Source organism: Malania oleifera, chromosome 9, assembly GCF_029873635.1.
Source record: "Malania oleifera isolate guangnan ecotype guangnan chromosome 9, ASM2987363v1, whole genome shotgun sequence".
Lineage (NCBI taxonomy): Eukaryota > Viridiplantae > Streptophyta > Magnoliopsida > Santalales > Ximeniaceae > Malania > Malania oleifera.
The window spans coordinates 51,256,129-51,544,486 of record NC_080425.1 but is presented as its reverse complement, the minus strand read 5'-3'; the positions used below and the strand labels follow the sequence as shown (position 1 = coordinate 51,544,486).

The following is a 288,358-nucleotide window of genomic DNA, read 5'->3' as shown; positions in this document are numbered from 1 at the left end:
TTGGTTTCTTGTTTTAAATTTATTTTTCCTTCTAAAGATTTTTGCTAGCTTTTTAGATATAAAGGCTACTTCATCTTCATCCATCTCTTCTTCATTACTAGAGTTCTCTTTTCAGGCATTGAAGTCTATTTTTTGTTGGGATTTGATTTTACCATTCCTTTCATTCATTGCCATTTTGTATGTGAGGAGAGAACCTATTAGCTCATCTAAGGAAGTGGTTTTCAGATTTCTTCCTTCCGCTATGACAATGGCTTTTGGTTCCAATTTAGGTGTCAGCCCTTTAAGAATTTTCCTTACCATCTCATAAGTAGTGTAGGTTTTTCCTAAGGTATTTAGGGAATTTGTTATGTGAATGAACCTAGTGAACATATTAGTTATGGATTCATCCAGGTTCATTCTGAAAGCTTCATATTCACTAATAAGCATATCAATCCTATTATCCCTAACATCTATAGTGCCTTCGTAAGTGACTTCTAGCTTGTCCCATATTTCCTTAACTGATTTGCAAGCCATTACTCCATTAAATTCATTGGCATTTAAAGCACAATATAAGGTATTTATGGCACTATAATTTACTTGCAGCATCTTATAGTTTATATCGGTCATATCCTTTTTTCTCTTTAGGAACTTGTTTTCCATCTACTATCTTCGTGGGGATTAGGTCACCATCCATAACAACCTCCCAAGCTTTCCAATTCATAGTTTGGAGATATATTTGCATTCTCTTTTTCCAAAAGGTATAGTTTTGTCCACAAAAGATTGGTGACCTAGTTCAATATTGTCCCTCTCCAAAGGGAGCTACGCCTAAGTTAGCCATTAAGAACTTTTTATAACTACAATTAAGATTTGCTATAACCCCACACTGATACCAATTGAAAAGTAAGGTGTAGTCCCAAGAGGGGGGGGGGGTGGATTGGATTTTAAAACTTTCTTTTAATTCTTATGACGACTTCTTCTTGATTAATCAATTTTAGAATTCTTTGTTTAATTTACCAATCACACAAGAACTTAGTTCCTTTATTTAATCCACAACCATACAACTATTCAATCTTTTAAGTAATCAATCAACCACAATTTTAAAGCAAACTACCAAGCGATTTTCCAAGTACAAGTTAACTTTAGCACTATTTAGATTTGCAAGATTCAACACTCTTTGGAATATAAACACAATCCACTCAATATCAAACTTTAAACCATTCAATCACAATATAGCTTTTGTTGTCAGCCCTGGGTATATCAATTTGAATCAAGCCCTATATATATGAAATTTGTCTCTCAATTTGATATTTAATACAACATCCAATCACTCTTTCCAAATACTTAGACCTTAAATAAACTTTAAGTTAAAGAGTCTTGGGGTGTTGAATTAATCAACGTACTACTATACAACTTCCGCAAAAGATTGATCAACTAACTTACTCCCTTTCGGTTTCCACAATCCCAAAGGCAAATTAAGCTTTAATTTTATTTAATATATAATTCATGTAGTGTATATAATTCAAATATTTACAACATCCACACAATTGTATATGTCATGAAAATAAAGAGAGTAAGGGAAAGAGAGAGTGAGATAAGATTTTTACGAGGTTCGACTTATACCCAGCCTACATTCTCACTTTTTCCAAACCACCCAAGGATTCATTAAACATGTTCCTTTAATGCTAAGAACAATACCTTTACACACTCCTTCAATAGGCTAGAGTCTGCCTCTCCAAACGATGACCCCTCGTTCGGTCACTCCTTAATTAGGCTAGAGCAGCCCGCCCGCCTCTCTAAGCAATATCCCCTTGCTTAGCCAATGATCCAAACAATCCTTGGAATCATCGATCTATAAGATACAAATCAAATAAATGTGTACAAAGAATTTGTTCCTAAAAAAGCTGATTAGTACAACAATTCAAAACTATATACTTCAAAGTAAATAACAATATGGAATTTAACTTGAAGCTAGATGAAGTATATCACCGATTAATTCTTTCAATGATTGAAAGATTTAGAATTTGTAGACAATTCCAATGGAAGAAGATCAGCAAAAACTTAGTTGAATTCGTGCACAATATGTGAGCTTGAGAGCCTTCGAATGATAAGAACAATTGAGTGAGTATTGAGTGCTGAATTTGATTCTTGGTTCTTAGTTTTTTAATTCAATGATCTTTTAGGCTTATTTATAGATGTAGACAAATATTTAACTTGTTCCCCAAGTGACTTGGAGTATTCCCTAAGTTTTCACAAAGTTTGAGCCCCAAGCAACCTCATTTAAAAAATTTGACCATTATGAAAATTTCAAAACAGCCGCGTGACAGTTGACTGTCCATTTTTGGCAGTTGGCTGTCTAGTTAAATTAAAGGGATAGCAAGGTGGCAGTCACCTATCTGAACATGGACAGGCATCTCAAAATGCACAAATAGTCGTCTATCAAGTACTTGATAGTTGTCTGTCAAGCCGTCAACTTCAAGCACCCTTCAATCATTTGATCATAACTTTTTATGTGTAAATCCAAATTTTACGAGCTTGGTGTCAAAAGAAATATAAGAGAAAATTCTAAAACTTTCATGTTGAACACATTTTTATGGAGAAAAATGTACATCAATGCGGATGTAGAAAAATTGACAGTAATTGAGATATCCTCTTTTTGGTGTTTTTCATTCCAAAAATGATTCTAACCTTTTTGAAACAATTTTTTACCTTATAAGAATATTTTCCATGTTAAAAGGTATCTAGGTCCAATAAATTAACCTAAGAGCTTCATGCATCCATATTGAAATTCTTTCAAGTACTTACATGAAATTTCCTAGACTCTTTCGAATTTTCAATTCTTGAATTTCTTGAGGCTTTTATGCTTGTTTCATCTTTCTTTGAGCTTATGCTTGTTTCATCTTTCTTTGAGCTTTCATCAAGTTCTCTTTAATCCTCATGCTCTCATGATCTTCAAGCTTTATCTTTAAATCCATTTTTGAATCCATGCTTTAAGCTTCATATTGATTATCCTTCTTTGAAATATAAGCTTTGATGAATTCTTTAACCTCGCATTCATCATTGAGTCCTAAAAATACATCACTTAAACAAAGCATGTTAAGTTCTACTTGTTTGTTAGCATCAAAATAGGATATTAAGTCTTGTAAGGCCAACAATGACATACTGGTGTATTCAAAGAACCCATAGGAACACGAGGAACATCCGAGGATAGTACTTCAGGTACTAAAGGAAAGAAAACTATATGCGAAATTCAAAAAGTGCAAGTTCTGGCTAGAGCAGGTTACCTTTCTTGGACACGTGATATCCACGGGTGGTATTTTAGTAGACCCAAGCAAGATTGAGGTGGTAGTAGATTATGTACAACTGAAGAATGTGCAAGAAATTAGAAGTTTCTTGGGATTGGTTGGGTACTACCGTAGGTTTGGTTTTTACAGATTGTTGGGTCTGTTGACTAGATTGACCAGGAAATGGGTGAAATTTGAGTGGTCTGATGAATGTGAGCAAAGCTTCTAAGAGTTGAAACAGCGGCTTATCACTGCACCGGTGTTGACGATTCCTTTAGGTGAAGAGGGTTTCGTGATTTACAGTGATGCATCGCATAAAATGCTCGTCTATGTTCTGATGCAGCAAGGGAGAGTTATAGCATATGCCTCATAACAGTTGAAAGAATATGAGAAAAATTACCCTACCCATGATCTAGAGTTAGCAACGGTGGTGTACGTGCTGAAGATCTGGAGACATTATCTTTATGGGGGAAGGTGTGAAATTTTCACTAATTATAAGAGTCTAAAATAATTTTTCACACATAAAAAATTGAATATGAGGTAGAGGAGGTGGTTAGAGCTGATAAAGGATTACGACTGCGCCATCACTTACCACGCGGGAAAGGCTAATGTGGTGGCTGATGCCTTGAGCTGGAAATCAATGGGTGCATCAGTATTTGTAGTGGAGATCCAGCATCCGGTTCAAATGGATCTGGAGAGACTAGGGATAGAACTTGTAGAGGGTGATCATCAAACATTTATTGCCAATCTTGTGTTGCAACTGACTTTATAGGAAAGAATTAAAACAACATAAAGGAGTGATGCAGAGCTGGTAGAACTTAAAGAGAAAGTACAGGATGGTTTGGAGGAGGATTTCAGTATCTTGGATGATAGGGCCTTGAGGTTCCATACCAGGTTATGTGTACCTGCCGATCCTGGGATTAAGAAAGTGATTCTGGAAGAAGCGCACTGATCCTTGTATATAGTACATCCTGATAGCATGAAAATGTACAGGGATCTTCGGGAATCTTTTTGGTGGAGCGAAATGAAAAGAGAGATTACTAAGTTTGTAGCACAGTGTTTGACATACCGTCAAATGAAAGCTGAGCATCAGAGACCGGCGGGGTCATTGCAGCCACTATACATTCTTGAGTGGAAGTGGGAGCATATAACGATGGATTTTGTCACTGGGTTACCGTTGGCACTACATGGACATGATGCCATTTGGGTAGTTGTAGATTAACTTAAAAATACTGCCCATTTTCTACCTATTAGAGGTAACTACTCCTTAAATAGATTGGTAGAGTTGTATGTACAGGAGATTGTTAGAATGCATGTTGTGCCGGTGTCCATAGTTTTAGACCGAGACCCACAATTCACATCCTATTTTTGGAGGAGTTTGCAAGAAGCTATAGGCTCTTAGTTGTCTTTTAGCATAGTATTTCATCCTTAGATAGACGGACAGATGAAGAGCATGATATAGATATTAGGGGATATGCTATGTGCATATGTGCTGGACTTTGGAGGCAATTGGTTATGGTTTATACCACTAGTCAAGTTTGCATAAAATAACAGCTATCAAACCAGCATAGGGATGGCACCATTTGAGGCCTTGTATGGTAGGAGATGTCGATTCCCATTGTACTAACATAAGATTAAGGAGAGATAGATATTGGGGTTAGAGTAGATATAGCAAACTCAGGATAAAGTCAGACTCATTAGAGACAGGATCAGAACAACATAGAGTTGGCAGAAGAGTTATGTAGATACTCGCAGATGAGAGTTAGAGTTTGAAATAGGTAATCATGTGTTTTTTAGGGTGGCACCATTAAAAGGAGTTATGAGGTTTAGGAGGAAGGATAAGTTGAGCCCTAGGTATATTGGACCATTCGATATTTTGAAAGATTTGGTCCAGTTGCCTACAAGTTAGCTTTACCACCAATTTTGTCTAGAATTCACAATGTATATCACGTTTCTATATTGAAGAAATACGTCTCAGATCCCTCCTATGTGATCAGATATAAGGCACTGGAGCTCAGTAATGCTTTGTCTTATGAGGAAATGCCAGTGCAAATTTTGGATCGGAAAGAACAAGAACTGTGTACGAAAAGCATACCACTGGTAAAAGTTCTCTGGCACAACCATGCAGTAGAGGAAGCTTCTTGGGAATTAGAAAAGCAGATGTGCCAGAAATACCTGCACCTGTTTAGTGGGAACCAGGGTAAAAGGTATATAATTTGATTTGTATAAGTATAGGTTAGGTAGTGCTTGGATTTGAAGAGTTTTGGGGAGAATTTTCTTTCAATGATTGTAATCTCCTAGAACCCCTTTTGCAACCACGATATTCCTCTACCATAAGCGAGGGTAATAAATAAAATGGTGGTGTTGTTCTTTAAGAATGGAAATGTGATAAATGGAAAATTTTGAGGATGAGATTTTATAAGGATGGGAGAATGTAGAGACCCGGGAAAATAAAATAATAAAAGAAATTGAGAAAAGAAGGTTTTTGACTGAAAGGGGAGATAATTGGTGACAGTTTTCTCTGCAAAGATAAATATAACAAAGTCCCGTAAGCCATTTCATTTTAACAAATAAATCTCCTTCTAAACCCTATGAAAGCCCTTCCATTCTTCCTTCGATTTTGGTTCCGTTAAAGCCTGGATTCATGATCAGGAACCACCACGAGGTTCCTGGGAAGATTCTCTCCTCCAATGTAGGCGGAGTAGATTTTCAAGTTGGGGTTTTGTGGTACCATCCTAAAACCAGGGTAAGTGCTGTATTTTAGAGTTTTTAAGTTAATTTGGAGTATACGAAACCTAAGAAGTGTTATATGGAAATTATTCTGGGAGTTGAGTTGAATAATTTGGGGTAAATGTGAATTTTAGGTTTTTGTGCTATGAGCGTCGAAGGGCGTAAAAATTAGGTGTTTTAGCGAAATCTTAGTAAGTCAGGTAAAGGGAATAAATTATTACAGTCGATTTGAGAAATAATGATTGAGTTATTATGTGAAAATGGTATTATGATATTTTACCTAAAATTTTATATGTTATAAATATCAGATGAAATTTGTGTGGCATATGATTTTTACTAAGATATGTTTAAAACTGGGTTAAATGATTTACCCTGAGAATTATGAGATTATGAAATGCGTATTGAAATACGGGGTTGAAATGTGGAAAATGATGAAAGTAATTTGTATTGAAAATATATCTTCTGAGAAATGATGAAATGTGAAATATGGAAATGTGTTTTTGAGAAATATTGAATAATGCGAAATGAGATATGTATATGGTAATATGAGATGAAATAAGTTGTGAATACTGAATTGTGAAAACTGAGTTGAGAATACTAATTATGTGAATATTGCAATGTTAATACTTGCAATACATATATTGAAATGTGAAAAATAGAAATGAAAGTATTGCAACGTAAATACTGCAATATGAATGTGATATAGGTATATTGGAAATATGAAAATTGCATTGTTAATACTGCAATTGAGAATTGTTGAAATGTGGAAATGAAACCCTGATGGATGGATATGGAAACACTAATGATAGGTAGTGATATTGAGCACAGTATCATTGCTAGTGGTGTTAGTGCAACCACACGGACTCATGGAGTGTGTGGCGTGACATTCGATTGAGCTGTTTAATAGAGTTATTATGCCCCATGAGTCCCAATCAGGGCTATAGGCTGGCCAGTCAAAGTACAGATACGGGATATATGATATGATATTTTGATATAATTAGGTCGGACAACCGCGGTTAGATCCAGCCTTCGGGCCGCACAACCCTGACCATGGGGGGAAGCATGACGTGGAATATGGAGTGAGACCTTAACCATGGGGTGAAGCATGGTGTAAAGAATATCCTCAGGGTAGCCATGAGTTACAGACACGGGTATATTGGTTACCATTGACACTCATGAGCTAGATGAAAATGGAAATGAAATGAAAATGGAAATAAGGAAGAAAATAAGAAATGAAATAGCGTGAGTTAATAATACAAATAATTAAAGTGAAGTAAAACATTCTGCCTGGGGACTTACTGAGTAAGGTGAGTGCCTTGATAAGTATCAGTTATTTCCGAACCCAAGTTATTTGGGTAAGAATACAAACGATATCAGGGCAGAGGGAAGTTGCTTGTATTAGCGGGTAAGCTGCCCTATTCTCAAGAACTTCGCTATTAAACATGGGTTGTGAGTGAACGGATTTGGGAATGAATTAAAAGCTCATGAAAGCTTGTGTTGTATATCTATATGATTGTAAATGTTGAAATGGTATATTTTCTCGGAAGATACTGTCACTGATATATTTATATGTTATGATATAATGAAACTCATACTGGCACACATTGTTGATAATATATTTCGTCTTACTAAGATGTGTCTCACCCAATCATTTAAATATTTCAGGAAACCTAGATAGACATAGTGATAGAGCTCCAAGATAGAGGGGAGTCGATACCCTGAGTAGACAGGGTGAGTGTTTTGAGCTAGGGAGGTTTGATTCCCCTAGAGTTATTGTGTTAGACTTGTATTTATGGACGGTTGATACTCTGGTATGTGTATTCGCCATGGTATGTATATTTATATATGATAACTTCCACTACTAGGTTGTGTATATGAGAATGAATGTGTACCCGGTACCCACTTCGGGTTAGGTTATGTTTATGTGGTATCAGATGAGTTGACATGGCCGATATGTGATTTATATGTATTTTTTTGTTAATTAAAAAATGGTATGAAAAATCGGGGCGTTACAATGTTACATTAAGAATTGGTATAGACTTCCAGGGATTGGTGGATTATTTGATTAATTTGTAAAATACCAAAAGTTTGAAGATTGATTTGCAATTAAATTATCACTAATTAAGATTTGGGAATTACACATCCCAAAGATAGAATTGAGTACACAGTAAGATCGCTATAAGTTCTGGTGTTACCAATTGGGATTTCCAATGGATTTTGCATTTTCATAGATATAATGAATCAAGTTATTCAACCGTACTTGGATCAATTCATTATAATTTTATGGGGTGCTCAAAGACTCAAAAAGAGCATGAACAACATTTGTGATTAATTTTACAAACATTATGAGAGCATCAGTTATATGCTAAATAGGAAATGTGGGTTCTAGACAATTAATACAAAATTTTTTGGTCATGTCATAATAAAATGATAATTATCTATTGATTCTTCTAAAGTTATGTTAGTGTTAGATCTTTGGAAGACTGGAAATGAAAATTGAAATTGTTGAATGTTGGTGCTGAAGTAAGGTGTAGTAAGAGACGATGTATAATCCATCGATTTATATTAGTTACGAGTTGTAATAGAGTTGTTTAAAAGATTAACTCAAAATTTGTTAGGTTAATGATGGATTTTACTTGGGGTGATATTTAACAAATTTCGAGGACGAAATTTTTATAAGGAATGGAGAATGTAACGATCCAAAAAATAATATGCTTGGAAATGTAATAATAATAATAATAATAATAATAATAATAATAATAATAATAATAATAATAATAATAATTAATAATCATTATTATTAATTGAATAATATAATATAATATATATATATATATATATATATATATATATATATATACTTGAATCCTTTAGGAAGGAAATTTTACTTCTTGAAACAGAGAGCTCACGCCCCTACCCCTGTGCCAACTCTCACTCTCTCTTCCCGGTCCCTCCTTCTCTCTCTCCTTGATTTCCTCAAGCCAACAAGTACCGATCAAAAAATAGAAAATATCACTGGGTTCCATTCTCCGCCATCGACATTTTAACTGGAGTGGATTTTTCATAAGAGTGACGTAGGCACCACTCCTAGGATAAGGTAACCTCTCTCTCTCTTTCCTCAATTTCTCCTAAAATCTTTAGCCAAATCGATGATTGGACACTACCATAGGGTCCTAGCTCCGATCCTCATCATTTTAACCAGATTAGATTTTTAATTTGGGTTTCCTAGGCACCACTCTAAGGCTAGGTTATGATAATGGAATTATATCTGTTATTTATTTTTAAAGTTAAGTTAGTATTGGGAGTTTGTGTGCCTAAGAAATGTTAAAATAACTGTAATTCTTGGATGTAGTTCATTGAATTGAGGAAATGTGAATTTCAGGGTTTTGAACTTTGAATGCCATGGGGCGTGGATCTAGGGTTGTTAGCAGGCCTCTCAGTAAGTCAGGTAAGGGGAATAAGTTATAACAGTTATTTTGAGAACTAATGGTTAAATTAATACATGAAAATTAGAATATGATATTTTTCCTGAAATCATTATGATACGAATATCAAATAAAATTGTGTGGCATATGATTTATACTGAATTGTGATGTTTTGGGATTTGAAATATGGGAAATGATGAAAAGTGGTAAATAAAATTGTTTTATTGAGAATGATGAATTATGTTATACCAACATGTATTTTACTGGGAAGTGATAGAATATGAAATATGAATATAGAAATGTTTTCTATGATAAATGATGAAATATGAAATGATGATATGTTTTATTGAGAAATGTTGAAATATGTGAAATGGAATATATACTGAAATGTGAATACTGCAATGTGAATATTGCAATGTGAATATTGACATGTGAACACTTAAATGTGAATATTGCAACATGAATACTACAATGTGAATAATGGAATGTGAATACTGAATTGTGAAAATGGGAACCTTGATGGACTGGAGTATTTCTAAAAGTACGGTACCGTTGCTAGTGGCATGATAAGTGCAACCACACGGTCTCGTGGAGAGTGGCATGACAGTTGATTGAGCCAGTGAGAAAGGTAGTTTTGCCCCCTAGGTACGGACCAGGGATAGGTAGGTCAATCGTACTACAGAAGAAATGATGGATTTCTTATTTTGATCTAACTGGGTAGGCCAACCGCAATTTAGATCCAGCCTTTGGGCCACGTAACCCTAACTATGGGGGGAAGCATGGCGTGGTGAATATCCTTAGGGCAGCCATGAGTTACAGACATCACATGGATGTGTTATAGTGGACACTCATAAGCTAGATTGTGAAATGAAAATGAGAAGTGAAATAGTGTGAGTTTAATTACATAAATAACTAGGGTGAAGTAAAACTCTCCGCTTGAAGGCTTACTGAGTAAGGTGAGTACCCTAATAAGTATCAGTTGTAGCCTCACCTGAACTATTCGGGTAAGGTTACAAACGATATCAGAGCAGAGGGGAGTTACATGTATGGGCGTGTAATCTCCCATATCCTTAGGAACTTTTGCTGATAAATATAGGTTGCATGTGCATGAATTTTAGAAATGGAATAAAGTTTATAAAAGATTGTGTTTTATATCTATATGCTTATGAATACGAATTTGTATATTTTCTCAAATGATATTATCACTGAAATGAGTATATTATGATATAACAAAACTCATACTACGCACACTGTAAATAATTTATTCCGTCTTACTGAGATGTGTTTCACCCAAATATCTAATATTTTAGGAAACCGTGACAGACCATGTGATAGAGCTCTGTGATAGAGGGGAGCTGGTACCCTAATAGACAGGGAAAGTGTTTTTTTTTAGGGATATATGATTCCTAGTGTATATTGTGTATGCTTGTATAGATTCCTAGTGTTTTTTTTTTTTTTTTTTAGGATGTGTATGCTTGTATAGAACTCTAGGTATCTGTATTCTCGATGGTTTGTAAATATTGACTTCCGCTGTTAGAAATGTGTGTATATGGTGAACTGATTTCCATGTACCCCACTTTAGGTCGGGTTATGTTTAAATGGTATCAGAGTTTTTGAAGTCACCGATGTTTGATTAATATTTATTATTTATTGAAGACGAAAAAAAATGGCATGAAAATCGGGGCGTCACAGACTAAGTCTTTACTTGCAGGTTCCCAAGTTCTGACTGAGGAAGAATTGCTACAAAGATTGAACAAGTCCTCGACCAGATGACTCTCCAGGGAGACCAAGTCAAGATACTAAGCCAGAACTAAGATCATAATTACCAAAAACCTCGATAAAGTGTTTGACTAGAGAGACCATGAAAGGCAACTATGTCGAGTACCTGAGATTCCCTGAAGTTCGAGATCCTGCAAGCCTTGACCATCAACTCGACTATCAAGACCCTATGATGCGACTGAGTCGACAATGCTGAAGATTCAAATCCCTGCTTTCCCAAGAGAATCGACTAAGGCGCACACAAGGGAAGCATGGGAGCGACTTGGTCGAGAGCGATGATCTTCTGCGCGAGATTTTCTACAAACTTTCCTAAACTGAAAATCAAACCACGTAAACCCTAGAGCCTATAAATAATCACTTCGAAAATGAGCTTTAGGTTCCTCTTTGGCCTCTTTTCGGTTAGTGACAGACTTAAGATGTCATTGAGAGCCATTGTAGATTAGTTAGAGTAGATTTCAATTCCTATTTCGATGTGTGTACAAAGTGTCCAATGGCCTGCGACAACCGGTGACATTTGTGTAATCTCCATATATATTATACAATCACTCTCTTGTACCTTCTGGCATTAGTGACAGACATTCTGACTACTAAAGGGATGGTCTTTTACATGCTTTATCTTTACCGCTTTCATTTAAATGCTTTCCTTTACTACTTGGTTGTGATGAATGTCTGGTTGATAGGATAAGCACTTCTACAACTTCAGTCAGGTACACGTATTAGGCTACAGTGTCCCACAGAGGTTCTCATGATCGTTGTGATAGAGTATACTCCGGTTCCCGACCGTGCTCCAGACGGTTGGTGCACCTTTGCTACTCTATGCCATCTAACGGCTCCTTAGATTGTTTAACTAGGTTCTGGTTAGTTAAATACGATAAACTCACTGAACATAGATTACGCAAAAAACATCCCAAGTGTCATTCATGATTAAGCATAGCTTTGTGGAAGTAGAGTTAAGTTAGATTTACATGCTTTCATTTATATGTTTTCCATTAGTTGATAGAAAATACCCTAAAAATAATCATTTTTTACTTTTCTTTTACACAATGCTACAATAGATTAATTTGGAAGTAGTTTGATTACTGTGCTTTAAGTCCCTCAAGATTGACACCCGACTTCCCCACTTTCTACTAAACTTGGGATTAAGTTAGGTTTTATAAATATTATTTTTGGTAGTTAATAACCCAAGCCTTGGCGAGCCTATCACTATTACCAATCGAGAATCCTAGATATGAATAGGAAATTTGAAAATATATTATAAACTCGAACTTCAATTAATTCAATTGATCAAATATCAGAATTTGATTTTTAGCAATGTTCAATGATATTTTTAGAGTATAAATTCAGTAGTGCAATTTAAATAACCTTAGCACTTATGCTTCAAATTAATAGTTAATTACAAACCTTTATCTCGGAAATTTCAACCGAGAATTTAGAGATAAATGCTTGTCTGAATTTTTAATCCAATCAATACAAACTTACTGCCAATATGATGATCTTGATTCAATCACAATTCCAAATATTCAGCAAGTTCCCAATTATTCAGTAAGTTTCCAAAATTTAACAAATTTCCAATATTCAGTAAATTCTTAATGAATATAAAACATACACACATTTTCCTTTCCACTTCATTACCAGGTGAAGTACCCCTCTCTCCATTCAAGGTGGAGACACATCTCTAACGAGAACAATACTCTCACTTGGCAACGATTCAAAGCCCTGAACCATCAATAACAAAACAAACAAAATAAGATTGTTTGTGCAATAGAGATACTCCTCAAAAAAGCATATTTGTACGTTAGAATCCCAATATACTTCAATAAAATCAATAAAAAGATGAAACTTGAGATTATATCACCAGTAATCTAATTATAGAGTGTGGATTTCAAAAGAACAAATCATATTTTTGTGTGGTTTCAGCAAGAACAACATAGCAGCCCTTTCAAAAAAAATTTCAGTAGTATAACTCCAATTTTGAATTCTATGTGTGCCATGAGTTAACCTAATTTGCGAGAATAATACCTTTACATAGGGTAGAAAGATTTTAGATCGTTTCCCCCAAGTTTTCTTTAAGTTTGAAAACCAAATCATCCAAATTTAGAAACCAATTTCGTGTTGTTAACAGTTTAAAAGACAGACATCAATCAACTGGGCTAAAGGGTCAGTCGCCTGAGGTCTTTAAAAAAGAGCATATTCAAAAAGTCATTATAGGCTAGTTGACTAGTCACGATGGTTCAGTCACCTAATCCTGTTCTGCTTGTTCATTAACAAAGTCAGTAGCATATCAGTAATATAATGCTATATCATCAATCGCCTGATCACTCGTCGTAAGATCCACCATCCTTTAGACACCTTCGGGTGTTCTGTAGTTCACCACTCTCAAGGCGAACGAAGCTGAGAGCTTCAATTAAAAATGAGTTTCTATATCTGAGGTTTAGGTTTTTGTTTTGAAGAGAAGAATTACAGATATCCGAAGTTCAGGATTTTTCAAAAGGATTAAAGAGAGGGGAGAGAGAATTTTTTTTCCAGGAAGGAGAAAAAGAAAGGAAGGCTTCGGGACACGGAAATTTGCATCAGGGGTTCAGATCATTCAAAGAGTTGAACGAGAGAGAAGAGGAGTTTGCAGATCTAGGATAGGGTTTGAGATCACTCAAGAGCTTGAGAAGAGAGAGCTTTTGTGACAAAGAGGAGAGCCTGAGAGAGAAAGGAGAGAGAGCTTCTGTGAGAGAAAAAAAAGCTTGATAAAAAGAGAAGAAGATATGAAACCCTGTGGTTTCAGATCGCTCGAGGAAGAATTCAAAGAGAGAGGAGAGAGCTTCTAGAGGATAGAGAGAGAGAGAGAGAAAGAGAGAGATGAAGAGGAAAATGGGAGAAAATGGAAATTTTAACATTTTATATGCCTTGATCAAAACCCCCCGATGCGCGACATGTGGCGTCTCAACCTTCGCATATTTAAAGCACTATGCGGTTTTTTTCTAGCTGTCTGATCTGGGCTTTTACACAATGGATAGGGTCATGTCAGATCCACAATTCGGGTCATTTTAGACCGTCCCAACTGATAGCCAACACGTGGCTAGATGACATCACGTGGACATCACTTGCTGCAGGCTTTATTGAAGATATATTATATATATATTTACCAACAAAGTGTCCTCACGTGGAGACGACATGTGGCCTAGATCAGTTGACCCGATCTGGTTCTCTATGAACCGGACTAAACCGGCCCTTTATTTTCTTATTTATTTTCCTATTATTATTTTTAGAATGTAGGAATAATAAGGAAAAACCACAAAAAATTTGAGAAAATTTTTGAAAAATATTCTTGAGGTTAAAAAATTATTTTTGCACATTTTTTCATTCAGAAAAATATAAAATGGTTCCCAAAATCTCCCATAAAAATTTGGAAAATATTATTTAATATCTAGAAAAATTCTATAAATTTTTTAAATGAATCTGGGAGTTATTTTCATAAGATATTTTCTCAATTTTCAATCCCAATGACTTCAAAAGGGGAAGCGAGCTTTCGAAGCCTTTCAGTACCTTAGGTATGAGAGAATATTTATATTAAATATGTTATGTGAATATTTGTGTGGTCTATTTGTTTGCATTTTGTAATTTTTCAAAGGGAGTAAAATCAAAGGCTATTAAATTTAATTTGGGTACCGTTCGTAGAACAGGTGTGTAAGGAGTGCTAGTACCTTCCCCTCACATAACCAAACTCCCGATCCTAATCATGGTAACGCAAACTGATTCTACTCTAATTGGATGATTATCATGTATTCGAACCACACTCCAAAAGGTTAGTAGCGACTCCAACCCTTCATTTTCCGAAAATCAAATCAATTGTTGACTCTATGAGTATGATCCCGTTTTGATTATGACAAAACCAATGTTTCTTACCTGTGCACTGAGTCTCTTGAACATGTTCATCCTATGCATGCACTATTTGTAGGAACTCAAGCAAGTCATACAGACTATAAAGATCAAGCTTCATTTCTGGCGTCCGAAGAATCGAAAGAATGAAGATCTATTTTCTATTGTATTTGCATTCATTTTTAATTGGTTTGTAATATAATATGGTCTGTAATAATGCATTTGCATGTATGATAGGGTTTAATGCTTAACATGACTGTAGATTGACCATAGGGACCGAATGACCTTAGGACACCCTTCAGTCGATTGATGCCAGGTTTTTTGGACTAACTCAAAACACCTTAGAAAGACCTAAGGTCCTTGTACATACACATTATCAGGGGAAACAATTAAATTGAAATAGGACATAAAAGACCAAATATTGTGAGGTTTTGGGCGACCGAACCCCCGGTGTTCAAAACACCTTGGGCGACCGAACACTTAACTAGTCAGAAGGTTGACCAGGTTTCGGGTGACCGAACCAATTTGACCGTAGCATCCTCAAGTGAATGAAATGCTATTCTTACTTTTCCCACCAACTCGGCAGCCCGAAATTCACGTTCAAATTTACCTCGAGCTACCAAATACATGAGTTTGGCAGACCGAACTCAGGACCGGGCACCCGAACCGTGGTCTTTTGAAATCGCCTTTAATTCAACAAATCGAGCCCATATTCGGGCAACTGAACTTCAAAAAGAATTTTTCCTATTGTGTCTGTTTGGGCTACTGAACCTCAGCTCAAGCGCCTGAAACTCTTAGGTTGACCCAATTTTTAACCGAGGTAAGTCGGGTTAAATGGGGTTAATTTTCTTAAACACTTTTAAATTTTTTTTAATATTCCCCATTGTGTCCCAATGGTTACTTTTTAAGTCCCACCTATATATAGCACTTCATTTGGCTTAATTAGTAACAAGATTAGCAAAAGTGATTAAGATTTTTTCTCTCAAATTTTTCATACTCTTTTGCTATATTATTTTCATTCCAAGCTCATATTTTGAAATCTCTCATTCATACTTTCTTATAAACTTCTTTTTGAAAGTGATAGTAAGTGTTAGTTGTTCCCATATCTTGCAAATCAATTGCAAGATTGAAGGGAAGTGCTTGTGGTTAGTGCACACACTCTTACATATCATTTCCTTGGCAAATACTCTCACATAAGCATACGATTTTGAAAATCCATTTTGAGAGTTCTTGCTTATTTGATCTTTCCATAGTATTTTATTTCATAAATATTTAATTGGGAAGATCTTGATTTTTGCTCGCTAGTCTTGACACTCATATTGCAAGACTTGAAAGCTTGCATATAATCTTTGATATTGTTTTTGCAAGTTTCAATCCAAAATATCTATTGTGCTTTACATTTAGAATATCCTTGAGATATTTGATTTGGATTGTGTTAAACTTCCTTTGATTATTTGTGTGTTAAATATCTTATCTTGAATTAAAGGTTGAACTCTCACATATATATACACTCACACATCTTAGAGAGTTTACATATTGGATCTCACCTGAGCATTAAATCTACATCATCTGTGAGTGCATATTTATCTGGACTGTGTTTTAGTACATATATGCTTGTGTAGAAGCGCTACTGTACGCAAAATTTCATATTCATTGATTGTATTCCAGGCATGACTCGAGGGGCGGTAATCTAGCCCAGAAGGATTGTTTGTAAAGGTTGAGGTCAGCCCTGTGTTAATTGACCTGGTTGTATTTAGGTTCCACTCCACCTGTTAAGTGAGCCCATAGTGTAATCCTTGTATTGGTGAGCCAAGGCGAGGACGTAGGCAGGATTGGCCAAACCCTGATATCATATTCGGTGTCACTTTTACATTTTCTGTATTATATTCTGCTTTATGCTTGATTTAATTTCTCTGTTGAATATACTATATATCTTATTGACACTACATTGTATCTGGGTGAGAAATACTGAATTTGTGGTGCATGTACTGAAAATTGTTTAATATATTGTATCTACAATTTCATATATACTTAGACTGCTCCTAAGTTACATTATACTATTGCTAGATTAAATTAACCTAGGAGGAAATTTTTAAATCTCCAATTCACCCCCCTCTTGGGATTGCACCAAAGCTAACATCAATCATTTTTATTTTGCCCACCCCAGGGCACCCTCACTCCCAGGACGTCGCGATAGGAGTCGTTCAAATTTTTCATGGAGGAATGATCATCTTGGTTAATTCTCTTCGCATTTTCAGCAACCTCCCCAATCCTATGCATCACCTTCTTAGCCGACATATCATCGGGCTGCCCTCAGCATCAGTATCAGTCACATTAGATTTCTCATATATATTCTTTAGCAGCACTCGCTCCACTGAAGAAGTCTCTTGATGATAGCATGACACAGATGGCTAATAAACTTCAACAATTTATGCAGAGTCAGGTGAAAACCAAGATGTAGTCCCAAGAGGGGGGTGAATTGGGTCATTTAAAATTTTCTTTTAATTCTTTTTAAGATTCTTAACCTTTTTTATAATCTTTCAATCAAAGCTTGGTTCTTTATCAATCCACAACCACACAACACAAGTAAACAATCAATCAACCAACCAAACTTTAAATCATTCAACCACAATATAATCAAGAAAACTTTTATAGCAATTCTTAGTTTTTGTTGACAACCCTATGTAAATGAATTTTATTCAAGCCCTGTAAACTAACATACTCCATTTCAGTTTTTGCAAGCTCAAAAACAAATTAAATTTTAGCTTTATTTAAAATCTAGACCACATTTGTTTTTATGATTGAGAAATATAAATCATTCAAACAGTTTATATGTATGCTAAAAATAATGAGAGTAAAGGGAAAGAGAGTGACACCAGAATTTTTACGTGGTTTGGCTTATCCCCAGCCTATGTCCTCGCCTTTAGCAAACTACCAAAGGATTCTACTAAATTAGTTCCTTTCCAGGTGGAACAAAACATTTACACACTGCTTCACTAGGCTAGAGCCCGCCTCTCCAAGTGATACCCCACACTCGGTCACTCTTTCAATAGATTAGAGCTACACCTTTCTAAGCAATACCCCACGCTTAGCCAATGATCCAACAACCTGGAATCGTCAAAAAAGAAGAAGAAACAAGAGAAAAGATCTGCATACAAAAACACTCCCTTAAAGAACAGATTAATACAAGTTCAGCTTTATATACTTTAATGTAAAAATATCAATTGAAATAGAATTGAAGCTCAAGTATAGAATTCACCAATATCCTTCCTAGATGAGGATTAGCAGTAGGAATTCGGAGGAAGGAGGATTAGCACTTTATAATATCTCAGTAAAAAAGTTTTGCAATGAGTGAGCAAGAGAGAGCTTTGTAAGAATAAGAGTGTTTTCTGCTTATCAATCAGATTTTTCAATTCTCAGTGTGTTTTGATTTGCAAAACCATGTATTTATAGCCTTTCAAAAGTATTTTCGTGTTGCCCAAGATTACTTGGAGTATCTTCCAAGTTTATAGAAAGTTTGGTAGCCAAGAAATATAAATTTCAAATTCAAATCTTTTAAAAAATAAGACCGTTAACAACGTTCAAACGTCTGAACTTTCAGGTTCAATTGTTTGAGGTGGTTCTGCCTCTTTAGAAAACTTTTAGAAAAATCTTCAGAAGACTGAATTTAATCTTTAGTCTTATACATAAATTCTTCAGACATCTAAAGTTATACTTCTGTCATCTAAAGTGGTTGTGTCTGTTGTTCAATCCTCTGACGTTCTGCTGTGAATAGTGTTCAGTTTGCTGACAACTTCGACCCCACTTCAGTATTTTGGTCATAACTTTTTGTATAAAACTCGAAATTAGGTGTTCTTTGTTTAAAATGAAATGTAAGAGAAAATCCTACAACTTTCATGTTGAATTATTTTTAAAATAATGTGTGTTTGATAGATAAAAATGCACCTCAATAAGGATGTATAAAAAATGACAGCATTTGGAAATACCTCTTTTTGGTGCTTTTCATTCCAAAAATAATTTTTAACCTTTTTCAAATATCTTTTCACCTTATAAAAATAATTTTGAATTATTTTAATAGGTATCTAGGTCCAAGAAATTAACCTAAGAGTTTCAAAATATTTCAAACGATATTTAAATATTAAGGTACTTACATAAAGACTTCTAAGACATTGACATTCCAAGCACTCAAGTCTTCATGCTTGCTTTGGCTCTTTCTTTGTCTTCAAGCTTTAATATACTTTAAGCTTTCTCTTTAAGTTTCATTTGATCCTTGTGAGCACTTTGACCTTGCTTTCTCATATGTGAGTCCTAAAATAACATTACTCACACAAATATGTTACGTTCCACTTGTTTGTTAGCATCAATACAGGATTTTAAGTCTTGTAAGACCAACAATCTCCCCCTTTTTGAAGATGACAAATAAGGAGCAAAAATTCGAGTGAGCCTTAAAACAACTCTCCCTTTCAATAAGCATCATTTTAACAATATTCACACGATCAATATTAATTTCAAAAACTCTTTTAAAATTATGCTTATCACTTCATTTTACAATCATGCTCATCACTTCATTCAAGTTCATGTTTATCAATCAATATCAAATACTTCTCCCCCTTTTGATATATATTATGTTCATGCTCAATTTTTGCAATACTATGCTCAATTTTTACCCAAAACTTCTCTCCCTTTTGACATCAATCAAAAAGAGTAAGATATCAATAAAACATTAAATACTAAGGCTATGAGCAACCATAAAAAGTATAGAACTTTAAAATTCATCATGCATATGAATTCATGATACCAATTGTTTATTCCATGACACCAATTAATCTTTTGAAATGTGATACCAATTAATAATTAAAAAAATCATAGTATAGGCAATAAGTCATAATACTCCCCCTAAATTTAATACATTCAGATTTGATACCAATTAATCTTTTAAGTTTATTATCCATGCTTCAAATATTGATTCATATCCTGTATGTTCTCATGGATACTATTATCAAATACCAATATCATGTTAATCATCGTTAATGTCATATAATGCTTATGTATATAATTATGCTTGCCAATTGAGCTTTTTAATTGTTGATGCCAATGTACAATATTCATGGATACCAAAATTTGTTTATAGATACCAAAGCTAATATTACATCATGCATAGCTCATTGTTTCTAAGAATACTAATATTATATCTTTCATAACTCATGGATACCAATATGAAAAGCAGCACAAAACAAATAAATTTATCCACTTGATTCATCATTAGCATACATGGTTTAACTTCATATCAAAATTCATGCTTATGCTCTCATGCTCAAAATTCATACTTCTTATGATTTAGCTTCAAAATCATGCTCAAATTTACAATATAGTGAACCATACATTATCAATATGAGTCAAGTCATGATTATACACATGTAGTATATAGCAAATTAGCACAACATGTATTTCATTTTCATTTGCTTTGTAATATTGCTCAAGTTGTCTTCAAGTATCTCTCATTCTTAAATGTTTCTTATTTTGTTCAAAAAATTTTTCCTTAATCAAAATATTCATGTAATAAGCTTTGATTTTTGCTTTCTTTTGATTCCTTATGAATTTCAAAACCTTTTTTTTTTAATTTAAACTTGTATGATTCATCCTATGATTTTGGCCAACAATGTTATTTATTTGTTTCATACAAGACTTTTTATCTAGGTACCCATATCTTTTTGGGCCCAGTAGGTTTCATAAGTGATGTTTCTTTTATTCTCCATACTTGTTTAATTCTTACATCCTTTCTCTTTAATGGACATTCAAACTTTATATGATACTTTTTCTTGCATAGGTAGTATATGGTGTTAGTGTAGGTATTAGAAGATGTGCTAGCATAATCTTTGATTGCTTTTGAAAAATAACCTATGTAAAGATTTTTTTTTTATATTTTCAACCCCATTAAATCCAATGTTTTCTTTGTTTGAGGACATCCTTTGTGAGCCTATCATTTTGTCAAAGTTTTCCTTTCCTTTTGTGAAGTTGTAAATGATCTTTTCTTTATCTTCAATTTGATTTTTGAGATCATTTATCTCAATATCTTTCTTGTCATCAACCTTCTCTTGTGATTTCTTTAATTCTTGAGATACTTTTCTGATTTTATCCTCTAATCCAAAAATATATATATGTATTTCTTATATTCCATAGAGGATAGGGATAGAAGATCTTCTATCATCTTTTCATTTTTGCTTTCTAGTTTCTTGATTTTTAAATCTTTTTCATTTTCAGCAAGACTTTTAGATTCTAACTCCTTTGTCATAGATTCATTCTTACTTTCTATTTTCTTGATTCATGAATCCTTTTCTCTTTTCAGCAATTTTAAGGGATTCTAACTCTCTCATTATACCTTCATTTTTATTTTTCAATGAAGTACATCTCTTAGTCACATTAATTAACATCTTATGCACCTTGAATAAGTCATTTTGAAGTTCTTCATAAGATGACATGCTCTCATCACCTGATTCATTAGATGAATCACTATCATATTCATTATCCAATGAGGAACATTGTTCTTTATCATCATCCCATGCCATGAAGCAAGTATAAACAACCTCTTGGTCACTTGATTCACATTCCGAACTACTTGTACTCATGTTGTCCCAAGTTGTGGCTTTCATGGCCTTTTTGTTTTTCTTCTTAGGATCTTTCTTATGTAATGGACATTCCGATTTTATATGTCCAACTTTGTTGCAATTATGAGTTTTATTTCTTAATTTATTTTTGCTAATTTCTTCTTCTTCTTCATCAGATTCAGATTTGGATTTTCTTTTGAATTTATTTTTCCTTTTTAGTATTCTTGCTAGTTTTTTGGATATGTAGGCTAATTCATCTTCATCCATCTCTTCTTCACTACTAGAGTTTGAAGCTTTGAAGGCTATAGATTCATAGGCTTTAGTTTTTCCACTTCTTTCATTCATTGCCATTTCATAAGGAGAGAACCTATAAGTTCATCTAGGGAAGTGTTTTTAAGGTTTCTTCCTTCAGTTATTAAAGTGGCTTTTAGTTCCCATATGGGTGGCATCCCTCAAAGAATTTTTCTTATCATCTCATAGGTAAAATACGTTTTCCCTAGTGCATTGAGGGAGTTTATAATATGGGTGAACCTAGTATACATGTTTGTAATGGTTTCATCCGAGTTCATCCTAAAGGCTTCATATTCACTTGTAAGCATATCAATTCAATTGTCCCTTACATCAATAGTGCCTTCGTAGGTTTCCTCTAATTTGTTCTATATTTCCTTGGTTGATTTGCGAGCCATTACTCTATTAAATTCATTCATATCAAGGGCACAATACAATGCATTCATAGCACTAGTGTAGTGACCTGAGAAACAAATGTTCAACGACGAACTTCCTTCGTGACCTCGTCGACGAGGTGACGTGGCTCGTCGACGAAGGCCAGTGTATAAATAACCCTAAACGCGATTTTTTAGCTGATTTTTCACACAGAAACCCTTCTCTCTCTATCTCTCTCTCTCTCTCTCTCTCTCTCTCTCTCTCCTATTTGGTTTCCACCCCTTATCTCTAAGTTTCTGGGCCAAATTCTCACTGGTTCGACGATCTGAGGCCACCATGACACTCTTGGAAAAGTTCTCTTCAAATCTGCTGGAGTGGATCATTGGTGGGGCTAGCTTGAATTCCATCCCAGATTCGAGGTAAGACTTTCTATTTAGTATTTAACTTTCCTGCAGTTGTAGAAAATGTACTAGTCGAAGAAATACTGAATTTTTGTTTTGGGAGACGTTGATTTCAGGGTATTGAACGGGGAACCCTGCAGGTGTAGGACTGATATATATTTTAGGGGCTCTTCAGGAATCAGGTAAGGGGATAAACTAAACTAGTTGTTTTCATGAAAATGTATATATAATTTTACAGCATCTAATTTCAGAAATATATATATATTAGCATTATGTTTGGGAATTACTACTGTAAATTAGTATATGTTTTAAATATGTGCAATACCCATCTTTGTGTGGCATGAGTAGGAATTATTATGATTTACTGATTTCTAGGAAAATGATAAATGATACAAAGTTTATTTCAAAATGTCGGTGTACAGACCGAGAGTTTTTATATGATATACCGGTGTACGGGCTGAGACTTTTTATTATGATATACCAGCGTACGGGCCGAGAGTTTTGATATGATATACCGGTGAACGGGCCGAGGGTTGTGTGATATGCCGATGTACAGGCTGATCTTTAAATATGATATAACGGTGTATGAGCCAAGAATTTTATTTGATGTATATAATACGGGGTACAAAATGTGAATGGTAAAATATGAAATGCCTCCGTACAGGCCGATGATTTTCACGGTATATATGCAAAATGATATAATGATATTAATTTGGGCAATTATTATGAAATAGCCATGTATCACTGTTTGAATATATGTTATATTTTATCAGAATGTGGTTGGCTTGGTTTAGGTTTACACGTGCATGGTACCGTAGCTATGTGATCATAATTATTATGATATTGTGTTGTCGCTATCATACGGGGTAGCGTGAGGATGGATAGTCGATGTGGTTTATTGAAGTGTTGGAGCCCCTGGTGTACAGACTAGGTCTAGCAGACCCATCATACTTACAGACTGTACTTTTGACTTGGTAGTGGTCTGCCAGCCATTATCGGGTCCCACCTTCAGGCCACACAACCCAGTCATATGGGGGCAAGACATGACACCAGCCGGCTAACCTTCTAGGATTGTTTTTGTATTATTATTATATGAGATGAATGATGATTATGGAAATCCAGTATGTTCTATCATGATATGATTATATATGCTTTTCCTAGATATGATACAGACAATTTTACTAAATATGTTTATGTATGGCTATGTATAACACGAAAAACTCATATTTCCACACACTGGTATTAGTTTATTACCCCTTACTGAGAGCTGTCTCACCCTAAATTATATGAACATTTTAGGAGCCCCAGATAGGAGAGCGGATAAAGTTCAGCAGACGTAGTTACAGCTGATCTACCCTTTCTGAAGGGTAAGTATTTTGATAAGGTCAGATGGATCTTGTGGGAGGTGACTCTAGGACTTATTTGGGTTGTATATATTCTACAGTGGATGTAGTAACTCTGGTGTTGTATTGGATGGTAATATGAGACGTATATAATTTTATGTTTCCTGCTGCTTAGGCTTCCGTGTTGTATTTTTTATGTATCCTTGGAACCCACAAGTTCAAGTTAATTATGATCTACTAGGTTTATTATTTTGGTTTTCATCATCATGAAAAAAAAATATGGTAAAAGAAGCAGGTCATTACAGTTTGGTATCAGAGCCTAGGTTGCTTGGTTCTGTATACTTTAGAGTGTAGCGAAAACGATACCAGAGTATAGGAAAATGATTTAAGATTTTGTTCTACAGTCTAGAGGCAGGACTTTCGTGGTGGTCTCTGTGTTTTTCCTGGGGTGACAATTTCAGGAAAACCATAGTAAACTATTGTCGAGTTATGTTCCTAGAATGTAGGACTGGATTTAGGAATAAGATGGGGTTGTCAAGATTGGGGAACTATGCTAGGTGAGTGAATTATGAGAATAGGGTCTTTAAATCACATTTATTATTTTTCAGGATGGACCCTAGAGGAGGTAGTGCCCATGCGAGTGGTAGTGATGAAGCAGGGCCCTCGAGCGCAGGCGGGACTGATTCAGATGTAGTACTACGCAGCGTGGCTCAGCAAGTTATGGCTGAGATCGCTAGGAGCTCTGAAGAATAGGGAGGTCCATCTGCAGGCCATGGGTGTACCATAGATAAGTTTACGAAGATGAATCCTCTAGCATTTTCAGGGGGAGTAGATCCTGCAGGTGTTGAGAATTGGATGCAAGAGATTGAGAAAGTCTTGGTGGTGCTATAGTGTATAGAGAAACAGCGGGTCCTCTTCGCCACTTATAAACTGACAGAAGAGGCTGAGAGGTGGTGGACTATTGTGAGACTTTTGAAGCAACAGAGGGTAACACCGATAGCTACGATGTGGGACCGATTTAAAGAGTTATTATTTGATAGGTATTTCCTAACCATTATCAGGGAAGCTAAAGTGGAAGAGTTCTTGAGTCTGAATCAAGGACAGTTTTTGGTTCAGCAGTATGCAGCACGGTTTATAGAGCTCTCTCGTTTCACTTCGTATATTGTTCCTGATGAGATAAAGAAGGCAAGACAGTTTTAAAGAGGATTGAGGAAAGGCATTTACAAACAGGTGGTGGTGCTAAAGATACAAGACTTTGCGGAGTTAGTCGACAGAGCAGCCTTGGCAGAGGTTGGTGAGCGTATGGATGCAGAGGAACAGGGATAGAAGAAAAGATCTGCATCTTTAGGCTATTAGCAGGGTCCTAGGCAGGGTCAGTGGAGGAGAGGAAACTATGGTAGAGGACAGAGGCAAGACATTGGAGGTCATAAGGTGTAGGTGGTACAGAATCCTTCTGTCTGTTAGACTTGTGAGAGGAGACACTGGGGAGGGTATCGAGTAGGGAGAGTTGTCTACTGTCACTATGGTAGACAAGGACATCTGGTGCGAGATTGCCCAACACCTCCAAATGTTGCTCCTGCTCCTAGACCATACCGGGGAGGCTATCAGGTGCCACGTGAAGGCCAGTAGAGGAATATGGCTCCAGCCAGAGTTTTTGCTTTGACGCCGGGTGATGCTGAGAGAGCCGACGATGTGGTGACAGGTATGGTTAGCATGTTTTCCTTTAAAGTTATTGTATTATTTGATTTAGGAGCCACACACTCGTTTGTGTCTTTGGAGTGCACTAGACTATGTGGGGCAGAAACACAATTGTTGGACGTTGAATTGTTGGTATCTATATTGACGGGGTCAGTAGTGAGATGTAGTAGGGTGTTCTGGGGTTGTTCAGTTGATATTCAGGGGAAAATTTTGTCTGCCGATCTGATAGTGCTAGATATGCATGGGTTTGATGTAATATTCGGTATAGACTGGTTGGCAGCCAATTTCGCTAGTATAGATTGCCATTCACAAGAAGTGATATTCAGACCTCTAGGAATAGTAGAATTCAGGTTTGTAGGGTCGCGAGTGCAATTCCTATTTCAGTTAGTTTCAACTATTCAAGCGAGGAAACTACTATTAAGTGGTTGTCAGGGATTCGTGGCTTTTGTGAAGGAAATGTCAGGAAATGAATTGAAACTCACTAGTACGCCAATAGTAAAGGAGTTTACAGATGTTTTTCTAGATGAGTTACCAAGCTTGCCACATGATCGTGAGGTATATTTTCCTATTGATCTGCTTCCAGATACAGCGGCGATTTCTAAAGTATCTTACCGAATAGCGCCAGCAGAGTTGGCAGAATTAAAGAGTCAGTTGCAAGATTTTCTTGATAAGGGTTTTATATAGCCCAGTGTATCTCCATGGGGAGCTCCAGTTTTTTTTGTAAAAAAGAAAGACGGGTCTATGAGGATGTGCATAGATTATAGAGAAATCAATAAAGCGACCATTAAGAATAAGTATCCTCCACCCTATATAGATGATTTGTTTGATCAGCCCCAGGGTACACGGGTGTATTCTAAGATTGACCTCGGATCAGGCTACCATCAGGTGAAAGTGAAAGCAGAAGACATCTCGAAGACAGCCTTCAGGACCAAATATGAGCATTATGAATTCCTTTTTATGCCGCTTGGTCTGACGAATGCTTTTGCGGTATTTATGGATTTGATGAATAGAGTTTTTCACCAATATTTGGACCAGTTTGTTGTTGTTTTTATTGATGATGTATTGGTCTATTCGAGGAGTATGAGATGCATTTGAGGTAGGTTCTACAGACACTTAAGGAAAAGAAGTTGTACGCTAAGTTCAGTAAATGTGAATTCTGGTTTGAGAAGGTTATGTTTTTAGGGCATGTCATTTTAGGATATGGTATTTTTTTGGATCCTAGTAAAATTGAGGTGCTAGTGAGTTGGGCTAGACCAAGGAATGTCTAAGAGATTAGGGGTTTCTTGGGGTTAGCTGGGTATTACCGTCATTTCGTTGAGAGATTCTCAGCATTATGAGGGCCTTTGACATGACTGACTAGGAAGAATGTCAAGTTTGAATGGGATAAAAAATGTGAGCAGAGTTTTTAGGAGTTGAAGCAGATGCTCGTTACGGCGCCAATGCTAATCATCCTGTTAGGGGGTGAGGATTATGTTATTTACAGTGATGTGTCCTTGAAGGGACTTTGTTGTGTATTGATGCAGCATGGCAAGGTGGCAGCGTATGCTTCCAGGAAGTGGAAAGAATATGAAGAGAACTACCCTACCAATGATCTTGAATTGGCTGCAGTATTACATGCATTGAAAATTTGGAGGCATTACCTGTACAGTGAGCGATGTGAAATTTTCTTCGACCACAAGAGTTTAAAGTACTTTTTCACTCAAAAAGAGTTAAATATGAGGTAGAGAAGGTGGTTCGAGCTTATTAAAAATTTTGACTACACTATCAATTACCAACCAGGAAAGGCGAACGTGGTAGCTGATGCTTTGAGCAGGAAATCTGTGGGACCAGCGTTGGCAGCTATGGATATCTAGTATCCGATCATAATGGATCTAGAGAGACTCGACATAGAATTGGTTGAGAATGGTCCTCAAGTATGTATTGCTAGTCTGGTGGTGCAGCCTACTCTGCAAGAAATGATTAAAGCTGCTTAGAAATATGATCCAGAATTAGCAGAGGTATTGGTCATAGTGCAAAATGGTCAGGGGGAGGAGTTATGTAATGCAGATGACGAAGCATTGCGATTCCATTCCAGATTATGTGTTCTTGCTGATGCTGACATCAGGAAGACCATCATAGAGGAGGCTCACTGATCTTTGTACACAGTTCATCCCAACAATATGAAGATGTATAGAGATTTGCAAGAGTCGTATTGGTGGAGTGGTATAAAAAAAGAAATTGCTGAGTATGTATGCCAGTGTTTGACATGTTAGCAAATAAAAGCTGAGCACCAGAGGCCAGCCGGTCAGTTGCAACCGCTATTTATCCCAGAGTGGAAGTGGGATCATATATTTATTCATTTTATTTTAGGGCTATCATCGGCATTGTATGGCCAAAACTCAATTTGGGTGATTGTGGATCGTTTGACCAAGACTGCTCATTTCCTTCCCATCAAGATCAACAACTCAATGGACAAAGTGGAAGAGATATATATTCAAGAGAGAGTCCGTTCTCATGGTGTGCTAGTGTCTATAGTGTCAGACAGAGACCCATGTTTCACGTCACAATTTTGGAGGAGCTTGCTGGAGGCTCTAAGGTCTTAGTTATCTTTTAGCACGGTGTTCCATCCTCAGTCAGATGGGCAGACTAAGAGGATGATTCAGATATTAGAAGATATGCTTCGAGTGTACGTGCTAGATTTTGGGGGTAGTTGGACTCAGTTTATGTCGCTGGTGGAATTTGCGTACAACAAATAGTTATCAGACCAGCATTGACATGACACCGTTTGAAGCACTGTATGGTAGGAGATGTCATTCTCCTTTATTTTGGGATGAGATGGGTGAGCGGCAAGTTATGGGGCAAGAGCTGGTACAACAAGCATGTGATAAGGTTCGACTCATCAAAGATAGAATCGATGTAGCTCAAAGCCAACAGAAGAGTTATGCCGATAACCACCGTTGGAAGTTGGAATTTGATATTGGTGATCATATATTTTGACGATAGCTCCGTTGAAAGAGGTTATGAGATTCGAGAGGAAAGGTAAACTTAGCCCTAGGTTTATTGGCCCATTTAAGATCCTAGAGAAAGTGGGGTTGGTTGCCTACAGGTTAGCTTTTCCACCTGTGTTGTCCAGGATCCACGACGTATTCCACGTTTCCATGTTAAGAAAATACATCTTAGACCCTTCTCACATGATCAGTTATGGTGAATTAGAGCTCAGTGATTCATTAGTTTATGAGGAGGTGCTAGTACAAATTTTGGATAGGAAGGAACAAGAATTATGTAATAAGAAGAATCCTTTGGTGAAAGTCTTGTGAAGAAATCATGCAATAGAAGAAGCTTCTTGGGAACTTGAGCAACAGATAAGGCAGAGATATCCACAATTATTTAGGGAAATGTAATAGTAGGTAATGTTTCTTTTGCAGGTACATGTAGTGGTTTAGTTAATAAGTAGTTTTAGTTTTGGGAGAATTTTATTTAATATATGTAATCTCCTAGGACTTGGAATGTAACCACAATATTCTTTCGTCATAAGTGAGGGTGAGTAATAAAATAAGTATACCATTTTGTCTTTAAGGGATGATGAATCATATGAATAAAAAATTTCGAGGACAAAATTTTATAAGAAGGGGAGAATGTAGTGACCTGAGGAAATTATGGTGTTTTAATAATGAAAGAAGGGGGAAAAGGAAATTGTATTCAAAATACTTAAACAGGGCCTCGTCGACGAAAACATAGAGTTCGTCGATGAGTGCACGTGAAGGGCTTGTCGAAGGGGATGTGTCTCATCGACGAGAAGATACTGAAAGCCTATTTGCCCATCTCTAAATTTCATCAATGAGAAATGTTGACCATATAGGTCACACCCAGTTTTGATAATGACAAATACTCTTGGTATTTGATGACTTTCGATTTTGTGTGCAGGTATATAATTAGAAGATCATATTGATGGCACATAACAACTTGAAGAAATTGAAGACCCAGAATATTTATTAATTGTTGTAATGTTATTGGGTCTGTAATAGTAATTAGGATATGGTCTGTAATAATCTCTGCATGTCATGCATGTAGGTTTCTGTAAGCTTGGAAATGTCATAGATTGACCATAGAGAACGAATGACCTTAGGGCACTTGAAAAGACTCTAGGTTCTTACACATTGTGCACAAAGTCCCCATAATCACTTACATTATCAAGGGAAAGAATTTAATTAAAAATTGGACTTAATAGGAAAATATGTGAGAGGTCGAGCGACCGAACCCCTAGAGTTCAAAACTTCTTAGGCGCCCGAACTGTTGGAGAGTCAGCAGGTTGACCAGGTTTCGGGTGACCAAAGCTATAATGAACATATCGCCTTTGGGCAACTGAATCCACATCAGAGAGCTTTTTCACCAACCCAGGCACCCGAACCTTCGCATTCAAAAAGGCCTTGGGCGACCAAACTTGCTGGTTCGGTTAACCGAACTTAGCTTCGGGCACCCGAACCACGGACAAAAAGTTTCTGTCTTCGGTTCAACCACCCGAACCTTTAAAAATTGATTTTCTAACTGAGTCTATTCGAGCACCCAAACCTCAGATCGGGCAGTCGAATCTCACAGGTTAAATTATTTTTACCAAAGATAAATTTTAATTAAACAAGGTTAATTTTTACTAAACTTCTTTAACAAATTTGAGAATACCCTATGTGTCCCCCAGCGATCATAATTTACCCATTCTCTATATATAGGGGTTCATTTGCAAAAATTAGTGGTGATTAGCAAATAGGATTAACCAAAGACTCTCTCAAATTTCCTAACCCTATTTTTTCATTCCAACCCCATAACACTCAAACACCTTCATTCCCTTGAGAAATCTTACTTTGTGAGTGTTTATTTATTGCTTAGTATTGCTCATACTCCCATTGCTTTGCTTGGTTGATTGATATTGATTTTGGGGAGTTAAGCAAGGTTTTTCCACAGATTTCATTTAATAAATCTTGTGTTGGGAAAAACCTAGTAGCTTAAGGATCTTTGCATTGTCATTGCAAAGATTCCTATAGCTTGATTTTGTTGTGCAAAATATTTTTAACAAGCTATATTATTCTTTCAAGCAACTCTTGAGCATATTACATTGAAGAAAATATTTTGAGTTGTTTTGAATATTTGCAGCATCTTTGAAACCATGGTTTATTATTGAGATTTGATATTTACTGTTTCAAAGAAATAGCTTGATTAGAACACTCTTGAACATATTAGCAATCATATCTTATTGAGTGTAACTTGCACAAAAATACACATCACCGAGCTTACATTTACCTACATTGTTGATGTGTATGTGATTGATTAAATTTACTACACGTATTTGGGTACATATCTGCTTTACATGAAAGCACAATCACTGTGCCAACTTGATTGAGAAAAATACTGTTGTATTTCCAGGCATGGGCCTGAAGAGGGAGACTACCCCTATGGAATAGTCTCGAATTGGCTTAGACCCGATTAGGAAAGCTAGGTGTGTCATCCTGTTAAGGCGTGTAGGTTGAGGTCAACCCCGCTAATTGACCTGGTTAAGATTGAGGTCAGCCCCATTAATTGACCTGGTTAAGGTTGAGGTCAGCCTTGTGCTAATTGACCTGGTTGTAATCGGTGCCGCTCCACCCGTTAAATGAGCCATTAGTGGATTCCTCAGGCTTACAAGCTAGAGGCGGGGATGTAGGCACAGTTAGCCGAACCCCGATAACATATCGTGTGTCTATTTATATTTACGTACTTTATATTTACCGCACGTGTATGTTATAATGTGAATGATGCGTATGATTTAATTTTCATATTATATTTATCTGCGCATTTGGAAATTGCATAGATAGACCTTGGGTTGTGTGTATACTGCTGTTGTTTAGGGTAAACCTAGGAAAAAGTTTAAATTTCCAATTCATCCCCCCCCCTTCTTGGGAATACACTAAAGCTAACAAGAAACAAACGTTCGTCGACGAACTTCCTTTGTGACCTTGTTGACGAGGTGACATGACTCATCGACGAAGGCCAATGTATAAATAGCCCTAAACGCAATTTTTCAGCTGATTTTTTGCGCAAAAACCCTTCTCTCTCTCTCTTTCTCTCTCTCTCTCTCTCTCTCTCTCTCTCTCTCTCTCTCTCTCATCTTTGGTTTCCACCCCTTCTCTCTAAGTTTCTAGGTCGACTTCTCATCGGTTCGACGATTTGAGAACACCACAACACTCCTGGAAGAGTTCTCTTCAAATCTGCTGGAGTGGATTGTTGGTGGGGCTAGCTTGAATTCCATCCCAGATTCGAGGTAAGACTTTCTATTCAGTATTTAACTTTCCTGTAGTTGTAGAAAATGTAATAGTCGAAGAAATACTGAATTTTTGTTCTGAGAGATGTGGATTTCAGGGTGTTGAACGGGGAACCCTATGAGTGCAGAACTAATATATATTTTAGAGGCTCTTTAGGAATCAGGTAAGGGGATAAACGAAGCTAGTTGTTTTCATGAAAATGTATGTATAATTATTATGATTTACTAATTTTTGGGAAAATGATAAATGATACAAAGTTTATTTTGAAATGCCGGTGTATGGGCCAAGAGTTTTGATATGATATACCGGCGTACAGGCCAAAATTTTTTATATGATATACCAGCGTATGGGCCAAGAGTTTTTATTATGATATATTGGCGTACAGGTTGAGAGTTTTGATATGATATACCGACATACAGGCTGAGGGTTATGTGATATGTCAATGTACGGACCGAGCTTTAAATATGATATGATGTTATATAGGGTGAGAATTTTATCTGATGTATATAATACGACGTACAGGCCGTGAATGGTAAAATATGAAATGCCATCGTATGGGCCAATGATTTTCACGGTATATATGCAAAATGATATAATGATATTAATTTGGGCAATTATTATGAAATAGTCATGTATCACTGTTTGAATATATGTTATATGTTATCAAAACCAGGTTGGCTTGATTTAGGTTTACACGTGCACGGTACCGTAGCTATGTGATCATAATTATTATGACAATGTGTTATCGCTGTCGTATGGGGCAACGTGAGGATGGATAGTCGATGTGGTTTATTGAAGTGTTGGAGCCCTTGGTGTGCAGACTAGGTCTAGTAGACCCATCATACTTACAGACTGTACTTTTGACTTGGCAGTGGTCGGCCAGCCATTGTCGAGTCTCGCCTTCAGGCCACAAAACCCAGTCATGTAGGGGCAAGACATGACACCAACCAGCTAACCTTCTAGGGTTGTTTTTGTGTTATTATTATATGAGATGAATGATGATTATGGAAATCCAGTATGTTCTATCATGATATGATTATATATGCTTTTCCCATATATGATATAAACAGTTTTACTAAATATGTTTATGTATGGCTATGTATAACATGGAAAACTCATGTTGCCACACACTGGTATTAGTTTATTATCCCTTACTAAGAGGTGTCTCACCCTAAATTATATGAACATTCCAAGAGCCCCAGATAGGAGAGCAGATAAAGCTCCGCAGAGGTAGTTACAGCTGATCTACACTTTCCGAAGGGTAAGTATTTTGATTGGGTCAGATGGATCTTATGGGAGGTGACCCTAGGACTTATTTGGGTTGTATATATTCTACAGTCGGTGTAGTAACTCTGGTGTTGTATTGGATGGTAATACGATACGTATATGATTTTATCTTTCCTGCTGCTTAGGCTTCCGTGTTGTATTTCTTATGTATCCCTTGAACTCATGGGTTCAGGTTAATTATGATCTGCTAGGTTTATTATTTCGGTTTTCATCATCATGGCAAAAAAATTATAGTAAAAGAAGCAAGCCGTTACTGTAGTGACCCGAATAATTATAATATTTCAATGATAATAGAGAGGGAGGAAATAGAAATAGGAAAGGAAAAGAAAGAGGCAGCAGGCCTCGTCAACGAGGGTACATTTCGTCGACAAGAAAATACCGAGAGAGGTTTTGGGAGATTCTGAATTTCATCGATGAGGAGAGATTTCATCGACAAATTGCCTATCAATTTGGTCAACGAGATGACACGGCTTGTCGATGAAGGCCAGTGTATAAATAGTGTTAAACACGATTTTTCAGCTTAATTTGGCTGCAGAAACACACTCTCTCTCACTTCCTTCGGTTTCCCTCACTTATCTCTAAGATCTTAGACTAATTTTCTGCCGGTTCGATGATCTGAAACCACCATGATGCTTATTGGAAAGTTCTCTGCAAGTTTGCAAGAGCGGATCATTGGTAGGGGTAGTTCGAAATCCATCCCAAATTCAGGGTAAGGTTTTCTACTAAGTATTTGACTTCTTGATAGTTGTAGAAAGCGTAGTACGCATAGAAATACTAAAGTTTAGTTCTGGAAAATTTCGTTTTTAGGGTGTTGAACCGGGAAACCTGTGAGTGTGGGACTGCTTATTTTAGGGGCTTATCAGGAATCAGGTAAGGGGATAAACTAAATTAGTTATTTATGAAAATGTATGTATGTTATTACAGCGTCTGATTTCAGGAAAATAAATATATTTATATATGTTTTACATTTGTGAAATATTGCTAAAAATGATGGTATGTTAAATATACGAAAAACTTATTTCGTGTGGCATGAGTAGAAATTATAATGAAATACTGTTTTCTGGGAATATGATAAAGATATGATTTTTATAATGTGAAAAACCGGCGTGCGGGCCGAGATTTTTATATGATTTGCCGGCGTATGGTCCGAGTTATGGATATGTTTGCCGACGTACGGGCCGAGCTATGGATATGCTTGCCGGTGTACGGACCGAACTATGGATATGTTTGTCGGCATACGGGCCAAGCTATGGATATGTCTGCTGGTGTACGAGCTGAGCTATGGATCTGATTTGCCGGCATATAGGCCGAGCTATGGTAAAATGTGAAATACCGATATAGGGGCCGATGATTTTCATGATATACGTATATATGCAAAATGATATGATGATATTGATCTCGTAATTAATGGTATGAAATATCCATGTATCACAGTTTCATTATATATTATATGTTATCAGAACCTGGTTGGCTTAGTCTAGGCTACCACTTGCACAGTACCGATGTTATGTGTTCATGATTCATTATGATATTTGTGTTAATGCCGCTGTACGATGTGGTGTGTGATTGGATGGTCAATGTGGTTTTAAGAGTTGTGAGCGCCCCTGGTGTACGGACCAGGTCTGGAAAACCCATCGGACTTACAGACTGTACTTTTGGCTTGCCAATGGTCGGCCAACCATTGTCAAGTCCCGTCTACGGGCCACACAACCCAGTCATGTGGGGCTAATACATGACAATGGCCAGCTAACCTACCAAGATTATTTTTGTATTATTACTATATGAGATGAGTTATGCTATGAGAATACAGTATGTTTTGTCATGTTGTGATTATACATGTTTTTCCCAATAATATATATATATATATATATATATAGTTTTACTAGTTATGTTCATGATTATATATATATATATATATATATATATATATATATCACAGAAATGCTTATGTTGCCACACACTAACGTTAGTTTATTTTCCTTACTGAGAGTTGTCTCACCCCGAAATTTCATGAACTTTTCAGGAGCCCCTGATAAGAGAGCGAATAAAGCTCCGCTGAGGTAGATACGACTGACTTGCCCTTTTCTGAAGGGTATGTATTCTGTGATAGGGTCAGATGATTTTTGTGGAAATGACCCTAGGTCTCCTTTTGGGTTGTAAATATAATAACAATGGATGTAGTAACTCTGGTATTGAGATGGATAGTTTCGTGTTTATGATATCGTGATTTTATGTTTCCTGCTGCGTAGACTTCCGCTTTGTATTTCTATTATATTTTTGGTACCCACGAGTTCAGGTGGATTAGGTTTTTATTATATTATGAAAAAAAAATTTATGGAAATTAAGCAGGTCGTTATAGTTACAACTAGAGTTTATTTGTAACATTTTATGATCTCTTTCAGTCATGTCCTTCTTTTCCTTTAGGATTTTTTTTCCATCTACTAACTTGGTAGGATGATCACCATCCGTGATAACCTCCCAAGCTTTCCAATCCATGGTTTGAAGGTAAATTATCATGCGCTGTTTCCAAAAAGGATAGTTCAAACCACAAAAGATGGGTGGCCGGGTTGAGGATTGACCCTCTCCGAAGGGAGCTACTCGTATGTGTGCCATATATTTTTTTATATAACTACTTGTTAGAATTTGTTATAACCTGACTCTGATACCAATTGAAAACCAAGATGTAGTCCCAAGAGGGGCTGAATTGGGTTCTTTAAAATTTTCTTTTCATTCTTTTTAAGATTCTTAACCCTTTTTATAATTCTTTCAATCAAAGCTTGGTTCTTTATCAATCCACAACCACACAACACAAGTAAACAATTAATCAACCAACCAAACTTTAAATCATTTAACCACAATCCAATCAAGAAAACTTTTACAGAAATTCTCAGCTTTTGTTGACAGCCCTGTGTAAATGAATTTGATTCAAGCCCTATAGTTAATATAATTTGATCTTTCTTTATAATAATCAATATAACATCCACACTTTTCCCAAAATTCAGATTTCAAATAAACCTTCTGTTAATAGGTTTTGGGTGTTAATCAACCAACGTATTCCTTTACGGTTTTCGCAATCAGTATTGATCAACCAACGTACTCCCTTTCGGTTTCCGCAAACCCAAAAACAAATTAAACTTCAGCTTTATTTAAAATCTAAACCACGTTTGTTTTTATGATTAAGAATTATAAATCATTTGCACAGTTTATATCTATGCTAAAAATAATGAAAGTAAAGGGAAAGAGAGTGACATGGGATTTTTACGAGGTTCAGCTTATCCCCAGCCTATGTCCTCACCTTTGGCAAACCCCCAAAGGATTCTACTAAATCAGTTCCTTTCTAGGTGGAATAAAACCTTTACACACTGCTTCAGTAGGCTAGAGCCCGCCTCTCCAAGTGATACCCCACACTCGGTCACTCTTTCAATAGGTTAGAGCTACACCTCTCTAAGCGATACCCCATGCTTAGCCAACGAACCAACAACCTAGAACCGTGGAAAAACAAAAAGAAACAAGAGAAAATATCTGCGTACAAAAACACTCTCTTAAAGAGCATACTAGTACAAGTTCAGCTCTATATACTTCAATGTAAAAATATCAATATGAAATAGAATTAAAGCTCAAGTATAGAATTCACCAATATCCTTCTTAGATGAAGATTAGCAGTAGGAATTCAGAGGAGGAAGGATCAGCACTTCAGAATATCTCAGAAAAAAAGTTTTGCAATGAGTGAGCAAGAGAGAGGTTTGTAAGAATAAGAGTGCTTTCAACTTATCAATCAGATTTTTCAATTCTTGGTGTGTTTTGATTTGCAAAACCATGTATTTATAGCCATTCAAAAGTATTTTCATGTTGCCCAAGATTCCTTGGAGTATCTTCGAAGTTTATAGAAAGTTTGGTGGCCAGGAAATATAAATTTCAAATTCAAATCTTTTAAAAAATACGATCATTAACAGTGTTCAGACGTCTGAACTTTCGAGTTCAGTTGTCTCAGGTGGTTTTGCCTCTTTAGAAAACTATCAGCAAAATCTTCAAAAGTTTGAACTTAATCTTTAGTCTTCTAAAGAAATTCTTCAGACGTCTAAAGTTACATTTCAGTCATCTTAAGTAGTTCTGTCTACTGTTCAGTCCTCTAAATTTCTGCCGTGAACAGTGTTTAGTTTGTTGACAGCTTCGACCCTACTTCAGTATTTTGGTCATAACTTTTTGTATACAACTCCAAATTAGGTGTTCTTGGTGTTAAACGAAAGGTAAGAGAAAATCCTACAACTTTTATTTGAATTATTTTTAAAATAAGGAGTTTTTCATAGATAAAAATACACCTCAATGCGGATGTAGAAAAAATGACAGCATTTGGAAAAACCTCTTTTTGGTGCTTTTCATTCCAAAATTAATTTTTAACCTTTTTGAAATATCTTTTCACCTTATAAAAATATTTTTCAAGTATTTTAAAAGGTATCTAGGTCCAAAAAATTAACCTAAGAGCTTCAAAATATTTCAAACGATATTTAAACATTAAAATACTTACATAAAGACTTCTAAGACATTGACATTCCAAACACTCAAGTCTTCGTGCTTGCTTTGGCTCTTTCTTTGTCTTCAAGCTTTACTATACTTTAATCTTTCTCTTTAAGCTTCATTTGACCTTTGTGAGCACTTTGACCTTGCTTTCTCATATGTGAGCCCTAAAATAACATTACTCACACAAATATGTTAAGTTTCACTTGTTTGTTAGCATCAAAACAGGATTTTAAGTCTTGTAAGGCCAACATCAGGCCATAACCAATACACAAACTTCTCAAGCCATCAACGAGATTAGGACTAATTTGACTAGGCTAAACACAATATTGAGTGCATTAGAGAAAGATGAATCCCAATCTCAAGCCCCACTAAATACTCAAGTGCAAGTTGCAATCATGGAACTGTCTTCCTCTACTAGAGTAAATGTCAAGGATTGTGATGTAATAACAAATCTCCACAGTGGTAAGGTGACTGGTATACCAGATAAGGAGGTTGATTAGAATGGCAAGAGTTCAAATTTCAAGGAAGCAGGTAAAAATTTTAATGTTGATGCCTTTAAAGAACCAAAGGTAACTGTTCTAACACCTTTTCCTTAAAAGATTGGTTCTTAAAGAAGTAAATTTCCTGGAAAACATACTTGATAAAGATCATTTCTAGACAAATTGAACATGCTTTGTCTGACACTTTGGATAGCATTAATTTATTTGAAACTAATTTCTGTGCAGGTAACAAAGTGGATTCAATGTGGCGACTCGGATTTGGGGACCCACCAGTTCAATTTATAACCTTGCACCCACCAGATGAAATTCCTCCCAAGCCTTCTCCAGACATACTTTGATGTTTTTCTTTCCTTTATTTTCATTTTGTTTTATTTAGTTTCATTTTTAGTTTATTAGCAGGTACATTTTCCTTTAGTTTTAGTTTTTTTTTTTCTCTTCCCTTACTTCTCTACCCAGGTACTCTTCTACTTCCCTCTTTATCATTCTTTTTCTTTTCTTTTCAATCATTGAGGACAATGCTATATTTTAGTTAGGGGGAAAGAATATGTATATGCAATTGTGTGCTACTATGTGATTTTAATGTGATGTGCGCATGTGCTAAACAGTTGGTCCACCTTTGGGAAAGTGCTTGTATTAAGCTCAAAGCATGCTAAATTCCTTATTTGTGAATGTTACATTCTAATTTTTTTTTTTTTAAGGACATGGAATATGTATGATGTAGTGCAAATTAGTGTTTAAATCAAAAGGAAAATTTATTCATCCCACTTAATTTCAACCAAGTGAAGGATGTTGAAAGTTTTGCTAAATATACACAACACAGGTTAGAATACTTAGAAAGATTACCTTAGATCATTATTGGTTGATGTAAACTTCAGTGTTTGGGACTCTAATGAACCATATCCTAATGGCTTAGATAAAAGAGAAAAAAGAAAAAGTATGAAGAAAATGAAATAAGAAACAAGTCAAGGATCAATTGCAAAAATAAAAATAAAAATAAATGAAGAAAAGAAAGAAACAAAAAGAGGAAAAAAATTGTGTATTGGAAAGGGCTACCTATTACAGAGGTCCTAACAAAAATAAGAAAGTAGGTGTCTTCTAAAGTGTAGTAGTGTGAAAGCCACCATTGTACATTCATGTACTGGAAATGGCTACCTATTACGGGGGTCATGCTAAATAAGAAATTAGGTACCTTTTAAAGTGTAATGGTGTGAAAGTCGCCACTACAATGGTTTTGAATTAGAGTAATATCGTGCGGTTGTCTCAGATTTATTGTTGTAAATGAAACTTTTAATGTCTATTGGCAGTCAATCTTGGAATTCTAGACTTATTTCCATTCACGCGAGCTTTGTTACACTCCATTACCTTGGTAGATTTACTAAATGGTGTATAAATCTCTTAGTTGATACTTAACTTGAATTAATTTGTTTCCTATGTTCCTAAACTCATTAAGCATATTTCATGGCATGTGATTTTCAAAAGTATTGGAATTATGATTGCTACTCCCTTAATATGAATGCATTCATGTTATTTGTTAAAAACTAGCAAAACATTAGTTGGGGGGTGTGATTACACGTCAAAGTTGCATAATTAGGTGCTTAAAATCATGAATTAAAGATTGCAGTTTCACTTAAATGTCTAATTATGTCCAATATTTCAATATTGAGCTCAATTTATAATATTTGAATTTTTTATCTTATACTTGCCTTAAATTTATGAGTTTTTGTATTTGATTATTATAGGGTATTTTGGGAATTAAAGAAGTGAAGTGGGTAATGCAAAATGATGTGAATGGAGGCGTTAAGTGCAAAACAGAGCTAATTGGGCAATTATGGATAGTTTCAATATCGCTTCGTAATATAGGCATAACTCCCTCATACAAGCTTCGATTAAGATGATTCAATATGTTATGGAATGCTAAGAAAAAAGCTCTACAACTTTCATGTTTTGAGTTTTGAGAGATACTAGCTGCGTCAAAGTCAAAATCGAGCTTGAAGTCACTGCACCTGCTACACAAACCGTGCACCACAAAATAAAGAAAGGAGGTCTGGAAAGAAAAGTGTACATAAGGCCCATGCAAAATGCATGGGCCATGCAATGTAAATGTGTTGGGCCGTACAGATTAATAAAGGAGCTTTAGGGAATTATTAGGCTTTTAGTGGGAAGTGAAATGAAGATAGGCCGTGTGAAATTAAATTAGGGCTTAAGCTGCTTATGCAATTGGATTTCACGTGAAGACCCAATTGTTTGCATGGGCCATGCAAACAAATTGAAAGGGCAATTAGAAAAAGAAGTAGTGGGCAATGAGCTTTTAAAGAGCAAAGGGCAGCGATGAAAATTAAAAGAGAGGTTGCTATCCACAACATTACAAAAAAAAAAAAAAAGAATAGGGTTTTAAACAAAAAGGAGGTTTTGTGTGTTCTTTTAAGGGAGGAGCCGCACAAGAGAAAAGGGGCAGTAGCTAGGAACCTCACGATTCGGCCATCTCCTCTCTTTCTCACTCTCTCTCTCTCTCTTACTCTTCCTCTCTCTCTCTCTCTCTCTCTCTCCTCTCTCTTTTGCTATTTAGTTCTTTACTTTAATGTTATTTTAATACTTTGTTTGAGTTTAATTTTTTAGCCACTGTTGAAGTTTAGTTATTTTTGTTGAAGCTATTGTTGGGATTTATTTTTATTCAAGTTATTATTGTGTTGAGTTAGTTTATTATTTTCAAGCCATTGTTGAAATTTAGTTATTTTTGTTGAAGCTATTGTAAGGATTTATTTTTATCCAAATTATTATTGTGTTGAGTTTGTTTATTATTGAAGGATTTTCATTAGATTAATAAAGCCATCATTTTGATTCACTATTTGAATATTTTCAAGCTTTGGTTATTTTGTTCGTTTTCACCATAGTTTATTTGATCATTTGAATGAGTTAGTGAATGGATTATATTGGGTTGGCATAGTTGTTTGGTCTGTTTAACCATAGTATTTATTTTACTTTTTATCCATGTTATGTTCTTAGTTTAGGTTTCACTTTGTTTTAGTTTCATCACAAACTCTCAAAAACCCCAAAAAAATTGAATCTAAACTATGTTCAGTAAATGTTTTTTCTTATTTTATCCATTTTGTTTTAACACGAGTTTGAAATTAATCTACGTTTCTTGAGGAGACAATCTGGCATTTTGGGCTAATTATTATGCGATAGAACTCCTATACTTTGGATAGCCTTTGCGTTGCTCATTTTAGAGTGAGCCAAAAATCTTTTAGTATCCTTCTGAGCTTTAATCAATGCTTCAATAAACTTCATGTTCCTCATGACTTGAAGCTTTATATCCATCATGGTTCATAGCTTTAAGTGTAAACTTCATTCAAGCTCTTCAAGCATACTCATTTGATTTCATAAAAACATTTAAGCCCTGAAACTTAACTTAAACAAGCATGTTAAGTAACCTTGATTTGTCATCATCAAAATGAGATTAAACCTTATTAGGCCAACAAAAAGGTTCAAAGGGACTTCTTCTGGAAAGGTAATTTAGAAAGCTTCAAATACCCCCTAGGAGCTGAAAGGCTTTATGTCCTCCTATTTCAAAAGGTGGCCTTAGTGTCGACAACATAAGCAAAATGAATATAGCCCTACTTAGGAAATGGTTGTGGAGATTATGGAGTGCTTTGATTTGTTTGAAATATGGCTGTGACAAAAATTAATGGCAGCAGCATGCAAGTAATCTCAATCAAGGATGGGGAGTATGGAAAGGCATCCTTAAGGCCAACAAAAATTTTTAGGATTGTGCAGCAATCCAAATTAGGAATAGGGAAAAAACTATGTCTTGGCATGACAACTTGGTAGAAAAGGCACCGCTGAAAGCCTTATTCACATCTGATGAGTCCCTAAAATGCACTATTTTAGGCTCCCATTTACCTTTGTTTTGTTTTCACTTACCTTGTGATTACCCTTTGTTATCATAGTTTAGAGTTATGCAAGGTTTGTTCATATTTCAAGAAAAACAAGTTAAAACCGAGTAATTAAGCAATACGAAGAGCCAAGGGAGTATTTGGGAAGCATAAAGCTCAAAGCATATGCTCAGTTCAGATCCTAGAGCGTCAACTCATCAAAGGAAAGAAGACCCTGTTTGACCATGTGGGCGATAAGCTAACACAGGGGCAACCAAGTCACAAGCTGTAGACTCCAAGGTTCAAGATTGAAAGTGAATGCTACAAGGTTCGACCAAGTGTTCGACTAAGTGATCCCAAGGATCGACTAAGTCAAGATACAAATGTTGACTGAACCAAAAATATTGAGAGTCTCGACCAGGGAGACCATGAAGGGCGACCAAGTCGAGATCTTGAACTTTCCTGAAGACCAAGATCTTGCAAGTCTCGACCTGCAAGACTCAAGAGTGTGACTAGGTCAAAAAAAAAAACTAAATTTAAATTCTTGATTTCCCGTGAGCCTCAACTAGGGCGCAACCAGGGGAGAACAGGGGTGCAACCTGGTCAACAGATGCTAACTACTTCGCGAGATTTTTGCTGAAATTTCCTATTTTAAATTTCAAACCTTCTAAACCCAATTGGGTATAAATAATAGCTTCTTCTATGTTCTTAGGGTTCCTCTTTGGCCTTTCCTAAGTTAGTGATAGGTCTAGGAAGCCATTAAAATCCACTTAGATTAGGATTTACTACTTTTCCTTTTAATTTCTGTACTGGTTTGTGCAAAGAATCTTTGAAGGCCTGCGACAACCTGCGAGTTCCTTATGCTGCCACGTAGATAGATGATCTTTTGATTTTATTCCCAGTCGTTAGTAGTAGATGTTCGAGTTGCAATTGAATGATTTTTACATGCTTTATTTTACTATTTTCCTTTACATGCTTTCTTTACATGATTTCATTTCAATACCATGCAAGTTTACATCTTTGAGTGTGATGATACCCTAGGGTAGAGGATAGCCTAGCTAGGGATTTAGTCGCCTATAAAGATTAGGCTACGGTTCATGTTTGGGGTGATCTCGTGATCGTTGTGATAGAGTATACCCTAGTTCCTGATCGTGCTCTAGACTATTGGTGCACCTTCATTACTCTATGCCATCAAATGGTTCACTTAGCCGTTAGCCTAAGATAGATAGCTAACTTCATATAGCTAGCGCGCACCACAGTCTAGGCATGATTTATACTTTGAGATCTGCTTTCTAGGAGTAGTGTTAGTATAGATTTACTTCTTTTAGTAGTTGTTAGAAAAACCTTTTCAAAATCTCTCTTTTTTCTCTTTTTTCACAAATTGTAGTAAATTAGGCTAGAAGTGGTTAACAACTACACACTAGTCCCTAAGAATCAACACCTGACTTACTCACTATTCTACTGAACTTGGGAGTAGTTAGGTTTATAAATTTTATCTTTAGTAGTTAAGGGCTTAAACCTTGGCGAGCCTACCAACATCATTGTTCAACATTTCACAACAAAGAAAAAAAGGTTGTCAGAATGAACTTTTGATTAGGAGAAATAGTAGTTGGCACTAGAACATCACTTTCAATAGAAACTAAAGAGGAGTTTATTAGAATGACGTCATCAGTTTGTTGGAGGTAGCCTTCAACAAGAAAAATCTTAAAGACATTGAGGGTACCTTTACTTGGGTAGTTTCTAAGGATGGCTTTTCTTAGTTAAGAGTTTCTATACACATTTGACTGTTTGTCCTCAAAAATTGCTCATGAAATCCCTTTGGAAAACACTATGGAACCCCATAAATCTGGTAAAATTCTCCTAATTCTTATGGTTAGCCAATCAGAATAGAATTCTAACTTTAGATAACCTTAAAAAAAAAAAAAAAAGTTTGGATGTTGCCTTCTTTTTGTCCTCTATGCAAGGAAGACTTGGATACAATTCACATCCTTTTGCACGGTAAGTTCAACCAAGCTATTTAGAAATTCTTTCTTCCTTCTATTGAACCTGCTATAGACTATATTGCACAACTTGCAAGGGTTGTTACAAAGTTGGTCCAACTCAACTTTAAAAGGGTACAAGAGGAAGCTAAGATTGGCCATCAACACAACTATTTGCTAGGAGTTATGAAAAGAAAGGAATGCTACAGTTTTTCAGGATAAATCCAGCTCCCACCCCTTGTGTGATGAGAAAAGCCTTAAACAACCTTTTTTTTCTTGGAGTCGTGCATGCTTAAGCTTGGGAACCAAAGAATGCAACTAGTCTATTACCCCTCTATTCTAATCTTATTCTATAAATATATATTTTTTTCCTATTGAGATGCATGACAATGGTAATCAAACTCTCAAACGTCTTGCTTAAGGGTAGTCTGACTTAATAATATGACTATCTTTTAAAAAAAACAAACATGATGGAAAAAACACAACTAACCTCCCTCCTCCCTACCATGTTGCTTCAAACACCCATGGCTGAGAGAAACCTAGCTTCTCCCTTTTCCCATCCACCTTGCTCTAGCCACTACTAGTTTGTAGGTCCTCTATATATATATATCTGTCCTGCTCTCTCTCTCTCTCTCTCTCTCTCTCTCTCTCTCTCTCTCTCTCTCTCTCTCTTCCTAAGCTATTTCTATGCATACGATTTGTGAGTCTATGAAAATGCATGTGAGTGAATGGATAAGGTAGTAATGCATGGAGTGGTTATAGAAATCATATGGTGATGCAATGAACATATGAATGTTTGCATATTATGTAGGGTTAAGTGAATGTGTAGTGGCAGTGTGCACATTGATGATATTTTGAATGCATATGTGCAATTAGTGCATGTGTATGCATGAAAGTGTGTGCATGTGGATGGTGGGAACATACCTATGAATGCATACTTTGGTTATGTGAGCATATAGGCATAAAAAAAATATAAAGTGGTAGTTATATGTGTCACGCCCCGAACCCAGTAATAGGACCTGAGGGTGAATAAGTAACCTAATCTTGTCCCTGTATCATACAAATCACCAATGACACAGTACAATAAATGAGGGTCCATCCCTGTGGGGTTCCCAGGTACCCTATATACATTCACTTATACCACAAAAACACAACAGAAGATAAGTATTTCTATACATGTACAGTACCATACCAGAGTCTATACAAAGGAGTCTAACTCCACAAAATACAACACAAATCTGGGTGGCAGTCCAAACCCCCAAAAGACCACCCAGCATAAGCTTAGGACCTACCCGTGTACTTCCCGCAGTACACCAACACTACGCTCCTACACCAGGTAACTAGCTCCGGTTACTCGAAAGACCTGAAAAATATGTATGTATAGCAGGGGTGAGATACCTCTCAGTAAGGCGGATACAGGTTATATCGGTGTGTGGCATTTGAGTGTTATCGTGACAGAAAATTATACACAGTTAAATGCAATTCCAGTACTTTCACAAAACAGTTTCAAAATAGTGCATACACACACACACACACGATCAAGTAATCTGGTGTCATCATACCATTCAGCCGATAGCCAGCCCGCGTTACCTGGCATCGGCCCGTAGCCTGCCCGCGATACACGGAATCCTTAGCACATGGCGAACCCCAGGCTCCCATGGCATCATATCGATACAAACTGGTGGATCCACACCCTTCGATGATCAGCCGGAAAGGGTCACACCCTCGGATATAGAGTCGGACACTCTTGCCAAACATGACAAGCGATAAACACACGCCCTCGGATATAGAGTCGGACACTCTTCAGTATCTAGAATAACTTGGAACCCAATTCTTGTTGCATTTCATTTTAAAACACAACCATGCATACTCAAATAACCAAACAAACCACACCCTTTTGGTAATCCATAATTTCAAACATAGTTTAATAAAGTCAAGGCACGACCATCCCTAACACAGTACATAACACAATATACCAAAGGTTTTCCAACAAAACCAGGGAGCGCAGCCCAGTATCCCCTTTTTCCAAAAAACTGTTATATGAAACCCACAATTTTACCCATTAGATTTCCCCAAATGAGTAACCAAAACACTCACAGGACCGCAAACCATAGTTCTACTGAGTCTGATTCTGAAAATAACCGACATAAACTGAATCCCTTTACTTTTTCTCAAATGACAAATCCCGAAATCCAAAGCCCCTAAACTGCGAATCAAGTTCCAAAACCTACAACCCATAGTACAAAACTCGCTCACAACTCTGTTACCTACAAGACTGCCAAATCAGAACTAAAAACCGAGCCTTACCTCTATTTTGGGCCAAAACCCGAGAATGCCTGAAACGAAAATCCAATCCATAGAACTTGTAAAGAATAATTCCCTTATCCTAGTGGTAACGTCGGATCTACGATTCCTGCAACATACGACAAAGAAATCTAGAGAGATAGAGAGTGGGTTGAGTTTCTAGAGAGATAGAGAGAGAATTTGAGTTTTCTTAGCTGAGAAGTAATGAAAATATCTATTTATAACTCTTTGACCTGTCTACTCCTTGTCGATGAGACTCTGCACTTCGTCATCGAGAACTACAAAGACTTCGTCGATGAACACTGACTTCATCAACGAAGCTTGCTTAATTACCAATTTACCCCTCTCTTAATTAATTAATTCCTTATATCATGGTTCGGGTTCTTACGATATGTAGGAGTGGGCTTGGGTAGTAATTGTGTATTCATGCATCTGCGTGATTATAGTACAGAAACATAGGTGCATGCATCTACATTGGTAAGTGAAATAGTGTATGTGTGCTTGCAATATTGAATGTATACATGAGCATATATATGTACATAAGTGATGGATTATATAGGAAGGTGGTGATAGTGTGTGAATTGAGTCTTCGTGAGCATATGGACATGTGATTGCTACAAGTTAGATCATACAGCAAAGGTAGATCATATAGTGAAGGAGCATAAACATGTGTAAACGAATATATAGATAGGCAATATATACATAAGTGGGTTTGGGAAGCACTTATATATGCATGTGCACGCATCAAATACAAAATGAGTGTCATATGAGCACAAAAGCATGTATATGCATGAAATAGGATATGTATGTTATGGACTTGTAAAAAATACAATTGCATGCATATATGAAATAATGCACATATATTGCATGATTTTGTAGATGAGTGAACATTCACACATGTAGCTAGGTAGACGTGTGGATGGGCATGCCTATATGAATGTGATAATGCTAGAGCAAATAAGTACGACTTTCTATTTCTTAAGACAAATCAAATAATATAATTACATTTGATTTTTGAAGTCATTTTTTTTGAAAAAAATAAGCAATCACATCTATTCTTAAACCTCCCCATTTCTTTTTATATGATTTGAACTTTGGCCTTACGTATGTAGGATTGTGTAACAATGTGCATGTGTTCATTGGTGTATGGCATGAATGTGTAGGAATAGGTAATGCATGAAGATAAACTGATATGGAAATGCAAATATACACATGAAATAATCAATTAGTATGTATAGCATAGGTGAATGCATGATTTTGTGCACGAGTGATTGTGATAGCATAAAAAATTGTGCACGTGAGCTAATATGTGGAGTGATTGAATAAATATCTATGCTTACAAATGCATGCATGGCTCAAAATTATGCATATATGATTTTGTAGTGTAGGAGTTTCAAATAATATTAGGACGTGAATAAATAGGATAAGTGCATGTGCAAATAGGCAGGCTTGAATAAATATAGGTAAATATATGATAATTCATATTGTGGCATGTGAGGAGTGGGATACATGCTTAAATATGATTTGAAGAAATCATCATGGTTAAAATGCTTGCTTTTAGTGTTAAAAACCTACAAAAAATGTTCCACATGAGTTATTTTTATTGTATGTGCATGCGTGTAAGCCCTTTATGATTGGAAAACAAAAATTGGAGAGGGGGACATATCACCTCTCCTAAATATTTGGGGGTGCCTAGGCACTCTTTTACATAACACATTTTCTTACTTCATTTTATTCCTAATTTTTGTGAAAATATGGTTAAATAATCCAATGACAAAATATGAAGGTGGGGCAATAGCATCCTTTCAAGATTCTAGAGGTGTTAATAGCCTCTATAATGGTAAGACTATTTAATATTAAATGATTAGTAAATTGACTAAACATGAAAGAATCATAAGTCTTGATTGATTAAGTTTGAAAGATAGTAAGAGGCTAAATGTACTCCCAAACCTTATTTTAGTTATGCAAACAAGACTACAGCTTCCTTGACCTAGGTTTATCTTAAAGGCCTTGAAATTTGTAGCAATTAGGTCAACTAATTACAATTAGGAAATAACATGTTAGTGGAAACTCCGTTAAACTTACAAAACCCTATATCTTAATCAAACTCTCTCAATTCACCATCTGAGTCAAGGTAGTTTAGGTTGATCCTAATTTGAGACACGTTAAGAAGTGGTACAAACTATACTTATTAGAAAACTCATATAAATATGTATATTCAATTTGTTGATGTTGATATATGGAAAATAATCATGAAAGGGACTTATATTCTTTGCAAGATTGTTGATGGTAAATCAATTGCTAAATCTTAAAATGAGTGCGGTGATGATGATGATAAGAAAATACAGCCTAATGCAAAGGCAATGAATATGCTTTACTATGCTTTTAAATTCAATGAATTCAAACATGTTTATGGTTATGAATTTGCAAAAGAATTATAGGATAGACTTGTCGTGACGTTCCAAAGGACCACCATATACCAAGGTTAGGGGTGGCAAAATAGGTCATAACCCAACAAGTGACTTGTTGCCCACATGTTTAAGATGAGTATGAGTCTATGAGAGAATGACCCATTTATAAATGGCTCATCCTAGCCCAATTAATAAACACGTTAGTCGAGTTCAAGTTTGGTACCCACTCGCTCACCTTTTTAACTTTTATAAAAGAAAAATATTGAATTTTATATATATATATATATATATAATGATATTTGATACATATATGATGTACTATGAATTTATTAAAAGAATAGAGACAAGCTACAATCATGCAACCACATTTTTTGAAATATACATGAGGAATAAATAAAAAATAAATTGTAGGTGCTATTTTTTAAATTTCAAATCACCTTTTTAAGAAATAATTATAAAAAATAATTTAAATAATGAGTAAGTGTTATTAACTCACATATGTTAAGATATTAATGAGAAAAGAATAAATGAGAGTTATAACTTAAAACTTTAACCCATTTTGGGGAAAATTTAAAGGAAAAATTTATAAAAAAATATTATATTTCTTAACAGATACTTAATAGGTACTCTTTATAACCTATTTATTAATTAGGTGTGAAACTTAAGGTGTAGTCCTAAGAGGGGGGTGAATTGGGTTATTTAAAAATTATTCTTAGAGTCTTTTCACAAGTTCTAGACTTTTTATAATTCTTTAAAGACTTCTTTTGTTCTTACTGATTAGGCAATCCACACACTCTAACTTCCTCTAATCAATTCACATTACAACAAGCACAACTAATTAATTAACTGTTCAAGCAAAACAACCACAACACAAGAAATCAATTCTTAATTTGCAATATTCAGCAACCCTGTATATGAATGTGCAATTCCTGTAGTTGGGTTTTGAATTGAATACTAAAATAACATCCAAACATTTTTTTAAGATTAGAATTTAAATAAACCTTCAGCTAATAGGTTTTGGGTTGTTAACTAATCAACGTACTTCCTTACGGTTTCCGTAAAAGATTGATTAACCAACGTACTCCCTTTCGGTTTCCGCAAGCCCAAGAAAAAATTAGGTTTTGGGTTTACTTAATTTCCAATACACGTTATTTTATGATTGAAAGAACTACAACATCCACGCAGGTTATATCTTTGCTGAAATTTAAAGAGAGTAAGGGAAAGAAAGTGACACCACAGCTTTACAAGATTGATCTCCAACTTACTTCCATAATTAATCGTGAGTGTCTTTTTACTTAGACCTGAATTAAAACCACTCAACAACGCATGTTAAAACATCCTTCATTTTGTTATCATCAAAACAAGATTGAAAAGCCCAATTAGGCCAACAATCTCCCCCTTTTTTATGATGACAAATGAGGAGCAAAAAAAATATGAGTGAGCCTTAAAAAGACTCCTCCTTACAACAAGCATCATTTTACTCTCTACAATATTTGTAGTTTCAAGACCAATTACAATATTATACAATCATGCTCATCATACAATATCATGCTCATTTCATCATTCAAGTTCAATATCATTCAATATCAAATACTTATACCTCTTTCTTTTGATACAATCATGTTCGAATATTTCAATGCTCCATTTTATCATGCTTATTTTTTGCTCAATACTACTCCCCCTTTTGACATCAATCAAAAAGAAAAAAAAAATTAAGTTCTAATGAACAGATGAACACACACTTCTCAATATATAGCAATATAGTATATATATATAGTGTGCTTCAATAGTCATATTTCATATTTGGCATTCTTATTGCATGTGTTGTGACATCTTTAAATTTTCAATCATGCATATGGTGCCCAACATTCATACTTGTGAAAAGAAAAATTCTTCAAAAATCACATTTGTCATGCATAATGCATCATTAAAATACCAAGATCATGACAATGTTACCAATATCGTTACATGCTCATAATTATGTTGTATTGCTCAAAAACCAAGTGGTATATTCATGGATACCAATATGCATCTTTAGTTACTAATGTTGATTTCATATCATGAACTGCTCATAGATGCCAATTTTTCATTTATTCATGTGATCCATCATAAGCATACATGGTCAAGTCATTTCAAAACTCATGTTTCTATAACATATCTAATAACTTTATGCTCAAATTTTCAAAAATATAGTAAGCCATAAATCATTAATATTTTTACATTGTTGTTAAAGATTTCAAGATATACACATGTAGCATATGGCACATAAGTGTGAAGTCTATTATTCAATAAACAAGGGGAAAGAAAGCAATCAAACAAGTGTTGTATCATTCACCATATCAAAGTACATGCCAAAACAAACTTAGAGCGTACGAAGAAACAAACCCTAGGTTAGTTAACTGACTGCAAATTTTTCTTTAAGCTTTGTCCTTTTAGTTAGTTTCTCTACTATGTAGTAGACCAAGCTCTCTTCTAATGGTTATAAATCTATCTTCTAAGAGAGGTTTAGTGAAGATATCAGCCCATTGATCATTTTGTATTAATGAATTCTATAATGATGTCTTCTTTTTGAACATGATCTCTTAGGAAGTGATGTCTTATGTCAATGTTGCAACGACTAGAAAAATAATGGTTTTTAAATAATAAAGACGAAGGGAAATGGAAATAGAAACAGAAGGAGGCAGTAGGCTTCGTCGATGAACACTTCGCATTCGTCGACAACATTGCACTTTGAATATAATAACCCGAAATTCTTACACAGGGCCTTGTCGAGGAACACAGTAATTCATCGACGAGCGCATAAGGGGACCTCGTTGACGAGAAGATACCGAGAAGAGTTTTTGGGAGTCTGAAATTCGTCGACGAGGGAGCAAGTTCGTCAACGAAATTATTAAAGGACTCGTCGACGAATTCGGCTCTATAAATAGTGAAAACCAAGATTTTTCATGCGAAATTTGGGCAGAAACCCCCTCCTCTCTCTCTCTCTCTCTCTCTCTACATCCCTCTCTCCTTCTCTCTTCGATTTCGAGCTCGTTTTACGTCGAATCGACGATCTCAAGCCACCACAACGCTCCTGGAAAAGTTCTCTGCAAATCTGTTGGAGCAAATCGTTGGTGGAGTTGGTTTGGATTTCGTCCCAATCTCAGGGTAAGGCATTTTATTCAGTATTTGTCTTTCCCTCATTAATAAGAAATACAATACATGAAGAAATACTAATGTTTTGTTTTGGGGGATTTGATTTTCAGGGTGTTGAGTGGAGAACTCCACGGGTACAGGGCCAGAATTTAGTAGGGGCTTTTCAGAGTTAAGGTAAGGGAAATATGCTATGCTAGGGTTTTAAGAATGTTAACAGAGATTTTATAGATACATATATACCAATTTATTATGCAGTTTTTACAGAATAAGAGTTTTTAATGTTTGTGTGGCCTGAGTAGACATTTACCTAATGTAGAATTTATACAATGTTTCAGCATATCATGTTATATAGTATATTTATATACAGATATTCACAGATATTTAACATACAGATTTATATAGATTTTATTCAGTTCAGTATATTATAGTATTTACAGAATGCTATGTTTTCCTAAATGCCATAACGCATAGTTTATACAGACAGTTTATAAAGACAAATTATATAGTTATAGCATCAAGATGCTACAGTTACTCAGATATTATAGTATTTACAGTACAAAATTATAGCAATATGGTTAATTATTTACAGTATAGAATTATAGCGTTATGGTTAATTTGGAAACATGATGAGAATAGCAAATATATATATATATATAAATGTATTTATATAGTATCAGATCCCTGTGGAAATATTATAGACAGATATAATTTACAGAGCATGGTACCGTTGTTAATACAGATAGAGTGCAACCATATATTTTAAATAGTGTGTGGATATCATCAACTGTGCTCGAAGAGTATGCAGCGCCCCAGTTCACTAGGTTGAGGGGTCAGTTTGATGCGATAGCAGCCAGTCCCAAGCCTAGGAGTGAATGCAATCTAGTCGGGCTGAGGTTGTGTAGAGTATAGTGACTTATCTGGAGAGCCGACCAAATAAGTCCTGCCTAAGGGTCGCACAACCCTGTCATGAGGGGTCAAATCATGACATATAGAGTCCTAGGGAAAGAACACAATTATGTATATGTATACAGTTTTATAGTTTTTATCGTATGTAGTATGTTATAGCAGTATGAATGATAGAAAGCTCAGATGATACAAATGTTTTAAGCTTTTATACATGTGTTGTTCCAGATCATGCATTTTTAAATACTATTATTATAATTTTATGACTCGGTCGCCACACACTAGTAATAGCATATTTCCACTTACGGAGCGTCGACTCACCCTATTACTTTAACATTTTTCAGGTGAGCCAGCTAGGCGAGTAGATCCGGCTCGCAAATAGAGATCACTTGGTCACCCTAGTTATAATGTAAGTTTTGTGTAGGGTTTTGTATTTTTGGGTAGTTGACACTGGATAGAGAGATGTATTATGTGGCTATGGTTGAAAATACTGAATTCTGGTATTGTATATACATGTATATGTGGTTATGTGATTTATGTTTTCCGCTGCATAAGGGTGCCCATTATATTCAAATATTAAAGTAATTTGTTAAATAAAAAAAATGGAGAAATTTTGAGGATGTTACATTTTGGTATTAGAGCCTAGGTTGCTAGGTTTTGTAGACTTTGGAGTGCAGCGGAAAATAATACTAGAATATAGGAAAATATTTTAGGTTTGTTCTGTGATCTGGATACAGGATTTTGTGATGGTTTCTGTGTTTTTCCTGGGGTGACGACTTCAGGAAAACCATAGTAAACTATCGACGAGTTATGTATTTAGGTTAGGGGATGTGATTTAGGGTTAGGATCAGGAGGGATGGTTAATAGAAAATTTGGAGTTTTAGTTGAATAAATTGGGTCTATAGGGAAATAGAATTCTGAAACGATGTTCTATGTGTTTGCAGGATGAACCCAAGAGGTAGTAGCACTCACGCTAGTGGGAATGATGGTGTCGGGCCTTCTGATGTAGGGGATGCGGATGCAGATGTTGTGCTACGTAGTGTGGCTTAGCAAGTTATGGCTGAGATAGCGCGGAGTTCTAGAGAGCAGGGAGGTCCATCTCTAGTTTAGGGATACACCATAGAGAAATTCATGAAGATGAATCCGCCAGCTTTTCTGGAGCAATTGACCCTGCAGTTGCTGAGAACTGGGTGCAGGAGGTAGAGAAGATCCTAACAATACTTCACTGCACCAATGAGCAGAGAGTTTTGTACACTACGTATAGACTAGCAGGGGAGGCTAAGAGATGGTGGACAGCCACTAGACTATTAGAGGAGCAGAGGACGACTCCAGTGTCAATGACCTAGGCCTGTTTCAGGGATATATTCTTCGATAGATACTATCCTGCTTCTGTCTGAGAGGCCTGAATTCAAGAGTTCCTCAGCCTATCTCAGGGGTTGATGACAGTCAAGCAGTATGTGGTGAGATTTATCGAGCTCTCGCGTTTCTGCCCATATATCATCCCTGATGAAGTAAAGAAGGCTAGAATGTTTGAGTGGAATTTGAGGTGAGATATCTACAGGCAGGTGGCGGTACTAAGGATCCAAGATTTTATAGAATTGGTTGACAGGGCCATTACAGCAGAGGAGAGTCTATCGAAAGAGATTGAGACACAGAGTTAGAAGAAGAGGACTGCACCCCTAAGCTTTCGGGTGAGTCCCAGCCGAGGCCCTTGGAGGGGAGGTAGATCTGGCTGAGGTCAGAGACAGATGGTACAGTAGGGTGGATTTCAGGGTAGTCAGCCTCCCGCCATTTGTACCAAATGTGGACGGAGACACCCAGGTGAATGTTGACTGGGGGAGAATGTTTTCTACCGCTGCAAGAAACTCGGTCATATGGCTTGATCTTGTCAAATGACACCAGGTTATATACCGGCTCCTTGGCCATTTCGGGGAGGATACCAGACGCCACGTGGAGGTCAGCAAAGAAATATCACACCAGCGAGGGTTTATGCGTTGACGCCGAGACAGTTGGAGACGTGGTTACAGGTATCCTTACTGCTTTACCATATAAGATTATTATTTTGTTTGATACAGATGCCACTCATTCATTTATATCAGCAGGGTATGTGAAAATAGCTGAAATAGAGACACAACCATTAGATATAGAACTTTCTGTGGGTATGCCGATGGGGTCTGTGGTAAGATGCAGGAGGATACTTCGGAATTTTCCAGTAAGTATTTAGGAGAGGATATTATCAGCTGATCTAGTGGTTCTAAATATTTAGGGGTTTGATGTAATATTGGGTATGGACTGGCTAGCTACTCATCATGCCAATATAAATTGCCATCAGAAAGAAGTTATTTTTAGACCCCTGGGCGAGCAGGAATACAAATTCGCAGGTTCACATGTACGTGCCTCACCACAGCTAGTGTCGGCTATTCAGATGAGGAGACTGTTACAAGGTGGTTACCAGGGGTATGCCGCATACATAAAAGAATTGCAAAAAGAAGAATTGAGACAAACTGACGTACGAGTAGCGAGGGAATTCCCAGATGTTTTTCCAGAAGAATTACCTGGTTTGCCACCTAATCATGAGATTGAGTTCATTATAGACTTGTTGCCGAGATTTGCACCAGTATTGAAAGCACCATACCGTATGACCCTAGTAATATTAAAATAATTGAAAGAACAGTTACAGGAATTGCTAGATAAAGGTTTCATCAAGCCTAGTGTGTCTCCTTGGGGTGCGCCAATTTTGTTCGTGAAAAAGAAAGATGGAACCATGAGATTATGCATCGATTATAGGGAGATAAACAAACTGACAGTCAATAATAAATATCCTCTCCCTAGGATCGAAGATTTATTTGATCAGCTCCAGGGGACCCAGGTTTACTTTAAAATTGATATGCGGTCAAGCTTCCATCAGGTGAAAGTTAAAGTAGAAGATATTTCGAAGACCGCATTTCATACCAGGTATGGGCATTACGAGTTCTTAGTGATGCCATTTGGGTTTACTAATGCACTAGCAGTATTTATGGATCTAATGAATCGGGTGTTCCATCAGTATTTAAACCAATTTGTGGTTGTGTTCATTGATGATATACTGGTCTACTCGAGGAGTTTTGAGGAGCACGAGCATCATTTGAGGCTAGTGTTGCAGATATTGAGAGAAAGGAAATTATATGCAAAATTTAAGAAGTGTGAATTTTGGTTAAAATAGGTCACTTTTCTCGACCCCATGATCTCTAAGTATATCAGTTGATCCAAGTAAAATAGAGGCAATGGTGAGTTAGGGAAGGCCGGGAAATGTTCAGGAAATCAGGAGTGTTCTGGGATTAACAGGTTATTACCGGTGCTTTGTGGATGGTTTCTCCAGGCTATCAGGTCCATTAACACGACTTACGAGGAAAAATGTAAAGTTTGACTGGATCGAAGACTGTGAGCAGAGTTTTCAAGAGTTAAAGCGGTGGTTAGTTTTAGCTCCAGTACTGGCTATCCCTTCAGGGGAGGATGGGTTCATAATATACAGTGATGCCTTTTTGAAGGGTCTTGGATGTGTGTTAACGCAACACGGCAAGGTTATTGCGTATGCATCTAGATAGCTTAAAGAATATGAGAAAAATTATCTTATCCATGATTTAGAGCTTGCTGCAGTGGTGTATACCCTTAAGATTTGGAAGCATTACCTATATGGTGGAAAGTGTGAGATTTTTACGGATCACAAGAGCCTAAAATATATTTTCACTTAGAAAGAGTTGAATATGAGGCAAAGAAGGTGGCTAGAACTCATTAAAGATTATAACTGCACCATTAGTTATCACTTGGGGAAAGCGAATGTAGTGGCAGATGCTCTGAGCAGGAAATTAGTGGGTCTAGTGTTAGCAGCCATGGAGATTTAGCACTCAATTCTGATGGATTTGGAGAGGCTTAGCACAGAATTGGTAGAGGATAGTCCTCAGGCATTTGTTGTCAGCCTAGTGTTTCAGCCTACGCTATACGAGAGGATTAAAGCAGCTCAGGGTGATGATGTGGAGTTAATAAGGGTGATAGCTAGAGTTCGGGACGGTTAGGGAGAGGAATTTAGCATATCAGATGACGGAGGCCTGCGATTCCGTACTAGGCTATGTGTTCTTGTAGGTACCAAGATCAGGAGGACTATATTGGAGGAGGCTCACAGATCCCTATACACTATACATCCAGGTAGCACTAAAATTTACAGGGATCTGAGAGAGTAATTCTGGTGGAGTGGAATAAAGAGGGAGATAGCCAAGTTTGTTCAATAATGCTTGACGTGCCAGCAGGTCAAAGCTGAGCACCAGAGACAGGCAGGACAGTTGCAACCACTGTTCATTCTAGAATGCAAATAGGACCACATTTCGATGGACTTTGTTACGGGGTTACCACCAGTGCAATAGGGACTGAATGCGATTTGGGTGGTTATTGATCGTCTGACAAAAACCGCTTATTTCATCCCTATTAAAATCGGCTATTCCATGGACAGATTGGCAGAGATATATATTCAGGAGATAGTTCGTGTTCATGGAATACCAGTATCCATAGTCTCAGACCGAGATCCTCGGTTTACTTCATGATTTTGGAAAAGTTTTCAGGAGGCTATGGGTACACAATTAGCATTCAACACTGCTTTTCATCCCCATACGGATTGACAGACTGAGAGGACGATTCAGACATTAGAAGATATGCTTCGTGCTTGCATGCTGGATTTTGGGGGTTCTGGACTCAATTTCTACCATTAGTTGAATTTGCTTATAATAACAACTACCAGGCTAGTATCGGCATGGCTCCATACGAAGCATTGTATGGTAGTAGATGTCGTTCTCCTCTCTTCTTGGATGAGGTAGGTGAAAGGCAAGTTTTGGGTCCAGAGATAGTACAGCAAGCTTGTGACAAGGTCTGACTAATTAAAGAAAGAATCAGTACAACACAGAGTCGGCAGAAAAGCTACGCAGATACTCACCGCCGAGAGTTAGAATTTCACGTGGGAGATCAAGAGAATAGGGTCAGTTGCCTATAGGCTAGCTTTGAGATAATAGAGAGAATAGGGTCAGTTGCCTATAGGCTAGCTTTGTCGCCAGCTTTGTGTTGACCTCATTGGTCACACCCAGTTTTGATTATGACAAATACTCTTGGTATTGATGGTTGTACTGAGAATTGCATGCAGGTTCACCTTGTGTGCACTTTAGGACTCAAAGACATATCATGATGGCGTGAGGTGTTCATGTCGAAGAATGAAGATATATGTTTTATATTTTGTATTCATTTGATTATCTCTTCATTCTGGGATGTAATTTATTATGAACTGTGCACGTGTATGGCTTGTAATAATTTGCATCATGCATGGTAGGTAGGTATGCTCAAAACGACTATAGTTGGACTTTAGGTACCTACACATACCTTGGGAATTTTTCTGTTAGGATAGAAAGTCCTTAGGTTCTAAACAAATGCACAAAAGTCCCCATTATCATCTTCATATCAAGGGAATTACAACTGGCTAAAATTGGACTGAAAATTGAAAAGGTTGAGAGGGTTCGGGCGACCGAACCTATGCCATGTAAAGCGGCTCGGGCGACCTAACAAGTCAACATGTTGACTTAGCTATGGGCGACCGAACCTCTTTTGAACGTATCTTCCTCGGGCACCTAAATGCTCTTTAGAGCACTTTTCAACTACTCGAGCGACCGTCTGTTTACGTTCAAATAGAGGCTCAAGCGACCGAACTGCCTGGTTCGGTTAGCCAAACTCAGCTTCGGGCACCTGAACCTCAGACATTTGGCTACTGACTTTGTTTTAGCCAATCGGTCCTCAACTCGAGCACTCGAACCTCTTAAAATTGAATTTTTGAATGTGTCTGTTCCGGCACCCAAACCTCAGGTCGGGCACCTAAACCTTACAGGTTAAAATAATTTTTACTGATTTTTAAATGGGGTAAACTGGGTTAATTTTCTTAATGATGTTTTAAAAAATTCTAATTATACCTATTATATACCCAACGGTCAAAAAATCCTCGTTGCCTATATATACCAGCTCATTTGTCTTAATTAGCAAGGATTAGCAAACTTGATTAGGGCAAAAATTCTCTCAACTCTTAAAGTCCTAAAACTCCTATATTAGACAAATATTTCTTGCAAACACTCACATACTCCTCATTCTCTTTCTCTAAGCATTGTGAGTATCTCTATAAGGCTATTGTGCTCAAACTTCTCTAGCTAATACTCTCTTGGTATATTGATTGATTGATTGATTTTACTTGAGAGTATAGCTAAAGTTCTTCCACCAATTTCATTTGATAAATCTTGTGTGGAAAAAACTTTGACGGTTTTGGTTCTCGCATTATTGTTGCAAGTTACCTAAACCTAGATTTTGTGTGCAAAAATCATTTTATAAAAAGCTAGTCTTTCAAACAACTCCATTGTGCTTTATACATTGAAATATCCTATTGAGTTTGTTTGATTTATCTTACTTAGCATATTTGAAACCCTGATCTAATTTTGTGATATTCAAATAGTGTGTTTCAAATCTTGCTTAGATATACACTCTAGATCTGTACTAAAAATATATATGTGATTGAGTGTTTAGCACACATTAGAGCACTAAGCATATTTACATATCATTCATGCTTGCATTATTGACTGAGCTATATTGGTGCACACATCTGCTTGTGTTGAAGCACATTTACATGTACAAATAATTTATGCACATTGGTCGTATTCCAGGCACGGGCCTGAAAAGGGAGACTAGCCCTGTGGATAGTCTCGGATTGGCTTAGACTCGGTTATAAAAGTTAGGTGCGTCATCCTGTTAAGGCGTGTTAGTTGAGGTCAACCCCTTGAATTGACCTTGTTGCATAGGTGCCGCTCCATCTGTTTAAGAGAGCATTATAGTGGTAATCCTTGTGCTGGTGTGGCCAAGGTGGGGACGTAGGCATAGTTAGTTGAACCCTGATAACATATCGTGCACATTCTTTACATTTCTGCAATTTACACTTACTACACGTGTATGTATGTTTGATGATTGCATAGACTAACCCTAGGCTAACTTACAATGTTGTTAAAATCAGTAGACCTAGGCAACAAATTTTTAAATACCTAATTAACCCCCCCCCCCTCTTGGGGTTGCACCATAACTATCAATTGGTATCAGAGCCTCGTTACTTAGACTTAGAAGTTATTTAGTAAAAGATCATGATGGCTAGTGTTAGTGCATCCCCTTCCTGTGAGGGAAGATTAGTCACACACCCACCTGTATTTTGTGTATTGATTATGCTATATGGAAATTTAGAATGACTGTGTATTTAAAATGTAGCAACCTACTATTTTACTGGGTATATTATTTTATATATATATATATATATATATATATATATATATATATATATATATACTATGATATTCTATATGCTTTGATACCATATGGGGGGGGTAACCCAATCATCAACCTAAGCAGCAAGAAGCAGAATCAAATAAACATAACCATATATAATTATATACAATACAATACTAGAATGCTATCATATTTTCCAAAATATACACATATCACTATTCCCAAAATATCCCCAACTATGCTGGGATATACAAAAATCATCCACACACATACTCACTATCTGCTAATAGGGCAATACTGGAGCCCCTCTATCTGCAAGCTTGGTCTGCTCGCCTACCTGGATCACCTGATAAATGATTCAACACTGGGATGAGCCAACGCTCACTAAGACGTGACATGCTATTACTAGTGTGTGGCAAATGAGCTATAATATGATGAAAATTCGTTTCTATATAATCATGTATAACTGAATACGTAAGTACAGTACAAGTAATAAAATACACCACCCTTTCCATGTTGCTTAACATAACAGTATTGTAGATTACAATTCAAAATAATTCTAGTGTACATAAGTATGTCCCATGTTTCTGTAAACCTGTATATACGTAATAGTAACTGAAAACTTTCCCTGTGGATAACTGTGTGTCATGATTTAACCCCTCATGACAGGGTTGTGCAGCCCGTAGGCGGGATCTACACTGGCTGGCTGACTAAGGTAAATCACCATACTCCATTGGTCTGATCTGCCCACCTCAACCCATTTCTGATGGGGAGCATGTCCACGTCAAGGGCCTAGGTGATCGACCTACTACCACGTATTATCTAAATAGATGTTTGCACTCATAACATAAATATCTGTAGCAACGGTATCGTGCTCTATAACTGCATAGTCCAACAGGGTCTAATACCATATAATATATCTCTATATACCACTATCTGATTTACCATGATTCTGAAATAACTGGAATAACCATGATACTGTATAAACTATAACTGTAATACATATGTCATGGTACTGAGAACTCTATAATTATAACACTGATAACTGCATAATCATCGTACTGAAATTCGTATAATCATGGTACTGAGATTCGTATAATCATGGTACGAGAATTCGTATAATCATGGTACTAAAATTCATAAAATCATGGTACTGAAATTCGTAAAATCATATCTCCGTACTATACTTATATTCTCAAGCCACAGCATACTATAATACATAATATTCATAATTTAATCAACTATATAATATTTTAAAATTACCTAGCATAGCATATATCCTTTACCTGACTACTGGAAAGCACCTATGGTATATTGGCCTAACACCTGTAGGGCCTCCTACATAACACCCTGAAAACAACGTTAGCCAAAACAAAATATCAGTATTTCTTCGCCTACATCATTTCCTATAATAGTCAGAAGGCCAAAAATGGACTAAAAGGTCTTACACTGAATTTGGGATGAAATCCAACTTCGTTTCACAAACGATTCGCTCGGGCAGACTTGCAGAGAACTTCACCAGGAGCGTCGTGGTGGCTTTGGATAGTCGATCCGGTGACTGGCAGGACCGAAATCGACAAGAGAAGGGAGAGAGTCCCTAGAAGAGAGAGAGGAGAGAGAGAAAAAACTGAAAATGTGATAAAAATATGATTTTTCATAACTTATAGGGCTAGATCCGTCGACGAGACACGTCACCTCGTCGACGAGTCCTTTAGTAAATTCATCGACGAACCTTACCCTTCGTCGACAAAATTCAGAGCAGCCCAAATCCTTTGCTCAATATTTTCTCGTCGACGAAATCTTGCCTTCGTCGACGAGGTCCTGAAGACCTTCGTTAACGAAACCCTATATTCGTCAATGAAGCTTGGCAAATCTTGAAATTATTATCCCTAAAATGCAATGTCGTCGATGAAGCCTACTACCTCCTTCTATTTCTGTTTCCATTCCTCTCCTTCATTATCATTTAAATAGTATTATTCTTCGAGTCACTACATTCTCTCCTCCTTATAAAATTTCGTCCTCGTAATTTACTATCTGTATCTCTATCTATACACTCCATCATCTAGTAAAAGAAAAGGGTTTATTTATTTTATTACCTGCCCTCACTTATGGCAGAGGAAGACCATGGTTACATGGGTAGTTCTAGGAGATTACAACCATAAAATAAAATTTCTCCCAAAACCAAAATACTACCTAACCTACGCTCTACATTACAATTACACTGGACCCAAAACAATAAAATTACCATCTTAGCATATATATTAATATTATAATTCATTAAATAAATAGGGATATTTCCGTCTAATTTCATCTTTAAGCTCCCATGAGGCTTCCTCAATCGCGTGGTTTCTCCATAGAACTTTCACCAGTGGTATCTTCTTGTTACGCAATTCTTGTTCTTTCTTATCTAAGATCTTTGCTGGAGCTTCTCCATATGCTAAAGCCTCACTGACTTCCAGTTCTACATGGCTGATGATATGGGAAGGATCTAGGACATATTTCCTTAGCATAGAAACATGAAATACGTCATGAACTCGAAATAGCGATGGCGGTAAAGCTAGCCGATAGGCCACTGACTCAATCTTCTCAAGTATCTCAAATGGACCAATAAACCTAGGGCTCAACTTACCCTTCTTCCCAAATCTCAAGATCCCCTTCGGTAGAGTTATTCTCAAAAATATATGATCACCCACTTCAAATTCCAGTTCTTGGCGGCGAGTATCCGCGTAACTTTTCTGCCGACTCTGTACTGCACGAATCCTATCTCGAGTAAGTCGGACTTTATCACACGCTTGCTGAATTATCTCTGGACCCAAAACTCGCCTTTCACCTACTTCATCCTATAAAAGAAGAGATCGGCATCTCCTACCATATAATGCCTCATAGGGTGCCATGCCCATGCTAGTCTGATAACTGTTATTATAAGCAAATTCAACTAGCAGCAAAAACTGGATCTAGCTACCTCCAAAGTCTAGCACACAGGCACGAAGCATATCTTATAATACCTGGATTGTTCTCTCAGTCTGACCATCAGTCTGAGGGTGAAAAGCTGTGCTGAATGCTAGCTAAATTCCTAGTGCCTCCTGTAAACTCCTCTAGAACCATGATGTAAAACGTGGATCACAATCCAAGACTATGGATACTGGCACTCCATGAGGTCGAACAATTTCCTATATATATATCTCTGCTAACCGATTCATAGGGTAGCTGACTTTAATGGGCAGAAAGTGCGCTGCCTTCGTCAGTCTATCAACTATCACCCAGATAGCATTCTGACCATGCGATGCCATCGGCAGCCCAGTAACAAAATCCATGGATTTTTGGTCCCACTTCCAATCGAGAATGAAAAGTGGCTGTAACTGACCATCCGGCCTCTGGTGCTCAGCCTTACCCTGCTGGCACGTCAAACACTACTGCACAAACTCTGCTATCTCCCTCTTCATGCCACTCCACTAGAAATAATCTCATAGATCCCTATACACTTTCGTACTGCCAGGATGAATAGTGTATAGAGATTTATGTGCCTCCTTTAGAATCATCCTCCTGATACTGTCATCTGTAGGCACACACAATCTGGTACAAAATCTCAGAGCCCCATCATCAAAAATGCTGAATTCTTCCCCCTGACCATCTTGTACTCTGGTTATTACCTCCACTAATACTGGATCATTTCTCTGAGCAACTTTAATCTTTTCATATAATGTGGGTTGTACAACCATACTGGCAATAAGCGCTTGAGGATCATCCTCCACTAGTTCCACACTGAGTCTTTCTAAGTCCATCTGAATCGAATGCTGAACTACTGCTATTAGTTGTGCTATATCTCCTAATTTATGGATCAGTGCATCAGCTACCACATTTGCTTTACCTGGGTGGTAACTGATGGTACAGTCGTAATCCTTGATAAGTTCCAACCACTTCCTCTGCCGTGTATTCAACTCTTTCTGAGTGAAGAAATACTTTAGACTCTTATGATCAGAGAATATCTCACACCTCTCACCATATAAGTAATGCCTCCATATTTTTAGTGCATGTACAACCGCAGCCAATTCTAGATCGTGAGTAGGATAGTTCTTTTCATATTCTTTCAACTGCTTGGATGCATATGCTATAACCCTACCATGCTGCATCAACACACAACCAAGCCTTTTCAAAGACGCGTCACTGTAAATAACATAACCATCGCCTCCCGATAGAATCGTTAGAATTGGTGCAGTGACGAGCCGCTGCTTTAATTCCTGGAAGCTCTGCTCACATTCTTCATCCTACACAAATTTGGCATTTTTCCTAGTCAACCGAGTGAGAGGACTTGACAAAGCTAAAAATCCCTCAACAAAACAATGATAATAACCTGCCATTCCTAAGAAGCTCCTGACTTCCTACACATTTCTCGACCAAGCCCAATTTACCACCGCGTCAATCTTGCTGAGATCCACTGAAATACCGTCTCCTGAGATCACATGGCCTAAAAATGCCACGCTCTCAAGCCAAAACTCACACTTGCTAAACTTGGCATAAAGCTTCTCCTCCCTAAGTGTCTACAGCACCTGCCTCAAATGCACCTCATGATCCTCAAAAACTCCTCGAGTACACCAAAATATCATCAATGAAAACTACAACAAACTAATCTAGATACTGGTGAAAAACACTATTCATCAAGTCCATGAATACTGTTGGGGCATTCGTCAAACCAAATGGCATAACAAGAAACTTGTAGTGCCCATACCTCGTCCTAAAGGCTGTCTTCGCGACGTCCTCCGCTTTTACTCTCACTTGATGATACCCGGATTGGAGGTTAATCTTAGAATATACCCGTGTACCCTGGAGCTGATCAAACAAATCGTCTATACGGGGTAGAGGATATTTATTCTTAATAGTAACCTCGTTGATTTCTCTGTAATCGATACACATCCTCATGGACCCATCTTTCTTCTTTAAGAACAACACTAGAGCTCCCTATGGAGATACACTAGGTTGTATAAACCCCTTATTCAAAAAATCCAACAACTGCTCCTTCAATTCTCCCAATTCAAATGGAGCCATATGATAAGGAACCTTAGAGATGGGCAATGTCCCTGGAGGTAAATCTATAGGAAAATCTACCTCGCGTACAGGAGGCAACCTTGGTAGCTCCTCTGGAAAAACATTTGGAAATTCTCACACTACTGGGGTGCTATCAATCTTCAATTCATTTTCAAATGCTTCTTTCACAAATGCTATAAACCTCTGACCTCCGTCCAGGATTAATCTGCTCACCTGCATGACGGATACCAATTGCGTTGGAGTACATACCCATGAACCAACGAATCTGAATTCCTGCTTTCCAGGAGGTCTGAAAATTACTTCTTTCTAGAAATAATCAAAACTGGCATGATTGGTAGCCAACCAGTCCATACCCAATATTATATCAAACCCACACATATCAAATACAATCAAATCAGCTGGTAACAACTTCCCCTGAATTTCTATCAGATAGCCTCTAAGTACCCTCTGACATCTGATCGCTGACCCTGTTGGTGTAGCTACTGACAGCGCTATATCTAATGACTGGGTCTCACTCTTAGATAATTTAACATAAGATGCAGAAATGAAAGAATGAGTAACACCCGAGTCAAAAAGAATAATAACTGGATATGATGAAACAGTAAATATACCTGTCACCACATTCGTAGCAGCCTCTTCATCACCCGGCGTCAGAGCGTATAATCGCGCTGGGGCCACATTCCTCTACTGGCCACCACAGGGCGCCTGGTATCCTCCTCGAGCTACCTAATATCCTCCCTTATAGGGCTTGGGAGCTGGAATTTGGTCTGGCTGAATTGGGCATTCGCGTACCATGCGACCTAGTCTACCGTAGCGATAACATACTCCTCTGCCTACCTGGCACCCCCCCCCCAAATGATGTCTCCCGCACGTCTCACACATCGGGTAGCACCCTAGTTCCCTCGAGGTCCTGCCATCTGCCTTTGGTCTCCGCTATCACGATCTCCTCTCCATGGACCCCTACGAGTGCCAGCCTAAAAACCCTGAGGCGCAGGCTTCTTCCTCTGACTCTGAGCTGCTACACCCCTTTGAACTCTCAATAATCGCAGCTCTGTCTAACCCCTCTATGAATTTCTAAGCCCAAAAACCAATCACCTGATCAAACAGATTCTGCCTCAGTCCTTCTCCAAACTTCCTTACCTTTTTCTCTTCATCAGGTCCTAGATGTGGAACAAAACGCGACAACTCGATAAACCGAGCTGTGTACTGGGATACAGTCATCTGCCCCTGTATCAAATACATAAACTCTACTACTTTCGCACTCCGAACGATAGCAGGGAAATACCCCTCGAAGAACAAATCCTTGAATCGGTCCCACGTCACTGGAACTGGAACCAGCCTCTACTCCTCTATCAAACGCGCTGCTCTCCATTAGTGCTTCACCTCCCATGTCAACTTGAATGCTGCAAATGCTACCTTCTGCTCATTCATACAAGGAAGCACTGCCAATGTCTCTTCTATATCCTAGACCCATATCTCAGCTACAATAGGGTTATCTCCTCTAGTGAAGGATGGGGGCTTCATCCGTGTAAACTGCTCAATCGAACAGCCACGCTCCCTAGAGCTCCTCGCCATCTCAGTCATCACCTTCTAACTGACACTGTGCAGTACAGCATCTGTATCTCCTCCACCTATGATAGAAGGTCCTGGCCTATCCTCCCCAGCATTCATGCCACTACTTCCCGGGTCCATCCTGAAAACAAGAAACATACTTAAGCAACTTATCTCCTATATAGACCTATCCTGTACCAACTAAAAGTTAATTACCTTCCCTGACTTTACCTAATATTTCTGTCATTTAGACACACGACCCGACAATAGTTTACTATGGTTTTCCTAAAATCGTCACCCCAGGAAAAACATAGAAACCACCACGGTAGTCCTGTACCCAAACCACAGAACAAATCTCAAATTCTTTCCTATACTCTGGTATTACTTCTACTGCACTATAAAGTCTACAAAACCTAGCAACTTGGCTCTAATACCAAACTGTAGCGACCTGCTATTTAACTGGGTATATTATTTTTTTATATATATATACTATGATATCTACATGCTTTGATACCATATAGGGGGGTAACCCAATCATCAACCTAAGCACCAAGAAGTAGAATCAAATAAACATAACCATATATAATTATATACGATACAATACCAGAGTGCTATCATGTTTTCCAAAATATACACATATCACTATTCCCAAAATATCCCCAACTATGCTGGGATACACAAAAATACTCCACACACATACTCACTATCTGCTAATAGGGCAGTACTGAAGCCCCTCTATCTATGAGCCTGGTCTGCTCGCATACCTATATCACCTAAAAAATGATTCAACACTGGGATGAGTCAATGCTCAGTAAGACGAAATATGCTATTACTAGTATAACTGAATACGTAAGTACAGTACAAGTAATAAAATACACCACCCTTTCCATGTTACTTAACGTAACAGTATTGTAGATTACAATTCAAAATAATTCTAGTGTACATAAGTATGTTCCTTATTTCTTTAAACCTGTATATACGTAATAGTAACTGAAAACTTTCCCTGTGGATAACTATGTGTCATGATTTAACACCTCATGACCAGGTTGTGCAGCCCATAGGCGAGATCTACACTGGCTAGCCGACCAGGATAAATCATTATACACCATCGGTCTGATTAGCCCACCTCAACCCATATCTGATGGGGAGCCTGTCCATGTCAAGGGCCTAGGTGAACGACCTACTACCACGTATTATCTAAATAGGTGGTTGCACTCATAACATAAATATCTGTAGTAATGGTATCGTGCTCTGTAATTACATAGTCCAACGGGGTCTGATACCATATAATATATCTCTATATACCACTATCTGATTTACCATGATTCTAAAATAACTGTAATAACCATGATACTGAATAAACTGTAACTGTAATACATACATCATGGTATTGAAAACTGTATAATTATAACACTGATAACTGCATAATAATAGTACTAAAATTCGTATAATCATGGTACTGAGATTCGTATAATCATGGTACTAGAATTCGTATAATCATGGTACTGAAATTCGTAAAAATCATGGTACTGAAATTCATAAAATCATGGTACTGAAATTCGTAAAATCATATCTCCATACTATACTTATATTCTCAAGCCACACCTTACTATAATACATAATATTCATAATTTAATCAACTGTATAATATTTTAAAATTATCTAGCATAGTATATTTCCCTTACCTGACCACTGGAAAGCCCCTATGGTATACTGGTCTAACACCCGCAGGGCCTCCTACATAACACACTGAAAATAATATTTTTCAGAACAAAATATCAGTATTTCTTCGCCTACATCATTTCCTATAAATGTTAGAAGGCCAAAAATGGACTAAAAGACCTTACCCTGAATTTGGGATGAAATTCAACTTCGTTTCACAAACGATTTGCTTCGACAGACTTGCAGAGAACTTCGCTAAGAGCGTCGTGGTGGCTTCGAATTGTCGATCTAGTGACTGGCGAGACCGAAATCGAAGAGAGAAGGGAGAGAGTCCGTAGGAGAGAGAGAGAGAGAGAGAGAGAGAGAGAGAAAGAAGCCTGAAAATGTGATAAAATTTTGATTTTTCACAACTTATAGGGCCAGATTCGTCAATGAGACACGACACCTCATCACTAAGTCCTTCAGTAAATTCGTCGACGAACCTTACCCTTTGTCGACGAAATTCAGAGTAACCCAAATCCTTCGCTCAGTATTTTCTCGTCAACGAAATCTTGCCTTCGTCGATGAGGTCTTGAAGACCTTCAGTGATGAAACCATGTATTCATCAACGAACCCTGGCAATTCTTGAAATTATTATCCCAAAAATGCAATGTCGTCGACGAAGCCTAATGCCTCCTTCTATTTCTGTTTCCATTTCTCTCCCTCAATATCATTTTAATATTATTATTCTTCAGGTCACTACATAAAAGCTCTAAATTAGAAATTTTGGAAAGTCTTTGATCAGGGTGATTGTATGCCTATGAAGTCTATTGGGTGTACTAATGTTCCTAAATCTGAGTTTGAAATGAATGATCATGATAGGGACTTAGTACAGGTAAACTTTGATGCCATGAATACCTTACTGCATGCTTTAGATTCTAATGTTTTATGTGTGGTTATGGCTTGTAGTAGTGCTAAGCAGATTTGGGACAAACTTGAGTGCATATTTGGTGCGTCTATGCAGAAGGGAGTCATCTCTCCATACGACTTAGGCTCCACTGATCTTAAGGAAGGTAACCAGTGTTATGTAGCTTTAACCAATAATGAGGTTATCTCAGTTTCTTATGTCTTAGTAGATGAATATGAGAATGATTCTTGTGCTGATTTGAAATACTGCATCTGATACTGAATCATATGATAGCACTGATAGTGAAAACATGCTTACTTGTGAGGAATTGCAAATCGAATATCTTAGGACTCATAAGTTACTTGTTAAATGTAATAAGAAATATTCTGCTTTGGAAAACAAGTATGAAGCATGCATGAAAGAATGTGACTCTAAAGTTCTTGCTGAAAAAGAAAATATTTTGAAAACCAATAGTCTAGAAAGCAAGAATGAATCATTAGAAAATGAGTTAACTATTTTGAAATCAAAAATTTCTAATGATGATAGTAAAGATTACTTGATTGCAGATCTTGAAAGTACAATATGTGTAAAGAACTCTTGAAACTTCAGAATGTTTGCAAAAATTTGGAAAACTCAAAAATTCAAGATATAGAAAAGAAAATAAAAGACCAATCTAAGATCATTTATACGTTCACTAGAGGCAAGGAAAACTTTGATAAACTGCTAGGTGCACAAAAGATGACCTTAGATAAAGAAGGTATAGGTTATAATGGGATTAAAAATAAGAAAAGAAAGAACCTATACATGGGGTACTTTGTAAAAGAATTGAAACACTATGTCAATACCTCCTCTAGTCCATACACTCACACCACATGCATCTTATGTAAAAAGAATGGGCACCCAAAATTTGATTGCCCGTTTAAAATAAAAGGTGTGAAACCTAAAAAAGTATGGAAAGCGAAAGAATCACCAACTCCTAACCATCAAAAGTAAAAAGAAGAAAAATGATATGGGTGGTTAAGAAAGAAAAGGAAGGACTTGCTCAAATAGGAATTACATGATCACATAGCTCTTCCTTAGTAGTTAGGATTAACTGTAGGGGGTAGCATTCTCTAAAGGGTTAGGTAGTGGCTTGGGGCTAATTAATATGAAATCTTGTACTTTCACCATTCAAAAGCATACCAAACATTTTGGAGAATTAAGCCAATATGTAAATTGAAGCACAAAACCAATCTGGCCTAAATGAATATTTTTGCTGGTTTAAATATATATTATTGGCTGTTTAAATAAAAGTTTTCTCCAAAACGGACATGGCATGAGTGCCTTGCATTTAAAACTTCAAATTGCTTAACCCCTTCAAACATCTTACATTAAGCATCTTAGTCCATTGTTCAGCTTTAAGATTTGGAATTAAAGTCATAAATCCTACCCTAATCTTACCTTGAAGTCATTTCAGTGTTCTAACCCCTACAGATAATCCATATGGTCTTTTGCTTTAAGAAACAGATCAAATAAGAATAAATAGACCCAAATTGGCCAACCGAACCTTTAAGTACATCTGTACTTCGATCGAAGAAACTAGAACGTTGACCAAGCCATTGACCACATTTCGGGCGGCTGAATCTTCGTGTTCAAATCAGCTCGGGCTGCCGAACCATCTTCGGGTCCCTAAATATATATCCGGGCTACCGAATTTATCATTTCAGGTGACCGATTGTATTAGTTTAAAATCTGTTCAGGCGGCCGACCCTCAAAAATACAAAATGGCGCTTGAAATTTAGCCGACCGAACCTTGTTTCGGGCTGCCAAACAGACTCAAAGACCCTTCGTAATTAAAGTTGTTTGGGAGACCAAACCAATGCTCAAGCACCCGAATCACGCTGATATATATGGTTCTCCACGAAAAATTGTTCATTTTCTCCATACATTTGAGAGCCTCTTTAGCTTTTTCTCTTACATCATTTCCTAGCCTTCTGTAAGATTCATTTTTATGGCCAGAGAAGAGAGATGTGTTGTCATGGGTGTTCCATTAGATTAGTGGTTTCCCACACCCGATCGGTGAATAAAATATGAGAGGGTGTTTCGTCTGAAGGATCCCATTTTGGGAAAAATCCTCGATATCGAATTCATGCAAACCCACTTCAACAATGTTCTAGACATGTTTCGATATCAGGCATGGTACGAACTCATCGCCTTTTAGCACAAGGGGATGTACCTGCTACTCGTCCGACTCTTCTATGCCAATCTTTCCCAAGATGGCCAGGGCTACTACACTAGGGTGTTGGAGATAGACATCCACTTTGATGATGCATACCTGGCGGAGACTTTTGACATCCAGCGTGGCGACTTCATCTGCTCGATTCTTCCTCCACCTGGATAGCCAAGCAGGACTTCATTGTGAGTACTTTTGTCAATTTGGTCATGACAAACCCTGTAGCTGACTTAACCCATACCCACAACTACAAATCCTTGACTTTGGAGGCAAAGTTGGTACACCACCTAATTTCCTATAACATCTTGCCCAAGTTAGGATCGAGGGATCATGTGTCCTACTTGGACTGCTTTGTCATTTGGTGCCTCTTCACCAGGAAGAAGCTAGACCTGCCTAGATTGATCCTACGATGGATGTTTGTCAAAACCATGGGAAAGAGGATCATTTTACCCTACGGTGGGATTTTATCTTGGATATTTGTTAGGGAGAGGCTGAATAAGTCACCACTTGCCACCAACAAGAAAGTACAACCATCCGACGTCTTCAACTCCACCACCCTAAAGTTGATGGGATACGAGCTGACTAGCAACATGTCATTGCCTACTGCACATGAGAGAGAGCCAGGAGCTCAGGACGTCCCGTAGGAGCTGCCCCATGTACCATCTACCTCTGAGATCATGGCCACCATCACCGATCTCTCTGCCTCATTTCAGGAGTTCCGAGTCTCCATGGCTGAGCAGGCATCTTCTTCTCAAGTTAGACTTGACTCCCTTTACAGCAAATTCACTGATTTCCAGTCTGAGGTGCGGGCTAACTTCCACATCCTTGGTGAGCGACGGTGAGAGATGAATGACGAGGACATCGGTGAGGATGACTAGATGAAGTTGAATGGGGAGGAGTGAGATGATGATAATGATGATGGAGAGACCTAGGAGTGCTTCATGAGGATCCAGTCCGTCATTCTACAGCTCCTTATTTGATCATCTATGTTATTTTATTCAGATACATTTCTTCTATTTGGTCTGTATCTATACTTAAAACAACTTATATATATGTTCCTATTTGACTTTCACATTCACCACACACACACAGATACTATGATATGGTGACTATGCTATTTAATTATGATATAAATATATATATATATATATATATGCAGTACTTTGATTTGCATATGTTTGTGTTTAAATGTTTATCCTGTTGAAATACATGCTTAGTATAGAAAGCCTCCTGCATGGCGGATGTAGTGGTTGAGAATTGCCTGCTGGTAGACTATAGGTTCTCGCATGCCTTACTCTTGAAATACTACCTATTTGAAAATCATTTTTGTGCAGGTTAATTTTCGGAAATGTCCTGTTTACAGCCGTCATGCTGCCGAATTTTCTGTTGACATTTGCTCAAAATAATTGAGATAATGTGCTTTGTTGTGTGCAAATGTGATTTATACCTAAAATCTAAATTCTTACGCTTGTCTCATTTGAGTTATTTGATTAAACTCCTTGGGGTTGGTTGTGCGTATTTATTTAGAATACTAACAGATTCTTATGGATTGCTTATATCTTTAGACAAAATGCTGCCAAAATTTTTAAAATCTATGCATATAACCTAATATCATTTTCTTAATACTAAACTCCTTAAAACTTGAGTGCATTTCTAAGAAAATTTGTGAATTTTACTCAAGTTGATTTATAAAGAAAATGCATATTCTTAGGGGCAGTCATTTATCTCAAAATCGTTAGGTTCTGAGGAGATAAATAAATATATATACATACATATATATATCTTGCATTCACCGCTATATCTTTTGGAAAATATAATAACAATTGGTATCAATGTGCACATCTTGGTAAATCTATATTTGATATCATGTTCATCTCAAAACTAACAATATGTCCTTATAACTAGTGGTATTGTTTTAACAATTGGTATCTTCTCTACCATATAGTTATAATGATTGGTATCAGACTCACACGTTCAATATACTATACCTTATGGGCATACATGTTTGTTTTGGAAACCAAAGATGATTAGATAAAATTAACTTTAAAATATTTTTGAAAGGATGTGTAAAAACCAATGAAAGATTAATCTTCATCCTTGCATAATCATCCATTAGGGGAGTATAGAACATTAAAATTGTTAACGTGTTGCATGCTACTTATACTTCCTTGATGCATATTCTATTTGGGTTAATTGATTGAAATATGTTATATACTATTCATTATAACTCCAAATAGGTCACTTAGGTACAAAGTTATGATTGGGAATAGTCTACTTTCAAACGACATACTGAGAATTGCATGCAGGTTCACCTTGTGCGTGCTTTACGACTGAAAGACATATCATGATGGTGTGAGGTGTTTGTGCCGAAAAATGAAGATATATGTGTTGTATTTTGTATTCACTTGATTATCTCTTCATTCTGGGATGTAATTTATTATGAACTGTGTGCGTGTATGACTTATAATAATTTGCATCATGCATGGCAGGTAGGTATGCTCAAAACAACCATAGTTGGACTTCAGGTACCTACACAGACCTTAGGGATTTTTTCGTTAGGATAGAAAGTCCTTAGGTCTCTAAAAAAATGCACAAAAAGTCCCCATTATCATCTTCATATCAGGGGAATTACAACTAGCTAAAATTGGACTGACAATTGAAAATGTTGAGAGGGTTCAGGCAACCAGACCTATGTCGTGTAAAGTGGCTCGGGTGACCGAACAAGTCAACATGTTGACTTAGCTTTGGGGGACCAAACCTCTTTTGAAGGCATCTTCCTCAGGCACCTGAATGCTCTTCAGAGTACTTTTCAACTTCTCAGGCGACCATCTGTTTACGTTTAAATAAAGGCTTGGGCGACCGAACTGCATGGTTCGGTTAACAAAACTCAGCTTCGGGCACCCGAACCTCAGAAATTTGGCTATTGACTTTGTTTCAGCCAAGCGGTGCTCAACTCGAGCACCTGAACCTATTAAAATTAAACTTTTGACTATGTCTGTTTGGGCACCCGAACCTTGCGGGTTAAAATAATTTTTACTGATTTTTAAATGGGGTAAACTGGGTTAATTTTCTTAATGATGTTTTAAACAATTCTAATTATACCCATTGTATCCCCAACGGTCAAAAAATCCTCCTTGCCTATATATACTAGTTCATTTGTCTTAATTAGCAAGGATTAGCAAACTTGATTGGGGTAAAAATTCTCTCAACTATCAAAATCTTAAAAAACCTATATTAGCCAAATATTTCTTGCAAACACTCACATACTCCTCATTCTTTTTCTCTAAGCATTATGAGTATCTCTATAAGGCTATTGTGCTTAAATTTCTCTAGCTAATATTCTCTCTTGGTATATTGATTGATTGATTTTACTTGAAAGTATAGCCTAAAGTTCTTCCACCGATTTCATTTCATAAATCTAGTGTGGAAAAACTTTGAGGGTTTTGGTTCTTACATTATTGTTGCAAGTTACCTAAACCTAGATTTTGTGTGCAAAAATCCTTTTATAAAAAGCTAGTCTTTCAAACAACTCCATTGTGCTTTATACATTGAAATATCCTATTGAGTTTGTTTGATTTATCTTGTTTAGCATATTTGAAACCCTGATCTGATTTTGTGATATTCAAATAGTGTGTTTCAAATCTTGCTTAGATATACACTCTAGATCTGGACTGAAAATATATACGTGATTGAGTGTTTAGCACACATTGGAGCAGTGAGCATATTTACATATCATTCGTGCTTGCATTATTGACTGAGCTATATTGGTGCACACATATGCTTGTGTTGAAGCGCATTTATGTGTACAAACAATTTATACACATTGGTTGTATTCCAGGCACGGGCCTAAAGAGGGAGACTAGCCCTGTGGAATAGTCTCGGATTGGCTTAGACCCGATTAGGAAAGCTAGGTGCGTCATCCTGTTAAGGCGTGTTAGTTGAGGTCAACCCCTTGAATTGACCTTGTTGTATAGGTGCCGCTCCATCTGTTTAAGAGAGCATTATAGTGGTAATCCTTGCACTGGTGTGGCCAAGGTGGGGACGTAGGCATAGTTAGTTGAACCCTGATAACATATCGTGCGCATTCTTTACATTTCTGCAATTTACACTTACTGCACGTGTATGTATGTTTGATGATTGCATAGACTAACCCTAGGCTAACTTACAATGTTGTTAAAATCAGTAGACCTAGGCAACAAATTTTTAAATACCCAATTCCCCCCCCCCCCTCTCTTGGGGTTGCACCATAACTATCACTTTGACTCGAATTCATGACATGTTTCATGTTGCTATGTTAAGAAAATACGTCCCAGACCCATCCCATATCATTAGCTATGCAGAGATAGAGCTTAAGGATTCATTGGCATATGAAGAAGTACCAGTACAGATTTTGGATAGAAAGATTCAGATTCTACGCGCTAAAGAAATACAGTTAGTTAAAGTTTTGTGGAGGAATCACGCCATAGAGGAAGCTTCTTTGTAGCTCGATGAGCAAATTATACAGAAATACTCGCAATTGTTCCAAGAGGTATAGAGGTAATCAAGTAAAGTACAATAGTTAGCTGGTGTTTCTTTTGCCGGTACATGTATTGATTTTAGTTAACAGATAGTTTTTAGTTTATATATGTGTAATCTCCCAGAACATATAATGTAACCACGATATTCCTCCGCCATAAGTGAGGGTAGGTAATAAAATAAGTAGACCATTTGCCTTTATGGGATGATAGATGGAGATATGGATAGTAAATTTCGAGGAAAAAATTTTATAAGGAGAGGAGAATGTAACGACCCAAAAAATAATGGTTTTTTAAATAATAAAGAGGAAGGGAAATGGAAACATAAATAGAAGGAGCTAGTAGGCTTCATCGATGAACGCAAACTTTGAATATAATAACCCAAAATTCTTATACAGGGCCTCGTCAACGAACACATGAATTAATCGACAAGCGCATAAAGGGACCTCGTCGACGAAGCCAAGCCACGTCGACGAGAAGATACTACGAAGAGTTTTTGGGAATCTGAAATTTATCGACGAGGGAGGAAGTTCATCAACAAAATTATTAAAGAACTAGTCGACGAGGTGACGTGTCTCGTCAACAAATCCGGCTCTATAAATAGTGAAAACCCAGATTTTTCACACGAAATTTGTGCAGAACCCCCTGCTCTCTCTCTCTCTCTCTCTCTACGTCCCTCTCTCCTTCTCTCTTCGATTTCGCGCTCGTTTTATGCTGAATCGATGATCTGAAGCCACCACGACGCTCCTGACAAAGTTTTCTACAAGTCTGCTGGAGCAAATCGTTGGTGGAATTGGTTTGGATTTCGTCCCAATCTTAGGGTAAGGCATTTTATTCGGTATTTTTCTTTCCCTCAGTTATAAGAAATACAATAAATGAAGAAATACTAATGTTTTTTTCTGCGGGATTTGATTTTCAGGGTGTTGAGTGGAGAACTCAACGGGTATAGGGCCAAAATTTAGTAGGGGCTTTTCAGAGTTAAGGTAAGGGAAATATGCTATGCTAGGGTTTTATGAATGTTAACAGAGATTTTATAGATACATATATACTAATTTATTATGCATTTTTTACAGAATAAGAGTTTTTAATGTTTGTGTAACCTGAGTAGATATTTACCTGATGTAGAATTTATACACTATTTAAGCATATCATATTATATAGTGTATTTATATACAGATATTCACAAATATTTAACAGACATATTTATATAGATTTTATTCAGTTCAGTATTTTATAGTATTTACAGAATGTTATGTTTTCCTAAATGCCATAACGCACAGTTTATAGAGACAGATTATACAGACAGTTTATAAAGACAAATTATATAGTTATAGCATCAAGATGCTACAGTTACTCAGATATTACAGTATTTACAGTACAGAATTATAACGTTATGGTTAATTATTTACAGTAAAAATTTTTAGCGTTATGGTTAATTTGGAAACAATATGAGAACAGCAAAGATATATATATATATATATATATATAAAAATGTACTTATACAGTATCAAATCCCTATGGAAATATTACAGACAGATATAATTTACAGAGCACAGTACCATTGCTAATACAAATAGAGTGCAACCACATATCTCAGATAGTGTATGGGTACCGTCAACCGTGCTCGGAGAGTATGCAGCTCCCTAGTTCACTGGGTTGAGGGGGTCGATTTGACGCAGTAGCAGGCAGTCCCGAGCCTAGGGGTGGATGCAGTCTAGCAGGGCTCAACTTGTGGAGAGTATAATGGCTTATCTGGAGGGCCGACCATGTTAAGTCCTGCCTAAGGGCCACACAACCTTGTCATGGTGGGTCAGGTCATGACATACAGATTCCCAGGGAAAGAACACGGTTATGTATATGTATACAGTTTTATAGTTTTTATCGTATGTAGTATGTTATAGCAGTATGAATGATAGAAAGCTCAGATGATACAAATGTTTTAAGCTTTTATACATGTGTTGTGCCAGATCATGCAATTTTAAATACTATTATTATAATTTTATGACTGAGTCACCACACACTAGTAATAGCATATTTTCACTTACTGAGCATCGACTCACCCCATTACTTTAATATTTTTTAGGTGAGTCAGTTAGGCAAGCAGATCAGGCTTGCGGATAGAGATCACTTGGTCACCCTAGTTATAGGGTAAGTTTTGTGTAGGGTTTTGTATTTTTGGGTAGTTGACACTGGAGAGAGAGATGTATTATGTGGCTATGGTTGAAAAAACTGAATTCTAATATACATGTATATGTGGTTATGTGATTTATGTTTTCCATTGCATAAGGGTGCCCATTATATTCAAATATTAAAGTAATTTTTTAAATAAAAAAAATGGAGAAATTTTAAGGATGTTACATTTTGGTATTAGAGCCTAAGTTGCTCGGTTCTGTAGACTTTAGAGCGCAACGGAAAACAATACCACAATATAGGAAAATATTTGAGGTTTGTTCTGTGATCTGGATACAAGATTTCATGGTGGTTTTTGTGTTTTTCCTAGGGTGATGACTTCAGGAAAACCATAGTAAACTATCGACGAGTTATGTATTTAGGTTATGGGATATGATTTGGGGTTAGGATCAAAAGGGATGGTTAATAGAGAATTTGGAGTTTTAGTTAAATAAGTTGGGTCTATAGGGAAATAGAATTCTGAAACGATGTTCTACATGTTTGCCAGATGAACCCAGGAGGCAATAGCGCTCACGCTAGTGGGAATGATGGTGTCGGGCCTTCTAATGTAGGGGGTGTGGATTCAGATGCTGTGCTATGTAGTGTGGCTTAGCAAGTTATGGTTGAGATAGCGTGGAGTTCTAGAGAGCAGGGAGGTCCATCTCCAGTTCAGGGATGCACCATAGAGAAATTCATGAAGACGAATCCACCAGCTTTTTCTGGAGCAACTGACCCTGCAGTTGCTGAGAACTGGGTGCAGGAGGTAGAGAAGATCCTAACAGTACTTCACTGCACCCTTGATCTTTCAGGCGGGTCCCAGCTAAGGCCTTTGGAGGGGAGGTAGACCTGGCGGAGGCCAGAGACAAATGGTAGAGTAGGGTGGATTTCAGGGTAGTCAGCCTTCCGCCATTTGTACCAAATGTGGATGGAGACACCCGGGTGAATGTCGACTGGGGAGAATGTTTACTACCGCTGCGGGAGACCCGATCATATGGCTTGATCCCGTCAGATGACACCAGGTTATGTACTGTCTCCTAGGCCATTTCGAGGAGGATACCAGGCACCCCGCAGAGATCAGCAGAGAAATACAGCACCGGTGAGGGTTTATGCGCTGACGCCGGGAGACGCCAAGACAGCTGGAGACGTGGATACAGGTATCCTTACTTCTTTACCATATACGATTATTGTTTTGTTTGATACAGGTGCCACCCATTCCTTTATATCGGCAGGGTATGTGAAAATAGCTGAAATAGAGACATAGCCATTGGATATAGAAATGTCTGTGGGTATGCCGATGTGGTCTATTGTAAGATTCAAGAGGATACTTCGGAATTTTCCAGTAAGTATTCCGGAGAGGATATTATCAGCTGATCTAGTGGTTCTAGATATGCAGGGGTTTGATGTAATATTGGGTATGGACTGGCTAGCTACTTATCATGCCAGTATAAATTGCCATCAGAAAGAAGTTATTTTCAAACCCAGGGCGAGTAGGAATACAAATTCACGGGTTCACGTGTACGTGCCTCACCACAGCTAGTGTCGGCTATTCAGGTGAGGAGACTGTTATAGGGTGGTTGCTAGGGGTATGTTGCATACGTAAAAGAATTTCCAAAAGAAGAATTGGGACAAGCTAACATACCAATAGTGAGGGAATTCCCAGATGTTTTTCCAGAAGAATTACCTGGTTTGCCAACTGATTATGAGATTGAGTTCATTATAGATTTGTTGCTGGGATCTACACCAATATTGAAAGCACCATACTGTATGGGCCCAGTAGAATTAAAAGAATTGAAAGAACAATTACAAGAATTGCTGGATAAAGGTTTCATCAGGCTTAGTGTGTTTCCATGGGGTGCACCAGTTTTGTTTGTGAAAAAGAAAGAAGGAACCATGAGATTATGCATCAATTATAGGGAGATAAACAAACTAACAGTCAAGAATAAATATCCTCTTCCTAGGATCGATGATTTATTTGATCAACTCCAAGGGACCTAGGTTTACTCTAAAATTGATCTGCAATCAAGTTACCATCAAGTGAAAGTTAAAGCAGAAGATATTTCGAAAACTGCATTTCATACCAGGTATGGGCATTACGAGTGCTTAGTGATTTCATTCAGGTCACTAATGCACCAGCAGTATTTATGGATCTAATGAATCAAGTATTCCATCAGTATTTGGACAGTTTGTGGTTGTGTTCATTGATGATATACTGGTCTATTCGAGGAGTTTTGAGGAGCACGAGCATCATTTGAGCCTGGTGTTGCAGATATTGAGAGAAAGGAAATTATATGCAAAGTTTAAGAAGTGTGAGTTTTGGTTAAAACATGTCACTTTTCTCGGCCATGTGATATCTGAAGTAGGTATATTAGTTGATCCAAGTAAAATAGAGGCAATGGTGAGTTGGAGAAGGCCGGGAAACGTTCAGCAAGTTAGGAGTTTTCTAAGATTAGCAGTTTATTATTGGTGCTTTGTGGATGGTTTCTCCAGGCTATCAGGTCCATTAACACAACTTACAAAGAAAAATGTAAAGTTTTACTGGATCGATGACTGTGAGCAGAGTTTTCAGGAGTTAAAGCGATGGTTAGTTTCAGCTCCAGTATTGGCTATCCCTTCAGGGGAGGATGGGTTCATAATATACAGTGATGTCTCTTTGAAGGGTCTTGGATGTGTGTTAATACAGCATTGTAGGGTTACTATGTATGCATCTAAACAGTTTAAAGAATATGAGAAGAATTATCCTGTCCATGATTTAGAGCTTGCTGCAGTGATGTATGCTCTTAAGATTTGGAGGCATTACCTATATGGTGGAAAGTGTGAGATTTTTACGGATCACAAGAGCCTAAAATATTTCTTCACCTGGAAAGAGTTGAATATGAGGCAAAGAAGGTCACTATAACTCATTAAAGATTATGACTGCACCATTAGTTACCCCCCGGGGAAAGCGAATGTACTGGCAGATGATCTGAGCAGGAAATCAGTGGGTCCAGTGTTAGCAGCCATGGAGATTCAGCACTCAATTCTGATGGATTTAGAGGGGCTCAGCATAGAATTGGTAGAGAATAGTCCTCAGGCTTTTGTTGCTAGCCTAGTGTTTCAGCCTACGCTATACGAGAGGATTAAAGCAGCTCAGTGTGATGATGTGGAGTTAATAAGGGTGATAGCTAAAGTGCGGGACGGTTAGGGAAAGGAATTTAGCATATCAGATAACGGAGCCCTGTGATTCCGTACTAGGCTATGTGTTCCTGCAGATACTGAGATCAAGAGGACTATATTGGAGGAGGCTCACAGATCCCTATACACTATACATCCAGGTAGCACTAAAATGTACAAGGATCTGCGAGATTATTTCTGGGGGAGTGAAATGAAGAGGGAGATAGTCGAGTTTGTTTAGCAATGCTTGACGTGTCAGTAGGTTAAAACTGAGCACCAGAGACCGACAGGACAGTTGCAACCACTGTTCATTCTGAATGGAAATGGGACCACGTTTCGATAGACTTTGTTACGGGGTTACCACTAGTGCGACAGGGACTAAATGCAATTTGGGTGGTTATTGATTGTTTGAAAAAAATAGCTCATTCCTTCCCTATTAAAATCGACTATTCCACGGACAGACTGGTAAAGATATATGTTCAAGAGATAGTTCGTGTTCATGGAATTCCAGTATCCATAGTCTCGGACCGAGATCCTCGATTTACTTCACGATTTTGGAAAAGTTTTCAGGAGGCTATGGGTACACAGTTAGCATTCAGCACTGATTTCCATCCCCATATGGATGGGCATGCTGAGAGGATGATTCAGACATTAGAAGATATGCTTCGCGCTTGCGTGCTGGATTTTGGGGGTAGCTGGACTCAGTTTCTACGATTAGTTGAATTTGCTTATAATAACAACTACCAGGCTAGTATCAGCAAGGCTCCATATGAGGCATTGTATGGTAGGAGATGTCGTTCTCCTCTCTTCAAGGACTAGGTAGGCGAAAGGTGATTTTTGAGTCCAGAGATAGTACAGCAGACTTGTGACAAGGTCCAACTAACTAAAGAAAGAATCAGTACAGCACATAGTCGGCAGAAAAGCTATGCAGATACTCGCCGCCGAGAGTTAGAATTTGACATGGGAGATCGAGTATTTTTTAAGATAGCTCCTCTGAAAGGAGTTATGAGATTTATAAAGAAGGGCAAGTTGAGCCCTAGGTATATTGGCCCTTTTGAGATACTAGGGAGAATAGGGCCAGTTGCCTATAGGCTAGCTTTGCCGCCAGCTTTAACTCGAATTCATGACATGTTTCATTTTGTTATGTTAAGGAAATACGTCCCAAACCCATCCCACATCATTAGCTATGCAAAGATAAAGCTTAAGGATTCATTGGCATATGAAGAAGTACCAATACAGATTTTGGACAAAAAGATTCAAACTCTACACACTAAAAAAATACAGTTAGTTAAAGTTTTGTTGAGGAATCTCGCCATAGAGGAAGCTTCTTGGGAGCTCGAGTAGCAGATCAGACAGAAATACCCGCAATTGTTCCAAGAGGTATAGAGGTAATCAGGTAAAGTACAATTGTTAGATGGTGTTTCTTTTGCAAGTACATGTATTGATTTTAGTTAATAGATAGTTTTTAGTTTACATATGTGTAATCTTCCAGAACATATAATATAACAACAATATTCCTCCACCATAAGTGAGGGTAGGTAATACAATAAGTAGACCTTTTGCCTTTATGGGATGATAGATGGAGATACAGATAGTAAATTTTGAGGACGAAATATTATAAGGAGGGGAAAATGTAACAACCCAAAAAATAATGGATTTTAAATAATAAAGAAGAAGGGAAATGGAAACAGAAACAGAAGAAGACAGTAGGCTTCGTTGACGAACGCGAACTTTGCATACAATAACCCGAAATTCTTACACAGGGCCTCATCAACGAACACAGGAATTTGTCGACGAGTGCATAAAGGGACCTCGTCGACGAAGCCACGCCTCGTCGACGAGAAGATACCAAGAAGAGTTTTTGGGAGTCTGAAATTCGTCACCAAGGGAGGAAGTTCATCGATGAAATTATTAAAGGACTCGTCGATGAGGTGACGTGTCTTATCGACGAATTCAGCTCTATAAATAGTGAAAACTCAAATTTCTAGCGTGAAATTTGTGCAGAACCCCCTCCTCTCTCTCTCTCTCTCTCTCTCTCTCTCTCTCTCTCTCTCTCTCTCTCTCTCTCTCTACATCCCTCTCTCCTTCTCTCCTCAATTTCAGGCTCATTTTACATCGGATCGACGATCTGATGCCACCACGACGCTCCTGGCAAAGTTCTCTACAAGTCTACTGGAGCAGATTGTTGGTGGAGTTGGTTTGGATTTCATCTCAATCTCAGAATAAGGCATTTTATTCAGTATTTGTCTTTCCCTCAGTTATAAGAAATACAATACACGACAAAATACTGATGTTTTGTTCTAAGGGATTTGATTTTCAAGGTGTTGAGTGGAGAACTCCACGGGTATAGGGCTAGAATTTAGTAGGGGCTTTTCAGAGTTAAGGTAAGGGAAATATGCTATACTAGGGTTTTATGAATGTTAACAGAGATTTTATAGATACATATATACCAATTTATTATGCATTTTTTACAGAATAAGAGTTTTTAATGTTTGTGTGGCCTGAGTAGATATTTACCTGATATAGAATTTATTCAACATATCGTGTTATATAGTATATTTATATACAGATATTTAACAAATATATTTATATAGATTTTATTCAGTTCAGTATATTATAGCATTTACAGAATGCTATGTTTTCCTAAATGCCATAACGCACAGTTTATAGAGGCAAATTATACAGACAGTTTATAAAGACAAATTATATAGTTATAGCATCAAGATGCTACAGTTACTCAGATATTACAGTATTTACAGTACAAAATTATAGCATTATGGTTAATTTGGAAACATGATGAGAACAGCAAAGATATATATATATATATATATATATATATATATATATATATATATACTTATATAGTATCAGATGCCTGTGGAAATATTACAGATAGATATAATTTACAGAGCACGGTACCGTTGCTAATACAGATAGAGTGCAACCACATATCTCAGATAGTGTGTGGGTACCATTAACCGTGCTCGGAGAGGATGCAGTTTGGCCAGGCTGAGATAGTGTAGAGTATAGTGACTTATCTGGAGGGCCGACCAGATTAAGTCCAACCTAAGGGCCGCACAACCCTGTTATGAGGGGTCAGATCATGACATACAGAGTCCCAAGGAAAGAACACAGTTATGTATATGTATACAGTTTTATAGTTTTTATCGTATGTAGTATGTTATAGCAGTATGAATGATAGAAAGCTTAGATGATACAAATGTTTTAAGCTTTTATACATGTGTTGTGCCAAATCATGCAGTTTTAAATACTATTATTATAATTTTATGACTCGTTTGCCACACACTAGTAATAGCATATTTCCACTTACTGAGCATCGACTCACCCCATTACTTTTACATTTTTCAGGTGAGCTAGTTAGGCAAGCAGATCAGGCTCGCGGATAGAGATCACTTGGTTACCCTAGTTATAGGTTAAGTTTTGAGTAAGGTTTTGTACTTTTGGGTAGTTTACATTAGAGAGAGAGATGTATTATGTGGCTATGGTTGAAAATACTGAATTCTGGTATTGTATATACATGTATATGTGGTTATGTGATTTATGTTTTCCGTTGCATAGGGGTGCCCATTATATTCAAATATTAAAGTAATTTTTAAAATAAAAAAAATGGAGAAATTTTGAGGATGTTACAAATGTGCTTGGTTCTTGAGTGTGAGATTGGATTTTTAGATATGTTTATCGCACTCGTATTATCACACTTAATTGGCATAGTTGTGTATTTCACATTGAAATCTCTTAATTGTTGTTTCATGTACAGTGCTTGTGCACAACAACTCCTGAATGCTACATATTAAGCCTCAGCAGTTGACAAAGCCACAGAGTTTTGTTTCTTTGAGAACCAAGGAACTAAAGATCTTCCTAAGGAGTGGCATGTGTCACTTGTACTTTTTCTATCTATTTTACACCCTACATAGTCCACATCTGAATAGCTAATCATTTCAAAACTGATGTCCTTAGGATACCATAGTCCTAAGTCCTTAATGCCTATTAAGTATCTTAGGATTCTCTTAACAGTTATTTGGTGTGATTCCTTAGATGCTGATTGAAAACGGGCACACATACACACACTAAAATTTATGTCGGGTCTACTAGCAGTAAGATATAGGAGACTTCCAATCATATCTCTATAATACTTTGAGTCTACGAGTTTTCCCTTTTCATCTTTGTTTAGGCTGATGAAGGTACTCATAGGTGTTCCTATGGGTTTGCTATTTTCCATACAGAATTTTTGTATCATTTTTTTTTTATGTATTTGGATTGACTTATAAAAGTCTCATTCTTTGCTTGTTTAAGTTGCAATCCAAGAAAATAGTTTAACTCTCCCACCATGCTCATTTCAAATTCTTCTTACATACATTTTGCAAACTCTTTACATAGATATTCATTAGTGGCACCAAATATTATATCATCTATGTAGATTTGAATTAAAAGTATGTTATCTTCCTTATTTTTAATGAACAAGATACTCTCAATTTTTCTTCGTGAAAGACCTTTCTCAATTAGAAATCCACTAAGTTTTTCATACCAAGCCCTAGGGGCTTGTTTTAATCCATACAAAGCCTTAGAGGTTTGTTTTAATCCATACAAAGCCTTAGTTAATCTAAATACATGATTAGGATTTTCTATATTTTCAAAACCAGGGGGTTGTTCAACATATACCTCTTCATTTATATACCTATTTAAGAATGCACTTTTGACATCCATTTGGCATAACTTAAATTCTTTGTAGGAAGCATAAGTTAACAGCATTCTAATAGCTTCCATTCTAACTACAGGGGCAAAGGTTTCATCATAGTCTATCCTTTCTTCTTTATTATACCCTTTTGCTACAAGTCTAGCTTTGTTCCTAATGATTATACCATTCTCATCCTTTTTATTTCTAAATACCCATTTAGTTCCTATGATCAAATGATTTTCAGGTTTTGGTACTAATTATCATACTTTGCTTCTTTCAAATTGGTTTAATTTTTCTTACATAGCAACTATCCAAGAGTCATCTTTAAGGGCCTTTTCAACATCTTTAGGTTCATTTTGAGATAGTAATGCGTAGTGATTGCATAGGTTCTTTAGAGAAGATCTAGTAGTCACACCTCTAGATGGTTCACCTATAATTTGTTCTTGAGGGTGATCTTTCTTATACTTCCATTCTCTTGGTAATTCCGGATTTTCTATAAGTTTATCTTTTGAATTTTCTGTCTTCATTTCCTTTTCTTTCTTGATTTCTATTTCATCCTCCTTTTTGAACATTTCATCTTTTTCTTCATTTTTAACTTCTCTTGAAAAATGATTTAATTCATCAAAGTCTATGTGAATTGATTCAATTATAGCGAGTGTTCTTTTGTTATAGATCCTATAGGCCTTACAATTTGTGGAGTATCCTACGAAAATACCTTCATCCGATTTAGCATCAAATTTTCCTAAGTTGTCTTTGTTATTTAGGACGAAACACTTACATCCAAAGACATAAAAGTAAGTTATGTTAGGTCTTCTTCCTTTCCACAATTCATAGGGTGTCTTGTTTAGACTTGATCTAATGGAAACCCTATTAATTATATAGTAAGCTAAATTTACAGCTTTGGCCCAAAAATACTTGGGTAGGTTATTTTTAGTAAGCATAGTTCTTGCCATTTCTTGGAGGGTTCTATTTTTCCTTTCGACAACTCCATTTTTTTGTGGGGTTCTAGGTGCTGAAAAGTTGTGATTTATGTCATGTTCATTGCAGAATTTTTCAACGTCTTGATTCTTGAATTCTCTTCCTTTGTCACTTCTAAGATTTGAGACATTATACCCTTTCTCATTTTGAAGTTTCTTACATAGAGTGATTAATAAGTTGCAAGCTTCCTCTTTGTTAGCTAAGAACAACACCCATTTGTATCTTGAGTAATCATCAACAATTACAAAGGCGTATTGTTTTCGTCCTAATCTTTGGGTTCTAGTAGAGGACCGAACAAGTTTAAGTGTATGAGTTCTAGAAATCTACTAGTTGATATATGTTTCTTCTTTTTGAAGCTTTTCTTGATTTTTTTTCCTAGTTGACAAGCATTACACACTTTATTTTTGACAAATTTGGTGTTAGGCAAGCCTTTAACTAAATTCTTTTTAGAAAACTTGGATAAAAGATCCATGCTTGCATGTCCTAGCCTCCTATGCCAAAGTCAACTTGTTAGAAAAGGTGTATTCCTAAGAGGGGGGGTGAATTGGAATTTTAAACTTTCTTCCTGGGTTCAACTAATCCTACAATCAGTGTTACACAAACCTAGGGTCTTTTTATGCAATTCCAAATGCGTAGATGAAAATGATGTGGAAATTAAATCAAACGCATCATTCACACCAAAACATACATGTGGAGTAAATATAAAATGCTGAAATGTAAATAGGCACACGATATGTTATCGGGGTTCGACCAACTGTGCCTATGTCCCCGCCTCTAGCTTGCAAGCTAGAGGATTCCACTAATAGCTCACTTAAAGGTGGAGCAGCACTGTTTACAACCAGGACAAATTAACACAAGGTTGACCCTAACCTTAACCAGGTCAATTAGCGGGGCTGACCTCAACCTACACGCCTTAACAGGATGACGCACCTAACTTTCCTAACCGGGTCTAAGCCAATCCGAGACTATTCCAAGGCTAGTCTCCCTCTTCAAGCCCGTATCTGGATATACAGAAAATGTGTAAATAATCAGATGGTACAGTGATTGTGCTTTCGTGTAAAGAAAATATGTACCCAGATGCGCACAATAACATACACCACAATATGATTCAATATGTAAGCTCAATGTGGTCTAAATGGTTCAACTCTAAAAAGTATTTTCTATCAGTGTAATGCATACGTGAGAGTGACAAACAAGCAATCTTTGTATCACAAGATATTTAGCAAATAAGTTCACACAAAGATGTCGAGTCTCAAGTATTTCAATCAGCAATATAACTTAAGCATGTAAGTATTAAATGATGTATATGCTTGGTTTGCAAAAGATGTGTAATCTTTGTATTCAGCAAATAATGTATGAGTAAGTGAATATTGCAACAAAGATCACTATCACAAATACAAATATCTTTTCACAAATATATCAATATAAATCACACAAGATATTTAAGTATGTTTTGAAAATGATTTTGTAACCCAAAGACAAATACAAGCTTCCTAAGATATTGCAATACAAACGCAATACTCAGAAGCTTAAGCAAGTCTTCTTAGGATAGGCTTATTAGAAAAAGCCCCCTAAGAACACTTAGGTTTAGCTCTCATAAAAATCAAATCAATCAATCAAGAGTGGGAGAGCAAACCTTTTTAGACTAACACTCAATCAACTTACAAAGGGTTTAATCAATATGAGAAGGTAAGTATGAGTGTAGGAGGCTCAAATATGAGTATTATAAGATTTGGAAATTTCAGAGAAATTCTCCTAATCAAAGTGGTTAATCCATGCTAATTTTCTCAAATGATCTCATATATATAGGCATGGGAGAAAATATGACTGTTGGGGACTTATTAGGGATTATTTGAAAATTTTAAGGACACTTAAACTATTTTAACCCTGTTTAAAAAATATTTAACTGCGGTAAAAATCAAGGCAACCCGAGAGGTCCAGTCGACCAGAAATGTTTCGGTCGACCAAGTCTCATATGGTTCGGTCGACTAGGGGGCTTTTGAACTGAGGGCTCGGTCGATCAGGAGAGGGCGATTTCTCAATTTTACAAGGTTCGGTCAATCAGACCATTTTGAACTGGCTGGTTCAATCGACCAGACCGCTGGAAATTTTTCCAAGGACCCTCCAGTCGACCAGGTAGTTGGAGAACAAAAGTGCTCGGTCGACCAGATGGTCAAAATGTTGACCAGGGAGGGTTTCGATCAACCAGGTCTTCTTGAACTACCTGGTTCGATCGACCAGGTGGTTAAACTTTTGACCCAAGGAGGTTTCGGTCGACCAGACCAAAATGAACTAACTATGTTGGTCGACCAAAAGTCCACCATGTGTGCATTTCGGTCCAATCTTGAAGCATACAAACCCTAATGAAATGCCTAACAAATATATGTGTAAATGTGTATGTCCTAGGATCACTTGAGGTCCACTTTGAAGACACCCAAAAAGTCCGGTGTCGGTCGACCGAAGGAAAACCCTAAGGTCTTTCTAAGGTCACTTTTAGTTCGTATCTGGTTTGAGCTTACAAATAAATCATACATGTGATGTGTGTGAGCTTAATACAAACCAGAGTCCTACTTACTATTACAGAAAAATTGCACTACAAAAATATTACAATCAAGAGCATGAATTTGTCTCCAAGCTTTGCTTGCTTTGTGCATGTCTTGATCTTAACAATCTTAGTTCCTGCACAAAAACTCAAACACTCATTAGATACAATGAGTATTTGTCATAATCAAAATCAGGGGTGACCAATAAGGTCAACACAACTATTTTCACTCATGGCAGCTAAGCAAGTTATATCTTGAGAGATCAAGTTATCAATGTTTATGCAATATACATTGTTTATTCTATGTGTAGTGAATAATGTCTTTTGATCCTTAGAATCTTGAATTATGCATTTGTCTTTCTTAAATTTTATTTCAAATCCTTTGTCGCTAAGTTGACTAATGCTTAATAAATTATGCTTTAAACCATCTACTAACAAGACATCATCTATAGTAAGTAAAGAGTCTTTACCTATTTTTCCAATTCCGATGATCTTGCCTTTTGCATTGTCACCGAAGGTTACAAATCCTCATCATTTTGAGTGAGAGAAGTGAACTTAGATTTATCTCCCATCATATGCCTTGAACATCCGCTGTCCAAGTACCATTTATCCTTAGACGGAGTGGTCCTAAAGCAAACCTACAAGAAAGGATTTATGTTGTTACTTTAGGAACTCAAACCTTCTTAACTTTCTTTAAATCTTGTCTAGTTTTAGCATTTATCTTCCACTCATTTTTTTACTTTAATGTACTTTTTCTTGAGTGGACAATTAAATATTATGTGACCTTTATTTTTACACATGTACTAAGTGGTGTGCTGATAAATATTTGTTGATGAAGTGCTTGCATAATGTTTAGATTGGTTTACAAAATATCCCATAAACAAGTTTTTCTTTCTTTTGTTTTATGCTCCATTGTAACCGACTCATTCTTTGTTGTTTGGCATCCTTTGTTGTCCTACCATTTTTTCGAAGTTATCTTTACCTTTGGTAAAATTGAAGATGACCTTTTCTTTCTCTTGAATTTGGTTTTTAAGTTCATTTATTTCTTGCACTCTCTTGCTATCTTCGTTCACTTGAGACTTAGCTAATTTTTTATACAAGTTATCTACTTTCTTCTCAAGTTCTTCAATCTTTAAGTTTTTTTCTTCTTCGACAAGTTTTGAGAATTCAAGCTGATTTCTAAGTGTTTCATTTTGTTTTTTCAAGCTTATGTTCCTCTTTGCGACTTTAATAAACTTGTTATGTAGAGAAAATAATTCAGATTGAAGTTCTTTGTAAGAGGGCATGCTTTCACACGAATTACTACATGATTCATTACACGAATCTTCAGAGAGAGAGTAATAAGAGTTTACCACTTCGTTATGTACCATAAAGTACATGTTTGCTACTTCTTGATTGCTTGATTCACTCGAACTTGTGTCATCCCAAGTTGCCTTCATTGCAGGCTTCTTTTTCTTCTTTTCCTTCTTGAGTTGTGGGCATTCCGGCTTGATGTGCCTGACCTTTTTACAGTGATAGCAAATGGGAGGATCATTTTTGCTTTTGTATTCCTTTTTATTACTTTCTCCTCTTTTAACTTTTGATCCATTGAATTTTCTAGCAAATTTCTTATTTCTTCTCAATAATTTTCCAAGTCTTTTAGCTATGAGAGCTAAGTCTTCATCTTCTAATTCACAAGATTCATTATCTTCCTCACTTGAATGTTCTTTCAAGGCTTTTAGAGCTATAGACTTCTTCTTCTTCTTCTTTTTTTCAATGCTTCTTTCCTTCAATATCATTTCATAGGTTAGAAAAGATCCTATGAGTTCATCGAAGGAAGTTGTTTTAAGGTTTCTCCCTTCCGTTATAGTTGTGGCTTTTAGTTCCCAAATAGGTAGCAATGCTCTTAGAATTTTTCGGATCATCTCATGGGTGGAATATGTTTTTTCTAAGGCACTTAGTGAGTTTATGATATGTGTGAACCTAGTGTACATGCTTGTTATAGATTCATCGGAATTCATTCTAAAAGCTTCGTATTCACTAGTTAACATATTAATTCTACTTTCCCTAACATTTAACGTGCCTTCATAGGTTACTTCTAATTTATCCCAAATCTCTTTAACTGTTTTACATGCCATTACTCTATTGAATTCATTTGAATCAAGTGCACAGTATAAGGCATTTATTACACTTGAGTTAATTTGCAACATTTTGTAATATGATTCAACTAGTTTTTTATCTTCTTTAGGTACTTCTTTTCCATCTACTAGTTTAGTAGGAATCAGATTTCCATTTGTAACAACATTCCATGCCTTCCAGTCCATTGTTTGAAGGTAGATTCTCATTTGTTGCTTCCAAAAAGTGTAATTTAGTCCACAAAAAATGGGTGGCCTAGTTGAGGATTGACCCTCACCAAAGGGAGCTACTACTATTTGTGCCATTTTGATCTTTATATAGCTACTTGTTAGGTTTTACTATAACTGAGCTCTGATACCAATTGAAACCTAAGGTGTAGTCCCAAGAGGGGGGGTGAATTGGGTTATTTAAAAATTATTCTTAGAGTCTTTTCACAAGTTCTAGACTTTTTATAATTCTTTAAAGACTTCTTTTGTTCTTATTGATTAGGCAATCCACACACTCTTACTTCCTCTAATCAATCCACAATCACAACAAGCACAACTAATTAATTAACTGTTCAAGAAAAACAACCACAACATAAGAAATCAATTCTTAATTTGCAATATTCAGCAGCCCTGTATATGAATGTGCAAGTCTTATAGTTGAGTTTTGAATTGAATATTAAAATAACATCCAAACACTTTTTCAAGATCAAAATTTAAATAAACCTTCAGCTAATAGGCTTTGGGTTGTTAACCAATCAACGTAGTTCCCTATGGTTTCCGCAAAATATTGATTAACCAATGTACTCCATTTCGATTTCCGCAAGCCCAAGAACAAATTAGGCTTTGGGTTTACTTAATTTCCAATACACATTATTTTATAATTGAAAGAATTACGACATCCACGTAGGTTATATCTTTGCTGAAATTTAAAGAGAGTAAGGGAAAGAAAGTGACACCACAACTTTTACGAGGTTCAGCTTACCCCAGCCTACGTCCTCGGCTTAGGTCAACCACCTAAGGAATTCACTATACCTTGTTCCTTCCGGGTGGAACAAAAACCTTACACGAATTACCCTCTTTTTCAGGAAGAGAGACCTCTACAAGAAACAACCTATGCTTGGTCCAATGATTCAACAACGCCTTGAACCGTCAAAGATCAAGTAGAAAGGTATGGATTTGCATACAAAAATACTCTCAAAACACAGAGCAAATTGTACAAGTCAAATTCCAAATCGTACTTCAAAACCAAAACTAAATAAACAATGTGAAGCTTAAGGTTTAGAAGTCACCAAATGTTCTTTCTTATTAATATAAGAATTTTAGATACAACTTAGAATCAAAACCCATTTTTAATCTAGCAAATTCATAGAATTTTCCCCCAGCAAAGGTGTGATCAAGAATGAGTTTTAGGAGAATTTTAGCAAAGAAATCATGTATTGCTTGGATGTATTCTTCATTTAGCAAGGAAGGTATTTATAGATCTTTTTGAAGGAAAAGTTTTCTCATTAATCATGAAGCATTTAAGTAATTTTTCAAAAAATATTAAATTATAAAATTAATTTTGAAAATCTTCCATTTAGGTAACTTTTCAAAAAATATTAAATTATAGAATTAATTTTGAAAATCTTCCATTTAGGTAACTTTTCAAAAAATATTAAATTATAAAATTAATTTTGAAAATCTTCCATTTAGGTAACTTTTTTAAAAAATATTAAATTATAAAATTAATTTTGAAAATTTTCCCGCAAGTTTGAAATTTAAAAATTCTTAATTTTCACAATCTTTCCACAAGTTTGAAATTCAAAAATTCTCAATTTTGACAATCTTCCCGCAAGTTTGAAATTAAAAAAAATTCTCAATTTTGACAATCTTCCTGCAAGTTTGAAATTCAAAAATTCTGCACAGAGTCAGTCGGCTAACTCACTCGACTAGGTCAATTTTTGCACTAGTTAGTCAACTGGGCAGTCTTCTTTTTTCAAATATTTTCTATTTCTGATTTCTTTAAAATCTAGTTTACTTGAAAAACTTAATTATAACTTTTCAAAAACATTCTAAAGAGTTTTTTTTTTAAGTGCTAGTTTCTAAGTTTTTGTATCTTAAGGAGCTTCACATATATAAATAGTGATGACTTGAAATACTTAAAAATATCCTTCTAAGCATGATCTCCGTAATCACTAAGTCTGGTAGCCTCTTAAGGTTTAGTCTTTACTTCAAGGTCTGCTTGGCCTTTAAGCTCTTCATGTATCTTTTATTTCTTCAATGTTCTGAAAAGCTTTCATTTGATTGACTTTGATCTCCAGCTTACTTCCATAATTAATTGTGAGTGTCCTTTTACTTAGACCTTAATTAAAACCACTCAAGAACGCATGTTAAAACATCCTTCATTTTGTTATCATCAAAACAAGATTGAAAAGCCGAGTTAGGCCAACAAGGTGCATTCTAGTGTATGATCTACTCACCCAATTATAAATAGATCACCTCAAACCTAACTCGTTTAAGTCCCAATTGTTTATGACCTAACTGAAACCCAACACATGAACCCGTTTTGCCACCCCTAGTTGGGTTGAATCTACTAAATGCTTGGACATAAATGGAGAGCTCAAAATAATAAATCTAAATGGGGTTAAAATATGGGTCAAAACATATACCAATAGAGTCGCCACTAGCCTACTTCATCTAAGGTAAGGTTAGAACACCTAATTAAGTACTACCAATAGTTGGTCCACTAACTACACCTAGGGTCCAAGGAACTGATAGTAAAGGGTTTGCCTACTAGAGTCAAGTTTGAGAGTATGATTACCTTATGGGAAGGTACTAGTGCCTCCTACACACTCATTCTACAAAGAGTACCTAACAACTTCAAAATATCAAACACAAATCTTCCATGACCATTAATTCTTCTTTTTTAGTTTAAATACCATCCTTTAAATATCGTTCCATCCCCACAACCATCTAGTATCCTAGTCAAATTCATAGGGCTTTCCTCACTGTAAGAATCCTAAAAGAATGTTACCACACCACTTTTGGGTTCCATCATTAGATTAATTATGTTAAAGTTTTCTTTATGGGTTCACCAAGTTCATTCATACATATATAAGTTGAAGATCATATCAATACATAACATATGATAAGATGTAATGGAAAGTTATCAAACAAGTGCATCAAACCATGATGTGAAGATAAATCAATTTCAACTTTTTATCCTCATCAAACTTGAAAACGTCTCTCCCAGATTCCCACTGCTCCCTGCCTTCTACACCCTGTTCGCTGGACATCTTAGGCATCATCAAAGCCCTAGCAGACTTGTGACCCTAGTCGATTCTCTTTCCCAATCTCCCGCTGTTCCCAGGCTTCTGCGCCTTTCTCTCCAGTCATGAATGGTCTCATGAAGGAAGGATTTTATTTGGGTTTCCATTTTGTCTTTTTCCAAGGACAAATGATTTCAATCTAAAACAGGAACCATCCTTGGCCCCTCAATAGTTATTTCTCCCAGGTCTTCTGATGCACATGTATATGCCTGATTCTTTACAGATTATAGCCATGAGGTTTGGTTGATATCTGGGAACTAACAATACTACACTTAACCGAACTAGGGCTACGGGTGCGAGAATGTGCGTGCAGGTGGATTTATTGGTAGATCATGTGAATACTTTCTCGATTGTTGTTTTTGCAAATCAGAAAATTTGGCAGGAAGTGAAGTGTGAAAAGTAAGGATTTTATTGTGAGAAATGTCATATACAAGGGCATTCAAAGGTGGTATGCTGAGTGGGTGAAAGGAAAAGAGAAATTGGGGATAGACGTAAGGATATGAAAAATGCTAGACAAGAAAATCGACAAGAAGTTTGGCATGTGAAACATTTGGATAAAGGGTAAGAAGTTTAGAGAGAATTGATAAATCCATGCATTGTTGAAGAACCTTTAGAGGTGGATCATGTTCGAGAGGGTGCAATGACATCACAAATTTTGCTAGTGGTTAAGACAGTTACGTAAAGTGAGATGGAAGAGGGGGAGTTTGTTCCTGAAGATCCGAAGCCTGAAGTGGAGATTTTGCTGATGAACACAAAACAGTATAAGATTGAGCAGAGGGGGAAGATTGTTGAACCAGTCTTGGGTGCTCCTGACGTTGATATGTTGATAGTGGAAGATGTTATAGTAGTGCGTGATCAGTTGATGATATCTTGTAACATGGTTTTAGAAATCATGGAACAAGAGTATACAATCATGCCCAGGTATGTCCTATATAATTGTGAATCAGATAGGGAAGTGGAGACAAATACTTTGGAGAAACTCCTATTGTAAAAAGGCTATTGTTCGGATGATGATTTACTTGTTTTGCTTGTTAAGTTGAAAGATTTTAATGGGCAAACTGAGAAGAAGTCTTAACGGGTTATTACCCATCCAAAGAAACTTGATTTGTGATTAATACAATTCTAGTGTGGAACGTGCAAGGTTTAGGCACGTCTAAAAGCCGTTTACAAAATTTAATGAGGATATTTTTGCCTCCTATTTTGGTTCTTCCAAAGCCATTTTCTGATGAAAGTTCAATGTCGCAATGGGCTGGCTTTCTAAATTTTCTGAATTTTTGTGTGAATACATCGGTGGGGGGTAAACTTTGGATGTTTTAGGAAGTGGAAGTGCACTTTGAGTTACAACATATGTATGATCAAGTTATTTCGAGTATTTTTTGTTCTGTGGACTAGAATTTCTTGGCTTCATTTGTTTATGCTAAATGTCGTCAAACAGATCGCTGGGAACTTTGGAATGATTTGAAGTTTGTTAAGAGGGATGATTTCCCTTGGTTAGTGGCAGGAGATTTTAATATCATCTGTTTAGATTCATACGTATTGGTGGTCATACGAGGTCATTATCAGCTATGGAGGAATTTAATACTTGCTTGGAACACTGTGGTCTTATAGATTTGGTTGTTACTGGCAGCAACATATCTTGGTGTAATGGTCACATTAGAAATTCTCGAAGTTGGGAAAAATTGGATAGGGTCCTCTATAATTCGATTCTTCTTCAATCTTTGCCAAATATTAATTTTGAGTATGGAAATAGGAGGACTTCAAATCATAACCCATTGATTATTCGATTTCATAGAAATTTGCATCAGTATGGTCCTTCTCCCTTCAAGTATCAGAATATGTGGAGCACTCATCAGTATTTTAAGTCTTACGTGGAGGAAGCCTAGAGGGAGGAATCCTATGGCACGAGTTTAGTTAGACTTGTTGCTAAATTGAAGCATACGAAAGTTGCAATCCGAAACTGGAACAAGCAGGTATTTGGACATGTGCATCAGCACATTAAAAATCTGGAGGAAAGTATGGAGGTTTGGCTTAGCTTCAGGAAGGATATTCGCCAGAAATTGAGGAAGATTTCTTCCTTTCTAAACTCAAGTTGGAAGCTTGGGAAAAGAGGGAGAAGATTCGTATTTCTCAACTAGCCAAAATGAAGTGGTTGGAGGCTGGGGATAATAATACAAAATTCTTTCATGCATTTGTGAACCAAAAGAGGAAGAAGGCTATGATTCATTCATTGAAGCTTCTGAATGGAGAAGTGTTGGATTCTATGGAGGTTGTTCATGAGGGTGCAGTAAGGTATTTTCAAACTTTCTTAATAGGTGCAGGACCCAGTTGAATAGCTTACCTTGACGATTTTATATCTCCTATGATTTCTGAAGAGGAGAATATTGCTCTTTGTCATGCTCCATCTAAGCTGGAGGTAAGGGATGGTATTCTTTCTATCCCGAGAAATAGTAGCCCAGGTCCGGATGGTTTTGGTTTGGATTTTTTCCATGATTGTTGGGATATTGTAAAAGAAAAGGTGATCGATGAAACTAGAGATTTTTTTGGTGAGTCTCCTCTTCCTAGATTTTATTATGCTTCTTACATTGTTCTAATCCCAAAAGTATAGAATCTCCAGAGTTTTGACAAGTTCAGGCCCATTAGTCTTTGTAGTGTTATCTACAAAACATTTTCAAAAATTATTGTTACAAGGATGACAGGTTTATTGTCTGCATTGATTTCTCCGGAGCAGGGAGCTTTCATTCCCGTTAGAAGTATATTTGAAAATATTACATTGGCACGAGAAATGGTTCATTTTGTGCATAAGAAGTCTAATGGTGGAAATGTAATGATCAAAGTAGACATGGCTAAGGCTTATGATAGGGTTGATTGGGATTTTTTTAACTTGGTTCTAAAAATTTTTGGATTCTCCCAGAGATTTTGTGGTTTAGTGGCGAAATGTGTTTCCTCTCCTTGGTTCTCTATTATGATGAATGGCACTTATAAAGGTTTCTTTAAACCTTCTCAAGGGCTTCACCAAGGAGACCCTCTATCTACTTATCTGTTCATTATTTTACAGGAAGTTCTTTCTCGACTTCTAAAGAAAAATTTTATGGAGAATAAGATAGGGGCTTGATCCTCATGGGGCGCCTTTGGCATCTCACCTCTCTATGTGAATGACATTCTTATTTCTGCCAATGGAAAGAGGAGTTCCATTCGAATGCTTATGAAGACTCTTAAGAAATATGAGGATTGGTCTGGCCAAATGATAAATAAAGACAAGTCAAGTATTTTTTTTTTGTCAAAAAGAATTGCTTATGCTTGGAAGCGATCCTTGTTAAGGATGAATGGCTTTGTGGAAGGAGAGTTCCCTGCTACATACTTGGGTGTTCCTTTGGTATCAGGTTGTCTTATGGCCCATATTTTAGAGCCTCTAGTTACTAAATTGAGGAAAAAGATAGCGGGTTGGAAATTTAAGCTTTTACCTTAAGGAGGCCGCTTAATTTTAATTAAGCATGTATTACCATCAATGGCGGGTTCATTAATTGGCGGTAATTGACATTCCTAATATTGTCTTCACAAAGTTAAATTCTATGTTATCGCAATTTTTTTGGAGTGGAGTATATGATAAAATAAAAAGGAGATGGTGTTCCTGGCCTAATATATGTAAGCCTGTTTGTGAGGGTGGTTTGGGTGTTAGGGATTTTGAGGAAGTAAAAAAATCATTGCATATGAAGTTTGTGTGGATATTGTTAACTATGGATAATCTGTAGACTCAATTCTTTAAAGCCAAGTATTTTAATAATAGACACCACTTGAGAGATTTAATGCTAGATAAAGGAACCGGATTTTGGAGATCGATAGCTCATTTGATGCCTGAAGTATTAAAGCATGTTCATGTTCAAATTAACGAAGGGTTGACCTCTTTCTGGTTTAATTGATGGTTAGCCTTTTGTCCCCTTTATGCTAAGGTTTAGGAAATCAGAAACCATAAGCTACGAACACGGGATTGTTGGGATAGAGATGGGTGGAATGTTGATTTATTAGTGGATCTGTTGGGCGAAGAACATACTGAGGAAGTAATGAACTCTGCTATTTCTTACATAGAGGTTCCAGATACAGTGATTTAGGAACCTTCAAGAGATGGGAAATTTACCACGACAAGTGCTTAGGAAATTATAAGGGAGCGTAAAGGGGAATTCTTAGTTTCAAAATGGATCTGGCATCCTATGTTGCCAAAACAGGTGTCAATTTGTATGTGGAATTCTTGGTTCTCTTGTCTTGCAGTTGATACTCATATTCAAGTAGTAGGTGTTCAAATGGCCTCTCGGTGTGATTGTTATTCAAATGCCAAGATTGAATCTCTAGACCATGTTTTTTGCATGAGATCTTTTGCTCAAAAGGTATGGAAACAAGCAACAGTGGCATTGGGTGTTAGCTGTATGGAAATGAATACATGGAAAGCTAGAATTAATTTCTGGCTTAGTTGTGCAATACGGGCCTCACAGTTAGGCATTTTGTTAGGTCTCATACCTAGCCTCATCATTTGGAGACTTTGGACTCATCGATGTAAAGCCAAGACGGAATCAATTCATGATTCGGTGAGAACTATGTGGCTTGATATTAAATATTGGCTGAGATCCATTTCGGACAAGTTAACTAAATGTGCACCTGCTTTCGGCATAAATATTGCAACCCTTCACGCTTTGGATATTCAAGTAAAAAATGTGAGGGTTCTTCTTCCTCGTGTAGTCAGATAGTGTAAACCTGGGATAGGTTGGGTTAATTTGAATATGGATGGAAGTTATAGAGGTAACCCAAGTAATTTTGGTGGTGGAGGCATGATAAGAGATGAAAGACGATTATTTAAAGCATTTTTTTCCTCATTACTGGGTTATGGAACCAACAATATGGCTAAATTGAAAGGGATTATTATAGGAATTAATCTGTGCCAAGATTTCGGATTTGATCAAGTGGAGATTGCATGTGACTCTGTTTTGTTGGTTCAGTGGATTAATTCTAGGAAGTGTTCGGCTTGAAACTTATGGGATTTGTGGGAAGATCTTGTGTTAGCATTGAGAGGCATACATTACAAAGTAGAATATGTTTATAGGGAGGTGAATCAAAGTGCAGATTTCTTTGCCATGCAGGGTGAATCTAGTATATCTCGATCATATAGTTGCCAGGATGAGCTTCCACGGCAAGTCATGGGAATGATTCAATTGGATTTATTGGGATTTCCTTCCTTGCACTTGTGATGCTTTGTGCTGGTGTTTGTGAAGGTTGTAGTGGTTGGTTTATTCCTTGAGATCTTTCGGAGTTTTGTTTGTTTTCCACTTATAGTTGTTTAGTTCTTATTTATTTGTTTGGTTGTTGGTCTTTGGTTTATTGGTTTTGAATAAATTAGTTAAGTCACTTTTAGATTCTTGAGGTTTGATTTTGTTTTCCCCAAGTCTCAAGGTTGGAACCACGGTATTCCTCCGCCATAAGTGATGAGTTTTCCAATAAAGATAGCAGGTGCCACCCTCTTTTTCCAAAAAAAAAAAAAGAAGATAAATCAAGTTAAGCATATGCAAATGAACCAACATTCCATGCAACCAAAAGATACTTAAGCACAAGATTCTCATGAACCATCCTAATAAATATAAACGCCCTAAATTTCCTAAAATTAAAAGGTAAGATATAGTTAAGACTTTATGCAAATGGAGAAACACATCCTTCTACTAGATTTCATTTTTTCTATTTTTTTTTTTTTTCATTTTTTATTTTAAATTTTTTTTAAATGCATTTAAAACTCAATGTTATGATAAAAAGATAACACAAGACATCTAAGAACCCTAGAAACCTGAGTAAATAACCATAATTTTTTTGAGAATATTATATATATATATATATATATATATATGTGTGTATGTATGTATGTATATACTTTGTGTCTTGTGAATTATTTTTTTAATTTATTCGAAAGTAAAATTGAAAAAATTAAATAGCATTGTCAACATGCTCCAAAGACTCACCTATATTGAAGTGACTCTTCGAACCAACTCGACACGAATGGCAAACTTGAATTATGTTTTTGGAATAGGGTTGAGATATAGGTCAAAATTCTATTAATAGAGTTACCATTAATCTACTTTATTCTAAGCTATTTTGCTGAAAGGCTTACTATGTTCTAGTTGATAAAACCTCGCGGTTCTCTGATCTTTCTACTGAGATTTTCAAATCAAGTTTGAACCATGGTGATATTTATCTAGGCTTCATTCTTCATATTGATTTTTTCTGAAATATATTGTTTTTAAATTGTACAAATCTACTCTAACTGAGAGTTTCTCTTGTACGAACAAAAGTTGTTCTTGTTTTTTGTTTTTTTTATGATTCAGGGTTGTTTGGATCATTGCCTGGCAAGAAGGGGTATTCTTGTTAGAGAGGGATCTACCTCACAAGGAGAAAGGTTGTAACTTTGCCTAGTAAAGAAAGTTGGAAAGGAAAATCCTCATAGCGGTTATTTGGGGCAAGGATGTAGGCTGCTGGTCGAACCCTGTAAAAAATCTAGTTCTCAGCTCTTCTCCCTACTCTCTTTAATTTACTACAAGTATATAACCTGCGTGTATGATCATTAAATACTTGCTGAATTTTGTAAGTTGCTGAAAGTACTAATTTTTTTTCATATCGAAAATCAAAGAACATATTGGTGATCATTAATTGAGATAACAAGTTTGAAGTTAATATTCTAATTTTTATTTCACTACTAAGGTTAATCTTGCTCAACTAATTAAAGGAAAGTTTCAAGCCTTATTAAATCAAATACTAAAATTATATCTCAAGGAATAAAATTTGATTTTGAATATAAAAGGTTTTGAGATTTTTTAATCTATCTTATATTGGTACTCGGAATTTACAATTCCATTAAAGTCGAGACCTTCTTTACCAAGCAAATTTCTTTGGACCCCAAGAAGTTTTTCAAAATTTTTTTGGCCCTCTATAAATTTATAGATAATTTTGGAGCTGTCCTCCAATTTTCTTTCAAGCTCAATAATTTTCAAATCATTTTCTTTAAGAGATGCGGCATGGGACTTCATTTCAATTTCAAAAAGTTTTGACCAATTTTCACATTTGTTTTTTGAAGCATCTTTTTCCTTGGTCATCGTATTTAGCAATTTAAAAACACAAATATATTCATACTATAGTTCTTTATATGTAGGCATGCTGTCAAAATCAAAATCATCATTAGAACAGTAAGAAGATATGGAGCAAGATGATAGAACCTCATCATTGTGTGCCATCAAGCACAAGTTAGCAACCTCAGAGTCACTAGAGTCCGTGTCTGAATCACTGCTATTATGTTTGTCCCATGATGTGCTGGCTTTCATTACTTTCTTCTTTTTCTTTGATTCCTTTTTCAATAGTGGCCAGTCTGGTTTGATATGCCCGACTTTGTTACAATTGTAGCACATAGGAGCATTTGGTTTTTCTTTTCTTTTGCTGATTCTCCCTTTTCAGATACTAAGCTCTGGAACCTTCTATATGGTCTACTATTCTTTCTAAAGAACATATTGAATTTCCTGGTAAGTATAGCCATATCTTCTCCTGATTCTAGTTCACTACATTTACTAGAGGTGTTAGTAGATATCTTTAAGGCAGTTACCTTCTTTACTCTATTTTGTCATTCAATCTCTCACTAATAGTCATCTCATATGTGATAAGTGAACCTATTAGTTCATCTAGATTCATTGCCTTTAAGTCTCTACCCTATGCTATAGTAGTAGCCTTTGCTTCCCAAACAGATGGCAATCCCCTAAGAATTTCCTAATCATTTCATATGTGGGATTTGTTTTGCCTAATGCATGTAATGAGTTAGTGATGTGAGCGAAATGGGTGTACATGCTCTGTATGGATTCACTAGTGTTCATCCTGAATGCCTCATACTCACTAGTCAACATGTCAATTATATTATCCTTAACATCCCTAGTGCCCTCATAAGTAATCTCTAATTTATCCCATATTTCCTTAGCTGTTGTGCATGCCATAACCCTATCGAATTCATTTGCATCAAGTCCACAATATAAATTATTCATAGCGGTTGTATTTACATTTACTGCTTTTATGTCATCCTCAAGGTATTCATCCTCAGTCTTAGGTACTCTAGCCTCCTCTACAGTTTTCATGGGAATATAATTCCTCTAGAGACCACTCTCCACATTTTCCTATCAATGCTTTGAAGGTAAATGTGCATCCTTTGTTTCCAAAAAGTGTAGTTCACACCACTGAAAATAGGAGGACGTGTAGAAGAGTGTCCCTCACCAAAAGGGGTTGCACTAACATGAGTCATTATGATCTTTTTGCAGAAAAATGATTAAGTCTAAGCAACTAAGCTCTTATACCAATTGTTGACTTTAGTGTAATCCCAAGAGGGTGGGTGAATTTGATATTTTAAAAAATTTCTTTCTAGGTCAATTAACCAGCAGCAGTATTTCACAAACCTAGAGTCAATCTAGAGCATTTAAAACATAAAGAAGCAAGCAACTACAATTAATTTAATCTAGATAAATTTTAAACAAGCAAGCACAATATAACGAAACAGATAAAGTAAAAATGGCACCAGATGTGTTATCAAGGTTCAGTAAATGTGCCTATGTCCTCGCCTCTAGCTCGCAAGCCCGAGGATTCCACTAATGCTCACTTGTGGGTGGAGCAACATCGGATACAACACCCTTTCCTTACTAGGCAAGGGAAACCCCAGGTCAGATTAACAGGGCTAACCCCAACCATTACAACCAATCCTTACAAGCTAGATCAACACCCCCTCAGGCCACACCTGGAATACAACTGATAATGAAATATAAATTTTTGTGTACAATAGACGTGCTTCTCCAATAAGCAGATAAGTACCAATACAATCAATGCACTTCAATATTAGGATTTATAAGCTCAATGACGATTAATGTAACTACTCTCAAGATAATGCAAATATAGCAAGTAATATGTGACAGTGTGTTATAATAGATTCTTTGAAACAATATATATGTATATGTGTGTGTGTGTGTGTGTGTGTATATATATATATATATATATATATATCAATCACAAATATGGTTTCAAGGATTTTAAGAACACAAACAAATATCTCAAAAATAATTTATCAAGTATTAAGTATAAGAGATATTTGGATTTCTAGCTTGTCAAAAATGTTTTGCTAAAAGCACAAGACAAGCTTTTGAATCTTGCAACAAGAATACAAGACTCACAAGCCCTAGAGAGTTTTCCTAAAGAAGACTTATGAATTAAATCACACGTGAAAACTCAAGCTTACTCTCAATAAAAATCAACAGCAATCAGAGAATATGAGAGTGTAAGCTTATATGGAAGATCTTTAAAACACTCCTACCAAAGTATTTTGACAAGAAGGATGAGTAAGAATGGGATTTGTAAGCTTGTATGAGAAAAATGAGTATTCAAAAATTCAGAAGATTTTTGCTAATAATGTTTTCTAAGCTGATGCTAATCAAGACAAATAAAGGAGTATATATAGACACTCCAAAAATTATAATCGTTTGGGACATAGTGGGGATTTCTGAAAATGTTTAATTATGTTTAATGAAAAATAACTTAGTTTAACCTTGGTAAAAATTTCACCAACCCGAGAGGTTCGGTCGACCATATTGCAAAGTTCGGTCGACTGCGGCAATTTTGAACTACGGAAATGGTCAACCGTCACAATGCGATTTTGAACCCTTTGTAGGTTCGGTCGACCATGGCTAAGGTTCGGTTGACCGCTCATCTAGGTTCGGTCGACCGTAGCCAAAATGAGCTACACATTTAGTCAACCGAAAAGTTGGAGGTCAGACACGTTTTGCTTCAGTCAACTTAGGATGATACGTTTATTTCAGAACGGTCAATCGCATGAAGTCAACATGTTGACTTCTGACCGATTCAGTCGACCAAGGCTTTTACACTGCCTGAGGTTCGGTCGACTGAGGCTTAGTATACACTTTGACTTTTCAGCCATCAAAGTGTTCGGTCGACCAAGCTAGTTATTACAAGTTTGGTTCAGTCAACCAGAGCTATTCACAGGCATAATTTTGACCCTAACTTTGACCCTAAATTTTATCCCTATTTGTATAAATGTGACATTTTTAGCTTAAAGGATTTTTCATTTATGTGCACAGGGTCCTAAGGTCAATCTATGACCATTGAGCTTATTTTACCTATCATGCATGCAATGCATCAATTATTACAAACCACATTAAATTATAGACCCAAAATAAAAATGCAATTTACAATAAATAAATGGTCTTTATTTATTTTTGGTTCTTCGGCCTCTTTGCTCTTCAATTGTCATAGTTGATGTGGTCTCTGCGTTCCTTATGGTTTCCTTGTGTTCCTACCCTTAGTGCATGCAACGGATGATCCTATTCAAATAACTCAGTGCACAGGTAAGAACCATTGGATTTGTCATAATCAAAACGAAAAGGAATCATAGAGTCAACAACAATATATGCATAAGTGGGTTTGGGAAGCACTTATATACGCATGTGCATGCATCAAATACAAAATGAGTGTCATATGAGCATAAAAGCATGTACATGCATGAAATAGTGTATGTATGTTATGAGCATAAAAGCACTTATATTGCATGTTTTTGTAGATGAGTGAACATTCATACATGTAGCTAGGTAGATGTGTGCATGGGCATGCCTATATGAATGTGATAATGCTAGAGCACGTATGTAGGATTGTGTAACAATGTGCATGTGTCATTGGTGTATGGCATAAATGTGTAGGAATAAGTAATGCATGAAGATAAACTGATATGGAAATGCAAATATGCACATGAAATAATGAATTAGTATGTATAGCATTGGTGAATGCATGATTTTGTGCATGTGTGATTGTGATGGCATAAAAAAATGTGCATGTGTGCTAATATGTGGAGTGATTGAATAAATATCTATGCTTATGAATGCATGCATGGTTCAAAATTATGCATATATGATTTTGTAGTGTAGGAGTTTCAAATAATATTAGGACATGAATAAATAGGATAGGTGCATGTGCAAATAGGCAAGCTTGAATAAACATAGGCAAATATATGATAATTCATATTATGGTATGTGAGGAGTGGCATACATGCTTAAATATGAGTTGAAAAAATCATCATGGTTAAAATGCTTGCTTTTAGTGTTAAAAACCTATAAATATGCCCCACATGAGTTATTTTTTATTGTATGCGCACGCGTGTGAGCCCCTTATGATTGGAAAACAAAAATTGGAGAGGGGACATATCACCTCTCCTAAATATTTGGGGGTGCTTAGGCACTCTTTTACATAACACATTTTCTTACTTCATTTTATTCTTAATTTTTGTGCAAATATGATTAAATAAACGGATGACAAAATCTGAAGGTGGGGTGACAACATCCTTTCAAGATTCTAGAGGTGATAATAGCCTCCATAATGGTGAGACTATTTAATATTAAATGATTAGTAAATTGACTAAACATGAAAGAATCATAAGTCTTGAATGATTAAGTTTGAAAGATAGTAAGAGGCTAATTGTACTTCCAAATCTTACTTTAGTTACGCAAACGAGACTACAACTTCCTTGACCTAAGTTTAGCTTAAAGGCCTTGAAATTTGTAGCAATTAGGTCAACTAATTACAATTAGGAAATAACATGTTAGTGACAAGTTTGTTAAACTTACAATACCCTAAATCTTAAGCAAACACTCTCAATTCACCATCTGAGTCAAGGTATTTTAGGTCAATCCCGGTTTGAGACGCGTTAAGAAGTGGTACAAACTATACTTCTTAGAAAGCTCATATAAATATGTATATTCAATTTGTTGATGTTAATATATGGAAAATAATCGTGAAAGGGGATTATATTCTTTGCAAGATTGTTGATGGTAAATCAATTGCTAAAGCTTAAAATGAGTGGGGTGATGATGATGATAAGAAAATACAGCTTAATGCTAAGGCAATGAATATGCTTTACTATGCTTTTAGATTCAAATGAATTCAAACGTGTTTCCCTCACCGTTAGCCTAACGTGCCAGAGGACCACCATATACCAAGGTTAGGGGTGGCAAAACAGGTCATGACCCAACCAGTGACTTGTTACCCACCTGTTTAGGGTGAGTTTGAGTCTATGAGGGAATGACCCATTTATAAATGGGTCATCCTAACCCAATTAATAAACGGACTAGTCGAGTTCAAGTTCAATACCCACTCGGTCACTTGTTTAACTTTTATAAAAGAAAAATAATGAATTTTATATATATATATATATATATATATATATAATGATATTTGGTACATATATGATGTACTATGAATTTATTAAGAGAATAGAGATAAGATACAATCATGCAACCACATTTTTTGAAATATTCAGGAGGAATAAATAAAAAATAAGTTGTAGGTGCTATTTTTTAAATTTAAAATCACCTTTTTTAAGTAATAATTATAGAAAAATAATTTAAATAATGAAATAATTATAGAAAAATAATTTAAATAATGAGTAAATGTTATTAACTTACATATGTTAAGATATTAATGAGAAAAGAATAAATGATAGTTATAATTTAAAATTTTAACCCATTTTAGTGAAATTTTAAAGGAAAAATTTATAAAACATATTATTTTTCTTAACAGGTACTTTATAGGTACTCTTTATAACCTATTCATTAATTGGGTGTGTTCTGGTGTATGATCTACTCACCCATTTATAAATAGATCAACTCAAACCTAACTCGTTTAAGTCCCACTTGTTTATGACCTAACTGAAACCCAACACATGAACTCGTTTTGCCACCCCTAGTTGGGGTGAATCTCCTAAATGCTTGGACAAAAATGGAGAGCTCAAAATAATATATCTGAATGGGGCTAAAATATGGGACAAAACATATACCAATAAAGTCGCCACTAGCCTACTTCATCAAAGGTAAGGTTAGAACACTTAATTAAGTGCTACCAATAGTTGGTCCACTAACTACACCTAGGGTCCAAGGAATCGATAGTCAAGGGTTTGCCTACTAGAGTCAAGTTTGAGAGTATGATTACGTGATGGGAAGGTACTAGTGCCTCCTACGCACTTATTCTACAAATAGTATCTAACAACTTCAAAATATCAAACACAAATCTTCCATGACCATTAATTCTTCTTTTTTAGTTCAGAATACCATCCTTTAAATATCGCTCCACCCGTTAACCATCTAGTATCCCAGTCAAATTTCATTGGGCTTTCCTCACTGTGAGAATCCTAAAAGAATGTTATCACTCCACTTTTGGGTTCCATCATTAGACTAATTACGTTAATGTTTTCTTTAAGGGTTCACCAAGTTCATTCATACAAATATAAGTTTAAGGTCATATCAATACATACCATATGATAGGATGGAATGCAAAGTTGTCAAACAAGTGTATCAAACCATGATGTGAAGAGAAATCAAGTTAAGCATATGCAAATGAACCAACATTCCATGCGGCCAAAACATACTTAAGCAGAAGATTCACATGAACCATCCAAATAAATATAAACGCCCTAAATTTCCTAAAATTAAAAGGTAAGATATAGTTAAGACTATATGCAAATGGAGAAAATAGACCCTTCTCCCAGATTTTACTTTTTTTTTTTTTTTTTTTTTTTCATTTTTTTAAATGCATTTAAAACTCAATGTTATGATAAAAAGATAACACAAGACATCTAAGAACCCTAGAAACCTAAGTAAATAACCAAAAAAATTTTTGAGAATATTATATATATATATATATATATTTTGCATCTTATGAATTTTTTTTTTAATTTATTCGATAGTAAAATTGAAATAAGTAAATAAAATTGTCAACATGCTCCAAAGACTCACCTATATTGAAGTGACTCTTCGAACCGCCTCGACACGAATGGCAAACTCGAATTATGTTTTTGGAACAAGGTTGAGATATAGGTCAAAATTCTATAAATACGGTTACCATTAATCTACTTTATTCTAAGTGAGGTTAGAATACCTAATGATTTACTACTGATTAATTAGTCAACTAGCCAACCTAGGGTCCAAGGAACCAATAGTCAATGATCTACGCACCAAAACCAAGTTCGAGAGTGCGGTTATATAAAAGGAAGGTACTAGCACTCCTACACACCCGTTCTATAAATGGTACCTAATTAACTTATGGTTACCTTTTAAAATGTATTAAAATTTTAATTCTTGAATTTTGGCACTTAATGACCTTTACTGTATTGGATAACCCCTTAAAAGATGATAATTACCCTCACCTTGATATCCTCAAAGTTATGCACAAGATGCCACGTTAAGGTCTGTCATAGGATGAATTTTATCATGTGAAGTGTGCTTTGATGTATTTTTACCCACCAATAAGTATTGGGTCAACCCTACACAAGAAATTTATTATCCTAATCTTGAGATCCTCAAAGATATGTACAAGACACCACCTTGAGGTCCGTCATTGGTGAAATGAGGAATAGCTTCCCAAGAGGGGAGCTGAATTGGATTCTTTTTAAATTTTAATGATTTTTAAGCTATTGATTTTAATTACCCAGAAAACAAGATACATAAACGATAACTACACTTAAAAATACTGAAATTTAAATTCACAAGTCAATTAATGAAATCAACGTAATTCAATCACTCAACCAAAAATATTAGAGCTTTAGTTGATTTTTCTGTAAACTCTTAGTATGCACTTTACTTGATCAAGATTTCCGCAGATTAACCAACGTACTCCCTTTTTGGGTTTCCACAACTGATTAATCAAAACGTACTTTCTAAATATCAAGAACCTTTGTTTCTTTCTCACTTAAGAATTTGCAACCTGCACATTTAAATCATACCACAATAGCAAGTAAATAATATAAAGTAAAGCAGAGAGAAAGACACAAGATTTTTACGAGATTCGGCTTCAATACAACCTACGTCCTCGCCTTTGGCAAAACACCAAAGGATTCCACTATATCAGTTCTGTTACCTGGTCGAACAATACCAATTTACAACCACTCCTTCTGTCAGGCTAGAGTCCGCCTCTCCAAACAATAACCCCTTGTTTGGTCCAACGATTCAACAACTTTGAATCGTTTAAGAATGATGATAAAGAAATTTGTGTACAAAAGAGAACTCTTACAATAAAGTAGATTAGTACAATGATCAGCTCACTTATACTCCAAAGTAATTCAAATATGAGAAATTTGAAGCTCAACGCTTAGTATCAATTACCAAATGATTTTTCAAAGAAAATGAAAGATTCTGATTTTTTAAAGCTTTGCGTCAAAAATATAAATCAATATCAGATCAAAAAGTTTAAGTACAAGAAAATTTTAGATCCTTTGAGAAATTTGAATATTTGAAAATCACTTAATCTAAAAACCTTTGAAAACTAGTTTGATCTAAAAACCTTGAAGGTTGCTTGATCTTAAACTTTGAAGATTACTGGATCTGAAACTTTGAAGATTTCTAGATCTAAAACTTTTGAAGATTTTTGGACCTGAAACTTTTGAGAATTTCTTAATTCCAAAAACCTTTCAATATTGCCTCTATAATCATTATTTTAAACTTTTGAAACTTTTGACTATTTATAGATGTTTTTAGAAGCCATCCATTACTCCCAAAGATTCCTAAAATTCATTTCCAAATATTTTGAAATAAATATGTTTAAAAACATGGTTTAAAAAATCTTCTCTTCTTAAACCCTTTTTATTTATTAAAAAAAATACTTTTTCGAGTATATATGTTTAAAATTTTTTTTTATTATTTTCCAAATATTTTGAAATAAATATATTTAAAAACATGGTTTAAAAATTTTTCTCTTCTTAAGCCCTTTTTATTTATAAAAAAAAACTTTTTAGAGTATATATGTTTAAAAAAATATATTTTTGATTTTCTATGAGCTTCAAACCACTTTATATTTGAGTTTAACCTTTGAAGTACTTACATTAAGAATATCCTAAAATATAATTCTTTAATCTTCAATCTTGTTCTTCCATCATCTTTGTTGTTTCAATCTTTTATTTGAGCTTTTCATCAGTATAATTTTATTTCTCACACTCTTTGTAATCCATAAGCTTTTCTTTGTGTTCTTCAAGGATTCTTTGTAATCCATAAACTATACTTGTGTTCTTCAAGAATTCTTTGTAATCCATAGGCTTCTTTATGCACTTGGGTTTTGTCACTTTCCTGAAAAAATTTTACTTGAAACATATTAAACATATCATTGATTTGTTATCATCAAAATAAGAATTATAAGCCTTATTAGGCTAACAATTGGGATCATTAAAGTGGTTTAAATATCACACATGGGAGAACATACCAATATAAGCAATAAAGCATACACCCAAAGTTACCATAGTAAACGATATTAAAAAATATAGTGCCACTAATTTAAGGAAGGAAATCTCATTTAACATTCACAAAATACACAAAAGACAACCAAATATCAACTAATATTACTTACCTAATCTTAAAAAAAAAGAAAAAATTCCTACGTTAAAGAAGAAAATTTTACATTTTATGTATAAGGAAATATTTTGACTTGATATACATGAAAACTTTGTCTTTTTATTTTTTGCCTTAAAAGGACTTTCCTTTTTTATTTTACCACTTTAACAAGAACTAGAAACCCTAATTAACACTTAAGAGAGAAACTCTAAAAAGGCAAATCTATGCCTTGAAAATCCTAGAACCAAGCAACAAATAAAATTTTTAGTATTTTATCTATGTTTTTTTTTTTTTTCAAGTTTTTGGATTTTTAAGCAATTAATAACCACTAAAATTAAATAAAAAATCACATAAATAGGTTAAATCTAAAAAATAATAAAAGAAAACTATAATATATCCTAAAGACACTCCTAAACAATTTCATTAACACAACACAATTTTAAACTCTTTTTTTTTTTTTTTACTAAAAGAGGGTGGCACCTCCATTTATTTATTAATATACCCTCACTTTTGGTGGATGAATACCGTGGTTATAAGTTAAAACAAACCAACCAAACTAGAACAAACAAAATTAAAACATAACTAACAAAGGAGATAAAAACATAAAAACAACCAAAATCAAAACGAAATACACCAAACGAAACTCTAGAGTTGAGCTAACGACGAACGGAAACGAGACCCTACCTATCCATCCGAAGGATACCTTTTAGATAACGTGGTAGAAGGTGTTGTTCTTCGTAGATTATATTGTTTCCCATTTCTCCTTCTTTAGCAAGAAAATCAGTTGCACTATTGTCTTCCCTATATTGATGCATCACCATGATATTCACTCCTTCTAAATCAGCCACGAGCTCCTCTCAAAATTCCCAAAGATACCACAAAGTACATCTACTTTTTCGAAACTAATCAACTACAATTTACGAGTCACATTCAATAATCACATTAACATAATGCAAACATTTACACAAACGAATTCTTTCCCTAATTGCTTTTAATTCCACACTATTATTCGTACCATTGCCAAAATAACTTGAAAAAGCCTCTTTTACCTTGTCATGGCAATCCCGAATAATTCCTCCACCTCTTGAAGTACCCGAATTGCCCCTACAACTCCCATCACAATTAAGTTTTATCCACCCTACTAGAAATTTAACCCACGAAACAATTTTTCTAGGCCTGTTGCAAACTCTCTTATGCTTACTTTGAAACTCATTCAAACTCTTAATGTCCAACTTCTTCAATTTTTGAAAAGAATTGATACTCTCAACAATAAAACTAACCCAGAATCGAGCACTTCTCCACATTTGATCTGCACTTTGATAAACTGCTTTCATTCTCGCTTTACATCTTCAATTCCAGAGGTACCACGTAATCAAACATGGAATCAGCCCGATTAAAATGTCTTTGTTAGACGATTTTTTAGTATAGTGGAACCAATTTGTCATTTTGTTTTTCCAGGGAAGAGATCGTTGGAAAGGAATCCCCAAAACCAAACTAGCCCGACGCCAGACCTCAAAAGCCACCTCACCTAAAGAAAGAATATGATCAATGTTTTCCTGACTTCTCTGAACGCAGCAATCACAATCCGAAGCCATCGATATTTCTTTGGTCTGAATTCTATCATCTACAGCCAAGCATCTAAACCAAGCTCTCTATAAACACATTGAGATTCTTCTGGGCAATAAAGAATGCCAAAACCAGTCATTCCACAAAAAATTATCACTTCTGCTCCTCACTGCCTCCCAAGCCGTTTTTGTAAAAAATTTACCATCCGGGACAGGCTTCCAGACAAAAATATCCTACCCACTTTTACCCGTCGGCACCTAATGCAAAATTTCCCTTGTTTTATCAGCACCAACCAACTCCCGAACTAAATTAGAGTTCCAATTATTATTTAGCCAGCAATCCTTAATACACAGTTTCTTGTTCAAAATATCCTTAGTGCTCACAGATAACGTGCCTGATGACAACCACCTATCGAACCAAAAAGAAGAGTTCCCACCTCTCACCAAAATTTTAACATTATCCATAACTTATGGAATGGTGGCCATAATTGATTTCCAAAATCGAGTCATTTAGTCTCCCCTTCCATATTAATAAATGATCATTTTTGCAATATTTAGCTCTAAAAAAACCTACCCACAGATTGTTAAAAGAGAGCAAATCTAAAGGCAAATTTCATGAGAAAAGATTTTTGAACTTCCTTAAAATCTCTTAGGCCCAAACCCCCTTCTGAGGTAGGTTTACAAATTTTTCCCCAAGATCGCCAATGAATCTTCCTTTTTATCTTTCACCTCTCCCCATAAAAAAATTAGAAAGAAGAGAGTTAATGCTAGAATATGTGACCTGTGAAACCTTGATAACAGACATAAAATAAATAGGCATGCTAGACAACACATGTCTTAATAAAATCAATCTTCCACCTTGTGAGAGCAACTTAGATTTCCACCCTACAATTTTCTTTCTAATCTTCTCCACAAGAGGCTCCAATGTCCTGGAAGACAATTTTCTAGACACCAAAGGCACACCTAAATATGTAACAGGGAATTTACCTTCCATGAAACCCGTGATTCTCAATAAACCATGCTTCCGAGTGGGAGTGATGTATTTTTAAAGGAATAATGCTGACTTAGTCTTACTGATTTTTTGACCTGACCGCTTCTCATACCTTTCCAGAGAGTAAACTAAATTTCTAATAGACCTTTTCCCACCATTCATAAAAATAAGAATATCATCCACATATAACAAATGCGAAACCAATGGGGTCCCAATTGGATGATTAAATTTACCAATCCGACCAGTCTCATAGTTTTTCCTAAGCAACCTTGTCAAAACCTCCTCCATTATGATAAATAAATAAGGAGAGAGTGGATCCCCTTGCCGCAAGCCTTTCGTAGATTGAAAAAACCCTATAAAGGTTTCATTCATCAAAATAGAAAACCATGGGGACTCTACACAATTTTTTATGAGGTCGCAAAACCTCTCTGATAAACCAAATGCCTTAAGAACCTCCAGAAGAAAACTCCAATTCACTCTGTCATAAGCCTTAGCCATATCGAGTTTTATCATTACATTGTCACCAGCTATTTTTTTGTGCAAAGACTGAACCATTTCTTGAGCCAATGTAATATTTTCAAAAATACTTTGCCCAGGAATAAAAGCACCTTGTTCATGCGAGACCAACTTATCAACAACCTCGGTTAGTCTAAAGACAATAATCTTGGAAAAAAATTTATAAGCCACAGAGCATAAACTAATAAGCCAGAATTTATCAAAGCTAGAAGGATTATCCACCTTCGGAATTAAAACAATAAATGAAGAGGAAAAACTTGGAAAGAGTAGTTCCCTGAAAAAAATCCATTGCCGCATCCAAAAGATCTTTTTTTACAATGTCCCAACAAGATTTATAAAATTTAGATCCAAATCCATCCGGTCCCAGACTGCTTTCTTTGGGAATAAAGAACACCGCTCTTTTAACTTCTTCTTCTGTCAGTTCGGAGAGGAAATTACTATCAACATCTGAAATTTGCCGTTGAATTAACTTGGAGAGATTGCATGGTTCAACCGCTGAAGACTCCAAAAGAAAATTCTAGAAAAAAGCAGTTGCCTCATTATGAATTGCTTTCACACCCTCCAATATCCTCCCATCGTTCAGAACCATACGGTCTGTACGACTCTTATTCCGCTTTTGATTGATAACTGAATGAAAGAATTTAGAGTTTTGATCCCCCTCAGTCAACCATTTTTTTTTTTCGCAATTTGTCCTAGGCAAGATGCTTCCCTTTTCTCCCACACCTGAATCTCCACCTTAGTAGTCAAGTAATCAGCTTCGACATCCTAAAAAAAACCTGCTTGTAGTTGATTTTCTAGATATTCCATCCTTTCCTCAAGAGCTTTTAAATTTTCTTCCACTCTCCCAAAGACATTTTTATTCCATGCTCGTAATGCAACTTTAGTTCTCTTAAGGTGAATAGCAAGTTTTAGAAGACCCGAGGCCGAGTCATTCCTGATCCACACATTTTAACGTATGATAAAATCATATCATGCGAGCTCCACATATTCAAGAACCGAAATAGGGTAGGGCCATACCGGGAGAAAGACGTATTTGTATACACCACCATAGGGCTATGAGCTGATGATTTCCGACTCAGATATTTGAATTAAGCCAAACCATATAGGTTGGAAAAACCATTATTAATAAAAACACGATCAAGCTTAGCCCAACTACTAGCCACCCCTTCATGGCCATTGCACCACGACATTTGTGAGCCTGTGTTTGATAAATCAAAGAGACCATAATGATGTAAGCAGTCATGAAACTCCATCATAGGTAACAGTGGTCTTGGATTTCCACCAATTCTTTCAGTATCCGTTCGAATCACATTAAAATCACCCATGACCAACCAAGGAAAATCTAATTGGAACTCCTCCAGTTGCCATCATAACTCTCTTCTTTCAACATAAGAACATTTGGCATAGACAAAACTCACCAAAATTCTTTGTCCTTCCTTACAAAACCACTCAAAAATCTTCTGAGTCGTGATTGAAATCACCTCAAAGGCATTTATATCCTTCCAAAATAGCCACAATTTACCACCCTGATTTTCATTAGATATAAAATGGTGATTATTCAAAAAAATACCTAGCATTACCATCCGCTCCTCAGCCGCAAACGGTTCTGAAGTAGCAAACAACCCAACATTAAACTTTTTAATTAGCTTCTTTAACCTGCCTCTAGACCTGCCCAACCCGCTAATATTCCAGAAAAGAATTATATCTGTCATAAATTTAATTTATGCAGTCGGATGAGTACCCTCTGAGATTCTCTCACCGAATTTTTTACGAAAATACATCCCTGCCCTATATCAGACTCATACATTTTTTCTTTGCCCTTTAAAACTGATATTTCACCATCCTCCCTCTCAGATGAATAACCTCGAGCCAATTCCTCCTGTTGCAAACCTTAGTCCCCACCTTTAGTCAGTTTAGAACTATCCACTGATCCACTTCCTCTTGAGATAGAGGTTCATCATTTGAAACTCAAGGATCATCATCACATCTGACTTCTGCACACTCCCCTTCATTCCTCTCTATTGAATCTTCATTTCCATTATTTTCTAATGCTCTCTGCAGTTTATCAGAGTTTTGCCTTGCATGATCCCCTTTTTCTTGAACTACAAGAAGTTTCGTTATTTCAGGGTCCCTATCATTAATTTGCTTCGTCGTATGCACATTACTGGGTCCTACTTCTTGCACCACCTTCTTTGCCCCTTTATCCACATCGGTATTGGTTTCTATTACACCGTCATTATTCTTTGGTTTCCATATCTTTTTTCCTTTATCCTTTCATCCTCCCTTCGCTTCTCTCCCATCCTGCAAACAATCGAGGTATGTCCTAATCTGCAACATTTAGAGTAGAAAAAACCCATCTTTTCATATTTGGCCTCTTGCCAAATACATTGTTTCAAAGATAAAATAAGAGGAAATCCCTTTAGTAGTTCCATTCTTAGGTCAACTTCCACACAAATACGTGCCCCCGATGCTCTCGTACGATTGATTGTTGCAATATCAGTTCCAAGATAACGACCAAAACGAGTCACTATTATTTGGAGAAAATCTGTTCGGTAAAGATGCATTGGTAACCTTGGTAAGAAAATCCATTGAGGAGCTAATGGGGATTCTTTTTTGGTATCAAAATCCTTCGTCCACTTGAACATTTGAAAAGAATTGCCTTCCATAGTTCTACCTTCCCTTGCGCAACCATGCAGAAAGTCACGTTCGTTTTTCATGTGAATTAACACGTGATAATCATCCATAACACTGATCGTTGAAATTTCTGTCAAACCCCACGTTTTCACAATCAAAAGTCGAATTTTATCAATAGATGGCTGATTCCTCAAAAATTTCATTACTAATGCAAAACGAAATTCTTCCTCAGCCTTAACCATCTCTACTTCTGAGAAAATAAATCTCAATTCCCCATTGATATTAACGAGCAATCTCATAGGAATTTTGAACGTAGGCATCATCACTTTTCTACTCACAATTTGCGCATATGACTACACCCCGAGACTAGCCTAGACGGCATTCCCCGCTGACAGTGCGGCCATCGGCAGGGGACAACACTGTATTGCAATATATTGAGATTAAAGACAAACTTTTCTAAATGGAAAAGAGACTGATTTGCACTATTTGGTGACTCCCTAAACAGTGATGGCTTCCAATTTCCGTGATCTGTCCTCGACGGTGATGGCTCGCAGTTTTTGGCACAGATCGTTGTTCTATGCTACCCCTCGTGTGACTCCTCAAAAAAACAACAAACCTTGAGTCTTTGTATTTGTTTCATAGGGAAAAACGATGATGGTGATGTGAGAAACGCAGCAAAGGCGCTGGGAAGTGGCTAGCCGAGCTTTTGGTCTCGAAGGAACTGCTGGTAACATGGTTCAGCAGCAAGGCAAGCAACCATGTCGCTGCGAGGTGCAGTCAAGACGGTTCGGCGATGAGGGGTGACAAAGTGGTATGGCGGTAGGATAATGGTGACTGGGTTGTTGCTGCGTGGTGTCATGGCCATGAACCGTGACTGCAAATGGGCAGTGGCAACAGCAATGATGGCGGCAGGCTGTGCTACTGCTGTGTGCGTTGGAGTTCCTCACCGGAGCGTCGCCAGGTGTGAGGCCACTGTTGTGGCAGTGAGAGGGTTGCTGCGGTTCTGACAACTGGAACTGATGACCGGAGCTGGGCAAAATGACAGCGAACGGTGAGAGTGATGAGTGATGGTAATGGTTTCCAGAGTTAATGGTAGTGCCAGAGTATGGTTGTGCACGGCGAGGACGAACGACGGGAGGCTATGGGTGTCGAGAGGAGCAGCTGTGGAGGGGCTTTGTTCAAGCTAGGGCATAGATTCGCCGAAGGCCAACTCTCTTAGAATCTCCATTCGGGTTCGACGACGGAGGTTCGCAATCTCGATCGAATGCTAGGGCACAACACTCACAAACGCCACACACCATTGGTTCTAGGTTATTACCGAGATTTAAATTCAATAACATTTAAAGATTCAATTTTTATAACATGTTTTTTTTAAGATTTGAGTCTTTATTGCGTTAGTATAAGTAAATGGTGATTATCATGCCTATTTTTCCATTTTTCTTTAATTTAGGTTCTTTTAGTTATGAATTTATTATTTTAAACTCATTTAAAATAATAAACTCGTAACTAAAAGAACCTAAATTAAAGATAGAAAAATAGGCATGATAATCACCATTTACTTATACTAACGCAATAAAGACTCAAATCTTAAAAAAAACATGTTATAAAAATTGAATCTTTAAATGTTATTGAATTTAAATCTCGGTAATAACCTAGAACCAATGGTGTTTCATACAATCATCTTCAAGAGCATGTTTCAAATTTTTCCAAGAAAGATGTATGAAGACATATAAGATACATGATATTAGAGGGAGTTTAGAAACATACTTTGTTCTTCAAGTTTTCTTTTTAACCTTAAGTCCCTCAATGAAGTTAGTAACAAGATCTTTAACTTGGATAAATTCTTCCTCAGCCTGCAACGGGTGGTTCCTCCTCCTTCTCGTCTATCTCTCTCTCTTGGGTGAACATGTGCGTTTTTCCAACTTCAAAAGTGAGTAAATGTCCCCTTTGAACGTGTGCCTTTTTCAATTGAAGGTTTCTCCTTGATTAAATGTGTTTAACCCAAACAGTTGAAGATGTCTATGTTCTTTTGGTCTCCTCCTTGTGATTGAATAAAATAAGAACTAAAAGAAAATGAACCTTCGATATGGGCAACAAACCGCTATGTCATTGGAGAGAAAACCATTCTTGATTTTTTAGCAAAGTGAACATATTACATGAGCAATGAATTGGTGCATTATTGATGAGAAAACTATTCTCAATTTTTAGAAAGATAAAACTTCGATCTAGGCAACAAACCATTATGTCATCAGTGAGAATCATCATCATCTTTTAAAAAAGATAAACCTTTGACATGGGCAACGAATGATTATATCATTAATAATAAAACCAATCTAGGTTTTTGGGAGAGATAAACTTCTGACATGGACCCCAAATCACTATGTCATTGGTGAAAAAAAATCAATAGGTTTTTGACAGATAAATTTCTGACATAGGCAACAGAATGTTGTGTTATTGGTGAGAAAAGTAATCTAAGTTTTTAGGAAAGATAAACCTCTTATGTAGGCAACGAACTGTTGTGTCATTAGTGAGAAAACCATTCTTGATTTTTAAGAAAGATAAACCCTAACATGGGCAATGAACCTCTATTTAATGGCGAGAAAACCATTCTCAATTTTCAAGAAAGAAAAGTATCAGTAACCTGAGATCATACCACTATGTATACCAGGAGAAAACCCTATGACATGAGCAACAAACCATTGTGTCATTGGTAAGAAAACCATTTTCGAATTTCAAGAAAGGAAACTATCAATAACCTGAGCTTATACCGCTATGTTACCTATAAATAACGAGAAAGATAAACATATTATCTGGGCAACAAATTGTTATGTCATTGATGAGAAAACCCTTCTCGATTTTCAAGAATGATAAATCTCTAACATAGGCGACCATCTGCTGAGTCATTGATGAGAAAATCATTTTCAATTTTTAGGAAAGATAAATTTCTGACATGGTCAATGAATTGCTGTGTCATTAGGAAGAAAACTATTTTTGATTTTTGGGAATAATAAACCTCTCACATGGTCAATGAACCACTATGTCATCAATAAGAAAACCATTCTCAATTTTCAAGAAAGAGAAACCTCTAACATAGGCAATGAACTACTATGTCATCAATGAGAAAACCATTCTTGGTTTTTAAAAGAGATCAACTTCTAACATGGGCAACAAACCACTATGTCATTAGTGGAAAAATCATTCTCAATTTTTAGGAGAGATAAACCTCTAACATGGGCAATAAATTGTTGTGTCATTGATGAGAAAACCATTCTCAATTTTTAATAAAGATAACACATTGATATGGGAATAAACCGTTGTGTCATTGGTGAGAAAATCATTTTCGATTTTTTGAGAAAGATAAATCTCTAATGTAGGCAACGAACCATTGTGTCATTAATAAGAAAAATATTCTCGATTTTTTAGAAAGATAAACCTCTGACATGGGCAATGAACTACTGTGTTGTTCATGAAAAAGCATTCTCAATTTTCTAGGATGATAAACCTTTGACATGGGCAACAAACCATTGTGTCGTTTGTGAGAAAATCATTCTTGATTTTCGAGAAAGATAAACCTCTAACATAGGATGTACACCTGTTGTTCACCATAATTTCTCTAAATACTGCAATATTGATCTAAATTTGTGAAATGGACCTTATTTTGTCAATCTTTCTACGTAAAAATATTATTCTTTGAGCATCCCTACTGACATTTTAGACCCCGAGGTGGTCTTAAGACAAGGATGAAAAGTAGGCAAGGTCTAAGAGTTTAAGAATGACGAGAAAGTAGGCTAAAAAACGTCATTAATGCCCCTACCCCAAGTTATGTAATGACTTTTATTTTGATGATTTTCTAATGAATTTGATTGAACTTGTGGTAAGAGTGAAGTTGCCTCTGTACCATCTTGGGATCTTGTCATTACGTAGTTCAGGTTCCAATGTCCTACTTTGACAATTCAATTGAGTTAAGACCAATGGACCAATCTGGCCAGGAGTTCTATTAGGACCATAATGTAGGCTAAGTTTTATGAGCTAAAAAGAATTATGAGACTCAAATTTCATACCTATGAAGGCTTCAAACTAGTCAAGTGATCACCTTTCTGAGGGTTTGTAAAATTTTCTTTCTTCAAGTTGCCACTTAGCACTTACTTCTTTTCCATTCTTCTTTTCATTATAAGCTTTCATTGTCTTTCACTTTTTCTTATTTATCATGTTTCCTTTCATTTTTGTTCCCTTTTGACTTTTTCACATTTTTCTTTTTGCCTTTTCTTTTCACTAACACCCTCAAACTCTCCCAATATAGGGGGTGATTCTTTGATGGGTGATCAAGAAATATATATATATATATATAGCAAAGGATAATGTTGTTTAAGATGTGTTAGCTAAAAGATACATCATCTTGGTACTTGTCATTCTCTCAATTGAATTGTCATTTACTAAAGACATTCAAAAGTAAGAGACTAAAGAAGAAATTGGCTTACTCATTTAAGGTTAATGGACTTAACAAATGAAAATTTAATTCCTTAAGGTTCATTGAGATTTACTAGTTGACTAAATTATAACCACCTATATTTAGTCCAAATATTAATAATTAACACACAGAAAATTTTTCACACACTAGTTTAAATGAAACAATATTTATTCTCCATAACATGTCAAGCCAAATGCATCAAAACACAACTAATGCTCATAGACAATGAAAGTTCATGTAAAGCTTTGTTAGGTTAGAACTATTGATCCCCTTTTCTTTTTTTGAGTTTCCCATAGTTTCATCCTTTTTTTCTTCTCCTCTGTTAATTGCTTTGGTTGGACTTGCTTTGGTATTGGTAGATCTATTTCACATGGCTCTTAGTGAATTGAGTTCTTTGAATCAAAATCGAGGTTGACTTCCCTAGAGTAGATGAAGCCAATGTCCTTAGACCTACAAAAGGATTAATATAGACCAACACAAGTAGTATAATACTTATTAAGCATGGGGTATATTATAATATATGTGAATACTTTTCTAAAAATAATTTTTTTTAGATAAAACAAAAATTGAATCATGAATTCACTTGGAAACAAACAACATTGCACATGCTCATTCCCATTGCAATGAGACTTTTCCTCAACTAAGTACATCTAGGCCATTTTATCTAATTCCACGACACCATATAGTTTAATCCACATAGCAACAAGATGAAATGTACATTCTTAACACTGAATTACTTTTGCAATTGTTTTACAATAGTCAAACATTATAAAGAATCTTGCGCGCTTAAGACCCATTGTGTTTCTACAATCATGTATAAATAGATGAATGCATGAACAAATAGTGCATGGATGCATGAATGAGTGGATTAATTCTTGAATGCATTATTTGTGGTGCATTTATAAATGCATGGATCAATGTAGGAATGCACGAATGCATCAACTAATAATAAAAAATGCATTATGACTATATGGAATGAGATTCTCATGGTTATGACCAAGTTCCCCCATTTAATAAATATTCACATATTAGGACATTGAAGGCATGACTTATGAATGCTCTCTTGTTAGACCAATAAATGAAATATAGGCACTCCCATGCATGGTTAGATTGATGCATGAGATGCTTAAGGCTAAGCCTAGCTTTTTGTAATGGACTAAGTATGGATGCATATTCACAAATTGAGCATGGAAAGACAAATTATGACTTTAAAGCATGAAAGTGCAAATGTTCCCATGTTGATCATATACCAATGGGTGCCCCTAGATTGGGCATAAGAGATAAATGCTCATATATTGAACATAAAGGATTGCATCCTCAGAAAGTGAGCATGGAGAGACATATGCTTAAAAAAGGTCATGCAGCCTAGATGGTGACATGCCAATAAATTAAGCAAGAGGGACACTCATAGATTGAGCATAAGCAAAGATTCCTTGAATTGCACATAGGTAAGAATGTTTCCAACTAAGCATAAATGAATGTTCATATAAGGTTTCAAGCTCCAGCCTTGTGCTTGGAAGATAGGTACTTGCATATTAAGCATAGATGAACGAATGCCTCAGATGCAGGAAATAGGAAGCTCCCATGAGAATTCTCATGAATGGGTGCTCACAAGTTTACATAGAGGATCTCAAGATCATAGATTGAGCATGGAAAAAGGGTGCTCACAAATGGAGCACAAATAGAGGGATGCCCTCGATAGGCTCATAAGAATATTCTTTTGGTGGATCTTGGATGGTGAGAGGCTCACAGCACTTGAGCATGGGTAAAAGGATGCTTCAGATGAGCACTAATGTAGGGGTGCCCCCTAAATTAAGGATGGAAGGATGAGTGCTCACAAATTAAACATGGATAGAGGCCCCCCTATAAATTAAGGATGGATAGAGGGGTGTTTATAAATTGAGCAAGAATAAGAGGGGTGGCAATAGATTGAGCATGAATAAATGAGTGCTCACAAATTGTGCATGGATGAAAATGATGTTGGTAGATGAGTTGCCCACTAATTAAGCACAAATAAAATTGGTGTCCTCTTAGATGAAGATGGATAGTGGATGCTCATATATCATGGGAAAAAAAAGTCAAGGTACAAGTGCCCTAACTCTAGGATGAAATAATTTTGCAAACTAAAAATGATTCAATCATTCACAATCAAGAGTTTAAGTACATGTCAAAAGGCAAGCTCACATGGAGAAATGAGAGGCTTCTATCCCAAAAATGGTAGCCCTTTATATTCCAAGGCTCTATCCTATAGTTAATATTTCTATGACCAATTACGTGAGGCTAGGCTCTAAGCCTAATAATCATGGGTTCCCAGTCTACCTTGCATGCATTAATGCTAGTAAAGTCCTCATTTGAAACCATTACAAGTTATAAATGGACAAGGTATATCCTGAGTGAAATGTTTCATGTGCCCATTAGGATACTCATGTCTCTTAAAGGCTAACACTACCACATTATAGGCTAATCCTAAAGGAATGGCTAGGGTATAGAGCTTGTGAAGATTGTGTGAGAAAAGGCTTTAAAAACTTAAACTCCTATAACCCAAACACTTTGCATGCAAAGGATTTGATTAAACATGCAAAGCACCCAAGTAAATACACAAGTATTTAGAAAGAATATCAAGTTTGGATATTAAAAAAGAGAGTGTCACTAATTTAAGGAAGCAAATCCCAATTAACATTCACAAAATCAACAAAAGGTAACAAAATATCAACTAATCTTGCTTACCTAACCTCTCAAAAAAAAAATCCTATATTAAAGAAGCAAATTTGGCATTTTTAGGTATAAGGAAACATTTTAATTTTATGTACATGCAAACTTTTCTATTTCTTCTTTTGCCTTAAAAGGATTTTCTTTTTTATTTTACCACTTTAACAAGATCTAGAAACCCTAATTAATACCTAAGGGAGAAACCCTAATGTCGCGATGTCACGAGAGCAAGGGTGCCCCAAGAGGCGAGGGTAATAAAAATAGTATTTTATTTTCGAGAAAAATTGGAAGTTTGGAGTTGCCACTAACCTTTTTTCTTGGTGTGGTTAGAATATCTAATTACTACTCAATTAAGAATAGTAACAGTTTACGTAAATCAGGATTGGGATCGAGAGTTTAGTTATGCGAGGGGAAGTTACTAGCACCCCCTACATACAAGTTCTATGAACGGTACCTAATTAATTAAAAATTATCCCTAATTTAATTTTTAATAACCTTTATTTGACTCCTTTAAAATCAATAAATATATACAACTAAGTAAGAAAACACATATGCACATTTTTATAAAGTATATTTAAAACAGGGTGTGATACTAGGAATTTTCTAATAAGAGCTTCGGAAGTGGGGATCTCATTTGACAAACTACCCTCAAAGCTAACACAAGTGAAACTTGAAAGGCCCATCGCCCTTTTTGAAGTCATAGGGACACGCCCCTTTAAAAAATCAAAAAAAAATACTCCAAGATTTTTTTTTATAATTTTCAGAACATTTTTTAAATTTTCTAAGATTTTTGGGAGGTTTTCTGAGTTTAAAAAAATCACAATATTTTTCCTGACTTCAAAAATATTTTTCCAACATTTTTCCAATTTTTTCTGATTCTTTTGTGATTTTTATAATTTTTTTATAATGTTTATACAATTTTTCTTAATTTAAAAATAAATTAAATAATATAATAATAAAAATAAATACAAAATACAAGATCGGTTCAAATCGGGCCACATGTCAATTCCGGGTGAAGATACGTGGCTTGGTAGGTATACATGTGACAACCCGAATAAAATGGAATTTAGACAATAAAGAGGAAGGAAAATGAAACCAGTAATAGAAGGAGGAAGTCAACTTTGGAAGGAATAACCAAGGGGGGGATCATCAGGGCTTCATCGACGAATACAGGGGATTCGTCGACGAGGGCTTAAGAGAATTCATCAATGAAGAAATACCGAGAGGCATTTTGAGCCGACTAAATTTCGCCGACAAGGACTGAATTTCATTGACGAAATTTATGAAGGATTCGTTGACGAATCCAGTTATATAAATAGAAAAATTCATATTTTTAACTTCATTGTTAAGCAAATTTTTCCCTCTCTCTCTCTCCCCTTCGGCCCTCTCTCTCTCTCTCCATCAATTTTGGGCCGGATTTACGCCGGATCGACAATCCAAAGTCACCATGATGCTCCTGAGGAAGTTCTCTCCGAATCTGGCAGAGTAGATCGTTGGTGAAAGTAAGTAGGAAATCATCCCTAAGTTGAGGTAAGGTTTTTTAAGCCAAATTTGATCTTATGATAGTTATAAGAAATGATGTACATGTAAAAATACTGAAGTTTAATACTGGGAGTTTTCATTTTCAGGGTATTGATCAACAAATCCTACGGGGTTTAGACCAGGATATTTTAGGAGGCTTTCTCAGTAGTCAGGTAAGGGAATAAACTAAAACAGTTACTTTTTACGCAAAATTAGTATTATTATGAGCAAATTGATTTCTCGAAAATATTTACGATATTTGAATATTATGGAATAAATGCACATTTGGGAAAAATACTACTATTATGTTGAAACGTGTATATATGTATGAGAAGTCAGAAAATTATGATTTTAGAATTGGAAGTATGATTTTGTACAGCACATGTGTGGCATGAATATGATTTTATGTGAAATGTAATATGATATGAAAGATTTTATGAGCAAAGTATGGTATTATGAAAAGATGTGTTATGTTACGATGATTTTGACGAATATATATATGATAATTGACTTATTTTCAAAATGTATATACCTGAAATGATTTCGGCGCAAGGACATATTTATGTTTTCGGCACAAGGTCGTATTTATGATTTCGGCACGAGGCCGTATTTATGAAAATGATTGGCACAAGGCCGCTATTATATCAGGTATTATATGTTATCAGAACCCGGATGTTAGTTTAGTTCAATTTCAGGAGCTCGGTACTGTAGTTATATGTAGATTAGATATCTACGTTCAGATTAGTGCTAACCATCCCACGAGGGGATGGGAGATGGATAGTCGATGTGGCTTTCAGTAGAGTGTGGACGTCCACCTAGCAATCCGGACCAGGGTGTGGCGGGCTCATCGTACTTACAAACATATTTGACTCGGCAGTGGTCGGCTAGCCACTGTCGGGTCCCGCCTTCGGGCTGCACAACCTGTCATGGGGGGTAATACATAACATTAGTTAGCTATTCATCCTGGGTATGTTTTTAATATTATCAGTTATAACAGATGTTTTATGTACGTTATGATTTATTAATAAATATGAAAGTACATGAGAATTTAGTATGTTATGACGAAAGTTTACTGATATATGAAATATGCTGTATATGTATAATTGTATTAAATGTTCATATTGCCACACAGCTGTATTTAGTTTTTTTTCCCTTACTGAGAAGTGTCTCACCCCCGAACTAAATATATTTTTCAAGAGACCCTGAGTGACCGGCGGGTCGTAGCTGCCGTGGAGTCAGTGGTATTACCCCAATAGGAGGGTGAGATTTTGTACTAGGGTCAGAATTATTTTGTATTTGATCCTAGAGTTATTTTGACGCTTATAAGAATGTATATAAAATACAATTTTATGATGTTGTAGTAAACTATGGTATTATGCTTTATGGATGGATGTTTGAGATTTTATACTTACGGCTGCTTAGGTTTCCGCTGTGATTGACAGGTGTCCCCGTTACCCACAGGTTCGGGTTGACCATTTTATTTATTATGCTATATTTTATTTAAGGTCATTACAATATATATATATATATATATATATATATATATATAAGGTGACGTCATGACGATGTCACCCATGACACGTGTTGACTACTGGGTAAATAGGGGTTGAGGTGTGTAGATCAGTGACATGGAATTATCTGGGCCGTCCTAAGAAAGCACAGATCGGATAGCCAGGGAGTGACCACACCGTATCAAAATACGTGGAAAAGAGTTTGCCAAGTGTCGCCCATTGGTGGTGACATATGACCTCAAAATAGGACATATAAAAGGTAATTTTTTTCCTTTTTTGTTCATTTTCGCACTCCCTCTTCTCTTTCGTCTCCATAAACCTCTATGCTCTCTCACTTTCTTTCTCTCTCTATACCTATGAAACCCTATCCCTCTATTCTCTCTCTCTCTCTCTCTCTCTCTCTCTCTCTCTACAGTTGTGAACCACTAACCCTTTCTTCTCTTTTACTCTCTTTCTTTCTCTCTACAGTTGCGAACCAACTAAAAACCCTAACTCTCATCACTGTTCTAGCGAGCAACTCTCTAGAAACCCTAACCGTATTCTCTTCTCTCTCATCCTTCTTATCTCTAAAACCTAACTCTCTCTGTCCTAGTCTAAAGCCCTCTCCTCAGATCCTTATCTCTCTCTACTTCCTAGCGATGACCCATGGAGTCTTGTGGCTTTTCTTGTGGTGGTTCAATTTGGATATCCATGACGAGTTCGATTTGGGTCCTATGATGGTGATATGTCCAACGAGGTGGACACAAATTCACATATAAGTGTCCCTTTTCTGATCCTGTTTTGCTTTTTGGGGTTCTCTGAACGTGTGTGCTCTTTGCAATGTTGTGATGTTGTGTTTCATTTGATGATTCGAGTGTGTGTGATTTGATTTGGATTTGGTGATCAGTGTGTGTTATTGTTTGTGGCCTATGTGTGTGTGTTCAGTGTGTGCTCAGATCTGCGTGTGTGTGAAAGGATTTTAGGTGAGTCAACCGGCCTAAAATCAGGTGGGTTCAGTTTTGGGTTGACCTAGCTGGGTCAACTCGTTGGGGCCTGTTTACTAAATGGGCTTTGGTTAAAGAAATAGGCCGGCCCTGGGTTTAAAATGTGGACGTAGGCCTGAGTTTTAAAATGTGTTTGGGCTCAGGGTTTTGAAAATGGGTTTTGGGCTTGGATTGTTTTAAAATAAGGTTTGGGCCCAGTTTGTTTTAAAAAGATTTGGGCTCGATTTATTTAAAAAGGTTTGGGCCCAAGATTAAAAGGAGTTTGGGCCTGGGGGTTTTAAAAATGGCTTGGGCCTGGTTTGTTTTTTTTATTAAAAAAAAAGTCTTGGCCCTATTTGTTTTTAAAAGATTTGGGCCCTATTTGTTTTAAAAAGGAATGTTGGGCCTATGTTTTAAAAAGGAATGTTGGGCCTGGGTTTTGAAATGGGTTCAGGCTTGGGGGGGGGGGGGGCTTTATAAAGGAATGTTAAGCTTGGGTTGTGAAATGGGTTCAGGCCCAAGGGTTTTAACATGTGTTTTAGGATGCGAGTTCAGTATGGGCTTGTGGGGTTTTGTGGACTTGGGTTCATTTTGGTTTAGGTTCAAGGTTATGTTCAGGGATGGGTTCTTGGTTCAATACTCCATGTGTCTGAGGGAACAAGTTCGGTGTTGTAATAATGGATCAGACATAGAATGCATAGCGTAATAAAAATGCAGCAAGCAAATCAAACTCAACCAGAAAACATGAAATGACAAGCACAACAACAAGATGTACGTGGTTCGGCAAAGCCTACATCCACGGAAGCAATCGGCACAAAAATTTCACTAAGAAATTTGAAAATACATAATACACTTCACAAAGATCTCTCCTATGTCTCACAATACCCTTATGTAGGGATTAATAGACATTCCTTCAGAAGTTTCTCTCCAATTACCCAACCACCCCAACGTTCAAATTCAAAATTTGAATTTCTTCTCGTAGCCCAGTCACACTCATTGACGAGAACAAGGGATTCGTCAACGAGTCAAAAAAGCCCACTCGTCAACGAGTCTATCCTCTCGTTGATGAGTCTTTAACTCTAAGATTTTCTGACTCTCGGTATCTACTAGTCAACGAGCACAGGGAATTCATCGACGAGTCTTCTGCTACCAGCATAAGAAGACCTATATCTCATGTTTTCCTTCCTTTATTTTTGATTCTCACCAAGTATAAAAGCCACACACAAATACAAAAATCTCCACCTTGGCAATTATACGTCCTTTAGGAGATCTTGAAGACATGACTGATTGCTCCACCTTGAACTTGAAATGCTCGGTTGGGACCGTCTCCCTTCTAGCACTTGGATACATACACCAAGTACAAACAATGCTGCTTGAACTTGCCAATGGTAGCTTCAGCTTCTACCATCAACCCCGTTACAGTTGTAGATGTAACACCCAAAGACTTCACCTTAGGCTTCCAATAAGACCTTCCCATAACAAGAAACACAAAAGCTACTACAAGTCTTATATCACCAAATCCCCCTGCATAGTCTTCAACAAAATTAACAACTGTTGGTCCACTCTATTGCCTACTGAAACACTCCATTACACAATCATGGAGGACCTTTGACATATCCCAGACATCACAACCTGTCCTTGGGTACTGAGCGGTAGACATTCCATATTGATTCTCCACTGAAACCCTCCCTGAGATGGCAAATGAAGTCTTTCTGTTGTTCCATCCACAAAGCTATCCTGAGATAACACCCATCTCCCTATAGCTTTGTCCATTCAAATCAGCAAAGCAAGACCCATCTTGGTTGTACCCAACACTACATGTCAAAAACCTTCAACAGAGTTTCCAACTGATTAGCCTCAGTCAAAGCCTTTCCAGCCAATAACATGTTATTCACACACAACATATACATCACTCCATGGCATCCTATCACCATCTTCCAAACTAGAAGCCTCACCAACTCACCTGAGTAGTGATCTGATAGTATATATGAGCCCACTGTGATCCTGCTGGTCTCCCGAGCTGAAAAAAACCCTGCAATATGAACTATGTCATCTCTGCCCTGAGTCTATTGCTCCACCTACATCACATACCCATTCATACTGTGATAATGTTGACCCAAGATAGAATTCCCCGCATTTCTGCCCTGAGTGCCTAACTCTACCTGAATAACATGATTGTTGCTGCCGCAGTTTTCTCGCATTAGTTTCTCTTCCTTTACCTGAGTACACTGCCCCATGACTTTAACAACAAAAATCATGTCCTCAATCACCCACTTATTTGTCATAAGATCACCCAGCTTGCACCCACCTTTCATATAACCCAGAAAGATGTATTGTTCGGTCATAACACTAAGCCTAGATCCTCCATCACTAGAATAGTGCACCAGTGGAATTTCACTCATAACCGAGTAGTCTACCACAAAATCTGCCCACAATTCACTTGCAACTTTCCCATTAGCGATACCTTTGGCGATCGGTCACACGAGAAACACGTCATACTCATTGACTTCACTAAGAAGTACCCTGCATATGATCTGCTTTGCACACAAAACTCCACAAACAAAACCATCGTACTCAATCCCAATGGCTGACATGGGGATTTCTCTCCTAGTCTGCTACTCTACCTTAACCACAACACCTCGACATCAGGCTTGTGTCACATGAGATAAACTAAGACCTTCCGTGATACATTCATGAAAAACATATGTCTATCCTTTGATGCTATCATCATCGACCCCCAAACATCTGAATATATGTAATCTCCTATATGCTTTAACTGCATATGCCACAAGGTATTTGATTCAGATTCAACAGTTGCAGCTCCACCTACAGCCGTAACACCCCGCAGTACATAGATATTTTCTGCTATCTTTTCTCCTTTCATCACTATTGAGTTGCCTTCACACACTTTCATTTCTCCTTTTTTCGTACTTGTAACAAAATCCATTACATTTTAAAATACCCAATGAAATAACATTCTTTCATAGACCCTCAACATGCCTTACATCATATATGGTTCTTACAACACAATCATGCATTTTGATTTTGACATTTTCAATACCAAGTATTTTGCATGAAATATTATTTCCCATCAAAACACAACCAGTATTTATTGACCTGTAGGTGTCAAACCATATTCTATTTGTCGTCATGTGATTAGAGCATCTGGTATTTAGGATCCAAGAATCATCTATGAGGCACTTCGAACCTGATGAAATACATAGCATATCCCCATCACTACACTCTGAATCTTCTTCCACTACATTTGCAAATTCTGATGGACCTTGCTAATTTTTAGAATTCCCTTTCTTCCACTCAGGACATTTCGGTCTAAGTGCCCAATTTTACCACATTTAAAACATTTCACGTCCTTCTTTTTCTTCTTCCCAGACTGCAACCGAGATTTGCTTTAGGACTTATGTCTCCCATGTTCTTGATTACTTTTCACAACAAGCTGTTCACCATGTGAAGCTTCATCGCTAATCATTTTTCTTTGATGAAAACCAAGCAATGCACATGTCACTTCTTCCAAATTCAGGCTATCCTTTCCCCATGTAAAAGTTGTAACCAAATTCTCATAAGTTTGAGATGTAGGTAGGAAATTTAATAACATCAATGCTTTGTCTTCCTCCTTGAATTTTACATCAACACGTGCCAAATCACTCAAAATTTGATTGAAAATGTTGATATGTTGGTTCAAATCCAAACCCTCAACATTCTTTTGACAAGGATTTAGACATTTACCGACTTTCTAACTTTCCCCACATAGCCGCAGGAGAATCCTCTTTCATCACATGATAGGGAACTTCATTTACCAAGCACAAGCATGTTGTAGAAACGACATTTGCTTCCAATTTTCTCCATGTTGCCTCATCCATTCCAATTGGTTGAACGCCAAGTAGAGCCTTAGTCATTCCTTGTTGCACAAGTATATCCTTGACTCTCCTCTACCATAAACAAAAATTTCTGATTCCATTAAATTTGACGAAGTCAAATCCTGCAGAAAATGATCCCGAAGCCATATCAACAATTGTTGTGATACCAATTTGTTGTAATAATGGATCGGATATAGGATACACAGCAGAATAAAAATACAATAAGCAAATCAAACTCAACCAAAAAACATGAAATAACAAGCACAACAACAAGATGTACGTGGTTCGAAAAAGCGTACATCCACGGAAGCAATCGACACAAAAATTTCACTAAGAAATTTAAGAATACACAATACACTTCACCTCTTATATCTAACAATACCCTCAGATATGGATAAATAGACTTTCTTTTGGAGGTTTCCCTCCAATTACCCAACCACCCCAACGTTCAAATTCAAATTTTGAATTTATTCTTGCAGCCCAAGCACAATCATCGACGAGAACAAGGGATTTCGTTGATGAGTAAAAGAAGCCCAATTGTCGACAAGTCTATCCTCTTGTCGATTAGTCTTTAACTCTGAGATTTTTTGACTCTTAGTATCAACTCATCAATGAGCACAGGGAACTCGTTGACGAGTCTTCTGCTTTTAGCACAAGAAGACCTCTATCTTATATTTTCCTTCCTTTGTTTGTGATTCCCACCAAGTATAAAAGCCACACACAAATACAACATTTGGGTTTCATAGGTGCATATTCAGTTAACATGATAATAATACAATACTACATGGTCAACCATTATATTACGTACAATACAAAATAATGAATTATATTATATACATGATAACATAAACAATATAATAAACCCTAATATACCTAAATTATATATGCATAACAACCTTATAACCTAATAAACCATAATAATAAAAATAATATGAAATAATATATTACCATATTACCTATTTATATACATGACAAAAATACCAATAAACAACAATATTACAAAATACCCTAAAGAGCTATGACTTAAATAACACAAATTCAATAATAATATTTAAACATAAAGCAAATATTTAATATGAACAAAAAATCCTGCACCCAAAAAAAATAAATCAATTAGTAAAAAAAAATTAAACATGAATAAAAATCCTGCACCCAAAAAAGAATAAATCAATTAGTATTTAATATGAATAAACAAAAAAAATTAAATTAAATATGAACAAAAATCCTGCCACAAGAAAAAAAATGAACTAGTTAATATTTACCATTGTAAAAATTTAAAGAAGGATGTTAAGCACTAAAAATAATATTATTATATTACAAATCCTATGACAATAGTATTAAGGAATATATACAATAGCTTAAACATGAATATTACATAAAACACATTAAAACTCCTCTCTAATTGTCCAGCAAGTATACTAATAATAAGCAAAATAAAATAAAATAAATGAATAGATAAATAAAAACTTAACAAAATAATAATAAACAAGTATAACGTACATATGCGAAAATAAAATAAAATAAAATAAAAACCTAAACCTTACATATTGAAATCAAAACAACACCAGTGTATACATATATTTGTGTGTGCGTGTGTATATAGACAGCATGCAGAGACGCTCGCCAGGAGGCCTCTCGTGGGTCATGTGTGCATGTCAGAGTGTTTCAGTGTGTGTGCGCGTGTGTGAGTTAGTGTAGGCAAGGGAACTTACCAAGGGGGTTGCCGGAGAATGGAGCAGGGGGCACTGGGAGGTCTTGCCGTTGAGGCTCGTGGAGATTTGGAGCAGATGTAGCCGGAGAGCGACAACGACGACGGCGACGGCTTGGGTGGTCCTGTGGTGGTGAAGACGATGGTGGTGACTGGGATGGGTGGTGAGTCGTGGAGCCGAGGATGGTCTGCTGCTTTTGCCGGAGTTGATGACCGGAGATGGGAGGTCCGCTAGTGTTGCCGGGATTGAGAAGAGAGTCCGAGAGACGCCAAGGGTGGAGGCTGCGATGGCGGCGGCACTGGGTGGCTGGTGCTCGGGTCTGGTGTGGAGATGATGTGCAACGTAAGGAATAGGAGGATGGCTCGGTGCGTGCTAGAGCTCTCGGCTGCAACGGTGATGAAGTGATCTGATGGGGCAGCGGAGACCCGTGCCTGCTGGAAGCTGGTGGGGTTGAAGAAGAAGATGGAGGCTGGGCTTAGCTGTGATGAGTGACGAGAGAGAGAGAGAGATGAGGGAGGCAGAGAGCAGTTAAGGCAGGAGCAGAAGAAGAAGATGGATAAAAGAAAATTCTGGTGTTCTGGCCTGCGCCCCCCCCCCCCCAGCCGTATGAGTTCCCCCACCTTTTATAAATTTTTTTTGAAAACTTCCTTTTTTTTTATTTTCTTTTTCTTTTTTTTATGCTTTTATTCTTATGGTAATAATGAAAATGAAAATAATAATAATAATAATAATTATCATAATAATATAAGTATCAATAAGGTAATAATAATAATAATAATACTACTAATAGTAAATAATAATAAATAATTATAATAAAAATAAAAATTAAGATACTATTGGTAAAATAATAATAATAATAATAATAATATTAATATTAATAAAAATAAAGTAATAATACTAATATTAAAAGTAATAAATAATAATAATAATAATAATAATAATAATAATAATGATAACATTACTAAAAATAATAATAGCCAAAATAAGATACTAATGCTAATAATAATAATAATAATAGAAAAATAATAATAATAATAATAAAAATACTAGAAAAATAACAGTAAAGTACTAATAATATAGGAAAATAATAATAATAATAATAATAATAATAATAATAATAAATATATCCAAAATAATAGTAGTAAAGTAATACTAATAATACTACTAGTAATAATAATAAATAAAAAATGATTGTAAGAAAGTAATAATAAAAATACTAATAATAATAATAATAAAATAATAATAATAAAATAATAATAATAATAATAATAATAATGAAAATAATAAGAAGGGACCCCGTGTTTTATTTGGCTAGGGCAAAAATAGGGTGTTTACAGGTAGCACTAACATAATCATGAACTTGAAGATATAGCTATGATACCATACTTCGTGAAACTAAATTAAGTCATTCGGGTTCTGATATCATATAGTACGTTTCAAATACTAATACATGGTTGTTTCATATTTATAATAATATCAGACAAGATAGTATTTTCATGAAATCGGACATATTATACATAATCACGGCATCTGCGCCGGCCATATCATATTGTATAATTCATGGCATCTTCGCCAACATAAAACATAACATACTGAATCATGATATTTTTGTACTATTAAAGTATTATTTAAAAACCATAGTTCCTGTATTGTTTATATGGTTTTCCTAAAAACTTCCATAACATGCTTATTCTGAAGAAAACATAATATTTTGTCATAACATAATTTTCATTAAAAAATCATACTCATGCCACACAAGTGTAAGTAATGTTCTAACATAAAATCTGAGCTAAAATCATATTTCCTGATAAAATATATTAAAACCATTTCCCTATTTAACAACAGTATTTCCCAAACACAATTCCATGTCATACATATTTTTTTGAAAACAATTGCTATATTGTAAAGACCCAAACCTGTATAAGCTGGGTTCGTTGACGAAGGGTCACGTTCGTCGACGAAGTCCTTTAGATCCTCGTTGAAGAAATTCAGAGCCTCGTCGATGAGCAGATACTGAGCGGATCAGAGAATATCCAGAACTTGGGCTCAGCGACGAAGGGATGGCCTCGTCGATGAGCTGTGTGGTGGATTCATCGACGAAGACGCCACCTCGTCTACGAGTTGGACTGGTCAAAGGCCCTATAAATATCCATTTTGGTTGCTTAAGGGTTAAGGTTACTTCCAAAAGCTCTCTCTCTCTCTTTCTCTCTCTCTCTCTCTCTCTCCAACTTGCGATTCTCTCTCTCTATATAAGGATTTTCGCAGTTCATCGTCTTTTTCCAAAAATGGAGGGTACCACGTCGATCAAAAGAGGAAAGTATACACTTTTAGCAGATCAGATCGTCGTTTCAGAGATTTTCGAGTTTTTCCCAAAAATTGAGGTAAGGATCTAATCTTAGTTTTGATTAGATATTTAGATAGTAGTAGAAAATATAGTAAGATTATATTCTATGGTGTTTAGGTTTTGAGGGTCCCAGCTTGTCGATTTGGACCGTGTTCGTACGAAGTTTCATTTCGAGTTTAAGGTAAGGGGAATTTGATTACAACAGCATTTTTAAAAAAACTAAACCGCTAAAAAGCTAGTCTATGTTATTATGTATGATTTAACTACTTATTTGCTAAATTCTACCAAGTAGAAATGTCGGTTTTACAATTTTACGATTTTTGGTAAAAATGAGGGTTTCGGCATATGATTTCAAAACTTTACAAAAATCATCTATTTGTATTTATAATATAGTAAGAGATGCTCGAATCCTTTACTTAATCATTTAAATGATGTTTACTAGATTTTTATCATTTAGCGGGTTTTTGAATTAAGCTTGTGTGATATATGTTGAAATGGAAATGTATGAATTTTCTATACTATTGATATAGATTATGGGAACGGAGTTCTAATTTGTTATACTGAGTATATTGAAATGGAAATGTATGAATTTTCTATACTATTGATATAGATATGGGAACAAAGTTCCAATTTGTTATACTAAGAATGTGAAAAACGGAGGCCGGTGATACACCAAGTTGAATCAGTAAACAAAAAAAGGGTAAACTAAGTGGGAAGGCGCCGGTTTGAACCCAATGTGATTATTTGAATTTGTGAAAAATACTGGAATTGCACAGGTTACTATTTTGCTATAAATTGTATATATGATACTGGAACCACATCTTGTGACCAAAAGAGGTTGAAAGAAACTTCAGCAAAAGGGGTTGAAAGATACTCTAGTTCGGGGGTTGAAATAAACTCCTAGGGTTAGGTACCGATGCTGGCAGTGCAACCATACATGAGAAAATCAGTATGGGTATATTAGATGGTCGACCTACGAGGAGTTAGTAAGCTGCTGGTAAAAATAAACCAGGGGGCGGTTGGACTATAAAGATGCTCGATTTTGTCTGCACGAACATGACACTATCAGAGGCAATCAGTGTACAACCCGTGCCACAGGATAAAAATGCAAATTGTCATATCAAGCTGGAGGTGTTCTAATAATCATATGCATGATCTAAATACTTTATATGCAGATAAATGTTATATGATTCAGTATTATAAACAAATGTTTCAAATGTATGAGTTTGTATGAAAATGTGCATATATGCAGTCACACACTGTTGTAACATTTTCTTCCTTACTGAGAGGTGTCTCGCCCTATCATATAACCTTTGTTTTTAGGTCCATCAGTACGTCGGTCCTAGTAGCTAAAGGGATTGAGGAGGTTATTTTTGGTTTAGCTTACGTAAGCATTTGAATCTTGTATTAAACTTAGATGAAGTTACTTTTTGGAGGGTTGTAATAATAGGATTTATTCTATTCCTGAATTTATGTAATTGTGGATGTATTAGTAAACTCTGGTATAAGTCTAGTAGAAATCCCAATGAATGTTTATGTTTTTCCATAACATTTACATTACTATTATGTATAAGTTACGCCCGTATGTCCCTGTTTAGGGCAGGTTGTCTATGTACCTGGAATAGGTATATGTATTATGTATGAGTGAGTGACACCTAGGGAACATAATAAGGGCCGGGTTGTTACATATATAATAATAAATAATTTTATGAAAAATGCTGACTTAGTTTATCCCCTTACTTGGCTTACTGAGAAGCCCACAAAATTAACCAAACCTATTCTTGTGTGTTCCCCAGCTCAACACCCTGAAATTCACATTTTTCCCACAAAACTCTAGTATTATCTCACCTAATACATTTTCCTCGGTCCAGAAATACCAAATACCTTATAAAACTTAAAATAACCAACTTACCCAAATTTTGGGATGGTGTCCAAGTTGACCTAACCAACAATCTACTTTGACAGACTTAAAGAGAATCTTTCCAAGAGTAACGTAATGGCTTCCAATTTTCGAACCAACGAAGAATGAAGTCGAAAATCTAGAATAGGAGGGCGAGACGAAACTTAGAGAGAGAGAAGATTTTTGCATGCAGGTTCTCGCTGAAATCTCGAATTTGGCATATTTATAAAGTGCAGATTCGTTGATGAGATATGTCACCTCATCGACGAGTCCATGAAGGGAGTTCATCGACAAACACTTACCCCTCGTCGACGAATTTTAGGCCTTGAAATCAATCCTCTCGGTAATGTCTCGTCGATGAGATATGTGTCCACATCGACGAACCCAAGAAGCCTGTTTGTCGACAAACGCTCTGCGCTTGTCAATGAGACCCTACTGAATACTCTTTTTGAAATTCCCTTTTTCTCCTTCCTTTAATTATTTAATTACTATAATTTTTCGGGTCTCTCTATAAATGTGTTCTTTACTATTACGAAAATTTCAAGATCCACTGCAAGAAAGGGTTGAAGTAGTAATTGAATGGGTGAAAGTTGGTTTGAAATTGTATCTAACAGCATTCAGATGTTGTTGGAGATCCTTCACTAGACCAAAGAGCCACATGTTAGGGCAATCAAGGAATGAAGAATGCAGATCACAAAGAACATACAGGAAGTCATAGAATGATTGAAACTCTAAATCATCCAATGTGGACTTGGAACTACAACGAGAACAATGCAACATCAATAATTTATATAGTCTTAATGGATGTGGTAGTGAGAAGTGAAGGAGCCCTACTGTAATTGACAGTTTCAATGAGGGATTGGAGTGAAAAGGGATGTGATATGGATTTGGGATTGGAAAACAAAACCCTAACCCTAGGGAAAAGGTGTGGCGAGAAAGTGAAAAGGTGCAGTTGTTGGGGAGCTTGTCGGTACAAACACAAATGGAAGACGAGAAAGAGATACGAAGAGAGCTACCAAATGTGGCGGGAGCGTCGACGAAGGAAAGGGAGAAGGCAGTGAGATGAATAGTAGCAGAAGCCAGTCGGAGTTGCACATAGCAGGCCATCACGATGATGACAATCGCTTCCCTCGCCAGCGAATTCTCCATCTCGTATCTTCTCCGTTGGATTGGAACTGGCAAGGGCCTTGGAACTGAAGCATTTTCTTGAGTTTTCTGTGTGGATCTTCACAAAATGGAGTGTTTATATATATATATACATATATATAAATGTGTGTGTGTGTTATAAAATGTTTAAACATTTTTAAAATAAATAAATTATACTTTTTCAACAGGGGTGCTTGGACACAAGCCCACTCTATTCCTAGTGCTAAATCCTTAACCAAGTTGGGGTTGGTTAGGGATAACTCCATTTTGTAACCATAAAAAGGCAAAAATAATTGAAGCCCAAAACTTAGTCCAAGCTAAAATTGCACTAAGAAGGGTTTAGAGAAAGATAAAGAAATCACAATTAATTATTTTCTAGTCATTTATTGTCCGTTATTTTTAAATTGATTGATAAATTTTCATAATTTATCAAATTGATCCTAAACAAAATTGGGTGTCAACAACTGCCCCTTTTTATGTGTTTGTTACCATGGAAGGTTAGAATGATAGTCTATAGTAGCAAACACATAAAGACTAAGACACCAACTCTGTGCAAGGAAAATTAACACTCATAACCCCAAGGTTAAGAGGAATACCAACATAAGCATACTTATGGGGAGGGCTACAAATCATTTATCATCAATGGAGAGAACAACTAGGACCAAAGTCAATTGTCTTGGTTCTCAAAGCATAGAAACTTTCAAAATGTAGACAATATATCACTATGTTATTTATGATACTACTAGAGATGTGGACAACAAATCATTTTGTTAATAATAGGTTTAGGCTGACTTGGTCTATGGAGGGTAAACCTTTGACATGGACAAAAAAATCACTATGTTATTGGTAATAAAACCGACTTCATTTTCAAGAAAGGAAGGTATTAGACACGTAGAACAATTATTGTACCAATGATAGGTGTAGGTCGACTTGGTCTATGGAAGATAAATCTCTAACATAGACAAAAAGTTAATGTGTCTTTGGTGAGAAAAATCGACTTGGTTTTTGAGAAAGTAAACTACTAGAGACATGGACAACAAATCATTGTGCCAATGATTGATGTAATCCAACTTGGTCTATGAAAGATAAACCTTCAACATGGACAACAAATCACTATGTCATTGGTGAGAAAACTGACTTGGTTTTTGGGAAAGGATACGATCAGAGATATGGACAAAAAATTGCTATGCCAATGAGAAAATTGACTTGGTTATCCAGAAAGAAACTATCAGAGACATGACAACAAAATAACTATGCCAATGATAGGTGTATGTTGACTTGGTCTATGAAAGATAAACCTTTAACATATACAAGGAATCACTGTGTCATTAGTGAGTAAATTAACTTGGTTTTCAAGAAAGGAAGCTATCAAAAACATAGACAACAAATAACTATGCCACTGATAGGTGTAGGTTGACTTGATCTATGAAAGATAAACCTTTGGCCGAGACAACAAATCAATGTGTCATTTGTGAGAAAACTATGACAACTTAATTTATCAAATATAAACCTCTAACATGGACAAAAAATCACTTTGTCATTGGTGATAAAATCAATTTGATTTTTCAAAAAAAAAAAAAAAAAGAGACTATCAAAGACATGGACAACAAATTAATGTGCCAAAAATAGGTGTAGGCCAACTTGGTCTATGAAAGACAAACCTATGATATGGGCAGAAAGTGACAATGTCATTAGCGAGAAAACTAACTTGGTTTTTAAGAGAGGACATTGTCAGAGACATGGATAAAAAATAACTATGCTAAATATAGGTATTGGCCGTTTTTATCCATGGAAAATAAACATGTGGCATGGACAACAAATCACTATGTCATTAGTGACAAAACAACTTGATTTTCAAGAAAAAACGACTATTAGAGACAGACAAAAAATCATTATGTCAATCATAAGTGTAGGCTGACTTGGCCTATGAAAAATATACCTTTGACATGGAGAACAAATCACTATGTCATTAGTGACAAAATCGACTGGATTTTAAAAAAAAAGGGAGACTAATAAAGACAAGGACAAAAAATCACTATGCTAATGATAGGTATGAGCCAACTTGGCCTACGGAAGTTAAATGTGGTAGTGGTGAACCAACCTGGTTCACAAAACTTCAAGATTGATAAAAGGAGGTTTTGGGAATAAATGAAATATGCATGAAATGACACATAAAGTGATGCATGAAATAATTTAATTTAATTAATTCCTACTGTGAGGATGTGGTGATCAATTGTCGGCCCCATAGAGCATTCTCTACTCATCAAATTGCTTTCTAATTTTTCAAAACTGTTGAAATTTAATGATTCTTTATGTGGCCAACCTGCCCTAATTTAGACACTATAGTTCACATTTTGAGAAGGTTCATTGTTCGATCTACAAGCTTGTAGCCTTTTTTAGAAGCCTTGTGGCAAATAGCGCATCTTGAAATCTCCTTAATTGACAAGTGAATTTCAACAAGCAATGAAGCATAATATTGCCTATTCTATTTTCAAGGGAATTCATGATTTTCTCAAACAAATTTTTATTTCAAGTTTTTAAAAAATAAAAGCAAGACATGAATAATATTATGCAATTTTCCAATAATCAATTTGCACTATCAAACATGTATTTTGCTATAGTAGCCTAATGACCAAACCAAAGGACAATGACTTTGCCTTAAACTTGAGTCGACTTCAAAATTTTGATTTTGGAACTCAATCCACAAGACTTTTATCCAACTTTGCATCCAAAGTACCGACCTCGTGATATCCTTCTTGGATGTGACTGAGAAGTTGCTAAGCTACCCTTTCAGGTTTTCAAGTTAGCTTTTTCTTTTGTTTTTCTCTTTTTTCCTTTTCTTTTTTTTATTATTTTATTATTTTCTTATTTTTTTAATAACTTGGTTCCTTTCATCACTAATGAGTTTTTTTTTTTTGATCAAATCACTAATGAGTTTTTGGTAGATGCTAATATGTACTACATATCATTCACTATAGTTTCTTTGACTAGCAGTCTTGGCCTGAAGTTGTGAATTTGGAAATATGGTAAATCTTTGTGTGTGCCAAAAATCTTTTAAGTATCTCTACTGAAATTTTGGGCTTCAATGTGCGCTTAATGACATGGACAAAAAGTAGGGCTAGTTTTAAGGTTGAAGAAAATGGTAAACTAGGCCCATAAACATAGTTGATGTCCCTGCTTTTAGAATGCAAGGAAATTTTGAACATGTGAAAACTTTTAGGATAGTAAAGTAGGCTAAGTTTATGTGCTAAAGAAGAATGAGATTATTAGTCTCAAAGTTTATATTCATGAGGGCTTTGAACTAGTCAAATGATTGCCTTTGAGAGGGTTTGTAAAATTCTATTTTTCTCAACTTGCCACTTGACACTTGCTTCTTTTCTTTCAATCATTTAACTTTTTGCTAAGCTTTCATTCATTTTCTTTTGCTTTGCTCATTTTTATCTTCTTTTCATTTTCACTTTCTTTTGACTTCCAACATCCATTGCACATTTTGCTTTTTATTTTCAATAGCACCCTCAAAACTACCCGAGTGTAGGGGGTGATCATTTGATGAGTGATCAAGAAATATAGTATAGGCTCAAATGGGCTTAACAAAGGATAATGTTTGAGTTAAAAAAAATTGTTGAAATGTGGTTGTCTTCGTCTTGATATTTGCCATTGTCTAAATTGGTTTGTCATCTACTAGGGGCCCCAACCCAAGGGTAATTATTATAGGTAAGTGAGTTAGAAAGAAACTGGCTTACTTATTTAGGCTCAATGCGTTAACAAGTGCAACTCAATTCTTTAAGGTTCTACCTATAGTCCAAACATTAGCAGTGAACACAAAGAAAATTCATCACATACAAGATTAAATAAAATAACATGTCAAGCTAAATACAACTAATGTTCAAAGATGTTCTTCCAAAGAAAGCCCTCTTAGATTTTTGCAAGGTCAAGGTTGTTGGTCCATTTTCTTCTTTCAACCATGATCCAATCTCAACCTATTTCTTATTCGGGATTCTTTATGTTTATCTACCATCATTGGTAGATTTTCTTCACATGGCTCAAAGAAATATTTTCTATCTTCCTTGAGTCAAAATCTAGATTGACCTCCTTGGGTCAAATAAAGTCCAAATCCATAGACTTGTAAAAAGGACTAACATGATCCAACACAAATCGGATAATAATTATTGATGTAGCACGGGATGTAACACTGTAACTTGAATATAGAATTTTCTAAAAATGCTTCCTTTTATAAATAAAAATAAGTAACTTACATTTTTTTGGTGGGTGGGCAAAATCCCTTTTTTTCAATTTTCAAAAAGAAAACAAAGCAAAATAAGTACTATTGGCACCCTATTTTGTCTAGGTCAATTTAGCCAAAATCAGGTTTATTTTGGAGTTCAATGAGCAATTAAAGGGGAATTTGAGTTCAAGAATAGTTAATTGCAAACCAGTTCTCTCTCCCTGCATTTTAATATGCAAATCCCACATTCAAAGTATTACGAAGCCATAATTTCATGTTTTGAGACTTTTTTAGTCAAGAATATGAGCTCTTTGAAGATTTGCAAACCAAGAAGATCCAATAATGCAAGGAAACCAAGTGAGAACCAACAAATTTTAATCTTCCTTTTCAAGCTTGGATTCTCTAGTAGAGGCTTCCTATAACCAATGGAATGAAGAAGTTTTCCCCCAAGACTTGGATGTGTGAATTTTCTCCTCGTGAATGTCTTCAATGTGCCCCCCAATTGAACATGAGTCTCTTCAAGAAGTTCCTCCTTTTTTAACACCTTTCTAAGCTTCTTTTATAAGCAAAGGGCTAGGGTTTTGAGTTTAGAACTCGAGATTTCCCAAAAATACCATCAAAATGGATTTCTTTCCCCCAATTTGTTATAATAATGAATTTAAACTCAAAACTAATGAAATTTAATCCAAAACCAGCCCAACTTGGGCTTTAGAAACTTACAAAAATATATATTAACCTTTAGAAACTTACAAAAATATATATTCACCTCTTAAATTTCGAAAATTGGGGATCCAAAATTAGTCTAGACAAAAATGGGTAATAACATAGATGATGCCAAATTGTTGCCATTAAAATATGTTAAGCTCAATCACAACCACGATTCCCTACAAATAGAGTAAAACGACTTGGAGGACTTAAGGAGTACTCCGAGGATCTTTTCGATGCTTAAGTCAAAAATTAAAGGAGTAAAGATAGACTAACAATAGTATAAAGGTTGTATAGTTGTGAGGTGTGTCACCTTAGCCCTTGGAGTCTCCTTTTATAGGAGTAATAACTCATTTGGTATTTAGTAATAGATACCCTTACTACAAAGGGAGTTAGATAAGCTACACTCTTTATTCTCCCTTTTTACTCAAGGGTTAGTAATTGTCCCCATGCTTAACCTCTTAAGTTGCATCATGAGTAGATGTTTAATAAACCATCATTCCCATTTAGGCTACAAAAAAAAAAAATGCATGGTATAATGCATTTTTTTTTTCGAAATTTCAACTACTTTTGGTTTTTTCATTTCAAAATTAATTTTCAAAAAACTATTATAAAATGATTTATCTATGATGGATATTTTTTGGCGCCACTCCCGATATCCTTCCAAATTTTGTGAGAGACAACTTTCTACTATTTCAATTGATGACCTCAATCGAAGTTTTGGAGTCTGTAGCTTACCAAGTTTTTTATGAAACTTAATCTCATGGATTGTTTGTTGGGATTACATTCAAGTTAAAGAATACAACTTTGCAATGTATTTAGCCAAGCAATTTTTAGACAAAAATTGTGGGCAAATATGCCGAATCTAGAAAGATTAAATTCTTGAAACTACTTGAGCAATCAATAAATTCAACACCCACTCTATTAAAAGATCAAGCTGATTTTCTTAACTCAAGAATAAAATTCAAGCCCTTCTTGCCTTGACACCTTCTGAAAAAAAAAAAAAAAAACAAGAAATTTCTCAAAGAGTCCTTATGTACCTTCAAAAATGATGACCAAGACCCTAATGATCTCCTAGATGCACAAGATCCTTATGCTTCAATTGAGGAAGAAATCTATAGACTATGCTATAAAGAAAAAAAATTCTGTGAAACTGCCCTTCAATTATATGGACATATTCAACAAGAACCAATCATGTGTCCTTGCTTTTCAAAAGAAGATTGTAACAAAAGCAAAAGATTTGCCTATTTTAATTTATCAAGAAGCATCTTCACAGGAGCCACTACTCATCAAAAGGAAGTCTTTATTTTTAAAAAATGGTAAAAATTTAATTATCAAATCTGATTGGTGATGCATCATTCCCTGTAATTTAAATAGTTCTCGAACCTGCCAATTTTTTTCTATAAACTGTATTAATTGCAAGTGTGAGAAGCGCCTTGTGAAGTCTTGTTTTAGGGTTTGAGAGTGTTTTGACCAATCTCTCAAAGCATCTCTAAGAAGAGCAAGTGCTATTATCCTTTCATAAGTTATTTTTCAAAATTTAATCTTGTAGCTTGTAATTTTGTACTTTTTAACAATTTCAATTCATTTTGTAATCTTAATTTGTGTGTTCTCAACTTGGTTTGTATATTATTTTTATAATAAAATTGTAATATTCAAGTTCAAAAGGACTTGTTCGAACCTGGTGTTAATTGGGAATGACAATTACCCTTTCAATGAGATAATACTCGACATGTCAATTAAAAATGTTATCTAACATACACATTAATTACTTTTTAAATTTAAAATATTTTAAAATTTAATTATAAGTATTAATTAGAATATTAAATTTAAATGTTGACATAATTTAATAACTATGTATCATTTTTTTATGTATTATAATATATTAATGTTCAATAATAATAATAATATATATTTATACAGTGCTTATAATAAAAATAAGTATTTAAATAGTACTTATAATCAACACTTTTTTATATACAACCAAATTAGTAGTCATAATTTTTAACATTGTGTACAAATTTTAATACTTATTATAAATACTCTTTTAGATATATATTTTTTAGGAAAAAATATTTTTTTCATAAATATCTCAAAAAGTAACGTGAATTATAACCTAACTTTTTTAGAAATTTCTTACATTTTAAAATGGGATAATTTAATTTTTTTTTTCACTTACAAGTTTAGGGGCTGTTTAGCATCATTGTTAAAAATTAGAGAAATGGAAATCAGAAACAAAAACCAAAATGAGAAATAGAAATAGAAAATCAGCCAATAGCTTGTTTAGTTAATATTTATAAAATTAAAATAAATTTTAAAAGAATTAAAATATAATTTTAAATCAAATAATATTATAAAAAAATATGATTGAAATAATAAAATTGTAGAATAATACACCTAAAAAATACTATAATAAAAATAACAATTATTGTAATTATTTTACTTAATCGTTATACTTTTAAAATTTGCTTCGTAAAAATATTTTGTAATTGAATTTATTATATTTTTTTTGAAATTTCTGAATATTTTAATTTTAATTATATTTAAATATTTTTCATATGATCATTTTATTTTAACTTTAATTTTAAAGTGTATAAAATGAATGATTTATTCTAAGAGTTATTTTTTGATATTAAAATTTCTGATAATAGATTGTCAAAATAATTAGAAATCATAAAATTTAGTTATTAATTTTTTACAATTAGTAGAAAATTAATAATAAAAAAACTAATATTATAAATAAATATATTTTTATAATATATTTTTTTATTGTGTAGAAAACAGACTTTCCCAAACATGTCACTAATGGTCAGTGTTTGAGGTTTGGTCCCTTGGCGCATGGTGGCGCCATCGTTTGCAGAAACAAGAGCATCATTGAGAAGAGATCGTGATACCTTTTCTACTCAAAACCGGAGGTTGATTTAATTTCCTCTTCCTGATTCCCTCACCGAGTCACCGGTAACCACCTAACGCTACCAAGCTGCCGGGCCGCTGTCCAGCCGTCGTCCGCCCAGGCGTGGTCATACCACAGACCACAGTGAGCACAGCGGCACACAATCTAGATTTTCTGGCATCTGGCTCTCCTAGTCTCTCAATTTCGGCCCTAGCCGCCACTAGGTAATTTTATTTCTGAAATTTTTAGATAGTGCTATTTATGAACTTTTGAGAGCCTTGACTAGTGAGTTATTTATTAATAATCCTAATTTGAGGCGAACCCTATATGACTACACTGTTAATTTGTTATTCTTTGTCATATTAATTAGATACTTTTATGTAAATTCTCTGTTTGAAATTATGTTCTAGATTTCTTTAAAAGCCTTATTTTGATGTGAGCCCTACATTGTTCTTCTTTGCCATACTAATTTAATATTTTTGTGGGTAAACTCTTTGTTTGGAACTAGATTCTAAGATTTTTTTTAAGCCCTAATTTGAAATGAATCCTCCATTTTTATTTCCAATGTTTTAAAAGGCTCAATGGACGTTGGCCTCAAGGCTACATGCCTAAGACGCCTCGAGGCTCAATCTAAAATACCAAATTCTAGAAAGGCTAACACATTACCTGTTGGGGCTTACTCATTTGTAGAGGCTTATGGCATTCTGAGTGTGTGATTCTCAAGTTAGATTTGGCTTGAAAATTTTAACTACGTGTTTATATAAAAGGACTATCACAATATGGGTTGATTTCTAAAACTCTTCAACCTCAACCTTTCCAAAATAACTAAGAGTTATATCTTAAATCATGAAAATAATTTGAACTTTTTTTTTTGCGGTTAATAAAAGATATATTAGATAGAGAAATAGAAATTACAATGAAAGAGGAGAAGAAGTCTATCTCATAAAAATAAAATAAAATAAAATGAAAAAAAAGAAGAAGAGAAAATAAAATTGACAATTAAACATGGAACCCCCTCTTCAATCCTTTTCCTTCATAGTTTGCTGAACTTTTCAAGTTAGCTAATAATTTGAACTTTCTAATAGTATAACTATCTCTTGTCATGAATTCAAGTTAGCAGACCAACAAGTATTTTGCAACGTATATATAATTTTTGGTACATTATATTTGTGATTTTCTTAATTTTTATTAATTTTTTAAAAATATATAGTTTATTTAAATATTTTTATATAAAAAATAAAATTCTCAAAAGGCGTACACTCCAACACCTTAAGGCTTACTTCTCACCTCTTAAGGGTTAAAATGCCTTGCCTTACATCTTCGCCTTTTAAAACATTGGTTATTTCTCACCCATGGTTTTAAATAAAGGCCACAACCGTTACGTAATGCTGTTACGTAACGGTTTTTTGGGTTACTGATACCGTTACACATCGCAAAATCGGTGGGAAGAAAAATCACTGCCGTAGCGGCCATTACGGACCGCAACCGTTACGTAAAGGCCGCTACGTAACTGCTACAAAACTGTTGCACCAAAAAAATTATTTTATTTTTTACTTTTTCTTCTCGCTTTTTCCCTCTCTTTCATATATCATTCTCAATATACCTTGTGGCAAGAGGGGGAAAAAATTATAATGAGGATGACGATGATACAAAATTTACTATTTCTTTAAATATTCACAATAGATGCATTAATTAACAATTTGAAAATACCAACTTGTTAGAAAAATATTTTATTTTGATAAATTAGTAATGTGATATTTATGTTCTATATTTTTCAACTTCAACCTTCTTTCTTTTCTTGCTATTTTATATTTGTATTATTCGTATGTCTTATATGCCTAATAGATTAATGAAGTGTATAATGTATTTTGTTTTATTAATTAATTTAGCACACATAAGAATTTATCACATATAAGAACAATGACAAGTATAAATATGCACACACACGTAATTTTTCTATCAATGGTGGTTTAAAACAAATGTAAACTTGTTGCCCTTACCAAATAACTTAGTTACTCGAACTAAAAGATCCAAAATATACTAAAACTCTTTCTAAGAATGGCTAAAAGCTTCAAACATGCAAGTACGTTAATATGCACAAGGTTGTGCATGCTTCAAAAAAATTCATGGCCGTTACACCCGCTTCCCGTTATGTAACATCCGCTACTCCCGCTTCCTGTTACACCTGTTACCGTTACGTTACGTTATGCTATGCTACCCACTACTGCAATTTGAAGCCATGTTCTCACCACATCAATGTTGGTACATTCGTTGTTTGAAACTAGTTTCCTAGAGTTATTTAGAGGCCCTAATTTGAGGTGAATCTTACATTGTTATTGCATAATAATTTAATATTCTTATGGGATGCAATAATTTAATATTCTTATGGCCAATTGTTTGTTTGAAACTAAATTCTTATATTTCTTTAAAGTGCTAATTTGAAGTGAATCCTATGTGGTTATTCCTTGTTTGAAACTAGATTTATAAAGCTCTTTAGAGCCCTAATTTGAGGTGAACTTTACATTGTTATTTCTTGTCATATTAATTTGATATTTTTATGGGTAAATTCCTTGTTTGAAACTAGATTCTTAGAGTTATTTTAAAAGCTCTGATTTAGTTGAATCCTACATTATTTTTATTTTATTTTATTGGTAATGATATATTTTAATTCATTATAATAGAAATTAATGAATAATTGTAAAAACTCAAATCTTAAAAAGTGCATTGTGCAGGAGATCCTCAGACCCTGTTGACTGTTGGTCTTGGATCCGCCACTGCCAACAATCCTCTCCCTTTATCTTTGTCACTCTTCTCATTTTCACAGTTTGATTCTCTACAGTGTTTGTAAGAGATGGCGATGAGAGCACAAGATAAATTGATCTTCACAAAGGAACCCTACATTGAGGATGTGGGGCCTAGGAAAATGTGAGACCATATTTGGTAAATTAGAGTTTGATGCTCAAGTTTAAATTTTTCAATGAAATGTTTGATGTTCTGTTGTGTCTGCAGAAAAAGCATCCAATTCTCTGTGCTTTCCGAAGCTGAAATTATGAAATCGGCCGAAGTACAAGTCTGGAGAGGTTCTTATTATGACTCCAATAAAAAACCAATTGAAAATGGTTTGCTGGATCCCCGAATGGTACCCTCTCCCCTCTCTATGTGTGCCTTATGTGCACATACGTCTATTGACATTTAGATTATTAGAATTATGCTTAAAACTAGGGACATAATGTCTCATTGCATACTCTAGCAGAAGTATTATTATGCCTTGCATCATTTTGTTGCTTCTTATTGTTTATGCATTGCTAATTTACAAATAAATGTTTTAACATATTGGTGGAGGCATAAAATTTTCTTTGGTGGATAAAGTGTAGACATTACATAGATATACAAAAAATGTAGCCTTAATATAGTTTTTTAAAGGGTAAGGTAAAACGTCCTAAATTTATGGGTGGAGGGACAAAATATGATTTTATGTTATAAAGGAGTGAAGTTGTGTGTTTTTTTTTTATATCCAACTGGATTGATAGGCATTGTTAATCTGATTGTTAGAGTTTTGTTTTATCTTTTTTGTTTTAATTTTTATTTTCTCTTTTTACTTTCTTCGTTTGTGGAGGATTTCTTGTTCTCCTTGTACATTCTTATTTTTCTTATAAATTCATCTTTTTTGCTGTAAAAAAATTAGGGCTTATGTATGGGATTCAGAGTCAAGGAGGAGCATGGCCACCTCTCCCCCTCTTCATTCCTCTACTAGTTGAACATTTAGAATTATTTTTTATTTTTATTTTTTTTGTGGTGGGGACATATATTAATTTAATTAGTTCTAGGGGAATGCCAAATTTATTTTATAAAATTATCTAAATAAGTACATCTTTTTTGTATTCTTCTCAATCAATTTCATGGCTTCCTTAGGGAGCTTATTGACAAGGACTTAGACTTATCCATCTTGTCCATGTATATTTTGGAGAAACTGGTGGCTGTTATTCAAATAATAGGTTGGATATTCTACTATTAAGATTATTTCAAGACTTTATGTTAGATGGTTACTTGCAAAAAGGAATGGTGAGCAATGAAACCCCATTTAAATGCAAAATTTTATCATTTAGATTCGTACACGGGAACCACCCTTTATCCATGATATTGGAGACATGGTGTGCTAGAAAACGAACTCGTATCCGGGATAGCAAACAAAGGAAACAGGCGGGGTGAGGTTTTGTCCTTACGGCTACCCTGGTAGCAAACGCAATCTAGTGATGAGGAGTATGCCTCAATGTACCTCATTTTTTGAGCTTTTCATAGCTTAGTTTCGTAGCACAAAGGGGAGAATATTCGCTTCCTCAAGTCAGTGCCACAGCTTCTTCAAATTCAATAGCAATAGCAGTCAACTCTGTTTCCTCCATGAGGTGCTCTCTTTTGGATGCGTAGCGCCCAACCAGTTAACCAGGTGCTTCAACTGCAGTATAGGTAGAAGGAGCTGGTACGGAAAAACCTTCTGTATAGAAAAGGATTTGTTAGGGGATAGTACAAAGAGAAATAGGGAGGACTAGCTGGTGGGCCCGATCCAGCAATATCGCGTGAGTGAAGAAGGGCAATGCCGCTTGTCAATTTGTGATGTTTAACCATGTGATTGATTTAGTAATTTGATTTCTTTCTGTTTTAACAAAATATGAAAATTTGGGATAGGTCATAGGAGGTTTTTTTGTTACATTAAAAAATATTGGCAATCATAATGAAATTATTTGCGTATAAATTGAATGAATGAGACCAGGGCAGCACACGTATCCCAAAATTTGATTGCCATTAACTTGCCTTCAGTTTGGTTAGATGCCGACACCAATGAAGCTTAAATATTATTTCAGTTTGGATGTTTTGTTGCATGTCTTGGCTACTTAACATTGCAGAAGAATAAAAAGACAAAAACCATGGATACATGCAAATGTTGAAATTGAGTTTTTCACCCTATTTGATATTAGAGCAACATAAGTTAGCATGGGATGGATTGTTTGATATTTTTTATGATTTCAATTTTTGCTCAATTTTTTGTTTTTAAAAGGTACATTTGGGTTGATCTAAAAAACCCCAAGAGAGAACATGGAGGGTTATGTAAGTCACTTGGAATTTCTGTTCCAGGTTCAGCTACTTGAATGCTATCATCATCATCATCTCCTCTTTTTGTAACAGCCATGATTTGGTCATTGATAGTTGGACCTTACAAGTTCTGGAGTGCTCAAGAATATTCCAAGGGGAGGTATTAGTCTAACTCCTATACCCAATTGCTCAACTGACTTCTCTTGCACAACTCGCTCTTACTGTTCTCAAACCCAAGTTTTTATGTGGCTTAAGAGGATTAAGTTGCATATCCTCGATTTGAGTGGAAACCTATCTATGAGATGACATGCAGCTAGCTTGGAGGCAATAGCTATGATCACATCCTCTTTCCATTCTATGTTGACTCGAATAGCGAAATGGTAGAACCTGCTGTTGTGCTGTGTTACTGTCTTTTCTTCTTGCTTCAAATCAAAGAGTTGGAGATGGACATAGTTGTTGGTAATTGGAAGGTACCAATTGCTCCGCCATGGCTTGTTTCATCTCACCCAATTTTGTTATCTCTCTAGATCTACTTCTTCTAAATATCTTTTAATCCACCAAATTCAAGCAGTTCCATTAAATTTTTGTTCAGACTAATACTATTTCGAGCTTCATTCATGTCATACCATTGAAAATAGTATGCCAAAGAATACACTCAATTATCAAATTCATCAGGAAAACCATCAACATTAAAATCTGAAACTTCTAGTTTAATTCCCTTGCATAAATGATCATTCAGCCTTCACGCAACTCAAAATAAGAGGGACAAACAGCTATACAACATTCCTGTTTGGTAGGGAAGGTGGCCTCTTACCTAATGTTGCTTCTTCAGTTGTTAGCCCATTCAAAGCATTAGCAAGTCTTTGAGGCAGTCTCCATGTTTTGTATCCTACTGGACAGTTTCCAGTATTGCAGACAACTCATCATCAGTCACTTTATTGTTGTTGTTGTTGTTTATTTTATTTTATTTTATTTATTTATTTATTCATTTATTTATTTTTAATTTTTAATTTTTTATAAAAATATGTATCCTGCAAGTAGTTGTCACTAATAACCCTTAATGCAAGTGCCAACAATTCTTAGTCTCTTTATGCAAAACCATTGGCCTTATTTCCAATTTGTCAAGAAATTTCTCCATTTCACCTTTAATCTTGACTATCATGCAGAATTAAATAATTTCAATTAGAAAACTCACAAAATACAGCAGTAAAACCTGTTTCTTGATGCTGGCAGTGGCAAGCAATTCCCAGCCTGTCCTGCCAAATTATCATGCATGCTTACAACATATCATGTCAATAATGGAAAATATCTTGCTGCAGATCAAAATATCATGGAAAAAAACCCAAAATCTTGTGGCTGGAGCAATTTCTCTTGAAACTGGAAAATAAAGGAGACTGGCAGTTCTCCTCATGTGCGTTGCCGATGCATGTGGTGCGTTTGCCGCTGGTGAGTGTCCTGGCAGTTAAACTTTAGGTGGTGGTAGATCGAGGGGTGCTTATTTGTGGTGTTGGCACTGTAAAGAAATGAGTCCAGAATTAGGGGATTTTGAAGGGGTGATAGATGCAATTTTTTTTAATTTTTTTTTATGATGAGTGGGGCCATATGGCTCGTTGGATGGTAATGAAATTTTGAGGAAGGTCCTTTTTAAGGTTTCTGTTTTGTATAGTGATGTGTTGTGATATGTTGGACACAGCCTGGAAGTTAGGGTTTGAATTTGAGAGGCACAACTATAATTGTTTGATAAGTTGCTGAAGAGTGTAAGAGGCCTGTGTGCTTTATGTCTGTGTGAGAGAATGGTACAGTGAAATTCAAGGGGCAGTTACACAACTGAAATAGAGAGAGAATTGAAGAAACAGAGAGAAGAGAGGGAAAGAGAAGGAAGAACAAGGATCAAGGCTTTCTGCAGGATTTTCATGGCTGCAGAGGGAAAATAAAGGGCTGATATGAACAGAAAAAGAGGAAGAAGAAGGGAGGAGCAGATTAGGACAGAAATCAAAGAGGGAGATAATTCACATAATAGAGGAGAAAGTTCAAAAGGAAAATCCGAGATGAAGAAGAAAGGGAGACTGGAAAATGGGGGATTGGAATGGAAGAATAGAGATCAATTTTGGGTTCTCTGACACCAACTGATGCAGGACGACATAAGATTTGCTGCCGAGGGAGAAATCATAGAATTTGAGCAGAGAAGGGAAGTGGAAGAAGAAGAAGAGAGGGGGATGAAGGGGATACACTTGGGGAGAAAAAACAGAGGTTCGCTTCAATTCAAATTCATCAATAACCAATTCCCTAAATGGCATTCGCACACTATTTATAGGAAGCCTAGAGTAAAATAAATTTATGCATAGAACCCTAAAGATAAATGAAGTCACACACCCTTAAAATACACAAATATTGAAACGCCCCCAAGGCACATTATCCTACTGCAAGAGAATGAAGCACACCTAATAAACAGCTAATTAACAAAGCACATTTGTTTTAGGACCCAATAATCTCTTCAGCCTATTCTTTGACATAGCCTCTAAATTGGGTGAAAATGATCCATCCAAATCAATGCCTTTGGGGGCTCCTGATGTGTGTAAAAAAATTGTAATCTCAGGCTTAACCTGAGAACGCCCCCTCACTAGATTCTCTAAGTCTAATTGAGCTCCTTAATAGAGCCTTCCAATTTCTTCAAACATTGAAGCCCACCCTTATTCTTGTTAGAGACCCAAGCTATGTGAACTTTCTTCTTTCTCATTTTCTGCCTCTTATATCTCCTTTAGAACTCGATCATAAGATTGAGGGTGTATCTGGACAAGTCGACAGTGTCTACCAACAACTTACATATTACATCAACTGTCCTGACACCTAAAATAGTACTTTCCAAAAGTATGCTTCTTGGTTGCACATGCAATTTAAGATCCATGCTTATCATGCACAAGAAACATAAGTTGATGACAGCTCCATGTTTCTGACATGTTTTTTTATCATCACCTGTGAGCCACAGGTGAATCAGTTCAGGCCAGAGCTGTTACATTGACTAGACCCCATCATAGTGCAACACTACTCCCTGTTCCATATAAAGGAATATTTTCCTGTAAGTTTGTAACAATCTCTTGGGTGGTTTGCATAATAAAACTAGTCTTTGGAGTGGAAGCAACAGCAATGCATGGAAACATTTTGACAATAGCGATAGTATTAAGAAGACAATACCTGGCTTTGCTTGGCTTTTGTGCAACCTTTTAATCAAAAAAGCAAATGTGGATCCTCATTTTTTTTTTTGGTGTGTGTATGGCTTTTGTTTTTTTTGTTTTTGTTTTTGTTTTTGTGGTTTTTTTTTTTTCGGAAAGGAAAACACTGTTTTATTTGATTTTATTTTGTTTGAGCCTTCATGTAACCAATAAACTCAATAAAAAATGGCTTTGGATATGCTTGTCTGAGTCTTATCAGTTGTTTAATTTTAGTGTAATTGAGTATCATAAATGGCTTACCTTTTGCTGCAGTCAGTGCACATGACATTGTAACTGCTTGCTTTGTGCAAAGGGATCACCGAGGCCATTGCTTTTTCTATTAATTTCCAATTAGATTGGAAGCATTGAGTTTCCTTTATATTTTATTTTGAGTTGTTGGTTTCCGTTTTTTTATAATAAAAAAATTCCAATACAAATGACATTACCAAACATATTTATTGTTTCTAGAGATTTGGAAACCAAACAATTGAAAACAGAAACTTTTGATGGTGGGAAAAAATGAAAAAAAATTGGCAACTTTAGTACTTTACCAAGCAGGCTCTAAGTTGACCAATGTTCAAGTTGCAAGAATGCCAAATAGAATGCAAAAGTGAGGATGCCTTGAAACCAACAATTTTCACTCATCATTTGTTTCTATTTTGAAGTTAGGAGGAACCTACTTTTTAGTTCTGATACTAGTGTTTGAATCTGTTTGTGGACATGGTGGTAGAGAAGCACACCAGTTTTTTCCCTTTGGACTTTGTTTTAAAGTATTTGAATTCATTGAGCCCACTTTGTGCGCGCGTGTGTAAGCAATTGATGGGCAGCAGTCTGTTCATATTAGTGGTGGATGAAGTACAGATTAGAATACTCCTTATTTTTTGATTTATGTTTGTTTAACTGTCTTGGATTAATCATTCCTTTTTTTATTGCCAATTTATCATTAAAGAATTTAGTGCCCAAATATTATATTAACTAGATGGAGGAAAGTGCTTGCCTGTGTAACTTTAGTGTGCTCTGAAGGTAGTTCTATTATATAATGTATATTTAATTGTTATCCTGACAAAGAAATAAGAATCTAACTCCACTTTTGGATTTTAGGGTCCTCCAAACAAGACTGACGTTTGTGCAACATGCCATGCAAGTTTTGGGGATTGTCCAGGGCATTTTGGATACTTGCCCCTCGCGCTACCTGTATATAACATCGGATATTTAAGCACAATTTTGGATATTTTAAAGTGCATATGCAAGGTAAAAGACATGTTTTATTTTATTGTTTTAATTTGTGTTTTGAACTTCTTAATTATTGTATGCATGCATACATGCTTGTGCGCATTTGTTAGTATGTGTGTCCCATGATGTGAGTAGTCTTTTAAAATCTCGTCATCTGAGAGCGGGTAGGAGTTTTAATATGCAAGGTAACGGCCACGTTTTATTATAATGTTGCCCATGTAGGCATGCACATATGTGCAAGTGTGTACCAAAGGTGCGACTGTGCGAGTAGTCTTTTAAAATCTTAAATGAGTGAGAGAGTGGGTAGGACGTTGGAGGGGTGGAAGAGGCCTACTTGTCCTTAGGAGCTTGTATTAGTCTTTTGCTTCTCTTTCCAATATCCCTATTTATGTTTTATCCCTTTTTAGAATTCCTGGTTGTGTTGCTGCAGCTTTAGCAAGCCCCTCATGAGAGATAATCTTTTTAGTTGGGATGTGGACATGTGGTTAGGAGACCTAAGTTAGAAGGGTATTTGGGTCTTAGTAATATGGTGGGCAAAAAACATCTCCTTAGTTGTGAAATGATTATGGAGGTTTTCCTTAGAGGTTGATTCTGTATGGCACAAGTTTATGAAGTGTCCTTGGAGTTTGCTGGAATGGATGGGACACTAGAGGCAGTGGTAATGTTTTTCATGAGAGTCTGGAGGTTTGTTTCTCAGGTAGCTAATTTGTTTTTTCCTCTTACATGATTCAACGTTGTTCACCGAAATAAGATGCAGTTTTAGGAAGATTTGTTTCGGGGTGTGGGGGTGAGATTTTGTTGGAGTTTTTGGTGCCTCGCCTTTTTAGGTCTCCTTCCTTTAATGATGCTTCAATCACATCCTTTTATTCTTTGGAGTGAGGCTCTCTTCCTTAGGTTTCCATTTCTTCCAGAATCTCAACAAAAGAGATATTGATGAGCTTACTATAATGCTGAGAGCAGTATTTTAAAATGAATAATGAGGTGCACTTAAGGGCGAGGTGAATGAAAAATGCCTCGATGCATATTTGTAAATGCGCAAATCCTCAAGGGAATCCCCTTTTGGTATTAGGTGCGTGCCTCAACATAAAAAACCTCACCTTTTATGCATAATTTGGCAAGTTGCACGCCTTATAGGAAGAGTGGATGTATGCGTGCTTTATCAGAAATGTAAAATAAACAATTGTTCATATTGCTCTTGGTCTGCTTCTGATCTTCAACAGCACTTCAGCATTTTTTTTAATAGATAGTAAAGGTGGAGAAACAGAGACGAATATTGTTGACCAACTTCAAATTTTCTCCATATCTTTGTACTCAAATGGCCTTTTTCTTCTCATGCGACCTCTTTCTCATGTAGAGGACCTAATTCAGATCTTTGGTACTCAGCTGCTTTAGATCTTATCTAGATCTTCACATGGAAGCCTATCGCTTTGCTAACACCTTCCCTTTCACTTCAGCGAGCTACAATGACTAAAAGATGATCCTTCTTCAACTGCACAGAGAGAGAATGTGTCTTTTTAACCAGGAAAGGCAATGCTTGAAGTACACTGTTTATGCTCATTGGATGGGCACATGGCAATACCCCCATAATGCATGGGCATGTATCCCCGCAGGCAGCTTGAGTTCCTGAGTTTAGAATCTCTTGGCTGTATTTTTTAGGGGTAAAGTTAACATAACAAATATATATATTATCAACAAAGAAAATTTATTAGAAAAAAAGCAGGGCATCAAGAAGATGCCAAAAGGAACATAGGTAACAAAGAAGAAAATCCAGAATTATGGAGACATCCCTCTCAAATATCCCACAATGCCAATTAGAGATCATAGATTTAATTATCCTTGACAGCCTACAGAGAGGAGGCCATCCCATCAAAAGCCCGTCTGTTTCTTTCTTTCAAAACCATCCAAAAAATTGCAAGAGGAACAAGGGAAAGAGTTCTCCTTTTGAATTGTTGAAGTGGATTCCTTTCCAAGCCCAAATCTCACCTTTAACCGAAGCTGCAATGACTTAATTTTGATCAACCATGGAAGTGGCCAAGCTCCAGAGATTCCTGGTCCAGGGGTAGCGAAGGAGGATGATCCACATATTCCACTTTGTCAAGGCACGGGAAACACCTTTTTAACAATAGAGGAGTCCTTTCTTTGGAGGTTGTGAAGAGTGAGGATCTTCCCCAGTGCTGCCCCCAAGTGAACAAAGCAATCTTTGAAGGGGTGTTGTTCCCCAAAGGGCTTCTAGGGAAAAGAGCTGATGCATTCAGTAGGGTAGCTAAGGTGGTTGTAACAAGATTTGACTGCAAAAATTCCTTCCTTGTTCGGGGACCATATGGGTTTATTGGGGGAGTCCAGGCTCTGAACATTGTAAAGGCTGCTGTAAAAATTAGAAAGCATATCAATGCCCCAATCAAAAACATTCCTGATCAGGGGAGCATTCCAAATGGTCCCATGGATTGAGTGTTCTCAGTGATTGTGAATGTGGGCATTTTTATAGCAGGCAAGTTTATAAAAAGATGGGAATAAGGCACTAAGCCTGGGAGCCAAAACACCGGTGTCATGCCAAAAAAACACATGTGCCTATTTCTGAGACTGAAATGAACGCGAGAGGTTCTTCCATCCTTTTTTAATGAATTTCCAAAAACTTGTACCATAGCTTTTGGTCGCCTCCCTGGGGGCCCAACCATTGTGGTGAAGGCCATAGTTAGTAGCAATAGCTTCCTGCCAGAACAAGACTTTCTTGGACATCAACCTCTAGAGCCACTTTCCCAAGAGTGCCTTGTTAAAAATAAGAAGGGATCTAAGGCCAAGCCCTCCCATGTTGCATGGTTTGTTTGACTCCCCCCACCTTACAAGATGATATTTGAATTCCTCTCCTGTGTTTCCTCGAAGGAATCTTCTTTGGATGCCCTCCAAACAATTGGCCACTGCGCTAGGGATGGGAAGCAGAGACAAAATAAACTAAGATTGTTTAAGGTGCTTTTGATCATAGTTCTCAAATCGAGATTCGAATCGTGAATCAAAATTCCAATTTAGTGAATCGAGAAGATTGAATTGTAAGATTCGCTAAAAAATTTGAAAAATTGATTCCAAATGGCATGCATTTATGTATAACAAAATAAAATAGCAAAGCACATTGAAATTCCAACAAATATGGATCAATCATGTTGTTGATTGGACGACACTCGCCGTTGAGTAGATACTATATGGATCAATCACTATAGTATAATACATAGTGAATAAATGAATATTATAAAATATCACAATGGTCAATAGGCAGGCCATTATAATATTGAGTATTCTATTAATTGTTGAATACTTGAATAGTTCATGCTTGATGGCTTCATGCAATGTATTTTACATTTATGATTTAACAATAAAAAATCATGTGTATGCATTTTTTTTTTTTGGATAAGAGAATGAATCAAGAAAATAGTAATAAAAAAGTTAACTTTGTGGTTTTTAACTTTTTAAGATTATATTTTAAGAGAATGTGTTAGCAATAAAGATTTGAATAAATATTTAAAATTTATGATTTAACAATAAAAAATCATGTGTATGCATTTAAAAAAAAAAAAAAAGAGAATGAATCAAGAAAATATTAATAAAAAAACTAAACTTTGAAGTTTTTAAGTCTATATTTTAAGAAAATGTATCACCAAAAACAGTAAAGATCTGAACTTTATTGTGTTTTACTGTTTTATCAGAAAAAATATCATTTTTAATGCATAGGATTACACCTTAAGCTTACTATAAAATTTTAAAAATTAAAATAAGAAGAAAAAGTAAATTTAAAGTATAAATAGAACTGATTAAAATAAAAAATGAATAAAAAATTAAAGGAAGGCTTTGGCAGCCAAGATATGAACCTACAGGTTCTCTGGTTCTCTGCAGTCTACACTCTACACTCTACAGTCAGAGCTGAGTCTTGAGTCTTGACTTCTTCAATGGTGGAAAGAGCAAACTCAGCAAAGAACAAGAAAGCCCACAAGATATGGTCTCTTTTCTATGGCAGAACAGAATAATATATGGAAAATGGAAACTACTGGCACTCTGGTAGTCCTTCAAACTTCAACGTTCAATCGTCATTGGCAGAACTCAGAACCAGAGCCTAGGAATGGCTTAAGGGAAGGCCAAACGTCTCGGCTCTTCTCCTCTTTGGGACAGAACCTACGTAAGGGGCAAAACTAACGTTATCATTCAAAAAAGAAGGCGTAAAAATGGGTTTTCACTGGGTTTTAAAGTAGTCAAAGGTGTTTGTGTACAGCCAGCGAGGAATTGATTGAATCGCACAATTCGATTTGATTCATTGATTCACTGTGTGAATCAAATCAATTCTCCTTCGATTCGACTCCAACCTCAATTCTCTTGTCGATTCGAATCATTTTGCTGCGTATTAGATTCAAATCTTACGATTTGAATTGTGAATTGTACGATTCTAACAACTATGCTTTTGATGATAGTGAGTCTGCCATTTTTGGAAAGGTAATTCTTTTTCCAACTTGCTAGTTTCCTTTTAAATATGCCAATTATAGGATCCCAAACACCCTTGTGTTTGAAGTTGGTTTCCAGAGGGAAGCCAAGTTGAGAAATAGAAAAGCGCTCGTGGTTGCAGCCTCGGATGCTTGCGAGGAGAGGGCCACACTCACAAGGCCCCATAGGAATGATAACACTCTTCCCCAAGTTCACCTTCAGACCGTTGACTGCTTCAAACCCAAGAAGGATGCATCTAAGGTGAAGAATTTTCTCAAGACCATCCTTGCAAAAGGAGATGGGAGACTACAAAATTATCGCTGCTCCTCCTGATGTTAAGCCCCTAAGCAGGCTGCGTTCGTTTGCTTCGGATATCACATGACCTAGAACCTCCATAACCAAGATAAATGAAGGGTTGGGGGCGGGGGGAGGATCCCATTTCCTTTAATTATTTAATGAAAAGCCATATTATTTTTAAATAAAAATTTAAATCTCCAAAAGGCCTATCCTTGTTTTGTCAGCAGTAAAACGCCATACCTTACACCTTTGCCTTTTAAAACACTAGTTTGAGAGTTTTAGATTCTTTTGTTCCTCAGTCAAGTTGTGATTTGGGGATCCCAGAAATGGATACTTCTAGTTCCTTCTCTTCTAAATGCATCCTTCTTCATCTATTGAAGCCTTGATCCACTTGTTCTTTTTCTTTGAATAATACTATTTTGAAGGGTTAATGTTCCTTTTAAGGTTAAGGCATTCACTTGGACTTCGAATTTGACATGCTTAATACGATCAACTATTTATAGGAAAGGAAATCTCATTTGGCTATTAATCTAGATGTATGCCTAATATGTGTAGAATCTAATGAGCCTAATGCACCTCCTTATGTTGTCAAATGGCTAGGCAACTTTTGGCTTCTCTTTCTCAATTTTTGTGCGAATAACACCACTTTTTGTTTTGTTTTTTTTTTATGAACAAAGAAATGTACTAAGAGAAAGAAGATTGTAGATCAGAAAAAGAGAATGAGAAAGGGGAAAAAAAAGGGAAAAGAAAAGAAAAAAAGAGAGGGAGAATAAGATCCTCCCTTTACATCATTAGAAACAAGTCACACATACCTAAACCAAGAACCAACTCAATGTAGCAGAGCATATACCTCTCTATTGCAAAGAAAATTGTTAGCAGTAGCCACAACTTTGAATATACTAGCATTCCCCTACAACCGAACACACCAAATAATAGCCATAACAATGCATTGCCATAAAGCTTCCCTAACCTTTACTTCAGTAAAACCCTTAAATGTAATGGTACAAAAGGCCTTCAAACTGTATGGAGAGACCCAATTTTTTCTAGTTATACCAAGTAATTTATTCCAAATAGCCAACATGAAAGGACAATGAAGAAACAGACGTGCACAAGTCTCTTCACTCCTCAAACAAAGGACACAATAAGTCAGAGGATTGGGCTTGTTAGGTCTTCTCTTTTGAATCAAATCATTGTTATTAATTATTTCAAGTATCGTAGTCCAACGAAAAGCTTTTATTTTTGAGGGAGCTTGCTTTCAAAATCAAGGGGTACAAGGCAAAAGGATCCTCAGTAGAGTCACAAGTCAAGTAGAAGGGAAAAAGATTTCCAAGAAAATTCCCTGTAAGGATTTAAACTCCAAACCTATCTATCATTCCCCAATTGAACATGAAAAGAATTGAGCAACCTAGTCAAAAGAGCAAACTCATTAATTTCTCTCTCATTAAGATTTCTCCCAAAATGGAATTTCCAAGAATGCCTATCTTCTTGCAAAAGAAGAAAAGCATAAATAGGGGCGTCATGAGGTAATAACCAAAAAAGACATGGGAGTACTAGCCAAAGGCATCCCTCTGACCCAGTGATCCTCCCAAAAGTGAATACGCTCCCCATTACCCATTGTTTTGCTGGGCTTTAGGAAGGAAATAATCATAAATCTGAGTTACAAACTTCCAAGGACTAAAATCAGCAATGTTAATTCCCACTTTAGCATCCCACGTATTTTGTTGTATTCCAAATTTACTGTGAATTACCTTACGCCGAAGAGAATGAGGCTCTAAAGGGAAGTGCTGTAACCATTTCCCCTCCAAAGACATGTCTTTGGACACTGAATTACCAAGACCCAACCCTTCTTCTTTTTTAGACCTACAAACAGTCTCCCAACCTGCAAGATGATCTTTCCTACCCTTTCCCCGTTTGACTATAGGAAATTCCCTCATAAATTGCTCAAGTAGTTTTGCAGGGATTCTAACAAAAAAGAAGTAAACAAAAGGATGGAAGACATACAAGCATGATAAGGGTAATGCAACCTTTGATAACATGACATGATGTCGATTATTTCACGTTGGTGCAGTTTTTTGTGGTTTTGGAGAAGCAAGAGAGGGAGGACTGTGCATTGTATGCCATTCCTTGGACTTTTTGACTTGAGAGGAATGTGCAGACTTTTCCTTGCTTCTTTTTGGGTTCGTGCTTCTTGGATTTTTTTTGGGTTGCTTTTTGTCTGATCTCCTAAGGGATTGCATAGCTGCACTTTGTAATTGCTTTTAGCTTTTCTTTTGGAGGGTGTCTTGTTCAATTTTGTAATTATTGCTTTCTTTCATTAATGAAATTGTTTTTCTATTAAAAAATAGGAAAAAAAATATTATGTTTGGGTAGTGTTTTTGGAAATCTTGATGCAAGGGCTTGTTGATTAAGCCTTGTGCATGCTTAATTTGTATTAAAAATTGATGAGATTGTTTTTGGTAAGCATTCACAGTTTTGAGGGTGACAAGGGTGCACAATGCTTGTACGTGTAAGGTATAACTAAATTCTAGACTATGAGAAATCTTAAATGAAATAAAAAAAAATATTTTTCTTTGATTGAAATAGAAGAGATTTATCATGGAGAAGAAGACGTACAAGAAGGATATTAAGATATAAGATAGAAGAGCAAAAAAAGAAAAACAAAGAAGAAGAAATCAAAACGGCGCAGCTAGCCAATCATGCTGTAAATTAAATAAAGAGATCCCTTTGAAGCATCCTACTGCAAAAGCCCACAGTGAGTCTATTGAATCCTATCCTAAAGCATAATTGAAGACATCCTCTTCTTGTAAAAATACAAGCATTCCACTCCAAATCCCCCACACAACTACAAAGATCGCACAAGTCCACAATGCCAAATTATCTTTACCCTTCCAAAGCTTGAAAATGAAATAGCCAAAAAATCCTCCACCAGCTCTGGACACACCTAACTCACTCCCAAAAAGGCAAAATGATTATTCCACACCCTCCATGAAAAGGAACAATGAAGGAAGAAGTGAGAAGAAGATTCTTAATTTTCAAAACAATGAGAACATACATTTGGGGGTAAGCCTTAGAAGGCTTCCTACTCGGCAGCATATTGTTGGTGTTGGTTCTATTAAGAGCAAGCACTGAAATAGAAGCCTTGATCTTAGAGGGGACTTTCACCTTCCAGATAGAAATATGTAGTAGGAAAGGCAAGTTTTTATTCCTTAAATGCTTAAAAAAGGACTTACAAGATTACTCCTTTGAAAAAGTCAAGAATCGAGGAATGGTAGTCCCTCCTTTTTGAAAGAAGCCTAATGTCCAACAAACTTTAATAAGGAGGTAGGTGCTAGCACGTCCTAATCATTGAGAGCCCTACGAAAATGGAAATCCCAAGAGATACCAACCCCATTAGAAATAAATAATGAAGAGATTGATTCATTGTGCAAAGAGGACACTCTATACAAACAGGGGAAAGATGAGCAAGGCAAAGAAACCCCATCAAAATAAAACAACAACAAACATTAAGTCTCATTAGGTAGGGTTGGCTACATGAATGCTTTTTCGCCAATTCACACAATTGAGGGCATTTCTTTTTGAGCCAGCTAAAGAGTTGTTAATTCCTTCCTCACTATGTCATCCCATGTTATTTTAGGTCTACCCCTATGCCTTCTAATACCAGCAACACTAACTAGCTCACTCGTCCTCATAGGTGCACTACTTGGCATGCATTTTAAATGTCCAAAGGCTGCCCCTCCATTATCTTTTACCAGTGCTATCCCTAACTTAGTTTGAATATATTCATTCCTTAATTAAATCAATAAGTTTTAGGGGAAGGATGGCGCTTCCTTCATGGCGTTATGACCCTTCGCGACAGCGAGAATGGCAAACAACTTTGAACTTCCTCCTACCTTATCTATTGGCTTGAATCCTAGTTTCTCGACTAACCTTGACCAGGAATCGAATTGTAGACTCGACACCTTTAGAGTGTTCAAACCCTATATCATCAGTGAGACCCGTTGTCTTCTTGTACAACCCTCTGCGATGCATATGAAAATTCATCCTTGGCTTTAGGGTTCGTGTGGTTCCATTAGCAATAGAGAGTGACCGTTCAATTCTTATCTTAGTCGATCTATTCTCCAGCTAGTTGATTGACCTTCTACAAAGACTTACTAGTTAACCTAGACTAAGCTTCCTTGACATTCTTGCTTCTCTGAGACCCTTGTTCGACCATCTAGGGAATGTTTCTTCTTTGGTTGTTAGAGCCGATCGAAGTACTTTCTTTTGGCTTGTAGAGAACTTTGATTTGTGAGTCTGATTTTTAGAAGTGGTGGATGAGTATGATCTGATTATCTCGTCTTGGCTTCATTGGAGTTTTTATTTTTTGAAAGAATTGGGGGGGGGGGGGGGGGAATAGTGGCTTGTTAGGCAAGAAGCTGTTTGGGTGGGGAGGTCATTCAATAGGTTAGGTTGAACGCAAAAGCTTCTGTGCTAATCGTCTTAAGCCTTCTTTTTTTTCAGATTTGGGAGTTCTTAGGGAGAAGTTTTCATATATTTTTCTTAAGAAAGAGGAATTTATCTGCATTGTGAAGATATCGTGAGTAATATGTGAAGGAAAACAAGGTGTTAACGGATTTAATAGAGGAGGCCTATACTTAAAAGGTGAAGGAACCAGCGCCTTGATTAAATTTTGATTCATTGATAGACAGTCATTTCTTTGTATAGAAAAGGGGAGCGCAGGAGGAAAACTCAACATTTCATGTTTTTGAAAGAGTAAGGACGGTGAAGGGTGGAGAAAACTTTTCGAAGCACTTACACTGCTTTCTTGTCATCATAATAGGCTTATTGCCTTTAGGTGCTCAAATTGTGGTTCCTTAATGATGGGGATCAACATGCACCTCGAGTATCTTTTGCGGATATTGTGACACTTGGGCAGCCACCCGAAGTCCACCATTGGATGTGAATGTTATTTGCAGCAATTGAAGCTTCTCTTTGAAGCTAGCTTGGAAAGAGGATGACAACTTGCACGTCAAAGAGTCTTGGTTTTTCCAGAATCATGACAACTTGCAAGTCAAAGAGTTGTTTTTTCAAGAAGCATTATTTCATTTTAAGTTCCTAGGCTCTACTATCATAATTATTCTAGTTCCTCGGCACCTATTTCCTATGACAAACTATTTCCTAGGAACCTCATTACCTATGTTTTAAATGTTTTATTTTATTTTTGTATTTTATTTAATCTCTTAAGAAGCCATGTGTAAGTCATGTGCATGGTCATGTAAGGCTATAAATATGCCATCACTAGTATTGTAAAAGGGATCTTGGCATTATCAATTAAAAAGGAGGCCTTTGCTTAAACTTGTGAATCTTGTCCCTCTCCTTGTGAGTGAGTAGTGTGCAGCTACGTTCCGTCTCCCTAGAGATTGGGTGGTGAGAGATCACGACAAGCGTCATCATCAACACTACATGCCCACTCCTCTTTCATAGCTCACAGACACAACCTTCCTCAAGCTTCACTCTTGTCTCAAGATTCCTAAGGGTCAACAAGCTTGTTCATGGTGCGATCGAGTACTCGTGTGTCTTGGTGTTTGTCATTCCGAACTTTTTGGTAAGCTTGTTTCAATTCCTTTTTTGTGACTATCTAAAACAGCCCCTAAAGGTACCCTGTAAGCCTTGAAACTCTACTTGAATCCTTGAGTGAAAAACTTCATTCTCTTTGAATATTCCTAGAATTTCAACATGAACATGCTTGCTAGTACCATGCTTAGGGATATTTGATTTGTACACTAGGACTTGTGATCTAAGACTTATAATATAACATCTTTTAAAGTGAACTTGATTACTTGAATGAAATGATCAACTAAGGGCTTTTAAACCAAATCACGTGTTTTCAAAATCTCAACAACTTGTGATCATTAGAATATGTTTGTGATGTTCATGCTTGGTTAATTCAATTTTTCCCGTAGATTGTGATATTGTGTGTGTGCTACGAAGAGGGTCAACCGTAGGACTAGGGTTACTTAAAACCGCTTTACATCACTTAAATACATGAAAGGTTGACAATGGAGCAGAGTTGGGGCTCGAACAAATTAGATTAGCGCATCTTTGGAGAAGTCTTCGGTGACGTGTTGACAAAGAGAAGATTGATTTAGGAAAGAGTGATGGGGAATCTCGTGATTTCAGGAAAGGTTTTATAGCTTCCCTATCCAGCCCAAAGTTTAATATTGCTTCCAAATTTAATAAGGGGTTTGGGAGAGCGAAATTTGGGCTTGCAACCAAAGGGCCTCTTATATCCATTAAATGGGTAATTAAAGGAAAAGGGGGTAGTGGGCCAAGCACTATCCAAAGAGGTGGTGGATCTATACCAAAGGACATGTTAATTAATGTTTATACCCATTCCCAAGAGAACATTAAATAGAAAAGTGAGGAAAGCAGTGATGCCAGAATTGAGACAGTAATTAAAGAAGCAAGCCAAGAGGTAGAAGGGACTAGGGAGCATACTCAAAAGTTTACTCTGAAGGTTGATATTTCTATGGATAAGATTGAGTGACCTATAGACACGATGACAGAAATCGGCGGTGAGAAGGGTATTTCACCTGAAGGGGAGGTAAAGATTTCTGATGATGTACTCTTGCAGAGAGGTAATTTAGAGGATCATAAACAAAATTCAGTTCAACAGAAAGAGGACAATATATTTCTCGAAATTGATCCTAGTTGTAGTAAGGGGTTGCTTTTTGTTGAATGTAAAGGTACTCATATAAATGATGTTGATGAGAGGAGTTTAGAAACAGATGATGATCTCAATAGCTTTTGTGATTCTGATTTTGGCTTATTAGTTGATCAACTGAGAAGTGAGATAGATATAGGAGGAGAAGATAATTGGGGGAGAACTTGTTAGGGATTTGCCCCTTAATGATAGAATGGAAGAGGTGTTATTGAGTAAGAAACAATCACTTACATAGGAAGAGAGGTATTTATTGTCCTCTGATATCAGGCAAGGGTTAGAAGGTTCTGTTAAGCACACGTCTGATTAGAGTAAAACTTTGTTTGATGAGGGGCTCTTGCACCTTGCTCCTAAGCCTATTCTTGAAAAGGTGGTTGTTGGTGTTAGTCCTCCAGGTTTTTGGAGAGGTAAGGATGAGGAGACTGTGGATCCATTGGGCAATTTGAATTCTTCGGAACTTGAAAAGTACTTTCCTATTCTTGTTTAGTCCCTTTTTTTTTTTGATGAGTCTTTGTGCCACAATGAGGGAACTTATGGGGGGAGTGACTATGGTGTTTGCCAAGGGGCTAGAGAGAGGGACTATAGAGACCCAAACAAACTTTTATATGATATGGGATTAAAGCTAGTGAATCCTGTACGTGTTGAGGTCAAGTTGGGGTTGAGTTAAAAAACTTATGAACGGAAAAAAAGAAGGTGGAAAAATAATTAAAAAATCTAGTTTCTTGCATTAATTATAGGGGAAGGAAGGGGATAGGGAAAGAGGGTAAGTGTGTTAAATTATGAAGATTATCATTTGGAATGTTAGGGGGTTTGGGGATGTTAGGACTTAGGAAAAAGTGTTTGATTAGGGAGGTTTTGCTTAGGAACTCTCTTGATATAGTTTTAATGTAGGAGATTGAGCTTTAGTTAATAGATGGGGAGGTTGTTCGAGGGATTTGGGATGGACTGTGTAAGGATGAGCTTTTGTATCCTCTTGGGGTGCGGTGGGAGGCCTTCTAGTGTTATGGAATACTAGTTCTATTACAAGAGTGGATAGTTGAGTGGATTTTTTCTCTCTTTCGGCCCTTCTCAAAATTAAAGATAGGGGTCAATGGTAGATTTTCTTTGCATATGATCCTTCTAGACATGCTCTTAGGGATTATTTTTGGGAGAGATTTATTTGGTTTTTGGGTTTTGTTCGTCGAGGTGGATTATGGGTGGGGATTTTAATGTACCCTCAGGAAAAGAAGGGGGGTGGTAGGGTCAATGCATCTATATAGAAGATTGATTTGGTTATTAGGGAGTGTGGGTTGAGGGATCTTCCTTCAGGTAATTCCAAATTTACGTGTTTAGTGGGTGGGGCTAGTAGAGTTGATAGGTTCTTGTTTTCTAATGAATGGGAGGATGAGTTTCCTAATCTTTCTCAAGTTGTATTAGCTAGACCCATGCCTGATCATTGGAATCTCGGAAAATTCTTTGGGTCCCACCCAATTTAGATTTGTGAATATGTGGTTAGACCATGGCTCTTTCCAATACTTGGTTAGGGATTCGTGGAGTGAGGATGTGGAAAGGGGTTAGTAGGGGTCTAGATTTATGAAGAAATTGAAGAAGCCGAAAGATAAGTTGAAAATATGGAATAGGGAGGCGTTTGGAGATATTAGGATTAAAAAGTCAACTATTATAAGAGAATTGGAAGAGTTAGACAAAAAGGAAGACGGAGTGACTCTTTCGAGAAAAATGAATTGGAAGAGCTGATTTTTAAGGAAATAAGAGGTTGGAGGCAAAAGACGAAATTTAAATGGGTTAGAGATGGAGATTGTAATTCCAGATTTTTCATAGGATGGCTAATGGAAAAAGCTAATGGAAAAATGAGAAAGAATTTGATTAGGAAGATGGAGGTGGAGAGGGGGGTTATTATCACGGACTCTAGAATTGCTTCGGAGATCACAAATTTCTATTATAATCTGCAAAGGAAGGTGTATTCCCAAGAGAGGGGGGGGGGGTGAATAGGGTTTTGTAAAATTTCTTTATACCTTCTTTAATTGATTCTTTCTCAACTTGTTTAAAGTTCAAAAACCACACATACAGAATTGATTTTCAATCACAAGTTCAGCGGAAATTTATTTAGTTATAAACCTTTATGAATGAATATATCGATTTGAATATCCCTTTCAGAAATTTAATTCAATCCAACCAAGATAACCAAAACACAATTCACAATATAGAATAAATTCAGCAATGCTTCAAAGATTTAGCACTTGAGTAACTCAAAGTAGAGTTTAAGTATGCAGCTGATAAAATCCCTGTATTTGTGAACTTGATTTCTCAATATGATTAATAATTTCAATTTCCAACACTCTTCCAAAAACTCAGAATTTAAATAAACTTTCAATTAATAAGTCTTGGGTGTTAACCAATCAACGTATTCCCTTATGGTTTCCGCAATAAATATTGATCAACCAACGTACTCCGTTTTTGGTTTCCGCAATCCCAAAGTCAAATTAATTTTCAGTTTATTTAATGTCCAAGCCACATAGTTATTATGAACAGAATATTAAAATCCAACCACGCATTTTATATGAACTGAAAATTAAATGATAGTAGGGGAGAGAGTGAGACGCGAGTTTTACGATGTTCGGCTATACCTGCCCATGTCCTCGCCTTGGGCAAACACACCCAAGGGTTCCACTATACCACTCTTTTACGGGTAGGAGCAACCTTACACCCTCCTTTGATGGGAAGGAGCAGCCTTTACAATCTCTCCTTCAATAGGTTAGAGTTCGCCTCTTCAAACGATAACCCACGCTTGGTCCAACAACAATTCAAAGACCTGAAACGTCTACAAAATAAGAAACAATCTTGGTGTACAAAGACACTCTCAACAAGAGCTGATTAGTACAACAATTAAACACAATAATATACTTCAATTCAAAATAACAATTGAAAGAATTTGAAGCTTTAGAAGTATATCACTGTGAGCTTTCTTTCTAGATTGAAAGAATTCAGAGTAGGCTCAGAATTGTGAGAGTTTCACAGTAAAACTTAGTAAGGAACTTTAGAGAGTTTGAGAGCAAGAGAGCTTTGAGAGTATTTAGAGCAAGAGAGCTTAATTTCTGTGTATTTGCTTGGTGTCTTGAATTCTTAGCCTTGGGAGGTATTTATAGATGTTTAAACAAGATTATTTTGTGTTCCCCAAGTGACTTGGAGTGTTTCCCAAGTTTTCATAACGTTTAGAATTCAAAAAATCAAATTTGGAAACTTCCCGTTATATTTAAAATTTGAAGTCTCGAAGAGTCAGTCGACTGGTGGGAATAAAGAGTCAGTCGCTTGGATTCATTAAAACACTAAGAATTTCAAAGGCAGAAGAGAGTCAGTTGACTGGGTCATCACCATTCAGTTGCTTGGGCCCTCTTGGGTTGTTTCAAAAACAGTTTATTTATTTTCCGGTCGCCTAGAAAAAGTTTGCCAGTCGCCTTGGTCCTCTCAGGTTGTTTCAAAATTAGTTTATTTCTTTGTCAGTCGCCTAGGTTGTCTTTGTTAGTCGCCTGGACAGACCATAATTCTGATTTTTCTTTTTGTTTCCAAAAACTTTTTGCTTTTTTTCTTTCCCCAAATTAATTTAAGACTTTCGAAAAATATTTTCCAGGGTTTTTCAAAACATGATCTCTAAGTCGATGAGTTTCCTAATGAGCTTCAAATACAATCAAATCATCATTTGAATGAAGTACTTACATAGAGACTCTCTTAAGACTTTAAACACATTCTAAGCTTGGAGTCTTCATGCTTGTCATTTGCTTAGTCCATCTTGCCATTTAGCTTCAATTCTCTGAGCTTCTTCAATTCTCTAACCTTTCATAAAGTTTTCTTTAAAATATGTCTTTTGAGCTTTCATTTATTTTTCATTGTAGACTTGCAATGAGTTTTGTGATAACTTTGAACTTGAGCTAAAAAACTTGATTCCTAAAGTATCATCACTTTCAACAAAACATGTTAAATAACCTTTGATTTGTTATCATTAAAACAAGATTAGTAAGCCATGTTAGGCCAACATAATCTGTATTTTGAGGAGGATGAGAGTAGACGGATGGTGGAAGGATTAGATTGGGATCCTTTGCCTGATGATAAAATAGCCTAGTTAGAGAGGCCTTTTGAGGAAGAGGAAGTTAGGGTCATAGTTTTTGGTATGGAGTGAGATAAAGCTCCGGAGCCATATGTGGTGGTGAAGAATAACCTTATGAAGGGTTTTAATGAATTTTATTGGAGCGGGATTCTTAGCAAGAGTGTTAATTCTACTTTTATCACTTTGGTGCCTAAGAAAATAAGTCAATTAAGATATTTGATTATAGATCGATTAGCTTAGTTTCTAGTGCTTATAAAATAATCACTGAAGTGCTAGCTAGTAGGTTGTGTGTGGTGCTTGATAGGACTATTTCTAAGGCTCAGAGTGCATTTGTAAGGGGAAGACAGGTTGTGGATGCAATTTGCTAACAAAACCGTTGAGGGTATTAGGAGAAGGAAGAAGAAGGGGCTTGTCTTTAAGGTGGATTTTGAAAAGCTTATAATAGAGTGAGTTGGAATTTTTTGGACAAGATTTTAGTAAAGGTTTTTGGAGAAAGATGACATAAATGGATGAAAGGGTGTGTGTCTAATGTGAGTTTTGCAGTGATAGTGAATGATGAGCCTAAATCTTGGTTTGGGGCGCTAGGGGGATTAAACAAGGGGATCCTCTTTCTCACTTTTTGTTTGTGACTTTGTATTAGTGGCGGATGTTTTGAGTAAGTTGGTTGATAGGGTAGTGGATAGAGGGTTAGCGAAAGGTCTTAAAGTGGGTAGGGAGGAGGAGATTATTCTTTCTCACCTTCAATTTGTGGGTTATACTGTTCTTTCTTGGAGGACCATAATTCCTTTGTTCTAAATATAGTGGGGTTTCTTCAAATTTTTGAAAGGGTATTGGGGCTGAGGATTAATATGAGAAAGAGTGGTATTGTGGCTATGAATGTGCCCATAGGGAGTGTTAGGGAGCTAGCCTTGGAAGTGGGTGTGTAGAGTTGGGGTGCCCGATGTCTTATTTAGGGGTTCCTTTTGTTGGGAATAATTCAAATTTATCTTTCTAGCATTCCATTGTATTTTCTGTCTATTTTTAAAATCCCAATGGGAGTTGCTAGTAAGATTGAGAGAATTATGAGATATTTTTTGTGGTTAGCGACAGGGGGTTTTAATCATCACTTTGTGAATTGGGAAGTGCTGTGTAGGACTAAGAAAGAGGGTGGTTTGGGTCTTGGAAATTTGGTGTCCAAGAACACAACTCTTTTGGCTAAATGGCTTTGGCGATTCCTCTTAGAGTTTCCTCCTCATGGCATAAAGTTATCAAAAGTAAATTTGGTCTTGATGGGAATGGGTTGCATACCAATTTAGGTTCTAGATGTTCCTCAAAAAGCTTGTGGAAAGCTATTTCCTAGATTTATTCTCTCTTTATTGCCCATACCAAATTTGCGATGGGTAAGGGTTGTAACATTCGTTTTTAGAAAGATATATGGTTGAGGAATTTTGTTATGGCCACCTCTTTTCCTCTGTTATTCCATTTGAGCTCAGGGCAAAATGATCCCGTATCTTCTTTTATCGTAGATTCGGTCTGCGCTTTACCTTCTTGGGATTTTTCGTTTTAGGGGAGCATTGAATGGCAGGGAAACTATTGAATTATCTTCTTTATTGGTTATGTTGAACAACTGTAAGATGTTGTCTGAGGATGATAGTCGTTTTTGGTTGTTGGATTTTTTGGGGGTATTTTCGTGTAAATCTTTCTTTGATTTCTTGGTTGGTACTAATCATTCCTTTCCACTCTACAAAGTAGTTTGGAAGGTCAAAATCCCCCATAAAATCAAAGTGTTTCTTTGGTTGGTTATGCTTGATGGAATAAATACTATTGACTAGCTGTAGATGAGAAGACCTTTAAAGGATCTATCCCTTATAGTTGTCTTTCCATTCTACAAAGTAATCTGGAAGGTCAAAATGCCCCATAAAATCAAAGCGTTTCTTTGGTTGGTTGTGCTTGATAGAATAAATACTAATGACTAGTTGTAGATGAGAAGACCTTTAAAGACTCTATCCTTGATATTTGTATGCTTTGTTTGGATTGTTCACATAGTAGTCAAAAGCGCGCCTAGGCACAAGGCGCAGTGGGGTGACGAGTCTAGCGCCTCATTCCTGTAGAGGTGAGGTGACCTTTAAGAGGCGCAGGCAGGCGCACTGAAGCGCACTTATATGCCAGGTGCTGTGAGTCACGCCTTGAAATTTTTGAACCCGTTAATAGAGAAAATGTAGCCAGAACGAGGCCTAGCCCTCTTCCAGCAATCCAGCCTTCAACTCGAACCAGTAGGAGTCATCTTCAAACCTTCAAACCAGCGCGAAACCAGCTGGATCCCTTCGTCTTCGACCCTTCGAAACAGCACGACACCAGCAGGAGCCCTTCGTCAGTTCATCTTCGAGCCTTCAAACCAGCAGGTGCTTCGTGAGTTCGTCTTCGAGCCTTCGAACCAGCAGGAGCCCTTCGTCTTCGAGGTTTGAGTCGTCATTTCATCAGCTTCGAAGTTCAAACTAGTAAGTCGTTTTCTTCTTCTTCTTCTTTAGTTCATCTTCTACTTCAGTTCTGCTCCTTCTTTTTCAGTTCTTCTTCTTTGTCTTCAGTTCTTTTTCTTCTTCTGTTCTTCTGCTTCTTCTTCTTCTTTTTCAGTTCTTCTTCAGCTCTTCTGCTGCCTGCTGCTTGCTGCTTCTTCTTATAATATCATATGTAATTAATTATGTAGTTTAATGCAAGTTTATAACTAATATATAACATTTGTTACTCAATATAGCTGCTGTTTTGTAATTTGTTTGAAAATGCAGTATACAAACTATACATTTTTCTGAAATATATTATACATTGCTTTTGCATTTGGGATAACAGGTCTTAAATCTTAAATGTATTCTGGAAGTGGAAACTCTGGCTTTGCAAATAAAGATCCTGTATGGAAGTATGCACATTTGCATGATAAAAAAAATAGAAATAATTTGACTTGCAATTTTTGTGGCAAAGTCACAAAAGGAGGAATATTTCGGGCATAACAACATATTGTTGCAGGATTTTGAAATGTAAAAGAATGCTTGAAGTGCCCTGCTCATGTGCGTGAGGAGATTAGGGAGTATATGTTGAAGAAAGATACGGAGAACAAGGAAAATAAGTTTTTGCCTGACTTTGATGACATGGATCGTTATGGTGAAGATGAAGAGGTTGAAGTTTAGGAAATTGACTCTCATGGCAAGAGAGTGCTTAGTAGTGGAAGTGGAAATCAAATCTCATACCAATATACCTTGAAGAAACCAAAATAGAAGGGGCCTATAGACTTTTTTTTTACTCTTGTTTCAAAGAAAGTGGTTCAAGCTAGGAAAGAAGGGAAGATGAAACAAACATCAATGAATGAGGCGTGCAAGAAAGAATTAAGACAGAAGACAATGTCATATTTTTCTAGGTGGATGTATGATGCTGGAATGTCATTTAATAGTGTACGTTTGGATAACTTTGCAGTGACACTTGAATTGATTGGGCAATATGGTCCTAGAATAAAACCGCTTAGCTATCATGAAGTGAGAGTTCCTTTCCTAAAGCAGAAAGTTAGTTGAACGAAATAGTTGATGAAGGTCTATAAGGAGGAAGGGGCAAAATATGGATGCTCGATTATGTCTAATGGTTGGAGAGATTCGGTTGCTAATTAGGACATAATAAACTTCTTAGTGAACTCTCCAAGGGGATTAGTGTTCATCAAGTCTATTGATGCTTCTAATATTGTCAAGAATGCAGATAGAATGTACAAATTACTTGATGAGATGGTGGAGGAAATTGGAGAATCAACTGTGATTCAAGTAGTAATTGATAATGCTTCAAACTATGTTGCAGCAGGTAAGAACTTATTTCTAGAACTACATTCTATAGCGTATATATTGTTTATTTTAATATTTTAATGGCTTCACTCCTTGATTTTTTAATAGGGAGATTGTTGGAAGCAAAGAGGCCACATTTCTATTGGACACCAAGTGTTGCCCATTGCCTTGATTTAATATTGTAGGATATATTGGGAAGATGCCTTCAATTCATAAAACTTTGAAAAGGCCAATATCTTTGAATGGTTATATTTATAATCGTGTTGGTGTGGTGAACTTGAGGCTACAATTTGATGGAGGAAAGGAGTTACTAAGGCCTACAGTTACAAGATTTGCAACTGCCTTCATCACTCTTCGTTCAAGCCACCTTCAAAAGAACAACTTGAGGAAGATATTTACTTCTAAAGATTGGAAAATGGGCAAAAGAGGCAGCTGGAAAAAGAGCAGCTAGTATTGTTTTGATGTCTACCTTTTTGAGTACCATTGTCTATGCTCTTAAATCGACAAGCACACTTGTACGTGTACTTTGTTTGGTTGATGGGGAAAAGAAACCTGCAATGGGATATATTTATGAAGCAATGGAGAGGGCTAAGGAAGCCATAGCTAAGGCTTTTGGTGTGAGAGAGGATAAATTCAAGGAGGCATTTGAAATTATTGATACAAAGTGGGGATGCCAACTCCATCAACCTTTGCATGCGGCTGCACTCTACTTGAACCTGGAATATTTCTATTCAAATCCCCTCATTTAGCAAGATGATGAATTCATGGCGGGTTTGTACAAATGTATTGCAAGGCTAGTGCCAACCCTTGAAGTGCAAGATAAAGTTTTACATGAGTTGGAAAATTACACTAGCGCTAGCGGTCTCTTTGGAATTGATTTGGCAGTGAGACAAAGGAAGATAAAATCACCGGGTAAAGTGGCATTTTCACTACCTCTTTCTATCTTTTTTTTTTTTTTCGCTATTTAGCTAGTACGTATTCATTTAAAATTTATTTTATAACAACGCAATGGTGGATATCATTTGGATCATCGGCTCCAAACTTGCAAAAGTTTGTTATGAGAATCCTTAGCCTCATGTGTAGTGCTACCGGCTGCGAAAGAAATTGGAGCATATTCCAACATGTAAGTCGTTAGGATATCATGGATTAAAGAACATGAACTAATAGTCTACTACTTTTTAGAATCATTATTTACTATATTACTTTAAACTTGTTGCAGCTTCATAGAAAAAGGAGAAATAAGCTAGCCCAGCAATGCTTGAATGATTTGGTATTTGTGAAATATAATCGAACTTTGAGGCGTCGATACAACAAGCATGACACCATTGATCCCATCCTTATAAAGGACATTGATGATAGTAATGAGTGGTTGTTTGGTAGGATGGATGGCGATTCTGATGACGATGATGAACTTGTGTTTGAAGATGATCTTTTGACTTGGGGTTCTGTTGCTAAAGCTGCTGAAGTAAATAACCGCCTGCATCACACTAGATTAAGAATAAGTGCAAATATTTCATCATCTTCCAGAGGAAGAGCTTCATCTAGCAGTTCTAGGGGCCGGACTACAGTGTTGGAACTTGTAGATAAGGATATGAGATCCAAGCAGATAGTGTAGAGGAGACAGAAGAGGAAAAAATGTTGGAGAACACAATTCTGATGATGAAGAGGAAGATGATGATATCTTGGCAGACTTAGTTGATGATGAGTGATGGCTAATGATTGAGGAGGTTTTTTAGATTTTAGACTTTGAGATCTTTTATTGTACTCTTTTCTTTTGATGTTGAACTATGTTGATGCTTTTGGGCCTTCAGCCTGGCAATTTCATTAAATTTAAAATTTTGGTATTGAATATTTTGGAATTTTAAATTTTAATATTACTATTGATGTGTTCATATATCAATTATCCACCAAATAGGCATTGTACACAATTTTAATAATTGTGTGCCTCACCTTTGTGAGGCGTGCGCCTTCACCTTGTGCCTCGTGCCTCGGCTCCAAGTACCCTTTGCGCCTCGGTGCGCCTTGTGCCTTTGACTACTATGATTGTCCAAAATCTGTTTCTCATCTTGTGTTGCATTGTGATTTTGCATGGAAGGTTTGGAATAAATTAGTTAATTATTTTGGAGAAAGCTGAGTTTGTCTGAGAACAGTGGAGGAGTTCTTGGCATGGTATTAAATAACGGCTGTTACGTAGCGTAACGGCCGTTACGTAACGGAAAATCATCTCTCCGATTCCGTTACAGCCCGCATTAGCGGTGAGCAGAAAATTCACGTGCGTAACGGCTGTTACAGAACCGTAACGGCCCATAACGGCCGTTACACTAACGTTACGACCCGTAACATCTGTTACGACACATTACAGCCGACAGCCCCTTACACTACTGCGTACCTTCCTTATCTCCTCAAATCAGCTCCATTTTGTGTGTCTCTCTCCATCATCTAGCTTAGATCTCCTCATTTGAAGCCTCCAAAGAAATGAAAGCAGCTTCGAAGCTTCGATTTGTTGTGCTGTTCCCTCTTTCACTCTTCGTCTCTTTCGTACAGCTTCAATCTACGGATTTGAAGCTTCAAAATCCCCAAAATCAGCTTCGATTTTTGCCTTGAAGATGTTCTTTGCAGTTCGCAGCCATCGCAGGTCAGCTGACTGGCAGTTCGTCTTGAAGGTGTTTGATTTTTCCCTTGAAGGTGTTTCGATTTTTCCCTCTTCGTCAGTTCGTCTCCTTTGTCCAGTGTAAGAACCCAAAAATCAGCTTCCAATCTTCGATTTGTCGCTTGAAGGAGCTGTGCTCTGCAGGTCGCCTCCATTCGCAGGCTCGCAGTCGCAGCTCCAAAAATAAGTTTTGAAGCCTTCAATTCCCCCAAATTTTGGGGGCTTGCAGGTTGCAGCTCTCTTGCAGCTTCGGTGGGGGACTCGGGACTCGGGAGTGGGCATGTTTCTTCAGTTGTTCTACTTCATTGGTTAATGTAATTGTAAATTACCAATTTATTCTAAATTAATAATTTAGTTTATTTTATAATTTCAGTTTATATTTATTATTTAATTAGTATGCAAATTTATAAATGATTATATAAGTAGAATTTATTAATTAAAATAAAAAAATTAGTATAAAATTATTAAAACGTAAAATTTATAGAGATAGAGAGTTAGAGTACAGATTTAGTAAAAAATTATTAATTAATATTCTACATAATTATTTTTTTAAATACCTTGACTATTAATAATTTAATATTAGATCTAAAATTTATAATAAATCCAAATTTCTACACAATTAGTCAAGTCTCAAGTGACTCAAGTACACTACCATTTAAATAATTAAATTGTAAGATTTACAATTCCATATTTATTTTTTTAAATTGTAAATTATAATATAAATTATTGTATTGTAATATAAATTATTGGGTCTATTGACTCATTTTAAGTAATTTTATGTCTTTAATCAATTGATTCTTCATATTAATTACATTTCTACATCTTTTTTACCCATTAAACTAATGTAAACTTTAAAAAAATATGCCTTTTTTTGTAAGCAGCGCACTAAAATAAATATAAAAATCATAATGCCTATTAAAAAGCATTTGTAGGTTGAATGAAGGTTGTCAAAATTCATTAAAAATCATGCATTAATGGATTTCATGCTTATTTTTTGATTTTGGCATGGTTGTGCATGTGTGAAAAAAATTCACAGCCGTTACGCCCGCTTCCCGTTACGTAACACCCACATCCTGCGACACCCGCGACTGTTACGCGACGTTACCCGCTACCGCGATTTCAAACCATGGTTCTTGGTAATATATTTTGTGGTGTTTGGTTGGAGGAAGGTATTTAGTTATGGAATTGTGCTTTATTTGCAGTGTTATGGGGCTTGTGGAAGGAACATAATCCATGTATGTTTTCAGGGAAGAAGATCCCACATTGTTTGGTGTGGGAGAAAGTGCTTTTTATGACTTCTTTGTGGTGTGTGGGCAATGTAACTTTTAAGGGGATGTGTTTGACAGTTGTTCAGCGGGATTTGAAGTCCCTTCTAAGGGTGTGCTGATTTGTGCTTGCTGTTTTTTTTTTTTGTGTTTTCCTTTTTTGTTTTGTTTTCTTGGGATTCTCAGATTTCATTTTGGAGATGTCTTCTTTCCTAATTGTACATTCTTTCTTTATGTAATGAATTTATTTTTCTATCAAACAAAAATATTCATTCCTTAATTTATAATTTAATGTTTTGGCACTCATCCACCTGGCATTTTGGCAGCTTTTACTTTTTGATATTTTGTTTCTTAGTTGCCCAACATTTTGATCCATAGAGCATGATTGGTTTATAGCCATCTTATAAAACTTTCCTTTTAAGGGTATTCTGTGATCACACAGCATGCCTGAAGCACTCCTCCATTTCACCTACCTACTTTAACTTCATGTATTGCATCATCTTAAATTTCTCCTTTGGCTTGCATCCAAGGTATCGAAATCTAGTAATGCTATTAATTTCTTGATTATCAAGTTTAGTCTTATCTCCAATATTCCTCCTCGCGAAGTTGAACTTACATTTTATATATTTTGTCTTATTTCTACTTATCCAAAAACTTGTAGACTCTAAAGCTATTCTCCATAGTTGTAACTTAGATTCTACTCCACCTCTACTTTCATCAATCAAGACAATATCATCTGCAAACAACATACACCATGGGATCTCATTTTGTTCCTAGTGAATTCATCAATCGCTAAAGCGAAAAGGTAAGGGATCAAAGTAGAACCTTGATGTACTCCTATTGTGATTGGGAATTCTCTATGCTTTCCTCCTATAATCCTAGTGCTAGTTCTTACTCTATTATACATATCCTTAATGACCTTAGTAATCTACCGCATACTCTTTTTTTTCCTAAAATCCACCGAAGAACTTCCCTAGGTACTCTATTATAGGCTTTCTCTAGGTCAATAAAATCATATGGAAGTTGCGTTTCTTTTCTCCAAACTTTTTCTTTAATTTTCTTGAAAGATAAATATCTTCTATTGTCGATCTCCCAGGCATAAATCCAAATTGATTATTTGAAACCCTCATTTCTAATCTTATTCTTTGTTCAATTACCCTTTCGTACAGTTTCATTGTATGACTCATAAGTTTAATTCCATGATAGTTATTATTGTTTTGAATCTCATCTTTGTTTTTGTATATAGGTATTAACATGTTTTTCCTCCATTCCTCCGACATTTTCTTGGTTTTTATAATAGTGCTAGATAGATTAGTTAATCATATACTTCCATTATCCCCTAACATTTCTAAACTTCAATTCGGATGTTATTTGGTCCTATTGATTTTCCACTTTTCATCTTTTTTAAACCCGTCTTAACTTCAATGACTTTAGACATATTAGTTTGGCTGCTTATAAGATCTTGGCTAAGGTGCTTTCTAGAAGATTGACTATTGTTTTGGAGGACACTATCTCTATTAGTAAGAGTGCTTTTATAGGTAATAGACAAATCCTAGATGCTGCCCTTATAGCTAATTAAGTGGTTGAGGATGCTGTTTGAAGAACGAAGAGGGGGCTTTGTTTTTTTTTCTTTTCTCTTTTTGCCTTTGGGGAAGGTCTTTGATTCAACCTTTTTTGTTTGGTTTGCAATTCATAGTTGCGTTTGTGTTGCTATGCTGCCTGTGTAAATTCTAAGTGTGTATGATTTTCAACAGTCTTGTTCTCGTATACTTCTGGAGGAGGAACCTCGCAAAGACTTCTTGAAGAAAATGAGAAATCCCAAGATGGATTTTTTGAGAAAGAGTGACTTAAGGAAAAGGATAGTAAAGAAGTGTACTGCTTTGGCAAGTAGTAGAAAAGCAGTGAAGTGCCCCAGATGCGGATATATAAATGGTTTGGGTTCTAATCATTTTCCCAACTAATTTTGTTCTCATGATATAATGCTTTTAGCATCAGCAGAAAATACTGATCGTTTATTCATCTTTTAAAATTTTGCTCTTATTTCAATTTTCTTCCTTCTGTATATTTTTTTACACTTCAGTTTTTTGTTTTGTTGAAGAAAAGTTCTTACCCTCCTTGTATATTCTTTCTTTTCTTAATGATTTTTTTTCCTAATAAAAAGCATTGTTTCTTGTATGTTTATTGTGTTTATTCCTCAGTAAAATAGAAGGCTTTAGGCAACCTATGGATTGTTGAATATTGTGTTGATTAGATGATTTATTTTTATGAGATTAATTTTATGTATTGATTAGATGATTTATTCTTATGAGATTAATTTTATGTATTAGGTAATCATCATGTTATTTGCCTCTAATGTCTTTTAGTTAACCTTGTTAACAAAATATCCGTTGGGTCATGTTTTCTTTGACTTTGTATTGCTCCAAGGTATTAGATTTCAGTAACCTTGCCGGAAGTGTTGTTTGGATTTCATTAGGGGCTTGAGATTCCCCCGCGCCGAAAATGTCATTAGGAACTTTGGGAAATTCGTAAATTTTGGCCAAAAATTTGTAATATGGCTCATTTGGTTCACTTAATAGCTATTCCTTGGAATAAGATGGAATATAGTGAACTTTTGGGAATGTAAGTAATAGCTATTCCTTGTATATTTCTTATTATTTCATTCAATATATAATAAAAAAGAAATAAACCAGTAAAATCCTTGTCTATTCCTTTTTAAGGGATTTATAAAAAGTTCACTTTGTTATTTGTTTTATGATATCAACATAATTTTTTGTATAACTAATTGTAACTAACCTATATAACTAATCTATTCCTAGGAATAGACATTCCATGAACCAAACGTTGGGTTAGTGAACTTTGGCTGAAATTTTAGATATATTGGCCAAATTTCTTGGGTTCTAAAATAAAAAATTGAGGCTTTTTATTTTGGTTCCTTAATATTCACCGCCATCCATTTTGTTCCAAATTATTCATAATCATTTGTTTTAGTGGTTCCTAAACTTTCATTTTTAATGTCCATAATTTACTACATGTTTCAGTTGTTCCTTTGAATTGGAATTAAAATTTCTATTGAAATCGAAATTTCCAACGATTGTGATCCTTGAAATTTCCCTTGAAATTGAAGTTTTAGTCCTTGATTTCGGCATTGTTATCTCATTCTTTCTGGTGCATCATTTTTATTTGTTTATTGTGTGGAAGATTTTTTTTGGTTGCTAAACATTGAAATCTATTGAGAAAATGGAAAAATGAATGCAAAAGCGAGTACAATATGTTCTGCAGAAAACAAGGAAAGAAAAGAAGCTAAAAATGTTAGTAAAGCTAGGATTGTCAGTCCTTTTCAAATCAACAGAAGGCACACTCTTGAAAGAACCAAATGCCTAACACCAAAGCAATGTTAAAAATATGATTCTCCTCTATAATAAACTAGAAGGAAAAACTTGGCACTTAAACTTCAAACAAATGTACCTGATAATAAGCCTTTTCAACTAAAACTAGGCACAATTGTCTGGCAAATATCTTGCACAAAAAATTTCAACTAATCCAATAATAAGATATTTCAAAATCCAGTTTAAAAATGACTCTTTTAACTTTCCATTTGGACAACGTAGTTTTAAAAATCTGAGTGTAATGACTGTTATGGCAATTATGTAGTGGCATTGTTGCCTCCAAGTCCACTATAGGGTGATATTATGTGAAGTCCTCCATTCCACAATTGTAACAGCCATTATGAATATGGTAATGGCCGTTACATTATGGGCCATTAGACTATAGACTGGCTGTGAATGCCTAGAATAGGTATTTAGTATTTTTTTTTTCTGCATTTTCCTCTTTTTCCCTCTTTATTGAAGCTTAGAAACTCAATTTTAACTTTCTTTGTTTTTGATAGTATTTTTTTTTTTTTTTTGTGAGCAAATTATTTTTTTGGTTTATTTTATTTGATGTTTAGCATGTATCTTTTTAATAACTAGCACTCAAGTAAGCCTAACTTTTTCTCTAATTAAAATTATATGTTTTCATATTCTAGGTTCCTTCATTTATTTCTTTTTTTTTTTTTGTGTTTTTCTTACGCCTAATTTGGAGAAAAAAATGCGTTCTATTGCTATGAATTTTTGTTCTTGTTTAATATATGGACAATCTATGTTTTATTTTTTAGATAACAAAAATTACATTAAGCCTAAAAAAGTAAAAAAGATGGCTTCCTTTATTTAATATTTCTTAATACGTATGATTCTTGGTTTAAACTGGACTTATAATCTATGGAGTAGTGAAACAGCAAAAGCATGCTTCCTCTCAGCAATAGCAACTAAAGCAACCAAGATTACATCAATACTTTTTATGTTATGTTTGACATTGATTAAAATTTACTAGAAATCATTTAAAGCTTTAGTAGGTAGGATTCTGGGATCAAAACATGTGAAATTTAGCAAGTTTGCTGATGCAGAAAATGAATTCATGTACCCGATTGTCCAAGATCCACAATCTGTGTACCCTAACACAGTACTCAACCTATCTGCAAGAACCTATAAATTATTTTGTACATACTAGGGACTAAATTGATAGGTTGAAAAACTGCAACCCTTGTAGTCTGCTCTTTTTAGGCTCAAAGTGATGAAAATAGAGTTAATGCTTTTGCCCAAAATCCATTAAAATCATAAAAAATCTTCAACAAATAAACCCAAAGCACACCCTGACAATCCTGAAAGAAAGCCATATTAAAGACTTTCGCCTGCGGAGCCTTATCCCTATCCATCCCAAACACAACAACCCTCACTCCATTCTCAGTAGGGTTCCACTCCAAACCCTGAATCATAGACCTGCAGTCATCCTTGTCCATGAATAAATTGGAAAACAATTCCATAGTCTCATTGGCAATCCAATGAGGATCAGATGCAAAATCCCTGCCCCCCTCCCCCAACAAAAAAATTCCAATTCCTTAATTATATTCTCCCTTATCTTGTCATAGGTCGACCCATGAAAGTTTTTTTGGGTTGTAATAACTTTTTATCCCATTTAAATTTGTCCTTTGCCTCCAGTTTCTCACTTGTTTGAAGACCACTTCCTAACTCATTTTTCAATCCTGCTTAGCTGCCTCAGGATCCAAGAGGCTCTGTTCCTTTTAATTTTATCCAAATGAACAATATTGCCTAAAAAATGCTAGCCTTATTTGCCTAATTATTCCCAACTTCAACATTCCACTTCTTCCATACATCCTTTAAACACTTGAGCTTTTTCATGAACCTAAAACCTTCCTGACTTCTCTTACACTCCTGCCCTCAAATACTCTTAATCAAAGTATTAGAAGATTTGGTGACCTAGCCAGATGTTTTCAAACTGAAAAGGAGTAGGACCCTGTTTAATCTTGCTGGACTCTTAACAAATTAGGGAAATGATAAGATACTGGAATAGACAAAACAACTTGAGAAAGATCGAGAAATTCAACCTCCTACTAGGGGGGGTGGGGGGGGGGGGGGGAGGATTCGGCATCAGTTTGGCATTATAGTGTTTTGACAACCTCTCTGTTTTTTGTCAATTCTTGCTTCTTTTGCCACTTTTTCTGTCTCCAGCTGAGCTTTAAATAAAGTTGCTTGGATCATGATGGATTCCATCTTTTTGCTCCGGATATAAATTCCATCTTTATTTTTATGTAATCATTTTTCCTCTTTAATTTTCCAACTTATTTTTGTCCAAATGAATCCTCTGCAACTTTAACCTTCCATCATGAGCTGGCCGGAAAAAATCTTCTGCAACTCTTAACCACAGCTTCCCGTTCTCATGCAAACCTTTGAGGACTTCACCACTCATCCTGCCAGCACCAGAATCAAAATCATAAACTACAGAACTCAAAACCCAACATTGTTTGACATCCCTACCACTGTAATGTGCTACCAGAAGCTCCTCATGCTGCGGCTGTTGTAGGATATATGTCATCCTGGATTTTTTGCATCACATTGTCATCATCATTGGACTCCTCACTCTCTGATATGCCAGGCTTTAGGATTTCACTGCTGGAGGTAGCTGGAAATCTCTGCACACACTGCATGGACATGTGAGAGTTTTTCTTATTCTGGATTGATACAATTACCTGATAGGCTGATCCTTATTCCTTCTCCTCCTTAAACTGGCATGGCCTCTTCTTTCAGTGTAAGGCCCAACTCTCTCCCCCTTTCTCTCCCTGTCCACCCTGAAAAAAAAAAAGGAAGGGAGAAGTAAGGTGTATTGGGTTTTAAAATTTTCTTTGTAAACTCTTTTGTATTATCACCTTTTTTTTTTTTTTAAATTTTGATTTCAGTTACACAATCCCTTTTCAATTTACTAACCAACAATCCATTGTAAAGATTATATTATGAATTCAATTTACTTCAACAAATAATAATTCAAATCAGATTTTATTTTCAGAACATATCAATGATAAAATTTCATAAAATTGATCTCAGCTGTGTTTCCAAAAACTCAGTATTCAGAATTTTTCAAATCACACAATCAATTAGTTTCTTGATTTTTTATATTAATCAAAATCTGTATTTTAGAGAGCTGCAATATTCAGTAGTTCAATATTCAATAATCTGATCAATCAATCAATATAGTTTCTTTGATCAAAGTTTCAGCAATTCCCAATAGCCAATCAGTTCTCAGCAATCAATTTAAACATACATGCAATTTATATACTTGCTGTAAATTAAAGAGATTAAGGGGGAAGAGCTGTAGACCAGATTTTTTACAAGGTTTGGCCAACTGCCTACATCCTTGCCCTAAGCAACACACTCTGAGGATTTTCCTTTCCAACTTTCTTTTAGGCAAAGTTACAACCTCTCTCCTTATCAGGTGGAGACACCTCTCTAACAAGAATACTCCTTGCTAGGCAACGATCCAATCAACCCTGAATCGTCAAGAAAACAAGAAACAAGAACACTTTGGTTCGTACAAGAGAAACTCTCAGTTAGAGCAGATTTGTACAAGTGAAAATCAATATACTTCAGCAATTAATTAATATAAATGAGTGAAGCTTAAGTAAATATCACCAGGGTTCTGATTTGATTTGAAAATCTCAGTAGAAACGATTAGAAACCGTGAGTTGTATCAGCACAAACATAACAAGAACTTTTGAAAATATTTTCAGCAATAGAGCTTTTAATTTGCAAGATGTGTATGCTTGATTGTTGTGATTGTTATATTTGATTTGTGAAAATAACATGTATTTATAGGGTAATAAAGCATTCATTCGTGTTCCCCAAAGTAGTTGCAGTGTTTCCCAAGTTTTCTCCAAGTTTGGAGTCCAAGAAATCAATTTTGGAAACTTTCCCCTGTTGTTTAAAAATTTAAAATACGAAGGTCAGTCGATTGTGACTTGAGAGTCAGTCGTTTGAGCCTTTATAGTTCAACAAATTTTTGTAACACAGTGCTAAGTCAGTCGCCTGATCCTGATTGGTTAGTCGCCTGTCTCGGTTCTGTTTGCTTAACTTTATCAGCACAAAAAGGTCAGTTGCCTGATCAAACTATATCAGTCGCCTGAGCTTACAACTTTTATGTATTTTCAAAAACTTTGATTTTAACACTTTAACCTTCGATCTTGGAAAACTTAAAGGAGACTTTTAGAACGTATTTTCCATGGTTTTCAAAAACAGGTCTCTAAGTCAAATATAGATCCTAAGAGCTTCAAACAATTATATTGAAATCGTAAGTACTTACATGAGACTTCTTATAAACTATAAGTTTCTAAGCACTAAGTCTTCATGTATTTGCTTCCATTCTTTGTGTCTATCTTGACTTCTTTTTTCAATAGACTTTAGCTTCATCAAATATTCTATCTTTAAGTCCAAGCTTTTAGTGACACTCTTCAAACACTTTGATCGTGATCTTCTATAAAAGCATTTGAGCCCTGAAACTTTACTTAACCAAATATGTTAAGTACCCTTGGTTTGTTATCATCAAAATAAGATTCTAAGCCTTGTTAGGCCAACAATTTTCTCCTTTTTGATGATGACAAATAAGGAGCAAAAATGAGTAAGCCTTAATAAGGCCCCCCCTTACAAAAGGCATAATCTTAACAAAATTTGTAAAGTAAAACATTATTCATATCATATCATTAGATTTCATCAAACTCAGTTTCAGTTCATCAAATTTAATTCAAGCTCATAGTTCAAGATCATCAATGTCATGCTAGTTTTTCAATTCATAGTTCATCAATTTCAATTTTTATGCTCATCAAGATTATATTAGTAATGTCAATTATCATGATCTTGCTCAGTCATGCTCAGTTTTGCCCAAAACATCTCCCCCTTTTGACATCAATCAAAAAGAGAAGGCTATCAATAAACACATACAAAGTCGAATGTATGGGGCCAATATAAGCATAAAACATATAATTAATATTTATCATGCATAAGAAGATAAGCAAGAAATCCAAAAATAGCATGAGAATAAGTAAAAGAGAAAAAAATTTGTATCTTCTTCTTCTTCTTCTTCACTAGAACTTATCTCCATTGGAGCCTTACCGTGTGAAGAATCGGCCATATGTTGTTCAATGTGACCAATCCTTTGATCAAGAGAAGAGTAATTAGCCTGAAAAGATGCATAATTTTCCTGAAGTGAGCTGAAACCATATCTCATTTCACCACGAAAATCTGTGAATTGCCAATGGTACGCAAGAAACCATGAAGGTGTATCACCTGCCTAAGAAGTAGGTTGCTGAGCTTGTTGCTGAACAGGTGGTTGGGGTTCCTGAGCTTGTCGTCGTCTCCAGCCAAATTTAGGAAACCATCCTTGATCATGTTTCTCATAATCCATTTGTTTAAGTGTAGTAGATGAAAAGAGATCATAATTGGTTCACTTAATGAATAATTTAGATGGAGAAGCTACACTTAAATGAGCAAATATAAGATTCAGAATACCACCATATGGAAGAATAACTCTGCGAGCTTCGTCTTTAGAGATCATCCATTTGAGAATCAAGCTTGGTAAATCAAACTTTTTCCCTTTAAGTAAACACCACATGACAAAGCAATCTAAATAAGAAACGTAGTCATGTGAACCTGCTCTTGGCAAGACATTATATGTGATAAGCTTTTGGAGGACTTGTGCTTGTAGATTTAGCTAGTTATAAAGTGGAGGATGACCAAAGTATACAGGGGCTTCAGTCATAACTAGAGGTAGAAATTCCTTAGCGGTGAAATCTTGTGCCATAATCCAAGATTGTTCAAAAGATGGACACTCAAACTCACCTTGTCTGATATTTAAAATTATTGCTAAGGTCTGTGGAGTGAGAACAATTGATTTCCCCATAACTTCAGTAGAAGTTACCGTGTCTCCGTTAACCATATTTGCATAAAAAATTTTAACCAAATTTGGATACATGCCTTTTGCTTGAAATGTAATGAACTTTTTCCAAACTAAAGTTCTAAACATGGGTAAAATGGCAGGAAAGTCTTCTTCAAAGAAAGTCGTATCTAAGACCTTACCGAAAATTGGTTTTGTAGATTGAAGATGATCCTGATATAGTTTCTTTGCATGAGGAGTCGTAAGCCATTCTCTATGTCATTGCTGTCATCATTCCTAGAAGAAGATTCTTTGATTCCAGTGGTTTTCGTTCGCGCATGATGTTTTTGAAAAAGAACAATCGGTGAAATCCTTGAAAATCGGAATGAAGTAGGAGGATGTATTTTAGAGATTAATTGGAAGATTTTGAGTTAAGGAAGGCTGGTAGATGAAGGAGTAAAGGGTTTAGAGGAGAGGAGAGGCAAGGTTAGTAGATTGATGTGTTGAAAAAATTAGGGTTTCGTATTGTTGGGTATATAAACCGCTATCTGCAGTCGACTAAACTTGAGGGGTTAGTTGCCTGACATTTTTGTTTATTTGAATTTTTACCAAACAGTAGTGAGTCAGTCGACTGAAATCGAGGAGTCAGTCGCTTGACCTTACTAATCCTGAGAATTTCAGCAAGTCAGAGAGTGCTCAATCAATTGTGGATTCATTGTTAGTCGCCTGACCTCACTTGCTATCTTAATACACATTCAATTTCTTTTCTCTAGACTGCTTCTCTACTATGCAATAAACCTAATTCACGTCTTATAGATATGAATCTATCCTCGGGAAGAGGTTTTGTAAATATATCAGCCCATTGATCACTTGCATTCATGAACTCAAAAGTAATGTCTTCTTTTTGCACATGATCTCTCAAGAAATGATGCCTAATATCAATATGCTTGGTTCTTGAATGAGATATGGGATTTTTGGAGATATTGATGGCACTGGTATTATCATATTTTATAGGTACAACCGAATACTCCAAATTAAAATCCTTTAATTGTTACTTCATATAAAGAGTTTGGGCACAACGGCTACCTGCTGCCACATACTCGGCTTCCGCAGTAGATAGAGCTACAAAATTTTGTTTCTTGGAGAACCAAGACACAAGAGATCTTCCTAGGAAGTGGCAAGTACCACTTGTGCTTTTTCGATCAAGTTTACAACCAGCATAGTCAGCATGTGAATAGCTGATCATCTCAAAGCCTGTGTCTTTAGGATACCATAGACCTAAGTCGATAGTACCTATAAGATATCTTAAGATTATTTTGACAACCATTTGGTGTGATTCCTTAGGGGCTGCTTGAAACCGGACGCACATACATACACTGAATATAATGTCCGGTCTATTGGCTGTCAAGTAAAGCAAACTTCTTATCATACCTCGGTTGTATTTCATATCTACCAGTTTTCCTTTTTATCTTTATCAAGATTTATAGACGTACTCATAGGAGTCCCTAAAGGTTTTCCACCTTCCATATCAAATTTCTTAATCATGTCTTTTATGTATTTTGGTTGATTTATAAAAGTTCCATTTTTGGCCTGCTTAATTTGAAGTCCTAGGAAGTAAGTCAACTCTCCCATCATACTCATCTCAAATTCGTCTTGCATACACTTGGCAAAGTCTTTGCATAGTTCTTCATTTGTAGCACCAAAAATGATATTATCCACATATATTTGAATAATAAGCATATCTTCATTTTTTGATTGAATAAACAATGTGCTGTCCACTTTGTCTCTAGAAAAGCCATTTTCCAATAAAAATCCATTTAAACGCACATACCAAGCACTAGGAGCTTGTTTTAGTTCGTATAATGTTTTTGTTAATCTAAACACTTGATCAAGGTTATGAACATCCTCAAAACCTAGAGGTTGTGCTATATAAACTTTTTCATTTATAAATCCATTTAAGAATGCACTTTTCACATCCATTTGATAAAGTTTAAAATCTTTGTGAGATGCATAAGCTAATAACATTCTTATGGCTTCCATTCTAGCTACGGGAGCAAATGTCTCATCATAGTCTATTCCTTCTTCTTGATTATATCCTTGAGAAACAAGTCTAGCCTTGTTATGTACTACAATACCGTTTTCATCCTTTTTATTCCTAAATACCCATTTAGTTCCAATTACTGAATGGTCAGTGGGTCTAGGAACTAATTTCCAAATTTTATTTTTTTCAAACTGGTTTAATTCTTCTTGCATGGCTACTATCCAAGAGTCATCGCTTAATGCTTCATCTATGTTCTTGGGTTCCTCCTGAGATAGGAATGCGTAATAACTACACATATTCTTTTAAAGAGGATCTAGCAGATACTCCTCGTGAAGGTTAGCCTATGATTTGATCCTTTGGGTGATTTCTTACAAACTTCCATTCTTTAGGTAGTTCAGATTGATCTATATGTCTATCATCTGAGTTTGAGCCCGATTCCTTATTCTCATCTTTCGCTTCTTGAGTTTTTAAGTCTTCTATACTTTGCTTTATTCTAGCTTCCTCAATGTCAGATGGTTTAGAAAATAGATTTGCTTCATCAAAAGTTACATGTATTGATTCTATGATTGAGAGTCCTTTTGTTATAGATCCTAAAGGCTTTACTATTTAAAGCATATCCTAAGAATATTCCTTTGTCTGATTTCGCATCAAATTTTCCTAAGTCCTCTTTATCATTTAATACAAAACACTTACATCCAAATACATGAAAGTAAGATATGTTTGGTCTTCTTCCTTTCCAAAGTCCATAGGGGGTCTTCTTTAGGCTTGATCTAAGAGAGACTCTATTCATCACACAAGCAGCGGTATTTACCGCTTCAGTCCGAAAGTACTTAGGTAAATTATATTCGTTTAACATAGTGCTAGCCATTTCTTGAAGTGATTTATTTTTCCTTTCAACAACTCCATTTTGTTGAGTAGTTCGAGGAGCCGAAAAATTGTGGGCTATTCCATTTTCATCACAAAAATTTTCAACTTCTTTATTTTTGAATTCTCTTCATTGATCACTTCTGATATGTAGAACTCCATACCCTTTTTCGCTTTGGAGTTTCTTGCACAAGTTGATTAGCATCTTACGAGCTTCGTCTTTGGAGGCTAAGAAGAGTATCTAGGTAAACCTGGAGTAGTCATCAATAATGACGAAAGCATATTGCTTTCCTCCTATACTTTGTGTTCTAGAAGGACCAAATAAATCAAAGTGTATAAGTTCCATGGGTCTACTAGTGGAAATATGTTTCTTCATTTTAAAACTTGTTTTAGCTTGCTTCCCAAGTTGGCAAGCATCACAAATTGTCTTTTTCGAACTTTGTGCTGGGTAGACCTTTGACTAAGTTCTTTTTAGATAATTTAGATAATAAATCCATACTAGCATGTCCTAGCCTTCTATGCCACAGCCAGTTGGCTTCATTCATGATTGTTAAGCATGTGATTTCTTGAGATATTAGGATTTTAAAGCTTATGCCATATACATTATCAACCCTATTTGCAGTGGATAGGATATCATGTTTTTCTCAATTTTCAACTACACACTTGTCTTGTTTAAAGATTACATCAAAGCCTTTATCACTTAATTGACTAATGCTAAGTAGATTATGTTTTAATCCATCTACCAATAAAACATCATCAATAGTTAAGGAGAGTTCTTTACCTATTTTTCCGATACCGATAATTCTACTTTTTGCATTGTCTCCGAAGGTGACATGTCCACCATCTTTTAGCATTAATGTGGTAAATTTTGATTTGTCTCTGGTCATGTGTCTTGAAACCCATTGTCTAAATACCATTTGTATTTTGATGGAGTGGTCCTAAAACATACCTACAAGAAGGGTTCAAGGTGTTACTTTTGGTACCCAAGCCTTCTTAGGTCTTTTTAATTCAGTTTTAGCTTCAGTTTTAGCACTCCATACTTTCTTAATTTTAACATTTTTCCTTTTAAATGGACATTCAAACTTTATATGTCCTTTTTTCTTACATAAGAAACAAGTGGTATGTTCATATGCATTTGTTGAAGATGTGCTAGCAAAGTGTTTTGATGCCTTTTCAAAATATCCTATGTAGAGGTTCTTTTTCTTTTTATTTTCAATTCCATTGAATCCAATTCCTTCTTTATCCAAGGACATCCTTTGTGATCCAACTAGTTTATCAAAATTTTAATTTTTTACTCTTAAGATCATGTATTTCCAAGTTCTTTTTATTTTCACCATTTACTTGAAGCTTTGCTAATTCTTGAGATATCTTGTTTATTTTACTTGTAAGTTTATCAATGTGCGAGTCTTTTTCCTTTTCAGCTGATATTGAAGTTTCTAGCTGATTCTTTAGCTTTTCATTTTGTTCTTTCAATGCTATGTTTCTTTTAGTTACTTTTATAAACTTATTATGCAAGGAAAATAATTCAGCTTGCATTTCTCTATATGAGGGCATGCTGTCATATGTGTCACTACATGAATCATCACTAGATTCTTCTTCTTGTGAGCTAGAGTAGGAATTTACCTCATCATCTTTCGCCATGAAGCAAAGGTTTGCCGCATCTTGATCGCTTGATTCATTTTTTGATTCACTTGAGCTTGAGTCATCCCACGTGGTAGCTTTCATCGCCTTCTTTTTCTTCTTCTTGGAGTCTTTCTTAAGCTGTGGACAATCAGGTTTAATGTGTCCAACTTTCTTGCAATTATAGCATGTAGGAGGTTCATTCTTAGTTTCCTTTTTGCTAGTTTCTCCTTTATCAAATTTTGATCCTTTGAATTTTCTAGTAAATTTCTTATTCTTTTTAAAGAACTTTCTAAGTCTTCTAGTGATTAAGGCTACATCATTGTCAACTAGTTCGTTGTCTTCTTCTTCACTAGAACTTTCTTTTGCAGCCTTAAGGGCTATTGATTTCTTGTTTTTGTTATCTTTAGAATTTCTTTCATTGATTGCCATCTTGTATGTGAGGAGTGATCCTATTAATTCATCTAGGGAGGTATTTTTAAATTTCTTCCTTCCATTATTGCAGTGGCCTTAGGTTCCCAAATTGGTGGAAGTCCTAAGGATTTTTCGAATCATCTTATAGGTGGTGTTGTTTTTCCCTAATGCATTTAGAGAGTTTATAATATGGGTGAACCTAGTGTACATACTAGTGATGGTTTCATCAGGGTTCATCCTAAATGCCTCATACTCACTAGTGAGCATGTCAATTCTACTATTTCTTACATCAACCGTTCTTTCATAGGTTACTTCAAGCTTATCCCAGATTTCTTTAGTTGATTTATATCCCATATTCCTATTGAACTCATTTACATCTAAAGCACAATATAGTGCATTCATTGCACTGGAGTTTATTTGCAGCAACTTTAGATCATTGTTTGTTATCTCTTTTTTATCCTTAGGTATTTATTTGTTGTCTATGTTTTTAGTATGGATGAGGTCACCATGTGTGACTACTTTCCAAGCTTTGCAATCCATGGTTTGCAAATAGATTCTCATTCACTCTTTCCAGAAGGTGTAATTTACACCGCAAAAGATAGGTGGTCTAGAAGAGGATTTGCCCTTAGCAAAAAGAGATACACCTAGGTGTGCCATAGGAATCTTTATGTAGCTTCTAAATTAAGATTTACTACAACTTGGCGCTCTGATACCAAATGAGAAGTAAGGTGTACTCCAAAAGAGGGGGTGAATTGGGTTTTAAAATTTTCTTTGTAAACTCTTCAATTAAGTATAGCCTCCTTTTTTTTTTTTTTTTAAAATTTTGATTTCGGTTACATAATCCCGTTTCAATTTACTGACCAACAATCCAATGTAAAGATTATATTATGAATTCAACTTACTTTAACAAATAATAATTCAAATCAGATTTTCTTTTCGGAACATATCAAAGATAAAATTTCATAAAATTGATCTCAGCTCTGTTTCCAAAAACTCAGTATTCAGAATTTTTTAAATCACACAATCAATTAGTTTCTTGAATTTTATATTAATCAAAATCAATATTTTAGAGGAGTGCAATATTCAGTAGTTCAATATTCAAGTGTAATATGATCAATCAATCAATATAGTTCATTTGATTGAAGTTTCAGCAATTCCCAATAGCCAATCAGTTCTCAGCAATCAATTTAAACATACACGCAATTTATATACTTGCTGTAAATTAAAGAGATTAAGGGGGAAGAGTTGTAGACCAGATTTTTTACAAGGTTTGGCTAACTGCCTACATCCTTGCCCTAAGTAACACGCTGTGAGGATTTTCCTTTCCAACTTTCTTTTAGGCAAAGTTACAACCTCTCTCCTTATTAGGTGGAGACACCTCTCTATCAAGAATACTCCTTGCTAGGTGTCACGGGCTAAGCTTGTTCAGGGCATTATGCTTGCCTATGACCACTTATCTCGTGTGTTTGGGATGGGTTTCCATCATGTAAATACTAGTGTAGGGTTATTTTCTAGTATTTATTTCATTGTAAGCCAAATAAGGCAGTATGACTCCTCGGTCACTTTGATGTTTCCTAGTGCTAGAGTGAGAATGGCCTAGAAAGCTCTTTAAGGGGAGGGTGAGTGTTCATCAATCATTGTAAAACTCACTAGCAATTGTCAACGTGCTTAGCCTACTTGCCTCCCTCGCTAAGTACAACATGTCAACGGAGGATTTGTTAATGAATTACGTTTGCTTCAATATTTACTGCTTGGTTGCCACGGCTTTCATGAATTGATTATTATTTCCGCTGCTATCTGATTGAATGTTAATGAAAGTGCTTCGTGGATGAATGTTGGTAAACAAAAGGCTGGCTAGTTAAGCAAGAGTGCTTTAGCTAGCGCCGCACGGCCCTTCACAACGGTGTGAAAAAGGCGGACCGTGACATTTGGTATCAGAGCCAAGTCGGTGACACTTGGTGAGAGCCCAAGGTTGAGTTGCTACGTGAATTCGATTGCCTTCGTTGTTGGGGTGGAAAGCTTTGGTAAGTGACCATGGCACCAAATAATGCTGAGAGGATCAGCGTGCTGGAAGCACAGGTTGAGGAAACAACCAACACTATGGCCGCGGAGGTGGCCCAGATGAGAGAACTTGTTGATGAAGTGAGGGGATCACAAAAACATCAAGCAGGTTTGATAGGCGACATGTCAGAGGACTTTCGCCACACTGTGGAAACTTTGCAAGCCCGGATGGCAGATCTGGATGCAAAGGTAAATGTGATGGTTCTTGCTATGGGGAACTCCAACACTCCGGGAGTTAGCAAAACCAAGGTGCCAGAACCCAGGACGTATGGGGGGTGCCCGAAATGCCAAGGAGTTAGAGAACTTCTTGTTTGATGTGGAGCAGTACTTTCGCGTTGTGAGGATGGCCTCAGAACAGGCAAAGGTGGATACTGCGACCATGTACTTGGTTGGTGATGCCAAACTGTGGTGGCGTACCAAGTACAGAGAAATTGAAAATGGAAACTGTGTGATTGATAGTTGGGCAGACTTGAGGAGAGAGCTCAAGGCCCAATTCTTTCCTGAGAACGTTGAGTATAATGCAAGGAGAAAACTGAGAGATCTCAAGCATACGGGTTCAATCAGTGAATATGTGAAACAATTTTCTGCTTTAATGTTGGATATTTGGGATATGTCGGAGAAGGACAAGTTGTTCTATTTTCTAGAGGGGATGAAACCGTGGGCAAGAACTGAACTTCATAGGCAAAGGGTTCAAGACTTGTCAATTGCACAAGCGGCTGCAGAACGCTTGACAGACTACGCTGGTGATGAGACCACTTCGTCCAAACGGTTTGGCGGAGAGGGAAACGGTGGAAAGTCTTTCAAGAATGGCAAACCCAAGAGTGGGGGAGCCGACCCTAATTCATCAACCTCACAGGAAGCTTCGTCGTCTCGAGGGTTCAACACACCCAATGGAAAGGGGAAGAGTAAAATTGAGTGTTTCTTGTGTCGAGGTCCTCATAGAGTTTTTGAGTGCCCTCACAAAGCATCACTTAATGCCTTACAGGCTTCTATTGCAGAACAGGCAGTGGAAGACGATGGGGAAGAGGATGATGCCCCAAGGGTGGGTTCAGTGCGGTTAGTGAACGCATTGGAAAAGCAGGAAAAAACACCGAAAGTTACACGGGAAAAAGGGTTAATGTTTGTGGACTTGAGGATAAATGGGAAGAGTACTCGCGCTATGGTGGATACGGGAGCTACTCATAATTTTGTTTCGCAATTGGAAGCAGGAAGACTCAACTTATCCTTAGAGAAGGATATAGGACGCATGAAAGCAGTTAACTCTGTAGCCCAGCCTACTCTGGGAGTAGCCAAGCAAGTGGTTGTAAAGCTTGGACAGTGGGAAGGTCATGCGAATTTCACAGCAGTTCCATTGGATGACTATCCAGTCATTCTAGGAATGGAGTTCCTAATGGGGACGAGGGCAGTGCTGATGCCTTCGGCTGGTTCCCTGTGTCTGATGGGAGATCACTCGTGCATGGTGCAAGTTGTTGCAACGAAAGGAGACGAAGGGAAGTCCCTTTCAGCCATACAACTCAATGAAGGATTGGGTCAGGGTGAGCAGACACGTCTAGCCACGGTGGTGGTAGACAAAGAAGTAGGCCAAGAGCTGGAGCCTACGACCATCCAAGCGGTGTTGGATGAGGATAAGGAGGTGTTGCCGGATAAGCTGCCTCAAAATTTGCCTTCACGACGGACTGTGGAGCAAGAGATCAAGTTGTTATCAGGAGTGAAACCACCTGCTAAAGGGCCATATTGGATTGCGCCTAGAGAGATAGTAGAGTTGGGGAAACAGCTTGATGAAGTGGAAGCGGGATGTGTTCGCCCTTCCAAAACACCGTTGGGAGCATCGGTGTCGTTTCAGAGGAAACATGAAGAGCATCTACGGAAGGTGTTCGACAGGCTGAAGGGAAACAGTCTGAATTTGAAGAAGGAGAATTTCTCTTTCGCTCGGTGGAGCAACAAATTCCTTGGTCAAGTCGTTGAACAAGGTCGTATCCGGAGGGGTATGGAGAAGGTAAGGATGATTCAAGAACGGAAGATCCCCACGACAGTGAAGGAGTTGCGTTCCTTTCTTGGCCTTACTAGTTTCTACAGGAAGTTCGTTAAGGGGTATTCGCGGAGAATGACTCCAATGACAGGACTACTGGGGAGGTATTATTGGCCGCACATGCGGGATGATGTGGTTGATTATACCAAAACTTGTCTCACTTGCCAACAAGACAACGGGGAGCGGAAGAAGTATGGTACTTTCATGGCCGCACCAAAGTACTGTTCGGCAGAGGGGACGACACAATTGTTCCTTGTGACTGTTGTGAAACATTGGGGTATTCCCCAAGTTATTATTTGTGACCAAGATTTAATGTTCACTGATAACTTCTTGACAGAGTTTTTCAGGATATTCAGGTCACACCTTGACATCTCTTCGAGTTATCATCGACAGACAGACGAATAGATGAAGAGATTCAGAGAGCTACTAGATGAGTACTTGTGCCATTGTGTCAACGACAACCAGAAGAATGGCGTGCAACTACTTGATGTGGCTCCGTTCTGTGGCAACGCCCAAAGGCGCTCAACAACCAACAAGAGCCCTTTTGAGCTTGTTACAGGCCAGCTGCCGCTGTTACCTCACACAGTGGGCGAGCCGTACAAACGAAAGAGTCCCAAGGCGTACATCTTCACCAGTGAAGGGAGACAGAATGCAAAGTTTGCCCAAGCCTATGAGCAGATGAAGAAGTGGGCAGATCAAGAGAGAAGACCGCAGTCTCATGTCAACTGCCTCAAGCCATTCGACGCCAACACCAACAACCTGAGCAGAAGTCAGTCAAACAGCGCCGAGTTGAAGACAATGCAACCTGACAGACAGAATGTTAAAGAGATCCTTGCAGACAGAAAGCTCATATCCTCAAGGAAGAAGCGGCAGAAGTTCCTAGTGAAGTGGAAGTGTCTTGATGACAAAGAAATCAGCTGGATTTCAGTGGAAGATTTGAAGCCATTCGTGGACAAAGTTGAAGTGTACCTATCGCCAAAAGTCTACGAGGCCGTCGACCGCATAAGTGGGGGAGAATGTCACGGGCTAAGCTTGTTCAGGGCATTATGCTTGCCTATGACCACTTATCTCGTGTGTTTGGGATGGGTTTCCATCATGTAAATACTAGTGTAGGGTTATTTTCTAGTATTTATTTCATTGTAAGCCAAATAAAGCAGTATGACTCCTCGGTCACTTTGATGTTTCCTAGTGCTAGAGTGAGAATGGCCTAGAAAGCTCTTTAAGGGGAGGGTGAGTGTTCATCAATCATTGTAAAACTCACTAGCAATTGTCAACGTGCTTAGCCTACTTGCCTCCCTTGCTAAGTACAACATGTCAACGGAGGATTTGTTAATGAATTACGTTTGCTTCAATATTTACTGCTTGGTTGCCACGGCTTTCATGAATTGATTATTATTTCCGCTGCTATCTGATTGAATGTTAATGAAAGTGCTTCGTGGATGAATGTTGGTAAACAAAAGGCTGGCTAGTTAAGCAAGAGTGCTTTAGCTAGCGCCGCACGGCCCTTCACAACGGTGTGAAAAAGGCGGACCGTGACACTAGGCAACGATCCAATCAACCTTGAATAGTCAAGAAAACAAGAAACAAGAACACTTTGGTTCGTACAAGAGAAACTCTCAGTTAGAGCAGATTTGTACAAGTGAAAATCAATATACTTCAGCAATTAATTAATATAAATGAGTGAAGCTTAAGTAAATATCAACGGGGTTCTGATTTGATTTGAAAATCTCAGTAGAAACGATTAGAAATCGTGAGTTGTATCAGCACAAGCAGAACAAGAACTTTAGAAATATTTTCAGCAATTGAGCTTTTAATTTGCAAGATGTGTTTGCTTGATTGTTGTGATTGTTATATTTGATTTGTGAAAATAACCTGTATTTATAGAATAATAAAGCGTTCATTCGTGTTTCCCAAGTTATCTCCAAGTTTGGAGTCCAAGAAATCAATTTTGGAAACTTTCCCTCGCTGTTTAAAAATTTAAAATATTAAGGTCAGTCGACTGTGACCTGAGAGTCAGTCACCTGAGCCTTTATAGTTCAGCGAATTTTTGAAACAGAGTGCTAAGTCAGTCGCCTGATCCTGAGTGGTTAGTCGCCTATCTCAGTTTTGTTTGCTTAACTTTATCAGCATAAAAAGGTCAGTCGCCTGATCAAAATATGTCAGTCGCCTGAGCTTACAACTTTTATGTATTTTCAAAAACTTTGATTTCAACACTTTAACCTTTGATCTTGGAAAACTTAAAAGAGACTTTTAGAAAGTATTTTTCATGGTTTTCAAAAACAGGTCTCGAAGTCAAATATAGATCCTAAGGGCTTCAAAAAATTATATTGAAATCGTGAAGTACTTACATGAGACTTCTTATAAACTATAACTTTCTAAGCACTAAGTCTTCATGCATTTGCTTCGATTCTTTGTGTTTATCTTGACTTTTTTTCTTCAATAGACTTTAGCTTCATCAAATCTTCTATCTTTAAGTCCAAGCTTTTAATGACACTCTTCAAATACTTTGATCTTGATCTTCTATGAAAGCATTTGAGTCCTGAAACTTCACTTAACCAAATATGTTAAGTACCCTTGATTTGTTATCATCAAAATAAGATTCTAAGCCTTATTAGGCCAACAAGAAGAAACGACAAGGCCATTTCCATTCACATCATACAACCTGGCCCTAAACAAATTTGAAGAGCTAGGCAGTCTACCCCTTTGTCTCTTCTACATATCTAAACACAACTAACAAAAATAAAACACTCAGCCCGGTCCACTAAGAATACAAATGCTGCTCACCTCTCTCTAGCACTTCAGTTAAGCCCATTCTTCAGTGTCACATTGCCTTGCCACATGCCCACATCAGCTACTACATTCAGCCCAATCACCTGCAAAGACAGCAGGTCTGCCAAGGCAGCATATTGGTTGAGAAAGCAAGCTGTCCCTGGATTGTGGAAATAATTGAAATTGAAATAGAAGTCCCTTCTAGGTGATTTAATTGGTGATGGTGGCTCAGATGATTACTGGTCCCTGCAGTGGGATGAATGTAGAAGCTATGAAGAAATTGAGGCTTCAAAAATACAGAAATTTCAATGTATCAATGGCAAATGCACATTTTTTTTCCATCAGTAGTAAAAATCAAGGACTTTTTAAAACATAAAATTTTTGAAACTTTTAATTAACATAATAATGCACGATCTTGAACTGAAATATTGCAAAGAAAAAAATACATCAATGGTAGGTACTTGGTGGATAAGGTGCACTGATTACAATGCTATAACCGAGTTAAATAAATTCCATTAAAATGAATGAAATTCATAAATCAGTTAAATATTAATTGTTATGCTAATACATCTAATTTAGACATAAAAGGTCGAATAAAATAATGTAGCCAATGTGTTAGTTTGTGACTACTGTTACAAAAAAAATTGCTTGTAATTATCTTTTCAAAGATCTGGTAGTCATTTTGGTTTTTGTGTGCTTCTATTGTGTGTTTCAGGCATAGCGAAGAAGGCGACAGGTATGCTTGGCATTATTCATGATCGTTCGAAAATTACAGATGGGATTTTTGAAGAATGCAGTTCAGCAATTTCTCATACTAAGGAGTCTAAGGCGTCGTTTACCATGTCTAATATTCTTAACCCTGCCAGGGTTCTGTCTCTTTTTAAAAGGATGCAGGATGAGGTATATGTTTGATTTAGACTTAAATGTTTGATATGTTTGAACTATACAAACTATTTGACCAATGCAAAATTTCTCACTATGTATTCATTTCTGGTTGTGTCTGGCAGTGGGAAGTCATCATTTCTGTTTCTTTTGAGTTTGATATTATTGGTTTTTTTGGCTATGTAGGATTCTGAATTGCTTTACCTTTGTGATAGACCAGAGAAACTCATCATTACCAACATTGCAGTGCCACCCACACCTATCCGCCCTTCAGTTTTTGTAGACGGTGGAACAAGGAGGTGTCCTCATAAATTAATTTTGATAATTTTTATTCAATTTTCAAATGTTCACCATGATTATATATATATATATATATATATATATATATTATGACATTTCTGTGGCATATGATAGTTATGATGCTTAAATATCTCCTTTCTTTCATGTAGCAATGAAAATGACATTACAGAGAGGTTAAAACTAATTATTCAAACAAATGCTAGCCTTCGTCAGGAATTACTTGAAACTAGCTCCACAATCAAATGTTTGGTAAGATAATAGCTCTGAAATTTTATTTTATTGAATATTTTAACATTGGTTTGTAGGGACTCTTCCAACGTTGGTTTATTTATTTATTTTTATCATATGATTTTAGCATTATGTACTTTGAATTTTTTTGTGAGTGAACTCGCATTATTTTTATGGAATTACCTTGGTTTGATCGTTCCCGAGCTTTTTTGTTTGTGCACGCGTGTCGCTTTTTAATTGATTTTTTTTGGAACTTCACTTTATGCATCACTAAGGTTTGTTATGCGTGGTTATGATTATTAGTTAGGGTTAAATAATTTTATATTTGCTTTATATTCATGCGCGTACATCATATAATTCAGATGAAACTTGTATATTATAAATGTGATTTACTTGAATATTAATTTGCTTTTGGTTACTTCACAAACATTTGTAATTTGTTCTCTAAATGCTTTGAGTATTTGTTTCTGACTTTGTCATGTAACAAGTAATATTGTGTTTGACCCATCCTTGTATTATTTGAATTGTGCGTAAGCATAATAGCATGTTTTGACTAGTAGGAACTTATAAAAAATGAAAATTGGTATATGACTTTTGAGTATTTTCATTGTTTGTGCAGTGATGGAAAGAGAGGAGATTTTGGCTTTGTAAGGGCTTAATTGAAGAAAAGCTAAGAAAAAAGTTTGAAGTTTCATCCTTTATGCTGTGTTTTTGCTTTTATGAATTGCACAATACTCATAATTTTTGGGAGGAATGTCTTCTATTTTTTATACTTATTTTTATATTTTTATGTTTTTTTGATAGTTTTATACTTTAGTTGGTAGGGATCAGTGTTTGAAAATGCATTCTTGAGGCGTGCCTTGATCAATGTTTCAAAAGGTGTTCTTGAGTTGCGCCTCAAGATTGTCTTCGATTCTTTTTCAGGAAAAAATGCCCCAAGGTGTACTTCAAAAGGCAAAACTCCTCTATTGTATGCACATTTTAAATCTGGGTGTATGCCTCTGGCAGATATTTGCTCCTTTTGTGCCTTTGAGGCTAAGGGGGTGCTTGTTTGATCTGAATGACCTCTGAATAGAGATTATGTTTGAACTAGTTCACTAAATAAGTGAACCAGTTAGACATCAAAGCGTTTGATGGCAGCTCTGAATTTTCTTGAAATTCCTTTGATAGAATCAAACATGGAAACATGTCTGATTTAGATTTAGAGGTCTCTTTTCCAATTGTATCCCTTATAAAAAATAAAAATGACAAAAAACTCAATATTTAAATGATAAAACTTAAAATAATAAATTTTATTTTTTGTACAAATATAAATTATATTATTTTTTATTTATATTTATTAATTAAATATAAGACAAAAAAATATTATTTATGTTAAATTAAAACTTTAGCTGATGTAATTGCTCATTAATTTTATCAAATATTTATATTCTTAAGCTTCGAGAAGGTTAAAATAGAACAACAACCCATATTTTGATATTAGATACCAAACAATTAAAATAGTTCAGATTTTAGATTTAGTGATCGGTTCAAGTTCAATTCAAAGCTGGTTCACAAAATCAGATCTGAATTCCGTGTTCAGCACTTAACACCTAATTTTACCAAATGCTGCCTAAGACATACACTTTTTGGTCCCCATTAACTTGTTTTTAAAATGTAAAAAAATTGTTTTCAAAAAACAAAGAACAACCAATTTGGGCATGAATGCTCTTCATTCATACAAGCTCCTCAGATCCTTCTCAAAGAAGCTCCTTTGATGAAGCATCTCCAACAACGATGCAGGCTGTTGTCAACAAAGCTCTGTAGATCTGGTCCTGTGGGCTTGCATTGATAATTTTATTTAACATGTGCTTTTGTCTTTAAATCATAGCAATTTCATTCATAAAAATTACCTCTTTATTTTGTTTGTTTGTTTTTTTTTTTTTTTAGGTCTATTTTTTAAAGTTCCTGTTGGGGTAGCCTGGACTATTGAGAGAATCATGAGAGAGTTTCTTTTGTTTGTGGTCAGGAGAAAAAAATCATTTGGTTATGTGTGACCGTGTGAGGTGGTGTGTAGGTCAAAAAAAGAAGGGGGTTTGTGTCAATGGGAACTAGTTTCTAAAAAGATCTCACTTTGTCATAAAGTAATTAGAAGTAAATTTGGTATACCAAGACATCGATGGGCTATGTAGATTTTATATCTTCTTTCCAGAGTCCTTAGAGATTTATATTTCAGCTTCATCCATGTTTTACTCCTACTACCAAATTTGAGGTGGGAAAATGTGATGTGCATCTTTTTATGGGAAGACCATTGGGTGGAGGATTTGGCTAGTCTCAAGTCGTTTCCTCATTTATATCTTCTTTCTTTGTCACGTAATGAGCTTGTTTCTTTCTCTTTTTTTTTTGCTTCCTAGTGGGGATAACTTTATGTGGAGCTTTTGTCTCCATGGATCTTTGAACGATAGAGGGGTCGAGGAGCTTGCACGGTTGCACCTTTGTTGAGTTTGTTGGAGGGTTGCGCTTCTCCCAATAGGGAGGATATGAGGAAGTAGATGCTGGAGTCTTCATAGAATTTTATTGCCATTCTTTCTTATAGTAATTAACCTGAGAGAACATGCCCTTTTCTCTCTTTCATAAAAATTGGATGGCCAAAGTTCCCTCTAAAATTAAGGTTTTTATCTGGTCGGTTGTTCTATTAGAGTTAGCACTAATGATTTCTTGCAGAGTAGGAGGCTTTCTAAAGTATTATCTCCGGATGTATACTTTCTTTGCTTTGATGATTCTAAATCTGCTTTATGCATTGCCCTTTCTCTTGGAGGATATGGAACAGGATTTTTGGTTTTATTGGGAAAAGTTTGGGCCTGTTTAGCTGTGGAAAAGCATTTTTCATTTTCCATTTTTTAGTTTTTCAAAAAATTATAAAATTTCGGCCTATTTTTTGGTTTTCCAATATGTGCATAAAAAGGGTAGAAAACAAAGAGTTTGTTTAGTCGTGCCGTAGAGTTTTTTGTTTTTTATTTATAAATTCCAAACCCCCCCCCCCCCCCCCCCCCCCAAAAAAAAAAAAAAATAAAAAACACAACTTGCTTTCCAATTTTCCAAAAATTATATAAGATAGTATTTGTGATCATGGATTTGGGGGATTGGATTTGAATTTGTGTGGATTTGGAAGAAACTCAGTACCATGGTTTTAAAAATCGGTGCATAATGGCTGTTATGGACGTTAGGTAAGGGTATTGGTGGCTTTTGGGACTGTTACGGGGTGCTATCTTGGAGGTACTCTAGTTCACAACCTTTACGAACCGTTCTGGGCTGTTACAATGCCAAACTGGCTGTGAATGACTAAAACAGGTTTGTGAGTTCCTTTTTTTTTTTGCATTTCCCTCTCTCCTTTTCCTTTATTGAAGCTTAGAAACTCAATTTTAAGTTGGTTTATTTAGTTAATATTTTTTTATTAAAAAAATATAATTTTGGGTTTTTTTTTTCCCTTTTAAATGACTACCATTCAAATAAACACAACTTTTTCTCTCATTCAATTACATTTGTTAATATTCTAAATTCTTTCAATTTTATTTTATTTTTGTCTTTCTTACACCTAGTTTGGAGACTAAAGTACCTTTCTATTGTATGAATTTTTGTTTTTGTTTATCATATGGACATTCTATATTTTATTTTTTGGATAACAAAAAATCTATTGAACACTAAAAGAGTAGAAAAGAGGGCATTCTGTATTTTGTGTTTCTTTTATATTTTTTTTATATTTAAGATTTATTAGTTTGAATTTCACTTATTATCAATAAATTAGTGAAAAGTAGCAAATGCATGCTTCTTCTTGCCAAAAGCAACTAAAGCAACCAAGACAACATCCAATTCTGTTGACTTTAGTGTAAACCCAAGAGGGGGGGGGGGGGGGTGGGTGAATTGGATATCTAAAATTTTTTTGCCTAGGTCAACTATCTAGCAATAGTATTTCACAAACCTAGAGTCAATCTAGTGCAAGACAGATAGATGCAACTGCAATTAAATTACTCCAGATAAATTTAAACAAGCAAGCACAATATAGCAAAACAGGTAAAGCAAAAATGACACCAGATGTGTTATCGAGGTTCGACAAATATGCCTACGTCCCTGCCTCTAGCACTCAAGCCCAAGGATTCCACTAAAGCTCACTTGCGAGTGGAGCGACACCGAATACAACACCCTTTCCTTACTGGGCAAGGGAAACGCCAGGTCAGATTAACAGGGCTGACCTTAACCTTTACAAACAATTTTTACGGGTTAGATCAACACCCCCTCAGTCCACGTTTGGAATACAATAATACAAATTTTGTGTGCAATATCAATGCTTCTCCAACAAGCAAGTATGTACCAATACAATCAATGCATCTCAATATGATAGGATTTATAAGCTCAATGAAGTTTAATATAACTACTCTCAAGATAATGTCAATATATCTAGTAATATGTGAGAGTGTGTTGTGAAAGAATCTTTGAGTCGACATATGTATGTATGTACCCATCACAAGTTGCAAACTCAAAGATCTCAAGAGCACAAGCAAATATCTCAAAAATAATTTTTCAAATAAGTATGAGAGATATTTGGATTTAGCTTGTTAAAAATATTTTTCACAATAGCACAATACAAGCCCTTGAGAGTTTTCCCAAAGAAGACTTATGAATTAAATCACAAGGAAAAACTCAAGCTTACTCTCAATAAAAACAATCTCAATCAAAAAATATGAGAGTGTAAGCTTATAGTAACAGTATGGATGATTTCAAGATACTCTCACCAGAGGAATTTTGTAAGAGGAATGAATAAGAATGAGATTTTTAGCTTGTATGAGGAAAAATGAGTATTTGGAAATTTAGAGGATTTTTGCTAATTATGTTTGCTAATTTTGTGCTAATCAGAACAAGTGAAGGACTATATATAGACACTCAAAAAATTATAACCGTTTGGGACTCAATGGGTATTTTTAAAAATGTTAAATTAAGTTTAATAAAAAATAATCCAGTTTAACCTCGATAAAAATCTCGCCAACCCGAGAGGTTTGGTCGACCGTATTCAGATTTCGGTCGACCACATTGCTGAATTCGGTCGACCGTGGTAATTTTGAACTAGGGATTCGGTTGACCATCTCAGGGCGATTTTGAACCCCTTCGTGGGTTTTGTCGACCATGGCTAAGGTTTGGTTGACCGCTCATCTAGGTTCGGTCGACCGATGCCAAAATGAACTGCACATTTGGTTGGCCAAACAGTTGGGGGGCAGACATGTTTTAGTTCAGTTGACCTAGGACGATACGTTTATTTTAGAACGGTCGACCGCGCGAAGTCAGAATGTTTACTTCCGAATGGTTCAGTTGACCGCGGCATTTATACTGCCACAGGTTCGGTTGACCGTGGCTAAGTTTTATCAGTCAACAAAGGTTTGGTCGACTCAGCTGAGTATAACTAGGTGGGTTCGGTCGACCTGGGCCCTTTCAAAGATTATTTTAGGTCCTGGTTTTTATTAGAATTCACCCTTGTTACTGATGGTATAACTTTTAAGTTATAGGGGATTTTTCATGAAGTGTTTATGGGGACCTAAAGTCAATCTATGGTCGTTGAGCTTATTAACCCTGGCATGCATGCGATGCATTAATTATTACAGACCATATTACAGACCCTAATGAATCAAACAACAAATACAAATGAAAATATTTGGTCTTCATTTCCATTACTTCTCCAAACTCCACCATATGATGTGAGCATTGAGTTCTTTATGGCCTTGTCTGAATCTTTTCCATTTCGTGCTAAGAATGGTCCAGCACACAAACTCAGGGCACAGGTAAGATATAAAGATATTTGTCATTATCAAAACGAGATATGAACTATAAGGTCAACTTCTTTAGTGTAAGTTATATTTAAATTGATTAAAATTTACTAAAAAATGTCCACAGCATTAATATGTGGGATTCTGGGATCTAAATGCATGAATCTATATGTTTTTAAGAAGTTTGCTAATGCTGAAAATGACTCCATGGATGCAGTGTCTGTTCCCTGTTATGTAATGGCTGCAACGGCCACGACTGTTACACCGTGACTATTATTGTTATGATGACTGTTACCATTATTTAAATCCATGCACAATACATAATCCACACAAATCAAAGTCTAAGATCCGAATTCCATACTCTCATATGCAAAGTAAGAGGTCAAAAATCTAGAAAATAATAAAATTATGTTTTCCTACTTTTCTATATAAATTTAGAGAACTGAAAAAAGGATGACATTCTTGTAATTATTTGAAAGATTAGAAATGAAAGACAAAACTATTTCCACAAGAAAATAGTGGCAAATTTTTTCGTTGTTTATTTATTTTACATTAATGTTGTAAAATTGAAAAATTAGCTAACTTCTTGTAATTCTTTGGAAAACTAAAATGAAATGAAAACTATTTTCTACAACTAATTGGGCCCTGACTTTTTCGGAGTCTGGAGGATATATTGGCTACTTCTTTTTCAGCTGGGGCAAAGGCACGTCTGCTCTATGTATATGTAGTTTGTTTGCTGTGCTGTGGGTTATTTAATGGAAAGGAACAATCTCATTTTTAAGGGGTAGGAGACTTCTTTTGGGACAAGATTTTGTATGTCTTCTTTATGGGCTGTTGCTGCCAATTGTTTGAAGGAAATATGTTTTGAAGATGTTCAGTGTGATACGTTTTCTGTTATGTATTTTTGTGTTTTTCTAATCTAGTTTTCCTTTTTTGTTTTTGGAGGATTCCTTAGTTTCTTGTTTTTACATTCTTTCTATCTTAATATACATTTTTTTTTCCGATAACAAATTGACATTGGAAAAGAGTAAGTTGTAGGTCGGATTGAATATCATTTAGTACTTGGAACTAATATGCATTGACAAATTATTTTTTATGGTGCAATATTGGTTGAAAATGATTTGGGTAGGTGTTTCCATTATGTGGCATGTGGTCTTTCCATTTTGTGGTTGATACTTTCTTATCTCATTTTTGGGATTGTAATATCCATTTGTTTAGATCAATTCTTGCTTTTCTTCTTCAACTGCTTCCCATTAAGAATGCCTAATTATCATAGTTGTCAAGTTAAGATTCGGATTGTGAATCAAAATTCCAAATTCGGGAATTGAGAATTGAATCAAATCGTAAGATTTAGTAAAAATTTCCCAAATCAATTCTAAATCACATGCATATATTAATATATAAAGAACAAGAAAAATAATATAATAAAATTAAAATTTGACAATAATAGAAACATATTTCATGTGCAGGATTTCTGTAAACAATGAGAAGTAATGTAATGAGTCAAGATTATTATAAAAAAAAAAATGAACTTTGTGCTGTTTAAGGGAAGGAATCAAGAAAAGAAATAATAAAAAAACTGAACTTTGGTGTTTATCTACAATTAAAAAATAATAATATCTCATGTGTATCCTTTCTCAGATTGAAAAGAAAGAAAATAAACGTAAACAAATGATAATAATTGAACAAACTACAAAAGAAACCAACTTTTGAATCTTAACAACGCAATGAAACATGAGTACCACCTTAACTGATGAGCGTTTTGCTCCTTCTCAATGGCAGAGCACTATACTCCTCCGAGAGTGATGTACGGTTTTGTGAAGGCAACATAAGAGCTAAATTCTATTTTCTCATTTTTTTAAATTTATTTTATTTTATTTTATTTTATCACAAGACTGACATACACAAGAAATGGAAGGTAATCATGCAAAAAAAAAAATGTTCTTTCTGGGGTTTTAAACTCGTTGGATTTGTCAGGATTTATTGTAATCTAATGGTGACAATGAGCATGCATCGGGAGATGTGCAAGGGAGTGGGGCTGTGCTATTTTCTTTCTGTAGTTTTATATGAATTATGAAAACAACCTCTGCATATGTGGAGGTATGGCTGTGGGCAGCATTCGGCCCTAGATCCCTGATATGGCTTGGGAGCCTTGTGCACTTGGTTTTGAATTAGTTCTATATAAATATGTAATGCATGATTTTGTTTATTTTATTTTATTTTTCTAAGATGATAAAACAACGATAACAAACCTGTAAGTTCATCTTGATGGGTTTGGGTATATTGAATCCTCTTCAGCCATCCTACACAATCTAGGGCAATATCCTCCTAAAGCTGAGGGGTTAAAATCTTTACCCACTTTCTTGATCTAAGTTATTGCTCCTCCCTTTATATTGCTGGTTTCCCACTAATTAGAACTAAGTCACCCTTAGTGGTTCATTATTTGGCCCATGTTACAAGTGCCCACACCATTTTAACCACCCTTTCTTTTTATTTTACTGGTGCTTTACCTAGCTTGCCATGGATGCATTCACTCCTTAATTTTTATTTAATTTTTATGTACCACTCATCCATGTTATCATTCTCATATGTGTGACTTTTGCCTTTTTTTTTTTTTTGGACATGTTGCTTCTTAGCTGCACAACATTGTAGTCCATATATTATAGATCATCTTATTGTTATACTGTAGAGTTTTTCTTTTAATTTTAATGGTATTCTATGTTCACACAACATGCCCAAAGCTCTTCTTCAATTCTACACAATGAGCTTTAACTTTATGTATTACATATTTAATTTCTCCTTCAGTTTTCATGGTAGGCTCAAGACGTGAAAATCTACTGGTGCTTTTGATTTCTAGGCCATTAAGTTTAATAGTTTCTCCCAGTGTTTTAAAAGGCTCAATCAAGGCTGGCCTTGAGGCTCACCTCAAGGCAAGGCATGCTTAAAATGCCTTGAGGCTCAATCCAAAATACCAAATTCCAAAAATGCTAACGCATTACATGCTGAGGATTACGCATTTTTTGCAAAAAACACGCCTTTTGTGCCTTTTTAGTTGAGGCTTACGCATTTTGGGTGTGTGATTTTCAAGTTAGAATTGGTTAGAAAATTTTAACTACGTGTTTCTACAAAAGGAATGTCATAATATGAGTTTATTTCTAAAACTCTTGAAGCTCAACCGTTCCAAAATAACTAGACTTATATCTTAAGTCATGAAAATAGTTTGAACTTTGTAATGGTATAGCTATCTCTTGTCATGATTTATGTCATGCATTCAAGTTAGCAATTTTTGAATGGCCAACAAGTATTTTGCGAAGTACATCTAGTTTTTATTTTTTACATTATATTTGTGATTTTCTTAATTTTTACTTTATTTTAAATATATATAATTTATTTAATAAATTTTTATCTTAAAAAACAAATTCTCAAAAGGCTTATGCCCCAACGCCTTAAGGCTTACGCCTCACCTTTTGAGGGTTAAAACGCCTTGCCTTACGCTTATGCCTTTTAAAACATTGGTTTCTCCAATATTCTTCCTCAAATGACTAAAATTATATTCCATGTTCTGTCTTAATTTTGTTTTGTTGGTGTGTATGAATTGAGATAAGGATTGTTTGCATGTTCATGTGGGTCAGGCGGCCTGCAGGTGGATGCCTAGTCATTGATTTTATTCTATTATATGTCTTGCAACCTCATTTTGAAGAATTTTAAGTGGTAATGCTTGCTTTGAAGTGGCATTATAGATATGACTTTTGATCCCAGATTGTATGATTTTATGTGATGCTCATCCCACGGAAATTGGTTTAGGCTTCTTGGGAATTTCTTCAAATGGAAGTTGCACAATACATAAGTAGCGATGTACGTGGCATTCCATTAGCTATGCAACCTGCCAAGCAATTGAGTGGCTTTGTTCAGCGCCTTAAGGGAAAGCATGGGCGTTTTCGTGGTAATTTATCTGGGAAGCGTGTTGAATATACTGGAAGAACTGTTATATCCCCTGATCCTAATCTGAAAATTACTGAGGTGAGGCATTTGACGAAACCCTGAATCAAATTTAGCTGATCGTTTATGACTTGTTGATTTTTTTGCTCTAACAAAGGAATTTATTCAGGTAGCCATCCCAATCTTAATGGCTAAGATCTTGACTTATCCAGAACGTGTTTCCCATCACAATATAGAGAAGTTGAGGCAGTGTGTTCGTAATGGTCCTCAAAAGTATCCTGGTGCAAAGAGTATTAGATATCCTGAAGATGGTTCTATGAGGTAATGGCTAATGTTTGTCATTATTTTTCTTTCAAAACATGCTTCTTTTGTTAATGCACTGTGACTGCCTTTTTTTGTGCTGCAGGCTTTTGATGTTTTCTTCAAGAAAGCGTGCTGCTGACGAACTGAAATTTGGTTGCATAGTTGATCGCCATTTGGAAGATGGTGACATTGTTCTTTTCAACAGGCAGCCAAGCTTGCATCGGATGTCTATCATGTGCCATAGGGTGATTCAATAAATTTATATTGTTCTACTCTGTACCAACTGACGTTTTCTCTATCATTTGACTGAAATTTCTCATTTTGTGCGTGTAGGCAAGGATAATGCCATGGAGAACACTGAGATTCAATGAGTCTGTTTGCAACCCTTACAATGCTGATTTTGATGGTGATGAGATGAATTTGCATGTCCCGCAAACAGAAGAGGCTCGCACAGAGGCTCTTATGTTGATGGGGGTAAAATTTATTCTTGTTTTTTTTTTTTAAATGAAAATTATATAAAGAAATAATAAAAAGTACAAGCTAGATGAGGACACTCCCGAAAAAAAAAAGATAAAAATTAAAAAGTTTTAGAAAGAAAAAAATGAGGTTTCTTGTTATGAAATTCATAATTTTTTTTTTTTAAAATTTAAGAAATAAAAAAATGGTTTCTTGTTATGAAATTCTCTCATTAAAACCTTACCACCATACTTAATCGAACTCTTTAATATTCTAAATTCCTTTGCTGAATTTTCTTCCTTGCATTAGTCATTCTCTGATTTACTCAATTTAATTTCTTTTTCATTGGGACCAATCAGCTTCAAATCCATCTTCTCTAAAAGATCTCAAGTATCTTGATGTATACTCATGAGGGGACCTAGGATCCACTTCATCATCTTGTGGGAGTGGTAATAAACCATTCTGTTTTGATCTCCTTCATTCCCCTAAATTATTCTGAATGATTTCCCTACACCCTCCACTATCCTTTTTGTCCACTCCTACATTCCTCGAATATTTTTACCCCTTGGGGATACACTGTGGGTTCCCTGGAATGTCAGAAGCGTGATGCAAATCTTGCAACTCATCTAAAAGAGGACCCTCATCACAATCAGACACGCAATCATCTTCCTCTTTTTCAACATTGCCTGTTGATGCCCTTCCATCCTGTTAGCTCTCCTCGCAGATCCCTTCTCTTTTACTTGAGTTGAGTTTTGTAGTAGACCACCAAATAACATATTGGAGACACCATGACTTGGAACTACTCTGATAATTTGTTCCCCATCAGAAGAATTTCAATGATTCAAGTCAGATGATGCAACACAACCCTTTTTTGCAACAAAACTCATCACTGATCAACCAACAACCTGCATGTTGTGATTAGATCCTACCACCATTGATGGAAAGAATTAATTTTGCGTCTTCCTTAGCTGAATTGGCCTATTTTTGAACCTCCTTGAACATCCCCATGACCCTCTCTTGATATCTATTGGTGAACTTCTGATAACTATTACCTCAAACATCTTTTTCATGGGGTTGCCAATTGGAAGCAGTGGAGTTAATGGGTTGCTCCACTGACATATTCTCCATGTTGCTCCATTCGTTTCTACTAGAACAAGCTTCCTTTGGTTTATCAGAAGATCTCTGCTCTGGAGGACACTTTGATTTCTGAATTATTTAAAAGTTTCCTAGTTAAACCCTTATTTTTCTTTTCCATCATCTAGAACCATTATATTACTGATTGCGTCTCCATGAGCGGACTGGAAGTGGTCTATATTTCCAAGGCCACTAATGTCTGGCCTGAGAGCTGGCCCCGATCCTTTTTATGAGAACTTGGAAGAGGCTTCTCGTTTATATAAAGGAGCTGACTGAAATTCAACACAATATTCACAGGCTATAGTGCTGAGAAGGACTCAGATTAAAACTTGGTGTTACCTGGCTACACATATCCACAATGATATAGTACCAGAACAAGTGAAATCCAAATGTGCCCTATCCTGACAATTCCTTGTTCCTTGTATTTTTTTGTCTTCAACCTTCTGCAAATTCTTATTCTTTTGTCTCTGCATTATTCCTCACGAAACCAGTTCCCACACAGCACCTCATCAACACTAATATATAAGAACTGTGCTTTAGGACATCAGACTGAGGCCTTGTCACCATGCACCACCAAGATGCTGTTCTCAAAAGAAGCCTACAATAAATTTAGGGGTGTCTGTGAAGTCCATCCAGCAGCTTCTAGTCAAACCATCTGGTAAAAAAAATCATATAGCTCCTTTCAAGCTTTTTTCTCCCTTGACTTCCCTCGCTGAAATTCCACCATTGCCACCACAGGGTAACTTGTAATCTTGAAAAAGACTGTCTGCCAGTGACCAGTGCTATTTCCGGCTTCCTAATCCCTTGATGCATGTTTGTGGAGCCACAATCCAGATATTGTTGTTGTGATCATTTGCGAATCTAAGATAGGGCTACAATCCTCTTCTCTGCCTTTCATTCGTCCAGAAACTTATTCTATTCTCTTGCCTCATTGCCATCCGGGGTGCAAATCTATTGGATTGCACCCTTATTTGGGATCTTATCCAGAGATAGGAAATGCCCTTAGCTATTCACTTTTAGTTGCATCAGATGAAGTGATTGGGTACCGAAAAGCCCTTCCCCACTGATTTGCTTTTTTTTTTTTGTGAAAATAAAAAATTGTAACTTTGCCATTATCCGATGTATTTTCTCGATTGATAGTGTAATATAGAAACAAAGATGGAAATTTTTCTCCATGATTTATGAAAACTTTTTCTTTTTTTGACAACAAAGTAAGAGATTTCATTGATAAGAGAAGAATTTACAAAAAAGAAAAAAAAGGAATAAGATTTCTCCTGTCAAAATTCTGGAATTATCCAGAGAAAATAAACTAAGAAAACAAAAAGACTGGGAAAAAGTGAGAGTAAAAGATTCCTCCATTCTCGCTGTACCTCCGAAAAGCTAACTCCTTAAAGCAACTGAAGCCAACACAACATAAGGAGGCCATGTATTGAATCTTGTCCCACAGTCAGCTGGAAATTCAATTTTCAACTTGAAAAAATCTGTGCATTACACTCCAATCGTAATCTCCACAACCCTGCGAAAATCCTGCATTTCAAAAGTGCAGCCCTCTCCTTCATTTTTTCTGACCCCCTTAAAGAAATAGACAACATTCCCTCCATTGACGCTGGGCGAACCCAATTTTCTCACATCACACCAATCAATTTATCCCATATTTTCCAAGCATAATCACAGTGTAAAAATAGATGAGGTGCTCTTTCAGAATTTAAATAACAGCTCATGCAAACATCTGGAGATAAGGCCTTCAAAGGTCTCCTGATATGCAACAGGTTATTAGTATTGATTTTAATAAGCACAATCAGCGAAATGAAAACCTTACTTTTTGGGGGTGCTTTAGCATTCAAAATAAATGAATATAGGGGAAAACAAGAATTGGAATGGGTCAAAAACTCAAATAATGATTTACAAGAATACACGCCCAAATGTTCCAAAGCCCAAGACCAAATATCCCTAGCTGGAGTAAGATGACAATTGTTCAACATTGACAAGAAGGAGGTTAGCTCTCTATCATTTAGAGATCTAATGAAAACTCTGCCTCTTTCATCAAAAGAAAACTGTTTTTTATTAGTTATAATGCTCCCCCATGGATATGTAGGAATGCAGCATTTGAATTATTATGGCCTCATTCATGCATTCCTAGCTGGAGCTGTGGTATCATTTGCTTGCAGAAACTCATCAGTACCTCATGCTGTAAATTTTAAATGCCTGTGATTTTTTGCCTTAAAGAATTCTTTTTAATGAGAATAATTTCAGACATCTGTTTCTTAAGGTTATTTTTATTCACTGAAGAGCAAGGCCTTAAATTTTGATTTCGACTAAAGTTTCGGAGCTCCGAAAGTACAGAAATTTCAATTTGAATGTCAATTTCGATTTTGATTTGAAAAACAATGGAAATTAGTAGTAAAGCATGGAATTATTTTATGAAACTCTAAAAATAGTTGATTGACTTTATAATGTAAGTTTTAATACTAATGTATTACAAATTAATTTCATCTATGTGGTGTATGAGGTGGAATAGTTGTAATATAGCAATAAAATATGTGTATTAAACATATTTGGTTTTAATATAAATGAATTTCATAAATCAATTACATATTATTTATTATACAAATAAAGATAGTTTAGACTTGAAATGTTAGATAAAAATGTTGTTGTAAGTTTAATTTTTCATATATTTCTCAAATGCCCTTTTAATAATCTTTTGTTTCAAGAAAAAAATAAGATAAATTAACTGAGAAATTTCACTTTGCACTAAATCTCACATTAGAATTCCAAAGAAATTTCATTTTTTAGTTAAAATTTGGACAAGTTTCACTAAATTTTGGATGGTTCATTAAAATTTTGATGGAAATTATGCACATGACAAAAATTGACTGCCATTTCAACTTTGAAGGTGATGGAAAGTGGAAATTTTGATGGAAGGTGCTTGAGAGACTGAGGCAGCATACATAAATTGAGTATTGAGGAAATTGCCTTGAATTAGATCATAAACGCATTAAATGCATATATGCTGGCAATGACATACAACATAGTGCATAATTAAAAACATAAATAATAAGAAAATGCATTTATTAACACTTACCAAATGCATGCAGGTCCTAATGTAGTTAAAAATTCACCAGTATCAATTATTTTTCAACAACCCTTGTTATACACTCATTCTCTTTGGATTACAAGTTTCATTCTATCAGCTGCCGAATATAAAACCCATTGTTGGTTTTTCATGCCTACCAACCAATTTGAACACTTTCTCAAGGGTTCTTGCACCTTTATTATAATTGTAAGTTTTTGATAAAACTCTTTCCCTGTTATAGTCTTCTCGGCATCTTATGCTGGGCTTGTATTTATGAGTTTTTGAGTATTAGATATGAACTTTTCCCTCAAGACTTGTTCATGCCTCCAAGTGGTCTCATAAGACAGTAAAATAATGGCAAATTGAGTACTGGCAGGACAAAAGAGATCTTCATTATTCATGAATATCTTCATGCAATTCATTGGCCGTATGTAATTGGAAATGAAGTTATTTCCTTGTATCATTTAAGACATTCTTAACATTAGTTTTTATACCAATGTCTTCTAAGATAAAATCAATGAAATGTGCTGCATGTGCTGTCTATACAAATTAGGTCTCTTTTGCGTTTATAATTTCCCATATTCCCATTGTTAGTCATTGCCTAGACAACTTGATTTCTTCTACCACATTGTCCATTAATTTGAAATCAATGTTTTAATTAAACAATCACTGTAGATAATGATGCATTATGTTATTAAAAAAATAACTATGTTATTTTAAAAATAAATATAAATACATAACTAATTACATAAACAATCAAAATTACCTAACAATCTGGCTAGATACATTGGTTGCATCTACCAAATTATTTGACATGGTACCTGTATCACATTCAACTAAAAAAATATTTATGTGCTTTCTAGTAGGCCGTGACCATCCATTGCACATAATAGTCATGCCTCTCTACTTCTATATGGCAATAGAGGAGGACCTAGAACCATTCGTATCTTGATATTTTGCTTGAAATAAATTGCAGAAACCTTGTACGGGACTTGGCCTTTCACTCCCTTTCCAATCTTTGTTGCAATATCAAGCATAGGCCTACATAAGTGGAAAGTCAACATTTGATGGGATCAATATATGTAAGAAAATTTCCCACCGCCTTCCTAACTTATTTGTCAAACCTTGGGTAACTTAGCGTTCATTTTTGGTTGTTTGGCACTCTTCCTCTACAGTTTTGGATCCATTGCCTTTAGCCTAGGTCCAGGGGAATCAAGATTGACCCATTGATGTCCGCTACGATTAGGTTCTTGAACACTATGACTCGCCATGCTAAAACTACTATCACTACTGGAGGCTGGAGCTGCCTTCCTTATCAAAAGTATTTCTCCTTCCCCTGGTTCTTTGTGTAAATTTCTGCCTCCTCTTTCCATTGTGATGTAGGACAACATCAAGGATCCACAGGGAGAAATTAAAAGAAATCGAAGAGAGGAAGGATAAGAGAGAAAAGAGGAGATACAAGGGGAAATCACACATTCATCTTCAATTCAAATTCAGGAATCAACTTCTACATGGCTTTCACACACTATTGCACATATACCCCTAAAATTATGCAAATATTACAAATGAGTCCCCGAAATACATAATCCTAGTCCAAGCAAACTAAACAACTAACTAAGCACATTTGGGTTTAGGCCAGTTCTTTGACATAGGCATTCCAATTTGGTCGAATTGATCCATCCAAATACCCACTTTTTGTCCTATATCAATTCGCTCCTTCCAAGAAGAACTCAACTCTATTTAGTTGGGAGTACCATGGAGTCCATCTCCACGAATAGAATCATCTCGCTTCATAAGAAAGGAACAAGCGGTATGCTTCAATTGTAATTGGAAGAGCTCGAGGTGGCATAAATTATACTTCTTCTTGTCAATGAAGAGGGAATAAGAATTCTCATGTCCATCATGTGTAACCTTCTGCATATAGCCATCATTGGCGAAAAGGATATGGCCAATTTTGAGAGGAAGGATATCAATTGAATTGTCTCTATAACTGAACCAATATTGATGTAAGCAAGCAATGATCATGGGCCTTCCATTTGGTATTGTTCACCCTAGCAATTTTGTATGTATAGCGATGAATTTCAACTTCCAATTCCAACTTCTTCACAGCTTCTTCCAAAACTACATTTTCACAACAACTACGATCAATAACCAAAGCACAAAGCTGCTCTTAACAAAGCACCTGAGTTTGAAAGGTGTTGGTCCGCCTCCAATCTTCTTTTTCCTCAACCTTTTGGTAAGAGAGCATATGTCAAAGCACTACACAGATTTTCATTTTGCCGTCATCATCATCTAATTCACTTGGGATTTCTGTTTCAACTTCAACTACTTGAATGCCATCATCATCATCATCATTTTCTTTTTCTGCCACAGCCATGACTTGGTTAGGATGCCTAACTAGATTGTGTCTAGCATTTGACATTCGAAGCATTTGATTCATGGTAGGGCCATAGAAGTTCTGAAATGCTTCAGAAGTCTTCCAAGGGGTATCAGTCTGAAGACTCTGAACACCTATACCCATTTGTTCAACCGTCTTCTCTTTTACAACCCCACTAGTACTCTTCTCAAGACGAATGGTTGATGTAGCTCTAGGAAGATTATGCTGCATATCCTCCTCGATCTGTGTGGCAACCTGTACTGCATCTCCGATTATAATAACACAGCATGCTGCAAGCTCAGAGACAATGTCTGGCTTCAGTCCTTCCTGTACAAAGCTATCATCACATCCTCTTTCTGGTCTATCTTGGCATGAGTGGCCAAATGATAGAACCTACTAGTGTACTCTGTCACTTTCTTTTTCTCTTGCTTCAAATCAAAGAGTTAGAGATGAACATGCTGCTGGGAATTGGGAGGAACAAATTGCTCCTGCATGGCTTGCTTCATCTCATCCCACCTTGTAATCTCACCAATTTTTTTTCTTCTAAAGATCTCCAGTTGTTTAATCCACCAAATTTGAGCAGTCCCCTTAAATTTTGATTCATTTAAATGCAATTTTCTAGTCTTATTCTTGTCATATCATATGAAATAGTACTCCAAAGAATACACCCAAACATCAAATTCATTAGGAGAACTGCCACCATTAAAATTTGAGACTCCTAGTTTAATTCCCTTAAATTATCATTTCGGCCTTCACTCAACCCCAAAGTATGAGGGATAGCAGCCACACAACTTTCTTGCTTGGTAGGAAATTCCATGGGTCTTTTACCTAAGGCTGCAACTTTGGGCTGTTAGCCTATTCAAAGCATTAGTGATAGTCTCAACGGCACTCTTCATGTTTTGTACTGTACCAGACAATAATTTTACCTTTGCAGATAACTCAACATTAGTCACTATGTTGTATCACCAGGGGCCCTTAAACAAGTTGCAGACAATCCTCAATCTATTCCTGCAAACCACAAATCTAATTCCCAGTTTTCAAGTACCATCTTCAATTCACATTTAATCTTGAGATCATGCTAAAATTAAACAAATTCTATAGAAAACTCACAAAATGCAGCAATGCAATTGATTCTTTTATTGCTGAAGTGACAAATCAATCCTTCGGTGTGCTGATGATGCACTGGTACTCCACATTAGTTTCATGTGGTGATTGATAGATTCGGCAACAATTCAGTTTTTTTTTTGGTTTTTTTTTCACTAGTAATATTTCAATCGATTTGTGGTGGAATCGATACAAATCGAGTGTCAGGAGTTCAAGATTCTGACAACTTTGGTTGGAAATTGGAATTATAACATGTGTGGCCAAATTGGAAGCAATTTGCATGGTTTTTGATTTAGAATAGCAACTGGAGTTCAGAACTCACAGAGAGATTGGATAGAATGTTGGGGAAGAATTAGAAAAAAGAGCAGAAAAAGAGGAGCGATAGGGAAAGGACAGAAGAGGTTTGCAGAATAGAAACAGAAGACGGCATAGATAGAAAAAGATGCAGATTTACATAATAGAATTAGAAGACAGCAGAGACTTTAGAGACAGATCAGGACAGGAGTAGGGAAGGAACAGGAAGAAGAAAAGAGAAGAAGAGTGAGAGGGGAAAATGGGGGACTGGAAAAAGGAATAATGGAGATCGTGGTTGGGCCTTGATGCCAAATGTAGGACAGCATGAAGGATCTGCATCCATGGAGAGAAATTACAAGAAATTGAAGAGAGTAAGGGGAGGAGAAAAGAGCAGAGATACAAGGGGTTAATTGCATGTTCACTTTCAGTTCAAATTCAGCAACCAACTTCTACATGGCTTTCACACACTATTTACAAGAGAGCCAATAACACAGGAAATTACACATATACCCCTAAAATTACTCAAGTATTTAAAACAAGCTGTCAAAATACACAATCCTAAGACAAGCAAGCTAAACACACATAATAAACAACTAATTGACCAAGCACATTTCGATTTAGGATCAATAATCCATTGACCCTATTCTTTGACATAGGCCTCTTAATTGGGCCGAAATGATCCATCCAAATACTCGCTCCTTGTCCTACATCACATTGTTGTGACTGCAAGCTCTCCTGTCAGACAAATCCGATCTTTCTTCATCATAATCATCCTAAAACTCAACTTTTTTATAATCTCCCTTTATTTGAGCTTCTGAATTCTTCTCGTCTCTCTTTTCTGTCTTCTTTTCAGCACATTGTTGAAGGTGCTTTCTCTTGGTGGAAATTGAGTTTGTCCACCATTGGCTGCTTTTTGTGCTGTAAATTATAGTAGCTTTGGCATGGGAAAGGAGAGGAAAGCTTTGTGGAAATGCACAGTTCTTGCTACCATTTGAGTTTTCTACTCAGAGGAATGCTGGATCTTTAAGGGTATATTTGCATCTCATAATTTGGTTTTGAGCCTAGTATTTTCATGTGTTGCTATGGAGCTCTGCAAATGGCTTGTTCAGGAATTTCTCTAGAAGACTTGTAGTGTGATTACATAGCTTTTTTTCTTTAGAGCTGTATTGTAGATATTTTTCTTTTCTTTTCGTTTGTTGTTTTTATTGTCATGTTGGAGGATTCCTTATTCTCCATACTATCTTTCTTTCCTTTTGTCATACTTCTTTCCCTATCTCTTTCAAATAAAGTTCTTTGTTTGTGAAATAAGGAATTATTCGTGCCATTTTTGTGGATCCTTTTCTCTATTCAAGTGAGCTGATGGAGTAACGTGTTCTTGGCTATCATCCCTTTCACTTTTGTGTTCAGCAATTTTTTGTTTTACTTTTTTTGGGTAAAATGGTTCATGCTTATTATCATCTGTAACTGCTATATGAAAAGGATATTACTCATTCAAGTTGCTTCATTTATATTTTTTAGGTATTGGATATCGTTATATTTAGAGGTATTTATGATTATTTTTTAGGTGCAAAACAACTTGTGCACACCAAAGAATGGTGAGGTCTTGGTTGCATCCACTCAAGATTTTCTTACGTCTTCGTTCCTCATAACAAGGAAGGACACATTTTATGACCGTGCCACTTTTTCTTTGCTATGTTCTTACATGGGGGATGGGATGGAAGTTGTTGACTTGCCAACGCCAGCATTAATTAAGGTAAAATTTATATGGCTGATGCTGTCTGTGGCATGCACACGTGCACATACAAGCACATGTATATGTGCGCCATTTTTTATTTTTGTTTTTATTTTTATTTTTATCATTTGCTTCATCACCTTTTATTTCTGCTCAAGGATGATTGACATATTGTAAATATAAAGGAAAAACACCATGGAAATGGTTTCTATCTTTTTATCTTCTTTGCCTTATTTATTTATTTATTTATTGCATGAAATCTGAAAAGGGCCAGCTGGGGGGGGGGGGGGGTCCTTAAAATAAAATTTTGTTCTAATTAATCAAATAGCAATACCGAATATGTATATATATATATATATATATATATTAAAACAATGTGATGGCAAGATGAGAAATAATAAGATTAGGGAATTGGAATTCAAAAGTGGGGTGGGGTGAGGTTTCTACTGATCCCAGAATGGCAACTAATGAGATTACTGGTTTTCTTTGCTGAGTTGTTTGTGGAGGAGGATTTGCATAGGCCATTTCTCTTAAGAAATCCCATTTTAGGCAGAATGAAGATCAGGATTGAGCAGACAATAAGTGAATTTTTTATTTGTATTTGTGCAAAAAACTTGCGAGTCAATTTCTTGAAGGGAAAAATCAATTGTTGCAAAAAAAAATCAGAAAATCTTATTAGGTGATTCGATTTATCGTGACTTTTGTTCATGTTCTCAAGATCATTTTTCTCATTCTGAAACAGGCAAATCTATTAAACCTTTTTTTACCTGTACTGTTGCTTTATTTTGAACAACTTGTGGAAACAGAAACTGGAGCAATGTTGGCTTGGCTTTGATGGCGGTCTTGAAGGTAATGTGCAACAGCCTTCTGTTTGCCATGCTGTGAATTGACTAGCAATGTGCTAGAGAGTGCCAAATCTGTTCCACCGATTGAACAACTGTGCGGCACTCCAGCTTTACTGAGCTGAGGCTGTCTAAAGCATCATATTTTTGAAGATATTGGGTGCTAGTGTGAGCAATCAAAACTTATAGGACATAAGGTGGAAGTTCAAGTGCTTAAGGCTGTTCTAGGTCATCATGCATGGGTGTCAAGACACCCATGAATATTTTGTTTGCCTGTTGTCGTTGGTCCCAAGCCTGCCCCTCTGTTGTATGATTGTATCCATGTAGGCAGGGTTAGTGCAACTTTCATAGTGCGTGTCCGAGCCCACCATTTTCTGCCTGTTAAATAGCTTTTTGTGCCATTTCAACTTTCCAACAGGGAGACACCAGAATGTCGCTGGTGTTTTGTGGAGGACAGGAATCAAAATTCTTGTTGCTATTTATTTCTGAATGTCTGATGAAAATTTGTACATCTAAGTGGGAACAATTTTTTTTTATTTGAAAATAATTCCAAGCATGGAAAAGGGGGGAGGGTACGAGGAAGAGAAGGGGGAGAGAGCGAGAGAGACCAGGAATTACCCTCTCCCTGCTTTTTTGCGTGCATGCAAGTCTTTGACGTTCAACCTAGAAAACTGTAAATTTGTATGCTGTATATTTACTTGAGTACACAATTATATATTTTAGTTTTTTTATATTCACATTTATTTAAAAAAGTTGAACAACTTTATTCACTCAGGAGTATAATAATTGAAAAAAGGGCGGCCCAGTGCACAAAGCTCCTGCATATGTGGGGTTCGGGAAAGGGGCGGATCACAATGGGTCTATAGTACACATACCTTGCATTTTTGCAAGAGGCTGTTTCCACGCCTCAAATTTGTGACCTCCAGGTCACACAGCGACAAATTTACTGTTGGGCCTAAGCTCCCCTTCATTTAATAGTATAATAATATTATTAAAAAATTAACACATTAGTTAACATTAAAAGAAATACATTTATTTATTTATTTATTTTTGTTCTTCATTTAGAATTTATATAATTTAATTGAGTAGGAATAATAGTTATTTTTTTAAACACATTACCGTCTTACGTAAATAATTCAAAATGTACCCTGATCTGATATAGCATACCGAGTTCCAGTTAATTGACCCAGCAATGTGGTTTGAGCATACTGCAATCTAAAATGGCATTCCGGCTGTGTGTACCCTCCCAAGGACTGCATATTTCTTAAGTAGTTTATCCTGTTCCCCTACCCATACATGACCCAAAACGCAGTTCCAGGTGACTGTGGGAGAATACATTAGGTGGTTGATTTGGGAATTGAGTTGGATTAGCTCCCAAGCTCCTATGACTAAGAATAAAAGGTGATAACTGTTTTGTTGAACACTTTGCCAGCAAAAGACTGCTATGGTTGAATGGCCTTTAGGTTGTGGACAATGATATGGAAGGATTGTGAAACTTGAAATTAAATCTAGCTAACAATTTTAAATTCTAAATTTCTTCTTTTGCTATCATTAAATAGTCTCAAATTCTGAGCAACTTGGCTTAGATGAGATACTTTTTGGTTTTGAGTGCATCAAAGAATTGCTTCTTTTCAATCATGCGTTCGATCTACCATAGAATATCAGTATGCTACTATATCTGCTTTGTGGGATTCAGCTTGTTCTATCATGGAATGTGCCATTGTTCTATAGTCAATTTAATATGCTACTATGTTTATATGGTAATAGTTATATCCTATCTAAACTATACATCTGAATTATCCAGTCTTTTGTGATGCCTCAAATTTGCAAATCATTCTCGTTGTCTACTGCAAGTTAAAGATTCTGCAATAATTTTGCAATTTCTTTTTCTAATTTTTCATGCAAGATAATGAACCTTGAATGATTTTTGGTTGCATATAATTCTATTGTAAATGTGTTTTCTCAAACTTCTTTTCATCTTTAGAGTATTTTTTATTTGTTTTAAACAAAATAAACGTATATTTTTTGCAGCCAATAGAGCTTTGGACTGGTAAACAGTTATTTAGTGTTCTACTGCGCCCAAATGCACGCACGAGGGTCTACGTGAATCTGACCGTAACAGAGAAAACTTACATGAAGCAAAAAGATAGAACATATGTGTCTTCTGACGAAACAATGTGTCCTAATGATGGGTTTGTCTATTTTCACAACAGTGAGCTAATATCTGGGCAACTTGGGAAGGCAACTTTAGGTTAGATCCTTTTATGCTTACAATTTTTGCATGTTATTGTGCTTTCAATGTGATATGCCTATGGTGAGGGTTGTTAAAATCAGGATCCTACATAGGAACAATAGAATGGTTTGAAGGATCAGATAGTAAAATTGGATCGAGGATCATATGATTCTATTAAATATGTCAATAAATATGAAAAATGCATTGGTATATTTTTTCATAAATTTAGATGAGATAAACCTACAAAATTGGCTAGTAAGTGTTGAAGACTCAAAAAACTACCAGTATGATATAGGGGGCTCAAATTACCCAAAAAAAAAAAAGAGTGGGTGAAGGGGTCAAATTGTTGCATTCATAACTTATTCAAACTGGGTTATAATGAAAATGAAATAATAACTAATAGAGAAAACAAGAATATAATTTTTTTTAACACAAATCAGTTCAAGTAATAACAGAAAACTATACAACTTGAATATGTATTTTTCTTTTCTAAAAGAAGTCTTAGCAAACAAAAGCTAAACTATCAAGCTAACTTCTATCTTAAATGTCAACATCCAAGCCACTATTTGTCTCATTAGTATCACTAATACTGTCCTCGTTCACTTAATGGAGGACCTCATTGAAATCATTGCTATTGTTATCATTAATATTGCTAAATGCATCAATGTATTGGTATAAAAAAATGCATCAATGTATTATTTTTCTATCTTCATTCTTAATGTGTAAAGTTTGCACCTTTTAAAAATCACCAATGGACCAAAAAACACATTTCTAAATCTTAATTTTGTTAATATAAAATAAACCAAATCATTTTCTTTGTTGTCCATTCCATGTATAAGTTGTACAAGACATAAACCAGGCCTACTAGAAAAATATTTTAGTAAAGATCTTAAAATTATGGATGAATATAGGATTTATGATCCTACTACGATTCAACCTATCCCACCATATTTCTACAATCCTATGAGGATCATGCCAATTGGGGATTCTATGTAGGATCAGAATCGTTTTAGTAAAGTAGGGTCATAGGATCATACAGTCCTACAATCTTGATTGCAATTTAAACAACCATAATTAAGGTTGTTTCCTTGATAAGATGCTTTCTTTGAACTATCTCACAATCATATGTTGTTTTTTAGTTTGTTAAACTTAGGAAATTTTTTGTTTATCTATTGGTTGAATGATGTAAAATAGACTTAGTGGAAGATTCACATGCTAAGGAGATTGGATATAGTGATGGAGTAAGTAAAGAAAAAGAGGGAAAGAAATGGGGGGACTTCTCAGATTCAGAAAGTGATGATATTAGTGAGTTTGATTGTGGTGGGGGGCTGTTGCTGGATGAGATTGGGGAACAATATGGGTATGTTCGGATTTTTGTGAAGAGATTAGGGATTTATGCTATGTGCATCCAGCCCCTTTTGGGGGGACTTGAGGGAGTTTCTATCTTTGATAATGATGATCTGGTTAACAATATATAGCCAAGTGATGGAATTTTGCCTACATCTGCAGAGGAGGTTCCTGAGAAGGACTTAGAAGCACAATACCTTTTTGGATAAAATAGGCTTAAAGTTGACTATTTTGGATGAAGTGAAGTGCACATAGATGGTGGCTAAAGTCGAAAGTTGAAGGGACTAAGAGAACTAGCGAAATTGAAGAGCTCAGTAAATTATGATGGAAAGGGGTTGAAAAGGGATTTCCTTGGTTAACACTGTGTATTGCTATATGTTAAGGGGTTGACTAGTGTTTTTTGTTTTTGGTTTTTCCCCTTTTCTTTTTCTTATTTCTTGTTTTTATTTGATGGACTCGTTATCCATGCTCATTGTATCTTCCCTTCTTTTTATCTAATATAGGTATCTATATATATTGAAGAAAAAAAATAGAATGGCCTTGAACACAATGGGTGGGCATACAATGAGCCCAGGCAGTACTATATGACCAGTGTTTGGAAGGCAATCTGGAAAGGGTGGGATGGTTTTTTCAGCCTCATTCACTTCCATGTTGGAAAACGCTTCTTTTGGCATGGCAGGTGGTTCAGCTCATCTCCTCTGAGTTCTCAAATTCCTGTTATTTTTAATCTTGTTTGCAACAAAGATGCTTTGGGGTGTTTGTATGTGGCCACTCCGTTAATGGGACAACTTGGAACATCCCCTTCATTAGAAATCCACATGACTGGGAGGTGCAGTGGTTTGCTGTTTAATTTATGTTTGCCTGTATTGAAATGCCCCAATTGGACCAATCTGGATGTGCCTCTTTGGAAGGCTATTTTAAGGTCAGCTCCTTCTATGGACAGCTTGACAGCCCCTCTTGAGGCCAGACCGGATTTCTCTTGGAAAATCATTTGAAAAACTGCCATGCCAACCAAAGTTTCTTTTTTCAGTTCAGAAGGCAACTTTTTGGAGGATTCTCACTCTCAATGACCTTCAAAAACAAGATGCTTAAAAATTTGTGGCCACTTACTGCTCAACTGCCCCTGGACCAGAATTTTTTGGAATGTGGCCACTGCTCTTTCGAGACAGCAGTAGCAGCATGGGCTCACTGTTGAATTTGTGGGAAAGGAAATCTGGGCTTGCAAGGGTATTTCTATGAGTAGAGAAAGGAGAAAAGCCAGCCTTGTCTTGATTCCTGTTACTCTCTTCTGGATTGTGTGGAAAGAAATGCTAGCTTTTGAAGGGACATCTACCCCTCCCACATTGAAGGATAGATGGCTTACTATTTCATGCTGGTTCAGTGAGCAGTACATGTTAGAAACACATTTTAAAATTTGATACTCTTGGATACACCGTTACACTGACAATCCATTTTTTTGTTCTCTCTCATTTCTTGTTTGTACATGGGTGGCGCTTGCTTGGTGACTTTTATTGAGTTTTCTTTTTACTGATTAAAGAAAAACTGTAGATTCTTGTCTCAAAGGTGGTGCATGATACGTAGACAGATTTTGATCAAGTTTGTTTAGACTTCCTTATGTAGGACAAGAAGTGGCTATTTGTATGGATGATTTCGACCCAATTCGGAGACATATGTCAAAGAGTAGGGTGAATGGTTTATTGGGTCTGAAACCGAAGTGTGCTTAGTTGGTTAGTTGTTCAAGTATGTGTGTGTATTTTGCTTGTACTAGGATTATTTATGTTGGGGGCTTGTTTGTAGTAATTGTATAGTCTAGGGGTATGTTTGTAATGCAATGTAGTTTTAGGGGTTTATGTGTAATTTCATGTGTTTAGAGGCTTTCTTATAAATAGCGCATGAAAGCCTTGATGTAGGCAGTTATTGATGAATTTGAATTGAGGTGAACGTGAGTTCCCCCCCCTGGTTATTTCCTCTCCCCTCCCTTCCCCTTTTCTAATTTCTCCAAGGCTGCAGAACATTGACGTTGCCCCTGCATCATTTGGTATCAAAGCCCAACTTCGATCTCCATTCTTCTATTTCAATCCCACCATCGTCCCCTTCTCCTCTCGTCTGTTCTGATCTCCTGTTCTGTCCCTAATCCTTCGCTGCCCAGTAGCCTTCTGCCCTCTTGCTTCTTCTCTGTTTCTCTTCTCCTTCTCTTCTTCTTCTCCTCTTTAATTCTCTATCATAACTCTCTCAACTCTCATTTCTGAATTCTATGGCTGTCTCTTGGCAGTTTCTGTCCAGCAACTTCTCCAACCTCTCATCTTGTTCCTTTTTTTCCTTCAGTTTCTTAACGCTCTCTCTCTCTCTCTCTCTCTCTCTCTGAATTTCAGTTAAAAAAAAAAAAAACGAAAAGTTGTTCTGCAGTTTCTGAATTTTTCAGAAATTCCAGTTGCATCCCCAAATCTTGAATAACTCTTTCCAGCGACCATCCTGCAACACCACCCACACTACCAAAAACAGAACCCCCCAAAACGCTTCCCCTCAAAATTTCATCACCGTCCAACCACCAGAGGATTCCCACTCGCTGGCCAAAATTTCTCCAGCCATCGGCACTTTGAAAACCCTGATCTCCTATGTTTTTCTCATCACACCACCACCACCAATAAACTCCTCATCCCCTGATCTCCCCTCGACCAAAGTTTCATCGCCGGAGGTGCCTCACCGGTGGCACATGCACCCCATGCGCTGGCAACCTGCAACTGGGACACTTCCACAGTTTTCTGCAATTTCCAGTCTCGAGAAAAATTGCTTCAGCCACGAGATTTTGGATTTTCTCCATGATATTTTGACTTGCATGGAGATATTTTGTTGTGGACACAATATAATGCCAGCAACCACGATAATTTTGGCACAAAACCTTGAAATTGCTGCTGCCAGCATCAAAAGTCAGGTTTCCTTTTTGTTTTTTGCTGCATTTGTGAGTTTTCTAGTGAATATGTTTCATTTCTGCATGATAATCCAAATTAAAGGTGACTTTGAAGATTGTTCTTGAATAATTGAAAGTGAAGTTGTGATTTGCTTCATATGATTGCATCATGTCAACCAATGTTGAGTTGTCTGCAAAGGTGGAGTCGTTATCTGGTAGGGTATAAAATATGGAAGTGCAACACATGCTTTGGAGACTATTACTGGTGAGTTGAATAGGCTAACAAAGAAGTTGAAGCCTTAGGTGAAAGGCCGATGGAATTTCCTACCAAACAAGATGGTGCAATAGCTGCTGTCCCTCGTGCTTTTGAGTTGTGTGAAGGTCAAAATAATCATTTGAGTAAGGGAATTAAACTAGATGTCTCAGATTTTAATGGTGATGGTTCTTCTGATGAATTTGATGAGTGGATGTATTCTTTGGAGTACTATTTCCAATGGCATGGCATGAATGAGGCTAGAAAGTTGTGCTTTGTTTAATCAAAATTGAAGGGAACTGCTCATATTTGGTGGATTAAACAAAGGGAGATCTTTAGAAGAAAGAGATTCGGTGAGATTACAATGTTGGATGAGATGAAGCAAGCCATGCAGGAACAATTTGTGCCTCCCAATTATCGGCAGCATGTTCATTTTCATCTATTTGATTTATGGAGTACACTAGTAGATTCTATCATTTGGCAACTTGTGCCGTATAGAATGGAAGGGGGGGCGTTTTGAGAGCATTGTACAGAAAAGGGTTGAAGCCAGCTATTGCCTCCAAACTTGCTGCATGTCATCTCATTACAGCACAGGTTGCCACTCAGATTGACGAAGACATGCAATGCAATCCTCCTAGAGCTACATCAGCCCTTTCATTTGAGAAGAGTACTAGTGGAGTTGTACGAGAGAAGAAAGTTGAGCAATTGGGTAAAACTATTTAGACTAATACCTCTTGGAAGACTCCTGAACATTCCGAAACAACTTTTAAGAGCCAACCATCACGCAAATAAATGCCATGGTTTTGGACATCAAACTGCACAATCCCCTAACCCATTCATGGCTGTTGCACAAAAAGAGGAAGAAGAAGATGATGATATTCAACTAGTTGAAGCTGAAACAAAAATTCCAAAGTGACTAGATTATGATGGCAATTTAAGAACTTGTTTAGTGCTTCGACTATGCTTTCTTCCACAAGGTTAAAGAGACAGAGGATTGGAGGTGGACCATCTTTCAAACTCAAGTGATACGCCAAAAACAAATTTGTACATTGGTTATTGATCCTGTTAGTTGCACAAATGTAGTCTCTAAAGAAGTTGTGAAGAAGTTAAATTTTGAAGTTGTGCCTCATCCCAAATCGTACAAAATTGCTTGGATGATTAATACAAACTTGAAGGTCCATGATCGCTGCTTACTTGCGTTCAAGACTGGTTATAGAGACGGTACAATGTGATATCCTTCCTCTCAAAATTTGTCATACCCTCTTGGGCCGACCATGGTTATTTGAAAGGAAGGTGAAGCATGATGGATATAAGAATTCTTATTCCCTCTCCATTGACAACAAGAAAGTATGAGTTGATGCCATCACGAATTCTTCCACTCACCAAGTTGAAGCATACTGCTGGTTCATTTCTTATGAAATGAGATGACTCTAGTCATGGTGATAAACTCCTTGGTACTTTCCCCAACTTGATGGAGTCAAGTTATTTTTGGATACAGGGAATTGATGTAGGATGAGAAGCGGCTATTTGGATGGATCATTTTGACCCAACTAGGAGGCCTATGTGAAAGAATGGGGTGAATGGTATAATGGGTCTGAAATTGAAATGTGCTTAGTTGGCTAGTTGTTTAAGTATGTGTGTTTGTAGTTTGCTTGTACTAGGATTATTTATGTTGGGGGCTTCTTTGTAGTAATTTTGTATTCAAGGGGTATGTTTGTAACGCAATGTAATGGGGTTTATGTGTAATTTCATGTGTTTGGAGGCTTTCTTATAGATAGTATGTGAAAGTCATGATGTAGGCTGTTATTGATGAATTTGAATTGAAGTGAAAGTGAGTTTCCCCTTGGTATCTCCTCTCTCCTCCCTTCCCTTCCTTCTTTTCTTCTAATTTGTCCATGGCTGCAGAACCTTGATGCTGCCCCTGCCTCACTTCCACATTCTTTTTTTGATCAGCGAATAGATAATTCATTATAGGGCATATCCATCATTTTACAAAACAGTGCCAAAAGAAAAATCACCCGGGACAGTGTCAAAAAAGTCAAGAATTGTGAAGTGGCTATCATATACAAGCCACTATACGAACTAGTAAGAGTGGCAATCCATTTGTCTTTATTATATTCAACAGTGTAGCTGATCCTTTGAAAGCTCTTCTATTTCTTCTGACCCCACATATTCCAGTAATTGGTAGGGGGAATAACTGTCAATACCTTCCTTAAGTTCTTACTTGAACTAATGATTTTCCACCCCATATTACATCCGCTCTTGTCATAAAGTAACCCCTGCTGCCTGATCAGAGCCATGGGCAACAAAACAATCTCTGCATCTTCCTTTCACAAAAAGCTTCTGTTCACAAGAAGCAGTGCTCTTTTATGCAGGTTTGTAATTGTGCAAATCTTCCCTAGAGCTGCTGTCAGCCCAAGAATAGCAACCTATTTTGGGGAGCAGGTGTCTTCCACATAGGTTTGTAGGGGAACTTGCTACTGGCCACTGCAGCGGAATCAAGTTTCCTATAGTAGGAGCTAAGTGTAAAACCCCTACTTTTGTCGGAGGGTCTGCTTTGGTTCATTTGGGGCATTTTGAAAAGGAACTTGCAGGCTACTAAGCAAATTCACAAAGTTTTCAGTTTCCCAATCATGGGGATTCCTGACTAGGAGGATCTCCTAGATAATCCAAATAGGCTGAAAGCTGTACGAGACTACTAATTAGAGTGTCTTTCTCGCAAGCCAAGCTGAAATAGTTGGAAACCTTGTACTAAGAGGATAGGCGCTGCACCAAATGCCAAAAGAATATTTCCTCATTCCCCATGTCAAAAATTTGATAAAAGAGAAGAAGTATTGTTGACCTTTCTCTAACTTCTTTGGAAGTCCATCTGTTGTGATCATGACCATGCTTTGAAACAATGATCTTTCTTCAAAAAAGATCTTCATTTATGAAACTCCATAGCCATTTCCCAAGGAGGCTTTGTTGAAAGTAGGCAGGGACTTTTGCTCTAAGCCTTTGTTTGAATAGGTTGCTAAATACCCCCCAATATGACAATATGATATCTTAATCCTCTCCCATGTTCCCCTGAAGGAGTTTTTTATGAATTTCTTACAATCTCTTAGTAACTTAGGAATCGGATAAAGGGGCATATAATGGACTAGGAGGGTTGAAAAAGTATTGATGAGGATATCACTTCCTCCTTTTGATAAACATATTATATGCTTTCTCCATTCTTTGAGAAAACGTTTAACCATAGCTCTTTTTAATTTGTCATTAAAGTCCTTGTCATTCCAAGATGTCAATTTCATCAACATAATGTCTTCAAATAACCCTTGCTGGTACGAGCCTTCTGTAACGACCCAAAAAAAAAATAATAATAATAATTAAAAATTTTTTTTAAAAAAATTAATTAAAAAAATTTTATTATTCTTAATTTAATTAATTATGTGACGCCCCGAAACCCGCCAAGTGGGGCCCGGGTGCCACGTGTTCCAATCACCTGCATCTGATTCATAATTAACATGCACACAGCGAAATATAAATAAATAACCTCAAATAAATACTAGAGTTCTATATAACAACCCAAAAACGAACACTACAACATGCAGATATTCGTATCTACAACGAGTATTTAAAACATAACCCAATACAAATATATCTGTATATATATATACCAGTATCTCACAATACCCCAAAAAGAAACCACAAAAAACAACTCCAGCCTAGGCCTTCAAACCCGGTCTCCAGAAGAACCTGAAAAATTGTTAAACCACTAGGGTGAGACACTTCTCAGTAAGGGTGGAATAAATTAAAATAGTGTGTGACAAATGAGTTTTAATATTTACATATCAAAATAAACTGCTTCTCACATAATATCAATAACAACTGAGAAAATATACCATTAATAACATTCCCGACATCTAATGTCATACATACATCCAATATGCACAAGTACATAATTTTTATGTAGACGAAAGTCCCCAAGGATAGGGAAGATTACCCGCCCATACAAGTAGCTTCCCTATGCTCTGGTACTAAAAACTACCTACCAGAGCACTTACCTTACTCAGTAAGCCCTCAGGTGAAGAATTATCTCGCCGCCAGTATACACATCTTTATTATTTTAAAGGCGAAAGTTTCCGAGGATCGGGATGTCTTCCCGCCCATACAAGTAGCATCCCTTTGCATTGGTGCCAAGAAACTACCTAGCAGAGCACTCGCCTTTCTCAGCAAGCCCCCGGTGGTATATTTACCTCGCCGCATGCACACACATGCATTCACAATATGCTATACCATTATTTTTATGTTATAATTAAATTCACATGCGCACAACACATCCACACAGGAATCATGCATCTCATATTTCATTTTCCAATGTCCTCAGTATGTGGCCCACACAGAGCAACTACGTACATGTCAGTACATGGCCCACACAGGCACCTACGTACTTCTTATCTACACATGGCTCACACAGGCACCACTACCCACACAGGGTATATAACTTGGCCCACATAGGCGCTATTATCCACACAGGATATAACGTGGCCCACACAGGCACCACTCCAGCTTCCGCAACACGTGGCCCACACAGGCACCACTATTCACCAGTATCCAATCCCCATGACCTACCCATCATACATCAGTAGAACAAGCTCCTCGACCTGCCAATGTCCTACCCCATATAAATAACAATATAACAAGCTCCTCGACCTGCCAACGTCATATCATGATTTATATCTAGGCAATATAACAACCTCCTTATGTCAACGTTATATTGAGATGCATACGAATAACCAAACCAGTTAGTTCACATAGACGCATCAATATATTTCCACATAGGAATCCAACAGATCAATTCATTTCCCACACAGTATCCAACGGAGCAATACATTTCCACATAGGAGTCAAACATAACAATTTATTCATCATGTCATAATCATTCCAAACATCCCCACATGCAAACCCAAATGTCACAGCAATTTATATTCAATTTATTAGGAAAAATTATTCTCATGTCACGCGAATTTAATATCATACGCAATTATCCCAAATATAAACTTTAACCACAATCGTCATTTTCCAATACTCAAACTATTCCAAAAAAAATCATATAGATAAATAATAAATTTCATATGCTCGTAAATAACCGGTTCACCTTAATAAAATACTGATATAATTCTATTCCCTTTTACTTGATTCCCTGAACCACGCCTGCAGGGCTCCTAAGATTATATCCGTAGCGCTCACCCGAACCCTGATTCAATCAAATCAATCCCAATAAAATATTATTTTAACCTTTCCCTAATTTACAATAATTAAATAATAATTAATTTCTAAATAACCCATTTATCCTAGTTTTGGGGTTATTCCTACAATGATCCCACGAGAAATTTGCTCCGCTAGACTTGTAGAGAATCATCCCTAGATTCTCGTGGTGGTGTCCGATTGCCCATTTGGCTTAAAATTTAAGAAAAATTGAGACAAGAATGAGAATTTGGCTTACCCCAGAAGATATATCCACGTTACTCCTACGAAAAATCTACTTCGGTTGATATGTCGGTGGCGGAGAATGGAGTTCGGTGGTATTTTGGCATTTTCAATTGGGCGAAAATCCACCGCAAAATCGAAGAAAGAAGAGGAGTGGAGAACATGAGCTGAGAGAATTTTTTTTTTTTTTTTCTTTCTCTTCTTTCTTCCTTCTACCGCGTGAAGCTTCTTTTTTTTTTTTTTTATTCTTTCATTTACTGCTTTGTTCAAAACTTAACCATCAAGTTTCTTTTTTTTTTGCCTTCCTTTATCCGTACTTTACTTTTATATATACTTATATATATACTTTTATATATATCCTTATATGTATTTAAATATACATATATATATATATATATATATACCCAAATTCCTCAAATTTCTTAATTTAATTAATTTTCTTAATATTAATTAATTAATTAATAATAATAATTTTTTTTTAATTAATTTTTTTAATTATTATTATTATTATTATTATTATTATTATTATTATTTTTTGGGTCGATACATTCTCTGAGTCAGATACTCATCTATTCACTGAGAATTCCAGCCTTCCGAGATCTCTATCTATTTCCTTCTTCTTGACGCTGCCTGTGGTTTTTTAGGCTTCTCTCCTCTCTCTCTCTCTCTCTCTCTCTTAAAATAGGATCATAGCCTTTTCTTTGAAGCCTTTGAGGGACACCCTGCAAGTCTTGGTAACCATCCTCGTCTTGCGGAGCAATCAGTGAGAGGCCTGCTCCTTGGAGCAGGAATTTTGTTAATATCCAGCCCTTTCAGCTCAAAACGGACCTCCTTGCCTGTTGTCTGAGGCTGAGATTAGTGCTAGGCAAGTATCTTCATATCAGGACCTTGAAGAGTCCATTGAATCCAGCAGGTTTGTCTTCTCTGGCAGTATAAACGGCTCCAGATTATGAGGGACTTCTGGTCTGAACATGATGGATTCCCAAGTAGAGTTAGGCACTGGGGGCCATATCTGCCTTTGGGCTCTCTCTGGCTGAGAAGGGGCCAAAGGAGTTTGGGTGTAAGGGAGTTCCATGAGGTACTGAGGGGGTGAAAAGGCCAAAACAATTCCCTGCAAAGCCCAATCATGATGTGCCCAAATTGAGGCCTGCCAGAGTTTGGCAAAGCAAGGCTTTTCAAAAATCAATTCATTTGGGGTGGAGGCCAGCTCTCTGCTGATGGCTGACCTATGCTTCACTATGTCCTCATTCATCTTCACTAAAGGCTTCTCTAGAAATCCCCACTGTTCAATATGAGGCTTCTGCGCAATGCTGAGTGTGATGCGAATAGAATGCGGCAGCGGTGAAAGAGCACACTGCCTCCTTGGGGTTCTTACTCTTTATCTCTTCATGCAATGGAAGGATCTTCACTGTGACAGTAGCAGGCGAGGTGACCTGAGATTTGTACTGTATAGCATGCTTATGAGCTTTTCTCTTGAGAATGGGAGCAATTCATTAGCCCATCTCTTCTGTGGTTGTAGATGTCTTACCCCAGCCTTTGGAGTCGAAGCCTTCTGGGAAATTAGTCCCTCAATCAACCAAGTTGATTCAACCTGTGTTAATCTCCGTGAGAGGTATGAACTGGCTGATCTGTCCTTTCTGAGTCAAACCATTAGGGTTTGCTCTCCTTTCCTCTTCCTTCTATTCCTAGAGGGAGGTTTATGGCTCTCTTTGAAATCATCCATGAGGTGGGAAACCAGTTCACCTCGTGCGCTTTAATCATCCCATGAAGATGGAAACCCTTTTGGCTCAATGGTATTGTGTGACTTGATGAGACCGTGTTGTCCATATGACTTCTTTTCCACGACCATTGACTGGCGATAGAAAAAAAAAAGAGGGCTGGGGTCGAGATGAGATGTCTTGACCATCCTCCATATGGTTGGAGAAAATGTGGCCTCAATTTTGAAATATTTGAGGGATGAAGAATTGAAGAATCTGGCAAGCTTGTAGATGAACAATACAATCCACGTGCTTAAAAAATAAATATGAATGCAAGAGGGTAGTCATTGAAGACAAATATATCAGGACTATTAAATTCCTAATGTGCTATCTTGCTTTTGTCTTTTGTCTGGATTTTAATAGAATGATCCTCCATGGATAGCATTCTTTTTGCTATTTCCATCTTCTCAGGTTCTTTTGCAAATTCTTTGGGCTTAGCTGGCAATTTGGCACCTCTATTGTTCTCTTAGACATTGTTGCTAATTCAACTGGCAAAAACTTGCATTTCAACTCTGGTTCACTCAACATTTCCGCAAACATCTCCTCTTTCTCTTCACAATAATTTCTTTCATTTTAACCTTTTCTTTCTTTATTAGGCTACCCAAATGAGCTATAGGTATGGCAAGGTTTAACTTGCTTCTTAGTTCTGTGATTGCCCGAGTAGTTTGCTATTTGCTGTTGGGAAATTGATCCAAGAGATTTTGCATGCGTTCACTTCAATGGACAGATTCCAATTGGTGCTCAATTTTCTGAGTGGTTTTCTTGAATCTTAAACTGTCCCGTCCATTATCTCCCTTGGTTCTTAACCTTTTCTTGTGAATCCTGCAATGGAAATGTTCCAATTGGTTTTTAATCACCATTTTTTTTCATTGGTTGGTGCTTTGGCAGGATAGAGAAGGCAGAGTTTTGTTCAGGCAATGTTAGGCCTGTTGGGCTTCAGGCGAGGGGGATGTTGGGGCTTGATGATTGAATACTGAGTGTGGGTTAACAACTGTTGGGGCTTCCACTTGGTGCTCAATGAGTAGCATGCTTGGTAAATGTGAAAGTAAAATAAGAGAACCCAATGAACTAAAATACGACTTTCATAGTATAGATCTCTAAAATCTACTATTTTTGAGACTTGTTTACTATACTGCTTGAAAACATCACAAGAATAGGAAAATTGTTAAATCAACATCTTTAAATTCAGTAATTAAATCCGAATGCCTTAATATTGCTCATACATGACATCTTGATGTTCTCCATCAAACATGATATGTTTCACCATCTTTTGCTGTCTGCTTGTTGACAAGTCAAAATCCCTGTTGTTATATTTCAACGTTAACTTTTCAGGAAATGGCAACAAGGATGGACTTTACTCTGTTCTTCTCAGAGACTACAATGCACATGGTGCTGCTGCTTGTATGAATCGTCTGGCAAAACTGAGGTAATGTCCTAGCACTAGTGTTTTGATCAGCTGTAAATTCTCTCTTCCCCTCTGTCTCTCTTTCTCTTCCCTCTCTCTCTCTCTCTACACACGTGTGCACGATGATTGCTCACTTCGTTTTGGCTTAGCACATTGGATTTGACCTTTGTAAATTAATCATTCGTTTATGTCTATTCATGAACATGTGCATATTTGTTTCTGTTGGTTGATATTTCATCTTCTTTGTTCATACAAATGTTGCAGTTTTGTCCGTCACGCCTGTAAAAAGTTTTTTTTTTTTCACTTTGTTGCAGTTCATCTATTCTCTCTCTCTCTCTCTGTTTTTTTTTTAAGTAGTTGGATAGGGGTCTGCATTACTTCTCCGGTGTCTACATTACCTTATATTTTTATATATTAATTCATTATAACAATGTGGATTGTCTGGATGACTACTGCATATTGTGCAATGATTCTAAGGGTAACCCCTGAACATTTTTAAAGTTGCTCATTCGCTAGTTTGCATAGTAGTTCTATTCCTGTTATGGCTTACCTTCTTTCTAGCTGCCTTTTCTTTGCTATTCTTATATCTACATGTAGATCATTATTATTTATTTTTCTATTTATTTGCTTAATTTTGTTTATTTACTTACTGTTGTATAATTGCATGTGGTTGCTTTAAGGCATATTATTGTGAAGATAACTTTTAGGCCTCATTTGGTTTTTGCGAATGAGAATGGGAATGTGCATTGCTGTTCTTGTTCACTCTGGTTTGTATGGCAATAAATCCCCATTATCCAGGAAAAACTTCATTCCCTTGAAGGTGAATGGTATTATCCTTGATCGTGGTCCATCCCTTAAAATCTCACTGCTGTGGCTGAAACCTCATTGATGACTCTTAGTGAATCTGGGACCTTGCAATTAAACAGTCTTTCCGAATCCAAGCATATATTGACCACTCTTGGCCACTCTGTGAACAGGCCAAACTCTACTAGTCTCATCCCCTTCCTTCCCACTCATGACAGCAACCCTAACATTAGCCATCCTTGCACCTATGCTGTCAGTCAGCATAGGTGTGAGACAGCAACTGTCCCACACCAATTGCCTGTCTGGGAAAGCCTCAATTCCACTGATGCATCGGCCATCATGTTTAAGCTCTTCTTTCAGCATCTCCCCACCACCTCATTCCACCATCCCAAAGATTCCAATATTGAACCCTTTTCTTCTAAACCCACTATCAACTGCAATCTCTCGGAAGAATAGAGGTGCTACATGAGTAGCATCAGATGTATTTTTGCGTGCTGTTCAAGAAGCCCTCAACTACCACTGATACAGAATGAGCCTTTTGCTGGTTTGGGTAATCCCAATTTCCACAACAAAATTCATACTTACCTCACCCATGGAGCAGTAGGCTCTGTTAAAGATTTGTAGAAACCAATATCTTGCTGCTGGTCTTTGGCAATTCGATATGCTCGACATCTTACCTCATGCTTGTTCAGCATAAGGCAGGTCAACAATAACTTTCAGTCACCAAATGCAGCATCTTATCTCGATTAACCTGCCCATAATCATGCAATTCAACAATCAGAAAGTCTATTAAAAACAGAAGGCATAGCTTGTTCCCTCAAATAAATATCCATGTTGTAGGAGAAATTGAGCGACCACCCTGTTGTTTGGTATGTCCCAGCTTCACATCTTTTTTCTAAGGTGTCTTTGAAAGAGAGGTCTTGCTTGCATTCTTATAACAGCAGGCTTGCACATTCCAAAATAAATTAAGAATGGATTTCTGGCTTCTCAGGCAGCATTGTAAATAACTGCATAGTCCTTGCTTGTTCAAATGAAATCTTTCATCCCCAAAAGCGAACGAGCATGTGGGCTCCCTTTAAATCAGTCTTATTTTTTTTTTGGTCGTAGCACCATCATCTTACCATTAAAACAGAAAGAAGAATACGTGTTTGCATCGCCATGACGAATGGTCTTTCAATCCTATTGCCATGGCTGACCAAGTTGGATGTGGCAAGCATCCATTGGGACTACAGCACACCAAATCAAATCTTTGAATGAATTGTAAATTGAATATCTTACCTAACTCTTGAAGAATTAAGTGCCTCCTTTCCTCTGCGAAACCACAGGATGCGATCAAGGTATTAAATTTTAATTTTGACAGAAGTTTCAAGGCTTCAAAAACATTTTTTAAATAAATTGATGGAAATTTCAATGTTAATGCTGTTTCTCATTTCAATTTTTATTTTTTTTTAAATGATGGAAATGTGCATGAAAGCGTGAAATTCTTTATGAAACTTTAGAAGCTGTTAGTAGACTTAATAATGTAGGATTTAAAACTAAAATATTTAAATAAAATGCACCTATGTTGTGTATAAGGTGCAATGACTATAACAAGAACCACAAACCAAACTTCAAGTCCCACTAGGTTGGGTTGGCTACATAAATCCTTTTATGCCAAGTTACACAACCATGGGCAATTTCCTCCAAGAGTTTAGGTTATTAAATCCTTCCTCTCTATCTCATTCAAAGTTATTGTAGCTCTATCCTTACCCATTCTACTAACCCTCACAATAACTAGCTCACTCCTCCTCACTGGTGCACTACTTAGTCTATGCTGCAATTGCCTGAACCATCTGAGCCGCCCCTCCCTTATCTTCTACAAGAGCTATGCCTAACTTTTCATGAATATGTTAATTCGTTTATTTATATTTTAACGTTATATTATTCATCCACCTTAGCATTCTCATTTAAGAAACAGTTACTTTTTGTTTATGTTGTTTTTTAGTTGCCCAACATTTTTACCCATATAATTTCAAAATTCTGAAAGCTATTCATATCATTCTGGTAATAATCTTTCATTTTGAAAACTAAAAGAAGATAAATTAAGAGAGAAATTTCAATTTGGGCATCTCAAATTTGAATTTCAAGGATATTTTGATCTATGGTAAAAAGTCAACAAATTTTGCTGAAATTTTAAGATTTTGATAAATTTTTGGTGATTCGTGAAAATTTTCATGGAAAAATTTTACAGGATGAAAATTGATTGCCGTTTCTATTTTGAGGGTGGTGGAAAGCAGAAATTTTGACAATTGCATGAATATTTAATACCATGGATGCTATAGGGATGCGAGTGTTTCTTAGTCTTTGGTTTCCAACATTTCTTATGCTACTAGATTCTCACAGCTGGCATTATCAACTATTAAATGGTAAGGTTTCCTCTTTTGATGCGCAGTGTGTGTGAGAAATGTTTTTTTTTTGTAATCAATCTTCTCCATTTGTGGCTAGAGGAGCAAGCATGGGCTTCGAACAGCCAGCATTTAACCATACTTCTTCATCTTCAATCCCTTCTTTTTCCAAGTTAGCTGCATGCCCGGTCTCGTTGTTAGTCTCATCTACACCAACACTCTGTTCTTCTTCTTAGTTTGCTAGAAATTTGTCATCTTGTAGGGTTCCTTTTTGGGCATTCATTTGATCGATATCCAAGTTCTGAGCACCTGTGGCACTTAGTGACATTCTGGCCCTGTGGGTTGTAAGGTTGATTTCTGCAACTAGCACAGTATTCTCAGTGAACTGCAGGTACTGCCCTTATGTTTCTGTTTGAGGCTGTGTGAGTGAAGAAATGCCCTGCTATGGATTGTGCCCTTGATTCTTCGACATGTTTTTTTGTCAGTTGGGCTTCAACTTTAAAGCAAGTTGATGGACATCACTTGTTTTGAAAGGTCGCTGCAAGCTTACATCTTGAATTGCGAACTGAAGACAATTGATGTATTGGCTTACCTTCTGAGGTTATGTCTCAGCTAGATACTCTTCAACCAGCATGTACTTTTCACTCTGCTGCCTAACAGCTCACTCTTTTTGAATCTCTGATACAAAGTTTGCTCGTTTCGTTGTCCTATGGCCAGAATTATTCCTTGAGTTTCTCATTCTTTTGTTTCAACTGTCTGACCTTCCTTTTGTTTACAAATTCACAATTATTTTGGTAATGCCCTCACAAACTAGAGTCTGAATTTTGCAGCCACTAACTTGACCCTCTGATGTTCTGGAGCATCTTTGTACCCAAAGAACATCTTCGTATTCGAAGAAGTTCTCTATGCTGTGCATCCAGTCTAGGAATTCATTGTGTTCCAGTCCCAATTTTGACCTGAACACTATATTCTTTGTAGTTTTGTAGGGCTTTTGGGATTCAACACTCCCAGGGTTCTAGCCTTTAATTGTGCTGAACATGCATTTAAACTCCTGCACTACATCCATCTCTAGAATCTTTACTTCCATCCTTCCACAACTGATTTGAGTCCATCTTCAATTTCTCTTACTTGTTCATGATTCTGATGTCCTTTATTATTTGTGTGAAGAACAACCTCAGCGAGGTTTTGAATTTGGTCTTGCAGGTCATGCAACATCTCAACAGCTGCATAAGCCTTGGCTCTTCATTGGTTAAGCCACGGTTTCCTCATTCACTCCCAACAGCTATAAAAAAATATCCATAGAAGAATCTGCTCTGATACTAACTTGATGCAGTGTGTGGAGGAACGATTGCTCAAGTATCATTAGAAATCTAATGGAATGGTATTAATTCCCATGATTTTCATTAGCATAGAGAGATCCATTTGTGCGGAAACACAGTGCGTGAGGTATGCAAGGTGCCATTGGATGAATCCTCAACCGACGATTCCATGTTCTTTGGAAAATTCTGGACCGGTCACAATTGATGACCAAATTGGGAAGGGGGAAATTCTATACTGGTTTTTCATTTTCTGGACTAAATTAACAGACTTACCTTAAATGTGCCGAGGGAATTGACTATTTTTTACTACAGCTGTTTCTAGCTTCTCTAAAATGCAAAAATCATGTCAATAAACTCTGTAAATTAAACTGCCTTAGGAAATGACACGCTTTGATGGAATGCTTAGGTAAGAACAACTAATTATATTATGTTAACTATATTAACTCTGCTTTGCTGTTGCAGCAGCACTACAACACTGCAACACCTCTGGGAAACACCTCCACTGGTCACCATTTGGACAGCCCCACTGGTCATTCTGTGGATCACCCGTTACAAGTATCTTCTAGACCTATTGTGCTGAACAAAATTGTTCAATTGAGTAAAACTGGTGGAAGCACTCTGACAGATTCCCCAATCATCAAGCCGAATTCCTAGTCTTCTGTTACACTTTGAATTGTTCTCCAACAAGAGTAAAAAACAATCAATCCCTGTTGAAATATATGTTGATGGACTTACCGATAATCTGGATTGTTTTCCAGAGGAAATCCTCCAGCATCACTTATGCCAGATGTAGGCTGGCTATAAGAATCAAGAATTAGTGACAGGTGAGAGAGAAACCATTTTCTGATTCCAAATATTTGAACTTCTTCCTGACATTTCATTCAGAATTGAGACCTTTTCCTAATCACTGGTATTGCTATCGAAATTGTGAGCCTGAACCATCTATATGGTTGTGTTGATTGCGTAAATCCTGTGGTCGCAACATAACCAAATAACATAATTTTAATGTTTGAATGACTTTACTACAGTGTCAAAATGATCTTTTATGTTTAGCTACTTCAAATGAAAGTTGCATGTATGGCCAGTTGTTCTTAAGAGTGAATGTTGTCCCCATTGCATTTACTTGCGATTTCATTGGATGTCTGCTCTAATAACTAACTGCACACATAAATATTTAGTTCCAGTTAGTTTTGTTATGAGTGTGATTGCAATTTCCTCTTGTAATTTATATAATTTTTTTCTTATGTTTGAATCCTACTTTAAGTCAACCATTGGGGTTCAAAACTGTTGCATGTTAATTGCATTTATATCATTTACTTTGATGCAGTGCTCGGTGGATTGGAAATCATGGATTCTCCATTGGGATTGATGATGTCCAACCTGGAGAGCTACTGAATATGCGAAAAAGGGAGACGATTTTGGAAGGTTATGAAAATTGTGATGAACTAATTCAATCTTACAATGAAGGAAAGCTTAAACTTCAGCCTGGATGTGATGCTGCTCAAACACTAGAAGCTAGGATAACTGATGTGTTGAATAAAATTCGGGAAGCAACTGGAAAGGTAAGGATCTTACTTTGCTCTTTAGGAGATTTTCTTTTGTTGTGTATTTGTGTGTATTGGTAATAGCTGATGTGATGTTATTTACATGCATTCCTTCTTAATTCTTTTACGACTCATTTGGTTTGGTGGAATAGTTATTCCTTGAAATAAGATGGAATATAGTTTAAATTTTGAGAATCAAGGGGATAGTTATTCCTTGTATATTTCTAATTATTTCATTCAACATGTAATAAGAAAGGAATAGACATCCCATGATGAAATTTGGGAGTAGTTATTCCTTATCCATTCCTTATTATGAACTCATAAAATGTTTCACATTTTTATTCGGTTTATAGCAATAACATGATTTCTTGTATAACTAATTGTAACTAAACTACTAAAACTAATCTATTCTTTGGGAATAGGCATTCCGCAAACCAAATGTAACCTTAAGGTTACATGTTACATTCCTATTCGAAGATGTGGTGGTCCATTATAAAACTTGAGTTTCTCAAATATGATCAAATATTTGGTTATAGTTTTCTTATTCTTTTTTTATTTCATTTTCCTTATGTCTGTGTAGAAATTGTTTTAAAGAAGCTAGCTTAATTTCTTTTTTATTTGTTGTAATAGGTCTGCATGGAACAGCTACATTGGAGGAATAGTCCATTGATCATGTCGCAATGTGGTTCCAAAGGATCTCCCATCAACATTAGCCAAATGATTGCATGTGTTGGTCAGCAATCAGTAGGGGGTCGTCGGGCTCCTAATGGATTCATAGATCGAAGCCTTCCTCACTTTCCTAGAATGTCAAAGATGCCTGCCGTAAGCCCACTTTTGCTTTTATTTATCGTTTTCATTGAATATCTGCAGATTCCGGTGGAACTGCTCAGAGATGATTATTTTATGGTTCTTTATTATGGAGGCCTTATAGAGATACATTTGTCGCTGTTTGAACAAATAAGTACATGTGATGGACTTCCATAGGACTTTAAATGTATGGGGTGTTTTTGTAGGGAAAGATGGCAGTTAATGGCTTGTGTGGAAGGCAGCAGGTATTGAGGTTCATGCCATGGATGAGATGAGTGATCATTTGTTTGTAGGTCTAAAGTTGGGTTGGGTTTTGTAAGTTGGTGTCTGAAACCACTGCTTTGATGGGCTAATGGTTCTGGTGGCTTCCTTTGGAGGTGAACTCACTTTGACATGAAAAGGACTATAAGTAACTGTGGCTCACAGGAGAATGGATGGGATGCTGATATAGGGATAAGAAATACTTGTGGGGCCCCTGGCAGGTTTATTTATTGACAGGATGTTGGTTAGGTGAAGTTTATTCACCTTCCTCGTCTTTTTCATTTTTCTATTTTCAGAATGATCTTATTTATTATTTTTTTTATATGGCTATTATCATTGATTCTGTTTCTTGGGTTCTCCATTTTAATGATTGAGAAGCTAAGGTACTTCCATTGTCTTTGAGGCTAGTTGCCCTTCAAATAGGAGGGATGTTTAGGGTGTGGGTTTTGGATGCTCACATGGGGTTTCTTGTAGATCTGTTCTTGATCATTTGATTTGTTCTTTTCTGTCTCTTCCCGTTCATGGTAGTATTGATTGGCGTTTTTTTAAAAGAATTACCAGCAAAAGTTGGCAATAGAATAGTGAATCTAATAAGGGTTTATCTAACGCCAGACACAAGTGCTTATTGTTGTGGGAGGCCTGAGACAGGAATGCAAGTACTTTAAAATGTTTATCCTTATCATTACTATTGGATGGTATCTGGCTTTTCGCATCTCTTTTGGTGGAACTTGATTCCCTTTTGCACTATGTAAACTCGTAGAATCGGCTTCCACAAAGTGGTTGGAATGCTAGAGTTCTGGAAAATATTACTTTTGCAAGTCCTTAGAAATTTGCTTCCTAGATATGGCATCCTCTTTTTCTCAAGTTACACAGTTGAAGGTAGGGGAGAATCTACTTTTGGGAAGATAATTGTGTTGAGGATGCTCCCTTTGTTCAAGCTTATACCACTTCAACATTATTTCTTTTTAATTTTGGTTATTGTGGAATCTTTGAAGTTTTATTTTGTAAGGAATTTGAATCAGCGATAGAAAAATGATCTTATCCTCTTGTTAGATATGTTACTTCTTTTGATCCTCTGCCTCCCCTCTTTCGATGTGTGTGTTGTGGTTTGTTTGGGACCAAAGTTTGAAAAAGAAAACCAGGTGGCAGTTTTTTAAATTATTTGAAAAATTGGAAATGGATTATGAGAACTGTTTCTACAACTGAATAAAGACTTTCATTTGGTATTTTTTTGGGGGGGATAACAAAACAAATCTATTAATGAGAAGAAATAATTAGAGTAGGCCTTTCCAGAATTTCTGGATGTATGTTCTCTTTGTTTTGAAGATTCAAGTACTGCTTGTCATCTGTTCCTTCATTGCTCCTTTTCTTAGAGTGGGTGGAGTAATCTTTTTGGCTTATTTGGAGAGTATTGGGTGTGTCCAGAGTTGGCGATGGATTTGTTGGCTATTTCTTTTGCAGGTTTTGGAAGGGGTAAAGATGCTTTGGCATTGTGGAGGTGTTAAAATTTTGCAGCTTTGTGTGGTATTTTCTTAGAGCGGAATGTTTGTATTTTTTGGTGGAAATGGTTATCTTTGATTATGCCTTGGTATATGATTCAGTGTCTAGTCTTCTTATGGGCAGTTCGATGTTTCAAAGAGTTTTCTTCTTCTTATTTACAGCATGATTGCTATGCTGTTTTGGTTTATTTTGTTTTTTGTTCTTTTATCTTTTGAAGTGGATGCTCCTTGTTGTACTCATTCTTCTTAATAAATCTCATATTTTTCAATTTTTAAAAAAACTACAATAGGAGGATAAGAAATCTTTCCGGAAAGAAGAAGAAAATAAGAAAAAAAAGAAAAAAAGAAAAAAGGTCTAAGCTGCCTTCCAATCCCTTTGGGTATTGAACAGTGTTAGACTCTCAAAGACCCCTAATGATTTGCTTTAGAGGAGAAGACCAAATAAGGTACCTTCTCCTGATATGTGGGAAATTGTGCTTGCTACAGTTGTGAAGAAATTTGTGCCCACTTCTTTCTATATTTATTGTTTGCTTTCAAGGAGTGCACGTTCAATAATTTGTTTGATGATTTGTGGCGTTTTGGGTTTACTCTTGTTAGATAGCCATTGTCTTATCTTTTTTGGGGTTTTTAGAGGAGAAAGGATAGGAATGCTTTTTGGAGGTGTGTGGTTTTTTCAATTATTTGGTACAATATGGTTTGAGTGGAATGCTAGAGTCTTCTACAGTGTTGTTACTCTTCGTGTTGCAATTTGGAGTAAGGTGGTATTTTTTGCATTTCTTTAGTACTGTGCAAACGACTTCTTCAGAGGTGTCTCTTTAAGAGGGTTCATGACATAAAATGAAGTAGTCAGAGCAAGGAAAGTAAGGTTAGGGCAGTTGTGTTTAAGATGGAGAGACGTGAGGCTTCAGGTCTGGATGGGCTCAATGTGGCTTTCTTTCAAGACTGTTTGGATATTGCTACAAGTGTTTTAATGAAGATCGTCAATGAATTCTTTATGGGATTTTTGGTAAAAGCATGAACACAACATTCATCACTTTGGTGCCTAAGAAGAATAGGTCTACTAAAGTTGCAGATTTTCAGCCAATTAGTTTAGTGACTAATTTTTATAATATGCAAAGGTTGTAGCTGTGAGGCTGTTGGGTGTTTAAAAATGGCAATCTAGGATGAAGGGGTGTTTATCTACTGCTCCGTTCTCTGTTATTACTAATGGAAAGCCTAAATCTGGTTCAGGACTTTAGAGCTTCATGGGGAGTTGGGCAAGGGGATCCTCTTTCTCACTCCTTTTTGTTATTGTGGTAAGTTTTTTGAGAAGATTTGTTTATAGAGAAAGAGGTTCTGTGAGAGGGATTGGGGTGGGAAGCAAAGGGGTTGTGGCATCTTATCTTCAGATGATGATACAATTTTCTTTTTGGAAGATCATAGAGACCTCTTTTAAATATGCTTACTATTTTACAATTGTTGGAGAGGGCTTTTAGTTTAAAAATAAATTTGGGGAACTGTTGGTTAGCTTGAATTAATTTGGATATTTCTAGATCATTGGATATGTCCTCTTTAGTTGTGTGGGTAATCTTGATTGGCCTGTCTGATTTATCTTTGGTATTCCTCTAGCTGGTAATCCCAGAACAATTTGGTTTTGGGATCTAGTGGTGGAGAAGCTGTCTAAGAGGTTGGATGGGTGGAAGAGGTTTTTTCATATTAATATTATATTTAAATCTTGGTGGGTGTATTACACATGCATTCAGGCATTTTGTGTTAGTATTTCCCTTTATCTATTGTCTCTCTTTAGAACTGTGAGGGTAGCCAATAAGATTCTCCTCTATGCACAATGAATCTATTTCTTGATTCTTTATTCCTAATGGGGCTGGGGTCTATTAGGATTTCCATTTTGGTGGGAAATTAAAAGGAAAGTTTTATAAGACAGCTATAAGGCCAGCTATGCTTTATGGTTCAGAATGTTGGACAACTAAGAAACAACATGTGCAAAAAATGAAAGTTGCTGAGATGCATATGTTAAGGTGGATGAGTGGTTTAGCATTAAAAGATAAAGTAAGAAATGAGCATATATGCCATAATTTAGGTATAGCACTGGTTGAAAACAAGATAAGGGAGGGGTGGCTTAGATGGTTTGTGTATTTGAAATGTAGTCCTAGTAGAGCACCTGTGAGGAGGACTGAGTTAATTATTGTTTTTGGCATGAAAAGGGGCAGTGGTAGGCCTAAAATAACTTGGGATGAGGTAGTGATGAAGGATTTAATAGCTATTAATCTAATAGAGGAAAACGCTTTGGCTCGGGTGAATTGGCAGAAGAGGATTCATGTAGCTGTCCCCACCTAATGGGACTTAATCTTGTTGTTGTTGTGGGGCTCTTAATGATAGGGAGGTGTTGGAGCTTTTCTTCTTGTTAAGGTTGTTTGATAGTAGGCTTCTTTTCGAATTCTTTTAGGGACTATTCTTGTATATCTTTTTTGTTTTTTTTTTCGAATATTTAACCAATAAAATATTGTCGTTCCCACTTGATTGATCTATTTGGAAGGCTAAAGTCCCATCTAAGCCTAAGGCTTTTTTTTGGTTGATTGTTCTTAATTAACATTAACAATGTGATCCAAATTAGGAGGCCTTTCAAGGCTTTATCTTTGGATGTATGTTCTTTTTTTTTTTGAAAATCCAGAATCCGCTTCTCACTTGCTTCTGCGTCGTGCCTTTTATTGGAGGGTGTGGAATTATCTTTTTGTCTATTTGGAGAGAATTGGGTGTGCCTGGAGGCAGTTGAGGATTATTCTTTTAAGATTTTGGAAGGGGTAAAGATGCTTCTGTATTTGATCTCCTTGTAAGATTTTTTATTTTTTTTTCGTCGCTAGATGTTTCGAAGGTTTTTCTTTTTGTACAGCATCATTGGCTGCTGTGCATTTTTGATTTATTTTGATTTTTGGTTCTCTGTTCTTGTATATTTTTTAACTTTTAAGGAGGATTTCTTATGCTCCTTGTGCTTTTTCTTCTTGATAAAATATCTTCTTTTTCGATATAAAAAATTTCAATTTTATTAATAATTATTATTTAAAACATGGTAATGGTGTATAAGAATATTATATTATGGGGGACATTGATGTCCAATTGGAAAAAAATGTGAAGGTCTTTGGTCTCAATAGTAAGATTCTGATGGGATTCCCATGAAACATATCCATAAGGAGAGTAGGAACGGGATGCCCATATTTATGAGAATATTTCATCCCTAGGAATGTGTAGATGCCCACCATGTTACTTTTGGTGCCCAAGCAAATGTAGGGATGCTGAAAGATTCCACAAATCAAATGCCTTCTAACTGAAATATGACATGATTGGAGTACTTTGACTCATTTCTTGTGCACTATTTTTATTTTCCTACTGTTCTTTGTCTCTCTTTTTCTTGTTTGCTTGGATGATGCCTTGTCTTCCACATTGCGTGTTTCTTCTTTTTTATTTTTCTCAATTTTTTTTCAATAAAGAAAGGGAAGAATAACTCAGGCTGAAGGGTTTAAGATGACTAGGGAACAAGCCCAAACCCTTCAGGGTACTGGAAATACTCAAAGCAACTAAGGTGATGGTCTTCTTCCCATTCCTTGTTCACTAGAGGTTGAACCCTTGGCTCAAAATCAAAGAAAGTCATGTAATAGAATTAGTACTATCAAATTGCAGGACTTTTTTGGTCAGAAGGGTTTGGCGTTGTGCTGTCATAGTGGTCAAAAAGTCAGAAATGATGACACCATTACGATGTGCTATCGAGAGGAATTGGCTATGACATTTGGAAATTGAGTGTTTGTCCATAATCAAGTCAAGTTGTGGTATGGAATGTGTAATTGTAGTATCTGTTGGCAAGATGGGTTTAGACTTTATAGTTTATCCATCTTGCTGATCCAAAGGTCAGAGTAATAACATTTCAAAAAGCTAAACAATCCATGGAGGGAGTTTGAAAAAAGAGGCTTTCTAAATGATTGTTTTAGCTTGGTTTTTAATTTTTGGAAGTTTTTTTCTAGCATTGAAGGACCTCTTTTTCTCATTTTATTTGTATTTCCTTCTTAAGTATCAAATTAAGTTTCCTTGCTATCTAAATCTAAGAGGGGAGATGACAGCATAATGAACTTTAATGGCAGTGATTGCTCATTGGTTAGGGCCTCCAAAATTTGGGGATTTTAGGGATTACTGGTTCTGTTTGCATTGGCCTATGGGTTCAGGTTTCTTGGGTTGGATTAGCAGCAGTAGGTGGTGTTGTAGCGGTGACTTCAACAATGACTTTGATTTTTTTACATGTGATGTATTGGTGGGTTGGATATCTACAACCGATACCTTGGTTAAGATTGGATTTCTTACCTTTGGGCAACCCCCGACCTTTGGGTATAGAGAATGTTTTTAATTTGATCAGTTGTCTACTTTGATACAAATTTTTTTAAACTTTCCATGGTGTGTTTCTTGGTGAATCAAAATTATGTTTCCGGGCCCCGTCATGTGGGAATTTTGAGTTGTAATCTCATATTGTTTGTAACTCACTTCCCGTAATACAATGATCATTCCATTTTGTGTATATGATATGTTGCTCACATTTTTCCATGGTCATATGATTCATCATGGTTCCTAATCTTCTTGGAGTGTTTCAATTGTCACCTTATCAATTTGTAAGATTTGTTGGTTGTGCAAATCTATATATGTGATTGCCTTGTTTGTCAATATTCACACAGTTGACCTATTTGTCTATAATCAAGTGGACCCAATTTTCCATACAATTGAATCTGCCCATATGGATATGGATATGGTATTATCAAGAAGGATTGAGAAGGCTTGGATCTAGCCTTGACTACAACACTCTGCTTCTTCTATCTTACTAGGTTTTATAATTTTATTCTTTCATTAGAATATACTCAACTTGTTAATAAAACTTAAGCTAGTTATACATTATTGGCCCACAATCTAACAGCTTAAGCTTTTAGGTAGAGTAGTAATCTAACATTGTATCGGAGCTGGTTGCCAGGAGGTCCTGAATTCTAGTCTTGTTGGTTGTGTTTATGGTGTGGTGTTTAAAAAAATTATTGTGTTTCCTATCGCAAGTGTTATTTATCGTGTGTTTATCTCTCCCCATGTTGTCGGGTTGCACGTGCAGGGGACTGCTAAACATTGTTTGTCCACAACCTAACAGCTTAAGCTTTTAGGTAAAGTGGTAATCGAACAAAAACAACAAACATCAACAATTGAGTCCTAGGTCCCACTAGATGGAGGTGGCACCATGGTCTTAAATTTCCACAAAACTGTCGAAATTTCCGTTGAAATTTTCGATTTTCGTCACCTTCGAAATCGAAATGGCAGTCGATTTCCGTCTTGCATAATTTCCGTCAAAATCTCAACGAATTATCCGAAATTTATCGAAACTTCGAAATTTTAGCGAAATTTGTCGAAATTTATCGAAACCTCGAGAGTAAAGTGAAATTTCTCTTTTAATTTATTTTATTGAAACAAAAGGTTATCACAAGTGCTTTTGAAATTATATGAAAAAATAAACTTATAGCAATATTTTATTTAAGCATTCATGTCTAAATTATCAATATTTGTATAATAAATAATATTTAAATGATTTATAAATTTCATTTGCATTAATTGAATATGTTTAATGTACATTATCTTACAAACATGTTTGATACACATACTATTTTACAACTTTTCCACCTCATACAAAACATAGATGTATTTAATTTGTAATATATTAGTCTTAAAACTTATATTTTTATGTTTGTTAACCATTTCTAAAGCTTCACAAAGAATTCCATGCTTTACTACTAGTTTCCATTATTTTTTCAAATCGAAATTGACATCGAAATCAAAATTTCTGTCGAAATTTCCATATTTTTGGAGCTTCGAAATTTGAGTCGAAATTGAAATTTAAGACCTTGGGTGGCAATACGTGGATCCTTCTGCTATTCATCCCGATCTAGGACAATATCCTTGGACAAATAGAAGGGCACTAAATCCTCACTCACCTACCTCTGTCAAAAGTTATTTTATGTCTATGCTCTCCCTCCTATTGCCACTATTATAGCTCACTGTTCACTCCTGCGTTATTTAGCCTACCTTGCTAGTGTCCAAACCACACTAACGAACCTTCTCCTATCTCTTGTGCAATTGTGTTTGTTCCTTAATTTATTTTTAGAGTTATACCACTCATCCACAGTTGATCTTAGCATTTCTATTTTTGCAACTTCTATATTTTGGATTTGTTGTTTTTTAGTTGCCCAACATTTTGATCCATACAACATGGCTAGTTTTGTCGTTGCCCTGTAGAACTTTTCTTTAAATTTTGAGATATTCTAGGACAAAACACATGCTTGAAGCACACTATGCCATTTTTCTCAACCTACTTTAACTGTGTATTCCGTCCTCTTCAATTTCTCCTTTAGCTTGCATATTACAACCAAGGTATTGAAAACTAGTAGCCCTAAAAATTTCTAGACTATGAATTTTAATCTTTCTCCTATTCCTCCTAATAACATTTCATATATTAAGTCTTATTTCAACATATCTTAAAAGTTAAAACCTCTAGATTCTAAAGCTTCTCTCCGTAATTCTAACATAGATTATTCTCCACCTCTAATTTCATAAATCATGACAACATCATCTATTTATATGCAAAAGACAAGCACCATGGAGATTCATTTTGGATATTCCTAGTAAGTTCATCCATTACTAGTAAAAAAAGATAGGTACTCAATAAGACAGACCAAGAAAAAAAAACCCACAAGACCTGTTACCCTAGGTTGGTTGTAGGGGAGATTTTTATGTGGTGAGATTCCATAGGGAAAGGAGAGGGAAAGTTTTCCTTGAGTATTTAGAATTTTGATTGTTTTATTAGAGAACGTGAGTGTTGGGGGATTTCTGTTTGGGTAATTCTTTATTGTCCTGGTTATTATTATTATTTTATATATATATATATATATTTTTTTTTGGGGGGGGGGGGGGGGGAGGGGATAGAGAGGTAGCAAGTTGTTTAGAATCTATATATGTTCTTATTTTCTAGCAAGGGGGAAGATGAGTTTCCTAATCTTTCTCAGCAACTTTTATCTAGGCCAGTGTTGGATCATTTCCCTATTCTAGTAGAGTCTAGTAAGTAGTAAGTTCAAGTGGGAGACAACTGTGTTTAGATTTGAAAATATGTGGCTTGGTCATAAATCTTTTCAATCCTTGGTCGTGAATGTTTGGAGTGAGAATATTGAGAAGGGTTTTTAAGGTTTTAGGTTTATGAAAAAATTAAAGCCCCTAAAAGAAGAGTTGAAAATATGAAATATTGAGGTTTTTGGGGACTTGGTGAAGAAAATGACATTTTAGGTGAGATTAATTTGTTGGATAGGTAAGAACAAGAGGGGAGTCTTTTGAAATGTGATAAGGTGAAGAGGTCAAATCTGATTAACGATTTAGAGGAGGTGATTTTAGGGAATTTGTTAGTTGGAGGTAAAAGACGAAGTTTAAGTGGGTGAGAGGAGTGGGACTATAATTATAAAATTTTCCATAGTTTGGCTTCTGGTAGAAGTAGGAGAAATATGATTATGGAGTTGAAATTGAAGGGAGGAGAGGTCACAACTCACAACTAACTCTTCTTTGATTACTAAGGAGATTAAAGATTTTTTTGTCTAATTTGTTTATTGAGGAGGATCTTTGTAGGCCTATGTGTGAGGGGCTGGATTGGAGCCCTATTTGTGGTGATCAGCTGAGGTGGATGGAGTGGCCTTCTGAGGAAAGCCAGGTTAAGGCATCTCTGTTTATGTGTCTGGAGTTGATAGAAGATTTTTTATGCTTTGAGATAGGATTCAATATATGGCCTCCTTGTTGGTGTTTGCAGCTGGGTGTTTCAAAGGGTTTTCATTTTCAGATTTACAGCAATGTTGGTTGGTTGTGTTGTTTTGATTTATTTATTTATTTATTTATTATTATTATTATTTTATTTTTATATTTTTTTAAGAAGGATTACTTATGCTCCTTGTTGTACTTCTTCTTCTTCTTCTTCTTCTTCTTCGTATTAATGAAATGTTCTTTTTTGATCAAGAAAATGTGGTTGTGTTTAAGATGGAGAGGGATAAGGCTCTGGGTCTGGATGAGTTTTAGTGTGTCTTTCTTCCAAGATTGTTGGGAATTGGGATATTGTTAAGAGGGGATTCAAGATATCCAATGAATTATTTTTTAATGGTATTTTGGGCTAAGCATTAGCTCGAGTTTTATCACTTTGATGCCTTGGAAGAGTAGGTCTATCAAAAGTTGAAGATTTTAGGTCTATGAATTTAGTGACTGGTGTGTATAAGATTGTTGCTAAATATTTGAGAGGCTGAGTTTCGCGATAGGTGATTTTTTATTGGAGCTCAAAGTGCTTCTGTGAGGAATATGCAGGATTTGGATGCTATTTTAGTATCAAATGAGGTTGTTGAGGATGTTCATAGAAGGAGAAATAAAGGGGTGGTTTTTAAGATAGACTTTGAAAAGGCTTAAGATCAAGTAATTTGGGACTTCCTCGATAATATCTTTTTAGAAAGGGGCTTGGTCAAAGATGGCAATCATGGATGAGGGGGTGTTTATCTAATGCTTCTTTTCTTTGCTATTATTCATGGAGAGCCTAAATCTTGGTTCAAGGCTTTGAGGGGGTTTAGGTAATTATCTTTATCCTTTTTTGTTTGTTATTGTGGTAGATGTTTTGAGTAGATTGGTTTGTAGAGCTGTAGATAGAGGTTTTGTGGGAGGGACTGGGGTGGGAAGTGAGGGGGTTGTGGTTTCTCATCTTCATTTTGCTGATGATATTATTTTTTTTAGATCATAGACAGAAGACAGTCTCTTCGAAATGTGCTTACTGCTTTGCAATTGTTTGAGAGGGTTTCTGGATTAAAAATTAATTTGGGGAAGGGGGTTGTGTGTGGCCTCTGATTTATCTAGTTGTGCCTGTAGTTGGCAATCCTACATCGATTGGGTTTTAGGATCCTGTGGTGGAGAAGGTGTCTAAGAGGTTGGATGGCTGGAAGGATGCTTTATTTTTGTTAGGTGGGCATATTACACTCATCTATGCTTGCCTTGCTAGTATTCTTCTTTATTTCTTGTCTATCTTTAGAATTCCTATGAGGTTAGCTGGTAGTATTGAGAAGATTATGGAAAATTTTCTTTGGTTCGGGGCGAGGGAGAATAAGGATCATTTGGGTAGGTTTTTGTAGGTCTAAAAGGGATCTTTTGGGTCTTGGTAAGGTTGTGTGACTTGTGTCTAAGAACATTGCTTTGATGTGTAAATTGTTGTGGCATTTTGCCTTGGAGGAGGAGTCATACCTTTGGCACAAAGTTATTAGGAGTAAATTTGGTATGCAGGATAATGGGTGGAATGCTAATTTGAGGTTGTGATCTTCTATGAAAGTCCTTGTAAGGGTATTTCACAGTTATATCTTTTTTTCTTTTCTTTTTTCCTTATACAAATTTTATTATTGGTAATGGGAGTCGTGTTTGTTTTTGTGAAGACATTTGGGTGGGGGATTTGCTTTGCTTATCTTTTCCTCATTTGTTTAGATTGTCCTGTTTACTGAGTGAATCTATTTCTTCATTCTTTATTTCTGTTGCGGCTGTTTTCTATTGGGGTTTCTATTTTCATTGGGCTCTTAATGATAGGGTGGTTTTGGAGCATGCCTTCTTATTAATTGGATGGTAGGCTTCTTTCTAAAAGGCTAGACTATCATTTGTGTATTCTTGATTCTTCTGAGGAGGTGGTAATTCTTCTTTGAACATTTAGCCATAAATAACTTTTCTTTCCTGCTTCATAGATCGATTTGGAAGGCTAAATTCTCTTCTAGGTTTAGTACTTTTGTTTGGTTTGTTGTTCTTAATAGAATCAACTGTAGCAATCTGTTGCATGGTAGTAGGTTATTCACGGCTCTATCTCCGGATGTTTGCTCTTCATGTTGCCAAAATTCACAATCTGCTTCTCACCTATTCCTTCATTGCTTCTTCTCTTGGAGGGTGTGGAATAATCTTTTTGGCTTATTTAGAGGGAGCTGGGTGGTGTCTGGAATCAGTGGAGGATTTGTTGGCTATAGATTTTACAGGTTTTGGAAGGCATAAAGATGCTTCGACGATATGGAAGTGTGCAATTTTTTTCAGTTTTATAAGGGATTTGATTGCAAAGAAATACTCGTTTTTTTAGCGTGAACAGGAAGTCTTCGATTATGCTTTAGGATAGAATTATCTGGCTTCCTTGTGGGATTTTGCAGCTGGATGTTTCAAGAGGTTTCTTGTTCTGCTGTACAGCGTAGTTGGTCAGCTGTGCTGTTTTGATTTATTTATTTTTTCCTTTTTATTTTATCTTTTAAGGGAGGATTTATTATGTTCCTTCTTGATCTTTTTCTCGTTTTCCTTAATAATTTTTTTTCTATAAGAAAAAAAAGAAGATAAGTACTCATAGCATACCCTTGGTGCACATGTATTGTGGTTGGAAATGCCTTAGATTCTGCACTTATAGTCCTAAGATTAATCATCACTCCACTGTACATATCCTTAACGTCGTCTATTTACCTACTACATACGGCACCCCCCACCCCCCACCCCACCCCTCTTTTATTTTCCTACAATCCACACTAAAACTTTGCTAGGTAACTTCTAGCTTTCTCTCGGTCAATAAAACCATGTGCAAGTCTCCCATATTCTCCCCAAATTTCTCCATTAATCCAAGAATGGCATTGTACCTACCTTTCAGTATTTTAGAAACATTAATGAAATGTTTATTTTGCAGAACGTGACCTGCTGGATTCTTTTTTATTTTTATTTTTATTTTTTGCATTTCTTATGCTTCACTCTTTTGGATGGGAAATCAATGGGAAAAAGCTGCCATAATGTGGAAAGAAACTTCTGCTTTAAGACTTAATAAGCAAATATATTTTTTCTAATTTCAAAACAATAATGGAAATAAATTCTAGCATTTTATTAGAACAATGGAATGATGGTTCTTTTTCAAGAAATATTTTTTGTGTAAACTATTTATTGTTAAAGGGAGCATAACACAGCTTTGAATGGAATAGAATTTGTCACTACATCTGCCGAATCATATTGTTCACCATTCCTCTTTTAATACATTGGTATGAATGAGCAAAGTGTCAAGCTGAGCACTCTTCTTTTATTCTAACCCATAGTGGATCATGACAAATATTCTAAAACGTGGTACATTTTCATTCTGGAATGCTAAATCTAACGATCCAAAAGCTATAATTCCATATTTTTCACATAAAATATTTTTTATTTGTTAAAGTGGAGAATTATTGCATTTTAATTCCACTTTCAGTCATTATTAATATATTTTACAAAAGAAAATCTCTTCTAGATTTTGAAACGCTTCCACATCCTCCCCAAAATATGTAAGTTCCATTGCATATTTCTCACCAATACATATATAAAAGTATACCCCTAACATTCCACAATATAGTGCATGTGCCATACCATGTTCTCGTTCCATTTCCATGAACTGGAACATTGAATTCCACTCCCAAATTGCTGCTGTGATGCTACTCAACAATGCTCCCCTTCGCCGACAATCCTTGTTGCTTCCCTTTGTCATCTCCCATCGCCGACAACAATGGAGATTCTTTTGTCTCCTTTCGAATTAGATAGGATACCCCTTTCAACCTTGCCATTTCATCTTACTTGGGCAACCCTCATTTTGTCCTCTCGCTGTAAGCCCTAGTTTCATATCCCCCTTTCTTTCTCTTGGCTAAACCTTCTTCTTCTTCTCTTCCCCCCAGTAATATCTTTGTTTTTGTTTGTCATGCATTGGGCCATCTTCTCCGACCGTTTCTATCTACTTTTTGGTGGTCGCAAGCTTTCTCCTAGTCAAAGCTTCCCTCTGTGACTAGTTCGCAAGCTTTCCTTTGTTCTTCTGGTGCTTTCTTGCTTCCTCCTGTTTGAAGAAACCCTCTTCGTCAAGCTTTGGTTTGCAAACTTTGTTTTCTGGTGAATGCAAGCTTCTCCCGTTTCGAAGCTGGCCTTTGGTTGTTTGCTGGAAGGCTTTTTTCTCTCGTGGACCTCTCACTCTCTCAAAGGCTTGGCTCTGTTTGTTCGTTGACTACCTTGATGAGATGCTGAGAGATGGGAAGCATATTCTAGTGGTCAAAAGGAAGTCCTTTGACCTGGTCCTTAAAGGGGGGAGTTCTAATTTCCTTAGAATCACAGAATATTGCAGGGGAAGAAGGATCTCCATGTTCCTGAAAATGGAAGAATTCAGATGGTTCCTTGAATCTTGGGAGGAATTTTGGATTTTGAAAAAAGCCATGTTCCAGGCAACTTTTTAGTTTAGTTTGAAGAAGGAACCAAGATAGAACACTCACTCTGCAGCTGAACATGAACAAATTTGAGAATTACCTTGCTTTTATGGAGACCAACAGTGGTTGTTGTAGAACCCTTGCATTTTTGGTGGGGTATGAATGCAACGGTTGGATGAGGATCTCCTCCTTGGTAGCCGAGTTGGGCCACCGTAATTTTTCCTCCCACAAAGAAAGTTTCAACTTCTTTGGCTGTTCAGAAGGTGGAGAAAAAGTCTATGGCCTCCCCAATGGATTTGGACTCCTCTCCTTAATAGATCAGCTTCCTTGTGCTCTTGCCCCGATTGTGCAAAGCCTTTGAGCCTATTGTTGAGTGGTGGCTTGGCAACTCATAGGTGGTGGGGAAGCCAAGTAATCTCATGCGATTTTTTTGGGAATTTTGTGGGGGAGAAGAGCAGTGCTGCATATAGCTCTTTTGATTTCCCTAAGCAAGATAAATGCAGGCCCAAAGCTTTTCTCGTTTGAGGATGTAGGTGGACCTTAACTTGGGCCTTGGAGCTATATATACGGTGTTGGTTTTTGGCCTTGCTATTTCTCTTGACTACTCAAAGTCCATACCCAACTCTTTTTCTCCATTTAAGCTTCACGACGGTGCTTTTGAAGTTGCCAAAAAGTTTGTGCACTTTGGAAAGGCTGTCCCCCTTTTAGGGTCTCCCCTCAAAAGCAGTTGAAACTCAAGAGGTGGCTGTTATGGAGCAGGAATGCCTCATACTTCAAACTGATGCCGAAAGGCTAGACTTTATTCTAGCCCTTAGCATTGGCTATGACACTTTGTGTGTCAATCCCAACTATAAGGATTTGATTGATAGATCCAATTTTGATACTTTTGAGTGACTTGGATTTAGACAAACTTCAAGAGTCAAGTATATGTTTGGGTTCTTTGGAAGTTGAAATCAATGAGCAAAATAGTAGGCGTGCCCTTTCAAAGGGTTTGAGGGCAAAACCTTACAATTGTTTGAGGATATTGAAAGAAAGAGAATAGAGGAGATCGGAAGTAATAACAAAAAATCATCAGGCAATGTCATAAATTTGGATGCCTATAGGGAATTAAAGTGCTTGGAATGCATAGTGAACCATGGAAAAATAGGAAAGAGGCGGATGCTCAAAAATGGCAGTGGCATGCACTAGCCAAAGCCCTTTTGTTAAACCATGTTAAGGAAAATCATTTTTCGGAATGTGAGGGTTCTTAACGACAAATCCAAGAGGAGTGTAATTAAATCCTTTCTTAAGGATTTTGGGGGTGGGTTGGGAGGATGTCATGTGCTTTTAAGAAACTAAGGTGGAAACAATAGAGCAGCTCTTGGTCAATGACCTTTAGGGCCGAGACTCTTGTGATTGGATATCCCTTGGAGCAGTAGGTAGCTTAGGGGTTATTCTTGACTTGTGAGTGAACCCTAGTGTTGTGGAATTGTTGGACCACTCCATCAACTCCTTCTTAGTCTCTTGTTGGTTCGAAAGCATGAATGATAAGATTTAGTGCATTTTCATAGGGGTTTACAACCTAGGTGAAGGACCCTCTAGGTCTCTTCTTTTGGAATAAGCTCTTCAAGATTAGGGGTAGATGGAATGTTCCTTGGATCATTGAAGGTGATTTCGATATGATTGTTTATCTGCACGAAAGAATTAGGGGCAACCTTGAGACTAGAGAATCCCTTGACTTTATCAACATAAATGCCCTTATCGACCTCAATCTTGTCAGGTTCACTTGGTCCAACTCCAGGAAGTCACCTTCCTTTCAAGGATCAATAGGTTCCTAATTTCGGAGTTGGAACTTTAGTTCCTTGTGTGATTTAGAGTTTGCTTCCTAGGCCCATCTCAGATCACTTCCCCGTCACCCTCGACACTGAGGGAGTTAAATGGGGGTCGACCCCTTTAGCTTCGAGAAAATGTGGTTAAGCTTGATGGTTTTGACGAGTTAGTGAAAACTTGGTTGTCCTTTACTTAGGTAATGAGGAAGGCTAGTTTTTTGCTTGTCTCAAAGTTGAAAGGAATAAAAGAAAAGATAAAGAGATGGAATAGACACACCTCTGGGAATGTCCATCAAAGAAGACTGTTTTCCTTAATGCCATCAAAGAACTTGATAAGCAGGAGATAATCTAGGGTCTTGATGATGATCAAAGAGCCAAAAGAGCTATGCTTAAGAAGGAATTGAGCAATGCTATTAATTGTGATGAAATATATTGGAGCTAGAAATCTAAAGCTTTATGGCTCTAGAAAGGGGACCGTAATACAAAATTCTTTCATCAAACAAAAAAATGCTTGTCATAGAGGTAACACCTTATCCAACATTGAAATTGGGGAAATCACCTTAACCAGGGAAGAATATTTTAGGAAAAGTATTTGTGATTTTTTATAAAGTCCTTTACAGTAAACCTAAGTCTTGGAGACCTACTGCAGATGGCATCAATTTCAAATCTCTCATTTCAATCAATGTGGGGTGGCTTGAGAGATCCTTTAGATGAAGCACAAGTCCTCCAAGCTATTAAAAATTGCAATGGGGAACTTTCTTTCATGCTAACTCTAGCCTTCCAAAGCACGACCTATTAAATATGTTCAAGGAGTTTCATAGATCTGGAAAATTTGTCAATTGCATCAATACCACCTTTGTCACTCTTATTTTTAATAAAGTTGGGGTGTTGACATCAATGAATTTTGCCCTGTTAGGTTGGTGGGAAGCATTTATAAAATCATTGCCAAAGTCCTAATTAAGAGGTTCAAAAAAGCAATACTGAAAGTCATTGGTCAATATCAGCTTTGTGGCTGAAAGACGGATTATAGATGTTGCACTTATTGCTAATGAGGTGGTGGATGCCTGTGTGAAGGAAGGAAAAAGGGGAATAGTGTGCAAACAAGATATGAAGAAACCATTTGATCATGTCAATTGGAACTTCCTTTACCTCCTGAGGAAAATGGGCTTTGGGGAGCTCTAGTGTAGTTGGATCGCTCAACGTATCAAAAGCCCAAGCTTCTTAGTGCTCACCCTTATTAGGAACACTTTCATGAATCTTCCTGTTAATTTCATGTCCCTTCTTCCCTTATCGGCTTCAATCATTAGGAGATTGGAGGGAATTTAGAGTAGATTTCTTTGGGGAAGCTTGGGGATTGTTTGGTATAGCTGTCAAAAGTTAGAGAAACAAAAACCAAAAACTAGAAATAGAAATTAAAAACTAGATACGAGCAACCTGTTTGGTTAACATTTATAAAACTAATATAAATTTAAAACTTAATTAAAAAATGCTCACTTTCATCTTTAAATTGAATAAAATTATAAAAATATGATTAAAGGAATAAAATTGCAAATAATACACTTTAAAAAAATTACTATTATAAAAATAAAATTTATTATAATTGTTTTACTTAATTTTTCTACTTTCAAATTCTACTTTACAACAAAAAATTTATTGGACATGGTAAGTGAAAAATAGTGAAAGTATTTTGTAATTGTCTGTATTATTATTTTTTGAAATTTATGTATATTTTTTATATTTAAACTCATTTGATCATTTAATTTTGATTTTAATATAAAAGTGTATGAAATGAATAATTTAATCCAAAAAAACTATTTCTAGATATTAAAATTTCTGGCAACAGGTTGCCAAAACAGCTGAAAACCATAAAATTTGATTTTCTATTTTTTGCAAATAGCTAAAAATGGAAAAAAAAAAAAAAGGAAAATTGACGACATAAGCAAATGCGTTTTTATTAACTATTTCTTCACTGTGAAGAAACAGAAGCAAAAAATAAAAAACATCAACGATACCAAACAGATCCTTAGGGATTTCTTTGGGGAAGCTTAGGGAGGAGTTCAAATATCACCTTGTTAGATGGGGGAGTGGTTAAACAACACATTTGTTCAGGAGGTTTGGGGTTGAAATCCCTCCTCACTTTCAATAAAGCTTTCGAGAAGTCATTATGGAAGTTCATGAAGAAGAAAGACCTTGTTTGGTGGGATATTATTGTTTCTAAATCTGGGTTTGAGCGTAGTGGTTAGACAACATACAATAGAAAAGGACCCTATGAGGTGGGAGTTCGAAAATTTATCAGGAAATGGGGATGATTTTTTTTCAATTTGTGACATTTGAAGTCAGAAATGGTGCCAATGTTTACTTCTGGCATGATGTGTGGTGTGAGAATAGTGATCTTAGAGCTACAACTTAGCTTGTGACAAAAATGCCCTTAGAAGTCATTATCTCAAAATCACTGATTAGGGAATTCTTTGGAACATTCCTTTTACTAGGAATGTGGCAGATTGGGAACTTCATGCACTTTCTAACTTTTACAGTATTCTCTATAAATTCCATTACTAAAAGATTCCCAATGAACCAAAATGGTCTTTGGACAAAAATGGAGTTTTCACTGTTAAATCTTTCTACAAGAAGCTCTCTTTGATGGAAGCTAATTGCAACAACTCCCCTTGGATTCATATTTGGAGAATAGCAGCCCTTTCAAAGGTTGCCTTTTCTTGTTTTGGAGTCTGCACATGGAAATATTTTACCCTTCGACAATTTGCAGAAAAAAGGGCTTAGAGTCACAATAGGCATTTTCTTTGTATGGTTGATGCAGAATCAGTCAACCATATTCTTCTCCTAACTGCCCCTGGACAAGGAACTTGTGGAATCTGGTTCTATCCTTGCCTGGACAATAGTGGGTTACAACAAATTCAGTTGGAAGGGAGATTTGGGCTTGGAAAGGCATTAGAGTGACCAAGGAGAAGCACAAGGCTTTGAACCTCATTCCTCTCGCCATATTTTGGTGTCTTTGGAAAGAAAGAAATAAGAGAGCCTTCAAAGATACAACTACTTCACTTCGGACTTGCAAATACCAGTGGATCACTGCTGTTTCCACCTGGCTTTGTGGGCAAATGTTAATGATCATAATGTAATCCTTGATGTTCATGACACTCTACAAAGTGGTTGACGTTTTTTGCAGCAGGTTGACATGCCCTTGATGTTTTGCTAATATATTTTCTCTTCACTGATTAAAAAAAAGAGTGAGCTTGAACATTCCATATTCTAGGTAACATTTTTCTAATTCATAACAGTTAAGGAACCTCTCTTTAATATGAGCCAAAATTGCCCATTCCGCTTATTGTTCAACTCCAAATGTGTGTCAGTTTTTACAATCCCTGGGAGGTTAGAAGAGGAATAAATGATATGTAAATGCTGTTGATACTTGGTTTTTTTAAGTGACTTTCTAACCTCCAAATAGAAAGCATACAATTTGGAAAAGGAAAAAGTTATTGTTATTAACATCTAAAGTAAGATGTGGATAAATGCTACATTTATTTAACAAGAAGCAGTTTATATTGCTTCAGATGTGAATTTATTGTTTTGAAAAAGCTATTATAGCTAGAACTGTCTTTAACGAGTCATTGACTTTATTTTGCCTGCAAACTTTATTACTTTCTTTCTCCAGGCCCCTGACGAACAGTTATATTCCATGCCTGAGGAAGTCTGCTTTGGTCAATTAGGAACTGACCCATTGATTTACAGAGAATTTGAACTTGCTTTGGCAACTTGAAGCATGATAATTAATTTGTAATTTTGGACATATACTTTTATAATTTTTTTTGGTTTCTTACAACTAATTATTTAGGGTGACCATTGTTCTTATGCCAACTTTGCACTTGTCAAGTGAGTTGTAATAATGCATATACACTAGAATTAAAATATTAAAATATTTGTTTCATATGTATATATGTTTTTTTAGGATTTAATCAAGAATGTAAGTACATTATTCTTTGTTATACACAATATAAATCTTTTGACTTTGAAGGGATGACTTTGAAAAGAGCTAATGGAGTTTGTACATCTAAATGCAGGCTAAAGGCTTTGTTGCTAATTCATTTTACAGTGGTTTGTCAGCTACTGAGTTCTTTTTCCATACAATGGGAGGACGAGAAGGCCTTGTGGATACTGCGGTATGCTTTTCTATGTAGCTATTCATTTTTATCACAAATGGTTGTATCATTGTATGCACATAATTTGTGTTCCTTTTTTGTGCATTTCATATTTTATGATGTATTGGATGTTTATATGGGCTCCCACGTATCACAGGGTACTCTGATTATTTTTATGACATCTGAAATGTCACTATTTTTGGGTGGATGATGCTAGAAAGTAAAACGGGTACTCTAATATGGTCATTTCCCTACTTTGTTGGAGTCTAGAAAAGGTTGAGTTGGGTTTTGTGCCATTTTGGTTTGAAAATATGTGGTTGGATTGTAAGTCTTTTCTCCATTTGGTGAGGGATACTTGTAATAAGAAGGGTGTAGGGTTTGGGAGGATTTTATGTTTATGAAAATGCTCAAGAACTTGAATGAAGTGTTGAAGAAGTGGAATATTGAAGTTTTTAGGGATTTTTAAATTTAAAAAGAAAAAGCATTTTGGGAAATTTGGAGTTGTTGAATAGGAAAGAGGAGGAGAGGAATCTGTAGGTGGACGAAGAGGTTAGGCAGGTGGTTTTAAAAATGAGTTACATGAGGTAATGTTTAGGGAATAGAGGAGTTGGAGGCAGATGACAAAATATAAGTGGGTTAGGAGGGTGGTTGTAACACTAAATTCTTTCATTCCCTGGCTAATGATAAGAGGGGGAGTGTTATTAGGGATCTGGAGGTGAGGAGGGAGAGGGTACTTTTGATCTTATTGTGATTGCTAGAAAGTTTACTCATTTTTTCACAAATCTTTTTTCCAAGGGAGAAGAAGGTACGCCAATGATAGAGAGGTTGGAATGGAATCCCATTCCTGTGGCTCAAAAGCTTCTTTGAGGAAAGTGAGGTTGGGAAGGTTTTGTTTGGGATGGGTGGGGGTAAGGCTCTAGGTACTCATGAATTTAATATGGCTTTTTTCTTTTAAGTATTTTGTTTAATGGAGGTTTTGGTAAGAGTATTAAATCCATTTTCATTACTTTGGTGCCCAAGAAAAGTAGATCTATTAATCTTGTTGATTTTTTTGGTGTTATAAGGTTATTGATTTGGTTATTAGTGTATATAAGATTATTGCGAAGGTGCTTCTGAATAGGCTGATTTCAGTAATAGGAGCTATAATTTCGTAGTATGGAAGTGTTTTTGTTGGGATTAAGGCAGATTATGTATGCAATTTTAGTGGCTCATGAGGTTGTGGAGGATGTGCAAGGTAGTAAAGGGAGAAGTATTGTGTTGAAATTGGATTTTGGAAAGTCTTATGATCAAGTAATTTGGTAGTTTTTTTTATGCGGGAGCAGCATCAAGGATCTGCAGCCATGGGAGAGATTAGTGGAAACTGAAGAGAGGAAGGGGAAGAGAGGAGAGAGGAGATTCAAGGGAGAAACTCATGTTCTCTTCAATTCAAATTCAACAATAACTGCTTACAACATGGCTTTTGCACACTATTTATAAGAAAGCCTTTGTACGTGAAATTGCATATAAATCCCTAGAACTATATTTCATTATAAACGTACCCCTAGAATACACAAATACTACAAAAAGCCCCCAAATACACATAATACTATACTAATTAAACTAAACACATGATAAATTACTAATTGAACCCAACAATCTGCTATACAATTCTTTTGAAGTATTCTCCAACAAGGATCTTCCCAAGGTCTAGCTTCTTTGTCCTACATGTTTAGATAGGGTTCTTAGAGGAAAGGCCTTGGTTATAGGTTGAGGACTTGGATGAGGGGCTTTTTATCTAATGCTTCATTCTCTATTATTATTGGGAGTCTAAATCGTGGTTTAAGGCTTCGAGGGGTGTTAGGCAGTAATATCCATTGTCAACATTCTTGTTTGCCTTGATAGTTGATTGTTTGAGTAGAATGACAGATAGGAAGTTGATATAAGGCTTGTGAGTGGTAGAGGTCGGTGCTGATTCCAGAGTGAAGAGGGGGCAAAAAAACACTACTGAAGCAGCATGAGCAATCTTCTATTGCTACGTAGCAATGTAGCAGGACATCATTTTGTGCCCACATGTTTGAATTTGAGGATCAAGGAGTTCCTTGTTATATGCAATCTGTGGCATCGCTAGAGTGAAGCAGCATTCCATTCTTTTTAGTGGCATCCTTTTGTATTGGCGGTGAGTGGAGTGCCACAATCTTATTCTTCATTTTTTGATTTTCATAAGCCAAAGCCTATAGCATTAGCAAAATGCAAGGTGGGAAGTATAGCTGATATAGGATCTTGTGGAATAGGATTTGATTCTGCAAGTGATTCAGAATGAACGAAGAAATCTGAATGGAAAGATCAGAAATCGCTAATAGGAAAGGAGAGACAAACAAAGAAATGCCAAGAGCTCCATCAATCCACTATTCAACAACAGATAAAGCTTTTTGTTCATCATCTTATGCCAGATGTTGATTTTTTCTGTCAATTATTCTATTAGGTTGACACTAGGCCTCAAACTAACGGGTGCTCTTTTGCTTTTGAAATGGTTATTGGTTACTGATAATCATTCATTGCAATTCATATAAGGTGGTCATTATGTTAGTATCATTTAATACATAAGAAATGGTTTGGTTTTGTACTTCACCGACATGATTTTCCTTGAACATAAGGTTATTTGCTTTATTGTGATTACTTTCAGGTGAAGACTGCTGACACAGGCTACATGTCTCGTAGATTGATCAAAGCTTTGGAGGACCTGTCTGTTCATTATGATAATACTGTACGGAATGCTAATGGAACCATAGTTCAATTTCTTTATGGAGACGATGGCATGGATCCTGCACAGATGGAAGGGAAAAAAGGATTTCCTTTGAATTTTGAAAGATTGTTTCTGAAAGTTAAGGTTTGGAATTTGAACAGCTTTTATTATTTTCAGAAATGCCATTGTTTTGGAAGTTGAGCATAGAGATATGTTATATAATGCCCTTTTGTAGGCTACATGTCCTCCCAAGAGCAACAAATATCTGCTTCCATCAGAAATTTCGGCTGAAATCAGTGAAAGGCTCAAAAAACATGATATGACTGTTGATGGGGGGTGCTCTAGTGCTTTTAAGAAATCATTATCTAATTTCCTTGAAATTTGTATAGTTAAAAGATTGGAGGACATGAGCAATGCACTGGAATTGGATGTAGCCAATAAGATAGCTGGTATTACCTCCCAGCAGTTGCAGGTATTACATGTTTTTCTTCTAATTTTTTTCTATTGAATGTCATTTTTTTCCTTTTCCATTTTCTTGGTGTTAATGCTTCACTTTTCTGTTTTTTTTTTTTCCTAATGGTTTTGATAATTCGCTATCGTTTTTTTTTTCCAGTATCATTTGTCAATGGGAAGACTAATAGCCAAAAATATGAAAGTATCCCAAAAATAATTTCTTTTTTAATGCTTAGTGATTGTGTCATTTTACATCTCTAGAGTTTCTTTTTCTTATTTAAAATATATATTTTGTTAATCTATGCATTAGAATGTAAAACTCCTCTGCTGTTTTTTATTGAACTCATCTAGTCAAATTATCCTTTTTACCTCTATTATAGGTATTTTTGGATACTTGTATATTGCGCTATCATTCTAAAAGACTTGAAGCTGGTACAGCAATTGGAGCAATTGGAGCCCAAAGTATTGGAGAACCAGGGACTCAGATGACATTGAAAACTTTTCACTTTGCAGGAGTTGCTAGCATGAGTATCCTTTGTTTATCCTTGCTGATATTTATCCTTTAAATGATTATTGGTACTTGGCTTCTAGGGTTGTGGCTACTAATCAGCTGTGTGCTTGGTCCTTAACACATTGTTAGATGTTACACTCGGAGTTCCACGTATCAAAGAAATCATAGATGGAGCCAAAAATATAAAAACACCTATAATTACTGCAACCCTTGAGTGTGATGATAATGTGAAAACTGCACGAATGGTAAAAGGCTGCATTGAAAAAACAGTTCTAGGCCAGGTATACCACTAATTTATTTTATTTTCTTAATAGCATTCCTATTCATTGTTATATAATAATAAAAACATATTACGCTCTTGTTACATGCATAATAGTTATGCGCATGTAAAATTTCAAAACTGCGCTGTGATTGTTGGTGGATTTGTCTTTGCTGATGGCCTCATGCTTTCAGCATTCAGTGTTGCTGTGGCTATTGTTACTGCCTCATGCTTTCAGTCTAGAAAATCCTCACTGGACAAATTAACACATCTTCAGCAAAATAATTTATCTTTTTTCATCTTATTAGTTATTTTTACATTTTTGGGTTTGGCGATCTCTGGTCAACCATCTTATGAATACATTCTATTTGAGAGAGGGCCTCGCCTGACAAGCTTCAAGATTAAGCTTTTAGCTGATCAAAGGTCTAGAGTTCGAACCTCACTGCCCCAGTTCTTCTATTAAAATTAAAAGGGCAAAGGACACGTACCTCCCTTGAGGTTTGTCAAAAAATGAACCTCTCCTTAGTTGTCAAAAATTCCACAGATCTTCCTTCAAATTTGATTTTTGAGAAATCTTAACAGCAGTCTGCTTCCTTTTTTGAAACCTCAAGGGAGGTTTGTAGAATTTTTTAAGCTTCAGGGCCACGGGGTTGGGGGTGAGGTGTGGGGGTAGGTGATCTTTGTCTTTTTGCCAATGTTAAGGGATATCAGCATGTTTTGCCCAAGTTAAAATATAGCACACGGTGTAGTGGGCCTAGGTCTTATGCTATCTACAAGTCCAATAGGCTTTCAAATCTGAGAGGTTGTTTGAGGGACTAAAGCTATTCTTGGACCTCACTTTATGAGCCTTAGCTTTTTGTATGAAATAGTTCCTTAACAGGTTATGTTGGCATAATTGGTCTTCACGTTGCAGCATTTTTTCCATGCAGGTTTCAAAGAGTATAAAAATTGTCATGACATCTAGATTAGCATCAATTGTTATTTCACTAGACAAGGAAAGAATTCAAGCTTCTCAATTGTGTATAGATGCTGATATTGTGAGACAATCAATTCTGAAATCTCCTGGGATCAAACTGAAGCAACAGGTGAAGATATGCCTAGTACTTCATTATCACCTAAGTATGTTCATGCCTAATAATATCTCAAATTTATTTTATACTGCAGCACATCAAAGTTTTAGATTCTAGGAAGTTGGAAGTTATTCCTCAGGTTGATAGAAGTAGGCTTCATTTCGAACTCCAGTCTCTTAAAAATATGCTTCCAATGGTGGTGGTAAAGGTGAGATATAATAGTTCAGATTTCTAGATTTATTAGTACCCAAGATTTCTAAAGTTATGAAAGTTTACCTTGATAAATAGCTATGCTTTGTTGAATGACCATGCGTTTTTGCAGAAGTTTCACATGTGTGTGTGTTTACCTATCAAAAAAAAAAATGCTGCTCAACAATTATTTATTTGGATAGAAATTTTGAGGTTTCACACAGCATCAATGTTGTTTAATTCATAACAGGGCATAAATACTGTTGAGCGTGCAGTAATAAATGCTAGCAAGAAACAAGTAGCTGGACATGAACAGGAAAAGGAAAAGTTCAACTTGCTGGTTGAAGGGTGAGCTTTCTGTATCACTCAATAGATCTTTTTCTGCTCCATGCTAAGGAATGTTTGGAATTCTAGTGCTATGACATTTTTTTCTTTTAATGTGAGGGGATTTGTACATGTTCAATCACATGAAAATCTTGTGGTGCATGCAAACGAGGCATAAAATGCTTGAGGTTGTTCCTCTGCTTGTTATGTCTCTTAACCTATTCAATTTTAGCAGTTAAAGCCTCTAAATATATATTTTTTTCCCTTTAACAATATATTTCCAATTGAGGAAAACCAGCAGTCCATAAACATCCTCTTGCTGGAGGAGAAACCTTCTGGGAGTTTTTGTTAGCACTTCTCTCAATGGAGAAAAAAAAAAAAGGGCAGCCCATTGCACAAAGCTCCCACGTATGCAGGGTCGAGGGAAAGGGCTGACCACGATGGGTCTATAGTATGCAGCCTTACCTTGCATTTTTGCAAGAGGTTATTTTCACACCTCGAACCGGTGACCTCCAGGTCACATGGCAACAAATTTACCGTTATGCCTAAGCTACCAATTAAAAAAAGGGAAAAAAAAAAAGGACCTTTTTACTGCTATTTGAACATGCAAACATTGAATTACCAAAATACAAACATGAACTACCAGTGAGCTGTATTATTTCACAGATCATGCTATCAGAAAAATCTAGCAAAGGATTGAATATTACGAAAAGATCCACTCAATGAAACACTTCCCTTTCAATATTTCTACAAAAAATTTTCTTCCTTTTGAAGGGCCTAGCATCTCTCTCTCTCTCTCTCTCTAGGCATAATATATCCAGAGGGATCATCCCAGAGAACTTTATGCCCTTTCCTGTATTTAGAACCCCTCCAGGCCTGCAGTTACTGCTCCACCTTTTCTGCTGCTGCCCACCTGATTCTTGGGAGACGCAGACTGAACTCCATACAATCATTTGTGAAGTCCATGACAACAACAATTTCTATTCATCAATGACAGGCCATTTTGAGATTGGAAGTTCATATCGTCCACAATAAGAACACTTTCTTCTCTTAAGATGGAGATGATCTCACCATGACAATCGAGGAAGAATTATAATATTAAAACACTTTTCATACGATACCGAAGGAAGGTTTACCATGTTGCCTTCAATAGTATGTATTCTAAACCACCACTTAGCAGCATAATTTCCAAGTATCATTATCTTGTACCTCACGTCTCTTCAACCATTGCACCTTTCTGTATGGATTGGATCCAAGGGGACCAGGCAGAGATAATATGTTAGGGTTTGGAAGGCTAGGCAGATGAAGAGACTCATTAGAGTCAACAGAGCTCAATGAATTAGAGTAGTATGATGTAAACTCAAAAGAAGGGTGATACAGCAAAGACAAAAAACCAATGTAAAGCAGGGCTACAAAGTCAAAAAAACACTTTTGATAGCATGGGATCCAACTTATCCACTGTTGGACCTAATTAATGCATAAAGGATACAACTAAATATGCGAGGAGAAAGTGAGAACAAAGGAGCCTTAGGGAAGATAACTAAATATGAGATTTTACCACCAAGGACTAAGGATGGCATTTCAATGATGAGAGAGCAAGTCGTGAGCATGACATCACTCCAAAAAACTTTGGGGGGACATTCATTTGATACAATGGGGTACAATTATACAAGTAGCTTTTGAGAATATGTCTGCTTTTCTGCTCAACAACTCAATTTTGTTGTTGAGTGTGGGCATTGACTACTGGACATAGGTAGAGAATAGGGTAATGAACTACTCCTTAGCATTATCACTATGAGAGGAAAATTGCAAGTGAACCTGAATTTGGTGTCGTCATGGAATATGGAAATGAAAGCTTCATTTATTGTATGGATAGCAAACCACATGATCCCATCCTTAAAGAGCAAGCAATATAATGGAACAAAATGTTTTAAGTTGTAGAAGAGCTGGAAGAGTGGGCAGAAAAATTCAATTTTAAAATTGTGTATTCAATTGAACATTGGAGACATTGGAGCTTTTTAGAGCATAAACTTGTTGAATCTTGCGATTAATTTTTGACATGTAGGCTCCAAGCCTTGAGTCTTCTTCCAAGTTGATATTTCTACACCTATTGACATTATTGGGATTGGAATCCTTGAGGAGAATTACATTTTTTTATTGATTTTTGCATGCCATATGAAATTGGACAATGTGAAATTACAATATGAATGGCTTGTGGATGCATATTCCCCACTCTTGTGCCATTGTAAAAACTCGAGATCAAGTTTTCTCTAACGAGGAGAATTTGATGGAGGAACACTTGTGGATAGTTCTAGGCAATCATATTTTATTAGAAGACTTAGAAATTTGGGGATTTGTTCTTAAATTAGTAAATCTAGAAACTTTAGAAGTCTAGTTATTTTTATGTACTTTGGGTTGTTCTACAATTATTTGTTTTAGTTGGGATTATTTTGTAATTATTTGTTTCAGTTGTATTGTTGGATATGTAAGTACTTATTTGCAGTGCTTTAGTGATTAGTTATCATCATGCATTATTAGCGTGGAAATGAAAGCTCCATTGATTGTATAGATGGTGGACCACATGATGCATGATTAAAGAGCAAGCAAACGAATGTAACAGAATGTTCAAGTAGTAAGAAAGTCAGAGGAAAAGACATCAAAATTGAATGTTAAAGTTGGGAATTTTATTCAACATTGTTGAATCTTGTAATAACTTTGTGGCATATAGGCCCAATGCTTGAATCATCTTCCAGAGTGATAATTCTACACCTGTTAACATTATCGGTAGGAGTGGCAAAACGGATTCATAGGCCGGGACTGGGCAGGTTGGAAACGCGTTGGGTCATAAACGGGTCACTACCCTATAAACCCTAACCCACCCATTTAATAAACGGGCAAATCATAGGTTACTCATTTAAAAAGATTAATTATTTTAAAATTTAAAAGCAAAAAAATTAAATTATCTCTCATCTCTAATCTCTCATCAAGTCTCTCTCGGCTGGAGGAGGAATCAAAATCAGATTTTTAAATCTTGGGGTTTAAAACATTAAATCAAAATCAGTCTGAAGAAGGAGGCCTAGGGAAGGAGAAGAAGAAGAAGAAGAACAGCGACTGGCGAGTGGCGATCGCGAGGAGCTCTTCCTACCTCTTCCGGCGATGGCGATGGTGACCGATGAGTGGCCCAGCTCTTCCTGCCAAAGCCTCCTATCCAAGCACTCGTTGGCACACTTGAAGTAAGCTTTCGTCATGGTTGTCACTCATGGTAAGAGAGATTGAGGAGGGGAGTCTGGAGCCTCGAGGAGGCAGCCACGGCAAGGATTAGGAATTAGGAGTAGGATTTAGTCATTTAGGGTTTTAACTTCAACAGTAGCCAAGTAAACAGGTCACCCGACCCGAACCCGGGTTGACGTGTTTATAAATGGGTGGACCCAGACCCGTTTTAACCGGGCAGGACACGGGTGACCTGTCGGGTCTGTACCCATTTTGCCAGGCCTAATTATCGGGATTGGGAACTTGGAGGAGAATTACACTAATTTGTTATTGATATTTGCATGTCAGCTGAAAATGGACAATGAGAAATTACAAGATGAATGGCTCATGGATGCATATTTCCCACTCTTGTGCCATTGTAAATTTTGAGGTCAAGTTTTCTTTCACAAGGGACGTTTAATGGAGGATCTCTCGCGGATAACTCTAGGCCATCATATTTTCTTTGAACTAATGTAGGTTATTTTGTGTATTTTTTAGTAATTTGAGACTGTAATTATTTGTTTTAGTTAGGTTTATTTTGTAATTATTTGTTCCAATTGTGTCACTAGATGTTTAAGTACTTGTTTGTATTGTATTAGTGATCAGTTATCAGATTTGAATCAGAATCAGATTTTTAAATCTTGGGGTTTAAAACGTTAAATCAAAGAAATTTATTGTGAAGAGATGACTTACAAATAAGAGGACAAGTATCCTCTTTTAAGCAAAAAGTGGGCAGGAGGAAAAAAAAAACTAAACAACAAAGGAAGTAGAGCTCTCTAATCTCTTTACATAGCCAAAAGAACTTCTTCTAAGGACTCCATTATCAGAAAAACTGGAGGAAGCTAAGAAAATCTCCTACACCATGAAAGACTAGATGGAGTTGTGAGATGCTGTGAGTGTTATGTCCATATCGCACCTGTGCTGCACACTGACAGTCATGGGCAGTCCTTTGACATATATCTGACACTTTCTAAATGTGCCCCTAATTTTAAAATATATATATTTTTATATTTGATGCTTACACTTCTTGGGCACTCCACACTCCACTAGTGGACATGCTTTAGGCATTCAATAATGCATTGTGAGATGGTTTTTTTTGTATTTTTATCTTTTTATTCAAAAAATTCATAATTATAAAACATGAACAGCCATAATGTTGTGCTTTTCAGAAAAATTATACCTGTCAACATTTACAATAAAAGAAGGGATATATTGAGAATTTTTGTAAAATAAAAAAGGGAATAGAAAGATGCATGTCCACTTAATATTTGTCATGCATATTATATTTAATGATAATGTTGTATATTTTTTAATTAACATGTTTATGCCATGAAGACTACATATTTTTTGGATTTGATGTGTGTTCATATATTGTTCATGTCATACCTATGTCATGTGCCCATGTCCATGCTTCTTGGCTAGGTTCTTAAAAATTCTAGCTTTTTACTTCAGCCAAATACACCATGTCACCATTAAAAATAGCACAATTCTACTATCTTCCCCTTCTTTTGGCTTTACAAAATCCCTGAAATGTTGGTGAAAAGACAACAAACCTATTGTTCTGTAAAGATGCTAAACATTCTTCAAAGTAATGCAACAAAACGAACAAATACATCAGCCTCATCAAAATTGAAGCTTGACGAGATCATACCTGTGTTGTAATGGGCCTATTGGTCTATATCCCATGCAAGGTCTTAAATTTCGATTTTGACTCAAATTTCGAAGCTCCAAAAGTATGGAAATTTCGACAGAAATTTCTATTTCGATGTCAATTTTGATTTCGATTTGAAAAAATAACGGAAACTAGTAGTAAAGCATGAAATTATTTGTGAAGCTTTAGAAATGGTTAACAAACATAATAATATAAGTTTTAAGACTAATATATTACAAATTAAATACATCTATGTTTTGTATGAAGTGGAAAAATCGTAAAATATTATGTGTATCAAACATGCTTGTTAGATAATGTACATTAAACATATTCAGTTAATGCAAATGAAATTCATAAATCAATTAAAAATTATTTATTATACAAATATTGATAATTTAGACATGAATGGTTAAATAAATTATTACTATAAGTTTATCTTTTCATATAATTTCAAAAGCACTTGTGATAACCTTTTGTTTCAATAAAATAAATTAAAAGAGAAATTTCACTTCACTCTTGAATCTCTCATTTGAATTTCGACAAAATTTCATTGCATAGTTAAAATTTCAACAAATTTTGCTAAAATTTCGAGGTTTCGATAAATTTTAGATGATTCGTTGAAATTTCGACGGAAATTATGCAAAACGGAAATCAACTGCCATTTCGACTTCGAGGGTTACGGAAATTGGAAATTAAGACCATGATCCCATGTACTCCAACATAAAAATGTGATTCCTACGTAGTAAATTTATTTGTCTAGTCAAACATGAGTACAACTGGTCAATAAACTTTTTAAAAAAAAATAACAATGAAAATTTAGGTTTTAACCTAAAATCAGTTACATTTCACTTCAATTCATTATTTTTAACCCTTAAACCATTGAATTTGAACATGGAATAAGGTGCACACTCTCTTTACCCTAAACGGTGTACTAGTGCGAAATTGGGGTTCCTATGGATGTCTTTCTTTGGGGGATGCTTGTCCTAAGACAGATTCCCCTCTTGCATTTATTTCCATTTTTTTCTAATAATTCAAAAAAAAAAAAAAGTTCTAGGTAGAGTATTAGAAGTTTTTGCAAACAAAAGGGCCAAAGAAATCCTATATTTTAGAATCTAAATCTCTTCTTGGTAATTTTTGATGGAATGGTATCAACTCTTTACTCAAAGAAGACAAAAGAAAGGGCACATAGGAATAATAACAATTAATTGAAAACAAAAGGGCCAAAGAAATCCTATATTTTAGAGTCTAAATCTCTTATTGGTAATTTATGATGGAATGGTATCAACTCTTTACTCAAAGAAGACAAAAGAAAGGGCACATAGGAATGGTACATCATGAGCTGTAGATATGATAATTTATTGGCATGTTACACATAATGTGGCTTCCCTTTTTGTTTGTGTCAGGTCATTCTGTTGAATATGATGGTCCTAATATATAATCCTGAAATAATATTTTTAGGACCTCAATGAAAGCAAGCAAATAATCAATCAGTTTATCATAATGACTGTTATATCACAAATTTAAAACTGAAATAAGATCTATTTCCATATTGGTCACAATATTTTTGTTAGATATTTCTCCTGATATTTTGCATGCTAATATTTTTCATGAACATCAACATATGATATTTGCATTCTTTTTAGGACGGGTCTTCAAGCGGTGATGGGCACCAAAGGAGTTGATGGACACAAAACAACTACTAACCACATCATGGAAGTGTGTCGCACACTTGGGATTGAAGCTGCAAGAAAGTGCATTATTGGTGAAATACAGTACACAATGGAATCACATGGAATGAGTATTGATGCACGCCATATGATGCTTTTAGCAGATCTGATGACCTTTAAGGCAAGTTCATTCTTTGAAATGCTGTAACTATATTAAACTAAAATATTCTCAGTGGTTCTGGTTCTGTTGTTTAGGCCTGAATTCATTGGATGGATCGGTATTTACATGTGATGGTGTTTCTGTAATAGGGTGAAGCTCTAGGAATCACAAGATATGGCATTCAGAGAATGAAAGATAGTGTAATGATGCTGGCCTCGTTTGAGAAGACAACAGATCATCTGTTCAATGCTTCTGTTAATGGGAGGGATGACAAGATTGAAGGCGTTAGTGAGTGCATCATTATGGGCATTCCAATGCAAATTGGTACTGGGATACTTAAAGTTCGTCAGAGGTATGTGTACTAGATCATATTATGTCATGATGCCAGCTCTTCCTTCTTTAACTACTGCTACTACTACTACTAGTTCTAGTACTATTATTATTATTAGTGCCAGATCTTGTGTTGTGAGTGTTGCTTTTTCCTGTGTGTTGTGTGTCCAAACATTGGTGTACACTTGCACAGAACTGGATAGGAATAAAATAACTATTACTGTAAGAATACTATGTGAATTATTTGGCACACACTTTCAGAATAGTAATTTTAATTTAAGCTCATCAATTTCAATGCTAGAAAAGGGCCTTTCTTTTCTGCAAACTAATGATATTTGGTAGGGATGACAATGAGCTGGTTTGGTCCAGTTCAGTTCCATGAAATTTTGGAACGAAATTGAACACATTCAGTTTCCTGAAGTGGAACAAGAATCTACCAAGACAGTGACGGGAAATGAGCTGAACCAAAATTTTGATTTGGTTCATTTCATGGGTGAATTCTACCTTTTTCATGTCATAAATAAAGGCCCAACTTTTGGCATACAGTTAGTAATTTTGTCCCTATAATAAAAATAAATTTGAGATTTGCTTGTAGTGTTCAAAAACATATAGTTTACATTTTGGATTAGTAGAAACAAGTAAGCCTCATTGATTTTTGATGCACCTAATTGATATTTGATACCTAGAAATTCAAATCTCAAAAAAAGTATAATAAATTGCAAAAAAAAAAAACTCAAAAACTATTAAATGATAAATGTTAGTACATGGTAGTCCCAATAAGCAGGCTCGATTTACATGTGTGAGCACCAACTTAACCTAAAAGATTAATCCATTAGGTCTTGGACCGAACATGTATATTAGTCACTCATCGTCCACTGAGTTGTCCAATGTAAGACATCTCACAAGTGGAATTCTCAACAATCTACCCCTCACTTGAGTTTCTCTCTCTCCCCCTCGAACTAAAGCCATTCTTGATCACTCAGGGTCACACAACAACCAAGAGCCTTGCTCTAACAACCTCCCTCTTAGTTGTTAGTTCCAACCACTCCTTGAATGAAAGTCATTCTTGATCACTCAGTGTGATACTACCAACTAGGACTTGTTACTTGAACGTGGGAAAGGCAAGCTCATCTACATAATTAGCATCTATAGGATCTAATGATCTATTACTCCTTTTTCATGGGGTCTGCATCCATAGGAACACATGCATGAATGCTTGAACCCAACTTGAAATGTCAGCTCTGTGTTAACACTGCGTACTCCTCTCGAGTTGGCTTGATATGCATGGGTCCACCAACATGACCCAAAATCTTAAGCCTAGACACACAAACATGTATATAAGTCACTCATCATCCACTCAAGTTTTTGATATGGGACAAACTCATAAGACCACTCCTTAAACAAAAGCGATTTTAATGTAATGAAACCAATCAGGAGCCCTTATTCTATCTTAAGAAAAGTAGGAAAACATGGGAGTACTCATCTACTGGATTAGCATCAATGGGATCCATCATTCCTTTTCCATAGGGTTGTAGGAATACATGAATGAACACTTGAGTCCAACTTGGTCCTTCAGCTTTAATACCACTTTTTAGTATTGGGGGAATCTTGGGCTTTATGTGCATTGGTGAGCACCAATTTGGCTAAAAGCCTAAGATATTAGGGCTTGGAGCCTTGGATGCAAACATGTATGTAAACAACTCATCATACACTCAATTGTCCAATGTGGGACAAACTCATAATTGGAATCCTCAACAATTATGAAAACTTGATATACATTGTTCGTCTACAACCTAATGACTTATCCTTTTAGGTGAACTGGTAACATAACATAGTATGAGGGCTATGGTTGGCATGAGGTAGTGTTCTAGTCTAGTTGCCCATATGATGGTTAAAATTTATCTTATTCTCTATAATGTATGTTAATTTATCTCTCCACATGCAATTGGGTTGTATGTGCAGCTGTGTGGGGGCAGTGTTAAAGCTTGATATACATTGTTGGCCACAAGCTTTTTGATAAAGTGGTTGCTTAACATGGAATCAGAGCTATGTTTTCCATTATGTCTTGGGTTCTAATCTTGTTTTCCGAATTTATTTGGTGGTTAAAATTTATCTTTTTTCTCTAGAATGGGTGGTTAAATATTATCCTAGGATTGGGGTTTCTAAAGCCCAGTCCATCTTTGCTGTTGTGACAATGCTACCAGGATTCCCTTTTCTCAACCATTATAGGTTTTAGGCAGGCAAGGTACATGCTAGGTGCATACACCCATTAGGAGCCTCATGACTCTCAAAGGCTAATGCTACTGCATCTTGAACTAGCCTAAGAAGGGTGGTATAGAGCTTGTGAAGTGTGTGCAAGAAAAGGCTTAAGAAAACCCATGGCAGCTGCATTGTCAGTTTGGTCATCCTGATTTTCAAACTTTAAAGATGTTGGTCTCTCATCTTCACTCGTTAGCGTCTTTGCATTGTCTTGTTGGCTAAGTAAGCTCCGTAAAATGCACTCTCATGTTGGACCTGTAGTTGTTTTCCATTTAGATTGGTCCATTCTGATGCTTGGGTCCCTTCAATCTAGAGGTTTGTACGCAATTTAATACCCTTCTGTTCGTAAATTCAGATAATGCAGAAAAATATTTAGCTGTTCCACTTGAGCAATTCTTGTCTCACTATAGCATTTTGCACAGATCTTCATGTGTGCAGACACCTCAACAAAATGGTGTTTCTGAGTGCCAGACGCATCATTTTGTCGAGGTTTCCTGTGCTCAGTTAATTTATATGAATACTAACAATTTTGAAAAGATTTTGTTTTCACTAGTTTTGCCAAACGCCACGTCAGGTTTCAAGTATTTAAAAATAGTTCTCATGAACATTTTTTACCCCAAAGTGAATCTTTTTCCTTAACCCCATTGTTCTTATCACTTTATTCTGAATCCTTTCCAAAAAATCCTCTTGAATTGGTTGCTCACTTCCAAGTCCAACCAAATTTACTGTTGACGGTTTATGTAACATTGATTGTTTCAACCATTTCTGCTTTTCAATATTGATGGTGGTTCAGCGAATCATATGTTAGCTAAACTCCAGGGCAAAATTTAACAATCTTTGAAGAGGGACAGGTTTTATTACACATTCTGCTTGTCTGGATAACTTTACTTTTCTGATGATTCTATTTAAAAGCATGTTTCATGAGTTGAGGATTGTTCAAGCTCTGATAAAATTTGCCAAGCTTCATGCAATTTCACTTTTTCTGTTACAAATCACACTTCGTCTGATACAGTAGTAGTATCACTGGCCTGCAATATATCGTAGCATTCGATTTTATATGAACATCTGTAACTGTAAGCTGTGGCTAATTTTATGTTCTTGTCAGCAGTGTTCCACGGGTCAAGAGTAAGCATGGGTCTGATCCAATTATATCATAGAGTTTCCCAAGCCAATGTTTGAAGAGTGAAGCAAGATTTGTAGACCATCCGGGTGCAGTCAAGGACTCAAATTGGATATGAGTTGGCATAATTTAGCATAGTGATTGAGGTCATATGAAGAATCTATTCACCCCCAATATTTGGTATTATGGGTGAGAATTTTGATATTATATTATGCAAATTTAACCAAGTTCTGCAGGTTTCTAAATTATGTTGCATTGTTTATCATGATGATTCTGTTGATTGTTTCACTGGTTAGTGGTCTTTTCTCTCTCTCTCTCTTTTAAATTAGAGAAGAGGTTAGGTAATGGTGTAATTGTTTCCCATACACATTATTAGAAAAAGGTGGATATATAGGAAGAAGTTACAGAGGATTATTTTCAGAGAATGAAATTCTTGTTTTTATACTCCTCGCAGCAAAGGCAAACAGGTGGGTTAATAATAATAGGAATCTGGGATGAGTTTTAACTTATATTGAATAAAAAATCATGAAAATGTTTTTCACAACAAATTACACCAAACCCCCAATAAATTCATGTCCATCTTGCATCCCTTATATTCAAATGTGAATGGACTTAATGGCCCAACTTTTAAGCAGGTAACAGTTTACATCAGTCTTTTTTTTTTTAAAAATAATTTGTGCTGTTATTGTTATAGCTTTTTTCTATTCCTGTACTATAATTATTTTTTTCATAATTTTTGCTGTTATTGGTATAGCCTATTTCTATTCCCGTACCACTTTCTTTCTATATTTCTTTAAAAGAAAAAAAAAAAAATGGTGCTGGCTTGCTTCCAGTATAACATTTAATATACAGTCGTGCACTATTGCCTGTTTCTGAAATAAAAAAGTTATTTATAAAGAACGTGCAGTTGGGTTGGTTTTCTAAAATTTCTGCACGGTTGAGCTACACCTCACAGGAAACGCATGTGGTATTGAAGAAGATTGGTGAAAAGATGAAGCCTTTTTCACTTGTGGAAGATGCATCATCATTTCTTTCCAATTTTTCAAATAATTATAGAATATTACCTTGTTTTTCTGTCTTTTTAAATTTGTGTGGTAAAGTTGCATTACATCTTTTGTATTTTTGCGATTTTTCAATTTGTAAATCTTAGAAATCAGAAAAATAAGGTGGCATCTTTTTGTAATTGTTTGGAATTTTTTTTTTTTAGCCCTGAAGTATGCTCTCTCTCTCTCTCTCTCTCTCTCTCTCTCTCTCTCTCTCATGAAAGATAAAAATAAAGCATTAGTAAACAAAAACTAAGTGCCATTGTAACCAATCATGTGGTGAATTTGGGAATAGGAGGTAACAAAATGACAAACTGAGATTGAGCAAAATACTTGAAACACCAAATGTTATGGTGTCCATTTATGCCACCTTTCATTTGTAAAATGGAGTGGGATTGGGATGAGAATGGAGAGAATGAAATTTTGAATGTAGAAAATGAAAAAGTCAGGTGATAAATTTGATAAGGATTTTGTTTTGTTTAATTACATTTTATTCAAATATGTATTGGAATGTATGTGGATAGAGGTGCATACATGTGTTTGAATGTATGCATGAGAGAATTCGCCACTTGCGTGTACGATTTGCTCATATGTGCGGCTGTGAAATGCATTGCGCAGATCTGTCTGCACAATTAATGTTAGTGGATATGTATGCATGTGGTTGTGGGTGGGCAATGGGCATGCATGTCTTCCGCTAGTGTGGATGAGTATTGTGCACATGTGGCATGCATGTAGGAATAATTTGCATAGACAAGTGTGTGCGCTAGGCTGCCAGTGTGTTTATTGAGCACGTAGATACATGTGTGAGTTGTTTTCTATGGATGTGTAAGTGTGTGGGTGAGTTTATATATATATGTGTGTGTGTGTGTGTGAGAGAGAGAGAGAGAGAGAGAGAGAGAGAGTTAATATTTTTATCATTCTTCTGTTGTTAGACATGCTACTATTTTTATAAAGAAAAAAAAAGTTTATGTTTCCATTATCCTTATTATTTTGATGTTATGTTTAACCAAAAAAAATATTTGTGTTTAAAAACTAGTTTTTCCATGATCTTCTACATGCGTGTGTGAGCCCTTATGAGCAGAAAACACAAATAGAAGGTAGGAAAATATTGTCTCCAAAATATCTGAGAGGGTTGCCAAGGTATTCTAGCACACCGCGTGTTTATTTATCAAATTTATATTCAAGGTAAGAGTAGTTTCTGCAAAATATTAAAAGATCCATAGCTAAATAAACACGGGAGAGTCAACCAGTCTGGATTTGTCTTCAAAATAAATAATCATAAGCTAATTAGGTATTGCTTGTTAGGACAACTTTGTAAAGTTACACTAATAGGTACCTTCTTCTCTTATATAGCCTTGCCCTAGTTACGCATGTTGGTGTTTTGTGTGTAGTATTTCAAAAGCCTTTAGTTGCCTTACCTCACATTAGTTGTGTGGGAGAGTTGGGAGCTCTTTATATGTGTGAGTGTTTCTTAAATCTTGTGAACAAAGTGAGTTCCTAATGATAGAATCAAAGAGCAAAAGATTGGGAAAAGAAAAGGCTTTCATTAAATCATTAGGGTTCTACAAGAGATAAAGATAACTTATATAGCATACAAGAATTAAAGGAAAAAAGACTATTCTACCTTGATGTAATGCAAATAATTATTATCACTGAGATCCCCCTTCAAACTCACGATGCGATAGCAAGAAGTATCAAGAGTTTGTCAACCAAAAATCGAAAGCGCTGGATGGTGTGGGAGTTTGTAAAGAAGTCAATAACTTGCACGGAGGAGGGAACAAAGGGTAAAGTAATAGTCTCATGCTGAAGGTGGTGTCTGGTGACATGGCAATCAATTTCAATGTGTTTGGTCCATTCATGAAACACTGAATTCCTTGCAATCTAGATAGTACTCCTATTGTCACAACACAGAGAAGTAGGAGCAAAAAATATAACACCCATATCAACCAACAACCAACGGACCCACACAATCTTAGTCATGGTATACGTCATCGCACGATATTCAGCCTCGGTGGAAGAGCGCAAAACAACTGTTTGTTTCTTGCTTTTCCAAGAAATAAGGGAGCCACCTAAAAATATGCAAAAAGTGGTAGTGGATTTTCGATTAGTAGGATTAGTGGCCCAATCCGCATCAGAACAAAACTTCAACAATGAGGTCAAAAAGAATAAAAAAATTTGATAGAGAGTCCCTCGAAGATATCGCAAGATGTGCAAAACAACTTACTAATGCATAGATGTAGGTGAAGCAACAAACTGACTCACAATGTGGACAACATAAGCAATATTTAGGCTAGTAATAGTCAGATAGACCAAACTAACAACAATAGTACGATATAGGGTGGGATCAGGTAGGTGAATACCATCAGTGGGAGTGTAGCGGGCATTAACCTCGAGGAGTATCAACAGTCCAACTATCAGTGAGACAAGCGCAGTCAAGAATATCTGCAATATACTTCTATTAAACGTAGTAGCCCGGGAGTTATACGTGTGCCCCACAGCGGATATACACTGTAGAGTCAAAGGGGGGATGATTGACTCTTTTGCGTATTGAAAATTTCTCTCTACAAAACAATAGTCTTGGCAAGATGACAAGCAATTATATCACAATATACAAAATATAAATCATGCACAAGACTATAAATAAAAGAGAAGGGAGGAAAAGCTTAACACCATCATTTTAATGTGGTTTGGCACCAAGCCTACGTCCACGCCTTGAGACCAACTCAAGGATTCCTCAATCCACTATGAAACTCTTTCACCGGCGGAGAAGCCTTTACACTTTACTCACCAAGAGCCGCAAGGTTCACCAAGAACCCTTGCAATTCGGTTCATCAAGAACCTTCACACAAGAACCAATCCCTTTACAACAAGAGGATGAGAATAATACAAAGCAACTACTCCTTGAATGAGCGGATATTTAATACAATACAAAACCTCACACAACTCTCTCAAAGTAATGAATCAACATAAAGATTATAGAGCAAGAGAGAAGTTGAGCACTTGAAATATGAACAAAAATGAAGTGTGCCTAGGAATGATGTATAACTATTAAGATCAATCGTAAAACAAGTCTTTGGACTTGTATTTATAGGAGAAAATGGGCTACTAGCTATTTTATGGCCGTTGGACATTTAAATTAATAAAAAAAATATGCAAACTAGTTGTTTATAGTTGTTGGGGTGGAAATCTCGATGCAAACCATCAAAGTCATCAACATTAAAGTTGTGAGATTTGTTTTTAACTTTTCATAGACACCAAGATCATCTTATTTGGACTCTTCTAGCAAAAGTTATGCCCCAATACCAAAAAGTGTTCAGGACTCAAGGTTGCACTACGTTAAACAACGATTGCTTGGTTTTTCCTTGTCAAAAAGTCTTTTGATGACTTTAAACATTCTTGGACAAAAATATATGAAATATATTAAGTCTAATGAAGTTTAATACTTGTCCAAATGAGTTTCCCCTTGAATATAAGATATCTTGTTAATAAAAACACATTTGAAAAATTATTTTGATATCTTATATACTTGTTTGTCCTTTAATGAAAATATACTTTACTTTCTTTGAATCCTTAAGACATAAGACTCATTTTGATAAAACCGGGACCAAGTATGAAAATGATTATGAAACCAAGATGTTGAAAACTTGTCCCTTTGGAAAACAAAATTGAGATTAGGATTTGCTTGACAAACTCTTTGTTTTATATTTTAAAACTATAAATGTGAGTTTGTAACTTAAGTGAAATCCTATAAACTCATATGTCCTAGTATGCATGTGCAAATTGCTCAACTCTTTCTCATGAATTGTGAATGAAACAAAACGCAAGAGTTACAAAAAGTTCCTACCACACACATAACCCTTATTACAAATAATTCTACAATTAAGCTTCCTTTGGTTGTACTTGTGTTCTTTTGAGTACGTGTCCATTTCATCTTTCCTTCTTAACGTCTACTCGGTCTGATCTTTGCCTTCGATCCAGTACTTCATGCATAAGTACCTATACTAAACATGATTTGCAAAGATAGGAAAACACTAGGAACCACATATAAGTTAATATCATTGAAACAAAATAAACCACGATGGTTTTGCCATCAAAGCTAACATTCTCTCCCTTTTTGATGATGTCAAACCTATTAAGAATCTACTTAATCTTTGCACTTGTATTTATACTTACTCTGACTTGATATGCAAAGATAAGCTAATCTAGAACCACTAATGGGTTGTTATCATCAAAACATGACAATTAAGCGCACGTACCCTCTAAGGCTAACAACTTTAAATAGGAGAGAAAGTACCCTTTGGGGGAGTAGGCCACTTCAATTCCCAAGAAATAACGGAGTGGCCCCAAATCCTTCATGTCAGACTCTTGAGCCAACATCTTTTTCAAGTCCATAATACTATCAACATTATCACCCGTATTAACCACATCATCAACATACAAAGAAAGAATGATACGGCTAGAAGAAGTAAGCTTAACAAATAAAGTTGAATCATGAGCACTGGAAAAGAATCTAAGAGAAGTGACAACCATCGAAAACTTCTCAAACCAAGCTTGAGGGCTTGTTTGAGACCAAATAAAGTCTTCTTGAGTTTGCAAACCTCACCTGGGTTATGAGAGACACCAGGTGGAGGTACCATGTAAACTTCCTCCTTCAGATCCCCATTCAAGAAGGCATTTTTAACGTCCAATTAAGAAATAGCCCACTGACAAACAAAAGCTACAGCAATAAAAGCATGAACAGTTGTCATCTTGCCAACCGGGGCATAAGTCTCCTTATAATCCATACCATACTCTTGGGTAAACCAAACGAGCTTTGTATCACTCAATAGAACCATTTGGCTTTTTTTTCTTTTTCCTTTTTTTTTTTTTTTTTTTTTGTGTAAACCCAACGAGAACTAATCAATTTCTTATTAAGAGGGAGTGATACCAAGTCCCAAGTATGAGTTTTATGCAACGCAAAAATTTCCTCAGCCATAGCCTATTGCCAAAAAGGACAAGCAGCCTCCTTATACAAGGTAGGCTCACAAAGTAGGTGAATAGGTATTAAAAAGGAAGTGAAAGAACCAGAATAACAAGAATAAGCAAAATCTGGTAACTTAGTGGACTTACGAGCACGCTTGGGACAATGAGACTGATGAGAATCCTTAATCACATCAAATTCTTGGGGGACCGCAAGAGGGGCATCATTATCACCACCATTTGCATCTTCATCACCACCACCATCGCCACTATTTTCATCATCAAAGAAAGGGTCAATACAAATAAGGTCTGGTTGTGCCATATGAGAGAGCTAGTAGGAACAGTAAAGAAAGGAATGTGTTCGAGGAAGACAATATGATGAGAGACATATAGTTTCTGAGCAATAGGATCGAAACACCTATAACCCTTCTATTCCTTTCCATAACCAATGGAAGACACACATGGCTGAACGTGGCAATAATATAGTACGCTCAATAGTGGAACGAAAGACAAAACATAGGCAACCAAAGACTTTTAGAGAGGACTAATCGGGGGGGACCCATATAATTTTTTTCAAGGGAAGAGACCAGAATTTTGGGATGTGGGAATTCTATTAATCAAGTGTACCGCTGTAAGAACCGCTTCCCATTAGAATTCACTAGGAACCTGTTAGA

General features: G+C 36.1%; 1 protein-coding gene across 1 annotated transcript; it reads left to right on the top strand.

The window, feature by feature from the left end:
* The first annotated feature begins 147,078 nt into the window (after nucleotides 1-147,078).
* On the top strand, nucleotides 147,079-282,105 carry LOC131164778 (DNA-directed RNA polymerase III subunit 1). The gene is made up of 28 exons (XM_058122217.1): nucleotides 147,079-147,410; nucleotides 150,026-150,111; nucleotides 150,196-150,325; nucleotides 156,585-156,734; nucleotides 181,737-181,914; nucleotides 201,748-201,932; nucleotides 202,101-202,213; nucleotides 202,364-202,463; nucleotides 212,039-212,254; nucleotides 212,343-212,494; nucleotides 212,580-212,721; nucleotides 212,810-212,950; nucleotides 222,479-222,667; nucleotides 225,520-225,739; nucleotides 238,788-238,881; nucleotides 244,695-244,929; nucleotides 245,542-245,733; nucleotides 265,641-265,739; nucleotides 268,381-268,584; nucleotides 268,676-268,912; nucleotides 269,274-269,421; nucleotides 269,534-269,685; nucleotides 270,593-270,748; nucleotides 270,828-270,941; nucleotides 271,173-271,270; nucleotides 277,790-277,994; nucleotides 278,123-278,325; nucleotides 281,671-282,105. Exons 2-28 carry the CDS (start codon nucleotides 150,038-150,040, stop codon nucleotides 281,717-281,719), a joined length of 4,176 nt encoding a protein of 1,391 aa, XP_057978200.1. The 5' UTR covers nucleotides 147,079-147,410; nucleotides 150,026-150,037; the 3' UTR covers nucleotides 281,720-282,105.
* The last annotated feature ends 6,253 nt before the right edge of the window (nucleotides 282,106-288,358 follow it).

Excerpts from the sequence above, each read along its gene's own strand:
- LOC131164778 (XM_058122217.1), top strand. The coding sequence starts at position 150,038 with ATGGCGATGAGAGCACAAGATAAATTGATCTTCACAAAGGAACCCTAC. Across the intron at positions 201,933-202,100 it reads TTAAAAGGATGCAGGATGAG|GATTCTGAATTGCTTTACCT; the intron begins GTATATGTTTGA and ends TTGGCTATGTAG. Across the intron at positions 244,930-245,541 it reads TTCGGGAAGCAACTGGAAAG|GTCTGCATGGAACAGCTACA; the intron begins GTAAGGATCTTA and ends TTGTTGTAATAG.